The sequence below is a fragment of the Haliotis asinina genome, chromosome 1 (genome assembly GCF_037392515.1).
Source record: "Haliotis asinina isolate JCU_RB_2024 chromosome 1, JCU_Hal_asi_v2, whole genome shotgun sequence".
NCBI lineage: Eukaryota > Metazoa > Mollusca > Gastropoda > Lepetellida > Haliotidae > Haliotis > Haliotis asinina.
This window is the reverse complement of record NC_090280.1, coordinates 98292922-98557621: the sequence shown is the minus strand read 5'-3', so window position 1 is coordinate 98557621 and position 264700 is coordinate 98292922. Positions and strand designations below refer to the sequence as shown.

The window sequence follows — 264700 nt, the reverse complement described above, 5'->3', positions numbered from 1 at the left end:
ATGTTCTTGGGAAATAAACTGTTGCTCACTCGGTACTAGTCCAGATATGTGACCGAGATCTAGACGAGACAATCCAGTGGGTGATGTCATGAACATCGAGATCGATAACTTAAAGAATATGTTTAATTACTTAGTATTAGTTTTATGCATGTGCGTACGCTTATTTGCATTACAAGTATTTTACCAAAATTGTCCCCCGACCATTGTGTTTTAATCTAATAAGCTCTGCTGACTCTTATCTTCTTTTTGTACAGATGTTTTAGAGAAAGCTAAACCAAACATGACTTGACTTTTGAATTGAATAACACATGTACATTATTCGAATGCGCAATCTCACATGTTATATTATGATCACAGTGCACATGAAAACATAGCCAAAGTAGTAATGATAAAGAGAATTAAAGTAGCGTTTATCATATGGTTAGATAGTGTTTAGTATATAGTTAAGGTACTGTGTAGTTAAGGTTGAGTTTAGTATGGAGTTAAGGCAGTGTTTAATATGTAGTTAAGGTTGAGTTTAGTATAGAGTTAAGGCAGTGTTTAGTATGTAGTTAAGGTAGTGTTTAGTATAGAGTTAAGGCAGTGTTTAGTATAGTGTTAAGGGAGTGTTTAGTATAGAGTTAAGGCAGTGTTTAGTATAGAGTTAAGGGAGTGTTTAGTATAGAGTTAAGGTAGTGTTTAGTATGTAGTTAAGGTTGAGTTTAGTATAGAGTTAAGGCAGTGTTTAGTATGTAGTTAAGGCAGTGTTTAGTACATAGTTCGGGTAGTATGTAGCATATAGGTAATCTAGTGTTTAGCATATAGTGGCATAACGTGGTGTCTAGTATATAGTTAAGGCAGTGTTTAGTATAGAGTTAAGGCAGTGGTTAGTATGTAGTTAAGGTTGAGTTTAGTATAGAGTTAAGGCAGTGTTTAGTACATAGTTCGGGTAGTATGTAGCATATAGGTAATCTAGTGTTTAGCATATAGTGGCATAACGTGGTGTTTAGTATAGAGTTAAGGCAGTGTTTAGTATAGTGTTAAGGGAGTGTTTAGTATAGAGTTAAGGCAGTGTTTATTATGTAGTTAAGGCAGTGTTTAGTATAGAGTTAAGGTAGTGTTTAGTATGTAGTTAAGGTTGAGTTTAGTATGTAGTTAAGGTTGAGTTTAGTATAGAGTTAAGGCAGTGTTTAGTACATAGTTCGGGTAGTATGTAGCATATAGGTAATCTAGTGTTTAGCATATAGTGGCATAACGTGGTGTCTAGTATATAGTTAAGGTAGTGTTTAGTATAGAGTTAAGGCAGTGTTTAGTATGTAGTTAAGGCAGTGTTTATTATGTAGTTAAGGCAGTGTTTAGCATGGAGTTAAGGGAGTGTTTAGTATAGAGTTAAGGTAGTGTTTAGTATGTAGTTAAGGTTGAGTTTAGTATGGAGTTAAGGCAGTGTTTAGTACATAGTTCGGGTAGTATGTAGCATATAGGTAATCTAGTGTTTAGCATATAGTGGCATAACGTGGTGTCTAGTATATAGTTAAGGTAGTGTTTAGTATAGAGTTAAGGCAGTGGTTAGTATGTAGTTAAGGCAGTGTTTATTATGTAGTTAAGGCAGTGTTTAGCATGGAGTTAAGGGAGTGTTTAGTATAGAGTTAAGGTAGTGTTTAGTATGTAGTTAAGGTTGAGTTTAGTATAGAGTTAAGGCAGTGTTTAGTACATAGTTCGGGTAGTATGTAGCATATAGGTAATCTAGTGTTTAGCATATAGTGGCATAACGTGGTGTCTAGTATATAGTTAAGGTAGTGTTTAGTATATAGTTAAGGCAGTGTTTAGCATGGAGTTAAGGGAGTGTTTAGTATAGAGTTAAGGTAGTGTTTAGTATGTAGTTAAGGTTGAGTTTAGTATGGAGTTAAGGCAGTGTTTAGTACATAGTTCGGGTAGTATGTAGCATATAGGTAATCTAGTGTTTAGCATATAGTGGCATAACGTGGTGTCTAGTATATAGTTAAGGTAGTGTTTAGTATAGAGTTAAGGCAGTGTTTAGTATGTAGTTAAGGCAGTGTTTATTATGTAGTTAAGGCAGTGTTTAGCATGGAGTTAAGGGAGTGTTTAGTATAGAGTTAAGGTAGTGTTTAGTATGTAGTTAAGGTTGAGTTTAGTATAGAGTTAAGGCAGTGTTTAGTACATAGTTCGGGTAGTATGTAGCATATAGGTAATCTAGTGTTTAGCATATAGTGGCATAACGTGGTGTCTAGTATATAGTTAAGGTAGTGTTTAGTATAGAGTTAAGGCAGTGGTTAGTATGTAGTTAAGGCAGTGTTTATTATGTAGTTAAGGCAGTGTTTAGCATGGAGTTAAGGGAGTGTTTAGTATAGAGTTAAGGTAGTGTTTAGTATGTAGTTAAGGTTGAGTTTAGTATGGAGTTAAGGCAGTGTTTAGTACATAGTTCGGGTAGTATGTAGCATATAGGTAATCTAGTGTTTAGCATATAGTGGCATAACGTGGTGTCTAGTATATAGTTAAGGTAGTGTTTAGTATCTGGCTAATGTAGTGTTTAGTATATAGTTCAGGTAGTGTTTAGTGAGTAGCTAATGTAGCGTTTAGGATATAACTAAGGTAGTGTTAGGTATATGGTTAATGTAGTGTTCAGCAAATATTTAAGGTAGTGTTTAGCATATATGTAAGGTAGTGTTTAGCATATAGCTAAGGTAGTGTTAAATATATCGTTAATGTAGTGTTTAGCATATAACTAAGGTAGTGTTTAGCATATAGTTCAGGTAGTGTTTAGCATATAGCTAAGGTAGTGTTTAGAATATAGCTAAGGTAGTGTTTAGCATATATGTAAGGTAGTGTTTAGCATATAGTTAATGTAGTGTTTACCATATAGCTAAGGTAGTGTTTAGCATATCTTTAAGGGAGTGTTTAGCATATAACTAAGGTAGTGTTTAGCAAATAGGTAAGGTAGTGTTTAGCATATAGTTAATGTAGTGTTTACCATATAGCTAAGGTAGTGTTTAGCATATCTTTAAGGGAGTGTTTAACATATAGTTAAGGTAGCCTTTATCATATAGTTAAGGTAGTGTTAAGTATATAGTTAAAGTAGTGTTTAGCATATAGTTCAGGTAGTGTTTAGCATATAGCTAAGGTAGTGTTTAGAATATAGCTAAGGTAGTGTTTAGCATATATGTAAGGTAGTGTTAAGTATATGGTTAATGTGGTGTTTAGCATATATTTAAGGTAGTGTTTAGCATATAACTAAGGTAGTGTTTAGCATATATTCAAGGCAGTGTTAAGTATATAGTTAATGTAGTGTTTAGCATATAGTTAATGTAGTGTTTACCATATAGCTAAGGTAGTGTTTAGCATATAGTTAATGTAGTGTTTAGCATGTAGTTCAGGTAGTGTTTAGCATATATTTAAGGCAGTGTTAAGTATATAGTTAAAGTAGTGTTTAGCATATGGTTCAGGTAGCGTTTAGAATATAGCTAAGGTAGTGTTAAGTATATAGTTCAGGTAGTGTTTAGTGAGTAGTTAAGGTAGTGTTTAGTGAGTAGTTCAGGTAGCGTTTAGTGAGTAGTTCAGGTAGCGTTTTGGATATACTAAGGTAGTGTTAAGTAAATGGTTAATGTAGTGTTCAGCATATATTTAAGGTAGTGTTTAGTGCATAGTTAAGCTGGCGTTTATCATATAGCTAAGGTAGTGTTTAGCATATAGTTAAGGTAGCGTTTAGCATATATTTAAGGTAGTGTTTAGTGCATAGTTACGTTGGCGTTTAGCATATATTTAAGGTAGTGTTTAGCATATAGGTAAGGTAGTGATTAGCATATATTTAAGGTAGTGTTTAGTGCATAGTTAAGCTGGCGTTTATCATATAGCTAAGGTAGTGTTTAGCATATAGTTATGGTAGCGTTTAGCATATATTTAAGGTAGTGTTTAGTGCATAGTTAAGTTGGCGTTTAGCATATAGTTAAGGTAGTGTTTAGCATATACAATGTGGTTAAGGTAGTGTTTATCATATAGCTAAGGTAGTGTTAAGTATATAGTTAATGTAGTGTTTAGCATATAGCTAAGGTAGTGTTTAGCATACAGTTAAGGTAGTGTTTATCATATAGCTAAGGTAGTGTTAAGTATATAGTTAATGTAGTGTTTAGAATATAACTAAGGTAGTGTTTAGCATATATTTAAGGTAGTGTTTAGTGCATAGTTAATGTAGTGTTTAGCATATAGCTAAGGCAGTGTTTAGCATAGTGTTACGGTAAGCATATTGTTATGGTAAGACAGTGTCATGTAGTTAAGAATTACTAAAGTACAAGAGAGTGGAGTTTCTAACCTGAGTTAATCTAGTCAATGACACAGCCTCAAAGTGATTTACGAATGATTGTCGTCCGTATGTAGACGAAACCCACCGCCTGAGCACCCTTTGATCTGAGTAGAGTCACCATTAAATTCTTCTTGAGAAATATATATACTGTACTTCGTAATAAAGTCTGATGCCGGCCTTGAGGACAACAGTGTTTGTAGATGAATTAGGTTTACGGGTCAGCTTGTACACCTATGTTTGTGGATGTGCTTCATATGGGTTGATAAGAGTGGACAACAAACACAGCGGTCAATGAGATATGCCGGTCCTGGGTTGTGTCAGATGCTCCTTATCAACATGATACGGTTTATGACAGTTGAACGTCCTCGGTTCCTCACCAGAAAATATACACATATCGTGTAACAATTATTTTATTTTAAAAAAATAGTCGGTCATGCAGTCATTTTAACTTTTAAATTAAATCATTATTCACAAAGTTGTAATAAACTGTTGGTAATTCTCCGAGGGGAGGGGTCTTTTGGGGGTTGGTTTGGCGGTTGAGCTTGGCCACATCGTGTTACATGACAGGGCATGTGGAAATCAGGTTCTGCTAGGAGCTACACCAGACATTGCTCCTTAATTCAGGCTAAGCCAGCGACAAGTTAGCTGCAGATTAAAACACTACCACCATCGAACAAACGTTCTGTTTCATGTACACAGTTTCTGTTACTTTCAGGTAAATTAAATTACCTAGTGACATTAACTGATTTGCCTTTGTCATTTCAAAAGATCCAGTGGAGTTTGCCGTTGTGAAGTGGCTGAAACAGGGATATTCATGAACATGTGTCCCTTTTCTCGTCACGGTAAACCTTACTAAAATGACGGCATGAGGAATATTACACGTTACTTAATAACTAAAAAGATATTTTTGCAATGTTTGTGTATTTATCGAAGGATAGCAGTTACAAATTAAATAAAATCGGAATAAATTCACACAAAAACCTAAAGCAACTTTAAGTGACATTTAGAAGTATTATGACGATGAACACATTTCACGGATATAGAACGTCTTTGTTGCAATAGATGCGACGTTTTGGAGTAGATGCTTACACCGTTCTCCAGCTGCACCTGGTCCATAACGCTGTTAGCGTCTACGCCGAAATGTTGCATCTGTTGCAGTGAAGACGTTTCTATCCGTGAAATGAGTTCATCGTCATCCTTAAATAATATGCTTAGAACAATATATCATCCAGTATCGAATTATCGACTTTGTAAACCATGTTTTCACCACTGGCGATAATGTGCATCGATTATATGATAATGTCCACCGATTAATCGATCATGGATGGAGTTTCTTCTATGTAGATGAGTGAGTGAGTGAGTGAGTGAGTGAGTGAGTGAAAGGATCAAGTGTGAAAGATTTTAGACTGTGGCCCCTTTACTGACCCATATGTTCCAGTTATATCAGCGTTCCAGTTGTTTAACCTTTCGTGTATAACAGAGCTGTTACACATTCTTACCTGACAGATTCGGGGACCATTGCGGGGATAGTTGTAGATGTCTGTCCTCTTGGATGCCATTTTGCCGTAACTTTCAGTCTGTTTGCTGTCATATATGAAGCAAAACGTCACGACGCAGATACGTCGGCGCAGCAGATGTCAGCGTAGATTTCCTAAGGGTACAATGTGCGACACCTAAAGGCGGCGTAAAACTGCACGTAGGCTATTCATTCAATCCCAGGAAGTACCAAAGTGAGTTTCCGTACAGATATTCCGAAGCAACAGATGGAATCCCCAAGCTCTCCGGTTCTGAGGGCGGTGGCGTAGCCTTGTGGTTAAAGCGTTCGCTCGTAACGTTGAAGATCAAGGTCTTCAATGTGTGAAGCCCATTCGTGATATTGATGGAATATTGCTAAAACCGGCGTAAACCCCAACTCACTCACTCATTCTCAAGTCTTGAACTTACCGCGTTTCCTTTGTGCCCTTGAGCAACTGCGCATAAATGTATGTTTGTTCTACACGCACACAGATTGTTATATTCACACTGTAGCATGTCACAACTGAGATTACCAGACTTTAACCCTACACTGGCACCGTACTGACACCTCATGTCTCATAGGGCCCAGGTAGGTCCGGGTAGAACAGGCCTTCAGCAACCCATGTTTGCCATAAAAGGCGACTATGCTTGTCGCAATAGGAGACTAACGGGATCGGGTGGTCAGGCTCGCTGACTTGGTTGACACATGTCATCGGTTCCCAATTGTGCAGATCGATGTTCATGTTGTTGATCACTGGATTATCTGGTCCAGACTCGATCATTTACATACCGCCGCCATATAGCTGGAATATTGCTTAGTGCGGCGTAAAACTCAACTCACTCACTCATGTCTCATTGACCTTACTGGGCGGATGGTGTATATTTTTTATTATTACCCTTAAGATAAATTTGACGAATTCTGATTGATTAATAGCCAAAGCATACGAAACCATGTCTTCGAATTTGCAAGGGTGTACGAACCGTACATCCCGTCAAATCTGTCACGTGACACACTACATGGGTTATACGAATAACCTTGACCCGCAATGGAATGTGGCTGCCAAAAGGCTGATGGCTTAAAAGTTCTTAAGTCTATATGTCTATGTGTCTGTATACTACGTGACACTCACTCACTCACTCACTCACTCACCTATTGATTTGGTTTTTGTTTATTTTATTAGGAAACGGAAACGATTGGCAAACAAGCATAAATGGTTTCACCAATGCTGCTCCATAATACGTGTGTAAGTTCACTTATATACACAGTGTTGTAAACGAATAATTATTACAAGTTATGAAAATACGCAAAAGTATCTCCAAGTGATAACAATCTTAAAAATCAACAAGAAACCTTAGTTTTGCTTCGTCAGCTGATGCAAATTAGAAAATAATAGAAACTATACTACAAGTTGTATGAATCAGATCAATGAATTGATGCACTGACTGTTGAATATCTACATTCGTCAGATAGCACATCCCTCAGGGAGAAGCCCTTCACATCAGTGATAGTGATGCCTATTGTACGTGGTTATTACAGTTGTTTTGGGGCCATACATTTGTAAAGCCATTGTTTATTTTCGCTTTTGTTCAAGAATTTCCCTTGATTATTTCTTTTGTAATTGCCGGCATCGATACTTTACCAGTTAATTATGCCTTTTTCGATAAGGGTTCTTTGATCAACGTGTCCTTTTGAGAACCATGGTCTGCCCTTAGGAGTAACAGTGAAAAAGACAAAAAAACAAACCCAACATTTTAATATGTGTCACATGAAATATACGGCAACATACGTCAACAAACAAGACACTTGATGATACATAACACGGCCCAAATGGGCTAGGAGACAGATGCATATGTAACAGATAGTGGTATAATTGTATAATATCACAAATAACGCTGTAAAGTTATACGTAATCACTTAATATTTAAACCGAATGTTCACGCCTCATATACATTTGGGGAGCTAGTTCGCAGACAGCTTTACAAGTTTGTTATTACCAAGAAAGAATGTGGCTTGGTCTAAGTGGGACGGGAGACTGAATAAAGGGTTAACAGCCGAAACATCTATCCACAAATTATACTGAAGAGCAAAAGAAACGCAGGCTTTTTGTCAATTTTCTCAATAAAAAACATAAACATGAACGTTTTTTTTATGAGATTTCGATTTCGAAAATTTGCTGCTGTGTTTAGTTTAGATCGGAATGAAAGAGAGAACGACTGATCAGAAAATGTAGTTTATTCTCGTTGGAGTCATTGTCACAGATATGATGTCGATCACTGGGTTGTCTGGTCCAGACACGATTATACACTGCTTAGCGCGACCTTAACAACAGCAACAACAACAACATCAACCAACAGAACCAACTTTCGTTCTCTACCCGAAGAGTGTTTTATGACGTGTCCACATCCAGGAAAGCCTAAATGCCCCATTCTGTTACTATTAATACAACTTACTGAGATCCGGCTTAGAATTGCCTGTAAGAGGCGACTAAGGGCATCGAGTGGTTAGGCTCCATGGTTTGGTTAACACACGTTTTCGCATCCCAATTGTTTAGATCGATGCTCATGATGTTGATCATTGGATTGTCTGGACCAGACTCGATTGTTGCCGCTGTTACGTGTCATTGCTCCCTCCCTCTGCAAGCAGTCTACGTTCTGCTGTTTATTTTGTTGACAATTACATAGACAGATTTTTTCATACAAATACATACAATCGGTGATTTACAATGTGATTAGATTGTCTGACAAAACATCCACTTGCAAAGTTTGAAATCGATTGGATCATTGGATGAAGAGCTATTTACAAAAAAAACCCAAAACAAACCCGGTCCACATGCATTTCATGCCAAACTATACATTAAGAAGGGTGGAAGCACACCATAGGCAGTTATTTGAAAATATCCCCCGTAGTTCTTGTTTGATTGTAATAGACTATCAATGCCTGGATGGTACAATGACTGATCACAACTAATCCCATTTCTCTGTTTTCTTACCTCGATATTTAATCGTGTCATGTGAAAATATGACGTCTGACGTCTTTGCCATTACTAGAAGAATCTGAAAATTTACTTAGGTAAATAGGTACATACAGTTATAGCATATAAATACTTATACACATATTGCATGTATTTCTTATGCAACGATAAAGTTCGATTCGCATCCTCAAAACAGTGTCGACCCATAAGTTTTCACATGCAATACAGCAATTAGTACTTCCTTGCTGTTACCCGTGTTAGGTGGTATAAACCTACACGTTATTTGTCAGCATTCACTTGATGCTCAGTTAATGAATTTATAACAGGTATGATTAGTGGTAACGCCATTTACCCGACAAAGGCCCCCATTTGGCATTTCTTTTGTCTGGATCGATCAAAGGATTAACAGATAACACGCTGATTGATTAACTGCTTTTATGCGGATTTTTCAAAAGGTCGTATTTATATATGTACATTTACTAATCTATACTGATGGCACTCTGTCTTGTCTGTGTCTGTAAGCAACACCCTTCTTTCAAAGGATTAACCGCCAATAGAATGATTGATTGCTCGTTATTGGCTAACTAGATTACTATTTTAAAAGAATGACGGACATTATGCAATTAGTTACCAGGTGTGCTATCTGGGGTGACCAATGAGACTATACACCAGTGTGAAATACCTTAAACGATACATCACTTTCTTGCACATTAGACTATTAAAAGACACATCAATTGGATGGTATATCACTCGTTTTTGTGGATATTGATGGATACATTCCTCGAACAAAGTAATAGCCTGACATGGCTCCTATAACTGTAATTTTTATTACATTTTATATTTGCATTTTTTTGTTTTTAATAATTTGTCGTAGCATTCAACAGAGTCACTGTATTCGTCGTGAAGTGTAATGATACAGACAACATACACTAGGGTGTGCCTGCGAATTATGATTCACATTGGCAAACTAAAAGTAAATGTCTAGATTTTACATTCCTGTTATATATTCGCTGTAAGTACCAGCAGATCGCTTCTTTTTTATTAAGTTTCAAAATGCATACAAGTATGATTAGAAACTAATTAGGATTATGAGACCAAATATAAAGACGTACACTGACTAGTATCTACATACTGGTGAGTGGACGTTTATAGACCAAGTGAGTATTATCTCTTCGACCCCACCTCGCTTCCATGGAAGAGGTCGATATGTTACAAGCTGTGTCATGAAAAATCATTTTGGCCATGATTCAAATACACATTTAACTACTAGTAGAAAGTACTTTTGATTTTTTTCAAACACACAATAATCTCAATATTTCTAACAGACGTAAGCCCGTGACTTCACGATTTTCACAAATGGCGGCGCCCTGTCTGAGTGAGTGAGTTTCGTTTTACGCCGCACTCCGCAATATTCCAGCTATATGGCGGCGGTCTGTAAATAATCGAGTCTGGACCAGACAATCCAGTGATCAACAACATGAGCATAGTAAAATATATATTTGATTGAAGGGCACAGTATAATATTACCTACGGTATTACTGTCACTTCGACCACAACCTCGCTTCCGAGGTAGAAATCGTTATGTTCATACAAAATCCTTTTGGTCAGCAATAATTTACTACAAGTAATAAGGAATTTTGGTTTTCTGACTTGATGAAAACAACTCTCAATAGCATTTTCTATCCTGGAAGCGAGGTAGGGGGCGAGCCATTCGATTTAGTATATACCACAGGCTTCCACAACGCTTGTTCGCACTCACAAACAAACCCATTTAGCATCAACGTATGGGGTCCGGTGGAAATCTGTGCAAGGTGACACCATCACCCATCCCCTGGAAGCAAATGACGGCAACGCAACAATTCGGCAAAATGACGAGCTTCCTGCACAATTTCTATACAACTAACTCAAAATCTTTCCTCATATGACGTCACTGCAGTGATCTGGTGACAGTGTTACGTAACCTGTCTGAGGTTTCGTTGGCGGGCGAGAGTGAAGCAGACGGCTTTTTGGCAACTTTTAATCGCTCGGCGTGAATTAACCACGAGCTTTTTTATGAATGATTTTGGTGTTCCGCTTAAGACTAACCACAATTCTTTCATCTGAAATGGTTAAAAGAGTTTATTCGTTCTCTACGGATCCGGAACCTGACTCTTCACGTCCTCGTGAAATCGGCTTAGTTACACTTCAAAATAGTCAGGTTATGCCCTTAGTATCCGTGCCCCCATTCTGGTCACAATCGAGGCAGAAGGTCAAATGAGGTCAAATGCTGCCTCAAGTGTGCGCTGTCGAAATGTTGATACATTCGGGGTGCTTGGTTCGCGGTAGGTGACACGGTGTAGAACAGCTTTCAGTGGTAAGTTAATTTGAAACCACATTCTTTCCGAATTCCACATTTCCAAATCTGTTCTCTTCTTGAAACTAAGAGGATTAGAAATATATACAAACACACACATCACAAAATATACCCGTCCCTCCTTAGTGAATCACGGTGGAGTTTATAAAACATATGACTGAACGCTTGCGTCCATGGGATGGGTTGTTTGTGTCGGATAAATTCATTCAGTCAGTTCATGTCGGACGTATCTCGTATTTAAGATCAATTTGCTAACATCGATTTTTGTATTAGATTTTTAAAACGGTGGACAGAGATTTGGATGAATATCACCTGTGGTTGTGATGCAAAGACCCCTTACAGCCATTCTGTAACAGCTTACACCTGATAGGTAAAGTCCTAAATTAGGCTTGGTTAGTTTTGCTTGACGCTAATGAGTACTGGTTACTAGTATCTCTCGTCTACAGTACATCGATGGCAGGCGGCTTTATCCGGGAGACAAGCCCTTCGGGGATACGCGCCAACCACAGAGCACAGAGACAATCTCTGACTTCTATATCTTATGTTTGTGGACTGAAAACAAGATTGATTGTCTCAGAATTTTCTAAATTTATAGGTGAGTACAATATTCTGATCGATGAAACCTAGCTTTGACTCCATTAAATATCACATATACTCTAGGGGGTCAAAATGCATAAATCACTCATTGACATCGTTATAAATGAAAACCCGTCATTAAAACTGCTCATTTCGATCTTTAATTACCTTGAATCGACCTTTTTGACAACAGTGCACAATTCTCACGAATCAGAGAGGGTGTATCCGTGACGTAATTATTGTAGGTATAGATATGAGGGTCTATGCAGAATTCATCTACATTTCGGGGGTTAAACTATTTCGTTTACAGGTTTGTACAAACCTGAAATCGCGAAAGCTGTTGTGAAAAATGAAATCTATATGTTCTCACACTCTACTATCATTAAGTTTTGTCTCCTGCTTTGCCTAGTTTCCGAGTTACAACCCTTGTTTTCATAGACGATTCTGTCAAAATCACTTGGTGTCGCTAGGTTGTAACCCGTGTTAGGTGGTATAAACCTACACGTTATTTGTTATCATTCACTTGATGCTCAGGTAATCAATTTATAACAGGTATAATTAGTGGTAACGCCACTTAGATTACCATTAGATATATTCTACAACAGAATCTCTGTTGAACAAACGATCGCGTGGTACACTCGTCCTAGTTAGAACCGATATTAGCAAATACTTTAAACTGGTTGAACTTAAATCAGATTTTGGGCTTAAATTTGAAACTCAAGTGACTGTCCTCACTTTAAACGTCCAAATATCTCAAACGACTGTGTTTATATTGAAGTTACCTATATATCCCCGAGGGGAAACATTTCCGGGGTTGACATCTGATATGTGAACGTTATTCTTAATCGGGGATATGAATGCCCGTTCGGAAAGATCTGGACGATTATGTATCATGTGACTATATTGTAAATGAGGAAAACTCATTTACAAAACTCCTTTGATTTTTTTGGGTAAAAATTACAATTGTATATTCTTAATGGTCGGATAGAGGAAGAAGTGGAGTTACATGTGAAGGTATAAACGTGGTTCATTACGTCATAGCAAGCGCATGTTTTTGTCAGACTGTCGCTGGTTTTAAAGTCCACGAGTTTGAACCATTGTTTTCTGACATTCACTCACCAGTTTCTGTATCGTTTTATATAAAGCCTTTTGTTGTAAATAAAAATACCACTTCCATTGTACATAGTGAAACCCCTGAGGTCAGGAGATGGAACAAAGCTTTGGAACAACCCATTGTGAATGTTCTTAATGAGGGTTCTGATGCCCCAATCCATGTAATCACTCATGTTAATGATGTCATAGGCAATGTGTTTGTCTCTACAGCGGGTAACATTTTTGGCTTTATGTGTAAAAAACAATCACGCTGACATTCCCTAAAAAGCGTAAAATCAACCCTGGTTTAGCAAACAATGTAAAATTTCACGGGGGAAATACTTTGAAGCAAAATGGATAAACCAATATTGTATAGCATCCCAGAATAAATCTCGACTGCAAAATGCCAGTTAACATTACAAAAACAAGTCTTGTAAAGTTTTCTAATAAACATACTAAATGATTTCAGGATAAACTATCACAACTCGGAAAATGATTAACGTTCATTTGGGAAAATACTGAAAACAATTAAAGACGAAACGGGCTCAGAAAAATTCTCCACAAATTCATTCTTTTGGGGCTTTTTTTTCACTTTTTAAAATCGCAAAATGAAGGGCCACTATTAGATTATAATTATGATGATAACCCTCCCCATGTCAACACTGGGAATAGCACTATACGTTACTCTGAAACTCTGAAAAATCTAAAAGATAATACAGAAAAAGAAACGCGAAATACTTCGAGTGTGACGTAAATCCACAGTGTCGAATAGGTTTCTGAAATGTAATTGATTTACCACAAACGCAGCACACGTGACGTCACACATCACGAAAATGGGACCTTACTGGTTTTCATTTTGCTCGTGCAGGGACAGGTCGTGAAGTTGTAATTGCATTCTTGGCATGATGTTCTTGCTCTTACGATGCTACTTAAGGAATAGATACTGCTTAACGTCTGAGTTCGCATTTTCATGCAACAGTGAGCGTGCCTCATTTAAGTGCCAGCGAACGTGAGCAGTAGGGAATATTGAGGCAGGTTGGAGCATCCAACGCGTCGCCAGGCGTTATGGAGCATATCAGTCCACCATCTACAGACTGCTAGACCGTTATCAGCAGACAAACACCGTCACTGATAAACCTCGTACAGGACGTCCACGTGTAACTTCATATCGGCAAGCCGCTACACTGTGACCTGTCATTTGCGAAACCGTTCTTACCAGTAACCGCGTTAGCCCCTAACATCATAGGAAAACACAACAGACCCATCAGCGACATTACTGTACGTCGCAGTCTTGCTCAGGCTGATGTATGTTGAAGTTGGTTCACGTTTGACGTCACGACATAGACTGGCGCCATGGACAGTAGCAGAATATCGTCTTATCTGATGAAGGTCGCCTTTTTTATCGATGGAAGAGTGAAAATATGGCGTCGTCAAGGTGAAAGATCCTCAGAACCATGACTTTTTGTGTTTTGGTGAGAGATCGTTATGGAGGGCCTTCCCTTGTCTTTTGGGGTGCCATAAGCTGGGTACGTCATGTTGAACATGTGATCTTTCAGAACAATGGGCAAGATCGTGGGGGGGGGGGGGGGGGTTACTGAGCAGTGCAACATCCTCGAAGTGCTGACACCAGAAATTCGTCTATGATTTGCTCACAGACATCATCGTGTTTTTCCGCAAGATAACGCGAGAGCGCACACAGCAAGACTGACAAAGACATTCCCCCAGAACAGCAACATCCAGACCATGGACTGGCCAGCTTTAAGCCCGGATTTGAATCCCATGGAACACGTCTGGGATGAGATGGGAAGACAAATTCACCAACAGCGAGTACGTCCAGTTAACTTGCAACATTCCCGAAAGTTTCATTTCACGCTTTCCAACAGCATGGGGAGATGTGCAGCTGTTGCTGATGCCAATGGAGGTCACACCCTTTATTGACGTTAACGTTTGTTTTCCTTTTGAGGACAATGCCTGTGGCTTACATATTGATTTATTGGATTTTCATGTCATGTAGAGAATAAACACACTACATGCATTGTTTCGAGTTATCGTTTGCTCTTGTTAGTAGGAAAAAAGTGCCATGTTTTCACTCACTGTCAATATCATCATTTCACACTATTCACGTTTCTTTTGGAGGTGAGTATTAGTTGTGAATAAATATGTCTCTTGATATTCACGTTAAGCCTTTTAACATTCTACTCATCAAACCAGTTAATAAAAATGAAGACGATCCTCAAAAAGCACTTCAGACTATAGACAAATAACACTACACTATTTTGAAAAAAAAAGAAATCACATCTGTTTCAATCAGCCGATTAATTAAATTCATTGAATCAAACGAAATTTGATATATGTTAATATGTTAATTATAACATATTAAAAAATATATATACAATCGCAAAAGTCTGGAATGTTATTTTTAGAAATTATTGTCCAAACAGAGATTCGAAACCCTGTGTATTTGGGTCAGAGAGATGTGTTACACCTGGCTGAGACAGACGTGCTGCACTAGGGTCAAGGTGATGTGCTGCACTGGGGTTAGAAACATGTGCTACAAATGGCTTAAACAGACATGCTGCACTGGAGTCAAGGAGATGTGCTGCACCGAGGTTAGAGGAAGTAAAGACTCGTGTATTGTCACATTTACCACATTTATTCCATAGCAACAATAGACCATTCTTAATAAGGCCTCATGAATATTCACATCTGTACCCAAACGAGGGTAAATTGGGCCAGGACACATTCGCATAATGGCGACAAATCTCTATCTATACTTCCTGTTTTTAAGGTGCCTTTGAACGGCACATTACGAAATTGTCCAATAGTCCAGGAAAATCGCGGAGGAATGGGAAAGGGCTTCAAATATTTTCTGAAGCATATCTAAGGATTGAAGGGAGAGTAACTGCTGTTCTTCACAACACATCACGATGAGTCATACGACCTCGATATCTACGTTAATGTTTACGATGTTGCGTGGCTGTGATGAAGGGAAACTACTCTAAAGTGACGATAGTGGAAATATCACCAAGGGAACTCATTCTCGTTTACTTTAACAACATATTAACAAAGCAACAGACTCAACGTATTACGTTGTCTGGACTCAAACAATCCACTTCCGCATGGGAGTGGCGTTGTTATTTCTTGAGCTGGGTAATCGAGATTATAATTGGTGTTATCAGGGATAATCTACAACAGGGATAGGTCACTCGCTTGCTTTCTTTACCATTAACGTGTATCTCGTCACGCTCCAACGCACACAGTGACTTGGCTCGTTCCCAGTGCAACTTCAGCTGTGTTTAACAGAACTTCAGCCATTATATTGTATCGGTCGGAATTTTACAGTGAATGAATGAATTATAGTAAGAATTAAGGGCAAGAATTATGTGAATGAATGAAAGAAACAAAAAAGAAAGAAGTACATATGTGAATGAATGAAAGAATAAATCCCTCCCAAAACATGTTAAAGTATCGCGAGAACACATGTGTTAACTCGAGCCGTCCTTTTTCAAAAAACCTACTTTGAGACATTTGTGTTTACATTAATAATTAATTCAGATATCTTATTGCATGTGTGGAATGGAATGGACATCAACAAAATGTTAACTGACACTGTCACTCTGCCCTCAAAAACAGAAAGTTTAAAACTGTCACAAAGCGTCCTAAACACCTTCCCAGTTTTCTAGAAAGATAAGATCAAGAAGAAAAAAAGAAGTTATGGAACTATAACTCTCAAGCATCACAAGCTTCAATGGCCAATCAGATCAGATCTGCGATATGACATACTTTTCACACACCTCATTTACACCTTAACAATTTTGTAAGTCATAAAACTATTACTATTACTTGCAAATACCTTTCAACTAAAGGCATGTATCCCTTCTAAAAATTAAACGAATGTGTGAAAGAAGCTCTTGTCGACTTAATTTAGTTTATCTTCGCGGCGAATCGAGAATAGAAGCCAGTGATCTGTAACATACTGACTTGAAACTTTACCGCAAATCTAATGTCCTACCACGGACATTAATACCATTTATTTGACTTAAACTGAAGTGACAAAATAGTTAACTTATCTTCTACATGTAGGATTTCAGTTGTTACAACACTCAGCGAATTTAATCAGCTATTGAATATAAACCGGGCTCAATCTTAAATACTACGCTGCCGCCATGTTGGCTACACTGATTACGTAACGACCCGAAGCAATAGTTCCGAGGCCTTTCGGGGAGTTTCTTCTCGCTCTAGTCTCCCTGCCACTGATGATGTCAATGTGCGCATATCATAACTCAAATGACTGCATGCATGTTACAATAACATGGGGAAACGAATCGCCACATCATCATTAAGAAATATTTATCTCAGTCAACATGAGTGGGACACAAAGGGCAAGACAAAACTGGATGATAAGTTCTTTCTTGACTGAATTGGAGGTGAAAAATTATTGAACCTGAATGAACTTATGGTACCTGCATGAGGAATATTTGAAACAACTGTCAGACTTGATTTATTGTAGATCTGGTGTATTTATACTGTACCACTGTAACTGAAAGCCGTTCTAAGGAGGACATATTATCATATTAACATATCAGTATTCACACTACAGCAAACAAGTAACCCAAATGCATAAGGAACACCTGGAGTGGCGTTAATTAAAAATTATTTTGGAATGGTGTCTTAAAGGTCTAATAACAACAGACACATTCACAAGTCTTCAAACTGTAATTCTGATGAATTAACAATACAGTCTTCACAAGATGCAAATTGGAAGTAGTAAAAATATTGCGTAGTAGTTATATTGATAGATTTTAGATACATTAGTCTGGTGAATGGCAACAATGGCTGGATCAATTCATGGTTTATCATAGGTTTTCTCCCCTCACCCATTATCATAATCTCTGATTTTTTCAAATTCACAACCAACACTCTTCAAACAGGATGAAATAAATTCTTTTTCATCAATTATTGATTAAACAACAGCAAATTGTCAAAGACGTTTCTGTTATGCAGCTAAATCCGTCAGTATGTAATCTTTTTTGATCAGTCATTTACACAACAGAAACAAATTCATTTACATACATTACATTCAGTTGTTGTGCTGACTGGGCAAGGTATTTCACAAAACTCGGGAGAACCTGGCAGAAATTCAACAAATGAAACAGTACCAGCTAACAGTGCCAGTGTTTGAAATGATGGAATACAGTAAAATGTTCAATCATTTTTATCATCATACATTAATTTACATGCTCCAAACTTTCCAAGTTCAAGTTTTATGTTCAGTTCTTCTGTTTGGTCATCCATTTCCTTGAGCTGCCTCCCCTGTTTATGTAACTTTTGATGGAGTTACTCCATGTAGGACTGGGGGTCAGTGGCTGCTGTATCACTCTCTGCTTCACTGTTACGTAAGCAATGTAATGCATCACTTTTATTTCTCTGACCACACAAACAACAATAAATATATCTCTGGAATTACAAAGACATATCAAGGAATATTGGCTATCATCAGTTCATAGCTTACACAGTATGGGCAATCAGTATTCTTATATGTAAACATAGCATATAGGTCCCTCATGTATTGGTCAGTATGCTGAAAGTACATATTTAAGGATTTTTTAACAGCATGTGTGTGCGTATGTCCTGGATATACTTGAAATGTTACTTTGATTATCACTGATACAGAATGGTTGCAAACACAACTCTTTGCCTTCATGACAAGAGTATCTGCATATGCCCACATGTTTTAAAAAATAATATAATGGACCGTTCATAATTTATTTCAGGTGGGATGGTGTGTATCTTGCGACCTCGTTGTATCGCGGTACTTGATATATCCGTAATTGGAAATGAAATTCTGAAGTTATGAGGTCCATTTTATTGTTAAAATCCTATTAACATGACATTTAATCAACGCATCTGTGAAAAAAAATATTTTAACTTTGATAGTGTTTCAGTTTCTCATTAATACCGATAGACTTTAAAATAGTCTCTGAAATGAAGATATTTTATAGAAAAAAGATTCATAGTAAAAAATATTATATGTTTTACATACATATCAGGCAAGAAAGCGGACATTTCCCTCTTGAGTGGCCCTTACTCAATTTCTCTCATAACACAGTCTACACAAAGTAGAGACGCGTGATCAACATACGGGCGGTAGGTCACCCAGGTCACCCAGGACAGGCGGACCCTCCGCCTAGGTTGACCCTTTGTTAGGCGTTCTTCTGTCGTTCCCCTCCGCCCCCTGTGCGGAGTAGAGGAGGATAGGCGAACCCCTCCGTCTGATCGGACCCTTCGCCTGTGACGTGTCTCTCCTCCTCGGAGCTTAAACGGACGTCACCCCTTAGTAGCGAACCCTTTTGTCCGTTCCACCATGGTATTCGCCTCCTTCTGTACTCAGTGCGGCACTCGGAAGTCGGCTAAGTGGGACCCTCACACCTTGTGTAGGCTTTGCAAGAGCCCCTGCACCCCGGATAACACTTGCGCAGAGTGTGAGGTTCTATCTGAGCGGGACTTCCGTCAGTGCCTGGTGATACTTAAGAAGAGTGAAAGGGAGTGTCACCGGAAAAAGGTGGCGCCTTCCACAGGTTCGCTCGTATCTTCCTCCCACCTCCGTCCTCCTCCCCTCTCCGCCTCAGAGGAGTTAGCTATTCATGAGGAGGCAGAGGAGTTCGACTCTCAGTCAAAACTGGAGTCGGACCCCATTAGGAATATGCCAGAGGAGAGCGTTACTTGCTCCCGTTCCCTCTCTCCCCCTCGGCCTGTCCTGAGGGAGGACGTGGTCGTATCACCTGAGGTGAGGAAGAAGAGGAGGAAGGAAAAAAAAGCAAAGAAGTCTCATGACAGGGAGCAGGTTCGTTCGGAGAGAGACTTCTCCTTTCAGTTAAAGGGCTAGAGGAGTCCATACTTAACCAACGGCTTGGTCCGCCCAAGCCATCAGGCTCCTCTGAACCCTCCTCTCCGCTCCGTCCCTTTGTCTCGGTGGTAGCTTCCGGCCGGAGGCGGACGCCTGTTCACTCTCCTTCTCCCATGTCCTCCCCTCCTCGGGAGTTCATTGACAAATCCTTCCGGAGGAGGTGGGGGATGATAGCGTCCCTATCCTTCCGGAACCTAATCCTCTGGTCTCTGACTCTGCTTCTTGGCTGGAGGCTATTGCCGAATACACTGGCGTGGTGTTGGCGGAAGCAGATGACCAACCTTCCGCGCGTCTAGGGCGAGAGGAGAGTCTTCATGCTCTGAAGACTCGGTTCTCTCACGTCGGAAGGTCCTCCCTCCGCACCGCTTCCTCGAAGCAGCTGCTAAGGGATTGATGGAGGCTGTTGCCTCCGCCGGACCATGTCGCCTTACCCCTCAGCTCCTCCTCTCGGACAAAGAGGATTAGGCTTCCAGTGGCAAACACGCCCATTCTGCTAGATCCTCCCTCCTTGGACGCAGACATCTCTCGAGTGGCATCTGCAGGCGTACCCCACAAGGTGTCAGACAATCACCTTATCCATTTGGACAAGGACAAGATCCATCGTGGGGCTAAGCAACTATGTTGCTCACGCCTGCTAGCTATGGCCACTTTCGCCAAGGAGGCAGGGGTGGACCAGGGCGAAGAGCTACATTTGGAGCTGTAGCCGGCGGAGGCACAAGGGACTCCCTCCATCATGCCTCAGTGTACGCAGACACTTTATTCACGGTGGAGATCCCAGAAGCCCTCCGCACTCGCCATGAGATCCAGCAGCAGGATCTAACCAATCGGATCATGACATGTGGCAGACCCTCCGCAGGCTTCACCCCCCCCACAAGCATCAGGGAGGTCCTCCAGCGGATCAGTCCACTCCTAGGAAGCGTACGGGGAAGATGGACTTTCAGTTACGAGGTCGTGGACGAGGACCCACGAGCCAGTCTAACCAGCCCAGCCAGGCTAACCAAGGGTTCCAAACCCCCAGAAGGGCACTCCCTGGAAGCGGACCAAGGGTAAGTGGGCACCCAAGAACAACTGGATTCAGACTGGATTCAGAAGCCTTCAAGGCCTTCGTACCCAAGGAGCGGATGACAAGGCTAGCACCCCTAATGACTCATGCACTATCAGAGCCCCTGTTCCTCAGGCAGTGGCAGCCGATACTGGGCCCAGGACCTGACCGTCAGGGGGAGGCCGATGCTCCGACCCCTTCAGGTGTTCCTCAACAAGCACATCAGGGAGGCCCACTGTCTTCACCCTATAAGTCTCCCACCTCACCTCAGACACTTCCTCGCCTGGTGGCAGGTGGACGACAACGTACTTAGAGGAGTTCCCTCCTCTGACCAGGACACCTCCCCCGACCAGTCACCTTTTCATCGACGCCTCCACCCTTGTGTGCTGGAGTAGGATGCCATCCGGTTTGCCATCCCCCACTGGTCCGTTCCCCTCAGGCACCAGATCTTACCGGTCCACACGGAGAGCTCAGTTGCAGCCTGGACGATCAACCATCAAGGCTCGACCAGAGCCACTCCTCTCCTAGACTTGACACTCCGCCTGTTCAAACTGGTAGACAGGCTCCACCTGCGCATCCCAGGAGCCAAGAACGTCCTGGCAGATGCTCTCTCCCAGCCGGACGCACCTTCTTCAACGGAACGGCAACTGAACCCGTGGATGTTTCAGTCACTCCATCTCCAGTTCGGCAGGCCCATGCATCCCAGATCCACTGTTCGCCACCAGGCTGAACTGCCACCTACCAATTTATGTATCCCCAGTGCCGGACCCAGCGGCCTGGGTCCTAGATGCACTATCATTAGAGTGGGAAGGGATGGACACTTATGCCTTCCCTCCCCCAGCAATTCTAGCACAGACAGTGGTCAAGCTTCAGACCACCAAGTCCATCAGACTGCTTCTGGTGGCCCCCATGTGGCCCGCTCGACCCTGGTTCATGCCCCTTCACAGACTTTGTCTGCAGGATCCCATCCAGATCCCTCTCCGGAGGGACCTACTCCTAAACAAGCCAAGCGGCCACGTTCACGAAAACCCTTAGGTATTCGATCTGCACGTTTGAATTGTATTCAAAGAGGGCTCAGGAAGAGCGGATGCTCCAAGTGAGTAGCCTCCGGCCTGGCTTCCTCACAGAGGAAAAAAACACTCAGAAGCTCTACGACTTCCAGTGGGGCTCCTTTTCAACCTTCTGTGAGGACCATGGCGTGGTGGCGGATTATGCCACTCTGTCCCAGATAGCTGACTATCTGGTTCACCTGCGCAATGTCAGAGGGCTCAAGGCCTCGTCCAATCTTGCGGCAATCATGTCTGTTTTTAGGAAGAGGTCGCTGGGACTGGACGTTTCGGTGCTGAGGGAACTAATCAAGTCTTTCCAACAGGTGGAGGGTCGGCGCAAGCTGAGTGGGATCTGGCGGTAATCCTTTACCACCTCAAGTCAGATTTTTATGAGCCTCTGGAAGAGGCTCCCCTCCTCTGCGTCACTGTGAAAACCACCTTTCTAGTGGCATGGCCTTGGCAGCCTGAATATCGGAGCTTCGAGGCCGCAGACGGAGGGTCTGCATCCCTGGGACTAAAAACAAAACCAACAAAAACCAACAGGCCCTCAAGAGTCAGGACAGGCCAGTTCCGCCTCGAACTAACCCACACGAGATTAGGGCCATCTCTGCCACCATGGCTTATCATCACAACATTGCGGTGGTGGACATCATGGCGGGCTGCTTCTGAGAAGTCCGTCTTGGTGTTCGCAACCACTATTCAAGAGCCCTCTCCAACGAAGATCTGGCAGGCATTTCCAGACTAAGGCCCCAGGTCTTTGCCCAATAAAGAACAGGGGCTCCTCACCCTTTGAGTCGGCGTGGTGTTCCTCTTCCATAGGGGGCATTTCCCCGCCTCTCGATAGGTCCCAAGCTGGGGACCTCAGCTCCCCAACTTTGTTTGAGTTAATAAACAATTCTGTTGTTTCCCTCCTCTCCTTTGGTATTGAGCTGTCTTTCATCGTGTTGGGTTTCCATTCCGGGGTTGCCATCCGCTGCCCGCTCCTTAGCGGAGGTGTCCGGGCAGTGATTCTAGTGCGGGGATGGATGCTTCTGCAAGGTCGCTCACCTCAGGGTTTCTTGGTTTTTCTTTACGCAGAGACGCACAGGCGAGCTCTTGCGTCCAAGCTCTCAGCCCTCCACCTCTGTGCCATTCTGGGCAATGTTGGCTTTCTTACCTGGTAAGTATGTAAAAAATATAACATTTTTGATTAAATGTCATTTTTATACTTACGTGGTAGGAAGCCAACAGTTAGAAGTTCCCCACCCCAGCCTCCCCTCCTGAGGGTTATATTGCCTGCCCCGCTGGGTAAGGGAATGGCGGGTATAGGTCATCTCGTGACCTGGGTGACCTACCCTCCGTATGTTGACTTCGCGTCTCTACATTGTGTAGACTGTGTTATGAGATAAACTGAGTAAGCGTCACTCAAGTGGGCAATGTTAGCTTTCTACCAGGTAAGTATAAAAAAAGACATTTAATCAAAAATGTTATATAATGAAAAGGAGCCCGTAGCCTTTCTTCGTTTCTGTGGGAATCTAGACTTGCCAAATTTTCTGGGCTTTCTTTGATAAATTTGCTTCAGGGTCTGTATGACTATTATATATCTTAAATCGGCCTTTATTCTCAAGAAAATCTCGGATTAGGCGAGACATGCTCCTAATCAAACGTCCAGTGTCAAAAGTCTATCCCGTTGTTCCTCCAAAGCAGAGTAAAGCTCGTTCGTTGTTGACGGTGACGTAGGCGCCGTACCAAGATATGCCTGACGGAAACGGCCTCACTCCGGCTCACTCCGTCTACGCCACTGTCTGTTACAGTATCCTCTGTTACGCCTCCCTCTGTTACGTCACCGTCTGTTACGCTACCCTCTGTTACGCCTCCCTCTGTTACGTCACCGTTTGTTACGATACCCTCTGTTACGCGACCCTCTGTTACGCCTCCCTCTTTTACGCCACCGTCTGTTATGCCACCGTCTGTTACGCTACCCTCTGTTACGCCTGTCAAGGAAGTACACATGTAATCCTTGATTATTCCAAAATCATAACGTTTGCCAAACGACCAGCACTCCCGCTCGTGCGACCAGTATCCTTCTCTAAAGCCAATTAGGAATCATCATGTCACCCATTTTGACACATGTAGGCCGGTGAAGGTCATCTCCAACTTGAGAGACACTTTGTAGGGTGGATGAAGAATGAGGACTATTTTTATTAGCATACAACATCTTTACCCTGCATAGGCGACACTTCGGCATATACTGGACAGAAGTATGTCAGTTCTGAAAAAAACAATTTACTCATTGACACACTGATAAAATAGCAATCTTAAAAATACCAATATCCCTAACTTGGTTAGTCCAGTATAGATTCTAATGTCGTTGTCAAGCAAGTGGTGTCACTTATTAACACTAAAATGCGTGACTATGTTGTGTTTGTTATTTGAACACAGCGAGGGTAAAATGGAATTTCCTGCCAATTGTTTCCGCGGTATATTTAAGATCAGGGTTTTGCTGCACATCAAAGATCATTGTTTCCACTGTATATTTAAGATCATGGTTTCATTGTATATTTCAGATCGGGGTTTCTCTCTGTATGCAACACCTATGATTCACTATATGTTCAAGACCGGGTTTCTGTGTTTACATGTATTGAGATGGGCGTTTCCCTGTATATTTAGATCGGGGTCTCTATGCACATTTAGATCAGGATTTCTCTGTATATTTAGATCGGGGTTTGATAGTATATTCAATATCAGCATTTCTCTGTGTATTCAAGATTGGGGTTTCTCAGTATATTAAAGATCGGGGGACCACTGTATTTTCTGGGTTTCATCACAGATTTATGTAAGATCTGGCTTTCACCATTTTCAAGTACGGACTTGTGCTTTATACTTCAGAAAAATAATTCGCTGTATGTTTCAGATGAATTTATTGCATATTTAATAACGGTGTTTTACTGTTTATTTAGTCTTGTCTAGTTGAAACAGGGTTTCATAGGGTTTTGCTATGTTTAAAAAAACAGATGTCTGCACTGATATTAGACCAACAGATACAAGGCTATTGTTAGAGGAATGACGAAAGCGAACCAAAGTCTGCTTTTAATAGTCTGCTGCTATAAACAAAGTTTTATGAATGCTGCAATGTATTAGATTAAAAGCGTGCAAACACGGAAATACCTGCTCGTTTTCTCTAGACATGTGTCGCAGTCTGTGACCTGCGTGTCTTCTAGCTGTCACCGAGGGATATTACATATTGAGGAAGGACCTACATTTTGACCTACCTCCGCCGTCCGTGAAAGTGAAGGCCTTTTCTCGTTCAGAAAAGAAAATATATATGCATTATTTGCTCTTGCGGACAACATCAGAGTGAGTGAGTGAGTTTTACGCCGCTTTTAGCAATATTTCAGAAAAGTGACGGCGGGTGACCAGAACAAACAATGAAATATAAAATCCATGGTTGTCCAGAGAACCCGTGCAGTCTGTACAAAAAGGTCCGACCACATACACCGGAATAATCTGAACCTCTCCCTTTATACCCTTTACAGATAACATTTATCATACAAAACGGTGTTCCACAAGAGATATTGCTTGTGTGATATCAGACCATATCTCCGAGGAGGTATCGCTTTGACAGTAGATTTTGCACAATGACCTGAAAATGCTATGACGTCACAATGCTATGACATTGTTGCGTCAAATGGCAGTGCTGTGTTCGGAGATGTACATCAACACTCGTTGATAAAGGTAAAAATATCCTCGGCAAAAAGCCTCGGATATTTGCTACTTTATCAACCCGTGATGATATATTTGATATCAGTAGACACTTGGCTGAGATTATCTAGATATAATGGAGACGCCATTCCTTCAAAGGTGTGTGGGTTTTATGGCAGCACTATATATATTCTGAAAAAAGGTGATATTGATATATGAAACAATTTTTCAAAATTAGTGTTTGAGTGTTATAATTTCTCTATTATGCTGCTTGGTTTGTGCAACTGAACGAATGTACACCGCAAAAACGCATCTTCGGAAATTAATTGTCCGTAGCGTTCGAAAGTGTCGACTTACATGAAAATGTCGTGCGAAAGGTGCACGTGCAGTTCTGAAGTATCGTGAGTAGGGACATAGCTCATATAAGGCCTTTTTGCTTCTAGAGGGTCATCGACATATTTTGGCTAAATGAAAGAATATCTTTATCCCGCGACTCACTTTCGTAAATCGAAACATTGACGTTGGACGTCTGGTGGTTGGGGATTTGGAGGTCACTGTTTGCCGTTGTACAATACCATAATGTTCACAAGAGTACCATCAGCCGTTTATATAAAAAAATTCTAAGGAAGATCGGTCACTGAATGGTAGTGCTCGAATTAGCACTGCACCGCAAAATAAGTACATCCGGGTACTTCATTTGTGGAATCGAACTGTCTCAGCAGCAAAACTGCCAGTGCCGTACCTGGTTTGATTCGTGTGTCGGCGCAAACCATTCGTAATCGTATGTGAGACGCTAGTCTTTGAGCCAGAGGATCCTATTTTGGCTTTCTGCTTCAGTATCGTGACGGAGGTGTACGTGTCTTACGATCTCGACATGAACGGTTTGCCATGGACTATGTCGCCCAGGCAGACCGATATGCTGATAAAAGTGTCATGATGTGGGGAGCCATATCTCACACGCACAAATCTAACTTTGTTCGCACTATCAACGTTAAATGAGTGTTATATTGATATCTGATACATTAAAAGTAACCCGTAGAAACTTATACTGTGAAGTTAGCTGCAACCGATCCAGAATTTCATGTGATATCTCATTTAAAAGTTAGCTAAATTAAATTCGTGAAAATGTATCATTCTTCTTTTTAGAGAGCATATATAATTATGACTATGCATTTAGTTTAGTTTTGCGAGGCAATATACATAAAAAAGCTCTCCTCAGAGGCTGTTTCCGGATGGGAATCAGCTGAATTTGACCAGAATGCATCTGAAAATTTATCTTGTGTCGTTGTGTGGCATATCTGTGTGCATTACGCATTCCCATACGAAACGGTATAGCAGGCATAAAATGTGCAAGGTCGTCGTTGGTAGGCTGGTGAAACTGCCACACTTCTTCCTCAAAGTGACAACGCTGAGCAACGGGAGCGTCGCTAAATCCCTCTTGACGCCTGTATATATTTGCACGGCCATTAGTGAATGAGTCAGTTTAGTTTTAAGCCGCTTGTAGCAGTAGACCAGCAATGTCGCAGCCGGTGACACCAGAAATGGGTTTCAGTCATTGTTCCCGCGTGGGGAATCGAACCCGGATCTTGGGCGTGACGAGCGAACGCTTCAGCTACTTGGCGACCCAATTGCCCCATATAGTCATGTGAGCGTGCATGTTGTCCACCGGGACGTTAAAGACAGATATTGTAAAGAAGTGCTTAATAACGTGGTACGCCTGACATTCTCTTACAGTGTGCCAAATATCCACCGATCAGCTAACCCGTGGCTAGTAAAATCCAGTCGGGCTAGTAAATTTCCACACTCACTGACTAGCTAGAATATTTTCATGGAGCCATTTTGGATCTCTCTGCCTTGTTATGTTACAAATCTTGCAAGATTATGGCTTAATAAAAATATTTTGTACCAGCTTCATGATAAAACCCGTTTCATGCCGGTAATATCTTACAGACATCTAGTGTCGTGCCGGTAATATCTTATTATCATCTAGTGTCATGCCGGTAATATCTTATTATCATCTAGTGTCATGCCGGTAATATCATATTATCATCTAGAGTCATGACGGTAATATCTTATTATCATCTGGGATCATGCCGGAAATATCTTACTGTCATCTAGTGTCATGCCGGTAATATCTTATTATCATCTAGTGTCATGCCGGTAATATCCTATTATCATCTAGTTTTGCAATCTCTTGCTTAGTTTCTACATTCAAATTTCGGGCTAGTGAATTATTTTGTTGGCCAGTAACTTTCAAACTTTCAGGCTGACTGGCAAGCCAATTTGGAAACTGTTTCGCACACTGTTCTCCTGATACAAACGTAGTGAGTGAGTTTAGTTTTACGCCGCTCTCAGCAATATTCCACCTATATTGCGGGGGTTTGTAAATAATCGAGTCTGGACCAGACAATCCAGTGATCAACAGCATGAGCATCGATTACGCAAATGAGAACCGATGGCATGTGCCAACCAAGTCAGCGAGCCTGACCACCCGATCCCGTTAGTTGCCTCTTACGATAAGCATAGTCGCCTTTTAGGACAAGCATGGGTTTTTCTACCCCGTGACCTTCACGGGTCGATACAAACGTAAGATGTGAAATCGCTAACTCGTATGAGAACATGGTTGCTTTCCTTCGTCTAGTAAGATCCCTTATAATTCAGGTATTTTCAGGCATTGCAGAAAGTTTGTCCCAGGCGTCAGCAAATTCTGCAGTAACTAATTTATTATGCATCCACGCGTACGGATGCAGGCACGTACGGATGCAGGCACGTACGGATGCAGGCACGTACGCGCGCATCCACACAAATACAACTAAAAATGGGGGTCGTCTTAAGGATATGAAACGTACTTGCACCCGGTCAAACCTAACGAAATAACGTTGTTGCACCAGCCTAAATCATTTCACTGAATCCATTTTCCAAGTATAAACTGAACACCTGTCCGACACTTGTAGGGTCACGCTACAGTTACCTCACGTTCTATGTTCTGGCAGGAGGAGCTGACTGTGTAATATTTTATCTGTATCATATACACCATATTCCCGACAATTCGTCAGATGTGTTTCCGACGCAACAATGGCCGACTGGTACATAAAGCGGAACACCATCATTCTTTTGTCAGCATGGTGAATGCGACACAGTTACATAACACATATTTCCTGGTTGATGTGTTTACAGTTTTAGTCACAGTTATGACTTGATGGCTTGAATAAAAGCCATTAAGCCTTTGTACGTCCGGTATTATAAAGATAACTCATAGTATATATTTAGTAACAGCTTCACCTAAAGTATTTCCTATACTTCTGATGACTACAGGAGAAAATCTACGAACTAACTTCACAGTATGTTTAAACGTTTTATCTTACGACTTTTAGTGTTACTGTTTCCCCTTTATTAAGCAAGCACTATTTTTCAAGGGCTTCCTCTGCCCCTTCATCAGATGAACGCTGTTGTGTAATGGCGACTTCTTGCCGCTTCATCAAGTGAACACTACCGTGTAAGGGCGACTCCTTGCCTCTTCATCAAGTGAACACTGCTGTATAAGGGAGACCTCTCGCCCCTTCATCAGATGAACGCTGTTGTGTAAGGGCGACTTCTTGCCCCTTCACCAGGGCCCCATTTCAAAGACGTCGTTGCGCTACGACTGTTGTACCTCCTATACTGGGCCCCATATCACAAAACAATCGTTAGAGTGATCGTAGCTCCCATACTCCGACACACTCCCCCCAAGCATCGTTTAGGCTCCTCTCCCAGAATATACAAATGTCATTCATAAAATAGGTATCTGACAATTTCGTGTGTCATTAGTGCCAACGAAGTCAGATCAAGCTACACTAGTCTTGCATATACAAGCTTACATGTATTGGATCTTTAAGTCGGATGGGACTTATCACAGTGTCTCCCCGACATATTAACATTTACAGTAAATACCTTATTGCTGATGTATTCATTTAGATATTATGCCAGCGTGTTTATATGGACATCTGGTTATCTAATCGTGAGTGGTTTCTTTTGACAGTCATCTTGGCAAAATCAGCACAAATGACGTCACCAACAGTATTAATAGCACGTCATGAGCTCGGTAAACCAGACAATCCGCAAGTCATGCAAAGGATGCTTGCCAGGAGGTGTCAGCATCTACCTGTATAGTTAAGGCGCTTCAGGGTGTTTCCGGACTGTTGGTTTATCTCTACCCCATACACATATACTGATAGAAGGAGGTAGGTGCATATATATCCGTTGGGCGAGGTTTCCTGGGAAGGATCTGTCGCTATTTCGCCTACACGCTCAAAGTGGTTTTTGTTTCATTGCTACTGCAATTATATTTTCGAAATTTGAAAATGTTCTTCATTACTTGGAATATTTTCTCATTATTTAAACATATTAGATATTACGCCAGTTAATGAATCTGAGTGAATGCGCCTTAACGCCGCAGCGCGTATTATTATAGCTAATAAGGTATAGTAAAGGCAAGGCAGGTGTAATGGTCAATCGTTATATGAGTCAGTGTGTGAATAGTGTTTTACGCCGCAACATTCCAGCAATAACACGGCGGGGAACACCAGAAATGGACTTCACATATTGTACCCATGTGAGGAATCGAACCCAGGTTTTCAGCATGACAAGCGAACGCCTTAACCACTAGGCTACTACACTTTTCGAATCGGTATATGACAATAGCAAAGGTAAACACTGCCCAAACCCTTTGAGCAGTCTCTAAGGACAGACAGTGACAACGTAGGAATGTGCTTAGCGAAATGTGAGACGAACCTGGCCATCCGCGTTAGAACTGGTCTTCAGCAAACAATGGTTGTCTCAAGACGAGTAAAGGGATCGGGCGGTCAGTTGACTTGGTTGACACACGTCATCGTATCCCAATTGCTTAGATCGATGCTCATGATATTGATCACTGGAGTGTCTGGTCCAGACTCGGTAACATTAGGTCATGCAGCTAGAATTATCCTGTTTATATCTTGTTTAACAACAAACTGACAGAATGTGGGAGATCTCATTCCACGAAGAAATCTTATAAAAATAATCTAAACTTCCCTATCTATAGCTAGGACTAAGTTTATGTATTTGACATAATATTATGGACGTCTACTTCACCCACGTTTCTGAGCTTTTCCTTGCCCCTTTGCCAGGGGAAAGAAAGGTCAAGAAACGGTGTGTAGGGTTTAAGGAAGAAGTTGACATCCATAATATTTTGTACTATACCTGAATACCAGCTCCTACATGCCTCTCAAGAATCTCATACGACTACGTGGTTAAACGTCGCCCAGGGTCGTGGATGTTCTGTCACGTATGGTGCATTGAACCTATCAAACTACACCATGTTCATTCTCCTTGTCCCAGGATCATGGACAACCTATACAACTGCGTTGTTAAACCTCGCCCAGACTAATTGACGTCCTGTCAGGTAATTGAACCAAGTACACCATGCTGACATACATAGATTCTCCTTGTTTCAGGTCATGGACATCACAGACCACTTCGTTGTTAAACGTCGCCCAGACGCAATGACGTTCTGTCACGTTAATTGAACCAAGTACACCACGATGACTTACACAGGTTCTTCTTGTTTCAGGTCATGGACAGCTCAGATAAGTACGGGTTAGTGTCCACAGAGACGCAGGTTTTCTTGGTGACGTTCCTGGTATCGGCGGGTCTCTTCAAAGTCGTGAAGTCTCTCATGCCGTCTCACGCACCTCCTGGACCTTGGGGGGTTCCTGTCCTCGGAACACTTCCATTCTTTGGCAAGGAACCAAACGTGACCTTCACCGAGATGTGGGAGAAATACGGCAATGTTTTCAGCATTAAGCTAGGTACCTGGCCCGCCATTGTGGTCAATGGAGGCGATGCAATCCGTGAAGCTCTGATCGTGAAGGGCGACATCTTTTCCAGTAGACCGAAGTTCTTCACCACCAGTTTTAGCAACGGCACTAGCATCAGCTTCTCTGAGTTTACAGACAATTATAAGTTTCACAGACGCAATGCACTTGGGGCGCTGAGCATGTTCGCGAATGCGAAAAAGAACCCAATCGAGAGCATCGTCCACGATGAAGTTGATTTTGTTGTCAAATCCTTTGCAAAACATGGCGAAAAGCCTTTCAACCCACACGAATACATATTCATAGCGGCAGGTAGCGTCATCTACCAGATTTGCTATGGCGTGCAAGAAGATGTACGTGACAACAAAGACTTCGTTGAATTTATTCTCAATGTGAAGAACTTTACAAACTTCGTCTCAGCGGGTAATCCGTTCGACGCTCTGCCATGGCTAAGATTCTTCATGCGGGAAAAATACCGTCTGTTTCTAAACCTTCTCTCTTTGTCAAAGCACCAGAGGATGAAGATGATTAAGGAACACGAAGACACCTTCCAAGAAACGGATATCCGAGATGTTACAGATCGTCTCTTGCAACTCAGCAATCGTGGCCATATTGACAAGGAGACTCTGCAGACCACACTCGCAGACTTCTTCGGCGCTGGTTTTGTGACAATAGCAACAACAACGGAATGGACGTTACTGTTGATGGCAGCGCATCCGGAAGTCCAGGACAAGGTCCAGGCTGAGATTGACGAAGTGGTTGGTTGGGAACGGAAACCAGGTCTAGCAGACCGCGGGAAGATGACGTACACAGAAGCTGTGATCCACGAATCGATGAGGCTGACATCTATCTCCCCTCTGGCCATCCCTCACATGGCGATGGAGGACACGTGGCTTCAGGGATATCACGTTAAGAAAGGAACAGTTGCCTTCATTAACTTGTACTCTATGAGCCAGGACAAGAAAGTGTGGGGCGACCCAGAAGTGTTCAGACCAGAGAGGTTCCTGGACGAGTCTGGCCAGATCAGACAGTCGTTGCTGGGAGAGTTCCTGCCTTTCTCAGCAGGGCGTCGGAGGTGTTTAGGGGAGTTCCTGGCAAGGATGGAGGTGTTTCTGCTTATAACCGGAACGCTTCAAAAATATCGTTTGCAAAAGCCAGCAGATTTACCCAAATACTCTCTGGAGGCAACTTTTGGCCTAGTTAGAATGCCCAAACCTTTTCAAATTGTTGCAAGTCCTAGATGCTGAAATTTGTCCTGGTACAGGGGAAGGTTGAACCCAGAATGAACATAATTGTGATGTAAAACCACATTCAAGGACTGATAAGTATGTCGATAACAAAATAACGCTTTCCTCGGTCACATAGAAACATCGACAATTTGAGTTCTGCAATCGAAAACGAAGTACATATACTCATGTTCGACAAAGTTACAATATTACCCAAACAATGTTTGCGGGGACAACTAATATTGCAATAACACCAAAGACTATACTGTCCCTTATCTCGTTAACCATTTTCATGTATGTAAATTGTGTAAATAAAAGGTATCTGCATTGTCATACGATTCCACCTTAGTGAGACTTGCTTCGCTGGAGCGGGAGAGATTACTTCACTTGGGGTACAAGAATCGGAATGAGTGCTACACTGTGGTCCTAGAAATGTGTTACACTGGGGTCGGAGAGACGTGCTATGATGGGATCCTAGACAGATGTGCTACACTGGGGTCAGAGAAATGTGCTACACCAGGGTCCGAGAGATATGGGGTCAGAAAGATCCACTACACTGGGGTCAGAGAGATGAGCTACATTTGAGGGGTGAGAGACGTGCCACACTAGGGTCTAAGAGATATGGGGTCAGAGAGATCCACTACACTGGGGTCAGAGAGATGAGCTACATTTGAGGGGTGAGAGACGTGCCACACTAGGGTCTAAGAGATATGGGGTCAGAGAGATCCACTACACTGGGGTCAGAGAGATGAGCTACATTTGAGGGGTGAGAGACGTGCCACACTAGGGTCTAAGAGATATGGGGTCAGAGAGATCCACTACACTGGGGTCAGAGAGATGAGCTACATTTGAGGGGTGAGAGACGTGCCACACTAGGGTCTAAGAGATATGCGGTCAGAAAGATCCACTACACTGGGGTCAGAGAGATGAGCTACATTTGAGGGGTGAGAGACGCGCCACACTAGGGTCTAAGAGATATGGGGTCAGAGAGATCCACTACACTGGGGTCAGAGAGATGAGCTACATTTGAGGGGTGAGAGACGTGCCACACTAGGGTCTAAGAGATATGGGGTCAGAGAGATCCACTACACTGGGGTCAGAGAGATGAGCTACATTTGAGGGGTGAGAGACGTGCCACACTAGGGTCTAAGAGATATGGGGTCAGAGAGATCCACTACACTGGGGTCAGAGAGATGAGCTACGCTGGGGTCCTAGAGAGACTGCTACACTAGGGTCTAAGAGATATGGGGTCAGAGAGATCCACTACACTGGGGTCAGAGAGATGAGCTACATTTGAGGGGTGAGAGACGTGCCACACTAGGGTCTAAGAGATATGGGGTCAGAGAGATCCACTACACTGGGGTCAGAGAGATGAGCTACATTTGAGGGGTGAGAGACGTGCCACACTAGGGTCTAAGAGATATGGGGTAAGAGAGATCCACTACACTGGGGTCAGAGAGATGAGCTACATTTGAGGGTGAGAGACGTGCCACACTAGGGTCTAAGAGATATGGGGTCAGAAAGATCCACTATAATGGGGTCAGAGAGATGAGCTACATTTGAGGGGTGAGAGACGCGCCACACTAGGGTCTAAGAGATATGGGGTCAGAGAGATCCACTACACTGGGGTCAGAGAGATGATCTACGCTGGGGTCCTAGAGAGACTGCTACACTGGGGTCTAAGAGATATGGGGTCAGAGAGATCCACTATAATGGGGTCAGAGAGATGAGCTACATTTGAGGGGTGAGAGACGTGCCACACTAGGGTCTAAGAGATATGGGGTCAGAGAGATCCACTACACTGGGGTCAGAGAGATAAGCTACATTTGAGGGACGAGAGACGTGCCACACTAGGGTCTAAGAGATATGGGGTCAGAGAGATCCACTACACTGGGTCTAAGAGATATGGTGTCAGAAAGATCCACTACACTGGGGTCAGAGAGATGAGCTACGCTGGGGTCCTAGAGAGACTGCTACACTGGGGTCTAAGAGATATGGGGTCAGAAAGATCCACTATAATGGGGTCAGAGAGATGAGCTACATTTGAGGGGTGAGAGACGTGCCACACTAGGGTCTAAGAGATATGGGGTCAGAGAGGTCCACTACACTGGGGTCAGAGAGATGAGCTACGCTGTGGTCCTAGAGAGACTGCTACACTGGGATCTAAGAGATATGGGGTCGGAGAGATCCACTACACTGGGGTCAGAGAGATGAGCTACATTTGAGGGGTGAAAGACGTGCCACACTAGGGTCTAAGAGATATGGGGTCAGAGAGATCCACTACACTGGGGTCAGAGAGATGAGCTACATTTGAGGGACGAGAGACGTGCCACACTAGGGTCTAAGAGATATGGGGTCAGAGAGATCCACTACACTGGGTCTAAGAGATATGGTGTCAGAAAGATCCACTACACTGGGGTCAGAGAGATGAGCTACATTTGAGGGGTGAGAGACGTGCCACACTAGGGTCTAAGAGATATGGGGTCAGAGAGATCCACTACACTGGGGTCAGAGAGATGAGCTACATTTGAGGGGTGAGAGACGTGCCACACTAGGGTCTAAGAGATATGGGGTCAGAGAGATCCACTACACTGGGGTCAGAGAGATGAGCTACATTTGAGGGGTGAGAGACGTGCCACACTAGGGTCTAAGAGATATGGGGTCAGAGAGATCCACTACACTGGGGTCAGAGAGATGAGCTACGCTGGGGTCCTAGAGAGACTGCTACACTGGGGTCTAAGAGATATGGGGTCAGAAAGATCCACTACACTGGGGTCAGAGAGATGAGCTACATTTGAGGGGTGAGAGACGTGCCACACTAGGGTCTAAGAGATATGGGGTCAGAGAGATCCACTACACTGGGGTCAGAGAGGTGAGCTACGCTGGGGTCCTAGAGAGACTGCTACACTGGGGTCCTAGACAGACTGCTACACTGAGATCGGAGGGATGAGCTACTCTGGGGTCCGAGAGACATGCTACCCTGGGAGCAGGAGAGATGTGATACACTTGGGTCAGAGAAACTTGCTACACATGGGTGAGGAAAATGAGTTGTACTGGGGTCAGAGAGATGTGCAACATTAAAGTCAGAGAGATGTGCTATGATGGGGTCCTATAGAGACCCGTTACACTAGGGTCAGAGAGATGATCTATACTGGAGTCCTAGAGCGAATGCTACACTGGGGGTAGGAGAATGTGATACACTTGGGTCAGAGAAACCTGCGAGACAATGCTGAGAAAAATGAGTTGCACTGGGGTCAGAGAGATGTGCAACACTGGGCTCTGAGAGATGTGCAGTGATGGGGTCCTAGAGAGATGTGCTACACTGGGTCCTAGAGAGACCTGCTACACTGTTGTTAGAGGGATGTGCTACACTTGAGTCAGAGAGATGGGGTCAGAAAGATCCACTACACTGGGGTCTAAGAGAGATGGGGTCTGAAAGATCCACTACACTGGGGTCTAAGAGAGATGGGGTCAGAAAGGTCCACAACACTGGGGTCAGAGAGATTGCTACACCGGGGTCAGAGAGACAGATGTGCTTCACTGGGGTCAGAGAGATGTGCTACACTGGAGTCAGGGAGATGTGCTACACTGGGGTCAGAGAGATGTGCTACACTGGAGTCAGAGAGATGTGCTACACTGGGGTCAGAGAGATGTGCTACACTGGAGTCAGAGAGATGTGCCACACTGGAGTCAGAGAGATGTGCTACACTGGGGTCAGAGAGATGTGCTACACTGGGGTCAGAGAGACAGCTAACTGGGGTCAGAGAGATCTGCTACACTGGTGTCAGAGAGACAGCTAACTGGAGTCAGAGCTAACTAGAGAGATGTGCTACACTGGTGTTAGGGAGATGTGCTACTCTTGGATCAGAGAGACAGCTAACTGGAGTCAGAGAGATGTGCTGCACTGGAGTCAGAGAGATGTGCTGCACTGGAGTCAGAGAGATGTGCTACACTGGAGTCAGAGAGACAGCTAACTGGAGTCAGAGAGATGTGCTACACTGGGGTCAGAGAGATGTGCTACACTGGAGTCAGAGAGATGTGCTGCACTGGAGTCAGAGAGATGTGCTACACTGGAGTCAGAGAGACAGCTAACTGGAGTCAGAGAGATGTGCTACACTGGGGTCAGAGAGATGTGCTGCACTGGAGTCAGAGAGATGTGCTGCACTGGAGTCAGAGAGATGTGCTACACTGGTGTCAGAGAGACAGCTAACTGGAGTCAGAGAGATGTGCTACACTGGGGTCAGAGAGATGTGCTACACTGGGGTCAGAGAGATGTGCTACACTGGGTTCAAAACGATGTGCTCTGAGGTTTGGATCTCTCTCTAGACAACATTTTTTGAACATACAAATCTAGACTTATGCAATCGTATTTTGTTTTTATATCTTATGATTGACGTATATTTCAAATATGAACAAATTCAGTGAAGAAATTAATATTTTAGAAAATTCTACCGGTACACTGGAAACCTGATAAAAAAACAGACGACCAGAATATTTTAACATGTGGTTAAATCAAATCAAGTTTTTCATAAAACGTTGTGTTGAGAGTGTAGGTCATTCGTTTACCTTTCTGTTCATCATATTAAATTTATCAACTTCACCATTGACCCTCACATTAGCACTACACTGATATTTTGAACAAACGTTAGGACACTCTCCGGTAAACATCGACAGTTTCAGCAGATTATTTAGTGATTTAGGAACAGAAAAAGGCTCAGTCTGCTTTAAAGGGTCTGCGGTGCTAACGCTTTGACACTGAAAAGGCCATTTATTATGTCATTTTTTTATAATGAAGAAATAATTGATAAAGTTCAATCCATTGTTTTCTTAACTGTGGTGTGCTTGTAAAATTATTGACTCTCATAATACAAAATACAGACTGTTACATAACACAGAAAAATATATTCCTTATCTTGAGTTTCTTTGGAATATATAATTTATCAAATACAAGATCCACAGTTGTTGTCCAATGTTGTCTCATTAAATGTCTGAATTGGTTTGCAATACAGCACGAGAATGTTCTAACAATATTATTCATAAATGTCTCTGATTACAATAAACATGGTGCACCTTATAAGTACACAAAAATACACAGAAATATACTGCTCAATGCAATGAATTTGACACACAATTTTTACAAACCTGAATACACACAAACACACAATATTTTCCGCATGTTAATACATTACCATAAAAAATCCATATATTACCAATGACATATTTCTGAAGGTGAACCTTAAGGACATGTGTACACAGTACATTCCACTTTTTGTGAGTTTTCCCAATGAAACGGGAGCAGGACAAAAGCCACCCGAACAAAAGTCACCCGTACAAATGCCACATAGGACAAAAGAGACACAGTTAGTTTACCATTCCAAAAAGGAAATTTACCACCCATGCTGACTTAAATGTTGATTTTGATGTAAAATTATGTAGACTGAGAAGTCTGTTATTATAGCATTACATTGACATATAGTTTTACATTGACTTACTATAGTTTGGCATGAAATACATGTGGACCCGTTTTTTTTGTAAATAACTCTTAAGCCAATGATCCAATCGATCTCAAACTTTGCAAGTGGATGTTTTGTCAGACAACCTAATCACATTGTAAATCGCCGATTTTATGCATTTGTATGAAAGAATATGAATATGTAACTGTCAACAACATAAACAGCAGAACGTAGACAGCTTGCAGAGGGAGGGAGCCAATGACCTGTAAAAGCGGCAGTGTTGGGTCAGAAAGGTCAACGTTTGTCAGTGTAGGTCAGCTCTGCACGTGACAGATGTGCAGAGGTGTCACAGGTCGTGAATAGGGTAAGGTAGGTGCTAACTGTTAACCATCTTGCGGAGTTTGTTTCTCTGAGTTGTTCAACATGAACCACAAAACCCATTAGTGAGAATTATCCTTCAGGTTAAAATCTTTGAATTTGTAATGTTAATGTCATATTTTGTTATTCAGTACCTACGTGCAAATGCATTTAAAGAATAAATAATTAAATAATAAATAATAAATAAATAATTAATCGGACCACCTTTTGATAGAACTCAACTTTTAAAGTTCCGTTCCCCCAAGACACAAGCACACACAATCATGTACACTCATTGAAGAAAAGATATAATGAAGACAAAAGTGTTATGTTGTGATGTCGTTCACATTCCTAGTGAAGGAATGCATTTCTAATAGTTTGAAGCATATAGATAGTTAATATTTGTATTTTCATAATAATTTTATGTGAAATGAGTGTTTCATGTTACACTATAAATCGTTGGAATCAGTCAGTGCTGTCACTGTCAAAAGAATTTATATTTCTTTGAGCTTATCTGGATGGATATTATTGTTATTATTATCTGTAAATATAAAAACAGAATTAAACTTCATCAAGTTCACTCTATTCTTCAACAGAGGGGTCATCAGTGTCCCCACTAATGACAACTGGATTAACTGTTTGCTCTTTCAAGCCATCTTTGAGCCAGTACTCTTTCTCCACCATCTGGACATGTTCTACACTTGCATGTCAGCGTGCAATGTCAGTGTCACATATTGCAGTGTTGACAATGCGCTTGACATCATTCAACTTGAATGATTGATTTATCTGGGCTACTGTGCTTCTAAGGTCTCCCCAGATAAATTCGACTGGGTTGAGATCACAGTGGTACGGTGGTAATCTCAAGACCTTACGGCCGTGTTGACGTAGCATGTTGTCAATGATATATGTGGGTGGAGGTGTATTAGTTTTCATCAAAGAGTACCATTGTGGTTTAGTTGCCTTAACGGAAAATTGCATATTGTTAGTTTTTAGGCGTTGCTGTATATATGACGTCTTTGTATTGGAAGTTGGGCACCTAGTGTTTGCATCTCAAACACTGTGATAGGGAGCATTGTCCATGACAACAAGACATTTGTCAATAAGAGCTGGCAGCAATTGTTCCTCAACACACTGAGTGAAAACCGTTGAGTTCATTTCTGTATGATAGTCCCTACCATCTGTGCTCTTTGACCTACATACCAGATCACACACATGTAGGAATCCAAGGTGGGAACCAGCATGAAGAATGATTAAACGTTCACCTTTGCCTGTTGGCATTTTCCTACCATCACCGGGATCAGTGGGTAGCCACTGTCTGGCTGCAGTACGGTTTGCATTGACCCAGGTCTCATCCAGATATATAGGTTTGAACCCATCCTCTCTTGCCTGCTTGATTTCTCTCAGCAGATAGATTATATGGTCTCTGCTCTCAGATATTTACACCGTATTTTCACGATATCAGATCTCTCACACATTACAAGTTGGTTTGCTACCTTTTTGTACTTGTATCCAAATTTGAGCAACAGTTTGCTTAGCATAAACCTAGAAACATTAATGTCGTGATCCTCTGCAAGGATGTGTTTTAATTTTCTTGTGGACAGGTGTTCATTTCTAGCACATAGCTGGCGAACGACATCTCTGATGACCCTGATGTCAAAAGAATCTAACTTTGGATGCCTACGTGTTTGTACAGGGTTTTGTTTATTGGTTTTGTTGGTTTATTTCTCACAATTTATAGCACGATGTTCTTTTCATGCCAAGAGCAAATGTTTCATGTAATCTGACACCTTATAAATCGGTTTGCTACGTTTGCTCTTTCTTCAAAAAAAGAATTAAACACCTTTCTGATTAAACATTTAGCATCATCTGAATATCTTTCAGGATGACAGCTAGAAGTAGTCAATGTGAATGATCCAAACGGTCTGCCACTGTCCGGTGAACAGGTAACTATCATGAACTGCAGGTGCATTTACCTTTCTGACCCAACACTGCTGCTGTTACAGGTCATTGGCTCCCTCCCTCTGCAAGCTGTCTACGTTCTGCTGTTTATTCTGCTGACAGTTACATAAACAGATTCTTTCATACAAATGCATAAAATCGGTGATTTACAGTGTGATTAGGTTGTCTGATAAAACATCCACTTGCAAAGTTTGAGATCGACTGGATCATTGGATGAAGAGTTATTTACAAAAACGGGTCCACATGCATTTCATGCCAAACTATAGTTAATCTGAATGTTGTATAAAATAACATTAATAAAATCTGTCCTGAGTACCGTAGTTTTTACAGCCAGTATCATTGCATATATTTGCCATTTATTGATCAGTTCGAGTATGATTGCCCTGGTGATATTAGAATGATGAAGAGATCAGCAACTATTCAGCCAGATAGCAGTTAACAAGCTTGACTGAATGCTGCACTGGAGTCTTTTGCTTTACTTTATCACACTTTACACTTGTGCATAAAAACAAAGTTCAACATATGATCAGTGATTTTGCTTTCAGTTTTGTGCTCTGAATTTGTTGATCAGTTCACTACTGTGATTTTTATAAATTTAAATTTTATGGTTTGAACTTGTCTCTTTTTACAGACATTTGGGTAGCGTGTTCAACACCCAAACTTATTTGGACTAAAGCACAAACTCCTCTTAGTGCACAAGGTGAAAAGTATATTATGACATTGTACAGATATTAAACGAATATTGGAAATATACCATGACAAGATTTATTTAAGATATTCGATGCCATGATTGTGTATTGTGGTTAAGAAGTATATTTGACCTCATATTGTAAAATTATTAAAGATATACAGCATAAAATGTGTAATTGGTGTCTCATATAATGTGTACAACAAACAATGCTATGGTTTGGGGAGAATGTGACAGACCTCTCCAACTTGTATACACCTAGGGCTAATATGTATGTATGTCAAGATCGCAACATATTTCTTAAGTAGTATCCTGGGCTCCCCACACCACTTGTCGCTATGTTTAGACGCAGAAAAAGTACTTCTGTAATGTAATAATTTAAACAAATATCCACGAGTATTATACTTATACCTCTCATTTGTGATATATTTTATTTACATTTCAGCTCTTTAGTGCTCTTAAAGAGTTTTTATTGTAATTTAATGTCACATGGGCCATTTCTGGACGGACAACGTACTATGAATGTGTGCAATTAATAATTAATTGAGGATGTACTTTGTGTGACACTCAGACCAAAAACATTTTTCTTCTTCTTGTGTATTGGTGCAGCTTTCTGTATTTAAATGACCACAGACTGCCTGGCCAACGCCACCTCATGGACTACTCACATTACGAGTATTCTGTACAGTCTTGGATTTAAATGTGTGGTTACTCATAATGATGTAGGAATTGTGAAGATATTTATTTATCTTTTTAAACCATGATTATTTGACAACCTACAGCTATCATGGTGTACTTTTGTTAATAGTTCTGTCAACATAAAAAAAACAACTGACGCTGTATCTGGAGTGGGAGGGGAATGGGGTACATTCAGTTTTCTGCATATTATTATCATATCATTATATATATTATATAATTTTTCATAGCCAGTAGAAAACAACCAGATGTTGTAATACCAGGACCATTAAGCCTATTGCAACGCCATGATCAACCCCACGCAAAAGGGAACAATAGATATGGAGTGTCATATAGAGATGATACAAGCCAAATGAATAAAAATAATACATATATTCTCTTTAAATTTATTCAGTTTTCTAAAGCACATACACTGATGAATTAATAAGTTATGTGATTCAAATGTGTTAGATCTATTTATTATTAATTACATGATGTGGTATCAACCATTTCAGTTTATTCCCATACAATAGGAGAAAATGGGGAAAATCATGAAATAATGCACCACTAAGTTAATGATGCCAACTATATTCCATCAATGTGGTCGTTCAGATGACGTTTTTTGTATCAGCCATGTGTTTGTTCAAAGGAGAGGGTAGTGCTAATGTGTGGATCAATGGTCAAAATGAAAAGCAGGTAGAGCAGAAAGAAAAAAGAATTACCTACATGCTCAACACAACGTTTTGTGAAAAAAGTACTGTTTGATTGAATCGCATGTTAAAATAGTCTGTCTATTTTTTGATCAGGTTGCTACATTTGCAACAGTTCCCACTTGTGTATTATTTTATGTAATGAGTTTAGTGGTAGAACTTTCTAAAATAGTCATTTCTTCATGCTGAACTGAGGTCAGGGAGATGTGCTACACTGGGGTTAGAGAGACATGCTGAACTGAGGTCAGGGAGATGTGCTACACTGGGGTTAGGGAGACATGCTGAACTGAGGTCAGGCAGATGTGCTGCACTGGGGTTAGAGAGACATGCTGAACTGAGGTCAGGGAGATGTGCTACACTGGGGTTAGAGAGACATACTGAACTGAGGTCAGGCAGATGTGCTGCACTGGGGTTAGAGAGACATGCTGAACTGAGGTCAGGGAGATGTGCTGCACTGGGGTTAGAGAGACATGCTGAACTGAGGTCAGGGAGATGTGCTACACTGGGGTTAGAGAGACATGCTGAACTGAGGTCAGGGAGATGTGCTACACTGGGGTTAGAGAGACATGCTGAACTGAGGTCAGGGAGATGTGCTACACTGGGGTTAGGGAGACATGCTGAACTGAGGTCAGGGAGATATGCTACACTGGGGTTAGAGAGACATGCTGAACTGAGGTCAGAGAGATTTGTTGCACTAGGCTTAGAGGTTTTAAAGACTCATGTATTGTCACATTTATCAGTAAAGAACAATCCATTGGTCATCACACAACCCAAGCTTTTACAAAAAAACATTTTATTCCATATCAACAATACACTTCTGTACATAATACTTATATACAAAAATAAGATGGACGGACAGGTACATTTGGGCAAAACCAGGACCTGGTCTACCCTGATTAGTGTGGTAGATACACTTCTTGTGTCACATTAATGTATTGATGTCATGATCAATAATCCACACAATCGAGGTATGAAGTCAACCAAGTCTTGATGCCTGACCACTTCATGCATTTGGTTGCCTTGACAACCAACACATGACCAATACTAATCCCTACAGAATCTGATCCATGTAGTTGATATACACTTGTGTGCACCAAGCTGCAAGCTGCATTTATCACCTGAGGGAACTGACTTCATCTATGGAGAAACTGAATTGCAATGAAAACATAAGAATAAAATCTTCCATACCCTGAAAACTCACATTGAATTTTTGTTATGTTTTGCATTACAGCAACAAAAATATAATGAAGCTGTCTGAGTATTAAGGCATGAGAAAATCAGTGTTATCTTACAGGTTTGAATCTAATCATTTCTTTTGAGCTACACTGACCAGAATTGTTTTCTAAAGTTCATTATAAACTCAGTATGCCAAATATTATGAACACCATGACATGTCTTGAAAGTATGTTTCATTTTCTGAAATTCCTACTTGAATTTATACATTTATCATTGTATTAGACACATCTGTTAGGAAGTCATCCTTTTCCCAACTGACACCTCAAATCTCTGTCTCTCTGTATAACACCAGGTTTTTAATAGACACAAAGTCAATGACTTGTGCAAAAAGAATAGATGTCCTGGTTCCAAACTGTGATAAGTGGTATCTAAAAATATCCGATTTGTCTAAATTTTCTGCCTCATCTTGTCAAGTTTAGACATGCTTTAGCTTTTCACAATCCTCAAGATAAAAACGTAACAAATAGTTCATTGTATCAAAGGAGAATCACATGATCCTTGTAAATATACATCAGACATGACATATTTTAAGAAGCTCTTCAAAGCGAAACTTCAAAAGAAACCATCATTTCCCCGATCTTCAAGACATTATTCCATAAGAATGCTTCCATTGTGTCTCGAGGTAATTTGTTGACCTCAGTTCACTAAAGTCTCCATGACTGCTTTGTGTAAAGTCTCTCTACATAAGTGTTATAACAGTAGGTTTTTGCTGAGTACAAAGACACTTGTACTGTCTGTGTGATGTGACCATGCACATGCTGCACATGTCACATAGTCTACTGTTCTGGGCTCTGTTCCTCAAAGCAATCATACCCTAAGGCAATTATAACTCCCATACTTTAACATAGACTAATGATAGTCATAACACTATGATCCCTTTTTGGAACAGGTGCCTGATTAGGTAGCAGCTTAGTCCAGATAGTGAATACCCACTATTATTCATAGTTCCTTGGTATCCCGCAGCAGCTCTCTCTCAGCATTGTGTCGGGCATTCATCATCTTCATCCTGGCTTTCTTGAAGGCATCTAATGGAGAAAAAATCATACCAGCTCTGGTCAAAACTTGTCTATCAACAGCAATACTATTCCTGCCAGGAACGGACACTACAGCCACACAATACAGAGAATTAATTCTGGCAAAACTAACTGTAAAGGGAATTTATACAGCGGGAGAACTATGGAAACTGTCCTGCTTCAATTCTGTTCCTGTGGTGCAATAGTATCAGCCTTATCCAGTGTGTGAAATACTTTCCAAACTGTGCTTGCCAGTTGGGCTAGCTGAGTCACAAAGTTACTAGCCCACAAGAAGATTCACTTGCCCGAAATTTGAATGTAGAAAATTACTTAAGGGTAAAATACCATCATTTATGAGGACATAATTTAGCATGATTTGAAAGGGTATTATGGCTTAACAAGTCCAAGAGAATGATGTATTTTTACAAAATGGCCCATGAAAATTCACTAGCCAGTGAGGACAGTGACTGTGGAGATTTAATGGTCTGACTGAAAAAAATACCTCATGAAAAGTCAGTTGGGCCATTGATTGTATAGATTTACTAGCCCGAGTATATCTTTGCTAGCCATGGTCTATTGGGCAAGTGGTTATTTCGCACACTGGCCTTATCTATTATACATGTCAGCTGGCCTTCAGCAAATCTGTGTCTGCCTCATTACCAACTTCGCCCACAAAAACCTTGTTAAGTGTCCCAGTTTACGGCAGATGTTTACCATGGATCACAGCAACACTCACCAATCACACTAGAAATGTTGGCTTGCATGGCTGTGATTCTGCAAAATAGAAAACAGCAGTGAACTAGTTATGAGACAAACATGTGCCAAATTTCATTGATGACATGTCCTTGCAAAGATACCTATTGTCAATACTAGACAAGTTTGGTGAAATAATCTCAACGATACATTCAAAATGAAATTAAGGTAGACACATACCCCAAGTTGTCAAGGAGGGATCCTACCGATCTCTTGTTGGACTTCCTCTCCATAAAGGCTCTGTAAAGTATTCAAATACATCATCTGAGGAAATAGCACCTTATCTCAAGGAGTGAGAGAGTAATTTAGTACAGAGTGAGTGAGGGGTCATGCTGCAAGGATGCACCAAACTGAAGCCACCAAACCGTTTTCTGAGTGTGGGACATTACAAATGTTGGTCATTATGAAACACAAAATTATCCCTGCCATATGTGGACTTGTAGAGCTACAAGATATCCTAAGTGTATGTTGTTAATAGTGAAAAACTATATAAAACCTTTTTCTGACACATATATGACACTTAGGTCACATGCATGTAACTTGAACACACTGAATCATTTACCTCTACCTTCCTCTGACACATATACTGAGGTCACATGCATGTAACTTGAAAACACTGAATCATCTACCTCTACCTTCCTCTGACACATATATGATACTGAGGTCACATGCATGTAACTTGAACACATGGAATCATCTGCTTCTACTTACCTTTGACACAGTCATAATACTAAGGTCATGTAAATGCCACTTAATGCCAACGAATCGCCTCCTTAACCTCCCCAGGACACCTCTACCTTCCTCTGACACATATATGACACAGAGGTCACATGCACGTAACTTGAACACACTGAATCATCTACCTCTACCTTCCTCTGACACATATATGATACTGAGGTCACATGCATGTAACTTGAAAACACTGAATCATCTACCTCTACCTTCCTCTGACATATATATGACACTGAGGTCACGTGCATGTAACTTGAACACATGGAATCATCTACCTCTACCTTCCTCTGACACATATATGACATTGAGGTCACATGCATGTAACTTGAACACATGGAATCATCTACCTCTATCTTCCTCTGACACATATATGACACTGAGGTCACGTGCATGTAACTTGAACACATGGAATCATCTACCTCTACCTTCCTCTGACATATATATGACACTGAGGTCACATGCATGTAACTTGAACACATGGAATGATCTACCTCTATCTTCCTCTGACACATATATGACACTGAGGTCACGTGCATGTAACTTGAACACATGGAATCATCTACCTCTACCCTCCTCTGACATATATATGACATTGAGGTCACATGCATGTAACTTGAACACATGGAATCATCTACCTCTACCTTCCTCTGACACATATATGACACAAAGGTCACATGCATGTAACTTGAACACATGGAATGATCTACCTCTAAATTCCTCTGACATATATATGACACTGAGGTCACATGCATGTAACTTGAACACATGGAATCATCTACCTCTAAATTCCTCTGACATATATATGACACTGAGGTCACATGCATGTAACTTGAACACACTGAATCATCTACCTCTACCTTCCTCTGACACATATACTGAGGTCACATGCATGTAACTTGAACACATGGAATCATCTACCTCTACCTTCCTCTGACATATATATGACACTGAGGTCACATGCATGTAACTTGAACACATGGAATCATCTACCTCTACCTTCCTCTGACACATATATGACACAAAGGTCACGTGCATGTAACTTGAACACATGGAATCATCTACCTCTACCTTCCTCTGACATATATATGACACTGAGGTCACATGCATGTAACTTGAACACATGGAATCATCTACCTCTACCTTCCTCTGACACATATATGACACAAAGGTCACATGCATGTAACTTGAACACACTGAATCATCTACCTCTACCTTCCTCTGACATATATATGACACTGAGGTCACATGCATGTAACTTGAACACACTGAATCATCTACCTCTACCTTCCTCTGACACATATACTGAGGTCACATGCATGTAACTTGAACACATGGAATCATCTACCTCTACCTTCCTCTGACATATATATGACACTGAGGTCACATGCATGTAACTTGAACACATGGAATCATCTACCTCTAAATTCCTCTGACATATATATGACACTGAGGTCACATGCATGTAACTTGAACACACTGAATCATCTACCTCTACCTTCCTCTGACACATATACTGAGGTCACATGCATGTAACTTGAACACATGGAATCATCTACCTCTACCTTCCTCTGACATATATATGACACTGAGGTCACATGCATGTAACTTGAACACATGGAATCATCTACCTCTACCTTCCTCTGACACATATACTGAGGTCACGTGCATGTAACTTGAACACATGGAATCATCTACCTCTACCTTCCTCTGACATATATATGACACTGAGGTCACATGCATGTAACTTGAATACATGGAATCATCTACCTCTACCTTCCTCTGACACATATATGACACAAAGGTCACGTGCATGTAACTTGAACACACTGAATCATCTACCTCTACCTTCCTCTGACACATATATGACACTGAGGTCACATGCATGTAACTTGAACACATGGAATCATCTACCTCTACCTTCCTCTGACACATATATGACACAAAGGTCATGTGCATGTAACTTGAACACATGGAATCATCTACCTCTACCTTCCTCTGACACATATATGACACAGAAGTCACATGCATGTAACTTGAACACATGGAATCATCTACCTCTACCTTCCTCTGACACATATATGATACTGAGGTCACATGCATGTAACTTGAACACATGGAATCATCTACCTCTACCTTCCTCTGACACATATATGACACTCAGGTCACATGCATGTAACTTGAACACACTGAATCATCTACCTCTACCTTCCTCTGACACATATATGACACTTAGGTCACATGCATGTAACTTGAACACACTGAATCATCTACCTCTACCTTCCTCTGACACATATATGATACTGAGGTCACATGCATGTAACTTGAACACATGGAATCATCTGCTTCTACTTTCCTTTGACACAGTCATTATACTAAGGTCATGTAAGTGCCACTTAATGCCAACGAATCGCCTCCTTAACCTCCCCAGGACACATTTATTATATGTACATGAGTGGTGTCATGATTCACCAACGCACTGGTGCATCGTTGTCAAGCTTTGCACAATACAATACACGATTCATATGATTTTATGTAGCCTTGTTGTTTTTTCACACATAATGATTACTATTTTGACTCATAACACTTTTGTCTCTTGCATGTTTTACAAAAAACAGGAAACTTGTGAGTCCTTTCTCTATTAATCTCTACCAATTACAGAAATGACATGGATTAGTTGTTTACAGGTTTTTAGTGTACTATGGTTTCACCATCAGACAACTTCCCATCAAGGTAACGGCTCCTTGTTATTCACAAAATGTTGAAAATGCCATATTGCGATACATATCATATCGTGACCTCAGTATCAACACACGTATCGTATGGTGAGGCACCTGTATCCTCACACACCTAAATGTACATCACTCAGTCATACCATAAACCCACTGACCTGTCTTCTTTCTGCTTCCAATATGTGAATACAATGCTGTCACAAGACACCAGATTGATGATGTTGTGCACACACAGATGACAAAGTGACAAGCAGCCTTCAACAGATGAGAATGTGTCTAAGTGAGCCCCCAAGGCACTTACCTGGACTGCATGACAACGTTTAAGCGGTACGTCAAGCTGCCTGACGTCTCTGTGTGAAATCCAAACTTGCTCAGATGACTTCCCTGAAATGTGAAAAAATTAGTAACCAACAGGCAGAGACTTACTGATGTAACCAACAGGCAGAGACTTACTGATGTAACCAGCAGGCAGAGCGTTACTGATGTAACCAACAGGCAGAGACTTACTGGGTAACCAACAGGCAGAGACTTACTGATGTAACCAGCAGGCAGGGCGTTACTGATGTAACCAACAGTCAAAGAGTTACTAATATACCCAACAGATAGAGAGTTACTGATATTACCAACAGTCAAAGAGTTACTAATGTAACCAACAGAGAGTTACTAATGTAACCAACAAAGAGTTACTAATGTAACCAGCAGACAGAGAGTTACTGATGTAACCAACATGCAGAGAGTTAATGATGTAACCAGTAGGCTGAGACTTACTGATGTAACCAACAGACAGAGAGTTACTGAAGTAAATACCAGGCAGAGAGTCACTGATACAACTAACAGGCAGAGAGCTACTGATGTAACCAACAGTAAGACAGTTACTGATGTAACCAACAGGCAAAGAGCTACTGAGGTTACCAACTGGCTGAAGGTTAATGATGTAACCAACTGGCTGAAAGTTATTGATGTAATTATATTCAACACTGAGCAAGGAGGGCTGAACATAAAGTCGGTTGTCTATAACTGAACAGGCATCCAGTCAGAGGAGATGGGGGAGGTGATATTACAGACACTTCAACACTTAGGTTCTTGAAAGTCATTTCCAGTTGGACAGACATGAATACAATGAGAACGAAAAAGTACAAATAACGTTTTCTATAAATCATGTCCTGACTTCAGATGGTCTGAGATGTTCACCACATTGTGGAGGGCCTCTAGCATGAAAATGTTACTGACATACACAATCAGGGTGCTATGATTGTTTAACTATATAAAGCACACATATAAATATTTGAATCTGGACCAGACAGTCTGGTTTTCACACTTCTATGGTCGAGAAATGTGTGAGGTTTTTTTTTCAGGTTTGTAACTGGCAACTCCATGCTGCAGACCAATGTCTGATATAACATACTACTTCCCAGATCTCATTTGCAACATATGTCATATTTGGGATTTCACTTTCTTAGTAAAGTACAAATTCTAGTACTTTTTTCGGTTGAGTCCCATCCGGGATTCGAACCCGCACCCTCAGAGTCAGGCACCTAATCGCCAGCACACAAAGTCAGCCGCCTAGCCCGCTCAGCCACCGCGACTTCCACAAAAAATGAAAGTCGGACAACTGGTAGTTTAGACTGCGTACTTTGTGTACCCCTCTGATGAGTGTAAATTGGCATGGCTCCCACGGCCGAAAGCTATGATTACACGATGCCATTTAGAAAGTGGTCAAATGCAACATATGTCATATTTGGGATTTCACTTTCTTAGTAAAGTACAAATTCTAGTACTTTTTTCGGTTGAGTCCCATCCGGGATTCGAACCCGCACCCTTCGAATCCCGGATGGGACTCAACCGAAAAAAGTACTAGAATTTGTACTTTACTAAGAAAGTGAAATCCCAAATATGACATATGTTGCATTTGACCACTTTCTAAATGGCATCGTGTAATCACAGATCTCATTTGTTTAACATGGTTTGGAACCATCTGTAAGAAAATTGTTTTCTGACTGAATGCAGTAATTAGTTTCTTACAAACTATAAAATCACAACCAGTTTGGGATCTAATCAATGCATATTTCACATTTTTCTCAATTTTTCACACAACATTCATGAACAATGTTCACGTCTCATAAAATGTGAATCATATGAAGATAAACATCATGTTTACAGTGTGAACAATAACATAAGTTTTTCACTGGTCACAAGTGGGGATGGGTTGTGGTACCCTCAGGCCCAAAGGAAACCAGTGAACAACGTATTTATCTTACCGAAAATCTCAATGTCAAGTTTGAACTGTTTGTTCATGGATTATCAGTTCGTACACTTGAGACAACCTGTGTGAATCAAACAATTTGATTCTTGCATCTTGCTGATTTTCCCCGCAGGTATTGTCTCGTTAAAGTCACAGCAGTGTAATTCACCTTAATATTCACAGGGACTACACTTGAATATTTTGTCAAAATTTATGTGTTGAAATGCAAGGCCACCAGTAGATTTTGCAGATGAGACAAGAAAAACAGATTTAGAGTTATCTCCCAGCCATCGATTTAATTTCGCGAAACATCGGTAATTTCCATGCATCATGAGTGATTCAATGCTATTTGAGGTAAAGAAGTACTACCACGAAGCATAAAATGAGTTGCCATTGGTAGTGGAGTACACTAAAATGTACCTTGCTTGTAAGTGAGTACACTGAAAATAATAGAAGAGTGCTTAGCCAATCAGAAAACAACATTTATGTGCCAGAGCAGATAATAATACATGACCACTTTGTACATGCTGACATCATCAACTCACATCAAATGTACTGGGGACTGCTGCATACGTGGGATCCTCCAGTTCTGGAGAGCCCCCGATGAAGAATCTGCGGAGTTGGGCCGAGATAGACTGGCCGACTGGCCGCCAACAGTGACTGGTTTCATGGTATACACCTGTAACGATGAGATATCTGATTCAGAGCACAAAGAGCAAGGTGGAAGTGTGGGCTTTAACCCTGTTGGACAGATCGCATATAAAAGATGGATATATAGGAATTGGTCTCAGAAGAAACATAACTCAAGGAAGAATCTTGGCCTAAAACCATCAAAATTAATGACAGATAAACAAAGATTATGTTGCCAGTATGCAAACTTTTCCAGTGGTCATCTTTAATTTCAAATGGCTACCATTTCAAAATATATGTGATATCAATAAACAGACATGGTATACATCATGGTACATACTGTATAAAAGCACTTTTCCTACTAAATTGAAATATGTATCATCATCATCATCATCATCATCATCACCATCATCATCATCATCATCATCATCACATCACCACCACCATCATCATCATCATCATCATCATCATCATCATCATCATCATCATCATCCAGTGAGCCAAGCCTCTGGTATGGATTTGGAGGACCTGCTCATCACAGACTCAGAATGCTATAGGGTTAGAAATGCTGTACACACCTGGTTTGCAGGGAACCTGAAGATAGGTGTAGCCTTCAGTGCGAAACCGATGCCATGAATCTAGGGACAGGACCTCCACCAACACAATGGGGAAGTTCGGTATTTGGTCTGTAACATCATCAGTAAGTCAGCGGTAGAATGCTTGTTTCAACGCGTCTCTACCCTTAAAACTTCAGTAAGTTCATATTGAGACTTCAAGATAATGAGAGTTACCACTGTCCAGCAGACATGTCTAGCAAACTATATTGCATGCTTAAGGGAAAGCTGGTGATAAAATTGAAGATTTTTACCATAAATTATATGTTTATATACTTATCCTATCTCACGTTATCTCACATTATGCAGCTCTCTTCTTGTTTGTGACCATGTGTGGAACGTGCTTCAAGCTAAGTTGAATCAAAACTTGTTGGCCTCTGACCACCCGACCTCGCTCCTTCCCTGATATCAACACTTGTCAAACATCATTTAGCTCATGCAGCATGCCATCTTGGAGCCTTCTGTAATCTGTGATGCGGGGGCAGGTTAGGTGGGCATCCATCACTTAAGATAGGATAGGTATATAAATTTACAATTTGTATGTATGACACGAGGAGGGAAGGAGAAGCATCAACTCTTGGTATGTTAACTCCATACTCGTGATGGGTTGCTTCAGATAACCCCTTGGCCTACACTGCACAAAACTCGAGGGAGTGGGCACTCCCGAGTTAATGTGGTTTTCAGCCACAATTTTTGACAAGCAAAAGGATGTAGCTTGGCAAGTAAACCCTGCTGCCCCAGTGATATGGCTGCTTTGAAACTACCCCCTACAGACACGCTGGAAAGTGATGAAAGTGATTTAACATTCAGTACCAATCTTCCTAATTTATCAAAGGTGAGAAAGGACTCAGGAGCAGAATGCTTCAAAAACCATACAGGTAATCAGAAATCAACACTTCACTGACGTAATTGCTCGGAAAGTACGGGTCGATTATCTCTGCATGTAATACAAGACTGGTCCCACAGTCTGGCTCACCTCCAGTATGACACTGAAAACACGCCCTACTTCCCCAGGTGAGAACCATCTAGCTCATACAAGAATGTACTGAGATATGGATAACATCGATATCTTATATTATGTACAGAGCAAGCCTATACGAAGGAGGATTGCTTCATCTGCAAAGGCAGATCGATGACAACTGCTGTGCCAGGACCAAAGGGCCAAACTGATGAAGGCCTTCCACATCTGCTATGGAGACATCACAGTGGTAATGAGACGCAACCATCCAACAACATCTCTCCATAATGCTCTGGAGAGAACATTTCCTGTGAAGCAGAACATTTCCTGTGCTATAGTAGAGGCAAGCTCTTGTGTCTCAAGAAGTGTTGCCGTCGACGGTGGAGGGAGACTCACAAACTGGTATGCGCACGGGATGGTAGACCTCATCCAGAATGCTACTATAGTACGAGAGACTTCTGCAGTGGAGGCTGTGGACAACAGAAGGAAGAGCCTCATGCGTAGCCTGCAGCAGTCCTGAAATCTTCAATGTCATCTGGACCCACAATTGTAGATGGCAATGGAATCGTAAACATGCGATCCAGCTGACCTGGCAACTGGTTCCTGGAGAGGAAATGCCACTTCAAGCCAAGAAACACTTTCACATGAGTGGACTTCAAAACGAACCCTAGAGACGTCTAAAGTGTGCAACTCAGAAATGCGAGGTGCAGTAGCCAAGACGAGAAAGAACAGGTCTTAAAGGTGATATGCTCCAAGTCTTTATCTTCCAATGGTTCATAATCGGCTGACATCGAATGAGTAAGAATGACAGAAAGATCCCAACTGGGGCTCAGAACTTCCATGACTGGTCAGTGAACACATAGGATCTCAGGAGAGACTGGAGCTCAGGTACCGTGGAGATCTTCACGCCTGTAACCACCACAATAATGGTATTGAGGGCAGCCAAGTAGGTCAACAAAGTAGAACCTTTAAGCTTCTTGGAGATTCTCAGATGCTGCAGGTATTCCGCTACCCTCTGGAGTGAAGCCATAGTGATGATGAGATGTAATGCCCTTGGTTCTACAATAACTTTCAAAATTCTTCCACTTATCATTGTATAAAGACTGAGTGTAGGTGCAATGCACTGTGGTAATGGCAGTAGGGATCCTCTTGGAATACCCTTTGGCTACTAATGACCAATAACGATGTGCCAGATGTGAAGATGAAGTGTGAGCAGACAGCCGTAGAGCTGATCAGAGTGAGGATGAACTAGTAGGTCTCTTGTTGAGCAGGAAGTGGCACAGGATGTGGCACGGGAAGGGGTTTGGCTAGGTTTTGCAGGTCAACAAACCAACTTCTGACTGGCCAAAAGGGCGCGAACAAAAGCAGTGTCATCCTCTTGGTCGTGCGCAGCTTGAGAAGTATGCATGGAAGAAGAGTCACTTGTGGAAAGGCGTGAGCATTGAGGCCATCCCATAGAATGGCTAGAGCATCCTGTCCCCAGGCCAACGGATCTGGAAGTGGAGACACAAATTGAGGCAACTGATGATTGAAACTGGTGGTGAACAGGTCCACTGTCAGTCATTACCGGAAGACAATACATCCTGAATACCTGTGGATGAAGTTTCCACTCTGTCGGGGAAGGATGACTCGACCAGGACAGCAAGTCTGCAATGACATTCTTCAACCCTTGAACATGATTGGTCCATACTGTTATTCCGAGTGAATCCACCAGGTTGAAAAACTGTTGTGTCCACCACAGAAGTTGAGGAGAGAGCCCATCCAACCCCATCCAGTTGATGCACCACACGACTGCTGTATTATCCGATTGGATCATGAGAGACAACGCTCTAAGAAAATCTGACCAATGGACTATGGACAGAATTACCACTCTCAGCTCTAGAATGGTGATGTGACAAGCATGATCTGTGAGAGACTGCCCTGACACTTGTTGATCGAGTGGGTGAGCTCCCCCTATCCGTGAGGGTAGTAAGGTACATACAGGTAGTAAGACGGGCTAAACGGCTCTAAACAAATGTGTCCGCAAATGTTCAACTCATATGTCCATCATCAGAGATAAGGATGTAGCTCCAGGAGAAGAGAGATCAAAGCTGCCTGCTCGCCCACTCTGATGTTGAGAGCTAGGAACAGTTGTAATGGCCAAAGCTGAAGCTTTGCGCAGAGGTCAGAAGACCCAGAGCTTCTGCCACTGACAAAGCGTTCTGGGTTGAGACAGTGCAAGTGCAATGAGATGTTGCATCTTCCATAAGGAAGCACTGAATCACCAAGTGAGTTGAAAATATGATGAAGCAGGTGGGGTATATGTAGGCACTGTGAAGAGGGGTCAAACATTGAAAGCTGTGAGGAAGCACTGAACCATACCATGATGCAAAAAAGTGTGAGTACTGTATGTAAGGGCCAAACTGGTAATGCTGTTAAGAAGTCTCGAACCAGCACACTGTAAGCGTGGAACCGGGAACCCTATGAGTAAGCATGATACCGCCATGCTGTGAGTTAGCGCTGAACCTGGGACAAGCTGTGCTCTAACAAAGCGCTGAATCCGTAGTAAGCGGTGTACTGAATAAAAGCACAGAATTGCGAGCACACAGCGCTCTGCAAACAGATACCTGTCCCGACGTAAGCTGACGCTGCAGAGGTAAGTAGCGCACTGGAATGGTCCATAACCAAATGGCAGGGCCGCATCTCATCACTAAAGCACCGGACTGAACCATGCACTCTATGATTAAGTGCTGATCCGGGCACTCTGTGTTGTTGTTCATGTTAATCTGCTCGTTGTTAAAACAATCCATGTATATATACCTCTCATCATCTGCTCATTTCAGCTAGATAACGATGTAAGAACTGTTACTCTATGTAATAAATAAGAACCTGTCTTCTTTACTTTGTATATGTTCCATTCCCAGGAACCCTGTGAGTAAGCCCTGACTTGGGCACTGCAAGAGTAAGCCCTGACTTGGGCACTGCAAGAGTAAGCCCTGACTTGGGCACTGCAAGAGTAAGCCCTGACTTGGGCACTGCAAGAGTAAGCCCTGACTTGGGCACTGCAAGAGTAAGCTCTGACTTGGGCACTGCAAGAGTAAGCTCTGACTTGGGCACTGCAAGAGTAAGCTCGGACTTGGGCACTGCAAGAGTAAGCCCTGACTTGGGCACTGCAAGAGTAAGCCCTGACTTGGGCACTGCAAGAGTAAGCCCTGACTTGGGCACTGCAAGAGTAAGCTCGGACTTGGGCACTGCAAGAGTAAGCTCGGACTTGGGGTAAACAACGTACTGGCTCACATTGCTGGGTCTGACCAAAGCAGCGTTCTGGAATGTGGGAGAGCGACGCACTGAAGTGAATCCATAACCCAAAATCACTGTTTGTAAAGTACAATCAAATTCCACTTCACATTGCATACACTTCCCATTCCACAATTGTTACTGGCCCAATTGAATACGCATGATCATCTGCAATTTGGACCAGAAAGTGGAAGCAGATAAATGTCAACACGTGTGTTATTTGGTGAAACAGCATCCCACAGCTTGCCCGAGTTATCGTAGGCTTAAAATCAAACTGTAGACCTACACTTGAATGAGTCTCTTCATCCAGGGATGGTAATGAACGGCGAGCTGGTAGCAAGATCTCGCTTCAAATGTAGAGATGAAGAAGGACCCTCGGAAACCTCCGATGATACCTGTCAGCCACTTGTCTGATATAATAAGGGAAGACGATTCCCCATGATGTAAAATAGTAACAATAGACAGAGCATACACACATCCACACGGTGTAGCAACAAAAAAGAGAATGACAGGCACATTGAGCGGCTGAGCATGCTGCACAAACTTAATGATGATTGACAGGTGTTGATATCAGGGTAGGGGCAGAGGTCGGGTGGTCAGAGGCCAACAAGTTTTGATTCAGTTTAGCTTAAAGCATGTTCTACACATGATCGGAGAACAAGAAGAAAGCTGCACAATGTGAGATAACGTGAGATTGGATAAGTTTAAAAATAATACTCAAGGAAATGTATAAGGGTGCACCTGAAAGTACAAGTGTTCCTTTATTGTTTTCCAAAACGTCCCCACAGTGCAATGCAAATCGTGTGAAGAAACTTTCAGGTGTTCCCTCATTTGTTCCTATGAGTTTGTATATATTTGGATGCAATGAAATGTTAAATACATTCAGTTTTACAGCATTTCATCTTCGGTTAATATCCTTGCTAGAGACTCATCAAAGAGCCCATCACAATTTAACTACCAGTGTACAGATTATCTTATACAAATCAAATCTTTCACTGCTGACACAATAACTGACACAATATCCCCTCTGTAAGATCTTAAGAGTTTGTAACTGATGATCAGCTACTCAAGTCTCCAATATTCGTGGCATCAGGGAGTGAAAAATTTAGACATGTTTTTCCAAGGGTATATGGTTTATGGTCTTCACAGTTTGTCAAGATAAATAAATTGCAATGAAGGTGAAAACTAAGTGATTAGTTTCAGAATCTGACCTGAGATAAAGAACCCACACATCCTTCCCTCAGACTGGGCAGTCAAAGTTGCTCTTTATTCACCTGATGGCAAAATTCATCACATTTTCAGACAGAGAGGTATCAGCAGTGAAAGATCTGATTTACTGTATGTGCAACTGATGCTCTCCCATCTTCTCACCTTTGTCCTCCTGTTTGACAGACTCATTCTTGTAGAACAGCTCAAAGTTGAAAGGGAAGCTGAAATGTGCTACATTGTCCTGAAATGAAAAAGGTCAATGTATTAGCTGTTTCAATGAACACTCACAAGAACCTGTCAAGTTAGAACCATGGTCCTATAGGTATGACTTTCAGACCCCAGGCAGACCTGATCAGTACAACCACATGGGGAGTCCTGACAGTACAGGTCCTCAGCATCTTCTACTGCTATCTTAATGGATCGGTGAGGTATTGATTCTAACACAGAATGCTCAAAAGATACAATCTACCTATGTCTGCTGGGATTCAACCAATAACCCATCTAGCAACAGAGGGCACAATGATTTCTCAAACACTGGAATTAATTAAAAATTGTTCTAGATTGATAACAGTTACTTGACACATGTACATTGCCACCAAAGTATAGAAAGCTATACATACAATGCCTTCCACCTTGGAGCTGCAGGTCTGTGTAACCCAAGACAGAGGCTGGAACCGGTCAGCTGTCCAATCTATTAACACACATCAGGTGTCAATAGGTGTCCAATGTCTTAAAAGTGCCTGATGTGTTAACATATGCTTGATGTGTTAATGTGTGCCTGATCTGTTAACAGAGGCTTGATATGTTAATGGGTGTCTGAGGTGTTAACAGATGCTTGATGTGTTAATGGGTGTCTGAGGTGGTAACAGATGCTTGATGTGTTAATGGGTGTCTGATGTGTTAACAGGTGCTTGATATGTTAATGGGTGTCTGAGGTGTTAACAGATGCTTGATGTGTTAATGGGTGTCTGATGCGTTAAGAGATTGTTACAAGTGTGTATTTTCTGTATTAATTCAGTAATAATTATTATTTGGGTCACAACGTTTAGTGTTTTGAATAATAATTATGATGGGTCACATTTTGTTTAATAGATGGTCAGCACTTTTAGCATCTGGTTTTCCGGAATTTATCTGCTCCTAGTTTTCTATGTGTTTACTTCCGGGAGACATATTCAAGGGCATTCCACAGTGTTGACAATGTTTGTATGTGCCCGAACATTCGGAAAATGATTGTATATTTATAAAAAGGCTGGTTGCCGTGTTGCGGGGAACACTCATTCATATTTACTGGAGTTACATCGCCAACAATCATCAACGCCTTATTTACATCATCCGTTGTCAGACCGATCGCTGTGTTTACATTCTGCATAGTTGATTCTCTCTCACACCAAAATATATTTTGTGACCCATTGCCTTAGATTTTGTCTCACTTATATTGTATTTGAAATCAGTATTGTTAAATTGACTTGTGACTTTGTATACCTTGCTCTTGTTGCATAATAATACAATTTGAACGTTTATGACTTGCCTTTGTTCTGTTTTGCTGCTTCACAAGGAGATTTCTTACATAGTTTGTCATGGTAAATTCTTGACCGTAACAAAATGCTTGATGAGTTAATCGGTGTCTATGTGTCAACACATGCCTAATGTATTAAAGTGTGGTCTGATGTGTTCAAAGGTGTTATTTAGTGGGTGAGTTTTATGCTGATCTCAGCAATATTCCAGCAACATCATGGTAGGGACACCTGAAATGGACCTCACACATTGTGTCCATGAGTGGGAAACAACCCCATGTCTTTAGCATGACAAATAGCTTTTTCCAGCAGGCAACCTCGCCACCCCTCAAATGTAAACAGAGTTGATAAGAGATAATTTACACTAATAATGTCATTAATGTGTAGAAATGGCAACAAATAGGTCCAGTCATAGGCAACATGTACACATATGCATAAATATATTCAGGTGAGTTTAAATGTGTTCAGGTGTGCTTGTGTGAGGCCAAATATGTTCAGGTGAGTCTAAATGTGTTCTGATGTGCTTGTTTGTGGTCAAATATGTTCAGGTGTGTCTAAATGTGTTCAGGTGTGTTTAAAAGTGCTCAGGTGTGCTTGTGTGAGGTCAGATATGTTCAAGTGTCTAAATGTGTTCAGGTGAGTTCAGGTATGGTCAAACATAATGCTATATTCACTTACGGTAAATATTGAATATGTGACTATGTTATACATCAAATTATTTACGAAAGGAGTATTCTTCTTCATCGCTGATATTGAAGTTGGATTTACTGAGATGTAAACGTCATTTATTGAGCAATTTATTGTATTTCACTAAGAATTCAAAAGTCTCTTAAATACTGTCAAATACACTGACTAATGGAGATAAAAGAGGTTAGAAACTCACGTTTTGGCAAATCCACAAAGAAATGTAAATAGATATCGTCAAATTCAAAGTCTCGGGCTGACTCTGAAAAGCAGGATCACACTTCCAGATGTCTGGGATAGATTTGGCAAACTTAATGTCTGTTTTGTGTCTTTTGTTAAACAAGGAAAACCTATGGATGTCATTTGTCTTTTGTAATATGAAGAACATAAATTTTCAGAGCATATTCTAATTCTTACTTCTGTGCCAGGTGAGACTTAGGGCTGCAATGACTCGATACCATTCGATTTTCAATACTGCACCCTCGACTGGATGTTTTCAATTTGATTCTTCATACAAGCAAACCATCAGATATCATTTAACTAAGTCAGCAGTTTTAGCATGAAATCAATCATCAACTTAACGTTGTATACCAACAACACCTCTCATTGGATAATTAGCTCTGCATCAACCATCACATTTAAGGCTTTTGCCTTATTCAGCGGTTGTACTGACGAATGTTGATTCAAACTTATGTACAAGATGTGTGGAAATAATTTGAATAGGTATTCAAGTATCAAATCAAAATAATGATCATGGTTATCAAAAAACCAAACAAAGGTGTCACTTTCGATTTTTCAATGCATCGAACTGAAACGGTGTAGCTATAGTGAGAATATAACCCAAAACATTCTGTGCCTCACATTACAGAAGTTGATATCCATAAATTTTCACCCTTGATATATATATATATGCCAGTTTCTAAATGGCTTTCAAAGACTTTTTCAGTGGTGTTTAATGTTGCACACACCATGCACAATTCCAGCATTATGACTGGCCTGTAATTATGTCAGTTTGAGCAGACAAGGAATACTCTGAACAACAAAGCACCCAATCTGGCCATATTGACAACCCACCGAAGAGGTGGGCTGGCCACCCCAAATATTTGATAAATGTCTCTAACAGCAGCAAACGTTTCTGGAGGCATGCTTCAACCAATGTGGAAACCCTGTGGTAACTAGGCATGGTAACACTATGGTATTCCTATGGCAACTAGGTATGGTAACCCATGGTTACTAGGCATGGTAACACTATGGAGTTCCTATGGCAACTAGGTATAGTAACCAAATGATAACTAGGTATGGTAACCCTATAGTTACTAGGTATGGCAATCCTATGGCAACTAGGTATGGTAACCCTATAGTTACTAGGTATGGCAATCCTATGGCAACTAGGTATGGTAACCCTATAGTTACTAGGTATGGCAATCCTATGGCAACTAGGTATGATAACCCTATGGTAACTAGGTATGGTAACCCTATAGTTCCTAGGTATGATAACCCTATGGTAACTAGGTATGGTAACCCTATAGTTACTAGGTATAAATAACCCTATGGCAACTAGGTATGGTAACCCTATAGTTACTAGGTATGGTAATCCTATGGCAACTAGGTATGATAACCCTGTGGTAACTAGGTATGGTAACCCCATAGTTACTAGGTATGATAACCCTATGGCAACTAGATATGATAACCCTATGGTCACTAGGTATGGTAACCCCATGGTAACTAGATATGGTAACCTGATAGTAACTTGGTATAGTAACTCGATGGTAATTAAGTGTGGTAACCTGATGGTAACTAGGTATGGTAACCCGATGGTACCTTGGTAAGATAATCCTATGGCAACAAGGCATGGTAACCCTATGGCAACAAGGGATGGTAACCCAGTGTTACCTAGGTATGGTAACCCAGTGGTACCTCGGTATGGCAACCCAGTGGTAACTAGGCAGGGTATCCCTATGGTAACCAGGTATGGTAACTGCATGGTAACTAGGTATGGTAACCCTATAGTTACTAGATATGAAAACCCTGTGGTAACTAGGTATAGTAACCCTATGGTAACTAGGTATGCTAACCCGGTGGTGATTAGGCATGGTAACCCTATGGTAACCAGGTATGGTAACTGTATGGTAGCTAGGTATGGTAACCCTATGATTACAAGATATGGAAATCCTGTGGTAACTAAGTATAGTAACCTTACAGTAACTAGGTATGGTAACTCAGTGGTAATTAGGCATGGTAACCCTATGGTAACCAGGTATGGTAACTAGGTTTGGTAACCCTATGGTTACAAGATATGGAAACCCTGTGGTAACTCGGTATGGTAACCCTGTGGTAATTAGGTATGGTAACCCTGTGGTAATTAGGTATGGTAACCCTCTAGTTACTATATATGGTAACCCTGTGGTAACTAGGTAAGGTAAACCTATGGTTACTAGGTACAGAAACCCGAATTTATATGTTCAAATATCCATCTATGTATAAACATCTAAAGAAAATACAGGCACAAAAAAATGCCTGAGAAAGCAGGTGCAGCTCAGCAAGTTGGATAAATACACAGACTAAAGTGACATGTCTCACCAATCTCTCCGAATACCACCAGTCTCAATGCATCCTTAGGAGGCTGCAAAACACACAAACATCAAGCCATCCACAAGGAAAATAAAAAATACAAACATTTGTAAGCAATGAAAACAAAAGACATTTGAATGTTCAATCATCAGTATTTAAATATAACCAACAAAATCCTGTCCATATTCTGTCAACACTGGCATCCAACCATATAATCGGAATATGTTTATGAATCACTATTAATTAGAGGTGATATCGGGTGTTTGAAACAAAGAGATGCACAGGCACATCAACTGTTAGGTTCAAATCAAACTTGGGAACTGTAGCAGCAGTCTGGTTACAGTTTTGTCTAACTGACATACTTGATTTCTTACACTGCAGTGAAGATGGGCTCTATCTCACCATTTTAAAGACAGTAATGATATGTGATCTCTCTACCTATTGTCCATATGCTGTGTTTTTCTTCTGTTTAAACATTTTCAGAATCTACCATTAACATTCACCATTATGTACATCAGGTGGTTAACATGTGACTCTGACACAGTTGCATTGTTTGTTCATGGTGGCAAGTTATGCTCAGTGACCTACCACTTCAAACTCCAGTCCCACACAGGCCCCCAAAAAATCCTTGTGACGACTGTAAACCTGCAATACATAAACATATTTACCATATATACATGCCAAAACACTGAAATCTGATTGGTTCACATTTCTTGATGAAATACTGCATACCAGGTAGGAAGATATTAAACTCCTTTCACTACGCCATGAAGGAAACAGGCTGCTTATTAATTCCTTAGCAGGACAATAAAATCTATTACACTCCATTAGAAAGCAGACAGACATATATTGTGTAAAAGTCAAATAAAAATCATTGACAGCTCAAGAGAATTCAACTTAATTCCTTACAATGGCATGATCAGGGAAGACAACAGGAAAATCTGTTTTCAGTTGAAAAGTTAATATTGTATGATCAAATGGCGGTTAAGACGATTCAATGATCAGTTGGCAATAAAATTGGTAGTTATCAGTAGATCTACTATCCCTGCAAGATACATTTGTTGTATAAGTTTCTGAGGAGAGCAATTGTGGATATGTTTGTCCAAAGCTAATGCAGGACCTATTAAACATACACCCTTTGTAAACTACAACTCATAACAAGGTCCAAATGACAAAAAATTGAAGCATAAAAAGACTGTCAGTAGGGGAGGGTTCTCTTGATACTACATGTGGATCATTCATTACTTGTGGTAGAATGTACATAAGACAGGCACACAGTAAGAAACTTAAACATGATTTTTCATTTAAGAATTATAACAAAAACGCAAACAATAACAAAGCTACAAATCTAATGTGCACCAGATTCCATTCACAAAGTAAATGTTCATGGCGCTTCACCAACTTACCTCCCTGTACATTTTTCTCTCCCGTTCCTGCTCTTGTCTGAAAAGACATGGGTTAAGTGAGTGAGTTCAGGTTTCTAGTCATATAAGCAGTACTTCAGTGACAAAGTAAGTTACATATTCATGACACATAAACCCAGTATATATACATCATGATGAACTACATTAGAAAGAACCAGAAAATCACAAATAAGACGTAAAACCAGCATGTAAAACTAAAACTATCCACAATGCAATATATAACAGGGTACAGATCATCAACAACTGAAGGTCCATGGGGACTTAAAGTACATTTATCTCCTGCATGGACCCAGCTGGATTTACACCATCACATCAGCGATCACTTTGTTGATTGTCCCACTTATTCATATATTTATTTACAAGGCTTTTCAACCAATTTAATTTCTTTGAAAAAAAAAATTAAATGACATTAGTGATATTTGAGATACTATATATCATTGAGAAATGTCCTTCAGTGATAAGTACTCTCAGTGACATGTTTTGGTGATATATAGTATCTCAAATATCGAGAGTGCTTTGTTGATAGAGAATGTCTAAGCAAACGATACAGAGTGTCTCAAGTGATGCTCGTGATGATACAGCATCACTATGATAGGCCTTGATGACAGATGGTGACTCAGTGGTAGAGTGAGTCAGTGAATGAGTGAGTCAGTGAGTTTGGTTTTCCACTGCCTTTAGCGATATTCCAGCAATATCACAGTGGGGCATGCCACAAATGGGCTTCACACATTGCACCCATGTGGGACTCAAAGGCAGATAATATCTTAATGTCTAAAGATCCACAGAGTAAACTACTACATGGATTTCACTTACCTATTCATGGGCTTAGATGAGTGTTCTATTGTATACTCAAACACCTCTGGAAAAACAAAGTGAATATTTCAGGTATATTTCCACACAAAACTTCCACTGATAGTGTCACAATCTTTGCAAACCAAGCTCGAAATACTGATGCAAACAGTGATCCAATGGAAGTTCTTTCATGGTCAGTCGGTTCAGCCTGGGATGAGTGAGTGAGTGAGTGAGTTTAGTTTTACGCCGCACTCAGTAATATTCCAGCTATATGGCAGCGGTCTGTAAATAATCGAGTCTGGACCAGACAATCCAGTGATCAACAACATGAGCATCGATCTGCGCAATTGGGAACTGATGACATGTTCCCGTTGGTCAGCCTGGGATGAAGGCCATAATTGATACAGACAGTAACTTGGCACACCAGTGGAATCCATGATTTAAGAAGAATTGGTGTAACTCTGCTTGTAGAAATATTCCATCAATATTACGGTGGGAAATGGACTTCATACATTGTGCCCCTGTGGGGAATTGAATTCAGGTCTTGTGCATGATGAGTGAATGCTCTAGCCACTGGACTACCCTACCCTCCTCCACCACCAATGGGTGACATACCGCTTAAAATGCATCAGCTTACCATGGGATGAAAGCACAAAGAGTTGCAGGTCTCAAATATGTATAACAATTATGGTATTATGAAAGAGAATCGTGTGAACCTGATTTACATCTGACAATCATAGGTTACTGATGTGCACAAGGGACACAACTCTACACATCAAATTAAGCACCAACGGGCCACTTGTGTCACCAAATATGGGAACAAATCTGGTGGCAGGCACAAAAACATACATATTTCATGGCTGAAGAGGATAATTATTGTGATCTAATATCACAGAATGGTAGCTTGATGTAGGAGAAAGTCTGATGTGATGCAAACCTTGGAAGTTCATCACCTTGATGAAACTCAGAGAAAAACTAGGGTGCTGACACACATAGAAACTTGATCTAAATATATATTGAACAACACAAGAAACACAACTGTGTCTTTTTGTCAATTTTTTACATAGAATATATAAACATAAAAGCTTACATTAATGAGAATTCATTTTTTCGAAACTTGCATTTTTTGTGTTGTTCAGTATACAATCACTGGTTTATTGTGTGCATGCCAAAACATGCAATGGTTTGTAGTGCCTCACGTGTCAGCAAATTCAAAAGTGAGTGAGTCAGTGGGGTTCAACATGGCTTTGAACAGTATTTCAGTCACAGTAAAGTATGTCAGCTTAAGCTTGGAGGAAAGCAGGAGGAGAGACAAGTATACGATGCTTATTACTTCAGCTAAACCCCCACAAACCATTATGGTCCTGATAAACATTGAAACATAACCAGTTGTGAATCAAATTCAAAACCACCAAACAAAAGTTTGTGGGATAGGACACAACGCTCAATATCAACACCATATACAACTGTATCAGTAATCCCAGAATCAAAGAGTGAGTGATAAAAAATGTACCTCTTCCCACGGAGGCTGTTTCTATCAGATATGGTTTTCGTCCTCTGTTGAAGTCTGGCCGGATGCTCAGGACACCATTAGCATCAATTTGTAACATACACAAGATGTACTCGTCAGTCTCATGAGCTGCCCTGAAACAAAAATACTTGTTGAATGCAGCAATATTTTAGCTTTATGAAGTAAGATTCTAAATATAATCAAGCCAGGATGAGAAAATCCATCATTTTTATATCATAGATTTACATATTTAGGATACATCAACCAATATAGTAGTCCTGACCGCCTATTCCTGTCAGTCTCCACCTATGACAAGCATGGGTTTCTCAAGTCCAGTTTTAACTCTTATCTTCACAGGTTAACAAAGCATGTGTGAAACCCATAATGCAGATCAATAGCTGCATTTTAACATATACCATGTGTATGCCCAAGTTCACAGGGTAAAACTGTCATAAAGGAACTTTCCTTGCTCCAAGTTCTAAGTCCTATGTACTTTTGAACAGGATAGTTTAGAGTGAGAGAAGTTAGTAACATTTTTTGCCCATACAATCTTAGCAATATTCCAGACACCAAGAATGGCCTGTATACTGTGCCTATGCTGGGAATCAAACCAGGCCCTTTGCGTGACAACCTGACACTTTAACCACATGGCTACCCATGGGACACTCACTGTAGGTAACGGTTTTCATATTTCCTGCTACATGTCCCTTTATGAACTGGCAACTACTGCACTTACAATGTGAACAATGCTTCTGTCATTTGCTGTCAATGGCAGTCTCCACATATACACTAGCAACCTTCACCGCATAAATAACAATTTCCTACACACCTCTCTCTGGGACTGAGGTCCCCCATGATGTACATCACCTCCATTGGGGGAGCCTCAATGTGGTTCCTCCTCCTCATATCATCTGATGGTGATGGGTCTACCACATTGATTTTGGGGACAAAGCCTACTTCTCTGCAAACAAAATCTTTCAGGTTACCAACACTGCATGAAGCCCATGAAATGAAACATTATAAAAATATGTAACTCTAAAGAAAGGAATTGAATCGACATCATCAGGGTAATCCATGTTCATACATATAATCATGATAATGATCACCTTTCTTTGAGCTGTCGACCTCCGACCCTTCGTTGTCGGACATGAGACATCTTCTCAGCAAGAATGGTAGATTTCTCTGACGGGGAGGTGGTCATGAACTGCACGGCCTTGACACAAGGGAAGTAATACACCAAATTGTAGATCCAACTATCAAATGAAGGGGCTTTCCACAGTGTTATGAAATATCAGGCAATCTGCTCTCACATAATGACTAAATAATGATGTGAGTACAATGTAACGGTATAAGTATTGTGACAGACTCAATAACCAAGGTGTACACACAAACACCAAAGTTAGTCAACATAGATTTGTTTTTGATTATCAGCTCCCATGTGAGTATACAAATTACAAAGTGATCAGATAATGTGCTTTGTTTAAACTTACACTCAGTAATATTCCAGCTTCCTGATGGAGTTAGTTCAAACCTTGAATCTCACAATTAAACCTCGGGGTTCGTTTTGACCCTTCACATGCAGATTACTGATCATATCATTCTCTGTGCATGTAACTGCAATATGCAATGTCACTTATTATTAATGGTCAAAATTATCAGATAATCAGGAAAATTCATGACCTTTTAAATATGACAGTATCTATTTGATGAACTTCATAAACATTTTCAAAATGAATCTCTACCTCCTCTTCATGGGAGAACTTGTCATTGTCAGTGTAAGTGAATATACGGTTTGTTGGCTTCCCTCTCTCTCTGCAACATAAACATGCAGTTCTCAAAATAGCTAGTTCTAATAGAATAATCCACAAACTCGAATGAGTGCAGTTCCATGACACTAAGCACCGTTATGAAAAATTATAATACTAATAATACCATACAATTTTACTATTGCTGCAGTATGAATCTTATTCTAATATAGCAACTGTATATCATGAGTTTATATTCTTTCCCCTAGTAAGACCAGATAATCTACATGTACCAACACTTAACAATGAAAGTTTCAAACTTTAATAGACTTGTGAGTTAATACATATTTCAGATCGAAGGATAACTAGGCATGATTCACTGAAATCAAGAACCTATCTCACAAACGATGATGAGTTGCTTTTAATGCTGCTTTTAGCAACTTTTCTGCATCGACAGAAATGGGCTTTAGAGTTAGACATTGGATCTGTGACGTGTCAATTAATTGCATTAACCAGTGCAACCCCAGTGCCCCTTATCTTACAATCACTTGAGAGATTTACAAAATACACTTCCTGACAATGAGTGTTTCCTATGTGTTTTTTGGATGGTTTGATATAAACAAGTGTGCTATGTCAATGATTGTTTTTCTTGATGGTCATAGGACATAAAATGACTTCATTCAAGGGTATGTTACTGGTGAAACCTCAGAATCAAAGGCTATATTCTTTATCAAGAACTTACATAATCTTAACAACTTGGTCATGGTATGTTTTTTCTCTGATGTTGAAACAGTTGGCCTCCTGGTTGTACAACTCAATTTCCCTCTGAAATATAATACTAACATTCAAAACAAATACATATACTGGGGTTGGGATGGAGAACAATGACAATGGATTTTCTGGATCAACAGTCATATTCTGAAATTAGAATGTATTGTATTGACAGTAAACTTCAAAATTCTGATGGGCCATTTTTTATTCTTAAGTGCAAAATGGCCCATGGCCCCTGCTTTTCCCAATCCCCACATACCTAGGAATGGAAAAAAAACCCCAACTCAGTTGAATTGGTTAAATAGTCTTTATCAATCCAGATCAATGTCAAAACCACATAAGTGAACTTGCCATTGAATAGTTTGACAGTGGTATAATGATAGCAAGGGACACAACCAATGATTGGGAAAGGCTGGGCCATTTTGCACATTAGCATGACAGACGGCCCATTGAAATTTTGAAGTTCACTATTGATACAAAGGCAGTGGCCATTCTAAATTTAGAAAATGGCTACTAATCCAAAATATGGAACATTGTGAAAGTTCTCTATCCCAATCCCTCCACAACTACTCAGATATCATTAGCCCAATTGAATCTGTTCACTCTTTGTAATAAGAAAAGGAGTTCAGAAAACTATGTATACACAATGCCATTTAGAAAGTTGTCCAAACTGAAATGTAACATGTTATATTTTGGATTATACTTCCTCGGTAAACAGTAGAGGACATAATGTGTACGCGAGACGGTTTCCCGTTACGTGTACAAGTGACTACCAGAGAGGGGGTCGCTCATATGCATGACTGCCTGATCACAGCAAGAGAAATGCTGCATGTCACACAAAAATGCGTCTAAATGTGTTATTTATGAAAATAATTAAACAAAAATTGCTACAGTTGTTGACTGATGGTCCAGTTATTGGATGACGTGAATGAAAGCATAAAAAGAGGAAATTAAATTGTCAAAAAATGACAAAAATGTGCAAAATTTGAGCAAAAATTGACGATGTTTAACAGAGAATTTCACCAATGTACATATTTTTCAGAAACCTACATTCCTTTTTTTCTGAACGCTAATTCATCGTAGATTCATAATATATATATGCAGCTTTCGATGCACTCCAATGCACACCTGTTTGTTATTGTGTTGAAACATGTTTACTTTCTTCAAAACTGCGCGAACCGTCTCGCGTAGAAGTGACTGGGTCAGCGTGTCATTAATTGGAGGTAACTGATGCCTGACTAAATTGCTCAGTCAAAACATCCGTCTTGCGTATTGTCTGACGCATACGTAATTTACATGGTGATATTTTACTTGCGTTAAAACAATGAGGATACAATAAATTATTATAACAAAATCACGAATAACATTCTTTCATACGGACTACTCTTTTTGTTGGAAGTATAATCATTGGAAAACACGACCACGTCTACCGACGTAAAAACAGTCTTACGTTTTATGTTTGCTGCTATAGCAGTAGATTTTAGACTTTTGACAACAATATTCACTTATGTGCACATTTCACACAAACATGATCTTTATATTTTCTGAAAGCTCATTCCATGCAGATTTACCTCATTTAAGTACTTGTTTGTGTACACGAAGTTACACAGGTGTACAATCGCGATGAAACACATCTACATTCCACCCATCGCTCGTCACAGACACACAAATGGCCCCCAATTTCGTTACGCGTACCAGAGACGCTTCTCAGAAGCACGAACAAATGTAGTCAGCTTTTGAAAACAATTTTCACCTATGTGCACATTTCACACAAACATGATTTTTATATTTTCTGAAAGCGTATAAGTACTTGTCCATGTACAAGAATGCACATATGTCTGCCATCGTGGTGAAATACATGTACTTTCCTCCTACTGGCTACAGACACACACACCGCCCTCACAACATCGACAGATGTATGAGAGGCAAAAGCAGTCAGTTTTGATGAGGATTTTCACATATGTGTCAGTTTCATAGAAACATTATCTTAACATGTTCTGAAAGGATGTTCAATGCAGATTTACACCATACAAGTACTTGTTCATCTACACGAATGCACATAGGTGTGCCATTGCGTTGAAACACATCTACTTTCCTCCCACTGCTTGTCAGACACTCAAAGATCGTTACGAGTACGAGAGACGCCTTTGCAGTTTTTGACGACTATTTCCCCTATGTGACACATATCAGTGTCATCTTGTTGAAACATATGTACTTGCTTTCTTAACTGTCAGGTTTCTTTCGCGTGCAAGAGACACAGCATCTGCAAATGGGTCACGTGGCACTTTTGCCATGAGAACAGACCCGTGCTCAATATGTTCACTCACATCAAGTGGTAAGTAACTTCGGAGGACTGCATGATCTTTAATAGTTTAAGCAAAATGTATTCTTGAACACACTGCATGAAGGAATTATGACTCATTTCCGTAGGTTTTATGTCATTGTCATCAACATGTAATTATAGAAATACAATTTCTTGACTTTTAACAGATGAATGTGATAAAAAGGAAGTTATTTCGACGGAGGTTTATGTATTCATATACATTGTTTCCAGTCTTAGTAAACTTAGCCTCAGTACTTTTCGTTACGCTCCATTACAGAGTCTAACAAAACCTTACGGGAGGTCGCATCAGGTTTTGGACTGACCAATCAGAACACAGCTTTCCAAATCGCGCAAGTGGACATTCGCACATACCTTTTGAACTTTTTATATTGAAAAGGTTCGTACCCGAACGATTCCAAATGCTATTTAGCGTACGATCGCTTCTGGGCGATTCACGCGGCGGACATTACAACCATGACAACAGAGAAAACTGTCCCTGAAAACAGTGGTTTTGGCAATATTCAAGGGATCTCATCTTGTGGAAATATTAGCTAACGGTAACCATGTCAACAGAAACCCCAAAGCGTATATACTGCAGGTCAAACATCTGTATTTTCTGCGGATTGTTGTTTGTGGAGAGATCTGTGTCCCTAAATCGTAGCCGTTGTCTGATTGGCTAAATCTATATAACCGTCTCGCTATTGATTGGACGGTCATAGGTCGCTCAAAGGTTGCCTGACGCGGCCTTCTGCTAGGGTTTGTTAAGTGGAGTGTAACGAATAACATTGAGACTGAATTTACTTAGACTGACATTGTTTCAGACTTGTATTAGTAGTCAATTACAGCAATAAATCCGAACTACAGCCTCAACGGAGCTTTGTTTTCTGTTGTCGAGCCATCCCTGTTACATACGGAAGATGCCACTTCCCTGAGCAGATTCTGCTCACCTCCATATGAATTGAATTTTTGTCACAACTGAATAAATATGATTCTGTCTTTTACCAGCTTAATAACACGAAACAAAATAGTTAGCATTTATTTGTGAGTTTTTAAGTTTACCTTATGGCTTATGGCTGAAAAAGGCTGTCCAACCCAACATGCTGGACTGTACCTGGGGCTGGTTGTCTTCCCCTGTCCATGCTGCCGTCCAGGCAGGAAAACCCTTTCTATTTCACGCAAATACATACAATATATATTTCTGTGTTGTCCTTTTAATGTATTGTTTTTATCAATGAATACTGTTTAAACCATCTACCAAAATAAAAGAGAGGAAAGCCGATGATAGTGTTGACAACGATGCACAGCACTTTCAATTACTCTTCGAAGATAATCAGTACAAGAATAACTCCTTCATACCAAAACATAACACTTTGAAAAACACTATAACATTATGCAATAAAAATCTGTTTATAAGTCGTCGATCAGTTATGCTATGGACAACATTTTGAGTTTGTAATCATCTGGAACAATTTTACTCCTTTCTTCCTCATGAATATGTCATCTCATTATCAAGTGAGAGATCGTTATCACGTGATCAGTTCAATCGGAATGAAGTAAGAAAACGCTATTTTGCCCACCTCCATGCGACTTGAATATTTGTCCCCACTAAATAAACATTTCTATGGCCTTTCACAGATTATTATCAAACACAAACAGGAAACGGAATACATGTAATTAGCATTTAATTATGTGTTTTCAAGCTATCATAAAATATACCTCAGACGACAAAGGCACCGTAAACAGGAAATTAGACAATTGCCCCCGTGTCCACCAGACAGCCGTGTAAACTGTCAGCAAGCTCATTAGATGTACACACCCTGAAGTAACGTGCTGTATTGCATCACACCTGTTGCCTGTCTCCACCTGTGATACCCAGCTACAGTCATTAACTTTTCCTGGCCGCATTCGGCCTAGTCTTCACTCCAGTGTCACGTGTGTGATACAATAAATTGCGTAATCTAACTGAAAGTTAATCGTGTTGCATTCGGCCAAAAAGATGAGACAAGACAAGCACAATTCGCCGCACTGATGTATTTGAAATATGTACCTGTGTTTCATAACCATAGCTGTCCTACATACATCTAAAACATTTAGTGAAAGGTTCATACATTTTCGTTTTTATAACAAATAATGCAACGCTCCCTGGAATATGCGTGTTCCTTCATTCTGCTGACCCCAGGCGGAAACGGGCATTTGACCGTTCCCAATCCAATGCAGCATGCAGGACTATACACGGGGCTGGTTGTCTTCCACTGTCCATGCTGTCTTCCAGGAATGAAAACCTTTTTTGTTTCAAGCATATACATAGAAGTCCCAGTTTTTACCTGAAGTAGATCTGGTAATGTGTGTTGTTAGTTGTAGAAAAGGTATGTATGCAAATACGTATGTATTCGATCTAATTGAAGTTACCTGTATGTGTACAGGGTAAGTGAAACAACACATTCTTACCTTAATATACTGTGCACACTGAAGGGGATGGAGGAATGGTGTCCTCCAGGATGAGGGATGTTAAGCAAATCGCCGTCATGATACATAATTCTTCAGAAAATGATGATTTGTAGAGTTAACATGAGCTTACCGAATGCGTCATGTATCTGCCAGGTCATCTGGAGTTTGATCGAAAGAGGGGGCGAAAGATATTACAACCTGCAGGGGGCGTTAAGGTTGCTTATTTAAATTTGTATTCTCATACTTTTTTCATTTAGAAATTTGTTACAAAGTGTGATTTCTTTTGTTTAAATACCTTTATCAAATCATGTCAATTTCCGAAGGCATAAATTAGGTTCAACTTACTTATATGCATATTCATTATCAACAAGTAGTCATTCGCAAGCTGGACCCTACAGAGAAACACCATCCCCAACTTGCATCCCCATCCCCAACATTTTACACAATGCACATCTATTTACGGTGGTCTCAAAAGAAACATCCATTTCTCTTTCAAGAAGTTCAGAAACGTCTGCATTTGGTTCGGCTCCAATGGTGAACACTAGCTATGACTACAAGTCTGTTTCCTATAATCGTCTTGACATTGAAGTATTGCAGATTTATACCCTTGGAGATATTCAGAGAGATATGCATCATAGCCTAAATTTCATACATTAAAAGCATTTCTGAGATGTGTTTACAAAATAGTGTGTATACCGATGAAACTGCACGCTCACTTCCTTCCGATAACATCTCACATACGAGGGGTTCATGCTTCATTTGATTGGCTGAAACAGTCGCGCACGCTTACAGGGACTGTATATTCTGTAAAACAGCATACGCGGCTAATGCGGGCATAAACTGACATGTACTCTGGAAGATACGATATTGACATGTCAACACCATGAGCTGTAATGAAATATCGAAGCAAGTATTCTAATTTAACACTAATTTTGATCGGTACGAGATGTCAGCTAAGGCTGACACTGAGTCCTTTTTTTTCAGGGTGCTGTGTGGAGTTACACAATGGACATACGTCACTTCCGAAAAATATGCATATGATGTAATAGTTTTCGCAGGATTACTTTTGACGAAGTTGGCTAAGTTTTGATTCATGCAAGATGCGTTAGGGGTCGTATTACCCTGGGCGTTGGTATTTCTGCTTTCTCGATGTTTTCATGTGCCGAAAATATCGAAAAATAGAGAGGCCCAGTATGCTTCAACCTAGGATGATTGTAAATATTTTGTTGGACAAACAACTTGTATTCTGTGAGTTGTAATCTGTTCAGTGCAAATGACGAAAGCGTGGCATCCGAGATCGAAAAACCTGTTCATTCACGACTGTCAAGTACCCCACCACCCTTGGGGATTTTACGGGATGCTTTAATTACCCTGCATCGTGTTCGCACCCAATCGAGGTGGTTCCATGGTGATTGAATTAATTAGGGGGAAGCGCTTCAGTTAGTACCGCGGAGTGCACCGTCTCGCGAACAAGAGACGATAGGCCGTCTCGTGTACACGTTACGTCTCGGACTGGTAAAGCAAAGATTTAACACACAAAATATTGTGTTAATATTGAGGGTTAAATAAATAGGTGGTGCATGAGTGGTCACAGTCATTCTACTAGTTGCCACAAGCTGGCAATGCCAAAAAGGGCCCATACCCTGCCCTGTTCTTTTGTTCTTTTGTCCTCCTGTTTGTGAAATATACACAATACCTAGGTATAATTAAGATTTACCTGGCTGAAAATCTTTTCCTGCCACTTGATGCAAATTTCTTCCTCATCCATAAGCTTGGGCTGTTTACCCATGTCCCCCATCTCCACACTGCCCTCCTTCTGTTCATTGGCTGCAGCTGATGGCACTATACTGGAGGATGTCACTCGCTTCAGTCGCACTCTGCAACATCAACATCTACACTACACTTTGATCTCAAATACTTGCGAACTCTACAGGTGCAGCTCTGATGACGTGACTCGAGGTAAATCATCGGAATTGTCTCTAGGATTCAGACTAGGAGAATTTTACTGTGTTAGGGAGTCTAAATATGTGACTAGGCATTAACATGATTAAGGTAAAACATCTACTCTTTTTCTGACAATGCAGAAAAACATCCCAACACGAGATGCTTTTCATCTATTTTATGTGGCTGGTGCTTTGGCAGATCCTGATGAACCACCCTCACAACTCATTGATCATGTTTTTTGCTACATTGTGGGGTCGGCTTCATCAACAGCGAGACATAGGAACATAAACACATGAAGAAACGGCAAGATAAACAACAAACAAATAGGTTGTTTGCCCGGTTTATGCAAAGGACACTAGGGCTTGGATGTATGGGTGTTTGATCTTACAGGTTACTTAAAGATAGTGTCGAACATGGATATCGACTGTGACTCGAATGTTAAGTTACATGATACAATTATACATCGATCACATGATGGTCAAGTTTCGACAAGTTCGAAAGATATTATTTTTTATTCATCGATACTAGGCCATTGGTATTTCGAAATAGACACAATGTACAGAGCCCATATGGTGACATACGGAGAGGGGAAAACAGACGCACTTGATCTGAAGGTTTTTGACGGAATCATTAGATCTGTAATATGCAGTTCCCACGTCTGGTTCGTAAAGATCCGCCATTTTCTCGGAATGTAAACATAACAGTCCCGCAGATATATGAAACGAGACGTCACAATAAAATGATATCATTATTACAGATTTCTCATATTTACACATTATGCAGAATTTGTTAAATGGGTGTGCATAAGGCTGCTTTTAAATTTATCATATTCAACTCTGCACTGCAAAATGACGTCATAAATAATGGCGGACAGGACAACTTGAAAATGTCAGGAAGGCAACCTAATGATAGGTAAGCATTATTCAGAGCTGTGTTTGACTTATAAAGTCATGTGTTTGATGCAACATTGTAAGGAGATTCCATCTGCCTAATGTCAGCTCCGTATGACATTTGCAGGCCTTATTATAAGCGTTGTTATTGCTAGAATATTATTGACCCAGTTTATTGCCATCTATATTTAGAAACAAGTGCCCTTCGTTTATTATCGAAAAACAATAGTATGGGCACTTCTGTTCTTACTAACAACCTTTTTTCGTGCCAGGGGCACATAGGTCGCTAATTAATTGTTGTGTTGTTCAAATGCGCACGTGCTTCCAATGCTAAACATTGATTTTGCAAATATGCCCCATTCATGTAAGTTGGAGAGTCCCAGGAATGTGCTTTCTGTTTACGTTTATTATGATTTTCTTCATAATCGTACAATGTTTCCAAAATTGTTTCCACAGGAGGTCTTTTGTCAGGTGTACTTATGGGATATGTATATGTCCTCGGAATGATTGATTTTTTACTTAATGAAATATCTCATTTTGTCCATTTGTGATGGTAATATTTGGTCTAATTTATGCAAACCTAGAACATAAGGTCACACGATGGGTTAGAATAAGTTGTGTATTTCGAAAATAGAATTCTGAAATTCTATCCTCGTAGTTTTCAAACATAGTCTCAAGTCTGACAAGTATGTTGATGTATGCTATTTTTATTGTTCTGTTATTAATGGATGTTCCAATATTTTCAAGACAGTGTGGCCTCAAAAGAGTTCATCACATGTCAGCATCTGACACAGTGTTGTATTTTGTATTGCTCTTCCTTTGACATGGAGGCATATGGTCGTGCTGTTTTTAAGAACAGTTTGAGTCAGTAATTTTTGGAATCCTTGAATACCTACATACTCATGATATTTGTGATGAATAACAGGAAACTTGAACAATTTAAGTTTTTTTCACTGCAGGTTTCTGATATACTGTATGTTTGATCATAGTAGTGATCATTGAATACACAATAATGTCTTTAGATAGTTGACAATAATCATACATTAAAAGATAGACTTGAATGTGTGCACACAGAGGCACACTAGTCTTACATTCATTTCCCAGTAACCTCTCTCATTTTATGTCACATATACCATCATACAGAACGTTACTAACCGTAAGAGTTTTTATGATGACATTGAAGATAATCACTCATCACTCAGGTGTGTCTCATTCATATGGGAAGAAATGGAAATTGTATGTTGATGTTCCAGATTGTTTTGCTTGTTGACTGACGGAGTAAAATATGCTAAGGAAATTCATCTTGAGTTGTTTTGGTACAAGAATGCAGGACAAATTTCCAAAACTAAAGTATTCAATCATTATGTGCTGACCAAATGGCCCTGTTTCTATTTCTATTTTATTTATGTGCCAGTATTTCCTTACTGATCCCCAAACTGGGCTGTTTCCTAGACCCAAAATAGTATATTAAAAGAGAAGTGTAACTTACTCAAAAAATCCTTAGGAAATCTATAATGCCTTAGGTCCTGAAATGAAGTACTGATTTGAGCCTCATAGGGCTTATTTTGTAGAGTAAACTACATTTATAATGAACTCAACAGGTTCCTATATGCTAGCATAGGACAAGTTGACTGTACCCCCAAGAGATATTATGTTCATCATAACTTTATTATAGTTTTTGTCTTCACATGTTTACACTACGATATCTATATTTCTGGGACTATCTATTTGTTTGTCACCAGATACATTACTCAGCAATTAATGGGCAAACAACTACCTCTTGTTTACTGTTCCCTATTGCTGATCTTAAAATTTGATGCTCCTGTCGCTTGTGGCAGCCTTTGCTCTCAAGTTGGGGCTACACTTCATCAGTACGGTGCAACACATCTAAGTGCACTAAATAGAGGGACGTAGATAATAATGATTGTTTCAGTTATCTTTTGCAAGAAAACAAAGCATCAGTCATGGACATCAAGGATAGAAAAACAAAACTTTTCATAGATACGAATACCAGACTAATTTGCATTCATGTATTTAAATGTATGACTTGCCCCTTCAAGCTCTTTACTTGTGTCCCTCCCAGCTTTCGAAGTCTTTGTAGTTGGTTGAATCCACTTTATACAAACACAGATGCTTCTGTACTTCCAAAGCCAAGGTCTGCATGTCAGTGTTCCCCTTCAGCATTACTGCATTACATTCTTAGCAAGACATAGTTATTGTCACTTCACATGTTGTTGTTTTTGTAAACTGTCATGGAAGCAATCTCACAGTTAGGGTGTTGGTTATTTTAGCCCCAGTTTTAGGAACATATTGTGTTCTTATGTAGGTTATTAAAAGCTGAGCTAGGTAAACAGAATTGCATGCAGGTAGTGGCTAAAGTCTTCAGAAGAAGCTACAGCACGCATGAACCAGGGGTGTTAGATAAGCTTGCCTGATCCAAAACATGTATCTGGTCATCAAATTCATTTTGCACATTTTGTATGAAATTCTCATTGCTCCTAGCGTTCCACTGATGAGGTTGATGCCATTGGCCAATTTGTGTTAATCTTAAGTGTTTGGTCCATTTATGGTCCGATAGTTTTGCATGTTTTGTGCGGTCAGATTTAACCTTTTGTTACATGCATTAAGCATCACTGGCCTTCAAAGTTACTTGTTACTTGCACCAAAAATTTATGAAATGAGCACGGAAATTAACAGTTAACTGATACATGGGTAGATATAGCAGTGTTGTTATGAATTTTGTGACATATTGTGACCACCCAACATTAATACTGTCTGAAATATGACCAACTTGACAATGAGCCATATTAGGTCACATGTCATTGTTAAGGCCAATTTTTATTTTTGGAAGGACAGTTACATTTGCTGACACAGACAGAAACATTATGAAACTTGTATAGAATCTGAAAAAGCTTTGAAATAGCCATGGCTCAGATAATTCTGTCATGGATTATTTAGGAGTTTTGAAAGAGAAATGCTGTCAGAGCATGTGTCATACTGGATGTGGCACTCAACCTTTGTCCTGGTTATAGCACCTCATCACATTAATCTTAAAGACAGATATCATAAAGGTGACAAATACAAGACAGTGTAAATATATGTTTGAAGATATGTCCTTGTAATACAGTATAGTAAGGGATGGTTGGGTGGCCTAGTGGTTAAAGCAGTCAATTGTCATGCTGAGCACATCTCAGACTCTAAGAATAGGTAATGGAGGGTGGATAATCTGTCATGTAAACCTCAGACGTCATATTTACGTCGTTTTGGAGGTTATTTTTTCTCAGGTAAACATCCTTTCAGGGTCATATACAATATCCCTGGGACAGTGACTGATAAAGTGAGTTTAGGTTTATGCCACACTCAGTAACATTCCAGCTTTGTAGTGACAGCCAGTAAATAATCGAGTCTGGACCAAACAATCCAGTGATCAACAGCATGAGCATCAATCTGCTCAGTTGGGCATCGGTGACATGTGTCAATCAAGTCCGCGAGCCTGACCACCTGATCCTGTTCGTCGTCTTTTGTGGCAAGCATGCGTTAGTAAAGACCCACTATATCATGGGTCTCATGTCCTGGTTATAATCCCTTATAGGCTCAATGTGTTTCATGTGGTATTGATAGTACATCCTAATTTAAAAGCCAGGAATATCGGTATTGATAGATGTCAGATACATACCTTTGTAACTTATAATTACAAGGGAAGTAACTGGAGCAGGACTGGTATGTTCATACTTGATTGTTGTGTTGATGCAGAAAATAAAGCTGACTCTTCTTGGGCAGCCACCATGGTTTGTATTGGCTACATGCATATGACATACTCTTTCAGTCTGTGAAATCAACTTAACTGATTTCATTAGATAGATACATGGATTTTAAAACTTTGAATGACAATACATGAACAAAATTATGTTGGTTAAGTGATGCAGTTTATATTACAAAACTGATTGAGTCTTGGTCATTTGGGAACTTCTGGCTTTCCATCCAGATACGCTGACATGGCATGATATAAAGGAAGTACAGTTCCCCTTCTAGTATAGGCTAGTGCGTATGAGACATGTTAAATTTTGGTTTACACTTTTTGAGTAAATTACATATTAAAGTACCTTTTTCAGCTGAGTACCATCCAGCAGTGATACCCATGCTGTCAGATTAATGCACCAAATCACCAAAGTGAAATAGTTATTGATGCATATTAATGCATGGATAATTATGTGCCATAAACAAAATTGTTGAAATTAAGCAAGGCATGTCGCACCACACCATCTTTACACATCAGTGTTGATGCTTTGGACTGCCAACATTTTTCAGTTACTGTCTGGTAAACCAGATAGCCCCAGTTAGACTCAGTTTACTGACCATTGAACAGTGTTTTTTACAACTTGCATTGTCTACACCTTGAAGTGGAACTACTATAACATATTTTGAAGGGTCACAGGCGTGGCAGCCTTGGTTTATGAAGCATCTGTAAAATCTCTTTTGTCTGCTTGGCGACCAAAAGGGACAACGTCTGAAACATTGTGACACTAGATGATGTCTAGCATTCACACTTAAGGCTATTTGGTAGTCTTAGAATCCATGACTGAAAGTATTACTTTTGTGTCAGGTGACTTGTGAGTTTTTGGGCTGTGAGTTTAAATGGATTCAACATGTTGAAGACATTGTACAAAAATATTTGAAATTATTTAATATGTTAAAGTTTTTCCTTTGTTATTTTCACCAGTTTTTAGTTTTGTGACTGTCATAATACCTGGAATTGAGAATTTTTTATTCCTCTTAAATCTTTTGAGGACTTTTCCTGGATATTTGCATATACACTGTTCATTAGTACATAAAGCTAAATTCCTGGAAAGGCTGAAAAAATATGCCCCTTTCTTTATCATATGTTCTTGAGAATGTCGAATGAGGTCATTTGTGTTCTTTTTAATCAGCCAGAAACAATATTACTTCTCCTAAACCTGATTATAATGAACCCATTCAGGGATTGGGATAGACAACTTTGACAATGGGCCATTTTCAAGATTATTAGCCATTTTTTGAATTAAGAATGGGCCACTACCCTTGCATCAATAGTAAGCCTCAAAGTTTTAAGGGGGCATTTTTTATTCTTATGTGCAAAATGACCCATGGCCCCTGCCTTTGGTCTTCAACCGTCTTCAAAACAGATCAGAATTAATATTTTTTGCCATTATTCCTTGCCTGTTTATCTTCACAGGTGGATCTGTTCATCTCTAGCTTTTAGGAAATTAGGTAAAATAAATGTCAAGGTGTCCTCTGTCGTGTTCCACAAAGTGATATCAGTGCTGTGATGATCAGATCTTTCATGTTTCCCTCTTTCTTCCAGCATCTTGGCATTCAAAAGTTTCCCATAAAGAAGTAATTGATTTGGTCTGGCCTTTTGAGTAAATGTGAATCTAGCTGGAAGGCAGGAATCATTTGAGCAAGTTCCTGGAGAACAACAGCAAATCTCCTTTGGTCATGACTATGATAACCTTTCCGGCAGTTTATTACTGACCAGTTCCTGAAGCTCAGAGCAGTTAGTGAGTAGACATTGTTTAAGAGATGAATCGTTGTCCCCCTGTGACAGACTCATCTGTCTCAGCTGCTATGTGTTGTCCAAATGGATTCTGGGAGTCCATGGTTAGTACCAGGTTAGCCATCTGTCTGTGCACGTAAATATCACATTTCCGTGTGAGGGTTTAGCTGCAGCGCTGTAGACTTGACATTTAACGCAAAGACTACGCTCACAATGACAGAATTAGCCGAGATCTCTGATTGTTCACAATAATGACCCGGAGACAATTTGCCTTGTATTTTCTGTAGGTTACGTATATGGTCATGTTTGACATGTTACATGGTACAGGAACATTTGACATTTTACAGGAACATTTAACATTAGGTCCTGGAACTTAATGGCTTAAAATGTTTGTGCTTTTATTTAAACGCTTTTCTTTTTAGATGTGTTCATGATTTACGTTTCTATACTCAGCATACTGCTTTTGAAGCAATTACTGTAGATCATTATGAACAAGTTGAAGTTATTTTGTTACATTGTCTGCATTAATGGGGGGCGGAGGGATAGCCTGTGGTTAAAGTGTTTGCTTGTCATGCCCTGAGTTTGATTCCCAACATGGATACAGTGAGTGAAGCCCCTTTGTGGTGTTCCCACTGTGATATTGCAGGAATATTGCCAAAGCAGTTTAAAACTAAACATTAAGGCATGTAATTTTGAACAACTGATTCCATGGACCAGATCTTTCAGTGAAATGTATCTCAACTTCTTCAGGCGATATTTTCAGCAGCAAGTTAGCAGCAAGTAACTATAGAAACCCCAGGTAACTTACTAATATATCTTATTCATTTGATGTAACAAAAAAAAAACAATACCAGGATCCAGTTCTGAACAATGTATTATTGTGCCCAATTTGTCTAATCGGTCCACTTAGTTTGGAATCCTTTGTAAATTCTCGACATTGGTTCACTGGTTGCCATGTTTGCCTACTGTGTACACCTTTGACCATAGAGATGTTGTCGGCACTATATCATAATGTAGTATGGCTCCTTGCAGTGTGATAACTCATAACAACATCCACTGATTGGAGGGCGAGGAAACAGCTTCCTGTCTCAATGTGTAGGAGGTAAATCTTAGATAGTGTGCTGGGAAAACTGATCTTGAGAGCAACTTTTCTTGGTGCTGGGTTGTTCCAGCTAGAAGGGGTTAGGGAGCCATTAGGAATTTTTTAGAAGCAATGAAATGGATGAATGTTCTTAAAGTGTTTCAGTTTCAAGAGCTTTCTATACTAGCAGGGGTTGAGGGGATGGCCTAGCAGTTTAAGTGTTCGCTTATCTCTCGGGGTTCAGTTCCTGACATGGGTACATTGTGTGAAATCCATTCTTTATGTCCCCCGCCATGGCATTGCTTGAATATTGCTAAAAGCAGTATAAAACTCACTCACTCACTCATTCTTGGTCTTGTTACCATGTAGTATACTGGCATTTCCTATTCTTGTGATATTTACAAATATTGGCTGAAAAAATAATACAAGCAGTTCTTATTGTATGAATGCTTGTTGTTTTTAAATGTAGAAACTCCTCCTCTAATATCTGCATCTATCAACTGCTTGATCCATCAAGTGTATTACCAATCTTGAGCTCGGTGAAAAACAAGGTCATTCACCAGTGACTTTAACATGTTTAGTGTGGCATCTCCTTTTCTCATGGCATGACGAGGAAGTAACATTATGAAGTGTAGGAAAGAGTAATCCTGCCGGAAAGGGCGGGGAAAAGTTATGATTTGTCCAAGTTGGTAAAAACTCAACTATATTCATTAAATTGCAAAATTTTGATCATTCGCAGACTTAAGCCATTTCTTAGTTACAGGTCATTGATGTAAACAGCCGCTAAGTATTGCGACTTTTTATCGCAAGAATAAGAATGATTATGATCACAAGTGGAAAGTGGTGGTAGGAACATAAATGAATTCAACAAATTGATGTTGGCAGTGCTGTTCTTTACTCTGCACTCAGTAAGATTCTAACCAGATGTCAGTCTGTAAATAATTGAGTCTCGGACAGTCCAGTGATGATATGAGTCGCCATCCTAGAATATTAGGTTGAAGTCAAAGTCACTGAGACTTTAATAAAATATGTTGTGTCTTTTGACATGCAAAGGTTTCTGGTAAGAAGGCTAAAGCTCAGAATTCCCTCAGTAAATTGCCCTGTTCAGGTAGTCCTGATATTTAGCCTCAAATGGGTGCATTTTGAGCAAATGGTTGCACAAATTCTCAGTCTGATTGAAAAAAACATTTCAATTTCATCAGAATTGATGCAGTTAAAATAATAAAAACTTTGAAATAATCAAGTTTGTAAACTGTCGTTATCTGTACCCACTTTGCTTGCCAAGGGCACTTGGCTTTGGAAATGTGAAATAAATCCGTGCCTTCAGAGACATTAAGTTATGTAATAGTTTGTTTTCCTTTCTTCATGTAGCCAAAGATCCAGGTTGTATTTCCCACATAATACATAGGATAGGCACATTAAGGATCTGAACCTTTTTAACAAGTTGAATCCGTTTTGACACATTCCACCTTGTCCAGTACCTAAAACTGCCAGGAAGAGAATGAGGTCAAAATATAACTGTTATTCTGCCCCAAAACATTACTCATTCTGTGACACATTCAGTATATTTTGATTAAGTTTAAGCATGAAGACTATTTTGATTAAGCAAATACATATTGTACTGGGGACTTGTGGCCAAAATGGCAGATTGTGTGCTGTCATGTTGAATTTAAATGCAAAACAGAAGGAAGCAAATTGTATGTGTGGAAATAGCTGAGCGATATTCTTGTCAGGATCAATGGTTATTCAACATGAGGACAATTACAGAGAACAAGAGATTGTCCCTGTTGCTTGCCTCTTGCAACATGTGCCAAGAAAAGAAAGCTCTTCTTGATTGGAGTCGGCAAAAATACCCACATATTGATTTTGTATCGGATCAGGAGACTTGCCGCAAGAGATGTAATCACAAGGTCACCGAGAGGTGAGCCCTACCAGACAAAACGCGGTTGGAGAATGTTGAAATTAACTGTATGTTTCTTGGTTGTATTCACATTTCATAAGCAGCTGTGGGCATTGACCATGTGTAAAATAAGGTGAGCCGAGTCCGAGCGGGAAGACAAATAGCATGATATTAATAACATGAAGCAAACAGGCACGATATTGTAGACCTCAAGACTTGGTATTAGATTATAGATATGTAGCATATTGCTCTTTGTCAAAGTAAAAGTGCCATACTGTGGAAAAATGTAAGGGACCAAACACCTTTTTGGAGTTTTACATGAATGAAGCAGATGTGTGTCCACTATGCAGGAATATTTAGAGTGGATGCTGAGAAAATATTCTGTATCACATGGGACTATCAATAATAATCCTTGAACTAATTCTTGACGAAAAGTGTAATGTCTTGTGATTAAAAACTTATTGAATTTTACAATACTGTGGACTTCATAATTTCATTATAGGTCACATGCAATGTAAAACACAACTTTGCAGATTCCGATACCTTTCAGCATGTACTTACCGAAACAAATCATAAAAAATGCCATTTCAGCATATAAAGTTGGGGAAAAAAAGTAATGCAGAAAAGCCCACGAAATCAGAGTTCAAACAATTCACTAATTTTTCCCCAGTGCTGGGGGGAAAAAGTGGTTTCAACAGCTACAGTGAATAGGTTCGCGGAGCTTGAAACAGTATGCCTGCCCAGAGTATGAGTTTGTGAGCAGTAGTCTAATCTTGGTACATAAACAAGTAAATAATCTATTCATTACATGAAAAAAAAACATGTTGATTTTGATAAGAAGACTGTGTCATTGAGAAAACTCAAAGCCTGGTTTATTGACACCTCTCTGACTGCCTGCGTGTCTGCTAATGCAATGCACAATTTCAATCATTGACCACAATTTGAAATTAACATCCATCCTTGTCGTAAATAAGGAACCAGAACCAGTGGCCAATGAAAAGGCTCTGTTACACTTTAATGCACACCTACTGACTCTGATTGGGTTTGGTATTGCAGCTGCTTCGTTTCGAGAGAGGTAAACCCAAGTACAAAATATTGCACTTTTGATTTGTGATTATATGCTTATAATTTTATTTTTTTTTTTTTCTTAATCAGTAATGCATTTTATATACCATGAATAAGTAATAACTGTGTTTTAATTATGTTTGACATTTTGATTGCCCGTGACCTTTAATTTACATGATCTTAATTTTATCATTTGGGTTGTTTAGAGTTGGCTCCTAGTTTGTGTAGGTCAAGGTAAAACCCTGATTATCCCCAATGGTTTTTTTTTTGTGTGTTTTATTTGTAAGAGTTTCTGCAAAACATTTTTAGCTGGCATGGCCAGGAAATGGAAAGGTTAGCTACAATCATGTTGTGTTTACATGATTAATACACACATCCATGCATGACCAGATAGATTAGAATATTTCATTTTATGAAGCTGAAATTTTACCACAATCATTAAGAAGGTCTGTTTACTATGTTAAGCATACAAAACCGATACCTATTATACACTGGTTTTTGGTCTATTACACTCTGGCTTTTGACCTATAACGCCCTGGCTATTGGCCTATTATGCACAGGCTATTTGCCTGTTATAAACTGCCTATTGGGCTATTATACACTGGCTATTGGCCTTTTAAAGTTAAGCAGCCCAAATGACTTCTTGTTCCTTGATCATATATCTGGCCATAACAGTGATAAGGGATATTGACTCTTCATACAAACCTAGCGCAGGGATAATAAGGTATACTGACACATTAGAACAACTTACCTTTATGGCAGCAAACCAGTCATCATTAGGCAATGTGGCTACTTAGCTTATTAGCTGTTGGAAGGTTCATTGAGGACATTCAACATGATTGGAAGAGAATCTTGAGAGTTAATTCCACAAATGCTGTCTTTTGAGTAATTCTATAGCAGAGTATATTTAGTTGTATGACCTTCTTAGCAATATTCCAGCGGTCTGTAAATAATAGTCAGGACTGGAAAGTCCAGTGATCGACAGCATGAGCACTGATACACACAACTGGGATATGGTGACAGGGTCAACCAAGACGGCGAGTTTGACCACCTGACACCTCTTACGACAGGCTTGGGTTACTCTAATCCAGATCATTACAGATCTGTGTAGCAGAGTTTGTGTACATGTACTTGTTTAAAGAATCACAACTTGTGTAGCTGGATTACAATTGGTCCCCAGCAGCCTGTGAGTGAGTTAGTTTTATGCTGTTTTTACCAATATCCCAGCAATAATATGGCAAGGAACACCAGTGTAACACTGTACCTATCTGGAAAATCAAACCCAGGTCTTTGGCCTGACAAGCGAATGCTTTAACCATTGGGCTATCCTACTGCCCCAAGCATTATTTGCTACTGACAAGAATCAACTGAAATACATTTAATGGTTGTACGTGGTGACTTCATTTGTAGCATGAAAGAGAGTCTGGCATTATTGATTGTTGCCGACAATATCAATCTTAATATAATCTGGTTCAGATCAAATTATTTACAGACTGACGTCACATATAATATACATTCAGTGTTTTACATGCATCAGGAGAAAAAGCAATATGCCTTGGAGAAACTTTTACAGGTCGGAAAGGAAAGATTGTATTACATATCCGTTGTCTTACTAAATGAAGAATAAGGACAAGTTTTCCTCAGAAGTGACTGGCCTGTACTTACCTCATCATGGTTATTAAGAGGATAGAATTGCTATACTTAGCAGTTAGCACAAATGAGAGTGAGTGAGTGAGTGAGTGAGTTAATATTTATCAACAATATTTTAGCCATATCATGTCAATTCAGCACAAATCAAGGATAAGTAATTATGATTGCTATGTAGATTGCTGTAAAACTGATTAATTTTTTGTCTGATCTCTAACAACATTTTGCAAGTCGTAAGGATTTCTCAGTACCACAAAGCCAATGGAAAACATTGACACAGCCATTGTTTTATATATAGTTCTGTCAAATAGGTATTGTGTAAAAAGTAATATTCAGAGTGAAGTAAGTTTTACGTGGCACTCAGCAGTATTCCAGATATAATGTTGGAGGTCTGTAAATAATCATGTCTGGACAAGACAATCCAGTGATCAACAGCATGAGCATGGATCTACGCAATTGGGACATGATGACCTTGTCAGTGAGACTGGCCACCCAATTCTGTTAGTCTGTTCTCTTCTGGGAAGCATTGATTACTAAAAGATCATATGTAACCCAGATCTTCACAGGTCAATAATATTCAATCATACATATACTGTTAAACAACAGTGTCAGTATCTTTGTATTGGTAGCATCCAGTGTGCAGTATTTTGTGTCAACAGTGTTAAAACAACAGTATTAATAAGACTGATGTCCAATTCAGTCCTCATGTTTATAAATGAAGATAATACCCATATATAGATATAAGAATCAAATTTTGTACCACATGTATACATAATGTCCTGTTTACTGTTGATGTCAGTGTCTGTATATTTGTCTGCGAGCATCAATGAATTTCTAGAATATTTATGTTGTACTTCCGCTGTCTGCCGTGTGATCAATGTGACAGTTTGTACGGGAGACATTCACATATGACAATCACGTAAACATAACTTGTGACTGTTGCTGTAGACTTCATCAGATTGGCAAATCTCAAATTATTTTTGACTGTGAAGCTGCCACATCTTCATAAGAGCTCGTAAGATGAGTTTTTATGGCAGCGACTGAGGAAGTATGTCAAGTCAGCGGTGAATGTATTGATTTAACTCAGAATCATTCATATCCATGGTAACCATTAAAAGCAGTCTTCCAGTTTTTCCTTCAAATTCTGCTTCTTGTCACACATGACGTCAAGGCACAGATCGTGGTAAATTTGGATAACGCGTGACAATAACATTTGTCATTTGTCCGGGGAAGGCATATTTGGGGCATCACATGCGTAAGAAGGGTAATAATAGATTGTTATTCAACATTGTCAAAAAAGGAGGACGGGGATGTTCCTTGAAAATGATAGATTAGAAGATAGTGTTACGAGCATGTGGCAGTCCCGGTGAGGTTAGATTCTCCTGAAAATTACCTTTGGACAAACAGGGCAAGGCAGCAATGTTCAGGAATAAAAATAGTCCACTTGTATTGCCAGACACATATCAACACAACAGATCTCTATTTGTCTTTAAGAACTTTTGTTTAATGAAGTGTGTATTTATGTGTGTTTCAATCTCCAGAACATGAACTAGTAAAGACAGTGTGTTATATGAAGTGATGAAAATGTAAATGGTAGTTTTGTTTTGTCTTGTCTCTGTGCTAATTGTGTTCAACAGTCATCTTTTTTCCAGGCTTTTCTAAATGTTAATTGTGTCTGATAGTGCTGTTCCTTTGGAAGGGAATAATTTCAGCAGGATTATTTTAACAAAAGTTTTTGTTGGGTAGTCTTGTAATCAAGGTGATAGGCTCATTAAGCCTAAGACACAGGTTCAGTTCACCACATGAGCAAAACAATGTGAAGCCCATTTCTATCTTCTAACTAGAATAAAAAATAGACATGAAACTGAAAAAGGCATAAAACTATTCCGACCAAACATCTTAAGCTAATGATTTTTCAATTATTAGTTATTTTCAGTTGCAATCCTATTTTGTTGACAGAGAAGATATATTTCTCTGTTACACATTTAAAAAAGCTGTGGTTTCTTTTTGAGCCAGACAATTATTTTTTTTATGCCTCAACTTTTTCAGGAGATTCTGTTTGGCTGTGACAGATAACTGAGCCATATGAAAAAAGGTTGTGTTTATTTGAGTTGTGCATAACCCTTCATCTGCTACAGCAAAACTGACAAGATGTACTTGTTTCAACTTCTAGAAGCGTAGAAATCAGGTATAAAGAAAATGGTAATACTGAGTTCTATTCATACACATTTTAAGTTTTGCAAAGTTAAACATGTTTAATGCACACTGTTGTAAATACATGTATCTCCATTCTAATAGTGTTGCATTTACCTGGAGAGCAGAAGGTTGTATTTTCGATCCTCTACCGCATCATACCAAAAGACATACTTGTATGTCTCTGCCTGGTATTCAGCATGAATGGGTACAAGAAGAACTGATTCATCCCTAGCTATCACAACGAGAGATTTAATGATTTTATACTGTATCACCCTGCCTGGTAACAAGTGGGGTCCAGGGTCACAACAAGGTCTGAACTCTTATCAGCTACCAGTCTCTACTATAGGGTGTCAATATTTGTGACATGGTACTCAAGAGAGATGTTTGGACCAAACAATCATTTTTTCATAATCAAACACAAATGATTGTGGAACTGTTGTTAAAGTGTTTGAAACACCTGACAATGGAACATATCAATTAGAGGTTGTCATGGCCAGAAAATATGTTTAATTCTTAGCAAACTCACTTCACTTACTGAATATTTCTTTAAGACTCCTGGAAGTGTGCGTTCATGATATATTAATCATTACATTGAGGTAGCAAGTTGCATTATTTTACACTGGATGTGAAATTTGAAATTGCTGAAAGAAAACAACAAAGAACCACATTAATTTATACCTAGGTTGAAACATTGAAAAAAACATTCTGTCAGTTCTAAGTCTTTCTGTAGACAATTTAGCCTTGTGTGTAGCCTGTGCTTGTACATAGAAGATTTCTTGGTTTTTGCTGTTTTTTTAACATTTTATTGTTTTTTCACTAAAAAAACCTTTCAGTATATGGGTATAGGCCTGCAATCACATGACAATGAGGTAATTTGACTTCAAATATAATGAGGCAGTTGCATAAGATATTGAAATACATGGTACAGCCTGAGAAATATGGGTACAAACAGAATAGCTATGAAGGGTGTAACATTACGATTTGTCAGGAATCAATGTACTCGTGATTTTTTTGCTTTAAACAATCATACACCTTTGATATCAGTGGCAGAGGTTGGATAAACAACCATGAACAGAATGTTGCTTCACTTCCAGGTTATAATCACACTACAATAAGATGTACCGGCAGAATGCTCTGATGAGCTAGTGAAGTGCACATATTTCACTGAATTATCAAGCAGTCAATATCATGTCAGTATATTAAAATATCTCGATATTGCATACCAGGTTGGGATAGTAGGCATTTCTGGGGTGGAGAAAGTGGGGCAGTGAGTTAGTCTAGCGGTTAGAGAAGTTGTTCATCTTGCTGAAAATCTGGGTTTAATTCCCCACATGAATTCAAATTACAATATTTGAAGTTCATTTTTGGTGTCACCTGCAGTAAGATTGCTGTAGTACTGCTAAATATGGTGTGAAACTAAGCTCACTCATTCACTTACCCTACCAATTAAGGATTTGATCATGCTGAAGTATTTCATCCCTAGCAATAATTTATATATGTGTACGATATATATATATACAATAAAGTTGTATGAGTTGGCATCTCTGCTATTGTCAAGTGAAAGTACCCTGTGTTCTTTTATATACACACTACTTATACAATAAAAAAAGAACATTGGTACTTCCACTTGACATTTGCAGAGATGTCAACTGATACAATTTTATCGTATTCATAACGAAAAACACCTACAATAGCGGTAAAAATATACGAATACTTCAGAAATAATTGAATTGAATTATCAAGGAGCATATTTACCATAAATTTCAGTCACATTTTATTCCGCATTAAGCTATATGTTGATGGATTAATTCTGATTAATGTGAGTACACAGTGTAATATCAAGTTCTTTAAATATCTGTATGTTTTTGTTAAATGAGAACATTCTTTGGAAAGGTTAATACTAATTTTGCATGGATTGACTTGGGCCGCGATATCACGATTTTCGCATCAGTTGCTGTAAAATCAGACCCCAATCTACCTGCAGTGATTTAAAATCGCATCCTGCACACCTGTATGATAAGAAATAATAAAGTTTTTACATCTTCAAAATATAACTTCTGGTATGGAACATCGAACATCTTTACACAGTGCTGCACAAAATGAGCTGCGCTGCAAGGAATACGTCAAACTCTGAACCTTGCAGTACTGTGTTGTTTATGCACTGTGCGACGGTGTACAGAGTTCACATTTGGAAGTTGTGTTGTGCAACATCACACAAAGGGTGGCTACTACCGAAACCATCTCATTCGATATTAAAATCTTTAAATTCTTAAAGACTACAAAAGAAAACAAAGAAACAACTTGACCCATTCAACACCGAAAAATTGGCCAAGACATCACCAGTCCCCAGGAACTGTAGGTTGAAAAATCGACCAGTCAGTAGTCGCATCAAAATGATTTATACTTTTAGGAACCTAACTAACATATGATTCATTTATCAAATCTATCACTCTTCATATTGCCTGTCAACACTTATTACATATTTCAGATGGCCATATATTATTGAAAGATTAGAATTATAATCAATTTTCTGCAACATTATTGAAAAACAATATTCTCACACACATGCTTCGGCAACGGGTCCACATCCGAGTTCTCATTGAGCAAATTAACAATGCGTAGAGGACATAATTAAACAAATCACATAAACTGAAGAATAAAATCTAAAACAGTACTCATAAAAATTGTCAAATGAACATTATAACTTACTATTTCAATCTTTATTGTTCGATCGTGTCATGTCATTCTTTTTTGTTTATGGGGGTGGCAGTATCTATTGCTGTTATCTGATTGGCTGTCTTAGGTCACTTGTCTGATTTTGACAAATCACGATCCTTACTCCAAACTGGGGCTAGAAAGCGTCATTAGAAACCAATGTTTATCCAATAAAACCACTACTTACAACTATGAAAATACTTTTGGCAAGGATACAGTCATTTTGTTGATGTTCAGAGCTTTCGAACTTTATCCGCCATCAAACGAAATGCCTCACATGTTATTCATTATCAGACAAAGATTCTAAAACGGAGGTTTTTCACGCTGTTGTATCACGTTACCAAGCGAAATGGTCCCGGGGTAGAATAGGCCTTCAGCAACCCATGCTTGCCATAAAAGGTGACTATGCTTGTCGTAAGAGGCGACTAACGGGATCGGGTGGTCAGACTAGCTGACTTGGTTGACACATGTCATCGGTTCCCAATTGCGCAGATCGATGCTCATGTTGTTGATCACTGGATTGTCTGGTCCAGTCTCGATTATTTACAGACCGTCGCCATATAGCTGGAATATTGCTAAGTGCGACGTAAAACTAAACTCACTCACTCACTCACCAAGCGAAATGCCACTGATATCGAAAAATACACAACCATACATATTACTTCAGAAATCTTTCTAGAATAATTTTCTGATTGTGTATAAATGAACATATGAAAGAAAAATTGAAGGGGATATCATGACATGTTACAAATAGAAAAAAAACCCTCCAGTTTTTTCTTCCTCCGTGGTTCATCTTGACATATAAATGTGTATGTCTGCATTTTCATGAAAATTAACTCATTTAAGTTGTAGTCATATTAACTTACATGTTTATAAACAGTAACATTAGACCTTTCAACTGGTGTATGATATGTAGTAGCAATAATGATATATGAGTTGATATTTTCTCTTAATAAACATAAACTTCATCTTTGACCTCCGAGGAGGAACTGGGTGTCATGGCAGTATGTACCTCTGGTTGACTGGTGTTGAAAGAGTTAAGTTGTTGACCTTGATGACAACCAGAATGCAGACACCGATGGTGATGCTAGTAGATCTACAGACTTTTAATTCATTGCAATTCAGGATTGCTTGACTTGAAATTGATTATGACAATGTCCTATTTGCCTCGTATTCTTTTTCTTCTAAACGATCATAAACAGTTAAATCGCATAGGATTTGAAAAAATCTCGTTTTTGCTCCCATGTGAGATTTTATCTCACATGATTTTTGAGCCAGGTTTATCCCTGTTTTGCCCAAAAAATATTTATGTTTGACATAAATTTTTGGTAGAAATAATGAAATTGGGCTAAATGAGAGTTGACATCTATGCATTAATTCATCTGTCATGATGTTTCATATGACTCAAGTTAGTTTGTCAAGACATGACAGATTAACTGTAATGGCCATATGGAAAACATCAGGTGTTCCTTAACTTCTCTAGAGTATTATGTAGCCAGATAATGTCAGACCCAATATCTGCTGGTTTTGCCGATAGATATTTTAAAACCCTCATTTGTCAGAGATAGTCTTCCACATGTGTTGGTATATTAAGTTCGGTATAAATAAACTTTTCCATCTATGGTCAATATGAGCCAGAGCTTAATGTCTTGAAATGAGACGCTCCTGCTGGGCTTGTAAACAACTGTCTGCGATGTACTGATCTATTATTTTGATAGTATAGATCCTTCGTAGAGCCTGAGTCATAGGAACTGTCTGAGAGTCAATCATGGTTCTCACGCACATCTAGGGTTCGGAGCATGTCTCTGACAGCTGATGCCCCCTGTGATGAGGAGGAGGTTCTCCAGGCTCTACTAGCATTATATAGCCACTCTGTTCACCATATAAGTGCAGGTGCAGTCCAGTGGCTATTTCAGTCTGAATGTCCAAGCTGATAGATTTTGAAACTAATGAAGCTGTCACAAATGTGAGTTCAGGATTTATTTCTGCCGCTGCTTGAATTACGGAAGAATGCTGTTAGTGGGGTGGATGGGTACAGTAGTTATGGGGGAAATATGTTTTATGGACATCAGTGATGGACAGGTATTTGATGGAGTCAGTAGAACAATTAGGGCAGAATAATGGACATATACAGCAACTATAGACATTTATTTCAGCGAGTCGGTGGAAAAGTTATGGCTATGGGGTTTTAAGGGAGTCATCATTGCAAATATGGGAAATTGATATTTGAAGAACGTCAGTACAACAGTTCTGAGAGTGTTTGTTACAACATCTTACTAACAACCCACACCACCTTCTTCCCCCCCCAACTCTATGCATGTGTGGTAGTATAATCAATATGTGATGTACATTTTGTACAGTGTTCCTAAGTCTAATTGTTCCTATGAAAATATTATCTGCAGCCGAAATGAGTGACATTTACATTTATGTCTTCTAACTGTCCCTAAAGTAATGGGCATCTGTTTGGTTTCGTGCCAGCCTGTGTTGGAAGAGTGTGCTTGTAATAATAATATACCACGAGTTACAGTAATTCATGTAAGCCTGGAAAAATAACTTGCCAGATGTTTATTTATCTGCTGCCGTGGCTGAATTTCTGCAGATTACCCATGTATCTGTAACCATGGAAACAGCAAATATAGATGTTTCTATATTTCTTTGAATATTTTCCCCTTAAGGAATGCATACACCCAAGTCAGTATTGAAGTCCGTGTTTTATTGTGATCAGTTTTGAATGTCCCCATGACCATTCTATTAATACACCATTGAAGCAAATGTGTGAAAATATGTTTGTTTTTGCCTGGTAATAACTGTCTCTCAGGCAATAAAAAATATGCAGGAAATAATTCTGATTTTACAGCTTGGCCACTTTGGGGTGACATGCTGGTGTTTATCGTGTCCAGGGGAGAGATTGTGTGAGAGCTGCAGTTACTAGGGAGTGAAGTATTCACCAGTTATTTGTGAGATATTCCAGAATTGTCACCTTGATGGTTACCATGGCAATTGCTGGAGATGCTTGGAGTTCATTGCTACTGATTTTTAATTTCCATTCAGATGATAAAAGGGCTTGTGGCAATAAGTTTTTTTATGACCCGACATCTTTTTTCATGCTGTCATTTTGTAAGAGGAGTCATGTGTGCATCTGTGTAAGTGGGCCAGGATTGAAGGCCATCGTCGTTCTTTGCATTTAATTTGAGTCTGCTTGGAAAATATCTGTAAGTGAAACACAACCAGTTGAATGTGAGGTATCGGATGATGTAGTCGCCGCCAATATGATGACTTAGTTGTGTGAGGCAGCCTGGTTTAATGAGTTCCCAGGTGACAGCGATGTTATGGATATTCCCCAGTCTAATTGAGGTGCAAATTGCGGCGTGTGACACAGGGTCTCACTGTTGGTGTTAACCAGCCATCACGTCGGCTGACAACAGTTCCACGATCAATTCCTCACCGCTCGTCGCCACGACTTTCTTGGCTGCCTTGCCTTTTGTCATTGCTGCAGCCTTAGGAATCGGGTTCGTCATCTGCGTGTTGGTAGAAACTAGATCTGTGATGCGCTCGACGGATCAAAGCGAGCTGGGTGTGACGGCAGTGGTTGTAGCACAGATGGAAGAGCAGTATTAATGGTGTTGGCAGTGAGGACGGCATCAGCGGGCAAGTCTGGCCTCCTCCACCCCCTCCCCTGTCCCTCGCCCCCCTAGGATGTACCCCACAGGGCTGTGTTTCGGGCAGCAGGGCTGGGATGCTAGGATGGTATATGCTTCACATCAGTTCTGGAAGAGGTACATGTCAAGTGTTGTCAAATTGTTTCTGTGACAATTGTTGTGTATTTTCTTGTCGTTGTCATTATATGTGGTTATAATTTTCAACATCGCTGATTTATCTCGACCTGTTCATCAGCTTATATTTGGCAGCAAGTCTACAGTAAATGTCACAAATAAATCCTAAACTGAAATGTGCAATATCTGAAATCATTAAATAGTGGTGATACTTGCGTTGACAAGACAAGTTTTATATTTATTACAACAGTAAAGAGGAATTGGCTTTTACTTAAGTCTGCATTATTAATCACACTGAAAAATACATTATTAAATCTCTGAATTTAAGAAAATAGCATAAAAGTAATGATCACCTTTTTTTAAAAAGATAGTGTTTCAAGTCCCAGATGGGACTCAACTCAAAAAAGTACTAGAATTTGTCCTTTACCAAGAAAGTGTAATCCCAAATATAACATATGTTACAAGATAACATTTGTTTCAAATTTTTTATACAGTGACACATGGGTTTGAGTCCTTGATGAAACCTGGTGTGTAGTCGTAGAAAATGATTATACTTTTCTCATTTGAGTTCTGACATTGTCAGATGTTGTTGGTACATTATGTTTAAAATAATGAACAGTTTCATGCAGGTATGGCGTCTCCTACAGTATGCAGGGTTCAAAGTCCTCGTATTTTAGCACTGATGTTTAACAAGATCCAGTTAGGCTATGTGCTGTGTTAATAAAGGGTTGCTTAGAAACATATTTTGTAACATCAGTTCATTGCAACAATCTTCAGTAGTGGACATTTATGAACTTACAATTTCAGCATTGTTTGATTCATTGTCATAGGTTTGAGTGTTGAGAATTGAAAAAGACATTGCAAGTTCTCAGTGAAAAAGGACAAGCTTAATTACAAAAATATTACAGGACTTCATCATGTCACCTATTTATTACGTTTGATGTTAATTGATTTTGTATCGACAGCCTTGGAGCAGATTAGAAAATAGTTTTTCTGGCTCAGTGATTGTTTCAGATCTGTGTTCTGTTCAGTCACTAGATTTATATTAATTTTACTTATTGGTCAAAATTTCTTACCCTAGTTGCTCTTAGAAAATGGAAGAAAATGTGAAATGGATTGTTTTTTTCTCTGACATATATAAAACATATAATTACATGTGATGATCTCTGAGTGTAATACATTAGCCTAGCATTTCATGATATAACTGTAATTGTAATTCATCATGTCATGGAATGTTTAATCAAAGGTAACTATTAATGTGCATTTGTATATAGTCAATCCTAATCACCAGGTATTGTATAGTCAATGGTCATTCGAAATAATTGTTGGCCAATCAGTGATGTGATCAGAATCTCAGAATGGCTGTACCTAAGATATTTCTTTCCTCAGACACTAGTATGTCATTAATAACACACTGAGATCAACTTGAGAGTTAAAACAATGGGGTACAATCTGTACATAATAAACAAGGCGTAACCATTAGACATGATTAGGAGACTCAAGAGGTGAAGTTTTCCAATAGTTCTCCATTGACCCAAACGGAGTCCGGATCAGCACCCATTCATCACGGTTCAGCTCGGACATTATTGGATATGTTGTAGCTTCTCGTTCAGCTTTGTTTATCAGCTAACATCCATGCTCGGACTACTTAAATTTATATTTTCCTTTTATGTATGATTTTTACGAAGGTGACAGTTCAATGCCAGTGTAGTTCTTGACTACTGACTTTGAGAATACAGTGGATAGTGCTTGCAAGCTTTCTATCAAACATGGTAACCTTTTCATTTTACTTTTCATTGAATATTTTATTAGGATTATGTAGAAGCATTAGTGGTTTTGATAACAAAATATTTTTGTACTTTAGAATGAAAATTAAGTTGATTTTATGGCCAACTTTAGAGGACAAATTTGATGGGTAGCCTTTTGGTTAAAACATCTGCGGGTTGGATTCCCGACATGGGTACAATGTTTAAAGCCCATTTCTGGTGTCCTTGCTGTGTTATTGCTGGAATATTGGTACAAGCAATGTAAATCCATACACTCTCACTTACTTGAAGACAAGCATCAGCTGTAACACTGCAGTTTTGTTCCATCCTAGAGTGTATTGGGCAGGTGCCCTGTTATACACCACATGACCATGATCGCCATGTCATACTTGTCGTATCATCATGATACTCCAGTCATATTCATGTTGCTATCTGAATGATGAAAGTAACAGCAGTAATCAGCAGTAACAGCTGTAATACACCAACAGGTGTCTTTTGCACACAGTCCTGGTTGAAGTTGGTCTTCAGCAACCTATATCTTTCTCAAAGGGCAGAAAGACATGGTTAATGTATGTCTATCTGTCCCTGTCATATAGATACATGCTCATGATGTCAACCACTGAATTGTGAGACTGATATTTACAGACCACTGTCATATGGCTTGAATACTGCATAAAAAAACCCAAATCTATAGATCCCCAGATAGTTTATGTGCCTTGCTAGTTTGGGAAGAAAAATCCTTCAAAAACACTTCATCCCCTCTGTTACAGTATTACAGTGTTCACAAATAGTGTCTGACCCTCTGACAAATCTGGCAGAATTACCAGCGTCAGATAGAAATCACCAACCTGCCAGCCCCAGTGTCTGACTGAATATTTCACAATCTCTTTGTGTGAAGTTGTTATTTGCGGCATATGACACTTGTTTGTTGTTCAGAAATCTTACGTTTGTTATCATATAATGTTAATAATTTCAATGCCAATTATAAGAAATGTCAAATCTGAAATGTTTGTTAAACTTTATTCTGTGGGTCCTGTGAATTTTCAGTGGGTCAGACAGACATCTGAAACTTACAGGACCCAATGTCCTGTTACTTTGAAACACCATCGTGAACACTGGTATTGCAATCTCACCCTTTGTTGTAATCCTGGATTGATCTCAGCATGACCTCAGCCTTCCACTAACTCTTGATTCACTCTGACTGGTTTATTAGGAGTTCTATGACTTCTAATTTCAGAAACTACTTGTGGTGCAATGTTAGTTCTATAACTTCTAATTTAGCCAACTGGGTGAAAGCATTACGTTGTGTCTGCATCCTGGACCAAGGCAATAAGCTGAGAAGCATGTGTCCCTCGTGTCCTTATAGCAGACTTTATTTTGGTCGTGTCAATGTCAAGAGGACAATTTAAGTAGGGCACAAAGTGGAGATTTACACAACTGGTTTTTAAACTTTTTGTTTCATGTTTCAAATGTCTTTCAAACTAGTCCAGTGTGTTATGTTCTGTGTTCAGTGAGATAAGAGATGGATGTTAGGTGTTGATTTGTCAAGCTGACATGCTTGCAGTAACATGATGAAGCACGCAACTTTATCGGATGACAACTTTGTGTTAATTACAGAGCAACATTTCAGTGTGTGTCGATCCTTTCACCATTATCAAGCTAAAAAGTGATAACCTACACTGAACTGTCGCTGTGTGCAATAAACAAGATTTGTCACACTTACGGTTGTATTCTTTATTAATGACTCACAAAGTTAAGACTGCCAGTTGAACAGTTACAGCAACATGGCAGTGCTGTAACATATATATCTGAAGGAAGTGCCATGCTGACCCTTGCTACACGGCTGTACTGGATCCTGTACCCATGGATGTGCAGTAATGCTGTCTTTTCAAGAGTCAAGTCAAGATAAGCAGACAGTACAAGGACCCACGTCTGTAATTTATGATTTTTTTAGAAATTGTCATTTAAACTATTAATTATTAATTATTACCTTAGAGAATGGTGCAAGTCTATGCCATGTTGTTTAGATGTAGTTTTATAACTGAGTAGCTGTAGTTTTATTATCTTCGAATATACATGTGATAAAATTGCGTAACCGACTTCACAGTGTGCTGCTTTTGGGATGCTGCTGTGATTTATTATAAGAGTGAGTGAGTTTAGTTTAATGCCGCACTCAGCACTGTGTAAATAATCGAGTCTGGACCAGACAAGCCAGTGACCAACAACATGAGCATTGATCTGCACAACTGGGACCCGATGACGTGTCAACAAAGTCAGCGAACCTGCCCACCCGATCTCATTAGTTGCCTCTTACGACAAGCATACTCACCTTTTATGGCAAGCATGGGTTGCTGAAGGCCTGTTCTACCCCGGGACGTTCACGGGTCTGTTTTATAAGTGACTGTGGCACACTGCCCTAGAGATACAGCTGTGATTTACTATATACAGACTGTGGCACCATGCCCTTGAGATACAGCTGTGATTTACTATATACAGACTGTGGTGATTTACTATATACAGACTGTGGCACCACACCCTTGGGATACAGCAGTGATTTACTATATACAGACTGTAGCACCATGCCCTAGAGATACAGCTGTGATTTACTGTATACAGACTGTGGCAACTTGCCCTTGAGATAAAGCGGTTATTTACTGTATACAGACTTTGGCACCCTGCCCTTGAGATACAGCTGTGATTTACTGTATACAGACTGTGGCACCCTGCCCTTGAGATAAAGTGGTTATTTACTGTATACAGACTTTGGCACCCTTCCCTTGAGATACAGCTGTGATTTACTATGCAGACTGTGGCACTGTACCTTTGTGATACAGCTGATTTACAATATAACTGACTACAGCATCATGGCTTTGATATACATGTCTGATATAACCTATGTAACTCATTACCATCTGCTGCTTTGGGGATATAGCTGTCATTTACTATGCAACTGAGAGAGCAAAAGGCCATTGAGATACAGCTGTGATATAATATGTAACTTGATATCATCTGCTGCTTTGGGGATATAGCTGTCATTTACTATACAGCTGACTGTAGAGATACAGCTGTGATCTAACATTACAGACATACTGCATATTCACATAAAATATGATATAGAAAAGTTGAAATAAGCAAGAAAAATAAATGCCATGGTGTCAAAAAACATAGAATATTTATATTTATGCTTTTTTCTAAATATCAATACATATTTACCCAGTGCATCAAAAGCATCTTGTGTATCGTGTCAGTTCAAGCTAATCAAACTTCAGGTTTTTCCATCTGTAAAAATTCCTAGTTTAAAAAATCTTGATTAATCCTAACCGCAATTGAAATGTGCAACAGAAATTGAATATGAATTGTGGTTTATCAGTCATTTGTTCATTGGCCCCCCAATCAAATAACTGTTTTTTATGTAAACAAATTGGTAATGGTGGACAAGTGAGATCAAACACTTCCATAGGCTCAGATTAAAGTGTCTTTTTTTACGCATTAAAAGCAGAAAACAACTTCATTAGAGGACTGGTAGATGCATTAATAGGCAAGTACAGTATTTCACAATCAGAATCAATTGCCAGTGATATATTAAATGAACTTGTTACATTAGCTGCTCATGGCGGGGAAGTGAAACAACACGATGTGAAACAAGGTTTTGAAAAAAAATGTTAGAGGAAAGATATGGCTTTTATATCATCTAATTGCCATCTTGGTATCTTGTTTTACACCAATACAGATGCAGAGTAAAGCATGTATTATTTCATACAGGACATGTGGATAAAGCTATATTAGCTATAATATGGCGTCGTTCAATGTATTTTGACTTATTCTTTCATTGAATAAGACAGTGTTGCACCCGTCTAAAACTATAGATACCCACTTGAAACTGGAAATACCCACTTCGTTTTACAAATATGGGTATCATACCCACACGGCTAAAAGTTTATCTGGAGCTCTGTATGCAACTTACTACAGTCTGCTGCCTTGGATACAGATGTAATTTTCTATACAGATGACTGTCCAGTGCCAGCCTGTTTGTTTATTATGCGTGTTATATTTACTTAGAGATACACCTGTGATTTGTTATACACACCTGTGATTTGCTGTTCATCTATTTGGAGCAGCATGCCTTTGAGATACAGCTGTTATTTTCAATATCACTGTTATTTTCTATATGACTGACTGTTCACTGTGAGGTGGGTTGCTTATACTGTGTGTCTTATTAAGCTTTAGGATATCTTTTTTATTTACTATACAACTAACTGAAACAACATTTCTTTGAGATATTCCTGCTATTTTCTATGTATCTGTTATTTTCTATATACAGCTTACTGCAGCAAAATGCCTTGAGATACAGCTGTTTTGCTGTACAGCTGACTGTGTTCACTGTGAAGTGGTTTGTTTAGTCTGTGTGTATATTTAGGTGTGTGTATTTAGGATAATGTTTTGCTGAGTCCAGCTGGTTCTATTTCTATCATATCTACTAGTTACAATCAATACCGACAGTCTGATGCTGCTCGGCAGGGAACCCAAGCTGGGTAGTCAGAATGCCACATTGATCAGTGCTAGTGTCATTTCATCATGTTGATATTGAAGAACAATGCCATGAGCATACAATTCAGTAACTTGATTTAAACAGGTTTATTATGAAATATAGCAAGTAGGAAGGGATTTGGAAAGAGAACTTTGATAATAGGCCATTTTCAGAATTATTAGCCATTTAATAAATTTAGAATGAGTCACTGCCCTTGCATCAGTAGTGAGCTTCAAAATTTTAATGGGCCACGTTTCATTCTTATGTGCAAAATGGCCCATGGCCTCTGCCTTTCCTAATTCCTGCATAGGTAAGAAATGTTACATGTCATGAGTATCTTGAGTTTGGGCTTGAAACTTAAAGAGGGTCCCTCTTGTTGGGGAAAACGTACTTGTTATACGTTATTCTTGCCTTGGGTAAATGGTTAATGTTTGAGTCACCAACATGTATTACCATGTATCAGAGGTCAGGCAAGAATGTAGTGAATGCATGGTCTTTATGGGTGATTTCCCATCTTCGTACTTTATGAATACAGGTTTATCATGATCATTCGTCTGTGTTCGATAAACGAATAATTTTCCTGAATTGTAAAGTTTTAAAATTCTTTGTTTTAAATTTTGCATGAAGGTGAGATGTCTTTTGTTGACTCATGTTCTGTTGACAATTATGGGTTCTTTAATTCAAATATGCTGAAAAAGAAAGCTCCAAGAAATCATGATCTCTTTTCTTAATTCTCTCACCTGTTTCCTGTCTGTTAATTACAAGCTTTGGACGCTACCATGTCATTTAATGAAATGGTGTATTGATCTCTACAAGTTAAGCTTATGATGAAGCTTGACATTACATAAGCAAAATACCCAGAAATATGTCATGTGATCATTAGAGCTTTGATTGCAGGTAATTTGAAGCTTACAGATTAACATGCCTGTCAGTTTAGAAATGACTTCTTTACAAAGGACTCAAATCTGTTAGGTTGTGAAGCCTTATAATAGATTACATAGATTGGTTGGTCCAGAATTGTTTGTTGCCACCCCTAGACCTGGGGACAATACAGAAACTCATGGCAGTGGAACATCTCAAGGACATCTGGCAGACAATACAGAAAAAACATGGATTGTTTAATGGCAGTGGAACAATTCATGGACATTTCGGTGACAATACAGAAACTCATGGACTGGTTGATGGCAACACATTCAAATAATTGCAATCAGATTTTCATGTTATTCACACAAAAAATATAGATGTTGATGCCTAAATTTTACAATATATGTTTTCATTTGCTATCATCATCAGCATTCACAGCTATTGGTATTTACATCAACATTCAATATGTATATCCACAGTTTTTATGAAATTTTGCAACTCCAGAGACCTGACTACCAGCTGTCTGATGTCCGTAGGCCTGTATAACGCAGAAACTGTGACTCCCATCCATGTAGCAGTCTTTAAAATTGGGCTAGCCAGGGCTGTGATGAAAGTCGGCTTAGACCACAAAGACAGATCTTTGTGGTGGCAGAGGAATCATGTTTAGATTGATGCTATTATACTGCCATTGATCTGTCCCCTCCAAGGAGATAGGAGGAGGTCCTACGGTCACAGTGACATCTGTGGACATCCTTTCAGAAGTGTATGGTCAGGTTTTATTTCATGATTTGGAGCACATGTTTGTTGTATGAAGTAAAGTAACTTACTGCTTCAGGTTGGCAGGCTTGTGGCATTTACCTGACAGGATGGCTTGTTATTATTTAAATCACTGGTATATCTAGTGATTTTATTATTCTGTGGGTTAAACAGAGCAACTTACGTCTCTCCACTAGACACCTAGAATATGCCAACCTTCGATGGCCACAAGAAGCAACGAAATGAATTGTTTGTTTGGAGCTGGGGTCAGGCATGGAGACTTAGATCTTAGCGTGCCATCAAACCTTTACAATTTGGGGTATGTTCATGATGTCAATCACTAGTTTGTCTTGGGCAGATTGGATGTGATTTGTTTGTTGCCTGTGTAATACCAAAGGATGTCTACCTGAGGCTTCTTTCATGAGGCAACCTTTACTAAGGCTCACCTGAACTCTCATTCTTTAACACTGCATTAAGGTAACTTTACTGACTTACAGTCATCTTAGTGCTCTGTGATATGAGATCATGAAACTTAGCAGGGAGGGTCCAAAACAAGGTCTTTTTGGTTCAGAGTCTGTGAATCACTACATGTCTAAGACTTAGTGAACGGGGTATCCCATGTAAATTGTGTGACAGGTTCTCAGTGAACTCTGTAACAAGAATACATCTTGACCAGAACCATTCACAACATCCACATGGAGGGATTGGGAAAGAGAACTTTGACAGTGGGTCATTTTCAGCAATATTAGCCATTTCCTGAATTTTGAATGGATCACTGCCCTTGTATCAATAGTAAACTTCCAAATTTTAATGGGCCATTTTTCATTCTTATGTGCAAAATGGCCCCTGCCCCAGCCTTTCCCACCCCCTGCACATACTTACACATCAGAACGTAACAAGTATTATAGTCATGAAGGAGACATAACAGGATATTGTATGAGTACCCTTGTCATACTATGACAACAACACAAGTGCTTAAATGTTGGTATTCTCTCTAGTGAAATCGAGACCCTTGAATGTCGCATGGTAGCATAGGCCTTCAGCAACCCATGCTTGCCATGAAAGGCGACTGTGCTTGTAAGAGGTGACCAATGGGATCGGGTGGCCAGGCTCGCTGACTTGGTTGACACTTGTCATCAGTTCACAATTGTACAGATCGATGCTCATGTTGTCACTCTAGTGAGATCTAGGGATATGCCAATATTTAGACACAAGTTTCATAGCCATTGTATGATATGGGCATGAATAAAATATTCTGTTTATAAAGAAGTCATCAACTTGAGGAAAATAAACCTAAATCTACTTTCAAACATAGGATGGCTACATGTGGTTCCCATATGTAAAGCACAATGTTATAGAAGAAATGTTCTGGCATTGTTCATAACGTCCTGTCACATGATGTTTTTCTCTAGAGCATCATATGAAAAATAAAAACCCTGATATTTTCACCCTCGTAGGTAATAATACCCAATATTGCTCCTGTCATGTTCCACCCATCGCTGTATGTCCATGTGCCCAGTGTGTGAAATTTCCCATTTAGACATCCCACTTTCCCATGTTTGGTTTGTCCTGTAAATTTCAAAAAGGTGAGATGGGGTAGCCTAATGGTTCAAGTGTTTGTTCATCACACCATCATGACCGTGGTTTAATTCCTCACATGGGTACTGTGCATGAAGCCCATTTCTGACGTCCCCTGCTGTGGTGTTGCTTGTGTATTGCTAAACATGCAATATAAAGTCATGGTCAGTAAATTGTAGTCTGACTTCTTTGAGTGACATTTCAGAAGTAGAGAAGAACAATATAGAACAAACTGTATAGATAACAACTTCTTTTTATCAAGAGAGTTTTGTTTCTATTCAGATTCTTGTCAAACTGTTGTCAGGCATAAATGGAACCATACAGTTCTAAATTTTTGATAATTCAGTGATGTGCGATGTACTGGTTTGAAACATAGATAATTTAAGAGACTGTTCACCTGTGATGTAACAGCACCAAGTTTATGTGTCTTGTGCATGTTAAATGAAATACATGGCAGGTATTGCTCTTGCTAATGTTACATGCTTGCAATGACAACAGTATGAAGGAGGCACACTGTTTTACATGGCCTATTTACGTAATTAATCATGCATTAGTTCTAATGCAACACAGATGATTTGGACAAAGCATCAGTGAAGGTTCTATAAATGGAACAATGACAAGTCATTCTGGGATTTCACTCTTGAGTTTTATTTCATTTTTAAAATTAGATTGGATGCACGTCTTTTAAAAATTTCTTGTGACATTGATTTATCTAATGTTGTTGTACATGCTAGAAACAAGACAGGATTGCCGGTGTTTATGCTGTCTACATCTAGTTGCCTCCATGACAAAGGAAGTGCTTTCAGTGATGTCTCTAATTTAAGACATTTACTAGGTGTTCTCAGAGTTCTAGATTTGGCCCATGTCTACAGAAATGTCAGATAAAACTCCACAGATGAAATTACAAATAGATTTCGAGGGTTATTTTGCTTCTCACAGAAGTAAGGGACAATCAGAGAGATATGTACAATGAGAGATGATCTCAATATCATTGTAAATGAGAAAGCCATTAATGTTAAGTTTGTGATTATAATATTGAAGGAAATGTTAAAATATGTCATGATGATAAAGAACATGAAAGATATCCAGTGTGGACAAGAATATTATTACTGTTCATTATAAAGCATTTGTAATATGGTAATAGATCTGAATCTGTTTCTGATCTATCGCCAGACTTATTCTACTTTGTATGCTTCTCTTTTGTCAAACTGATCCTTTGCCACAGAAATAGGCTGTGGTGAGACCTATATTTGGACTAAGTTACCATGACAAGGGTGTTACCATGGTTACAGATGTATTGCAAAAATGACTTCCAGTGTTGGAGTGATCTTGGTATCTCAGTGGGATTGGCTGCTTCATAACAAAGGTTGCTATCAAACATGATGAATTTCTGTGTACTAAATGTTAATACAGAGATTTATCTCGACCAGGTATTTGGCCCAAGTCTGCAACAAATGTCTGTAAATATTCACAGATTGGTTATAACAATTTTCCTTTCCCTGATATTCAACTAATGCTGTCAGTCATTTTGTCCATCTGCCATATATAACTAAAATATTGCTGAGTGTGGAAATAAACAACAAACAAGAGCTTAAATGATTTCGTTTTCACAGGAAACAGGACCAAAAATTGATGATGCTGTGTTATACTTTATATTTGTTAAAAGAATTGTTTTCAGTCATAATCAAACTAAAGAGTTCCTCCTGAAATTTACCTTTCAAAGGCAGTATGTTCAATATCCAAATATTTGTACTTAATGATTTCCTAATCGACACAGAGCATTGGGTTAGCCTCGTGGTTAAAGCATTCGCTCACACGCTGAAGACCTTGGTTTGATTCCCCCCATTGGTACAATATGTGAAGCACATTTCTTGTGTCTCCCACTGTGATATTGTGGGAATATTGCTAACAGCTGCGTAAAACAACAACTCACTCACTCCCAACTGACACATTGTTCTTTATTTCAGGGGGTTAAGTGGGCCTCCTCCCCATGATGCCTCGTCTCCGTACAAACGTGTCCGCCCTACGTCACCCCACCACATACAGCGTGGGGGGCCCAGCAACACCCAGGGAGCGTACGCCTACCCCCAGGAACAGTCAGCACCCAGATATGCAGGGATGGGGTCTGGTACACACCCTTACCCAGGGATCTACAGGACAGACCCTTATGCTCAGGTATGTGATGTTTTCTATCAAGAAAGGAGGCAAGGATATGCATGTAACTATTACCATGTAATTCTCCCTATTTGAGCCCTACAAAAAAGTTCTTCATAGTGGTGGATTGACATGCTGTAATGCTGCACGCACAAGATCTATAACATTAGAACACATGATAACTAGCCATATATAAGACAAGATATCTATCTATATACAATACAATATAATTAGCCATATACCAAGTAGGAGACTAGCCATACACAAATCAACATAACTAGCCATATACAACATATGAAAACTAGCCATACATAATGATGGATGAACCTTAGAATACTCTCAGGGTTTTACATAGCTCTTCAAATCTGGGAGTCCTGGGGACTCATGGCATATTGTTTTGGGAGTCCCATTTCCAAATTTGGGAGTCCATCAAACTCAGATATGCATGAAATCAATGATCATGGACACTTCCCATTTTGATAATGATTTTGTTATAATATAGTTACTTTAGTTAGAAACTGACATAGTGACAATACATTCAACACTGTAGGCCAGAAAAACGGCCTAGACGTCAAGAGTCCCCTGACACTGTAGGCCGGTAAACCGACCAGGCAGTAGTAGAATCAAAGTGATATATAAGTTTCCAAACCCAACTAACCTATGACTCTCTTATCAAGTCTATCACTTTTCACAATGTCTGAAAACACTTATTAAGTTTCAAATGACTATATTATCAACAGTGTAATTTGACATCTCGGTTTTCGTCACCCCAAATGCTTGATCACAAATGTAATACTAAAATGTATGCGTGAAACATTTTTGTCACAGTTCATAACCAAGCACGATATGTCCACCAAGTTCCATTATATGTTATGGTTTACCTATCACATTCAGAATAGCGAAATTTTACCCCAAACTGTCATCCGAATGTATAAGTTTTCATTTATGAGCACGATCGCCATTGCTGATACATACCAATCACGATCCTTATAGCAAACTGCGGGCAATAAGCGTCGTTAGAAACCAATAATTATCCAGTAAAATCACTTCTTACAACAGCAAAAATACTCCTGGCAATCGTACAATGATATTGCAATGTTTAGAGCTCTCGAACGACACTTGCCATTGAACAAATTACCTCACATGTTATTTATAGAAAGCCTCGAAAACTGATGTATTTCCCATGCTTTCATTCGATTAGCAAGCGGAAAGCCACTGAATTTGGGAAACAGACAACCATATGTATCATTTGAGTAATCTTTTGTATAATAATTATCAAATGTGTCCATAAAGACTGACTGGATTTTAGTTTGGGGTTCCTCCGTCAAATTTCTGTGTCCAATACGCAGGAATCCTGCATCCCGTAAAACCCTGTTCTTTAAAGGCTGAGTTTTGACAGCAAGATCAGATCAGGCTTGGTTTTATTCATGTGGAGGGTGACTAACTCAATTACAATTCCTCCGCAGACTTGCAGAAACATATCGGAAATGTTATTTGATTATGGTTTAAAATTGTATCACTAGGTTTTGAGTGGAATCCTATTTGTAGCCATGTGGTAAAATATTATCTCGTGCAATGTGAGTTAAATGACATTTACCATGCCAGGGATCTGTCTGTTGTGCCTCATTACTTTGTAGTTTTGATACCATGTCATCTGACCACACAAATCTCTCTTCACATTCCATGTCATTGCAATACAATAGCCTGGATGAATATGGAGAAGTATTGGAGCTAAATGAAAGGAGTATTGAATTGCAGGTATAGATATAAAGGTTACCAGATGTACTTGCTAGCATATAGCATCAATGTCCATGTATGGTGTTATATTGCCCAGGTCCATGTTTGGCACTATAGCATACCTGTATCCAAGTATAGTGTTTTACCACCCTTTATTACTCGCCCATGGAGTGAATGTGTGAGTTTAGTTTTATGCCGCACCCCGCAATAATCCAGCTATATGGCTGTAAAAAATCAAGTATGGACCAGACAGTCCAGTGATCAACTACATGAGCATCAATCTGCACAATTTGGAACTGATGACTTGTCAACCAATTCAGCAAGCCTGACCACCCGATCCCGTTAGTCGCCTCTCACGACATGTGTAGTCGTCAACTCGCCCATGGAAGATACTGTAGCATAATATTTTTTATGTCAATATTACACAAGTTTCATATTGTACATCATCATAATGGTTACGACATCACAATGCTAATGCTGTTGTACCAGACCTTGCTTGACTTGGGAAACTAAGAGTCATCACACTGCAGGCAGTTTCACCACAGTGTCTATCAGTTTATTTTGCGGATACCGAATCATTAATTTCTATAATAAAAATGGTATTAAAGGTTGTTTGGTATCCTCTGATTCCAAGTATAGTGTTATGTCAAACTGTTTCCAAGTATAGTCTTATATCATGCCTGTATCCAGTATTGAAGTGAAGTCTACCACAGAACAAGTTGAAGCTGTAAATGTTAAAACATTTGTGGTCTAGGTGCATTTTATGAATTATTCGTATAATTATACATCTGTAGGAACAGAAATTGGCCATCATGGAAGACACGAGTCATGTCTCCAAACTATTTTTTCCAGAAATAATTGCTCATTCATTACAAGTATGTCAAGTTTAAGTACTCAATACAAATCCCAAACTGTATTTGAGGAAATAAACTGTGTCAAAAATGTGGTTTCTTGTGATATTCATGCCACAACAGGAAACATTCCTGTTTCTCCTCAGATCAAGTGATGTTTAAAAGATATACATTTCAGAATGAGATAGAGCCATGCGGAAAGTAATTTTCCATTCTCGTTAGCTGATTCTGAGGAGTGAACGAGGCAGTGTCATTACCATATGACCAACGGCTCTTATTATTAGACAAGCTCATGGACAGATGCCGATAAATTTCTTGACAAGTAGCAGAAAGGTCAGGGGCACAGCTTGCGTCACTGCATCGAAAGCATGCTTTCTCAATTATTGCGCGAGAATTTGTATGTCTTCTTTCGATTACTCAGGCTAATTTCTGTTCCAGAAGGAGGGGCTCTATCATGTTGAGGGAAACAGATGCACAAGATGTGATACAGTCCCTTCTGTGATTGTTAAAAAGGGTATCCTGATGTACTTATTAGGAGTATGTCTAATGTGTATGTCTACTGTGTCTACGATAGGGTAGCTTTAAATGTTTCCCACTTCCCATCTTTGCCATGGATGGGTTTTCTGCACTAGAGATAGCAATTTCCAATGAGGAACTTGCTGATGTTTTTACGAGACACATTTAGTTTACGATAAGCTGATTAGCACTGTCTGAGCAGTGGACCGGGGAGCACCAAAGTACATTATTTTCGTAAAATGTCAAACCCATCCTATGCAATGCTTTGATGAACTTAGTTTGTTCTGAAGAAATGACTTTTTTAGGAAAACGTCCTTGGGTTTTCGTTGTGTGTTGTCTACCAAGTTGGATCAGGTGGATTTAACAAATGGAGTTTTCTCCTGTCTGACAGGCCTCTCAAGTACGTCTCCCAAGATAAATCAAAATTATTGGATATTTCACAACAGTAATTGCTGTTTGTTCGCTAAGTCCTAAAAGTGCTGTGCTTTCAAACTATCATCAAGTGATTTCAACGAGAGCTTCATCTGTGGTGTCTTGACTGTCTAGGGACATAGGGCGGGTGTTGGTATCATCAACAATTGAAAATGCTTATCATAGAATTATTGACCTTGAATTATTTCTTCTTTTACTGTTAAACACGGAAAGCAGAAAATATGCTTTGTCCACAAAGTTTTATTCAATAAAACGACAAGTATCTTTGTATTCCATCCAACATTTCCTTTCCAGATGTATAGTTGCCTTTACTTATTCTGTTCTAGGTCACAGTGGGTAGCAAAGTGTTTAAAGTGTTATCTTGTCATGCCAAAGACCTGAGTTTGATTCCACACAAAGAATGCAATGTTCGAAACCAATTTCTGGTGTACTCTTCCATGATATTGATGGAATATTGCTTAAAGCAGTGAAAAAACCAAACTCACTCATTGACTTATTCCCATTCTAGGTGTAACAGGGCTCAATTCGAGCACTTTGGAATTGGCACTGGTGCAAACTGAAACTGCAAAATTGAAACTTAAATTTTATACCAATTTTCACTCAATATCTTGCTGCTGTGCACCAAAATTTCACAAGCTCTGAATGTTTATGAGAATCTTGATGTACTCTGGTCCAATTTTTTTCATACATGAAACAATCTTTGTTTCATGCTTTCTTGAAGCAGGGACTTGGCATGTGACATCTTGAAAGTTCTGAGGGGGCGGTGTAATCACAAGAATTTCCTCATTCATCTAGTTTTATAAAAAAGAATCAATTTGTACTACATCTTCCCTGACATTAGCCATTTCCTGTTGTATGCTTGTGAGATGTTACAAACCATCTCCGGGGCAGGAAATTCCATCTGTCATGTGCGGAGCTCCAGATAAGCCTCATGTCTGTACAAAATACAGAAAATAGATCACTGTTACACAATTCATTTTGAGTTGCTTAGGTACAGATTTTGCAGAGAGCGGATGGTTAAATATAACACAAGAATACTGTTGGCTCTGAGACTGCCCTGTAGTTATGGAATGTATCTGGGACCTTGAGTCTGTACTTGCCTTCAAGAGGATCTTTGCAGGCACATAGACTCCATAGTCTTTCTTTTTATTAAATAGAAAATTAGAGAATTTTCACTCATTTGTAACTTGACCTAATGTGCCATCTTTCGTCACTGTTGATGTGAGAGAAAAAAGCACTTGCTTCATCAGTGATGACCCACATTTTCCATGATGATAGATGTGCCATATCTTTTGTCAGTGTTCATGTGAGAGAAACAAGCACCTGTTTTGTCAGTCTTGACCTACACTTTGATGACCCAAGATGCCATCTTTCTTCTCTGTCCATGTGAGAGAGACAGGCACATGTTTTGTTGGTGATGAGCCTCTCTTTGATGACCTAAAGTCCTATCTTTCTTCTCAGTTCATGTGAAAGAAACAAGCACCTGATTTGTCAGTGATGGCACAGTGCCCCAGTCCATGCAGATTCTTCAGTTTTCATGCAACACAGCAACAGAAGCTGACATTTTTAGTTCATTAGTCTTTATAATAGCAAATCTCTCAAAATGTCAAGTTTCTATTCAGGACTTGAGCCAATTTCTATTACTAGTGTCTGTAACAAGCACCTGTTTCATCACTGATGGCCTACACTTTGCATGATGACCCAAGAATCCATCTTCAGTGTTCAGTTGACAGTAACAAGCATCTACTTCATCAGCAAGGACCTACACTTTCTATGATGAGCCAAGACACCCACATTCTTTACTGATCTTGTGATATATGAACAAGCACCTATTTTATCAGTGATGTTCTAACATTCTTTGATAACCCTTATATCACAAGGTCAGTGACATCCAATTAACCAACAACTGTTTAAATCTCACAGTGTATTTCTACCAGATTAATTGGCTTCCCTTGGATTTCACTATTGGTTCATGAAATCAATATAACAAGAGAAAGGCTGTATCATTTCTGTATCAAAGCTTGTCTGGCTTGGTAATACTTCATCTTCCTGATTAATTTTCATCCGCTTTGACCTACCGTAAATATGCATTGTAAAAAATACCATCTTGTGATCAGCTGGTGGGTGATTACAATAATAAGACTGGGATGAAGGCAGTCGAGAGAGCTATCCATCAGTGTGCTCTTTAAGCTCAGCCTTTGACAACAGGCAGCAGGTAAACCAAGGAGTCGGGAAGCCCTGTGCCTTCACTAGTCTGTTGCTAAAGTAATAAAGTGTTGTACTCTGATTGTATCTTGAAATAACACAGGCTTCCAGGATAAAAACTCTCTTAACACTTGATAAGACTTAAAAGAAGTTAACAAGCATTGAAAAGGCAATGCTGGAGCAGTGTTACTTTTTATTGATTACTTTCAGGCAGCTGTGATGAAATTGAATTGGTTTTGAAATGAATTAAAAATTTGAAACTACTGTGATATTTAATTGCCTTAGATGATGTGGTTTAAGAATGGGATGCTCGTGTTTGTTAATGTGTCAGGTGCTGTGAAGAGTTGTTAGGATAACTGGAACACAGACTGAATCAGTGATATTGTTTTCTTGTTAAGCTTTTTCATAAGTTAAAGATAGAATGTCCAATATTCTAAGTTTATTGAAAGTATCCATGGAACAATAGAATAATAGCAGTAGTAGTAGCAGTGAGCTTGTTAAATGCATAACATTGGTTGACTGGTTTGTTGTGCCCCATCGCATCACGCAATGGGGGACTATGTATTGGGCTCCGTCTGTATGTGCTTACATCCTGTTTCTTGTTAGTGCGATATCTCATGAACTGTTGCACCCAAAGTCTTCAAATGCGGTGACAGCCTACATTGGGGGCTTACGCAGACACCAGTCGATTCAGGTGATCTTGACCTTATTTTCAAGGTCACCATGACTCTTTGATCACTCTTCAAACTCATGTTAACGATATAACGATATACATGAACTGTAGTACCCAATGTCTTCAAATTCGGTGACAGACTACATTGGGGGAATGCACAGACACCAGTCAATTCAGGTGACCTTGTTCATGTTGATCTTATTTTCACAACACTTTGTCCACTTTTCGAACTTAAGTTAACACAGTATTCCATAAAACATTGCAACCTGTGTCCTCACTTTTGTCGAATACCTACATTGGGTGATTATCCAGACACCAGTATTGTTTAATGTCATACTCAGCAATATTCCAGTTATATGGTGGCAGTCTGTAGATAATGGAGTCTGTATCAGAGAATCCAGTGATCAGTAACATGAGCATTGATGTATGCAATTGGGATACGATGACATGTGTCAGACAAGTCATCAAATCTGACCACAGAATGCCGTTAGTTGCCTCTTACGAGAAGCATGGGTTGTTGCAGACGAGTCCTAAGCTGGATCTTTTTGGTTGGCTTCAGCAAGTAGGGTTACTTGATTAAATCCCCACACAGGAATATAACAGACTGGAAGGTCAGGCTTGGTGATTTGGTTGACTGCTTGTGATAGTACCTAAACCCTCCTCCTCTTTGTCACTCAGTATCATGTCTCCATTGTCAGAATCAGACATGATCGTTGCTGAGTTAACCAATAACAAAATTCTTTGAGGTTTCAGAGATTTCATCAAGATAGGATGCCTGCAGATAATATATGTCAAATATTCTGTATGTCTTTGAAAATAATATTTTAACATAAATTGTTGGTTTGTGTTAACAATGGTGGCCAAGGTAATCTGTCTGACAGCTGGCAGTTCATCTCCTCAAGGACCTTTGTGTATTGCAGATATTTATGAATTAATGGCATCCTCCGTTTGCTGTTCTGCCAGGAATTATTTGGTATCTGTATTCAGTGGCCAGGGGAAAATTGTCTATTTCCAGCGACCTGTCATCGTTAGTGATCCTATGTACAAGAAAGTAGCGCTAATTGACACCCAACACCATTACACATAGTTCAAGGCTGCTGTTTTGTCTCCATTAACAGTTACAGGTGACACAGGAATAGACAACATACCAAGGAAGGGCTGATCTGTGTTCCACTGGCGGCCAGATAGAATCAGACCCGGGGAGGAAATGGGCACATTGCGACCTGGATAATATTTATTATTGTGAATGGAAAAAGATCGAAAACAAACCTGTTTATTTTATTGATGTTGAACTGTTTGTTATGATCCTTGCTATTTATGGGCACACATTTCTGTGAGTGAGTGAGTATGGCTGTGATACAGACCTTGAAAATGTATCAAAGAAAGCACATGCAAGTCAAAATTTGTCAAGTCAAGATTTCCACAGTTTCTGACAATGAAGAAAGTCTCATGGCTCTTTTTCATTTGGTTTTATTGTTTTAAACATGACATTTGTTTCTGTGAAATGTGTTCATTTTGGAGTTAGTCTAGGCTTCATGCCACTTTTCAAGCATTGTCACGTGGGGGTAATGAAACCTGGGTCTTTATGAAGCAAATGTTTTAAGCACTAGGCCTGTGATCCTTTACAAGAAATTGACAATGACAGATATCATTTTTGCAATATCAGTGATACATACCACTATGTTATGTATTACAGGGGTATATGGCCCCAGTTTTGTAGTCATGTGCCATTTTCATGGATGTTGGTGTGATCATAATGTATGAAAAATACACACATATACAATAAACTTTTCATGAATAATTTCACCTTTTTAAAGTCACAAGTGTCAGTAGTTGATTAAAGAATTTATAAGATTATAAGATGAAAATATGCACGATTTTGGAAAACTCAATATTTTGGTACAATGTATTTTTATCATACATATTCTGTCCCTGCTTGTCTGTCTCACTGTTCTTGAACCTTCTTGTTTTTGTGACTGTGAAACAGAAGCGAAAATGAAGCAAATATCATTATATATCTTAACTCTTTTCCAGAGAAATGCCCCTGTAAAACTGGTCCTTCTTGAATGAGACAACAATATTTACATTTACTGTTAGATTTCTTCAGTTTCATTTTGAAGTAAATTGAAACTTTGAAAACTGGTTCAGATTTACAGACATTTAGGACTTCTAACATTTGATTGGTTTTGTTTTAATGTTCGCTGGTGTTTGACAGTGCCTTAAGTATATAAAAGTGGACACAAGGGTTGGTAAGATGTAAAGGCCCTCAAAAAGTATGTATATTTCATCAGTCTGCCAGTCTGTGGATCGAACAGACTTGGTTGATAGATGGATTGGGATTTTAAGAAGAAAATACACAGAAATATCTTTGAAAATAGTTTTGCAGTGTTTTGGTAACTGATTTAGCTTTATTGAAATGCAACAAGTAAGTGAAATAGATCACTGGGAGTATTGGTGTTAATGCTAAGATACATTGTTGATAGTAATGTTGGCAGGTGCTTGGACCTGGTGACAAAAGTTAGGGTTGTAGAACCTGTACAAGACATCTTGAGCAAGGGGAACAACTCTCTTAAGTATAGTCATTTCCAATAGTTGGTGATTTGTCATACTGACCCAGGAACAAATGTACCCAATGCAGCCCTTGCAAGTCTAGGTCACCATAGTTTCAGTTTCTGCTTGAATCAGATTGTTGGATTGATAATAATGACCATGGTTCAGACTGTCACTGAGAATGTCTCACACACCTCCCAGTCCCCCACATTACAGGTGTGACCAGTCTTGTTACTGAAACCAACAACTGTTTGAAGTGGTAGTACAATCTCTGCATGATAGCACTAACCAAGGCTCTATATCTCTAAGCTGCACTTACAACCATAAGACCAAATAATCAAAAGGTTACATGCCAACGGTGTTTACAGTGCTGTTTAGATCATACATTTGCAGGATCATTTGATGTTTGATGTTTAGCGTGGGGTACAATGGCAAGTAAATACTTAACTTCCACTAAATTTTATGAAAAATTATGTGGGTCTTTTCATCCAATCCAATCTTTTCATCATGCAAGCATTTTTTCACCTAGGTGCCGTCAGTATTTGTTACAGATGATTTATTCAAGTTAGCTGATGAAGAAAATGGAAAGAAATCTGTGGCATTTCCTTTGTGAGTCTTATACCCCATGACCGGGCTATATTGAATCTGTAGTCTTTGATATTAGCAGAGCGCCCCCCATGCAGTGCCATACAGGATCCATCTGCACATCGAGCCCACGGTGCAGCCATCATGACAGGTTGTACCAAGCCTGGCTTGTATCCGCTCCGCATGCATCAGTTTAATGTCACCATGATTGTGCACCTCCTTGTGCTGGCTGACATTTGGATAGGTGATAGAGGCAGGTTGTTCACTGTGTTTATTTTCCCTGGTATTTACCAAAGGGCATGGCACTTACGTTGCTATGTCATTGTGAACCTGCCTGAACAAGACCTCTGTGTATGTACCAGTTCCTTGGTAATTACCTACCCTTGACACTTACCCATTGTGATAGGTTTGTGTAACCCACGCTCCAGGTGTTTAACAAGTTTTTTCTTATTGAGCAAAACAGTATGTGAAAACTGTCACCAGTGTGAGGCAATGCTGTCACTTAACTATGCAAGGCCATTGTTGGGTTTTAGAAGACATTACATGGGCTCTGTAGTCCAGATGTCAGCAGTAATTTCAATAAAATCTCCTGATAACAAGATTAAAAACGATCAAAATAGGTTTAGAATTCTTCTGTGGAAGGTGTAGTTTGAAAGTAATCATGGGTTTTTGTTAGAAGGGAAGTCGTTTTCAGCAGTTTTTGTTTTGACTTCCCAGAATCAATTCAAGAAGAGAGAGCGAGTGACAGTGGCATTTATTGGTTGTTACATCATTGAGAATATTTTTAGTCATATACAGAAAAACAATTTTACTTAAGACTTTTTGCATGTAAAATGAACGAATCCAGGTACTTTGTCCACAACAATTTTTACAGGGGAGGAACTTTGCTCACAATCTAAATTTTAATATTCGCCAATCTTAATACTTGCCTCAGGATGTGTTCAAACATTAATTGCACTTCACCAAGCCTTCTTTGCTTGTTTGTATCTCTGTTTCTAATTACAATAAACACTTACTTTACTACTCACCCACCTTAATAGCCTGCTCATGAATATGTTGTTTTAAAAGAGATCAAACATCAGTTGCATTTCAGCTGACAAAGACATCAATATCTTTTGTGGGATGTTAGATGCTCTACCATTTCTGCATAGTGAAGATGTCACAGATGGGATGAGTGTTTTGTAGTCTCAGTGCCAATGAGATAGGATGAGGATAGCGACTATTATACTTCAAAAAGTATAATTGGAGTCACTATTAGACTGAACTGAAACAATGAGGTGTGTACTGAATATCAGCAATGGTTTAATGTATACTGAAGAGGACTTTTTTAGGCTGTTAATTTTCTTAATATACCAAAAGAAAATGAGGTAGCTAACGTTTGAAGTGCTTAAAGAAAGACTAGTTTTTGTCGTATTGTCTGAGTTCAAATCCACTCCATGTTGTCAGAAACAGGCATAGTTGCTAAAACACAACTTCTCCTCATTATGTTGATAATGCAATGTGATTGTGAAAAAGGAAATGCACGTGCATTGCATGAGGCGTCATTCTGTAGAATTGTGTTCTCCGACATGTCAAGGTACTGTGTTTCCTTTGTTGATGGAAGAGAACAGGTTTATCAGTGACATGGTGAATGTTACGCCAATGCATGTGTGAGACAGTGAGATCAATTTGATGGTGGCAGTATGATGGTTTGGGGAGCAGTAAACGCAGGTTTCCAGAGTGATCTTCATGTTATCCAGGGCAATCTCACAGCACAGTGCTATGTGGATGAAATTCTATGGGCTGAAGTCATTCCTTTGCTGTGCCATCACCAACGACATCAACATCAGTTGATTTTCCAGCATGACAATGCTCGTCTCCATGTCCCAAGAGTGACACAAGCCGTCATTCAACAAGTTGGGATCAATGTGATGGACTGGCCCACATATTCACCAGACTTAAATCCCATTGAGCACCTCTGGGACAAACTGGGAAGGCGAGTGTCCAGTACCACCAGCCACCATTGCAGATTTGACTTTGGTCTTGCATCAAGAATGGAGGAACTGTTCCTATGGCGTTTTATCACTCATCTCTGTGACTCTATGCCTCAGCGTATCCATGGTTGTACCAGGGCTGATAGAGGCCAGATACTAACTGTTGATATGTGGGTACCTTAGTTTGAAAGACACAGTACTTGTCCCTTTGACACCATTGCATTTCTTCTTCAGTGTACTGAAGGTTGTTTTCCATGGGCTTTTTAAAAAAAAATAATAACATTTGATTTCATCTCATGCCTTGTTTTATTCTTATTCATATCAGACTCGGTTATGTGTTTTCACCAGTTTCTCAGTATATTAGAATGAATAGCAAAGTGCTGTTCTTGTTTTGACTGTCAGTGTACATATTCCATATTTTATGCTAGTTCTCTCTTGCAGAAAATGTTGTGTGCAAAGTTCCTGTGTATGTATGGGGGAAAGTTCCTGTGGAGAAAGCTCCTGTAGGCAAAGTTCCTGTGTGCCTGTGGGGAAAGTTCCTTGTGGGCAAAGTTCCTGTGTACCTATGGGGAAAAGTTCTGTGGGCAAAGTTCCTTGTAGGCACAGTTCCTGTGTACGTATGGGGAAATGATCCTGTGGGCAAAGTTCCTGTTGAGAATTAAAGCTCCTGTGCTCCCATGGGGAAAAATCCTGTGAGCAAAGTTACTGTGTTCCTGTGGGGAAAAGATCCTGTGGGCAAAGTTCCTGTGTAGCTATGGGGAAAAGATCCTGTGGGAAAAGTTCATATGGGGAAAAGGTCCTGTGGGCAAAGTTCCTGTGGGAAAAGATCCTATGGAGAAAGTTCCTGTGTACCTATGGGGAAAAGTTCAGTGGTGAAAGCTCTTGTGGACAAAGTTCGTATGGGGAAAGTTTTCCTTGTGGGGAAAGTTTCTTGTAGCCAAAGTTCCTGTGTGGAAAGTTCTGTACACCAAAATGAACAAGGATAATAGTTCTTTGACTGTTTTCTCAAGACAAGAAATCTAATCTCTGCTTGTTTGTAACTCATGGCAACTGGAGAATATCGGTGAAATAGATCAGAATATACCTATTTCCTGTTTTAGATACATCCAGTTCACCGATACAGTTAAGCAGCAGGGATTTGAAACGTTTCTCATTTTGCTTCTGGAGGAAGTTATGTTTGCAAGTTTGTACTCATGAGCCAATTGTAGCTATTATGATTCACGTGCTTGTTTTTAAGTTGACCTCCAAAACAATCATTATTTAGGAGTGGAAAAGTAAAGATTAAACTAACATTTACTCCATGATATAATTTTGAACAGTTTACATTTCAAGTCGCCTGTAGTGAAGTTTGTGTTGGAAATGGACCTCGCCCATTTAGCATCTGGTGGTGTTTGCCTGCAGATTTAGGAGCATGTGGCCTATAATGCTGCTCTTTTATTGCCTGTATGATAACAAACATGTGCAGCATTTTACTTATTTAACCCAAGAACCAAGCATAGGTCTTTATCACTGCCAGATCAGCCAAACCGAGAGAGTCTGGTGGGGCGGTAGAGGGCATGCCTTGATCAGATAGCAGTGCTTTCAGGATGGGTTGTACACTTGTGTACTCTCAGTCTGGGACCATAGAGAAAGTTGTGATCATGCCAGTCATGTCATCATATTGTCCTTTCCTGATTTCACAGCACATATGTGGATGAATTCTCAAAGCCTATGTTCATGTTACATTTGGATTCACGGGGTAGTAAATGTGAAGGATATGATGGTATTATCACGATGATGTGAAGGATATGAAAGTATTTATCATGAAGAGGTGAAGGATATTGTTATGATGATGCATCCAACATGATAGGATGTATCTGTGAAATATGTTGGTCTTGTGATGGTAAGGTATTTGATAATTCATTGCCAGCGTTTGATATGATGGGGTAAAGGATATGATTGTTTTAATAATAAAGTGTGGGGTATGATGGCTTGTAGGATATGCTGGTATAGTTGTGGTCAAGTGTAGGATATGCTGGTATTGTCAGTATGAGTTGTAGGAGAATATACCAGGTTTTACATTATTCCTTCATCGAAAATAGCAGTACTCTGAAACCCTGCAACAGTTTACACACCTGTCAGTCCAGCTTGGACAGAGAAGAGATATTGAGAAATTATCATCCTAGTTTTTGATCTTTGAAGTCTGTAACCCCTGAAAACCTGGCTTACAAGGTGAAGGTCAGTGTGGCTTCTGATGTGCTTGAGAGAAGGTGGTTCAAGTGCAAGAGTTGGGGTTTAGCAGCTAGGAACAGAATTACGCTCCTTGTCTAATCACATGCCTCACTCCTGTTTTCTTTGTTGGGGATGTGTAAAATACATCAGTATATGGTTCCTGGTAGAGGCAGGCACGGGGTGGGGCCTTGTTTGGGTATATGCCCAGGGGGTGCTAGATTACATGATGTGTACGTTATTGGGGGATGACCCAGCAACTGGGTGGTGGATGGGGTTCTATATCACATATTGGGTGGACCACATGCAACAGGATGGATTTTGAGGTTTAAAATCATACATTGGGTGGATCACATGCAACAAGGTGGATTTTGAGGTTCTAAATCACATATTGGGTGCATAACATGCAATAGGGTGGATTTTGAGACTTTAAATCACATAATGGGTGGATCACATGCAACAGGATGGATGATGGCGTGCTAGATAACATGCTTGATAGATTCCACAGACATTTAGGATACAGGTTGTTCAAGGTGATGATGTAAGCACCATGGCCGTGAGTTTGATGGATTCCAGTGATGATGGTGTGCAGTGAATCCACTTCTATGAGGGACTAGTGTAACGAATGCAACATCACAATAGCAGATAGTAAAAATCCATCAAATCCAAGATGTGTAGGCCATTCCCTCCCACACATAGCAAACAAGGCACTTAATGGTGGGTATATATGCTCTGAAGTGACAATTAAACCATGATCTGATGCAGACAGATTTGCCTTCAGAAATAGATTACATAAATGACTGCTATGTGCCACTTAATGGTGCTTCCCCTGCAGCACATCATGCACATGGTGTGATATCATGATTTAAAACATGGCATATATGGGAATATTTTCTGGCATGGACAGTGTTGTCTTGCATCCTTGCACACATCATGTGTTGCCTGTCACTGAAACTCTTTAGCCTTTTAGGTTGACTTAATCACCAAGCATCATGTTTGTGATATTTTAGTCTTACGAAGTATTTATTGAAATTGACTGAACTGTTATTTATGGACTTCAAACCTAAGCTAGTGATCATGACTGTGTATGAATATATCATTTATGTAATGCACATATTATACATATATGACTTAAGTCAGCCATAATTTAAACATTTACCTTATACTGTTATACATTGATTAATTTATGTTGTAAGGATCTGTGGAATACATTTAAAGGGTAATTCTTTAACATGACTTGTACATATCCATCATGTTGTAAGCAAAAGTCACAGCCAATTTTCAGTGCTTTTATGCAAAAAAGTATGACTCATCTGTGCTTATACCCAGATGACGATAATGACATATACTAGAACACGCTTTTTACCAGTCACAGGCTAAGACAAGGATCATATGGAGGATAGCCTTTCAGTATCCATACAAAACTCAACAGAATATTTGATGCAGATTTGGTAAAAGGTTTATGGGATCTACTGGAGTTACGAGTGAGATTAGGGTGGTATGATTGTGGAGATATGTCAAGAGAGGGGACTGATAAGCTGGATTAGTTCCTGGAGACTCTCTCCTTCAGCTAGGCCTCCCTTGCCAGGGAGCACCTGCAAGACATGCGCTGAGTAGAGCCCCATGTGGCAGTCAAGTTTACACAGGTTGAGGAGTATGCACCAAGTTGTCCTCGGGATTATGTGGAAGGTAAACTTTGGTGCCACTTATATGGATTTTTTTTTTCAAAAGGCTTTGTACAGTGATGTGAGACATTTTTGAAGCATTTTGTCATCCTGTCATCCCTCAGCCATCCACACACTATCTCGCTCAGTATTTCCTAAGTCCTCTCACACATAACCTAACTCATCCTCCAGCCCACCCCCTCACTCATCCTCCCACCTACCCCCTCACTCATCCTCCCACCAACCCCCTCACTCATTCTCCCACCCACCCCCTCACTCATTCTCCCACCAAACCCCTCACTCTTTTTCCCACCCACCCTCTCACTCATTCTCCCACCAAACCCCTCACTCATCCTCCAGCCCACCCCCTCACTCATCCTACCACCCACCCTCTCACTCATTCTCCCACCAACCCCCCTCACTCATCTTCCAGGCCACCCCCTCACTCATCCTTCCACACATATTCACATATATTCATCCACCTTCTGTTTTATCCACCCACTTATCCAGGGGTGGCTCTGTAGTCAAGGGGATACTGTATCTGTCCAGAATAATGACAGTTTTTACCCTTACCAATGTCATTCCAATTCCACTTAAAGTGTCAGGGTACTGAATCTTTTTCGGTTATTCACATTAAGTGATGGCATGGAATGTTTTTTAGCACTGAAGAACCAGATACCTTGACTATCACCAAAGAACTGAATAGTTGGACTAGCACCAAAGAATCAGACAGTTGGACTAGCACCAAAGAACCAGACAGTAGGACTAGCACCAAAGAACCAGATTGGTGGTCTAGCACAAAAGAACTAGAAATTTGGACTAGCACCAAAGAACCAGATTGTTGAAGTATCATAAAAAAAAAAACCCTGGTAGGTGGACTTGAACCAAAGAACCTGACAGTTGGAGTATCACCAAAGAACAAACCGTTGGACTAGCACCAAAGAACAAACAGTTGGACTAGCTCCAAAGAACGTGATTGTTGTACTAGCACCAAAGAACTGGATAGTTGGACTTGCACCACAGAAGAAAACAGTTGGACTAGCACTAAAGAACCAGACAGTTTTGACAAGTTTAAACTCTTGCATGCATGCAAAAACTCCCATTCAAACATATTTACATTTGTGTCGCTGTGCGAGTGCAGTCATTTTTATTTTGTTGTACTTGAGTAGTGTTTTGAAGGTAATTACCATATGTGTCTCTATCTTTTCCTGAACAGTTGGTTGAACACCGAACCATTTATGTCTGAAAGTGCAGTGCTGAAACATAGATATTAGTGATAACAACAGCTGTTGACTGTAGTCCTGAGTTTGTGTTCTGTTTGTCAGGGGGTGTACTGTGTGTCACCGAGTCAGGAGTGCACTGTGCCATTGAGGAGTGTACTGTGCATCACCAAGTCACAGTGCACTGTGAGAAAAAAGTGTATGGAGGGTATAGACTGCATTGCTTGTCAGGAGCACACTGTATCATTGAGTAAAGGGAGAGTACTGTGTGTCACCAAGTCAGGACTGAACTGTGTCATTGATTGAGGGGAGTGTACCATGTGTCACCGAGTCAGTTAGGGAAGTTCCATTTAGTTTGGGAAGTGTACTGTGAGTCACTGGGTCAGGAGTGCTCTGTGTCATTGAGTTAGGGGAGTGTACTGTGTGACAAAAAGGTGTATAGTGTGCATTGCTTGTCTGGAGCACACTGTGTCATTGAGTAAGGGGAGAGTACCATGTGTCACCGTGTCAGGAGCACACTGTGTCACTGAGTCAGGAGTGTACTGTGTCATTCAGTATAGGGAGAGCATTGTGTGACAAAAAATGAGTATATAGAGTACATTGTGTGTCATTGAGTAAGGGCAGAGCACTTTGTGTCATTTAGTAAGTTGAGGGTGCTGCGATGAGTGCATTGAAAGCAGTGTGCCACTAAGAGAGGAGAAAGTACTGTGAGTGATTCTGTAAGGAGGTGACACTGTATGACATTGAGTAAAGGGAGCGCACTGTGACAATGAGTGCATTTTGTGCCAGGAAGTATTTAGTGTGAATAAGTGTGTTGAGTGTGCTGTGCATCACCATAATCAATCACAGGATTTTTTTGACATTCAGGTTCCAGCATTTACAGGATGACTTGATATCTCTGGAATGTTATGGAATGTTTGAAACACAAACATAATTATCACAGGATGTGGGTGTCAATTTCTTATCTTTTCGATTGCATTGAAAATATTTGCACTTCTAGTTTATTGAACTATATCTCAAAACATGCAGGGGCGGTTGGGTAGCGAAGTGGTTAAGGCGTTCGCTCGTCACGCCGAAGACCCGGGTTCGATTCCCCACATGGGTACAATGTGTGAAGCCCATTTTCTGGTGTCCCCTGCCATGATATTGCTGGAATATTGCTAAAAGCGGCGTCAAACTTAATTCACTCACTCACTCATAACATGCAGTATCTTGTCAAAATCAGTGTTAAATTGATTCAGATGAGGATCATATGGTACAATGTGTGACCTCCTTCATTGCATGTCACTATGCCCTGCAATGTGGGTCAGAGCTCATACTATCAACTAGTGATTTACCTGGCAACACAAATATTGATTTGCAACCATAGCAGAATCTTTCTATAGAAGATACTCGCCATTTTGAGAACAAGTTAAAACAAGCGATGTTTGGGGACAAGTTTAATTGAGCTCTTGACATCAGTTGACATAGAATCTCGTGAATAAATAACATGAGTGATATGCACTGAACTTGTATAGGAGCATGTTAGTGTTGCGACAACTTTTCATGCTTGGTGATGCGCAGCCTGCAACAGTAAGCTCTCCATGTCTACAGACAAAATGTCATCAAATATTAAGGGATGTGATTGTTTATCATTGTTGTTGACTTTTAGCTCCATCTGGAGTCTCTCTTGCATGAGGTGTTTATTGATGGGACTTGACTTCGTACAAAAGACATGGACACAGTGAACTTTCTTTGTTTAGAAATTCAGTTTCATTGAGGACAGGTTAGAAAACATGTTGGTTAGCAGGCTCATAAATTGTCGTTAATCTTCAGCACAGCCCATGCTTGTAAAGTGCAATCACCAGGATTTGATGCTTGCACTCACTATGGTTGATGTGTCTCAACAAGTCACAGTTACATAAAATGATCCATTTGATGTCAGTTATTGGATTGTCTTGACCAAAATGTCTCTTGTCTGAAGTGAGTTGGCATTTGATAAAATATAAATTTGTTTTATCAGAAAGCAGCAAATGGTAGCATTTAAAGGGACAGAACTGTCTTTGGTTCCCTAGAATTCTGTGGATTTCATTACCTCAATATTTACTATAGTTATACATGCCCTTACAATATGCCCAAAAGAATTATCCTCCCCCTGCATCAGAATGTTCAGATATGTTTGGTTTGTGTCATCACAATGATATCCTATATACTCTGAGAAGGACAATTAAGTTCTGTATATCAACCACACAGAAAATAGTGTGCTTGTTCTTCCTTCATATTCTGCCTCAAGTATGTGCCCATTGGGGTCAAGCTGAGCTCCAAATTGTCCTTATCTATCATATTGCATCTTGTTTTAATTCATTGCAATGACAGATTGAAGCATGACAGTGAGATAAATTCAATACAGATTCATCATTTGCGGTATGTGTAGTTTTTACTGGTACCTGTTACTTCACCTCCTGTTATGGAGTGGTGGGGTAACCCAGTGGTTAAATCGTTTGATAATCATGCCACAAACCTGGGTTTGAATCCCCACATGGGTATAATATGTGAAGCTCATTTCTGGTGTTGTATGCTGGAATATTGTTAAAAATGGTGTAAAACCATACCTAATCACTCCTGTTTATACCATGAACAGGCAAATTATGTAAAACCTGTAGGACACAGAAAGCCCCGACGTACACTTATGAAAATGCCGCAGTGCATTTTGCAGGGGGTATCTAAATGGACTCTGTCCCTGGATCTGTCCGTCCATGCAAATTTTGTCTTTTCTGGATCATAACTTTCAAAATGTTCAATATTTCTTCACAAAACTGAACACATAGATGGTTGTGTATTGGTGCCTTTCGGTAGTTTTGGAATTCTTAATGAAATAGTTTTTTGTGTTTCCATGGCAACTATTTGAACTTAGACTGAAATTGAAGGTGGTACTTTATTCCGGAGGAGAACTTTTAAGAGCGTTCACTTAATTTCTAAACCAAACTTGGCACATAGATTGGTCTAGTGGGGTACTGGGTGTGTTCTTTTCCAGACCAGAATTTCAAAACTGTACATTATTTCTTCACCAAACTTTGCACCAAGATAGATCTTGTAGAGTACAGGTGCCTTTTGGTACTTTTGGATTTCTGAATAAAATATATTTCTGTAGTGTTCGCTTCCAGAGCAGAACTGTAAAACCTTTCAATAATTCTTCACCAAACTTGGCGCATCGATTGGTCTGGTGGTGTACTGGTGCCTTTTGGTAGTTTTGGATTTCTGAATAAAATATTTTCCACTTTGTCAAAACATTTGACATCATCATCCAACTAGTGGACATATTCATGAAGAGTATTTTGCCATAGCGAGGGATAATGATGACTTAGTCGTCTTGTTCCATTTAAGGAAAGAAAAGAAAAATATTCATGCCTGTATCTGTACTGGTTTACTTTATGAGCTCTCACTTCTATTGAAGACATTTGTGTCACTGTCAGCTAATAAAAAGTTGTAAGGTGTAAACATCTTTTTGATCAGTAATGAAATTTATCCATTAGTTGATGAAAGCAGTGTTTGATATAAAATAAAGTAATTGAGTTAAGAGTAGAAGTGTATCAAAACCACATAGATCATCCAAACCATCTCAGAAAAAGAACACATTTTCATCCTGCTAATTACATTAATAAGGAATGATTGAATAGAAGAGGTCATTAATAGAAGCAGAGGGCAAGAAATTGGGTGGGTGCGTACTTGTTGACTGCAACCTGCACTTTGCTTCAGGGCACGCAGCTTCAGAGAACCTTACTCATCAATAATTAAAAGAGGTAAAATATTAGCACTCGGCTAGGGGACTGAGTACATGCCCCTCCTCCAAATTGTTATCCGCCAATTGTTAGGTGACTTACAAGGCTTGCTACTTCGATGAATGTGTTTTTACTGCCATGGGATTACTATAGTGTGGGATTTCTATTGTGTTAAATAAAAAATTAACCATCTGAAATGTGCACTGGTTCGGATATTTGGTTGCCACATATTTGGGGACGCATTAATGTCATGGGTTAATGGCATGTTCATGTCATGTCTTAGTGCAGTGCCTTTTCTCTTAATGTCTTAACTTCTAAGCTGGTCTTGCCAACCCAAGATTGTTGTAGTGTTCAACAGATGCTGTCCAGTGGTTATACTTGTGGACTTGTTTGATAGTATATGTCATTATATCCCAGTTTCATAAATCAGTGCTCATGATGTCATTTGCTGGATGGCCTGGTCCAGGCTTGATCCCATACCATTGGCTGGAACATTGCTGAGTGCAGTGTTGAACAATAGACAATCAATCATTATGTTGTGCTTTGTCTGGCCTTAATGTCATCATTTTTTATCTTCTTGTTATTGTCATTCTTTAATTCCATACCTAAATGTCAGGCAGATATGGTTTTGTGGTTCAATTTCTTATCTTCATTATGCTGGTGTTTCGAATTTGATACTACTCTAAAATCACTGCCTCATACTTGGATATTTTCACTATTCATTTATTATATATTATCAAAGTGGATGATAATTGCCAGTTCCATTAGCTGAACTTTCAAGGTTGAAAAAGAAATGTATGTATAAACAGGGTGTCTCTGTGTGGTGGAAGAAAGTAAAGTCTCTCTGACTGTCTAAGTTTAATGGACCTGTTCAGAGAGTTCTGCCAATCAGGACACACTGAAGCAGATAAATGTGCTGGGGGCAGTATAGTGCACTTGCATGCACTTGCATTTGCAGGTCTCTGCCATATATCCGCGCCAGTTAACATCTGTTCTTGGCTTAACCAAGCACCTGCCACCTGTCAGCAGGGAGTGTTGTCAATGCAATAACTGCACTCATATTAATTGGAAGGTGTGGTATCAAAGGGAGAGAAAGATAAATAACTGGAAAATGAAAAATGAATTTTATTAAAATTTCTGAAATGATGTCCTGAAATGGTATTTGAAATGAATACTAAATGCATATTACATGAATACTGGTAATATGGAGTGGAGTGTGCTTTAGTCCTGGATTGTAGTTCATGTTATGGATTGTTCTTTGACATGCTTTAACTCTTCACAAACATTGACTGACAAAATATATATTTGTAAACAAATTAAGCTTAGAGCGACAGGAGGTGATTGATAGGCCAGGGAGCATGACATCTTTGGTGAGGGATGAAACAGGTCCATATGAGGCTGCACATCTGCCCTAATGAACACCATACATATGTTTAAAAAGTTGGGATGTTTGTAGATACCCAGTCCACCCTTAAACCCTGCATAAACTGGTCCAAGTATACTCACAGCACAGACTGTTAACGGTTAGTTGTGTAATGCTAGTCAGAGCACATTTTGATTTGGACTTGCCCACATGTAGATATAGCTCTGGGCTCACTTGCATAGAGCAGCCTTAGTTACAATCAATCTTAGGCCCCTACAATCAACTTTATAATCACCATACAATTTCCCTAATCCACTTTCTCAAAGATGATCTTAAGACAGCATAGATTTAAGATTGTGATCTTAACTGAGATCGAACTTTTAACTTTGTTGGTAGAAATTTCTTAAACTCGACTCCTGTCTACAGTTGTCTGCTAGTGTGCATAGCTGGCAGCGCAAATAAAACGTTTAACTGGTTACTGCACGCAACTGACATTCCTTCCTCAATCGCACCTTGCAGAATTTTCATGAAAAAAACAAAACAAGAAAACAAAACCAAAACAAAAGAAACAAAAAACACAAATCTTTGAAGGAAATGAGATAATGTCTAAAAAGGAACTGATAACGTGAAAGACGGAAATGATATAATAATCACTCATACCCCGTAGGTTATTCTCTAATGGCTGTGGGAGTGTTGTGGAAATGCATGACAGGGGAATATGAAAGCGATATTATTCCATGTGTGTTGTCTGTGTTGTTAAATGGTAATCCACTGTATGTTAGTCCAGATTCGATCATTTACAGACTGCCACCATATAGCTGGATTATTGCTGAGTACAGCATTAAACAACAAACAAAACTCTCCAAGCGGTTGGGAATTATGGGTGGTCAGACAGAGGTCCATAAATGGGACCATGTTGTGATGATTTGATTATGAGCACCATACACTGATTTGCTTTATTTCTTATAACCTGTTTAAAATTTCAGCTGACAGAAAATGTGTGATCATTTGTTTTTAAGAATTTGATAGATTCACCTGATTTGAAACAGATTTGTCATCACCATACCTGTGCCCCCAAAATGATGAACATTTATTACCTTCATTGCTTGTTTAAATACTATTCCTACATCAACCTGAAATGCTGGGATATCACAGAAATACTGTCCAGGGTCTCAATCATTCAATCAAATGTAGTTTGTATAAATTGGGCTCCTTTAATGTCAGTTGTTATTGTGTATACACTTACGCTGTTATGATTCACTCGCAAATTCGGTAAAACAAACCGTTGCCCTTCATGAGTTCAGTTTGTTATACTTGGTCTCCAGAACCAAATATCAACGAATATTTCAATTTTTTCTTTTTCTGTTTTTTTTTTTTTTTTATTTACTGTATTTTATTTGAACCCTTATGTCCTGAGATGCCTAAGGATGGCCTTGCAGTAGCGCAAATCATGTTAGTTTGCCAAGGCCGCACATGGTTACTACTGACTGTTGACTATAACTAGTACAAACCAAATTTGAGTGGCATGACATTAGTGGTTATTGTTTAATATTGTTAACATGGACGTTCCATACTGTGTGTCATTCACTTCTCTATAATATTGTATTGGTGAATAATTATTCAAATTCATTAACCAAAATTGATGATACATATCATATTCACCGCACAATGTATTCGTTGCAGTATACATGTGTTGATCATGTATGTTAACACTACATTGTGTTGTGAGCTGTTGTATGCTGTCAGCAGTGTATACGCAGGTTATTGACCGGGCTTGCCAACCAACACTACACACTGCCACTCTTATGCTGTTCATTATACTAGTGATAATCTGGGGAATGTGATAAGGGGATATGAACTTCATGACCAAGGAAGGCTATTGAAATGCTGCACACCCATCACATGATATAGGGGAGCCTCAACTATGTCTCAATGGAAACCAGATGGAAAATATTGCCCCTATTATTGAAACCTTTCCTTGATATAAAGTCCATAGAATATGCAAGGTGGATATACACATTGGATAGAGTTGCTGGCTGAATTGTTGACTTTGCAATGCTGATTGATAGAAGAAGGTGTGTGTTTTATATGCTGGGCTTGTGATCTGTGCCTGATACTACAGGATGTTCATGCATCTACTCCAAGTTGGGGTCGAGTTGGTGCACTGAAGCCTCTCATGCATTAAGTCTGTAACGGAGTCACAACAGGCATTTGTAGTAATAAGACATGACAGCAAGCATCTAGACAGGGAGAAGTCAGCGTGATGTCCCTGCACCCACCAGCATCCATCCACATATGCTACTGACACGACAACACTGGCCTGCTGTCTGCCTGCCTGACTGCTGCCTCCCTCCTACCCTGTAGCTGCTGTGTAGTCTCCTACTGCTGGTGGCACTTGAACCAATCCTACAGTCTGTGTTGGCCTTGCCCTGGAGTGACGTGGGAAGAGTGGGTGATGGCAGCGTGATACCATATTCCCCACACAGAGAATATATCAATACAACATTCCCTATGTGGAATACATGCATGGGACATTGGATTCTTACCTGGAGTTAATGCAGTGTGACATTGAATACCTCCCTGGAGTATAACACTGTTACCTTATTTATGACATAGTACTCCATGATTGTAGTACAGTTTTGGACCGCAGCAGTCTAAGACAGGAGTATACATAAGGTTTTTCTTGACTGGTGGTGTGTCCCCAGTGCTAAGAGGATACTTATCAATATTGTTATACTGGAGTGTATGCAGACTGACAGTGCATTCGCTGGTGGAGTATAACACAGGAATACATGCTGTATGGCTTTGTCTGATACTCTCTAACACTGTATTCCGTACTGGAGTATAACTGAAATTTTCACTACAGTGTTACACATGTATATAATGCTGGAGTATATACTGTTTGACACTTCATATCCTGCTGGAGTATAACACTTGAGTATAAGAGTAGTATACACTGACTGACAATGTCACTCACTCGTATTATGCTGGAGTGTATATACTGATACTACATTTCCTCCTGGAGTATAACACATGAATATTAATATATTTTGACTGACGTGTCACCCACTCACATTATACTGGAGTATATACTATATTCACTGCTGGAGTACATGTGGAATATTTACTGACAGTGTCAGCCCATAGCTGTATAACCATGGATTACCTATGCTATGAACCTGCCTGTACTGTACTCAAGATGTGATGACAACATTCACAGCACTGTATTCTACATTTGAAGGGACGCCTGGTAGATGGGAAATTTCATGCGCAAGATTTATGAAGCTAATGATGCCCTCGTATGCAAATTATATGTTACATGTTTCAATTATATGGGTTTTTTTTCGTCTAATGTTAAATTTAGTTGTGATCTTTCTACAGATCTGTGTCAAATGGATATTGGAAAAGAAGAGGACATGGTAGATAAGCCGAAGTTTGGTCTGCTGAAAATGTCATGTTTACAATTGCAGGGAAAAAATAAAATAGGACACTACTATATTTTGCTTACTTCAGATTTGTTCAAATTCATAATGTGGGTGAAATTTTCAAAATGTCAGGAGGAGGTTTTAGTATGAAAAAGTCTCTGTCAAAAATGAATTTTTTGGCCACTTATTTCTATTGCTATGACCTACAACTCTCAGTAACATTCCACCTGGGTGAAAGACCTGTTAATGTTAATATGTTTAAAGAAATGCTTCCTGCAAACCCCCAAGATCAGCCTTTTTGGCACATTTCAGTCTGAAGTATGCCCAGAGTGTTGCGAGTCCTGTAGATGCAGTTGTGAAAATGGACAGATTATAAGTCTATTTCATATAAATAGTTCGTAAAGTTTTAGTTCTCTAATTTGAAAGTGCCATGGACCATAAAGACCTGCTTCTACTTTTGCCGAATATGCGGTTCAAAAGAAGTGAAGGAACTTGTGTGTTATTTCTCATGAATAGAGATAACCTGACTTGACAAAGATACTCGGGTAACATGAAAGATTCTGAGGTCTGAGACAAACCTCTATAAAGTGTAGACATTTTTGCTATAGGAAGTTGCTCTGTGTCATTACCCCATATGGATTTGTGGATTTCCTCTCAGCATTTGCTGCACCTTGAACTGTAGCCCACCATAGGGGTATAATTAATGGAAGTGTTCATGCAATCTTCATGCTTTCTGTACACCTCCGATGTCTTTTATTTAAGTGTTTTTCAGTTTCCTTCACTTTTCACCCATGTTGAGTACACCACCATGTTGAGTGCACCACCATGATGAGTACACCACTATCATGTGCAATATTACATCACTGCAATTTATTTTGTATTTTGGTTATCTCATGGTAAATTATTCAGATTTTCAATGAAACCTCTTCGGTTAGTGGTGTAAGGAAACATATAAATGCATATGAAATTGTTATGAATAATTTGATCAGAACAGTGAGATAATACCTCTGTGTTTTGTTTCTTTTTCACTATGACATGAATTGATTATGTCCATTATGTATATTACGTTATGGATTCATCTGGTGCATTGGAGTGGTGTAGTAGTGAAAGCCTGTATTGATCATGTTGAAGACCATGGTTCAGCCATTGAAGATCATTCTTGGTGTCCCTTATGCTGATATTGCTCTAACATGGCTAACAGCCGTGTAAAACTGCACTGTCACTCAGTCACTCACTCACTCTGTTAATTAGTCTCACGTTTGGTTGTTCCTTCATTCTTGTAATGAAAAAGTGCCAAAGTTTGGTGATGGAAGCAATATGTTCAGGAATATTTTTGTGTTTTCAGGCTGAACAACATCGTGAGTTTCGAGACCGGATGCGAGAAGCAGAGTACCTGGGTAAGCGCCGCCCCACCTTACTTCCGGAGTACCATGCGCAGCCTGCTGTTTCGGCCGCTGAGAGGGACAGGTAGGACCCCATGCTTGAGACTTAGGGTGGGGTGGTGTTTCATTCAGACCCTGAAACCAAACCAATGTGAATACCACTGGCTATTCTACCTAAAATAGTGGTGGGTGAATGAACGTATGGGTTGGCTGGGTAAAGTTTCCTATACATTCTGAAACCTAAACTATTTAAACACTACTAGTTTTATTGTCCCTTGTCACAACGTGGAACAAGAGACTATGTATTCAGCAGTGCCTGTACGTCCCGTTTCTTGTTAGCGTGATATCTCATGACCTGTTTTACCCAATATCTTCGAATTTGGTGACAGCCTGCATTCGTGGATTATGCAGACACCAATTGATTTGGGTGACCTTGACCTTATTTTCAAGGTCACCACAACTCTTTGACCACTTTTCAAACTCAAGTTAACGTGATATCTCATGTAGTGTTGTACCCAATGTCTTCAGATTTGGTGACAGCCTACATTGAGGGATTACGTAGACACCAATCGATTTGGGTGACTTTGAATTTTCAATGTGACCACGACACATTGTCTGCATTTTGAACTTAATGTCAATGCACTATCTCATAAAACATTGCAACCAATGTCCTCAATTTTGCTGACAGCCTACATTGGGTGGTTATACAGACACCAGTCATTTTACGCATCTTGTGTATGACAAAAAGTAAAAAGTAGTGAATGTGTTAAAATATTTCATTCTTCTTTAGCAGCTGGGGACATTGCCATATTAGTGGCAAACTCTTGTTTTCTATAACAGTTGAGGGTATACAGACAAGATGCCTGGTTCTGGAGTGGTAGTTCCTTCACACCTTGAAGTGGAGTGGTGTGATCTTCACAGGCTGGAGTGGAGTGGTATCTCCTAAACACAATTAGTTATATTTTCTGAAACCGTTGAGGATAAACAGACATGAGGGTTGATGGTTGGATAGTGTTTCCTGCAAACTCTGAAACCCACAAGTACCTCAATATTACAAGTTATATATCGTGTAACAGTTAAGAACAACATGAAAGACGGTAAGTGGTGCCCCGAGTGGTATCCCCTCAACTAGATGAAACCAAAAAATATCTGAATTCAACCAACATACTTTCTGTAAGACTTGAGGATACACATACAAGATTGGTGATGGTGGTGGTGGTGGGCCATTGTCTCACACCTTGGAACAAAGAATATACAGATAATCCAGTTAACAAAATACTCCATGTTCTGTTTTTGGATTCTGAACTGTTCTAAAGATCTCATTCAAATTATATAAATAGATTAAACTTTTAGAAAAGTGTGCAAATGCCCTTATCCCGTATTGTCTGATACCATAATTATATTGGTTTATAGTCTCTGGATTTGTCAGAGACCTTGGAGTTTCGCAAATGCTAGATCAACATTACCTTGACGCATGACATTAAAAATTTTTCATCTGTAGAGATTGCTTTAAAAAATGGATAAAAAAAAATTGAACAAAAAAATCAATGCATTGTGATAGATATTATTTTGTATCCAAAACTTCACTGCAAAATTTTAAATCATTTTAAATTTTGTTATACTTTTTAACGTGAGCAAGATCTCTTGACCGAGTCTATTGTTATATGTATGATTTTGCTGTATTGTTCCCTCTCTAATGTCATTCAAGTGACTCTTGTTACATTGTATCGTGACTTTGTCGTATAATGGCAGACAAATTTGATCTGTAGGAGTTATGCTTTGATATAATGCACACAGGCTTAATGTTCAATTTCTAAATACATTCTCCAACTTCCAGTATTACTGGAAATCAGGATTCTTAGTGCGCAGCTTGGTATGAGCCCACTTGTGTGACTCACCTTGTCTAATAATGAAGGTATCCAGTGGGCTTCAGATTTTCAGGCTTTGTAGAGGGTGCCATGTATGTTATTGTTACTTGGACTGTAAATATCTGGTTAACTTGCCTCAATGAATACAGGTAGCACTTGCTGAAATAATAACAATTAAAAGTATTTATAACTCACCTTTCGAAGCTTCATATCCTGTTCAAAGTACAGAGTAAGGATGCTTAAACCAATGAATCTGATTATTATTACCCTGAATATCCCAAGCTGTGTGTCAAGTACTAGAAGGTTAATCGTCACATGACAGCCCACCAGGTACCCATTTCCTGATGGGTGGCCAGAGGCAAATTTGAACAAACTCACTTGCCTTAGAAGTGGGAACCATCAGTCTGTTCTTTTTATTTGCAGATATTTTTGAACTCATATTTATAATTGTTTTAGAAATTATCATTTAAGCTATGAATTTCCACCTTGATGAAGTCTATGTCAAGGACTCTTGTTCATTGTATACACAGTTGGGAAAGTTACCTTGCCATACAAACGGCTTCAGTTAAATTCCTCACATTGCTACATTGTTAGAAGCTGGGATATAGCTAGAATACTTCAAACCAGTGAAAGTCCAAATCCACAAGACTTCAGACTTTACAGCCACCCACATCGAGGTGATAGGACGTGATAAAACTGTTGATGCAGATCCACTCTGACTCTCTTTGTTCTTTTGAAACACAGAAATAGAATTGCTTGACTTCATCCACTATGTCATCACTGACTGTCACTGACTGTTTGTTTTGTTTCTTAGGCAACTTGGTTTGTTCTGGACTAGAAGTTTATGTGGTCTGACTCGATTAGAGCAGATAAAGGTTGTCTAAAAAGATATTGACTATGCTCAGGAATAACATGGCAACTAGTAGTTCGATCAACCCTTGTAATTATACAGATTTTCAAAAAAATAATTGTAACCATTATGATAAATGATAGAATAACCATCAACAACTCATGATCTCGATCACTGGATTGTCTGTGCCTGATAAGAAAATGAAACATGAGTCCAAATAATTGTCCAGTCCACGGTAATGGAAAGTGCATTGATAAATTTAGACATTGTTCGTTCTTAAGCACTTACTGTGAGGAAAGGCAGCTTTACAAGATGTTTTCTAATTTGGTTACCAGTCCACTTGTGTTTTTATCTACCTTCATAAATGATGGAGTTCAGTTTTATGTTGCTTTTTGTAATAATCCAGTGATATCACGGCGGGTTACACCAGAAATGATCTTCACTCTTTGTATTAATGTGTGTGGTTGATCTGTTGATATGGTATAGTCAAGTGGTTAAAGCGTTAGCTTGTCACTCCTGAGACCCAGTGATCGAAATAATGGCCTGCCCGACTGCCCGTGGCCGGTAAATTTTGAGTCAGCTGCCTGGAAATTATCTCCACCAGCCCGATTGTCTGGCTGAAGATTGACCTACTTTCAGTTCACTCTCAGGACAATCGTTCCATTTTAATTTTCATGCCATATTTTGATTTAAAGATGAATGAAAGCTACGAGCATATTTTATAATTATACATGGACACCTCTTCAGCCAGTGAAGATAGCAATAGGACACTAAAACTGGCAGGCTTAGTAAGCTACACTATGACTGGATATCTGTAGAAACATGGTTCAATAAAAACCAGTCAAAAAGAGGGTTACTTAAAGGTAGGCAGGCAACTTTCAAGATGGGCAGGTAACATTTATGGGCCACCAGCCTGGCTTTAAGGTTGAGTTGAAAAATTGTTTCAATCACTGCTAAGACTTGGGCTCAAATCCCCTCTTGGGTACAATGTGTGAAGTCTATTTCTGGTGTTCACTGCCATGATGGTGCTGAAATATTGCTAAAGGCGGCGTAAAACCAAACTCAGTCAGTCAGTGTAATATAGTTGTGCCAGTATGTGACCAAACCCATAGGTCTGGTGTGAAGATATTGGTGCAGCTGTACAGCACCTTTGATCTTAGATTGCACCAGAACACTTCACTGTGGGTAATGTTTGAGATTTCCTGTCTCTCAGACCAATTGTATGGTTTACACACATGCACTGGGGGCTCCTTGTCATGGCGAACGAACGTTCCCCTGGTCCCATGTCAAGTGTTAGATCAATGGCACGCTTTGTCGCCAAGGGGGATGTGTGGTAGACTCCATGTTTCTTCTCTTAACTCACGATATCTGTCACACTGACAAGAAACACAATCTGAAAAATGGGATGAACATTCCTAAAATACCATCCTTTTTAACATGTTTGATCATAATTGTGTTCGAAAATACTGATTTCTGTTTATACATGTAGTATATATGTTTCCTAAATACTTCCAATATTGCAATTATTGTTAAAGACACATTGCAGCAAGTTTCCATTTCTGTCGTTTATATCTATTGAAATGCATCAAGTGCAATGTCATGACTTTGTTTCATTTTAATAAGCTCTGATGTTATATAATATTCTGCCATCATCCCTTCACTATGTAATATTACTTGCCAAATAACTCCTTCACTATGAAACATCTTTTTGACCCTTTTTATATCACCCGTTAAGAATGGAATATGCTGTGCCATATCATTCCTTCACTATGTAGTATTACTTGCCAAATACAATTCTGGCTCCATTCTCATCTCACACTATAACCATGCCATATCACCATTTCACTATGTAATATTGCTTGCTCCAAAACTCCTTCACTATGAAATATATTTCTTGCCCCCTTTTCATATCACCCCTTGAATATGGAATATTCCATGTCATATCACCACTTAACTATGTAATATTTTTTGCCAAATAACCCCTTCACAATGCAATGCTTTAAAAAATTCTGTTTCATGTATATGAAAATGTCAAGAGTGATGTTAAATGTGAAGGAAGCATAAAAGGAGAATGTATTTTCCTCCAGCAAAAATACAAAAAGTTCTGTGTCTGATGTAAAGGTTACACTATTATTGATGGTTCTTTGTACTTGGCATTTAAAAAACTTTCCATTTTTTAGCTGATATTCTGACAATAACAATTCATAATGACTTCTGTCAAGTTTCATTCAGTGTAGGGTGCATTTTAAGCTTGTCATATGCAGTTGACAATAAAAGCAACAATGGATGTCCCCCATTGATAGAAATTGTCCTGAGATTGACAGTTGTTTTTGTTTCATTGTCTGTCCTGGGCGGTGGGGTAGCATAGTGGTTAGAGCATTTGATCATCACTCTGAAGACCAGGGTTTGATTACCCCATCTTGGTAATTGTCATATCTATGTGAAAAGTCTTGATAGGGACAAAAGAAAAGCAAATTACATTATTCTTGGTGTCTTGTTTTGAAGAATATATTTGGTGGACACAGCAGGCTCAGTCTTAGCGCCCCTTGGAGTTGTGTCCCTTTGGTATTCCAGAAGCCTATGACTGTTGAGCCATCATTTGCTTACTTTGAATAAGACAACTGTTCCAAACAGCTTTTGAACCACCTTGCTGGAATATTGCAGAAATTAGTGTAAAACTAATCTCCCTAAAAATAATCATCACCCCGCTAGCAATAAATTATGAATGGTCCCTTAACATCTACACTGTATGACATCTACACTGTATGACATCTACACTGTATGACATCTACACTGTATGACATCTAGGTCATGCTATTGGAAATAGAGAAGTATACACTACACAAGTGCTGTAGGTTTTTGTTTTGTTACTTCTATGTCTTGGGGAGTGAAGGGAGGGTGGGGTCATTTAGAAAAAATATGCATGGCTGTTAATTCAAGTCATTTAACAAAAACATGTTTTTTCTGTTCTGTGTGGAAAATGTGCAAGTCAGCAGAACTGCGTAATGGATTTACCGAAGTCAGGGTGAAGAGGTCATGTTTGATAATATTACATGTTGTGGTCTCATCATGACTCACACACACAATGCCAGTGAGGAACAGATTTAAATTTGCTTCAATTTCTTAGAAGTTTGTTTAAATGGCTATAAGCAAATGTGGTGCATTTGCTTAACATGTGTTAGTCAATCACTCACAGAGGAGGCAAATAGTGACGAGCCCAGCTAACCTCTCAGCTTAGATTTTGGCTATTTAGGCGTCTTGTTGCTTCACTCAATTTGCTTTAAATAGCACTGGCCAAATGCATGGACGTACTTGTGTACAAAGAGAAGAACATTTCATATCTGTATACAAAGTTCAGTTTGGACTGATGTTTATTGATTTGGAGTGAGGGACATTATCTTTGATAGTGTGCCAAGTAGACTTCCTGTCTACCTAAAGAAATTGATGTGAACAATGGTTTTTTGTGACTATGGTTTTTCAACAACTTAATTGTGCTTGAGGGTTGCACTATGTTGCTTTCACTAGACTACTGTTCAAGTTTACTTCTTCTCTCTCTCTCTCTCTCTCTCTCTCTCTCTCTCTCTCTCTCTCTCTCTCACACACACACACACACAAAACCCACTGTTACTCACAACTCACTCACTCACTCACTCAGATCCATGGCATAACTCTGCCTACGTTGTGTTTCACTCCTCTGTCAGTGATGACATCCCTGAATGCTTGTACACTCCATCTGGAACAAATGTACATATCCAGTTCATCATCTCTTTCTTTTGGTTATTCCCATGTTATTTCTTGCAGTTCTTGTCACCCTTTCTGTGATTTACATGACAAATGATCAACTTCAGCTGACTTAAGAGAAGGGGAAGTATGTTTCCTCGGTTCATGACAAGGATGTCATGTGAGTGCGGAGCCAGGCAAGAGATACTGTGTCAGTCTGCACGAGTCTGTACCTGGGGGCTCTATCAAGGATAACAATCAGTGCTGCGCTGCCTCACCCAGCCACTTGCTGAGAAGTCAGTGTCTTCACGTGCATGTGCTAGCATAGCGGATGTGTTGTTTAACCCATCAGCTGATCTACACGGAAGATGTACTCTTACTTGTAAAGTGTATGTTGTACACTTCTGGTTTTTGTTATGAATCTGAGACAAGTAGGTTCCATGAAGGAGCCGCCAGACAAATATTCTATACATCTGACAAGATATAAATTGGTAGCCTTGCTTCAAGGCTGCACCACGTGCTAAGCCCATAGATGTATGGTAATTCTGTCATTTAAGGAGACAAGTCTAGATAAGTGGACAGTAAAAGGACGCCAGTCTATTATGTATGTTTCATTTAAAATACTAATTTTAGCTCATAACTTGTGCAAGTCTAAGTGCTTGTATGAGGCATGATTTGTTGAAGTGAGTATAAGGTGTTATCAGGGTATGAGACCACACTTGCATTGTTCTTACTTGGTTCTTACTGTATAGTACTCATTTGGTCTGGAAGTTAAACAATATTAATGCAGTGAACTTGTCATGCATTAATCATTAGAGCATTTTAATTGTTTACTGCTGAAAAAGTTTGAAATGCCTAGCCTTGTTTTGGTCATACTAGCTAGACTATACAAGACTGGTACTTCCTAGTAAAAGTGATCTTTAGTGGTTTGACAAATATATTGTCCTTTTGATTTTATTTTTCATGAGAACTTTTATTACAAGCTTAACAAGTTAATAAACTATGCAGACGAAATGCAAGGCCCTAAGTACAGACTTATCTGACACAGATGGATAGACGCAGCATTATTACATGGCAGGTTTCATTGACTTTATCATCTCCTTGTTAAAATCACTAGCACTTGTATCAATCATTGCATTGAAAAAAATAATAAAATCCATAAATTAAATTTATTTGTCAATGTTACCAGAGCTCCTAAAATACTGCTTTATGATAAATTTAGTGTCTTGGCACTTGTCGATAGGAGGCGGGTGTAGACACTGCGTCCCAGTGCGGGCTTATTCTTGAATGATAATGGAATTCAGGTAAGCAGGGTGCCAAACCGCACTTTACAGACCTGCAAATCACTTCATACACTCTGTGACCTCAACACTTTCTCAGGCAGGGAGTCGAACATGGAGACAGGACAGCTGAAGCTGGGCTATAATTGGATGAACTGAAAAATGACAAATCTATTTGGGGATTACAGGGATTGTTTCTGATAAAGTTCGAGTGCTGTTAGCTTTGATGGATTCATGCAAGCAAGATCCAGAAATGAACCTTTCTTTGATAAGGTACTGGAAATATTCTGAAGGGAAGTCTGGTTGATTAGAGGCGAGCAGTGGAACGTACAATTAAGCTGATCAAGATTCTGTTGCTGGCCGTGAAAGAAGGAATGAAGATGATTTGCAGACTTCAGGAGCTTTCATAATGAACTCATGTTGTCGTAGTAATTGCTACCCACAAATCAGATCACAAAAGCTGCACTTCAAACCTCATGGAGGAGCACTGCACTAAGTCCAGCAGTGTTGCACAAGATATAACTTGCCATAATCTATGCTAATGTCTTTTGAGCTCTTGACAGTTTGTTTAGTTTCAGCAGTTTTTAAAGGGCCTGTACCTCAGTTTCTTTGTTAAGTGATAGCTCTCATTCAGTTTTTCCATCACAGAGTACATTTATCTATGGATCTTATTTCTGTATGGTTATATTTGTTTTAAGGGCTCCTGTAAAGAATGATTGCTTTACATTATTAGATAAATTTTAAGGAGGAAATTGAGAGCCCTACTTTCAAAAGGGAAAGGGAATGGATGCAAGACTATGGATAAAGACATTTCAGATCAGTGAGTTTAGAAACATGGAGGGCCTCCTCAGACCCATCGACTAAGTTTCACCTCTTGGATGTTGGTACGTCAGCCATGATGGATAAATGTACTTAGGTACTTTTGTCAAGTTGCTTTCAGTTGTCATGCAAGTGATGTTGGAGGAAAGCACAAAGTGTTGAATGTTTTCCATTTTGGTAAAATGCTTGCATACGGCTATGAGAAACCAAAAAAGCCCAAGCATATTTGGAATTTGAACCATAGTTGGTTCAATTCCGCGCATTGGTAAAATATCTGAAGCCAGTTTCTGGTGTCTGCAGGAATATTGCTTAAAGCAGCATAAAACCTTGCTCGCTCGCTCGCTCACTCACTAACATCCACTCACACTATATCGGGTGTTTGGCTAAGTGACAGAATGTGACTACACAAAGCTGTTTAGAAAGTGGTCACAAGGTAAATATGTTTATGTTTGGAGTGTATTCTCAATAAAGCACATTTGAACACTTCCTGCCTGTCATTGTGTATTCATCGCTTTTGGCTGTGGGAATCTTTCCAGTTGTCAGATATGTGAACGTTAGGAGGCTACTAATTTTTGCATGTAATTAAATGCCTGACTGAGAGTGAGTGTCCATATCTCAAATGGGACTCAATCTAACAAAAGTACAAGATTCTTTAATACCATGTATAACCTATGTTACATTTGTCTGAATATGAATGTGTTTTCTTGCAGCAACAGTTTTCTCATGCCCAATGTTTTATTTCAGGAGCTCGGACCACTACTCTCACTACAACCAGGAAGGTGTAACCGTGATTCCATCAGCTGCAGCCGCGGCGGCAGCTCTCAGTGGCCATCAGGCTGTCGATGTCAATGCACCACCAGGTCCTAAGCGCCCCCGACTGACTGACCGCCATGATCTCACACACCCGCTGCACATCGACATCCGTGGGGAGACAGAAGTCAAGAGGGTACGTAGTCACTGTGTTGTTTTTAGTGGTGTAATGGTATGGTCACTCAGTATGTTATACAAACCTCACTCTACAATCCATCACTTTACAATTCCTGTTTGGCAATAGATATTTGTAAGATTTTATTACAATCATATTGACATAAAAACATGTCAATAATGAACAAAACTCCTAACAAGACAGTTTTTGCAGATTTCTAGTATACTGAACAGCAAAAGAAATGCATTTTTTTTTAAGATTTGAAATCTCATATAAGTAAGCATTCATGTTTGTGTCTTCTATTTAGGAACTTGACAAAAAGCCTAGAGTTGTTCTTTTGGTGTTCAGGCTATTTCCTGGTGGGGTATAAACAGTAGAATCTTCACAGTTCCCCCTAGGTTATTGGTATGTTCTTCAACATCAATTTCCAATCTTCTCTGTCTTGATTCAAACACAAATGATTTAGGGTTGTGGATAACCTAAGAAAGGAAAGGGGTGCGTGCATACTCGTGTTGCCCTCTAGCAGTTAAAGGGTTCACTCGTCACTTAAAAGACCTGGGTTTGAACCCCTACATGGGCACAATGTGTGGAATCAATGTCTTGTGGCCATCACTGTGATATTACTGGAATTTTGCTTAAAGCAATGTAACACTAAACTCACTCACTCACTCACTCACTCACTCACTCTCTACACCTCCAGCCGTTTCTGCAGTGTTCTGCAAGAGGGCTGCTGACAATCAAACCTGGACCATGTTCACCAGTTTCAGGACAAATGTCTCTGGAGCATCACCACATGCTAGTGATAGTCCAGTAATTGTCCAGCAGATATCATGGCATTGTGTAAAGAAGTGGGACTTAGCCAGACAGTCCAGTAATTGTCCAGCAGATACCATGGCATTGTGTAAAGAAGTGGGACTTAGCCAGACAGTCCAGTAATTGTCCAGCAGATACCATGGCATTGTGTAAAGAAGTGGGACTTAGCCAGACAGTCCAGTAATTGTCCAGCAGATATCATGGCATTGTGTAAAGAAGTGGGACTTAGCCAGACAGTCCAGTAATTGTCCAGCAGATATCATGGCATTATGTAAAGAAGTGGGACTTAGCCAGACAGTCCAGTAATTGTCCAGCAGATATCATGGCATTATGTAAAGAAGTGGGTCTTAGCCAGACAGTCCAGTAATTGTCCAGCAGATATCATGGCATTGTGTAAAGAAGTGGGACTTAGCCAGACAGTCCAGTAATTGTCCAGCAGATATCATGGCATTGTGTAAAGAAGTGGGTCTTAGCCAGACAGTCCAGTAATTGTCCAGCAGATATCATGGCATAGTGTAAAGAAGTGGGTCTTAGCAAGACAGTCCAGTAATTGATATGATGAGCATCACTTTGGAACAAGCATTGCCTGCATTTTTCTACATTCTTAGTGTGCCACTTTCCCCTTTTCTGCTCTATGTTGTTCAGAAAGTGGGAAATTGGTCAGGGCTTAGCTTTGCCAGATGCCAGCTTTGATTCCCATCTTAGTGAAGTGTTCGAAGCTGTTGTCATTTCTGATTTCAGACAGATTGCTGAAATACAACCCTCACTGACTTCATCACTGGATTTCCTGTCCAAGTTTTTTTCCTGTGTATTTGTGATATACCCATGTAATGTCTTGTCATGTCAAGCCCAGTTAAGACATTACTGTTACTCCACAGGAGCCGACATACAACCCTCAGGTGGAGGCCATCTCTCCAACACTTCCTCCTGAGGATTCGGCCAGCAAGACCTTCAAGGAAGAACTCCTGCAAGGCATATCCAGAGTGGACCGTGAGATCACCAAGGTGGAGCAGAATATCATGAAACTCAAGAAGAAAAAGGTAACTTTCATTCTTATTAACTTTCAGTGATTGATTTTCAAATATTGACATAACAATTTCATTGAACTATGTGGTCGGTCAAATTGTAGACTGATGCTATGTCTCAGAAAACAGCAGTATACCATTGAGAAGCAGCTGTAGCATAGGCAATAGAAGACACAGTGGTGGTTGTGTTAAAGTGACCACAGTGTTAAATAAGTGCTGTAATCTTGAACACCCTTTCAAAGAGGGATCAGTGACAGTCGTCCTTATCTAACAGCATCCCCACTTACTTAACTCCCTCATTTGATACTTTGTATCACATCTCAACAACCAAAGGGTATAACTGCTCATATCACCCACTATCTCCCAGACAAACTTTACTGTCCGGTTCGTAATGTGTAAGAACAACCAACCAAATGCTCTTGTCGTCCTACATTGTGCTGATCACCCTCTTTTGTCCACAGCAAGCCCTAGAGGAAGAAACATCAAAGCCCAAGAAGGAAAAGCCTGTCACACCAGAGTTGGCCATGCCAGAGACAAAACACCAAAGCATAGCACAGATCATCTATGCTGAAAACAGGGTAATATACCTCATATTTCTCACATCATCTCTGAAGACAATGATACATTGTTCATATAGTACAAGTCATAAGTTCTGGAAACAGGGTAACTACGTTATGAAGCTAAAGTCAGAAGTGCTGAAAACAGAAACAGATCATATATTTTAGACCTATGTTTCAGATCCAGTGTGATCATTATTTGTTTTGCTGCAGACTGTCAGTAAGTCTACATAAATCCCAGCTTTATACAGTGTTGATTTCTTTTAGAAAAAGGCTGAGGAGGCACACAAGACTTTAGATAAACTTGGGCCCAAAGTTGAGTTGGTAAGTCAGAAAAATAATCTGAGCTATCAAGGACACTTCGTTTAGATTATTTCATTATCTAACTGTGTATTATCCAATCATTTCTTATGCGGTAATCTAAGGTTGTAATGGATGTAAAAGGACCACTAATATAAGATCATAGCCAATTTGACTAAAATGTATACCAAGTGCATATGACCATGGATTCATGTTAAGAGTGTATGTTATGAATGTCTTTTACTTTATGCTCAGTGTTACCTCAGACTGCACCCTTCAACATAGTGCTAACACAGTTATAGAGTGACAGAATGTATAACTACCCAAATTTATGTATATCATATTTCCTGACATTGCCTGTCTTGTGTTCCACAGCCTCTGTACCACCAGCCCTCGGATACTGCCATCTACCACGAGAACAAGAAGAAGTAAGTCCAGGCATGCCATAGCCAGTCATTGAGCCTGTGTTTAAGCATAGAATATCATCATACTAGTGCTTATATTGGTTTGTTCAAGAGGGTACTGCTGTTAGCACTGCAATTTTCAAAAGTCTGTGGTAAGGCAGAGAATTATGATCTATATGCAGATTTAGCATTGTTCGAGTAGGACATGATTGTTGTAAGTCTATGTTAAGCTTAAGTATTACAGTGAGCTTTTCTTGTGTTTTACAGTTTTGCATAATATTCACTCACTCACTCACTCACTCACTCACTCACTCACTCTGTTATAGCTCAAATATTTCTGCAAGCAGCATGAGAACTTGCTCACTCAGTCTGATAAAGCTGAAATATTGCTGCGAGCAGCATGAGACAACTTAGTCACTCAGTCTGATATAGCTGGAATATTGTTGCAAACAGCATGAGAAACTTGCTCGCTCAGTCTGATAGCTGAAATATTGCTGCAAACAGCATGAAAACTTGCTCGCTCAGTCTGATATAGCTGGAATATTGGTGACTACAGCATTATGCAACACTCACTCACTCACTCACTCACTCACTCACTCAGAGGAGGAGTCAGTTAGAAATGCATTCAGTGGGATTCCCAGATCAAGATCAGAGCTGTATGCAGAAGTACCAATATGCAATGCCTTGTTTCTTCTGTTTGACTAATTCACATCAATTCAAAAGGGGGAAAAGTGTTGATTGGAATGAATGATGGCAGACTTACTGTTCCTGTTATAGACCACAACAGACTTAAAATATGTATCTTTCTCCTCACTTTTATGACTCGACAGAATTATGAGGGAAGATTTAATCATGTCAGTCACTCATGAAAGTCTTCATGGAACACTCGCTGTAAGCCCATGCTGTTATCAGGAAACACAGCATTAGGCCATCTGTCTATCTTACAAGCTTATCGTACCATCACACGTAATTAATCCCCAGCCCAATTAGCTACGTCAAGGAAATTGCTTTGTTAAGACGTGCACCTTCTGTACCAAGTATCATCGTGATCTTTATCACCCCAACAATACTCTCATACATTCTTGGGGTGGTGGGGTAGCTAAGTAGTTAATGTGTTTGCTTGTCATGGCAAAGGTCTGGGTTCAATTCCTCAAATGGTTACAAAGTGTGAAGCCCATTTCTAGTGTCCCCTGCCGTAATATGGCTGGAATATTGTTGAAAGTGGTGTAAAACTCAGCTCAGCTCAGCTCAGCTCAGCTCAGCTCAGCTCAGCTCACTCACTCACTCACTCACTCACTCACTCTTAGAAGGTAAAGGAACATTGCAAAGTGCCATGAAAGGAACACACATTGTTTGGTGTATATGTATGTGTTTATTTTTTTGTTTTTATGTAAGCATATCAGCAACTTTAAAAAAAAATTAATTAAGAAACAAGGAACAAATTATTACTAGTTCTTCGAATTTGATTGAAAATTTTCTGAAAGTGGCATGTAACGTGGTATTTGTGAATGGCCATGATTATGTCACACTTAGTCTTTATGTTTTCACAAAGTGATAGGTTTGGTTCTTGTTAAAAATCATATATATTTTAGCCCATTTGACTATGCTGGTTTGTTGATCTTGATTCACCTGCTCCTTATGCTCAGTGGAAATTTCAGGTTTGAGTGACGACCCATCAGGAAGGAATGATAACAATGTATGAATGAACAAGTTCTTTAGTACAGTAGGCAAGATGTTTCTTTGTAGCGTCTAACACCATTATCACACAAGTGGTAAAACCTAACCTACATTGCTGCTAATAAAGACATTGTCCAACCATGTATTGACATCCTTCCTAAGTACTCCAACTTGGAAATGTCTCTCAAAGAGGCAATGTCCAACCAGCCCCTATTGGTCACAAAAGGTGTCAAACTTGATTGGTTGATAGCATGTTCTTGTAACCCAACAAAGTGGATCATTGAACAGAATATCAGTCACTGGATGGTATGATCCAGACCTGGTTTCTGAAAGACTGTCATGTTCCTGGAATATTGCTGGGTACGACATTAAACAAAGCCATAATAATTGTTCTCTGTCTGTTTTACCAGGTTCCAGGTGTTCAAGAAGCGGCTGATTCTTCACCTGAAGAAGAGGAACCAGGCCAGGAAGATACGGGTAAGATTTCCCTTTGATCTCTTTGTGGGAAGACCACAAGAGGTAATGTGGTTGACTGATTCTTAGTCTCGGAAACTAAATACTTTTGAGAAAAAGAAATAACAAATAAATCCATATGTATTGGAAAGGAGACCCAATGGCTGGAATATTGCTGAGTGCAACAGACAAATGAAACGGACTTGCTACAGTCCAGAGAGTACCCTGTTATGACCCTGCTGTTTGTGTGTCCAGGAGCGATACCTGACGGAGAGATATGACCAGCTGATGCAGAGATGGCTAAAGAAAATGGAAAGACTGGAGAATAATGCCAAGAGAAAGTAAGAACACTTCCAAGGGAGGCTACTCTTGGTAATATTGGAGAACTCAATGTTCTGAGGTTGACCTCCCTGAATAGATACCTGAATTCCTGTAACCGGGCCATGCTAATAAACCAAATTTTTATTCACAAGATAATTTTAAGGTGAAGTTTCAAGTCCTGAAATACACTGGACATTTGTGTCTCCAGCTCAGTTGATAGTTTGTACATTTCCCATGGTCTTTATTGTTATACAACAGGACACAACTCAAGAAATGAGACAGGGTCTGTTGAACCACACGTTCAAATGAATTGAACTGAGAGAAACAATGTACAAGGCAAATTTCCTGTTGATTTTATAAGCAATTTAACCTACGTTATGGCTTTGTAAAGTTATTTTATTTCACTAATCAGTTAGACCCAATAATGTATTTTTTTTACCCCTCTGACATGTGATATGAGATGGTACACATAGAATTTGTCAAAATAATATTCACATCAAAACGATTTTCATTCTACTGATGGAGTTTTTGATTATTGTTTGCTTCTAATCTTTAGGATCTTGTAGCAATCAGTATCTGTATTTGAAGCTAACAGTGGAATTTTCTCTTTTGTTAAAATAGACAGTCCACATTTCTTTCAGAGCCAAAGATGCCAAAATGAGAGAATTTTATGAGAAGATATTCCCAGAAATAAAGAAGTCTCGAGAAGACAAGGAGAGGTTTGCCAGGTAATAAGTCTGCCTCTGCAGGTGATTAGTGATCTCTATGATCAGTTAGCAACTTCATTTGTTGACTTATGCCCTAAAGCAGTCCTCAGTTAGAAAGAGTTACTCTGTAACAGTTGATGATCGTAAGAGATGATGAAGTGGATTGGATGCTCACACTCAGTGACTTTATTTATGGCATGTTATCCAACCTCACCTGCATGGATCATCCTCAAAATATCAATCTCTAGAATACTTCTCATTTATTTACAGCTTGCCATTTTAGCTTGAATATTGTTGACAGTGAAAAAACTAACAGTTCATGTCATTCACTTGAATTCTTTGGTTAACTAATCATTGTGTGACATTCATGGCTTTATTAGATTCCAAGCATCCAACGATATCTAGTGTATTACATTGTCCACGCAGGGATGTTTTCCTGACACTGTTATTCCTCTGAAATGTTGCGGTAGCAGTAGTATAACAATTCAGCAGTATGGTAATGTAACATGAGGCTGGAGATTCTTTATTGTGCAACTCATGTATTGTAATACAGTAGAATACTTTTATAACGAACACGGATATAACGAACTGACGGTTATAGCGAACTGTTTAAAAAGTCCTGAATAAACCACTATATGTTATAAACTGAGTAGAAATGTGTTGTACAGTATAGTGTGTTTTACTGTTCTTTCAATGGATTTTTGCGAATAGCGAACTACAGATATAACAAACTAATTTCAGTGATCCCTTGTAGTTCGTTATAAAAGTATTTTACTGTACATACAATCTACAACATCACAAGCTTATAATGGATGAAAAAATGTGAATAGTAACAAACTGTTGATGCATATTTCTAGTGTTTCCTGGTTGGTTATGCCAAATCTGCACACTGGTCCCAAACCAGTGTTTTTCTCTTTGAAAGATCTCATGTTTTCTCACGAAAATTGGAAAACAAATTATTGAAGTTTGTGACTTACCTGTGAAATGGGAGAGTTTCAATGAAATAAGAGTACTGTATTGAAATGCACATTGTGTTGCTCCTATACCATCAAGATACATATCATATCGCTACACATTATGATAACGCCTGTATGCTGTAGTGCTGAAAGTTGACTACTTTAACTACTGACATGTGGTTTAAGTAAAGGGAAACAATTCACTGTTTCTTTTTCCACTCTGAGTCTTAGTTTTTGAAGGCTGCAAACCATTTCCCCTCCATTATCTCACGTCATGTTTCATGAAACATCTCAGACCAGAAACAGGCTCTTGTGCCAAAACTGGTTGCCACTAAGCCATAGTGTGAAAAAAACGTTTCAACTTTAAAAGTCAGACAGGCTAGATGTAGAATTACATGTACTAAATAATTAAGTAATTATATAAAGCAAATCTTACATTCGAAGAAAGCGATTATATGTACTCGGCCAAATACAGTAACAGGCTGCAGAACTAGTGGTAAGGGATCATCAACATGGCCAGTGCTTTTCACCTTTCCAAAGAAAATCAATCGTCCGATATCATCAGATATTTGCCTTTTCAACATTCATAAATGTCAGTTGAATATTGCAGTATGGGTGAAATATTTATAATCACTTGAAAATCAAATAAGCCAAAATTGTTGTAAGTGGTGTTAAGGTTTTATTTTCCCTTGCTGAATATGTAGAGTAGACACAGGCTCTTGGGTACATGTTCATTTTGCACACTCCACTTGGATCATGTTTCTCTTTCATATATTCATTCATTGATTTCATGCTTGTGTGAGACATTTGAGTTAACTGCATTCCTCACTATGCTTACATCGATTATCATTGAAATGAATCCCTGATTGACTCAACAAGGATACCTGGGCTGTCAGCACCATCCCCCATGCTTTTCTTCCTGCACTGCTCCAGTCTGACCTGAACACAATGCTGATGCGCTGTGATAACACTGAAATACATGTGGAAATGGCGTTTATCTCCCCTGCTCTTTCACTCACTCACTCACTCATTGCTTGTCCATCCCTGGCTTCTAACCATGAGTTTTATCCATTGCTCAGGTTGCTGCCAGCCAACTTGCAACATTTATTGTTTCATTTTGCTTCCTCAGTAGGGTGGGTGCCCGAAGCAGTATCGCATATGCGCGGAGCGAGGCCGAGCTCGAACAGATCATGGATGGATTACATGAACAGGAGGTTTGTTGTGTAGCTAGCGTTCCTGTTGCATGATGGGAAGGCCCTGAGGCAGTGATAACCGTGAGCTGTTTGTCCGTGTCGACTACCTAGGATGTCAGTTGCATGTTTTTGTCTCACCTCAGACATGTAATGCTTTTTCTGTGTTGTGTTTTTTATTTATTTCAGATTATCATGGAAAAATACATCTGAATAGGGACACATTTTTAGATACAGTTTCTGTTAAGCATATTTTTAATATATGTATGCTGGTTATTTTTATTATTATTATCTGTTTTTTTTATCATTAAATAATTAGTTTGATATGTCATAGAATAATTAGGTCATCCCTATTAGTAGATATATACTGAACAGCACAAGAAATGCAATTCTTGCTTTTTGTCCAGAGTTTTTCAATAGAAGACATAAACAGGAATGCTTACTTTTATGCGATTGCATTTTTTCTAAACTGGTGTTTCTTTTACTGTTCAGTTTATATATGTTTTTATTAGTAAAAGTAGTATGTAAGTAACTAGTTTGAGACATGCTCAGTTACCTATGATATCCCTATTAGAGGTAAAGTAGCACATGTACAAATTAAGTAGTACTGACTTGTTCCTTGATTTGAGAAAGTTTAGTTTAGGTGAAAGCAAAGATTGCTTGCAGTGTTTTGTGTTTTGTCCCTGTGGTGTTTGTTACATGTTGTAGTGGACATTAACCCTGTAGATGGCTAGACACTGGTGTATATATGTGTGCTGCCAATGCTCACAGACCTACATTGTCTTGTGTGCATGGTTACAGGAGGAGGATAAGAAGATGCGGAGCTATGCTGTTGTGCCGCCGATGATGCTGGACGCTCGACAGCGGAAGTTCCGATTCATCAACAACAATGGGCTGATCGAGGACCCCATGGGAGACTATAAGGAGAAACAAATAGTCAACAAGTGGACAGAACATGAAAAACAAGTTTTTAAAGAAAAATACCTCCAGCATCCAAAGAACTTTGGCCTTATTGCCCAATATCTTCCAAGGAAGGTGAGCACAGTAAGACTTAACTCCCCTCAATTTTCTCGCCATGTGATAGATTGTTCTTTGATATACCGGGAAAAGCATCAGATTTTGAATATACTGTTTTATATGCTTGAAAATAACCCACCTTGCCAAAAATTCACTTTAAGTCAATGATGATGATGATGATGATGATGATGATGATGATGATGATGATGATTATTATTATTTTTCAGACGGTGGCAGAATGCGTTCATTTTTACTATCTCACCAAGAAAAGTGATAACTACAAGCAGTTATTACGAAAACAAAACATGAAGAGAAAACGTTCACTGCAGAAGTCACAGGTAGGTGCTAATGGAGGCAAAAAATCCCCTCTCTGTGTTGTTATTTGATGCAATGTTACCTGTCTGAATCTCAGACAGAATGCAGTTGACTCATCCTTGCTGCATTGGCATCAACTGTTGACAATCAGAACACCCTGACCATAATTATCTCCCTTTAACTTTGACCCAAACTGTCAATAGTGCATGCTTCAACATGTTACTACCCATGAAGAGGCAACCAATGAGATTGCATGGTTTAGACCTGCTGTCTTTGCTGACACATTTCATTGGTTCCCAAACTGCGTGGATCAATGCTTCATGCTTTAACTCACTAGATTACATGTATGTTCATGTATACATGGAGTGATGAGGTAGCGAAGTGGTTAAGCATTTACTTGTCACGCCGAGAACCCTGAATCGATTCCCCATGTGGATACAATATGTGAAACCCATTTCTTGTGTTCCACACTGTGATATTGCTAGAATTTTGCTAAAAGCAGCATAAAACTAAACTCACTCATGTAAAGAAATCACACCACATTCTGCTGACCCATTGACATTGACACAGGTGGACATTTTACTGTCACTTCAATCATTTGATCAGTTGCCACTGACAGCCAGTCTTTACTACAGCCACAGATAACATGACTGCTGTGTTGTTTCAGCAACCATCCATGCAACCTAAGGAAGAGTCCCAGCAACGCCAAGACGATGCTGATGACAACGCTAAGTACGTCACACTCGTTGGGTAAGTAACTCGGTATCGATGGATTGCAATTGTTGAGTATTTGATAACAGTTAATCAGTGGTAGGAACGAAAAAACTATTGATGCATTGTTAGTATTTGTGACTATAATTTGGTAATTGACTTTATGTTTATTAAATGGTTACGTTGTTTTGTATTGTTATATTGTTGAGTGCAGACTTTCAGCTTTATTGAGTTTATGTTTACTTGGTGAGGGTTTTAAATTTCTTAGAAGTTACAGTATTTTGTATTAGACTCCCACTATCACAGTAGTTGTTTCCCCATCAGTAGTCACCTCTAGTGTTCATGTGATGTCTTTCTGGCCACACTTCAGCAGTACACCCAAACCACTGTATCATGGATGTATTTGTATGGAATTATTAGAGAGTCACAATTCAGTTTAACCCGTATTACCCCATGCTTGTAGATACGATTAACCTACCTCAAGTTGTTTGAAGTTTAGTTTTGCATAGACAAAATGTTTCTTTTAACCCTCCTTATCACATGGAACTTTCTCAAATGGGTTGGCACTACTGAACAAAAACATGCCTGACAATGCAATGGGTTTGAATGATTCACACACATTTCCATGCTTGCTTTGTCAGCACCCAATTCCTCATTCATGATTTAGTTGTTACTAAAGTTGTTAGTTGGTCAATTTTCTCCAACAGTGCCAAGAAGGAAGATGAGAAGGAGGCAGAAGAAGAATCATCTGAAGATGAGGTGACCGTGGCAACCACAGAGGGTGAAGGTATGTTTTTAGACAGCTGACTTTCCTTTGCCTTCATGAACAACAATGCAAAGATCAGTATTTAACTTCACACCACGTCCCAGGTTTGATTCCTGACAAAGCTGTAGAGTGTCAGTACTAAGATGGCAGGAATTGTTCCTTGCAGTATGAGTCACTGACTGGATGGTCTGATCATGTGGCTGGCATATTGCAGAATGCTGCTTTTATAGCAATGAAAGAACACTTCTCTTGCCCTTAGTGTTCTGTAATTAGTCTTACTTAAGGAACAGTTTATGACATATGGATAGGGGTGGTGATGACCATTTATGTGCACATATAATGTGATTGTACCCCCTTTTTCTCTCAGCTCCCCCATATCCATCCCTAAAATTAATAACCAAAATCAGCTTCAACAGTCCAGGCTATCCTCCCTTGTCAAGCTGAGATACTGTTATGGTACTGTAGTAAGCTGTTCGTAACCAAAGTGACCCATTTGCTCAGCTAGTACTTACAAAGAGTAAACTATTTACAGGAGGGGTACACCAGTGTGCAGTATGCAAGGTCCAGCTGGAACACTTCGGTATGAGTCGACCTCTCACCCGCAGCAACTGTGAGAATTATGGGATGTTAGAAAGTGATGTGAAGCCCGAGATGCGGGTGTGCAGCAGCTGCCGATGTCGTTCTGTTCGCCGCAGATACACACAGTGAGTCCAGAACTACAGATGTGTGGAACATTTTTGAGACTCGTGTGAATAAAATTATGATTTCTACCCCATGGAGTAAAATTCATCTAAAATGATGGTGAAATTTTGAGTTTTTGAACACTGACCAGGCTTGTTGGTGAAGCATTGGCAAATACATCTCTATATTTGGATGTTTTTTCCAGATGTCCAGTGCCTACATGTAAGACGCCCAAGCGTAAAGTGAAGCGCCTGCGCCCTCTGCCAGCTAAGTGGAGTGAACTGACTGCTGAAGTGAAGGAGCCAATCATTAAGGAGATGCGTAAGTATCCATTGGTCTTAGACATGCGTAGATTGTCACAAGGTGTGGATGTGTGTACTGTCAAAGGTATGTGTGCTGTCACAGGTGTATGTTTATTGTCAATGTGTGGGTACAGACTATCACAGGTGTGAGTATGCACTGTCTTAGGTACATGTATATACTAACACAGGTGTGTGCATGTGTGTGTGTGCATGTGTGTGTGTGCATGTGTGTGTGTGTGTGTGTGCTGTCACAGGTGTGGATGTATGTACTGTCACAGGTGTGGATGAATGTACTGTCACATGTGTATGTGTGTGTGTGTATGTGTGTCCTGTCACAGGTCTGGTGTATACATGTTTACGTATGTGCATGGTTGTATGTGGACACTGTCACGGGTAAGGTATAATCAGAGTAATTGGTTGAAGTGTGTCTCTGTGTGTGTTGTGACGAAATGAATGTGTGGGCATCAGTACAAATTGTGTGTCAAGTGTTGTCAATAATAAAAAAAGTAATACAGATATTTCTGTGTCTTTATTGTTGTAGTTATATACAATACATAAAACAGAAGCATGAATAGACATTTTTTAGAATTTTGAGTTTTTTTTATTATTATTATTGTATTAATTTTTATTTCAACTGTAATAATTTTTTTTTTTATTTCCGATCTACAAAGTACCTACCAACAAGCTAGTTTTGCAGGGTAATCAATAGAAAATGCTTTCTCTGGCTTTAGGAAAGAAAACATTTCAGATATTATCATGATCAAATAGAAATTACATGACTTGATGAAACAAGATTACTTGGAGTGACTGACTGGATGTTACAGAACTGACAGATGAGATAAGCAAGTGCTGTTCTGCCTGCTTCAATCGGATAGCACGTAAGCTCGGCACCAACCCACACACAAATGAGCCGATAGTAGCACTGGTCCCAGAAAACATGGACGGTGAGGAATACTAACACTCCACAGCCCTAACTTTTAACTGTCCATAACACTAGAACAACACTAGAATAACACTGTAAAAATTATCCTGTTGGTATTCTTTTGAAATTCTGATAACTGCCATTAATATGATTTCTGTGAACCCGTGAAGATCCGGGTAGAATTGGTCTTCAGTGCTCATGGTCGTCCTAGAGGTGACTAACAGTTTTGGGTGGATGACACAGGTCATCGTATCCCAGTTTCAATTGATGGTTTGATGCTCATCACATTGATCACTTGATTATTTACAGACTGCTGTCACATAGCTGGAACATGGCTAAGTACGGCATTAAACAGCAAACAAACAAACAATATTTCCAAGTATGTGAGGAGCATTTACAAGGACTGTTCTCGGTTTTCATTTATAATTTTGACTGGTAACTTGGGAAGCAAATATCTGTCATAGGTAACAGCAGTGTAATGATTAACCAGATGAAGCTTTTGTTCTTCTTAAAGTGAATATCTTGGTTGTAGAAGTTGTAGAGACCTCACGGTGGACGGAGGAGGAGATGGAGGTAGCCAAGAACGGTGAGTTGGTATCCATTTGTGCAGGTTCCAGAAAACAAAACATGCTTCATGTGACATGCTTCAACACTAACCTGTCTGCAGTCCGTTTGACTCGAAAACTATTGAACATAAAACACTCAATGAAATGCTGATCATAATCAAAACATCAGACCTACTCAATGAGTTTCTTGCAGAATTTTTGTCCTAAAAATATAGAAAATTGCTCAACAAACTGTCATTGAAAGATCACTCACTCACTCCTTGTTATGAGAGAGAAGTGCAAAGAGGGGAACAGACAGGTGTACAGGGAGCACATAAAAGTTTTTCTGTGCCATCTCCATCATTTGTCGCAAACCTGCCTCACTTCCAAGTGTGTGTCTTTTGCCTGGTCTGGTAAAAACAATGTTCACAAATAGAGTTGATCCTCTGACAAATTCAGCAGATTTGCTCATGGTCAGATAAAAGTCACCAACCTGCCAGTCACCAGTGTCTGACAGAATATTTCACAGTGACTTTGTCTGAAGTTGTTATTTGTGGCATGTGACACTTGTTTGCTGTTTATAAGTACTATGTTTGTTATTGTCAGTGCCAATTATAAAAAGAAATGTTAAATCTGAAATGTGTGTTTTATGATATGGACAGACATCTGAAACTTACAGGACCCATTGTCACTGTTACTTTGAAACACCATTTGTGAACACTGAAAAAAAGTTGGCTCATCACGCCCTAGAATTCTTGACATAGGAACAATATGTGAAGCCTTCTTCTACTGTCCTCCTCCTTGGTATTGCCAGAATATTGCTAAATCCCTACCTACTCATTCTTGCCTGGTCATCATGATCTGTGTCTGTGTCCAGGTCTGAGGGAGCATGGTCGAGACTGGTCTGCCATAGCCGGGATGGTAGGCACCAAGACTGAAGCACAGTGCAAGAATTTTTACTTCAACTATAAGAAGAAATTCAACTTGGAGGCCATTCTCCAGGAACACAAAGACAAGGTGAGACCTTCAGTTGTACCCATGAACAGGCAAGACACTCTGTCGTTTTCTCAACCACACAGTTCTTACAGATGTTCGAAACATTTTACTTGTACTCTTCGCATTTAACCCTGAGAAATGTTTCTGACATAGGTTTTATGTGCAAGAATTGAACTGGGCCACAAGTATACTTGTATGTACTGTAAGGTTTTCCTGACTCGTGCTTATTATACTTATCTCCTTCCTCTATGCGGAGGTAGTGGGACACTTGAAATCCCTGAAGTTCCCAGAAGAAGTCTTCTTCAGAATCAATATCGTCTCAGCCAAAGAAGTTGAAGTCTTCTATGTCCTCCAAGACGAAATCTTCAACTACTAGGTCATCACTGAAACAATGGACCAGCTCCTCTACGAAGTCTGTCAGTGATGACATCGTCCGACTCGACGAACAAGATGCTTATGACGAGACTCTGTTCCTACTCCCTGTGGTACAGAGCATTAGCAAGTCAGCTCAACATTCAGCATCTGCTAGACCTTCATCAGCTGCATCTGCAACAATACTGCAATCATCAGAGACTCTGCTATCAACACAGACATCCACAGCATCTACATGCTACATGTCAGATGCATCTTCTACGATTCTACAGTCACTTCATACACCGCAGCCCCTTGACACCAGCCTCTTCATACAACAATTCTCCACTCAAGATGAACCTTATGGAAAGTTGATTTGAAGAGGAAGGAAATCGTCAGTCATCATCTACTACAGTCGTCCTGCGTGATGGTTGGACAGCTGCTATGGTTCTGTCAAATGAAGAGGATGCAGCATACGAATGCTCTCATTCACAAAGATCGTCACCATCAGCTGTCTCATCTCAATGCAGTTTGGACACGGCACGTGCGTACATGCACATATCCCGCTAACAGCTGCAATGTTAAAGCGACTGCATCCCCGATCAGCACAGACGTCATCGTTCTTCATTTTCGTCGGATGTGGACTTCACACGCAGAGCTGCATGGAAGCACTCATGAAATGAAGACCATTCCAGGGATGCACACAGACATGAAGATCACTCTGACGTTCGACACGGGGACAACATTCAACCCTTCGGACCACTCGAATGCATTCATGGAAGAATAGAGATGACAGGGATGCACGTCGCTGGCCTGCATCAGAGTAAAAAAGAAGTCGTCTTCTCGGACTTAGAGATTACATCTCGGATTACAACTGGGCTCGATTTTGCTTCACCATTGAAGGAGTCCAAAGAATACCGTCACCTACAGGATGATCAACAACGACTTCAACATCATGAACTTCCCTCCGATTATGCCGATATCTATGGTAGCGGACAACTTATCTACGGTCTTCCACACTGTGACAAAGTATCAGCATCAACACATCCAGTCCTTCAATGCTTGAAGATTTACTATACAATCAACTCGGTGACTGCTGCTCTCAAGCACCTTCAGCACTTCAGCAGGTAGGGTTTCCCACATGCTTCATCAAGACATTATGGCTTAAGATACGGGTTGTCATCACCGTTTAACATCCTGCACAAGACCATGCATGTGCGATCGTATTCGGGGAATATGAATTATTCTATTAGACTGTCGTATACGGAAGGAGCATTCTAACGTTCGCCGTTTAACGCCAGAAGACGTCTACAGCGTCATTCGATTGTCTTTACGATGTGTAAAGGTCTTCTAACAGCAGATTCATCATTGTTTGTCTGAAGGCCAGCAGCAACAGATAACAGTTTCTGCCATGACAGCCAGCCAGCTATAAATAGACTTCACAAGGATGGCAGCTTGCTCACAACTTTCAGTGTTGGCGATCTGAAGACGAAGAATGACGCATCTTCACGGCATATCATTGAGATTCTGGTAGCAGCATCTTTATTACTGATGAAGGGTGTACCTGTACGTACTACCTCACCGACTGTCTTCATGAATATTCATGAATGACTGAAGCGTGGAACAGTATCATAGTACCGGAAGATTACTGATAAGTCAGAGTTGGATCTGATGTAAGTTCTACATTGCGGGGAAGAAGAATCTCCGTAACATGGATATGTTGAGACAAGATTCAAGCCATGATACCGGAAGTTCTACTCTCTCCATTACTACTATCACAGTGGCAGTGTCTACTCGCCTGAGCACAGCATTTGACTTGAAGGGGAAGATTACAACTACACTCATTACTACATTCATTGAAGCTGGAAGACCAACCAAGCAGATTTCAGGCTCCGATTCGGGATTTGAAGGTTTTACTGCAACACCTCAAGAGTGATGTCTACGAGCCACTAGTGTATGAGTGTATTGTACATCCGGCTTAATTAGATAGGAACTTCCACTGTCTTTGCATAGAGGGAGAAGATAAGTATAAAAAGCACAAGTCAGTTTTAATCAGAAAATTACATTTTGGAGTAATTTTGAATGAAAACTGAACAAACAGTGTGCAGGATCTCAAAGGTTGGATCTATATTGTATTACATATTTGTTGAGAATATAAGGTGAGCTATCCCATCCCATTTTCCCTTACTGATCATATGAGGTCAAAATCACACAATGATGAAACATGATTCAAATTTCTGGCTAATTCGTGATAAATCATGTGTACACAGATTCCCAAGTCACTTTAAAAGTCTTTCATTTATTTGATGTTTGTAGTTGAGAGGCTCAGAATCATGATTATTTATTCACCTTGACCAGGCTGACAAGAGAACAACATCTATTTCTGAAAGTGTGGCATCGACTGTAACAGCAGCCTCAGACCCAGAGATGCTGTCCAGTGATGACGATAATGGTGCAGATGATGATTCCGACACTGCCAGTGCCCCCAGTCCTACAACACTGCCCATTGATGAAGGTGAGTCACGAGGTGAATCTTGTCATCAGCAACAATAAGAACAGCATTTTCGAAAGGGCATTTGATGATCACAGGTTACATACAGATAGAAGCTGTCATATAAATGAATATGAAGTGAGATGTTCGAATTTCCCTATGATGGTAAGTAATTTTAACAAGTTTACAACTGTCTGAGTGTGGCTGTTGCTTTGTGTAAATCGACCTTGGGTTTGGTTTTTGGTGGTAAATTGTATGTTACTTTTCATAGGTGAGGATTCTGTTCCAAAGATTGATCCCATCCAGCCTCCAAGGGAGACTGAGATGGACCCCCCAGGGCCAACCCTTGGCCTCACGCAGGAGAATCTCTCACGCAACAAGACACTGAGCGCCAGCCAGGGCAGCCTCCGAAGCATACCTGACAACGACAGCAGTGCCACAATGAGTGCTGATGAGGGGCCAGGGCCAGGACCGGGGACAGGGGCTGTTTCACACCATCCCCACCCAGAACCGCCCCCACATGTAGCCCCACCACCACCACCAAGGCCAGTCAGCCAGCCAACGGGTAAGTCAAAATAACTGTTTTTGTCTATCTCAGTATAGGTAAAAGATGTTGTTAATTTACCTGAATATCAGTTTGTTATTGATAAGTATCAGATAAGTGAAATTTGAGCAGCATTTTGAACATAGTTTAGAGATGAGGTGATGTGAAATGGTGTTATGAGTATTCCGCTCATATGACTGCGTGCATGTGCGTGTGTGGATGGGGCGTGCATGTATGGCCAGAGTTGAGCTGGAATCATCATGCTAACTCATTGAAATACCCCATTCAGAAATGTTATAATGACTGCGAGCCAACCAGTCCTTTTTGTACCCATACCGAGCACAAGCATTATCTTTATGTAACTTTGTGACAAATTATCAGACACAACATCTTCATATCAATAATCATGAATTGTTCTTCCAATGGACAATGTTCATGAATATCAATAATTGTAGCCAGCCCTAATATGACTATTACAGCTTGAGAAACACCATGACACATATAGCAGTAACACATGCTTGTTGGCCAAGCATTATCAATTTCCTGTTGAACTTGTTTCAACAAGAACTTCAGTGTTTATTTTTTATTTTGTGCAAATCCTAGTTGACTTTTGGAACATGTTGGGAATGCAAGATATGTATATGTACATAGTATAAATTGTCTGAAGTATCCTAATAAAAAAAAATGAAAAAATTGAATATAATCAGTACGACTTGATAGATCTATGTGTCTAATCAGTGTTTGTTTCTTTTGCAGCAGAATCGAATGACCTGAAATCTCAGAGCCCAAGACCACGCTCAAACACAGGCACCCCCATCAGTCAGCCTCCTCCCATCTCCTTGAGTGCCAGCCCTATCCCTGCCCCACGTGAACAACCACAACATTCAACACCAAACACAGGGGCAAACCTCCGACCAGAAGGGCATCCCAGTCAGAGGGATCAGAACGTCATTGATTTCTCCAATGCCAGCAAGTCAGCTTCTCCCTTCCCAAGCCACCTGATGGCTCCAGACATCCGCCTGTCACCACGCCCTCCTAGCACACACTCTGAAGGGAGTCGCAGTGCCATCTCACCCCACCCCCAGCAGTTTGCCATGGATAAGAAACCAATGAAGCCGGCATGTGTTCGAGACTTGATCCACTCAGCCATCGAGAGGAACCTGGGACAGCCGAGTGAAAGATACTCTGACCAAATGCAGGACAGGAGCAGTAAGTTGATTATCTTGCAGTGGCTGCCTGTCACTTACCATATGCAGTGACGAGAGAAAGTGATTAAATTAATGTCAGAGGGTGTGATGATATTTTTAAACGTTCAGAATCTTTGGTGATGCTTTCTTTTTGTAGCAGTATAAATCTTAAGTGTAGATAATTTTGGATGGTGGCTGACGTCTTATGTGTGAGGCCCATTTTCTGGTGTCCCCCGCTGTGATATCGCTGGAATATTGCTAAAAAAGCGGCATAAAACCAGACTCACTCACTCACTTATAACCCCCAGACCACCATCCACTGACTTAATACAGAGACAGTCACATGTTTTTAAACTGTAATGCAATAACATGTTAAAAATTACACAATGCCATTTAGAAAGTGGTCAAGTGTAACATATGTTATATCTGGGATTACACACATTGGCTGAGCGGGTTAGGTGGCTGAGTTTGTGTGCTGGCCTGTCTTTGGGCATGTGGGTTTGAATCCTGGATTGGACTCAATCCAACAAAGGTACTAGAATGTCAGCTTGAGAAAGTGTAGTCCCCAATATTATGTATGTTACATAACATGTTACCAGTGGAAACCAAGTGTGGTTTATAAATCTTCATCTTCTTATTGCAGGACCACCTTCTTCAGACCCAAACCAGAGACCACCAGCTGCACAAATGTCAAACTCAGGGATGCCCCAGGATCTGCGCAAGGAGAAGCGAGAGCCAGTCATGACTTCCATGCAGGGTGACTCACGTTCCATGCCCCCTTACGGCATGGCCAGACACATGGAGAGAGAAGGACCACATGATCACAGGGAGTCCAAGGATGCTACAGACTTGTCACGGAGGCCTCTTGATTTCACAGACAAAGGACCTCATGGCTACAAAGGAGACCCCCGTGACTTTGATCCTCATAGACAACGCTCATTTGACTCGTACACAAGAGCAACTGAAAGGGTTCCTAGTCAGATGGTTGTGCCACCACCTGCCCATTCACACCATGGGACTCCATCTGTGCACCAGTCTGATGCAAGTCGAGGAAGACAGCCAGAAATGAGAGACAAATCCCCATCTTTGTATCCTCCTGAACATGGCCGATCATTGTCTCCAGCAGTGCGAGGAGGCATTCCCCCACAGTGCAGTTCTCCTTATGGACCTGAATCCGTTAGATCACCAGCTTCCAGAATTCCACCTCCTCCACCACTCATTAACAACTCAGCCAAAACCTCCCCAAAATTGACCCGCTCACCCCCAGGGGGCCCTCATCTCATGATACCCCCAGGTTCCATTACCCATGGCACACCGGTCAGTCACCACTCCACCCCGTCTCCTGTGGGTCACCCCATGACCACAAGCCCTATCGGAAGAAGAATGGAAGGAGTCTCTCGGCAGCCAACACCACCATCTGCTGCACAACGAATGGAAGGATCAATCACTAAAGGAACCCCCATGAACCGTGAAGGGGGTGTTGGGAGAGGGATGCCACCTGAGGGAATGCCGAGGATGCCAGGAATGATTGACCCTGGATCTATAGGCAGAGGACATCCCATGTATGAGGGTCCCTACAGACCCCCTGTGCCTGGAGGCTATGAAAGAGGGGAGGTATCCAAGCCACAATACTACCAGTATCAATATCCAGAGCAGCCCTACAGCAGTTCCAAGCAGACAATAATGAGTGACTATATGACTGCCAAGCAGATGCCTCGAAGGTCCCCAGCTGCTCAAGAGAAAGATGGACGTTTGTCTCCAAGAGGAAGAGAAAATGCACCTCGAAACTTCCCAGGCAATGTTGATCCTCGAAACATGGACCCAAGGATGCAAGCTATCTTTCCTGTACACACGCAACACGTTGTTTATGTTAATCCAGCTCAGATTCCAGCTTCCTCTGCTGACCGAGCTCAAGGAAAGACATCACCTTTACCTCCACGAGCAACACCATCCCCAAGGGATGAAAAAGGAATGTGGGGCCGCCCCCATGGACATCACATCCCCACATCCACAGCAACCACCCTTCCTCTGGACCAGCACCACCCTCAGAGACCCAGCATTGTCATGGGCACTGGCAAGCCACCCCACTTGTCAGAGATGATGTCCTCCCGAATTGAACAGCAAAGCAGTGGACCTGACAGCACAAGTGTTCAGCGACAGGCCATGTCTCCCAGACAAGCAGAACAGAGGCATGCCGAAGCACAGATGTCACACACCATGTTGATGGTGAGAGACCCCAACAGCCGACCTCGACTGTCCCCAAGTCAGCAGATGCAGTATCGGTACCCTGACCAGCAGAAGGAGGAGAGGATGGGCATGTCTGGTCCTTGGAACCAGCTCCAGCAGCGAGAGGAGCATTCTCAGAAACCCCGGGCGTACGATGCCCGACAGATGCCAGAACATGGCCGGAGGGAGCATGAGAGGATGCCAGAGGCACAGATGTATCAGAGAGATGGACGTATGGTTCATGAATCAGGTATGATGTACGCTAAACCAGAAGTCCGGGATGTAAGGGACAGAGATGAACCTATGTATGTTGAAAGAGAACCAAGACAGGCTGAAGTACAATCATCCTCAGACTCCACTCCCCAGAGACAAATGACGGATCCAAACTACATCCGTCAAATGACCGGAGACCTGCCCGGATCAGCAATGATCCTTTCAGCCTTCCAGAAGGACTCCGCTGTGGCCCATACAGTCACCCAGCCAACATCCACTAGCACTGCTGCAAGAAGCCTGACAGCAGCGACTCTGATTGATGCAATCATCACCCATGAGATCCATCATGCAAACCCTGAAGAAAAAAAGAATGAGCGTAGACCTGCTGCTGGGACAACACCACCGATGAGTAGACAGCCTGAGATGAACAAACCACCTCAGAGTATGGACACATCAGATCCTGGTCTTCAGGGGCAGTACAAGCAACCTCGCAAGTACCACAGTGATCCTCAAGTGCAGTCACGATCTGAAATGGAAGCAGAAAGACAAAGTTTAGCTCATTCGGGACAACAGATTATTTCAGCCATGGCTTCAAGACAGTTGGACCGGGAAGGGAATGGCCCTCAAATTGGACATATCCCTGGTCCTAATGCATTACGTCAGTTCCATGCAGCACAGCAGGCAAATCAGCAGTATGCACAAGCACAAGCACAAGCACAAGCTCAGGCCCAAGCTCAGATTCAGATTCAGGCTCAGGCTCAGGCTCAGGCTCAGGCTCAGGCTCAGGCCCAGGCCCAGGCTCTTCAGTTTAGTCAAAGTCAGAATCAGATGCAGCATCAAGGTCAAGGTCATGGTCATCCTGGACCTCCCCACTCTCAGGGTCATGGGCAAGCTTCTTCACAGTCTCAAGGTCATGGTCAGACCAGTCATGCAGGGAGTCAGAGCTCAGGATCTTCATCTAAGGCCATAACTCTTGGGGAACACATCGATGCAATCATTATCAACGACTACCACAGCAAAAGGTCGGGCCAGAACAAAGGTGCGAGTCTCCTCAGCCAAATCAACAGTAGTGGAAGTAAGTCATCTGTGTAGATACCATGCATGTTGTGCAGCAACCTCTGCTGGGTGTTGAAGGTGACTGGATGGATCATTTGCTCAGGACCTGTAATCGTACAATGTCATAACCTCAAAGGGTAATGTGTTTGCTCATGACATCAACCACCATCATCACAGCTGAAACATTGCTGAGTAAGGTGTTAAACATCAACCAAGCAAATGATTAACTGTTATCTAATATGGCTGAAGTTTTTATGGTGACAAAGTATATGGCTTGATATTGCTGAAAACTAACTAGTAATCATCAGGTCTCATGGATAAAACTGAAATATTGCTGACAACTATTTGCACATAAACTGTACAGATATGGATTTGATATTGCTGACTAAGTTCCTTACCTTCCAGCCCCAGGACAACCTGTGACCTCTACTCCATCTTTGATAGCTGAGCCACACCCATCTTTAATGACAAGCCTGACGCCCCCAGTGTCCCGAACATCCCCCTCTGAGGTGGGTTCCTCATCAGACCCTCAGCGGCCTCGAAGTTACTCTGCAAGCAACCCTCACTATGAACAGGTCTACCACGCCAAGTGGAAGAAGAGGGTACAGCAGCAGGTGGGCACATGTAATGTAATGCTTATGCATTTTCAGAGTTAAAGGCATACATGTTGCCATGCTTACAGTATCCATACTTAGTTGACAAATCCCATGTGTATAGAGTGTGTATGTGTTACTGCCAAAAGTCCAAGAATTTTTTGATGATAACACTTCAGGTGTTTTTGGTGTAGGATGCTAATATTTGGTTGTACAGCTGATAATACGTTTAATAGATTTATTTGAGGCCATTTCTATGGTTGAGACAGTGTAAATAATGTCATGTATGAAACTTACCTGTAAAATTAGGATTATTTAGACTGCAAAATTCATTATCATACCAAACTGGGAGTGGTTGGGTAGCGTAATAGTTAAAGCGTTTGCTTGTTGCACTGAAGACCTGGATTTGATTCCCCATGTGGATGAAATGTGTGAAGTCCTTTTCTAGCGTCGATGCCATGGTATTGATAGAATATTGTCAAAGCGGCTTGAAACCTACGTACCTCACTCACTCATACACTCACTCACTCTGTATTCTGCTGAAGGTGAAATTGCACTATAATGGTTTGCATACCACTGTGACATTGTTGTTTTCCCTGACCTGACTAGCCGTGAAGCTCTGGGTTAGAATATTTATCTTCCATAACCTTTGCCATAAAAGGTGATTAATGGGATTGGGTGTCTCACTGACTTGATTGAGACTTGTCATCTGTTCCCAGTCCAGTTTCCCAGATCAATGAATGGATTGTCTGGTCCAGACTCAATTATTTACAGACTGGCACCAGAATATTGCTGAATGGGACAGAAAGCTAAATTCATGCAATCACTCATTCACTAGGGTTATTCCCCCTCAATTTATTTCATTCACCTGACATGACAATCACAAGACTTCACCTCACTTCCTGCTGCTGAATCTGGATGACAGTACTGTTACTCTCAAGACACTGGCCACTAGTGATGTCAAATACATTAACAGTTGTGAAAGATAGTTAACAAATTAAAGTCTTAGGAGCTTTAAGTTTCACATTTGCTAGGACTGCCTATTGACTCATCAAACTGCTCAAGTGTAACGTATGAAGCGTGATTGATATTGTGTTATATTTGCAGCAGGAAATCGAAGCTTCTAGCCACCAGGAATCTCTGTCCTCGTCTTCTATGCCATGCCCCTCCCCTCACTCAGGGGTTGAAAATGAGGGCCTGCGGGTACCAAGCAAACACAACAGTCCTCAAGGCATGGAGCGGGGTGGGCTTCACGCCGACCAGTCCCGCTCCCCCCAGCCACCTCCGTCATCGCTGCCCAGCCAGCAACACCTGGACAGCGTCGTCATAGAGCCTGTCTCTCCCACCCCAGGTAGCCCTATGCCACATATTCGCAGGTGTTCTAACTTTCTACCCTATTCTAGTTTATGTTTCACTGCTGCCACTGCTTGTGTTCCTGTCATCAGCTGCTCGTGCTCCTCACAGGTACCCCTTCCGGCCCTTCAGCCGCTGCACTCCATCTTTTATTGCCATATGTCCATCTGCTACTTAGGCTACATAGAATAGCTCTATTATAACTGTTCCTTAAGACACGTGAGATTGTGACCAAGGACTCCCTGTAATTCATAGGCACCATATACATGCTTTGAGCAGTTCATTGAAACAAATGATTATATAGTGTACCTGAGTACAAGTGTGTCTTGTTTCACCGGTATGGACCATTGTTCATTCAAGATACAAACTGTTTGCAGTATTTCATTGACTGCAGACACCAGTGATATAGCTCTCACTCACTCACTCCTTAAGCAGTTCATTGTAACGAATGGTCATATAGTGTACCTGGGTACAAGTGTGTCTTGTCTGACCGGCATTGATCATTGTTCATTCAAGATACAAACTGTTTGCAAAACTTCATTGATTGCAGACACCCCTGATATAGCTCTCACTCACTCACTCACTCACTCACTCCTTAAACTGAAACAAATTTACACATGCCTTAAACAGGAGCTGAGTAACTCAGTCACTCCTTAAACAGTAACACTCACTCACACACATCTTTGGCGGCGGTGTAGCCTTGTGGTTTAGGCTTCTACTCATCACGCTGAAGACCAAGGTTCGATTCCCCACATGGGTACAATGTTTGAAGCCCATTTCTGGTGTCCCCTGCCATGATTTTGTTAGAATGTTGCTAAAAGTGGTATAAAACCTACCCCACTCGCTTAATCACTCACTGTCACACCTTAGACAAGCAGTAACACAATGAAAGATCCAGACTACAACACAGGCAAGTCCTCCATGTTTAGGGAATGTGTGCATGGCTTCTACTCCAGTGCTTCTTCTCTCCACCATCTCACAGCATCCTCCACAATGTTGACGTAAGTACTGCAGTAATGCAGACACAATGCAAATACTGTTGATAAGGCAGGTACAATGGTAAGAAATACAAACTGGGCCTAGATTTTCAAAGCTCTCTTGGTGTTAAGATTGTCGTAAGTGTCATACATTAACATTAACTTATGACTATCTTAGCTCTGAGAGAGCTTCAAAAATCTAGGCCCTGAACTGTAATAAATATTTGTCATAAATTTTAATCCTCATTAACTTGTTAAGACAAACTGTCTATGTTTGAAGATCAGAAGTTAGTGGTCAGTTTCGGAGAATTCTGATGTCAACATAATGTCATAGATTATTTTCAAATGATATCATATATTGGAATTGAAAATTTCGAACAGGAAATTAGGCCAGCAAGATTTATGGTTATTGTAGCCTGTATCGTGTAATAACTGTCATATTACCAATAACATTTCTCAAGTCCAGCACTTACCTCAAACGGTTGAAGTGTTCTCCCATAACATCAAAGGACCAGGTTTGATACCCCACGAGTAAAGCCCATAGCTGGTGCTCCAAGCACTGATATAGCTAGAATATATCTGAAGGAAGCACGGAACAACCTTAAACCACACTCATTCTCTCCTATCACTCATGCCTCCAGCAGAATACCTTGCCACTGAAGGTGGAAAGTATGTTTAAACATTGCATACAAAAAATTTTTAATCTGTTATGGGTTTGTTCATTTTGCAGTCTGTAGAAATTCTGTGTGACACAGTCCGTTTTGTTGCTAATATTTAATTTCTAATATTGCATTTGTCTGTACACGTTGCCACACGCAAGAAGTCTGCTGACCAGAATGAGCTTGCCAGCTTTGCAGTAGGCCTTTGCCATGACCTATATACATGCTGTTTGAAACAGGTGCTCTAATTGCTGGCTTTGGATGTTTTATGTTTCCTTGTTTAGTGAGACCATAGTATATAGAGGATATTATATGAGTGTCCATGTCATGCTGTGTTTAGAACATGAGTGCCTAAATGTTGGTATTTTCCAAGTGAGAGTGATGGGATATACCGATATTTAGGCATGAGTGTCATGAACATAGTATATTGTGGCCATGAATATAATATTCTGTTCATGACCAAAGTTGTCAAATTGAGGAAAATAAACCCAAATCTACTTTCAAACATGGGCTGACTACCCGCCATCACCGCATGTAAAATGCAATGTCAGAGGAACCATGACGTCATGGCATTGTTCATGATGTGACATCACCACGACAAAGTGATATTTTGCCGGAGGGCATCGTATGAAAAATATTAACCCTGTTATGTTTGTCCTTCTAGGTAATAAAAACATGTATTGAGCCATTTAGTTACAGGCTGTCAGGGGAACTCGGTAGGTAGGTCATGCCAGATAAGGATAAGCCCCTTGCAGTTCTATACCAGAGTATTCTGTGTGACATGATGACCATGCCCTGTCAAGATATGTATATGATAGTATGCAGGCTTAGTTAGGACATTGATGCAAGGGTATGAAGGTATTTAATGGAACCATATGCCCACTGAATGTCGTCATACTTACTGTTATGGTATGCCTCTTCCATTGATCAGGATACATATAGTGTTATGTATGCTCCTTCAGTTTATCAGGATATATATAGTGTTATAGTATGTCTCTTCATTATATCAGGATATATATATATATATAGTGTCATGTATGCTCCTTCAGTTTATCAGGATATATATAGTGTTATAGTATGCTCCTTCAATATATCAGGATATATATAGTGTTATGGTATGGCCCTTCAATATATTAGGATATGTAGTCTTATGAAATGCCTCTTCGATATGAGGATATGCTCTTCAATGTTAGGATGTGTAATGTGAAAGCATGCCCCTAGAAGATCAGAGCTTTTCGATGTGAAGATATTTAAGTCTTTGAGTATGCCCTAAAAAGGTCCTCTTTGCTGAACTGTTGAAATTTCTTATGTCCAAACAGGTCTCTTCCTAATCTTTGGAATATCTTAACTAAACAGGTCCCATTTACTAACCTGTGGAATATTTTGTTTAAACAGGTCCCTCTTGCTAACCTTAGAAATGTCTTGTGTTAAACAGGTCCTTGCTTTTCAAATGGAATATGTATTGGCTGAACAAGTCCACTTAGCTAACCTTTTGGGATATCTTTTTCTAAACCAATCCTCCTTGCTGAGTGTTGGAATATCTTTTGTATCAACAGGTCCCTCCTGCTATCCTTTTTGACCTCGCAGACTGACAACAGTTAAACTGTTGACACCAGCAGATAACAGCCACATTCACTATCCCTCACTGCTTGATGTTCCTTATATGCTTTGTGTTTGTGTTTCTAGTTGACTGATCTAGCGTTCTGGTTACCTTGGCAGGCCACCACCCCCACCACCAGCCAGCCGACAGCAGTGGCCAGGGTCCCACTACGTCCGAGACTACACCCGCTACTAAAGCCAAGACAGAGTTCAACATCAGCACCTTGGACTTTATGAGGAGGAGAATAGAGAAAGCTTTAATGGAGGAATCCAGTCCCAGTCAGTCAGAGCAGCAGATAGAGTCCTCTGTGCCATCACTTTCTCAGTCTCGCCTCAATCAGCAGCAGCATGCTGTTGAGTCCTCGGTGTCTCCCTCGCTAACAGCTTCTCGGCTTGTGACACAGCAGCAGCAGCAGATGCCACCCAGCCAGCCTCTGCCGTCAAACCGCCAACTGCTTCAGCTTCCAGACACTCGACAAGATGCTCGTCAGCAACCAGGAGATGGACGACTAGGTCATCAGGACAGTAGGTCTTCTGACTCCCAACCCGGTCCACCTGATGGAAGAACATCTCAGCAGCAGCAAGAAGCTTTCCCCAGCAGTTCATCTCAAGTTGATCCATCAGCGGCCCAATCTCAGGAATCAGATGATCGTCAAATATCTGGGATGAGACCAATGGTGTCTGTTTCAGCAGCAGAATCCTCAGAGGCTAGCCATGCAACTGCTGCTACCCCACACTATCAGCAGCCCAAGAAGCGGGGCATTACAAGACCACCTGGCAAATTTGCAGCTCCATCCAGAGATCTGCCTCGCCCTTCATCTGCTGCAGATATGCAAAAAGCCTCATCTTCAGAAAAGAAAACGAAGTCATCAGAATACGACTTCCCTGATAGTCCGGAGGAAGAGGGAATCAGGAAAACTCCAAGTAGTTACATGGCTTTATCTAGTTCTCTATCACGGAGTCCAAGACGGGGACATGTTGACAGTTCTGAGAACCGCTCCGATGGCAGCAGCAAAGGTGAGGGAAACATTGGTAGTTCTGTTGATGAGGGGATTAGTGGAGATGGAGACAAGGTGAGCTCACAAAGCAAAGATCAGAATGAGGCTCAAGGTTACGCAAGTTTTCTTGTGGGTCAGCAGGTGTCAGATAGCTCCCACTTGGGGATGGACCACAGCAGGGAACCTGAGTCACGGAACTTTCCACGCAGCAGATTTGGAGGGCGAGCAGAGAGTGGAGAAGCTGATGACAGTTCCAATATCTCTCACCCCAGCATCGACAGCACTCACTCTGACCACATGGTCATCGATGAGTCTGATATTGGCAGCTCCACAGGAGCAGACGTCTCCTCAGGTGGTCAGATGGTGGACAGACCTCGGTCTGCCAAAAGCTCCCCTCGTGTTCATGACAACAGTCCTCAGTGTAGCACAGATGTTTCTTATGAGGCAGCAGACAATACCAGCCAGAGCAGAGGGGGTTCAGACAGTCTCTCTTCCATGTCTTACGTTCAACGATCTCGCAGTCCACGAGCAGTGGAGTCCAGCTTCTTGGGAGTTGATGTCAACAACCGACCGCACTCTAGCTCTGACCTGCCAACAAGCATGGCGTCAGTCATCCCAGGGTCAGGGGACGTCAGTAGCTACTCCTACTCCACCCCTGCTCAGCCCGTAGTTTCCAGCATGATCGTGGAAGCTGAACACTCTGTCATCTCCCGTGATCAGGAACCTGTGCCCTTATACTCTGCTCAGTATGAAATGCTCTCAGATGATGACTAGTCGAAACATACTAGTTTCAAAACAAAAATCATTTCATTTGTGTACGTACACATTACAAACTTCTTCAACTGGATTCATAGAAAGGGATTTTTCTCAATTTTTTTTTTTTTTTTTTCTTAAGAATGATGAAATTTTGCATAAGGACAATATGTGTTGAACATATCACCCACAAACTGCCATGAGCCCAGACACATGGTCGCAGTTAGATGTACATATGTTAGTAGAAACTTGTTTTGTATGAAGTATCTTCAAGACCCACTGTCAAGGGACAGACAGGAATTGAACACTTCCTCATGTCAATCAACATGCCTGTATCTTGTCTCATTCATCTGATTGTTTTGTTGTTTTTTTTTCAGACACTGTGTGGTACAGATATTTTGTTGAATGTACATTTATGAGTTCCATTATAGCTGAATGTGTAGTCATGGTGCATCAACAGTCCGGGTCAGACGAATTCAGTAGTGACACCAGTTTATATTAGATCATTGTTCTTATTTAATCTACCTGTAGTTTCACCTTTCAGTTCAGAGATAGGGTATTTCTGATAAATCATGTTTGTGTATTCAGTTTTGTTTTTAACATTTTACTGCTGACAGACATCAATGGCAGAAGTACTTAATATATGACTTCCTTATTCTCAAGACATTGGTTTGCTGAATCAGATTTAATTAATGCTGTTTTGTCATTGATGTTTTAAACTCCTAGAGAATGCAGATTGCATTTTTGTACATTTTTAGGTTTCTTTCATTTTCTATGTCAAGTCTAAATGAAAATGACATACACATGTAGGATATACATGATAAAAGCAAACTGAATTTTTGGTAAAATTCTGATGTAATATAGTCATGTAGGTATTCAGAGCATTTCATCATATTTTTTATTAAACAATGGTGAGAGTTTGATGAGTCTGTTGAATGTGACAGTGAACCTTTCATTTTCAGTATCACACCATACAGCAGGAATATTGCCAAGGGTAGTATTCACAACAGACAAATTTGACGGTACAGACAGTCTGACTTCTCTTGATGATTTGTGATGATGATATGTCTCAAGTGCTTCACATAGTTTGTAGGGAGAGATTATTTCTTGACTGGATGTGTGGGTGAGAGGGTGGTACCATTTTGGTGCAATGCGTAATGAGAGTGTATGCTTACATGAGTGGAAATCATGAGTGCTATTTGTCAGTGTCAGTGTTGTTTTTTAAGTCAAAGTGGAGTGTCAGTGTGTGACGTCTGAATGAGTAGATTGGGGAGAAAGGGTGATGTATTTTGCATGTATGTCTTAGTATTGTATTAGGGGAAGGGGGTGTCTGGTTAATATATTACTCAATATTTGATAAGGGTATACAGAGTGACAAGGTGTTGACAAATTGGACTTAATTGAAAATGTACAAAATTGATGCGATATGGGTAAATACTGGGTGTTAAACTTCATTTCATGCAATAAACATAATTATAAGGATATATTTTTTCTCCACAGGCGTTCATAAACTGTCAGCTAGTACAGTATCCTCATCAGGAGTTGAGTATGTTTGTACCACACCTTAGTTTTTGGTGTGTGGATGTTTGGATGGTGTCCATGTGTTTGTACCATACCTTAGTTTAGGGTGGGTGGATGTTTGGATGGTGTCCATGTGTTTCTACCATTTCGGAGTATCATGTCTGATCCCAGTAGCTCAGCATCTGGTGAATGGTTCGTATGTCCCAGCATGACATGTTCTGAGAAACTGGAGACTGGTTCATGTGGATGTACATCACTGTTAACATTATCTTGTTATTCATATAAAAAACAAATCAATGTACATTGTGTTTGTTGTCTTTGTACGACAAAAGGAATTTGGGACTTACGGAAACATGGTGAAGGTGAACACTCAGAAACACATGATAAATATTGCTGTTTGAAATGACCTGATATTCCAAGCAATCAAAAGAAATAGAATCGTCAGTAGGGTGGCCTACTGGTTAAACTTTTTACCTTGTCACAGCTAAGTCCCAGTTTGATTCCCCATATGGATACAATGTGTAAAGCCCAAATCTGGTGTCCTCTGCCATGATATAGCTGGAATATTGCTAATTGCTAAATATTTCTTAACTCACACTCTATATAATACATACTGACAAGGACCACAACAGGCAGAGTTTTCTGAAGTGTTGCTTACTGCTTTGGGCATGCCAGAATTATATGAGACTGGGTTTCAAGTTTGCAACAATTATGTTTCATGGTGTCACCACCATAACTATTCTTGTTTCACAATGCTGTGTATGTCAAAGACATATATCCTTTCACAGAAAGCTTAAATAAAATAACATTCAAATGGGGCACTGTTCAAAGTTAATTTCAACACCCTCCTTCCATGGTCTACCAATCACTTTGTTAAAACTGATTCAAAACTGAAGAAAAATTTACTGATATTTGTGACTGTATTTGAACCTTGGTTTCATGACCATCAAGGTGTTGATGCCAACGACCTCTGATCCTGTGTTCTCATCCTGTGTCCTTGCATGGTCACCAGTGTCATCCCCATGTTCATGGTTTTCGTCAGAGTGGTAAACACCAAGGACTGCATCACTTAAGAATGGCCTCCCACATGAAACTGACAAAAAGATATATACCTGAAATCCAGTTCAAACCTACTTTCAGACCATGAAACAGACCACCTGCCCAATCAGGTGCACATTCTTACTAAGAGTTTTGGCGTCTGAATGAATGCTTACCTGGTCATATATAGTCTGTTGTTAGTTTTACAACAGCTATGAAATTAGTGATATTTTCTTGCAACGTCACAGGCTGATAAATTGCTACTCCACACCAAAGGAAGGAGCTGGAATGTCTCATCAAATGTTCTCTAAACTGCTTAAGGTAGGCTGTTGCACAAATGGCAGGCATGGGTGGTACATTACGCCTGGTAGATAGCAGGTGATGCACACAAGGCTGGCTCTAGTGGTACATAAAAGCAGATACGCACTGGGCTGATTAAGATGATAGATAACAGCTGATACACCCCCAGTGTGGTACAGGTAGTAGATAACAGCTTAAACACGACACACGGGCACAGGTGGTAGATAAGTGCTGATGCACAAAAGGCTGACTATTACGTAACATTTGTTGCACACCATCTTCTACTATATGTGAAAGGAATTAAAAATGTGTGTGTGAATAGAATTTTAATTCTTTGAAAGCTGGCTTGAGTGAGTTTTTTATGCCACTTACCGATATTCCAGAAACATCTAGGTGAAGGATGCCAGAAATTCACACATTGTACCAAAGTGGGAAATTAAACCCATGGGTGTTATGTGCAATGCATGAACCCTTTTAACCACTCTCCTACCTTACCCATCCCTTCTTGAAGGAAGCAATGTCACTGTACTAATCGATTAATGCTGATCAATTAACATTAAATTCTATGTTAATTTTCTGCCACAGGAATGTTTATTTTTCAAGTTCATTTGAGTCAAAATCTCCCCAATGAATTGCACTCCAACTCAAAAACAAATAATTGTAAATGACTCAAACTAACACCAAGACTTGTGACATGAGTGTAGCAACAGCTCAGGTAACAGCCAGGTAAGTGAGAGGCACGTGCGGTGTTGATTTCATTGGTTGGGGATGGTATTAAAAGTCATCACACTGTGCTTCTGAATTGGGCAAAGAGTCGCTGCTGTCAGAGTCGTCAGAGAGCACTCGTATGATAACTGGACTGATGGTTGCCTGTTGTAAACCGCTTTGAAGACAGTACTGATGCTCCACAGCATTTTTCCACGTCTCTTGTGAAATATGAGCCATGGATTCGTGGACTAGATTTGGAATGTCTGTCATTTTAAACATTGTGTTACTCCATTGATGATTCTCCAGATCAGTTCAGTCAGGTTCAAATCGCAAAAAGAGTCATCAGAAGATGACATATCCCCCAAGCCCCGACATGTTTGAAAGGACAAATCATCTGACAGTTACTCATTGTCTTTTTAGACTAAGTTTGAATTGTTTCCATGGAATTCATGAAAATTATAAATGCCTTATATCTGTAATCAGCAAGGTCACAATTTCAAGATCTGACTCAAATATCTGCCAAGATCTGTTGAAAGATATGAAATGGTTTTCGAGTTGTGGGAACAAAGCCGGTCCCTCCATTTTGAGACTAAGTCCGAAATGTTTCCATGGAAAGCAAGAAAATAATAGATCACAAGATCCTGTAAATAGCAAAAGGCGCCACTATAGGTTCTGATTGATACATCTACCAAGTTTTGCAGAAAAACATTAAATGGCTTTTGAGGTCTGCTCCGGAAATGAAGCCAATCCCTCCATTTTGAGACTAAGTCCGAAACGTTTCCATGGAAACCAAGAAAATGACAAATCGCAAAAAACTGTAAATAGCAAAAGGCACCACTCTGGGGCCTGCCACACATATCTACCAAGTTTTACTGACGGATATTAAGAAGTTTTAGAGTTCTGCTCCGGAAACAAAACACACACCTCACTTTTGAGACTATGTCCGAAACATTTCCATGGAAACCGAGAAAATAATAAATCACAGAAACCTGTACATAGCGAAAGGCACCACTTTATGTTCTGACTGATGTATCTACCAGGTTTTGCAGAAAAATATGGAACGGTTCTTAAATTCTGCTCTGGAAACAAAGCCCACCCCATGATAAGACTAACACCAAAATGTTCCATTGAAAAACAAAACTTCCAAAAATCTGTAAATAGCAAAAGGCACAACCATAAGCTGAGATTACTATATCTGTCAAGTTTAGTCTCAAAATATTTAACAATTTCCAAGTTATGCTCCAGAAACAAAATGATTACGGACGTACGGACAGACGAGGCGTCGACTATATCCCACCGCATTACATGCAGGGGGGGTGATAATGATAAGGAGGCAAACGGAAGATTTCATGACCTGGTGATTTCAGATACTGGTCAGTTTTATACACAGGTGCTCTTTTGTTGATTTTAATGATTTCTTACTTCCTTGAAGTTGAAGTTAAGGCTTTCGTATCACGATCCTGGAAACTATGATATGGAGCATTGTCCATGACAGATAAGCTCTTAGATGGCAATGCCGGTACACACTGTTTTTGTACCCATTCCATAGAAAGCTGTCCATTCATTTCGGTGTGGTAATCTCGATCGGCCTCGGCTAAACACAAGAAAACACCCATTTGCATACTGGCAGTGTTCTGGAACATGTCACTTCAGTGGTAGCAACCCACTACGTTTCTGCAGTGTGGCTTGCATTCTGGCAGTGTTCTGGAACATGTCACTTCAGTGGTAGCAACCCACTACGTTTCTGCAGTGTGGCTTGCATTCTGGCAGTGTTCTGGAACATGTCACTTCAGTGGTAGCAACCCACTACGTTTCTGCAGTGTGGCTTGCATTCTGGCAGTGTTCTGGAACATGTCACTTCAGTGGTAGCAACCCACTACGTTTCTGCAGTGTGGCTTGCATTCTGGCAGTGTTCTGGAACATGTCACTTCAGTGGTAGCATCCCACTACGTTTCTGCAGTGTGGCTTGCATTCTGGCAGTGTTCTGGAACATGTCACTTCAGTGGTAGCAACCCACTACGTTTCTGCAGTGTGGCTTGCATTCTGGCAGTGTTCTGGAACATGTCACTTCAGTGGTAGCAGCCCACTACGTTTCTGCAGTGTGGCTTGCATTCACCCAAGTCTCATCAGACCTCTCTACTCTCTTTTGACATATGGTGCATAAATAATTATTTCTCATTTGCACAATTTCTCATCTTTCACAAAGAACACGTCTCACTTCCTCGCTAGCTTTGGTGTACTGAAATCCGACCTTATGAAGCAATTTCCAAAGTTGGTACTTACATACTGAGAGGGAATGTTGAGTTTCCATTTCTTTTTGTAATATGCGTAATGATAACTGTCCGTTCTTGCTATACAAACTTCGGATTGTGTCTTGGACAAGATGTATTTGAAACGAATCAAGATTTTCAGTTTTCATGGATTTTGATACACCCCCCACCTGGGCACTCATGTTTGAAGTTTGAATTTATCGTTGTTTTAATAAGGTTTTCAATTGCTACTCTGGAACCCCAACAGCACAAGATGTACATTTACGAAATACATCAAGTGCATAAAGTGGTCTGCCCTGTTGAGTTTCAGACTTGAAGAAGTTGTAGACCTTGTAAATTAAAGCTTAACAAAAGCAGTAAACTTCATTGTGTGAGATGAATGAATCACTCAGCAGGATAAATCGTCACGTAACAAATTTGCCCATGCCTCTCACTTACCTGGCTGTTACCTTGACTGTTGCTACACCTTTGTCACAAATCTTGCAGTACTGAATGAAAATGATGATTTGTTAAACAACATTTATATTTTGTTGCCAAAAATTATACCAAAATTCTGCAGAGTTGGAGTGTTTCTCCTATTTACTTTGGCATTAGTTTGAGTCACCTACGATTATTTGTTTTTGAGCTGGAATGCAGATTCATTGGGGAGACTTTGACTCCAATGGACTGTAACAAGATTAAAATGACAAAGATGAAGAGTAAGAAGATAAAACACACGTTCTTCATGTATAGGACTAATATTTATACATATCAATGTATATAATGACTTTGAGTTGATACTATAAATTCCCGTCAATGACATCAAACTTGGGAGTACAAAATATTCTGATGGGTGAACTGGACTGATGTGTCACAGACAGTCTCAAGACAGCTAGAAAACTATGTGCTTCCAATCGCACAACTCCACTGTGTGCTTCCAATTAGCACATGTCCATGTTCCTCTTTAACACAGCTTTTGCAAAGTCCTCAGGCTGATTCTCAACAGAGCTGCACTATCTCCGGGCTTCCACTCTCCTGGAACCAGATCCTTGCCGTGGCCGACTTCCAGAACTCGTTGCTGATCTTGAACCTCTCTGACCCATGACTTCTTCGTCCATGATTGTGTGCTTCTTTTTACGCTGACTACACATGGATTTCAGCATATGCAGAATGGCTGTTGGTGCCACATTCATTTTCAGAAGGTCCATGATAATCCTGAAATTTTAATGTGAAAAATTTACAACTACAAACTAAACTTTATTTATACCTGGTTTTTGCACTACTCTAAACAGATTTTATCATTTCTGCAAAGTTTACATCAGGTAAAATATTAGGGGTGACATATTATACCACAGTGCTAGTAGAACCACAGTATTTTGTCTTTGATTTGGTATACTGCAATGCAATACAAACGTTCAGTATTTTCTCTTTAAGTACTTCCATCTTATTCACCTTTTTATACTTTTTCAAACATATCTAGAAATCAAATCATTTTGTCAAAATATATGCTTTTCTTGGCTAGACACCACTATTTTCCTGGAAGTAAATTTTCATATACCGAACCAAAGGCCTGTACTGAAACATGCACTGTACTGTTTTACCTCTATAAAATATGTAAACACCCTTAACATTCCTCCCGCTTCACTAACAGATGACAACCCAAAACAACGAAATATATTATTGGCAACTGTCAAGTAATCCATCTGCTTTTTATCTACTTAAGTATATGACCACACATATGTCGATCTCAAACACAAGCTGAGGTAATACCGTTTGACCCTCAAAATCAGCATCAAAATGGTATGTTCTGTACATGCACCAAAACAACCTTCATTCATCTTCTCATTGTAATCAGTCTTTGGATACAATGTCAACAAATCTATACTGAACTGCGCAGCAAAATCAGACAAATTTCTCTCAGACTAATGTTTATCTTCTTCAAGTTCTAAATCCCATACTTATGCAGAAGCATGTATAGCAAGTTCCAGCCTTGTCTCACTGATATAGTTGCAGTCCATTTGGGTTCAAATGAGAATGATGAATGATAATATAACTCAAAATAGGGATAAGTGCACATAACTTAAAAATAAGACACTTGATTCTGAAACCTCTGTACCCATCTGATGTTTTTATGATCGATCACAGAAAACGTTGTTTGAACTAAGAAACCATCATGCCCTGTTCTGCTATTTTCATGCTTATGTTTTGTGCAGTATTTGGAGTTATTTCGTCATTCATCATAGTCATTGAACCTAGAAAGGTGTACTAACATGTTCACAGCCTCAGACTGACAGATGGACTAAGACATAACCTACAGACATGGCTACTTACTTGAACACACCAGGGTCAAGAGTGATGCCTCCAAGCTGACCAAGCTCATACAGCTCAGCTTCCTCGGGGGTCAGAATGTTTTTACTGAGGAGGGAGAACTGGAGTACCTGGCTGGAGGAGGTCATCTTGTCAGCAGCAAACTCTGGTCAGGGGTCAGATACCACAGACTCTAAACATGACATAGAAGCCAGTTTCATGATTACATCTTGTCAAGATGACTAAGGTTAGTCTCTGAATATACATAATTTGTAATGGTGACAAATAAATTCACTTAAATTGAAAAGGAATGCCCTTGAGATGGAGAATCTAGACTTGCTTCATTTTGGGCTTTAGCATTGCAAGGATGGCAAGTATAGGGGGAAATAATGTGGTTCAGGGACTGTGAGACTGACTACTTGTCAGGCAGCAGACACAGGTACTCATTCAGCAGTCTCATACATGTTTGGTTGTTTTGTTGTTGGTGTGTGGTCCTAAAAGTCAGTTTGAAGCAACACTGAGCGCAGAGAGTCCTTGGATGGGTGACCGTGTTTGGCATTTTGATTCCTGAGTGTTTCTAGGACTCCAGACCTGCCCCACAACAAACATGTGTTGCATGTGGTGCCACCTTAGGCAAGTTTCTAGTGCTTCACAGGCAGATTAGGTTATTTAGGCTAATAAGGATGTGACTCAGAACTTTGAGCACTTAAGCATAGACATATGAGTTGTACAAATATGTTACTATCATTACCATAATTAATGCCACATTCAACAATATTCCACCTATATGGCGGCAATCTGAAAATAAACAAGTCTTGACCAGACAATCCAGTGATCAACAGCATGGGCATCAATCTATAAAAGTGGGATACAATGATGTGTGCCAAGAAGTATCAAGCCTGACAACCTGATCTTGTGACTGTTGTAGTTACAACAATAAACTCAAGTCATCACATCTCTTGACATAACAAATACCACGGACAATGGAGCTCTTCCTGCAGTCAAATACACAATAACTCAAGCCATGAAAACTTTGACACTATATCAAAAGACATTTTTCAACTCGTATATTGCTCACCGGATGACCAGACTTGACAATGAATGCTGAACATGTGTGACTTCCAGTAAAAAGTTAGTGTGGCCTGTACAGGCTAGTGAACAGTTATCGCCATTTTTTAGCATTTGTTTATGACTTCCTCAACCAAATGATATAAAAGTTTCTTTATAGATAAATTAGCTATTTAAGAATGAAGATTTTATGGATATCAACTTCTTTATGAGAGAACACAACGTTTCGGAGTTAATGCTTACTCCTTCATCAGGTGATTGAGAAAGGGATACAGAGGTGTATTTATATGTACAGGTAAAACAATAACAAAGTAACAAGTGGAATGAGTTAACGAAAGCTAGTATAAACAAGCACTGATAGGAAGCCGATAGTTAAGATAACAATGATGGAAGCCAACGGTAATGCATTACAGTTGATTGGATATGTTTACATAACATGATTGGGGATAAGGATGGAAGCCAATGGTGATACATTACGCATGATAGGATGATGTACATAACACACGATAGGGGGTGAGCATGTATACATGAGGGTTGGTGATGTACAAACACAAGTATGTACTCGGGTAGATAGGCTATACATGAATTACATAGATAGAATGTACACAGGTAGATGAGATTAATTTATCAATAAGTCCCAGGCACTTGGTAGGTACACTCCTTGGTCGCGGTTGATGGCTGGTTTCTGTCTCCGGATCTCGATGGCCTCTTGCAGTTTCCTTTGGCGCCAGTTGTTGTTGTTGGTAGATAGTATCCTAGTGTCCTCCCATCGAATTGAGTGTTCAGGGTTCTTGAGAATATGTTCAGAGATGGCCGATTTCTGGTCGAGTTTCCTGACTGAGGTCTGATGTTCCTTCATTCTGGTGTTGATTGGTCTCAGCGTTTCTCCAATGTATAGGTCGCCACAGTTGCAAGGGATCTGGTAGATGCATCCTCTCGGGTTAGGGTGTTCACAGCTGGGTCCTTTACCGTTGGCTTTTAGGTAGGTCTTGATGGTCTTGCCACTGGAGAAGGCCAGCATCGATGTCACCTTCTCCAGTGGCAAGACCATCAAGACCTACCTAAAAGCCAACGGTAAAGGACCCAGCTGTGAACACCCTAACCCGAGAGGATGCATCTACCAGATCCCTTGCAACTGTGGCGACCTATACATTGGAGAAACGCTGAGACCAATCAACACCAGAATGAAGGAACATCAGACCTCAGTCAGGAAACTCGACCAGAAATCGGCCATCTCTGAACATATTCTCAAGAACCCTGAACACTCAATTCGATGGGAGGACACTAGGATACTATCTACCAACAACAACAACTGGCGCCAAAGGAAACTGCAAGAGGCCATCGAGATCCGGAGACAGAAACCAGCCATCAACCGCGACCAAGGAGTGTACCTACCAAGTGCCTGGGACTTATTGATAAATTAATCTCATCTACCTGTGTACATTCTATCTATGTAATTCATGTATAGCCTATCTACCCGAGTACATACTTGTGTTTGTACATCACCAACCCTCATGTATACATGCTCACCCCCTATCGTGTGTTATGTACATCATCCTATCATGCGTAATGTATCACCATTGGCTTCCATCCTTATCCCCAATCATGTTATGTAAACATATCCAATCAACTGTAATGCATTACCGTTGGCTTCCATCACTGTTATCTTAACTATCGGCTTCCTATCAGTGCTTGTTTATACTAGCTTTCGTTAACTCATTCCACTTGTTACTTTGTTATTGTTTTACCTGTACATATAAATACACCTCTGTATCCCTTTCTCAATCACCTGATGAAGGAGTAAGCATTAACTCCGAAACGTTGTGTTCTCTCATAAAGAAGTTGATATCCATAAAATCTTCATTCTTATGTATTTACACTTCTAAATGACATTCAAAGACTTAATTAGCTATTTGCCAGTGTATCCTGCTCGTTTACAGTTGCCAATCATGTTATTCTACAATGGAGACAACAGGAAGTGTGGTAATACATATCGTTCTTTCCATACAACTAACATAACAGACGCAGTTATCGCCACTTCCAAATGGTTTATGTTGTTCACCAAATATGGCGTAATTAAATCACTGCATTTCCAAACCTAACATACTCAGTACCTTTCATAAATGGTATTTATTTAAAAACTGAAATTTAAAAGAGCAAAGTATAATCTCATAGTGAATGTTGACAAATGCTGACATAGCTGATTTGGTGGACATTGTTTCTAATACTATGAAATGTTATTTATGGATACGAGGGTTGGCTGAAAAGTTCTAAGCCTCACTGTGAAAAAAAGTTACAAAGTCCACGTTTGTAATTTATTTTTCTTCATAGTCCCCTTCCAAGTTCACACACTTTTGCCAGCGATGCTGCAAGGCCCGAATCCCAGGAAGAAATCTTCTCCAGCTACCCTAACAAAATCAGTCACAGCGGAAATGACGTCATCATTACTTGCAAAATGGCGACCGGCGAGTTCCTTTTTCATTTTGGGGAACAGGTGGAAGTCAGAAGGAGCCAAATCAGATGAATAAGGAGGATGGTCAATGAGTTCAAAGCCACAATCACGGATTGTTGACATGGCCACCACCGATTTGTGAACAGGCGCATTGTCTTGGTGGAAGAGGACACCTTTAGCGATCATCCCTCGTCGTTTGGCTTTGATTGCTTCTCGCAACTGGTTCAGTAGATCAGCATAGTATCTGCCGTTGATAGTTTGACCTTTTTCAAGATAATCAATGAGCAGAATACCCCTGGAATCCCAAAAGACTGATGCCATCACCTTTCCAGCTGAAGGAACAGACTTGGCTTTCTTCGGAGCTGGTGAATCAGGATGCTTCCACTGTTTTGACTGTAGTTTTGTTTCTGGTTGAAAGTGATGTATCCAGGTCTCATCCATGGTTACAAATCGTGCCACAAAATCATCGGGATCTGCTTCAAAATGATGCAAATCATCAAGGGACGTCTGGAACCTAACACGTTTCTGTTCTGCTGTCAAGAGCTTTGGCACCCATCTTGCAGAAACTTTAGTCATTCCTAATTCGTTGGTGATAATATGCTCAACCCTCTCATGAGAGATGCCCACTACACTAGCAATATGTCGAGTAGTCAATCGTCGATCATCCATCAACATATCAAGCACTCGCGTGATGTTTTCTGGAGTGGTTGCTGTTGAAGACCTTCCTGAGCGTGGGTCATCATCAAGGCTTTGTCTGCCACGCTTAAATTCTGCAGCCCACCTCTTTACTGTGGAAAATGAAGGAGCATCATCCCCTAGAGTGGAGACCATGTCAGCATGTATCTGTGTTGGGGACATCCCTTTCTTTTGCAAGTACTTGATGACTGCCCTGGACTCAATTTTGTCCATTTCTGATGATTTCAGAGGGTAGGTTTACCAAAAGAGCTGTAGTTGAGATAAAACTATTAGTACGTTTGTAGTTCTTGTGTCTATGATTCACTAAATGATTGTCCTCATTGGTGGCAAACACCTGTCTCTACCTGGTGGGGAAAAAACACTCAGACTGAGACCTTTTCAGCCAACCCTCGTATGTCTCAGTGTAAGGAAACCATAATGCAAATCATGTCAGACTATTTACCATGATTAAAAACAATTGAAAATTGATCAAAAGAAGGATTAAATATCATGAGCTATTGTAAAAAAACATATTTGAACAGAATTTTGTTGTTTTAGTATAACAAACTTGAATACAGTAAACTAACCGTTAAATCGGAAGGATATTTGCAAATAAACATGTACTCAAATTTGTAAAGCTATGTGCATTGTAAAATTTTAACCCTAATTCCACTTTCTTTCTGCATGCATGTATGTCATTGTGTAACAGTATTAGTAATATATATATATATATATATATATATATAAACAATAATTAGCAAAAATCTGAGGAAAAGAAATTAAAATTGGTGATAACATTAAAAATGTGAAATGTGTATCTTTTGATTATTATTGATAATCATTCGTCACCAGGCCCCTGATAATCCATAGTGGATTTCGTTTGGTCCCAACACTAGTTTTAATCATGCAACTGAACTCATAATCATCATTGCAGCCAACAGTTCAAAGACAACAACACAGAAATGTTCAAATGGTGGTGTAATTTTCTTTGGTGAAATTTGCAAAACCATAAAGAATTATTGCCTTAATATTAAAAACACTTGTTAATATATCGGTCTAACTTCTTTGAGAAAGCTACACTCCCACTATGCTGCACATGACATCCCCCTGACCCTGCTATAATTATTTTAGAGCAAAACGAACTTTTTTCTTCCAGTTTGAATTTTTGCTTACTTCCAAGGGAAATATTTTGGGATATCCAAAATTAATATATTAACCAAACCTATTACAACAATTGCAATATATAGGGTCGAACCACAGTGTATGATATACATATACATATCATAATTATTCGCGGAGGTTTTATTTTCGTGGACAATTTTTTTGTGCAAAAGGCGCGAAAATAAATGATTTTACTGTATACGTGGACCTCATTGTATTGCAGCATACATGGTATCGTGGCAAATCAGTTTTTCCAGTTTTACATGCTAGACATTCCTCTTAGAGGTAATTTTGTATGTAAATCGACAGACCAACGTCAGTGGCTTGTTTGCTTTTTTGAAACCGACAGGATGGATCGAATCTCCGTAAGTATTATCCAGCAGAATTATTAACATTAAAATCTGGAATCTGTCTGACCCGCATCTATGAAATACCTACTAATAACATTTACATTTCATATACAACCCTTCCCACTCCATCTGAACTACATTGTCCTCATGTCCTTGCTGCCAAAAATATAGCGGAATTGATCTCATGAGCTATATTTATTTTCTGCGGAATGAATTTTATTGTTAACCACTATACGATGGAGTTCTCTCCTTTGGTAAATATTAATCATCGGATTCTACAATAAAATTGGTCTCATAATTTCCGATTGATGATATGTCAAGTACCGCGATACGATAAGGTACGGTCATGTTACAAATAAAATATAGGGAACAGAAGAAACTCTTTCCGCAATCCATGTATGGGATGTATATGATGTATTGTGTAATTCAGGTGCAAGGCATATGGTTATACGCATGTGTGTGAGTGAGTGAGTTAAAATTTAACATCACATCGGCAATATCTCGGCCACATCGTGATGAGAACATTTAACATTTAGATAAAATGTATGCATATGTTAAAAATCTGTTGAAAAAGGACAGTAAAATAACTAGAATATCACAGATATACATGTAAAACTAGTAATTAAATATAAAACATTTTAACTAGAAGGGACAACACAATGTAAAAATAGGCTATATCACCATGATCACCACACTAGGGAGAATGAAGATTATATGGATATCAACTTCTTTATATGAGAACACAACGTTTCGGAGTTAATGCTTACTCCTTCATCAGGTGATGAAGAAGTAAGCATTAACTCCGAAACGTTGTGTTCTCATATAAAGAAGTTGATGAAGGAGTAAGCATTAACTCCGAAACGTTGTGTTCTCATATAAAGAAGTTGATATCCATAAAATCTTCATTCTTATGCATTTCACTTCTAAATGCCCTTCACAGACTTGATACGACATCAACATGGAGATGATGCAGTTACATCCATCAACAGGTACAACCGTTCTATTAGCAAAATTGTGAAAACCAGTAATCATCTAACTTTCCTGTTACGATGCCGAGACAACAACCTCGTTCCCAGAGGATTTCAACTCTCATCTCCTGTCCCTCGATCACCCGCCATCAACAAGATACTCCACAATGCCAGCACCAGAATAGTCAAGCACCAGATACAGCACCTACGCCGCCACAAGTCCCACCTCCAAAAAGACATTGAAACTAGCAGAAGCCATCTACAAGACACCCTCGAGCCTGACCTCTACCACAAGACCCAGTCCTTGGCAGAGAAGACCAAGCAGCACCTCCATGAGAAAGTGAAAACTACACCTGATGAAGGAGTAAGCATTAACTCCGAAACGTTGTGTTCTCATATAAAGAAGTTGATATCCATAAAATCTTCATTCTTATGCATTTCACTTCTAAATGCCCTTCAAAGACTTCACACTTGGGAGGTTATGAGTGAGCCATAGTGTTAGTACTGTTACACCGCTCTCAGCAATATTCCAGCTATACGGCGGCGGTCTGTAAACAATCAAGGCTGGGCTAGACAATTCAGTGATGAACGACATGAGCACCGATCTGCGCAACTGGGAACCGATGACATGTGTCAACCAAGTCAGCGAGCCTGACCACCTGATCCTGTTGGTCGCCTCTTACGACAAGCATAGTCGCCTTTTATGGCAAGCATAGGTTGCTGAAGAGGGAGGTTATATGCATGTACAGAGTATATATATGATATATAGTGTTATGCATGCACAGGGTACATATGTTGCATTGTATTTATACATTTTTTATATTTTGTACATAATGAAAGTTATTTGTTTCGGAAAAACACATAATGATAAAAAAACCTCACTTTCCTGGATTTTACACTACCTATCAGAGACCTAACAGGTGTAATAGATTAAAACAACAACGATTACGAACAGAGACAAATAACTCGTAAAATGGCGCTGTTCACTGTTAGATTTAGCCGATTTCGTATTGTAGGAATGTCAACTAGTTCAGAGATATTGGAGTCTCCTATAAAAGCCTTTCGCCCCAAAATCTAACCCAGAGCTCCAATAGAAATTGTCAGCTCCGAACTTAATCCTAACCAAACGTTGGTGGCGTATCTTGAGACAATTCCAACTCCACGAAAACTGAGGAAAGGATTTCAAAGGTTGGTTAGTTTGCCATTCAGGCTGACATTTCCTTAACAAGTTCACTCTGTCAGAGTTGGAAGTTAGACCACCTCACAGATAATTACTTACATCGAAGTTATCGTCAGTTTAACACACTGTTACAAACATCTTATCACAGATATAACTCCATCCATGTCTGAACTTCTATTTAAGTTTTCCGCATTTATCATAACCGGAAGTTGTAATGTATTTACCGGAAATAGCTCAACGATTCGTATTATGTACTATTCACTCAACAACTTATGTTATAACAAGTTCATTTGCGTCAGTGAATATACCTCTGCTGCACCTATACTGTCTGTCTACTTGACTTGTTTCTTCTAATTTTTTATAAGTGAAAGAACATGGCAGTTCTGCTTTTAATTATGATGGTTTTTAATTCACCGATGCTACAGGAAACACTTTGGTTACCCTCAGAGCGAAGGGTCGGTTTAAAGCTGAATTGGAGTAAATGATCATAAGACAGACTGGACACCTTTACTAAGGGCTCTTCACCATACAACCCATGCTTGCCACAAAAGGCGACTAAGCTTGTCCTAAGGTGCGAATAAAACGATCGGGTGGTCAGGCTCGCTGACTTGGTTGACACATGTCATCGATTTCCAATCGTGCATATGGATGCTCATGTTGTTGATTACTGGATTGTCTGGTCCAGACTCAATTATTTAAGGACCGATATATCACATAGCTGTAATATTGCTGAGTGCGGCGTAAAACTAAGCTCATCCACTCTCTTCACCATGATCCCATTGCACAGAACATGGTAAACTTCAAGACGCACAAGTGAAGATGAAGATAAGATGCAGAGGACTTATAAAATGACCACTTATCCTTTCATTGGCTCGTTTATTACCACTCAGCCTGTGATTACATACATTGTGTAACCTTTTAAGATGTGAATCCAGACGTGTAATTAAGCCGTAATTGATCAATTAATTGTTAATCTCTGTGTTTATTACAGTTGTTCTTATATTTTTTCAGGCGAAGGAAACAGCCATGGCAAAACTACAATCGCCGCTTGTGTGTCCAACTGACTGGACCAGTGGAATGAACCGATATACATGGATGTCATATTCTGAGTAAATATTCTGAGTCAAAAAAGATACTTCACATTCTTTCTTCAGGGCGCTACGAAAGAACAAGATATGGTAAGATGGTTAAATTTATTATCATTTCATTGCTGTGTGGTGTACTCGATACAATGACAGTGTCACAAACAGTTCCATTAGGCTACATCGGCGTTCCAAAACGTTTGGTATACAGAATGTCAAGTCACAAGAATAAGAATTCGAAATTTCTCAGTTCAATATTGTGAATGACCGCCCCGCGCATTCACCACTGCCAAACACCGTCACTCATCTGCGCCAATGCTGTTGCAAGGCAGTACAAAATTCCTAAGACCACGAAACCTTTTCCCAAGTGCACCCCAAACGTGCCCTATTGGATTAAGGTCAGGGGACCTCGATGGTCAGTCCATGACGTTGATTACAGCGTTTTGAAGAAAACTTCGTGCCAACATCGCGGTATGCGATCATTATCATGCTGGAACTGTAGACCTGGGACATGAGCCACCACGAAAGGAATGAGTTCAGGGGTGAGCACCGGTACGCAGGAGCTGTGAGGTTTCCACGAATGACCAGAAGTCGGGAACGGTTGTTCCGACAGAAAGCTGCCCCCCTCTCCATGCAACTTTCGCCCCCGACTTCCGGTACACAACATTAGGCATACCGTTCACGACGCCGTCTCCAGATTCTATGCCTGCTGTCCGCGAATCTGAGGGTAAACCTGGATTCATCGCTAAAGACGACTCGATTCCAGTCTTTCTGGGTCCATCGGAGGTGACGTTGGACCCACAGCAGACGTTGACGTTGATGAAACAGCATCAGTATTGGCCCACGATATGGACGTCGTGATTGGAGATTGGCAGCCCGCAACCGACTTCGAATGGTCTGTGAGCACAATCGACCTCTAAGCATCTCAGCCCTGGTTTGTGTAGCCGGCAGAAGTCTGTCATGTAGGTGACGTAGGACGATGTGACTGTCTTCAGCTCATGACGTCACACGTGGACGACCCGACCTTGGGCGATCAGAAGTGGTGCCAGTTTGTTGTAGACGACCTCGCAAGTCATACACAGTACGACGGCTGCATCCCATTGTTCTTGCGATGTCAAAAACTGATCTTCCCGCTTGCAGCATGCCTACGGCACGGTCACGTTTCACGTTTGACAATCGTGGCATTTGAAGTACCGTTAGAACTGTGGTTTAAAACTGTTGGTTTTTTTTGCAATTCTTGAGGCCAATGCAAACACGTGCAAATGAAGAACACTTGGATGCGAAGATCACGTGATCGCCTGCACGTGCAAAACCTAATTTGGTACGAACGTCATTTCCACGACTAATGGATGGGTTTGAGTGGGTTTTGCTAACGTTTTTCTAGAGTCCAAAGATACGGATCCCATTTGAAATACAGAGATGTATCGTCAGAGAAAAATTATTCATTATTTAAAAAAATACATTTTGTGAAGTTTCTTTTTTGACTCAGTATAGCACAAAAGTGAATGCACATGAAGAAAGATCCTACATATGTATGCCTTGTTATCTGTTGAAAATATGATTTGTTGATGTGTAATAAACATCAAATTTTGTCCCATAAACTTTTTTTGTCATTTTGTTTTTCATTTTTACACCATCGTATTAAATAATGCCACATGGAATAATGTTATGAGTATAAAAAATGAATATAAAAATGGCAATTTTGACTTTTTCTATGGCCATTTTGACTTTTTGTGGCTTCTTTGACTGGGATGTTTATGGTCCAACAATACACATATGCGACATTCAGATTTCATATAGTGAAAAAAAAAAGACATTGAAGCAGAGGTCACCGATTGAAGGGAACTGAAATTCGCATTCGATGGATGCATTCACACACAATCGGAAAATAAACGAAATTTGAGGTAATTATGCTTTGAACATACTCTTAATTGTAAACAAAAATAAAGTAAAATGTTGGCACGAGACTTATACAGAATGTTTTAATGGCAGTGTGCTGAAGAGCACTATTATACTTAAAGGTTTCATACGAAAATAGTTTGCTCTCATCTCCAGTAAAAACATGATCTAGGAAACTGTGTTGTGTCAGAAAAGTGGTAAGACTGTCTGTCCAACAACCAAGTTGCTATATTGCTATGCTACATATTTATAGCATACTTTACAAGGGAAACGTCAACAGAACGCCATCTCATTCTCTACACCAATATAATAAGTTGTGCATCCAATACTCTCAATTCCAAATCCGGCCATTTTGGGCCACGGTATCTTGCGTGACATGGACTGATATTATTTGTCATTGACTTCAATTGTCAAAATTGTCAACAGCTCACCAAATACAAAGAAGAGTTCTGACAGGATGTCGGACTCGAAGCCACATCAGTCTCAGTATCGAGGCTGGCTCTACAAATGGACAAATTACCTGAAAGGTTACCAGAAGAGATGGTTCGTTTTGCAGAATGGACTTTTGTCATATTACAGGTGTGGTAATTAATTTATTTCATTGCGTTATTTCTATTTTGATAGCTTAGCAAAGTAATACATATGTGGTATTAAATGTTTGCATTCGAAACGTACAGTTTTCAAGACATAACAATCGAAATAGTCATGAAATCCTTAATTTTGAAAAAAAAATCTGGTTCCAGACGTTTCATATCACCAGTTGTTGATACCGAAGTGTTGGTTAAGGTGAACCAGATACACTGCATGGGTAGTATGTACACTATGCCGGTACATATCTTCAAGTCCTGTAAGATACTATGCATTATTTTACACCTGATCAGTTATGTGAGTCGGGATAGTAGTTTGGCGATGTGCTCAGAGGTCCGTATCCGTGTTGACACCTTTTCATAATGATGTTGACTTGTAGATGTAGTAAATAACATAGTTATGCAGATCGTGTTTCCTATCATACATGACATTTGTGGGAATCATAAAGTGAAAACTTGTAAAAAATAACATATGACAGTGTGATATATGGTTATGAAGCATGTCATAGGGTATGGGTAGAACGAAAACTGGAAGTGAATCAGTAGCATGTTGATGAACGGATGTTGATGACTCTATAATGTTGACAGAGCACATTTTTACTCATGAAAGGCGAATATGTGACATATATCACACATGATGCAGAAGAGGAAGTAATATAAACATGATGAGTGAGGTTATACACAGTGTTTAAGGGGTATTCATGTACATTTTATACACTTAAGATTTGTTGCTTGTCACATACTTGTTCTATCATCTTGTGATTTTGCAGTCATGGTTTCATGCCAATGGTTTGAAAAACTTTCTTTGGTCATAATAATCTTCATACTGATAATGTGCAATGTCCACTTAATAAAGAATTCTCAAACCTCTACATTATGTCCCTGGTGAGTGGATCTGTTATATTCACTCAAAGTTTTTTTTTGAATATACATTGCAAGCTTTCCAATGACTGCTTTACCTTTTTAAAACATAAATATGTATTCTGGTTTTGAATAACTGAAGTCTAGTAGCATTTCTCTGGGACAAGCAGGATTAAGCATGTGTGCAGTGCGAAGTACTGCTGTTTGATCAGTGTTAATTGACCATTGGACTGGATGTGTAGTTAATAACTTGGACTATTGAATCTACTGATCATTTGCTGATTGTCCTGATTGATGGTCAGACTGCTGGTGTATAATGTAATCAAGTCAGAGAGAGGTGATTAATGGGCAATCACAGTCTCTTCACATTTCAAGAGGCTAATGCATAGTGTCTAAAAAAATATTTCCAAGCAAACAATTCCATGTTGAAATGGGGGTAGGTGAAAGAAAAGGCTATGGTAAATCTAGACTTCCTTCATTTAGGTCGTTTGCATCATTAAAAGAGCAAGGTGGAGGGGGAAGTAACTTTTAAGGACTGAGAGACAGATAAATGCTAAACGAGGGATTAGAGATAGAGAACTTTGACAGTGGGCCATTTATAGTATTATTTGGCATTTTTGGATTTGACCACTGCTGCTGTATTAATAGTAACCTTCGAACTGTCAATGGGCAATTATTTGTTCTAATGTGCAAAATGGCCCATTTCCTAATACCTGCTAAACTTTATCATGTTTGTGGAGGGTTCAGTGATGAGTGGATCTTTGTATCAATAAATAGTCGAAGAGTTGATAAATATTCAACTTATAATATTGAGGTTATGGTATGCACCCCATCCTCGATATCTCCAGGGTATAGGTTCCGATAAGTCTCCACTATACCCTGGACACATCTACGGCTCTGCCAGATAAATTTATTACCTCCCTTGACTGTCTTTTGATCCAATCAGGTGTCTACGCTGGGAAGTTGAGCGAACCAATGACAACTCACTTTCGTTTTTTGAATTATCTAACCGATTATACTTGGCAACGGAAACAATGCAGAGGTTATTTGGAAGAGGTAGAAGGGGTTCGTGCATGTGTTGTTTTAAAGTTTCGGACCTGTCAATTTGCTTGTATTATTACCCTAAAATCTGAGTCGCACTGCGAGCAAACCTTCGCAGTTGCGACCGCTACCTTTGCTGACACTGGCAAGCTCGGTTATAACGGCGGCCTAGCTGACTGGCTACTGTGAGAAGGCGGAGCCAACAAAGGGAGGTAATAGATTTATCGGGCAGAGCCATAGATGCGTCCAGGGTATAGTGGAGACTTATCGGAACGTATACCCTGGAGATATCGAAGATGTATGCACCCCAACCCATGAAGATCCAAGTTAGGATTGATCTTTAGCAACCCATGCTTGTTGCAAGAGGTGGGACTTAGTGTACAGATTGGTTAACACATGTCCTGATGTCCCAGTTGTGTAGATAGACTGTCATACTGTTGATAGCTGGATTGTCTAGTCCAGACTCCATTATTTAAATATTGCCAAACAAACAGACAAACAAAATCAAAGCAAGACCCCATGACTTTAATAGTAGATCTGTTAACTTATGACTCTAGTTGGGTTGGCTCAGAGTTATAAGTTAAAACATTTTGTTAAAACCTGAGTTGATTCTAGCTGGAAATACGAAAATTGTGACGCAAGTATTGATTTTTACATAACCATAATGTGAAGCAAAGATGTTCCCCATTTAATTATCTACGGTTTGGTACCTTGAACGATGAAATCCATTGTGTTTTCGCAGAGTTATGACATCTTTATGAACCCTCTGAAACCATTTTAAGATATCAAGATGCCTTGAACAAATTAAACTTTCCAGGGTATGGGCTTTCTAACGGTGTATCAAACTCGATTTTGCTATATACCGTTCAGGAAAAGAAGATTTTCAAAGACAGGCACCGTCAAAACGAGAAAGTTGGCAAAAATTGCAGTTTTTTCCAAATAGCGGAAAATTTCACCAGCTTGATTACTTTCTTTGCATGTTTAATTGATGGGGAATAGGGTTGTCTACATTGAGTGAAAATTTGGTCCATTTATCTCTGATAGTGTTCGAGACATTCAGGGTGAAAGATTTTCACATTTTGGGTTGTCTGCCCTTACTGGAAGCCGGAAGTCGGGATTTTTTGTTCAATGTATTCCTTTCAGCATACAGGCTATCATCCCCGAAAGTTTTATCAAAATCCATCCAGCGGTTAGGTCACCAAAATCAGTACAAATATTAATAATAATAATAATATTCGGAAAATAACAATAATGAAGCTGAACTGTTCTGGCAGTCTTGATACCGATTAGAAAATCCAGCTCTCACATTTGCGGGTTTACATTATGTGTACTTGTATTGTTTTAAGCTTAACTGAATCATCATGAGGTATGGGCACACCTGTTCTCACAGAGGCATAGCTAAATTAGCTGTCTGGTGCGCCATGGCACCACTTGAAAAAGTTGCATTTCTATTCCTTATTCCTGTGTTCCTTGACCTTTATGAATAATGTCAAACACTGTGTTATCATGGTGCTTTCTCATTGTATTATCAGAACTACAGTATCTGGTTTATTTAGCATGTTTAATATATATGTGATGCTTAGAACTTCGTAATTTATAGGCTGAAGAACTTCGGGGTTTCAGGATTAGATCCCTGATTCTCAGAATGAGGAACCTGTGAGATCCAGCTTAGAATTGATCTTCAGTAACCGATGCTTGTCATAAGAGATGACTAATGGGATCGGGTGGTTAGGCTCTCTGACTTGGTTGATACGTGTATTTGTCATGATATGATAGACCGATGCTCATGCTGTTGATCACTGGATTGTCTGGTTCAAACTCAAGTAATTACAGGCCGCCATAATATGGCTGGAATAGAGTTGAGAGTGGCATAAAACTAAACCTACTCTGAATGAGGCACCAGATTGCCATCCCAATAATTGATTTATGTAAAAACCTTAGACATTCAATGCTCAGCAGATGGGACTGAACCTCCTAAATAAGAGAATTTTTGTTTTTTGAGAATATTGTCTCATTTGATCACATTCTGGGGTATTATGTATCATTACAATATCCAGCTTTACACTATTTGGAGGTTTAGGGATGCTGCTGCTGTTGTTATTATTAACTCTGTTGTTCATCATGTTCATCGTCATCTGCCTCATCTACTCCATCAGCACCAGACAACCTGTCAGTCACAATCACATGACCTTCAGCATGAGTAATGGCCTATGACAGTACAGTTGGTACGTTTAACATTGCTGACACACTAAAGGAATTCATAATATGTTGCGTAAGCTAAAGATTACATTTGGAAATAATGGTGTTACAGTTAATTTGCAAATTATGCTGCAGTGGCCTTGAACGTGTAGGTCCATCTCTAGATGGATGATAATTGATGTGACTCACTCATGTTTGAATCTAGTTAGTAGACGACCTTTCCTTGTGAACTTCCTTGACTGTGTCAGAGGGATGAGGTGAAATGGGATTTCGTGTCATACTTGAGAATACATGTATTTCCCTCATATGATGATGTCTATGTGTTTGTATGTATGGCCGCTTGTACCAGCCCAGACCTAATCTGGCTTTATAGTGCTAGCTCACTGAGATACCATGCCACAGTTAAGCATGAATTCCCTACTCAGACACATTATACTGACTCTGATCCGACCAGTCTTTCTTGTACCCATTAATGTGCCAAGCAGGTACCAACAAGTACGATATTTTAACATCTTTTGTACAATGCAACAAGGTATCAAGCCTGCGTCCTTTATCACTCAGAGTGGACGCTCTACCATGGTGGCATGTAAGTCAAAGGGGAATCACACACATAACAAGCACAATGTGACCACTTTTCTTTTACTGTTGCATGTTGAATATGATAATAGATAATTCTCAATTTATGGATGTATTGTAATCACTTCTCCTATGATTAGGCTATACCGACATGAACTTAAACACACTGACACTATTTTTACACCAGTCAATGACATGAATAACAGTTGCTAGTATATATAGTCATATTTAGTTTGGGGTGAATTAGAAAGAAATATATTGGAAAGGATTATGACTTCATATTAGACTTAGAGTTTCACTGGCTTGAACAGTGGCATTGAAGAAAATGTTCAAAACTAGCCTTGTTGGCAATACTTTCTTACTTGCTGTAACATAAAGAACTATAAATATCAAGCCTGAAATTTAGAATTAACTGATTGGAGTGTCCATAAAAATTCCTTAGGCGGTAATCAACCCACCCACCATCTCATCTGCAGTTGGAGGACTTGTTCATGACCCCATCAAGACAAAAAAATGCTATGTCATCTGTGTCGTGACTCCATACTCCCCCCATCAACAGAGCATGTTCCAGGCCGCATAGAAGGGTACTGAGGCATATATGTTTGCTCTTCTTTAAATGGACCGTCTCAGCCTCAGGTTGGGCACCAAAGTAGCGGCCATAAAGTTCTGAATCGGGTGCTGGCATTTGAACCACACTCTTTCTGATCTGAGTTGGACACCTTGTCCAGATGACCAAGAGGATAACGAGTCCTGCTACAATATCATGGCTGTTCTGACTCTGTTCAATAAAGGAGGATACTAGTGCAATTCAATACAACACAGTAGTGCATATATCCTCAATAGTCACCAAAGTCCTGATCTTTCATATGGTTTACTAAATTACTTGCGTAAGAATGGTAGGGAGGCATGTTATTCACAATTAAGAAGTTGAAGTTTGCAAATCTTGCTTTTCTCATACATTCCACTTTTACTTTCCCTTCCAAGATTTACGATTAAGAAAAAATTTAATTTGGTTTACTTGTGAATACGATTAAGTAAAAAAAGTTAAAACAGTGCAACATTTGAAGCAGGAAATCGGGATGACTCGATATGTACCAAGACTTATCCCCCTTTTAATGAGACAAACATGGTGCCATGTGTGTGTGAAAGCAGTGTGACATGAATGGGAAATCTGCACAAGGAAGCATGTCTGAGAGAGTGGCAGGTTGTGTTTTAGGTTTCACTTTCAGTGATCTGTAGCACTGCCAGCTAATGTTTCTGAAACAGTGTCAGCAGTTGGAACTCAGAAGAACAGAAAAACTGATGTTCTAATTTTCGTTCGTTCTTAACTGTTCTGTCAGCTGCTGCTGATACTATATATTGATCTGTGATGTCATATCACCACTAGGAAAGAATTCTTGAACCTTGTCTCTGGGTTTCCTGTCTAACATAACAGGCGTGAATAAATTCCAGCAATATCATGGTGGGTGACACCAGAAATCTTCTCCACACAGCCAGCCCATGGGGGAATTGAACCGGGCCTTCGGAGTAACGTGAGGCTACTCCACTCTCTCCATATTGCAATGTTTGTGCCAGATTGATGTACTGTGAAAACCTGCAGATTCTCGTTCTATGTCAGAAATGTCAGTGGCAAGAAGCCCACACCTGTCGCTTGACATGAGTTTCAGGAGGTCTTCATGTGGATATGTAGACTCGGTTGTTAGGCATAAAGACACTGACTTGACTTATGCAAGTGAATGGTTGTTTAAGATTGCCCTCAGAATATCACTTAGTCTCTGAGAAAATAATTCTGAATTGTCTTAAATTGTCAATGAGCCAATGGGATGGGAATTTTTAGAACCTTAGGAAATCGAGACTTGCTTAATTTATTCAGATCTGCTGAAGAGGCTGGGCAGACGGGAAAATAGTGCAGTTGAGGGAGTGTGAGACAGATTCTCTTATGGAGGTGCCTTATCTTGTGATAATTTACTTACGATCTTGGGTCATGTCAAATTTATTTTTTCTTCTTTCCTCAATTCCAAATTTTGTAGTGTTCATTCAATTCCACAAGAGTACATGAAATGAATTAGTGATCGTTCACAAGGCTCATACAGTTACAGTCATTTTGAATGAGTTGTGCTTCTCTCATAAGTGTTGGCTGTCTATGCCTTTGTGAAAACACTTTATTTAACCAACCTCACTTTTGTTAATACCCTTTCTCATGCTATTCCTGTTGTCTGTGTCAACCAAGCTAGATCTAGATTTGATCCAGTTTTAATCCATTGCTCACATAGTATTTATAAATCATGGTAAACATGATTGAGTATTTTCATTGTGCATGTTCCTGTGTCTCTAGTCATTGTTATTATGAGTAATATAATGTATCTTTGACCTCTTCCAGCATGTACCAGTGAAGATTCGGGTTAGAATCAGTCTACAGTAACCCATGCTTGTTGTAAGAGGTGTCTAACATGACCGCTTGGTCATACTCACGACATGGTTATTACTTGTCATTGTATCCAAATTGTGTGGATTGATGTCCATGCTTTTGATCACTGGATTATATAGTCCAGACTTGTTTATTAAAAGACGGCTGCCATATAGTTAGAATACTGCTGAGTGCTCTGTAAAACTAAATTCACTCGCTCGCACTTTCAGCTTGTCAAGTCAGTGGGTGAAGCCAGTGGAAACTGTGGCATTTGACGTATGTGTTTCGCTTGTTGTGTTGATATGGCTTCCAAGTAAAACTAGGTTCCAACAAAAAAAATAAATATCACCATCATCATCACTGATACATTGAACCATGATGTGAGAAGCCCTTCTAAATCACCCACTCACCTTTCACTGGCTATTCCGAGTTTGACCAATCCCCTTCTGTTTGTCTAATATGCGATTCACACATACGTTATGGGAGGGTAATTTTCTCCAACTTAAATGTGCTTGTTGACAATATATTAGCATAACTTGACTTAATAGATCAATAATAGTGATACATGCATTTATAAAGCATAGCAATTCACAAATGTCATGTGTTCTGTGCACTATGTTATTGCTCATAACATCAGTCATTGGATTATCTGGTTCACACTTGATACTGTCTGTTAAGATGTTGGGATATTCCAAAGTGCATTATCAATTGGCAGACCACAGGCTGTTAAACTAAGCTCACTTATTATCATATGACATCAGACCACACCCTCCTATAAAAAAACCCAACTTAATACCCATCCTTCTTGTGTTTATGGATGATCAACTCCTTTTATTCTTCAAACATTGACATTTATTGACATATGCTTTAACCATTTTCAAACTGAAAAATTGTTCCTCTAGAATGCCATTCAATCAGTTCATCCTTCTAGTAACTCAACCGTCAATTACAACAGTTCATCCAAACAGTCACATGCTTAAATGGACACCCATCCTGTTCTACTCCACTTGCATGATGCTCCAACCCACCCTCTCAACTCTGCTCATGTCCACTCTACTCACCCTCCACTTTGCTCACCCTTCGCTCACTCACCCTGCTCCTCTTTCTCCCGCTCCCACACCCACTTACCCAACCACTCTATTGCCAACTCACCCACACCTTGACCCACCCCTTCACCAACCACATCACATTGTTGCTTAGCATGAGCTTCACTACATGACAGCCTGGCTAGACTAAACACATACTGGCTGCCCATGCTGCAATATTGAGATACAGTTTATTTGTATGCTATGATAATAGGGAAAGGCACAGCTGTTGTTTTTCAATTAAAAAACCCTGCTGGAATTAATAATCAGCTGAGGGAGTTATTCATTATGCCAGTGGCGTTATACCAATGCCTCATGATTAATTTGTGACCACTGTGTCACGAACAGCACACAACATGACCACTGGATACAGACACGTTTCGTTGATGCATGGCCCTGGACCATTTACCGGGACAACCAGCTGCTGCTTGTACTGGGTCGCAGTGAATGTCACAGTCTGGATTGGCTGTCAATATACTGCTATTCATAATGTGAGCTACCAGTCTGTCATGGCTTACTGATGATTCACCACACCGGCTTCACAGTACATGCACATTGTGGTTTTCATTTTGCCATGAAATGCTGTTTGTGTTTATTAGGTTGTAAATTGATATGCATGGTAAATGAGCTTTTAGTGGTATTCTTGTTATTTATTTGAGATGTACGGAACAATGGGTCTGTTATACTGCAGGATATTGCATTAGTTGATTGTTAGGTTTGATTTGCTGTTCATTTACAAGACTTGATTTGATTCATTGATGTTTTATTCTGTTTCTCCATTAAGGAGGAAAAGACTGCAGTTATTATGGTTGGGATAAATGTTTAAACCTGACTTTAGCAAGATGCTGCTCTATGTTAGTGGTCTGTAAAGAATTGAGTTTCAATGTTTCAGTGATTGACATGTGCTTGAACTATAACAACTCACTGCAAAAGTTTACTTTACTACACATTGGTGTAGAGTGAACTGTATGTCTTAATTACTGATTATTTGCTTGTCTGTTGGACACAGTTATCCACTTTTAATGACTGGAATATTGTGTGGCTTTAAACAGTAAAAAAAATATCCCTAAAACTGCATATCATGCCAACCTCTTATTACCACTTAAATTACCACTCCAGTTAGAGGATGAACTAAGTGACACCCACACAGTAGTTAGCAAACTGGTATAATGGATGTTGTGTCGTAGTTGAATTGTGGAACGCATGCTTCTTCAGACAAGTTATTCATCAAGGATCCGTATAAATAGAAACATGAGCTACACAGCCCTATATCTTGCGTATCATGATAAGTGGCTGTTGAATAACCATGATAACAGCTGGGGGAAGGGAAGGCGTAATGAGTGATACACCGATCTTTTACTGTTGTCATGAGTTAAGTACCATGTATTCTATTTTCATGAGAGAGAAGCTGATCTGTTACAAGTGAAAGACTGATGTTGTACTATTATGCAGGGCTCGATTAAGTGCTTTGTTACTTCGACAGGTGCAACTTAATATTACAAAGTACAGTCTAGTTATCAGTCTAACTTTCACAAAGTGGAAGTCAGTTTATTAGACAAACATCACCGAAACTTAGCTATTTATAGACATGTTTGGGCTATGACAGCTCTTGTAAACAGGGATCTTAGTTATTTATAGACATGTTTGGGCTATGACAGCTCTTGTAAACAGGGATCTTAGTTATTTATAGACATGTTTGGTCTATGACAGCTCTTGTAAACAGGGATCTTAGCTATTTATAGACATGTTTGGTCTATGACAGCTCTTGTAAACAGGGATCTTAGCTATTTATAGACATGTTTGGGCTATGACAGCTCTTGTAAACAGGGATCTTAGTTATTTATAGACATATTTGGGCTATGACAGCTCTTGTAAACAGGGATCTTAGTTATTTATAGACATGTTTGGTCTATGACAGCTCTTGTAAACAGGGATCTTAGCTATTTATAGACTTGTTTGGGCTATGACAGCTCTTGTAAACAGGGATGTTAGCTATTTATAGACATGTTTGGGCTATGACAGCTCTTGTAAACAGGGATCTTAGTTATTTATAGACATGTTTGGGCTATGACAGCTCTTGTAAACAGGGATCTTAGTTATTTATAGACATGTTTGGTCTATGACAGCTCTTGTAAACAGGGATCTTAGCTATTTATAGACATGTTTGGTCTATGACAGCTCTTGTAAACAGGGATCTTAGCTATTTATAGTTATGTTTGGGCTATGACAGCTCTTGTAAACAGGGATCTTAGTTATTTATAGACATATTTGGGCTATGACAGCTCTTGTAAACAGGGATCTTAGTTATTTATAGACATGTTTGGTCAATGACAGCTCTTGTAAACAGGGATGTTAGCTATTTATAGACTTGTTTGGGCTATGACAGCTCTTGTAAACAGGGATCTTAACTATTTATAGACATGTTTGGTCTATGACAGCTCTTGTAAACAGGGATCATAGCTATTTATAGACATGTTTGGTCTATGACAGCTTTTGTAAACAGGGATCTTAGCTATTTATAGACATGTTTGGTCTATGACAGCTCTTGTAAACAGGGATTGGCTGTGTCTGTATTGTTATTGTGTCATGGGTACTACATCATGGAAATATGTTTTATGTGCACCTAAAACCTCTGACGTTGTAACAGACTATGCTACAACTGGAATATGACTGGTGCAACTAGGTTTTTATCTAAATTACATCTGGTGCAATTGCATCTCTTAAATCAAGCACTTTCATGATATTACACTGATCTTATGAAGTGTGATTATTTCAGTCTGTTGAAGGATGTCTTGAGCCATGTAGTCCGAAAATATAGGAAATTAAATCATTTTTTTTTAACTTTTTGGTTTAAATTTGTTTTTTCTTATTTCCCAAATGATGTTTACTTGATGTTTATGAGTAGATGTTCATAAGTGTGCACAGATAGATGATAGTTTTTGTTATTACTTTATGTGAAGTGCAACAAATTGAAAAAATTATTTTAGAAATTAAAAGAACATATGGTCTGTGGTGTTTTTCAACATGTCTCCTACATAAAGTCACAGATTGCATACAGTGCAGTTTGTATGGCATGGTATTGTGTGATATTTGATGTAAGCCCATTGCCATGGCGACCACTCACTGCTGAATGCACCTGTTAGTGTTCCTGTTGCCAATTGATGATATATGATGCCGTAACTTGGCAAGTTGTCCAATGGCCAATCGTTTCAATAGTTAGGATGGTTAAATGTCATTAGAATTTAAAGGGGATTGTGTCAGTGTTCTGAAGATCTGTTGTGATTAGTATTGATTGGTGACGCTTGAACGTTATGCATGTTGACAATGCAGTGCTGATGACAGTTATGATGGCTTGTGGTCATATCGTTCATGGCACATCTTTCACTCTGCAAATTGAGTGGCATAAGTGTACTGGAAACCAGCATTGTAATTCTAGATTTGTGCTGATCAACATTTCAGGTTTATGAACACTAGTGCATTACGTTTCAGTTGACTTGAAACTCAGTTCAGACTTTGCTGACACATCAAACTGATCCATTGTAAATTTCTGGATTAGAATTGGTGTTCTGAAACCTGCGTGTATTGCAAGAGGTGACTAACTGTGATGGATGATCATGTACGTAGATTTAGTTGGTGTGTCACACTTGATCATAGTGGTGTAAATTGATGATAATAATGTGAATGACTGGATTGTCTGACTTTTACTTTATTGTTTACAGACTGCTGTGTTTGTTATAAAATATTGTTGTGTGTGGCATTTAACAACAAACATGCTGAAGGTAGTGTTATTTTATCATGCACAAGTTCATGATTAAGCTATAACGCTAAAATGGGAAGTTTGTATTCAGCAGCGTCTGTACGTACGAACATACATACATCCCGATACTTGTTAACACGATATCTCATGACCTGTTGTACCCAATGTCTTCAGATTTGGTGACAGCCTACAATGGGCATTCTCTTCCCACAGAGGTTACTTGTCATATCTTCCTACGAACCTCTGTTCTAATTCACGGTTCTCATAAAATCCCCTAGCGGCAAAAAATGGCAGCAGATTTATTTCTCTTTTTTTCTGTCCAATCAGAACACGTGTTACATCGACCTAGATTCAACTTGACAAATGCAAGCAATGTGGAGAAACAAATATGACATGACTGGGTTTTGTCTAGAAGAAACATTTGAGTAACGCGCTCAGGAAGAGGTTCTAGTTTTCACGATGCTTCTGGAAATTACCAAGATCTTGCGAACGATCACTTTTGAAACAAGGTCGCTGATTGCACTACTAATCTGATCCAATCACGAGTCTTGAACACTCACACCATGAAAGGGTCGTATTAGAACGGGTTATGTGGGAAGATATGACAAGTAACCACTGTGGGAAGAGAATGACAATGGGGGGGATGACTCATTGACCTTATTCTCAAGGCCACCATGATTCTGACCACTTTTCAAACTCTTGTTAACAAGATATCCTATCAACTGTTGTAAACAAAGTCTTCCAATTCAGTGACAGCCTACATTGGGTGATTACACAAACAAGAATCACTTTAGGTGACCTTGATTTTTCACGATTAATCTTTGACCACTTTTCAAACTCTTGCTAACATTGATATCTCATAAATTGTTGTACCCATTGTCTTCAAATTTGGTGACAGCTTACATTGGAAGGATTACACAGACATCAGTTGACCCAATCTTCAAGGTCACCATTTCTCTTTGACCACTTTGACCACTTGTTAATGCAATACCTTATGAACTGTTGTACCCAGTGTCTTAAAATTTGGTGACAGCCTACATTGGGGCATTACAGTTAATTTGAGTGACCTTGATCTTATTATCAATGTAACCATCACACTTTGTTCACTTTTCAAACTTCTGTTATCACTCTCTCTCATAAAACATTGAAACCAATGTCTTTGATTTTGCCGACAGCTAACATTAGGTGATTATCGAGACATCAGTGGTTTCACCCATCTTGTTTGTGACCGAAAAGTAAAACGTGGTGAATGTGCTATTAATATATCATTCTTCTTTAGCGTCAGGGGACATTGCATTTTACTGGCAAACACTTATTCTGCTTATGAAGATCTACAACCCATGCATGTCGTAAGAGGCAAATAGCAGTATCTGGTGGTCAGACTTGTTGACTTAACCAACAAACCAGTGGTTATGGATTCCATAGTGTGGTCTTTCAATCACTTATGCCGGCCTGGTTCAGAGTGAACACTCACTCACTCACTCACTCACTCACTCACTCACTCACTCACTCACTCACTCACTCACTCACTCACTCACTCACTCACTCACTCACTCACTCACTCACTCACTCACTCACTCACTCACTCTTTTATGACCCAGTGTATGCATTGTCACAACTGAGGCACTGGAAATGATATGAGGCCTGGAAATAGACAGAGGTCTGTACCACCAGACAATCCAACAATTGATATTATGAACAATGACTCATGCTGCCATGAGGACACTCTGAACCAGGACGCCAAGCCTTGCTATCCACCAAGTTGGTCACCTCCTACAGTCAGTGTACTTGGCTGAGGACTTGTTCTAACCCGTAATCTCCATGTGTGTTGTGACCTAGCATGCCTCGGTGATTGTGCATCTACAATCTGCACACTAAGGTCATTGTGACCTAGCTGTTACAATATTTCTGATTCAGTATAAACCACCTTTCCCACTGGAACACTTACCTTACATAGACAGCACTATTCTAAATTGACAGGAGTTCTGGTGTGGCCTTGACATTTGGCACTAGAGTATTTAAGCATAATTGTAAGTTTGAACATTAGGGTTTTACATAGGGTTTTACATAGGATTTAACCTCAGGGAAACTATTCATGTCTCTATGATAGAGATTCAGTTGGCATACAGGTATGTCACAAAGCTCAAGATGAGCTGCATGTATGGGTAGACTATGCAAGGGATGTGTGTTTTGTGGTCAGTGCATCACATATATGCATAAACTCATTGGAGTGAGGGATGTAGAGCATGTCTCATCAGGCCCACTTTAATATGTACTTGCCTTAAACGGAACTTAAAGCCTAAATGTTTAAAAAAGGAAACAGAATTGAATTAAAGGACATAATAGACCACATTCAGCAGGCCTGAATGTAAATATGTAATGTTCACAGAATAAGTTAAAAAGAAATACAGATATGATAAGGGTGCATAGGAGCCCACATTATTGATTCTCTCTTTTCATGATACTTTTTACAGTATTTGTAGATGCTTGGTCTTTCATATATTTCAGATAGCCATTTTTATTGTGTGCAGTGTTACACATTTGCCTGACACTTTTTGTAATATTTCCGTAATTCCAAAATATAAATCTGAGAGTATAAGAAGTGAACTTTCTGTCACCTCCTTCATGTGCATGGTTATTCCTACACTTTAGTCAACAACATCCAGATGTGAAAGATGGTTGCATCATTTCAAATATTAAAGGCAAAGCTGATGTGTGTGCACCATGGTTACAGCACAGTAAAACCCATGCATGTAAGGTGGACTGTATACAAGCAGCAACACATATGTAGACTGACATTTAGTCCTAGCAATACAGTAAGCACATTTAAAAATATTTTCAAACAATATATTCTCTATGAGAAAGTCCAAGTGGAGCTTAGAATTATTCTTAATGTCTGTCAAAAGCCGAGGCAATCTAAACATGCCAAATAATTCTACACTTGAGTAGGATTACCATTCAGTTTATTCTATAATGTTTGGGTGACTGATTAGCACATGTGGTTCAATCAAACTGATTGCTGTGTGATACATTATTTCACCTCACTCCACCTCAGCTCTCCTTCATAGTCACTGTAACAAGTGTGATCATATTCCAATAAAGTGATGATGGAACTGCACGGTGCAAGTGGTTGAAACCGCTGCAGAGGGTAATGAAATAATGGGATGTTTGTGAGCAGTTTGTGAGGACCTGGTCTGGTGATGTCAGTCAGAAGTCAAACTGTGTTTTGTGTCTGTCTAACATGGCCATGATGTTTGATGGTGGTGAGCACCTGGTCTAGTGATGTCAGTCAGAAGTCAAACTGTGTTCTGTGTCTGTCTAACATGGCCATGATGTTTGATGGTGGTGAGGACCTGGTCTAGTGATGTCATTCAGAAGTCAAACTGTGTTCTGTGACTGTCTAACATGGCCAAGTTCATTGTTTATGCGCAGCTGATCCCAGTCAGAAGTCTGTCAACATTAAACTGTTTTTTGTCCGTCCAACTTGGCCTTGATGTTTCTTGATGTTGTTTCAAAGAAAGCTGTCACTCATGAATATGATTAAATCTGCTAATGTTTTGAAGTTGATTTCGTGGTCATTAATTACACACAGTGTTTCTTCATGTGCATGACCTTTCTTCAGACTTGGTCCAACCAAAATACAGAAAAGCATCCCAGTTGAATAAAGGACCGTAATCGCTGTCTGGTCTTGCATTTTAGGCATTCCATAAACCCGTGACAGCTGGTGCAATTCCTGATTTGCCTAGCTTAAATTTCTAGGCATCTCAGTGTAAGGCTTAGTTGCTGAATATCTTTAATTTTGATATTAACAATAAGCATATTTACCTGGTAAATTGCAAAGGAGCCCCAGTGACTTGGGAGATTCTGAACCTTGGGACCTGCTTTATTTAGGGCTTTAGCATTGCAGTCAAGGATAGGCAGTTGGGGAAATAATGTGGCTCAGGGACTGTGAGACAGACTACGCACTTCCGAAATGCATGTCTTCAGCATCAAGTTCAGTAAACAACGATACTCTTAAAAGTGACTTTGAACTTGGCTTATTTACAGTAAAAAAAAATCCTGTGGTCTTATGAAATGTAAAACGTTAATTTTAACGTTTTCCTGGAAAATTTCATTTTGCTTATTACTCTCAGATGTGAGGGTTAAGAGAAAACAGTGGACATAATCAGTAGAGGACGTAATGTGTACGCGAGACGGTCTCCCGTTACGCGTACAAGTGACTACCTGAGAGGGGGTCACTCATACGCGTGACTCCCTGATCACGGAGAGAGAAATTCTGCATGTCACACAAAAACATGTCTAAAATTGTTATTTGTGAAAATAATTAAACAAAATTTGCTACAGTCATTGACAGATGGTCAAGTTATTGGATGACGTGAATGAAAACATAAAAAGAGGAAATTAAATTGTCCAAAAATGACAAAAATGTGCAAAATTTGAGCAAAAATTGGCGATATTCAACAGCGAATTTCACCTATGTGCATAATTTTCAGAAACTTACATTTAGTATTTTCTGAAAGCTCATTTATCGTAGATTCATAATATATATGCAGCTTTCGATGCACACCAACGCACACATGTTTGTTATTGTGTTGAAACATGTTTACTTTCTTCGAAACCGCGCGAATCGTCTCGCGTAGAAGTGACCGGGTTAGCGTGTCATTAATGGGAGGTAACTGATGCTTGACTAAATTGCCCAGTCAAAATATCCGTCTTGAGTCTGAGACTGTGTGAAGCGTGCGTAATGTACATGGCGATATTTCTTGCGTTACATCAAAGGGGTAAAATAAATTTAAACAAAATCACGAATAACATTTTTTCACACGGACTACTCTTTTGTTGGAAGTATAATCGTTGGAAAACACGATTAAGAGTGGGGGTCACTTCTACCGATGTAAAAACAGTTTTACGTTTTATGTTAGCTGCCATACCAGTAGATATTAGACTTCAGACGACAATTTTCACCTATGTGTACACTTCACATAAACATGATTTTCATATTTTCTGAAAGCTTATTCAACGCAGATTTACCTCGTACATGTACTTGTTCGTGTACATTAACGCACATAGGTGTATCATCGTGTTGAAACAAACCTACTTTCCTCCCACCGCTCGTCACAGACACACACAGCGTCCTCACAATTTAGTTACGCGTACGAGAGACGCTACCCAGAAGCACGAACAAAAGTAGTCAGTTTTTGACGGCAATTTTCACCTATGTGCACATTTCACACAAACATGATCTTTATATTTTCTGAAAGCTTGTTCCATGCAGATTTACCTCGTATTAGTACTTGTTCGTGTACACGAATGCACATAGGTGTACAATCGCGATGAAACACATCTACTTTCCAGCCACCGCTCGTCACAGACACACAAACGGCCTCACAATTTCGTTACGCGTACGAGAGACGCTACCCAGAAGCACGAACAAAAGTAGTCCGTTTTTGACGGCAATTTTCACCTATGTGCACATTTCACACAAACATGATGTTTATATTTTCTGAAAGCTTGTTCCATGCAGATTTACCTCATATTAGTACTTGTTCGTGTACACGAATGCACATAGGTGTACAATCGCGATGAAACACATCTACTTTCCAGCCACCGCGCGTCACAGACACACAAACGGCCTCACAATTTCGTTACGCGTACGAGAGATGCTACCCAGAAGCACGAACAAAAGTAGTCCGTTTTTGACGGCAATTTTCACCTATGTGCACATTTCACACAAACATGATGTTTATATTTTCTGAAAGCTTGTTCCATGCAGATTTACCTCGTATAAGTACTTGTTCGTGTACACGAATGCACATAGGTGTACAATCGCGATGAAACACATCTACTTTCCAGCCACCGCTCGTCACAGACACACAAACGGCCTCACAATTTCGTTATGCGTACAAGAGACGCTACCCAGAAGCACGAACAAAAGTAGTCCGTTTTTGACGGCAGTTTTCACCTATGTGCACATTTCACACAAACATGATCTTTATATTTTCTGAAAGCTTGTTCCATGCAGATTTACCTCGTATAAGTACTTGTTCGTGTACACGAATGCACATAGGTGTACAATCGCGATGAAACTCATCTACTTTCCTGCTACTGGCCACAGACACACACACCGCCCTCACAACATCAACAGACGTTCGAGAGGCAAAAGTAGTCGGTTTTGACGACGATTTTCACATATGTGCCAGTTTCATTGAAACATTAACTTAACATGTTCTGAAAGCATATTCAATGCAGATTTACACCATACAAGTACTTGTTCAAGTACACGAACGCACATAGGTGTGGCATCGCGTTGAAACACATCTACTTTCCTCCCACTGCTCGTCAGACACTCAAACCTTACTCACAAGATCGTTACGACTACGAGAGACGCCTTTTGCCACGGGAGCAGACCCGGTGCTCAATATGTTCACTCGCATCAAGTGGTAAGTAACTTCGGAGGACTGCATGATCCTTAATAGTTTAAGCAAAATGTATTCTAGAACACACTGCATGCAGGAATTACCACTCATTTCCTTAAGTTTTATGTCATTGTCATCAACACGTAATATTATAGAAATGCGATTTCTCCACTTTTAAACAGATGACGTGAATGTGATAAAAAAAGAGTTATTTAGACGGAGATTTATGTATGTATTCATATATATTGTTTCCAGTCTAAGTAAACTTAGCCTCAGTACTTTTCCTTACGCTCCATTACTGAGTCTAACAAAACCTTATGGGAGGTCGCGTCAGGTAACCTTTGGGACTGACCAATCAGAACACAGCTTTCCAAATCGCGAAAGTGGACATTCGCACACACCTTTTGAACTTTTTATCTCGAAAAGGTTCGTACCCGAACGATTCCGAATGTTATTTAGCGTATGATCGCTTCTGGGTGATTCACACGGCGCACATTACAACCATGACAACAGAGTTAACTGTCTCCGAAAACAGTGTTTTGGCAATATTCAAGGGATCTCATCTTGCAAAAATATTAGTCAATAGTCACCATGTCAACAGAAACCCCAAAGCGTATATATCGCAGGTCAAATATCTGTATTTTCTGCGGATTGTTGTTTGTGGAGAGATCTGTGCCCCTAAGTAGTAGCCGTTGTCTGATTGGTTAAATCTATATAACCGTCTCGCTATTGATTGGACGGTCATAGGTCGCTCAAAGGTTGCCTGATGCGACCTTCTGCTAGGTTTTGTTAAACTCAGTGGTGGAGTTTAAGGAATAACATTGAGACTGAGTTTACTTAGACTGACATTGTTTCAAAGCTGTATTATTAGTCAACTACAGCAATAAAATCAGTCGAGCCATCCCTGTTACACACGGAAGATGCCACTTCCCTGAGCAGATTTTGCTCACCTACATATCAACTGAATTTTTGTCACAACTGAATAAACATGATTCTGTCTTTTACCAGCTTAACAACACCAAACAAAATAGTTAGCATTTAATTGTGCGTTTTTAAGTTTACCACGGACGATAAAAGCATCGTAAGCAGGAAACTGCACAGTGGCTGGCAGGGTCCACAAGACAGCCGTGTCAACTGTCTGCTGTCTCCAAACCCAATAAATGGGTATCCAGTCTCCTACCTGTATATTCAGGGCTAATCAACTGCAGTCATAAACTATGCCTGACTGTATCCTCTTCATTCCGGCTTAATCATTGCTGGAAAACAGTGTCGTGTGTGATATTGCATAATCTGTGTGAAATTTATTTGTGTTTCATTCTGTCAGGGGACAAATACAATTCGCCGTACTGAAGAATTTTGAACATGCACCTGTGTCCGAGAATATATAACTATTTCCATAGTTATACTAAATACATATAAAACATTCAGTGAAAGGTTACGTAATTATGACAAATAATGCAAAACTCCCTGGTAAGCACATATTTCTTCATTCTGCAGATGATGGCTGAAAAGGCTGTCCAAACCAACATGCTGGACTGTAGCTGGGTCTGGTTGTCTTCCCCTGTCCATGCTGTCGTCCAGGAAGGAAAACCCTTCCTATTTCACGCATATACATAAAATATATATTTCTGTGTTGGCTTTGAATGTATTGTTTTTATCTATGAATACTGTTTAAACCATCTACCAAAGTAAAAGATAGGAAGGCCGATGATAGTGCTGACAACGACGCACAGCACTTTCAAGTACTCTTCATACCAAAACAGAACACTTTGAAAAACATTATAACATTAAGCAATAAAAATCTGTTTATAAGTCGTCGATCAGTAATGCTATGGACAATATTTTGAGTTTGTAATCATCTGGAACAATTTTATTCCTTTCTTCCTCATAAATATGTCATCTCATTATCACGTGAGAGATCGTTATCACGTGATCAGTTCAATCGGAATGAAGTAAGAAAACGCTATTTTGCCCACCTCCATGCGACTTGAATATTTGTCACCACAAAATAAACATTTCTATGGCCTTCAACAGATTATCAAACACAAACAGGAAACGGAATACATATAATTAGCATTTAATTATGTGTTTTCAAGCTATCATAAAATATACCTCGAACGACAAAGGCACCGTAAACAGGAAATTACACAATCGCCCCCCGTGTCCACCAGATAGCCGTGTAAACTGTCTGCAAACTCATTAGATGTACACACCCTGAAGTAACGTGCTGTACTGCATCACACCTGTTGCCTGCCTCCACCTGTATATTCAGTGATACCCAACTACAGTCATTAACTATGCCTGGCCGCGTTTGGCCCAGTCTTCACTCCAGTGTCACGTGTGTGATACAATAAATTGCGTAATCCAAATGAAAGTTAATTGTGTTGCATTCGGCCAAAAAGATGAACCAAGACAAGCACAATTTGCCGCACTGATGTAGTTTAAATATGTACCTGTGTTTCATAACCATAGCTGTACTACATACATCTAAAACATTCAGTGAAAGCTTCATACATTTTCGTTTTTATAACAAATAATGCAATGTTCTCAGGAATGTGCGTGTTCCCTCATTCTGCTGACTCCTGGCGGAAACGGGCATTTGGCCGTTCCCAGTCCAACGCAGCATGCAGGATTATACACGGGGCTGGTTGTCTTCCACTGGCCATGCTGTCTTCCAGGAACGAAAACCTTTTCTGTTTCAAGCATATACATAGAATATGTGTAAACAAGAAAGTCCCAGTTTTTACCTGAAGTAGATCTGGTAATGTGTGTTGTTAGTTTTGTTGTAGAAAAGGTATGTATGCAAATACGTATGTATTCGATCTAATTGAAGTTGCCTGTATGTGTACAGGGTAAGTGAAACAACACATTCTTACCTGAATATACTGTGCACACTGAAGGGGATGGAGGAATGATGTCTTCCAGGATGAGGGATGTTAAGCAAATCGCCGACATGATGCACAATTCTTCAGAAAATGATGATTTGTAGAGTTATCATGAGCTTACCGAATGCGTAATGTATCCGCCAGGACATATGGAGTTTGATCGAAAGAGGGGGCGAAAGATATTACAACCTGCAGGGGGCGTTAAGTTTCCTTATTTAAATTTGTATTTTCGTACTTTTTTCATTTCGAAATTATGTCACAAAGTGTGATTTCTTTTTTTAAATGCCTTTATCAAATCATGTCAATTTCCGAAGGCATAAATTAGGTTCAAGTTACTTATATGCATTTTCATGATCAACAAGTCATCATTCGCAAGCTGGACCGTACAGAGGAACACCATCCTCAACTTGCAATAAGCAAACACGAGATCAGTGAGCCGCTCACCAGAAACCTTATAACAGTTACCGTCTAATTAGTTTGTTTTCTTCCCAACTTCTGTCATTTTACACAATGCACGTCTATTTACGGTGGTCTTAAAAGAAACATCATTTCTCTTTCAAGAGGTTCAGAAACGTTTGCATTTGGTTCGGTTCCAATGGTGAACACTAGCTAAGACTACAAATCTGTTTGCTGTAATCGTCTTGGCAATGAAGTATTGCAGATTCATACCCGTGGAGATATTCAGAGAGATATGCATCATAGCCTAATTTTCATACATCAATAACATTTTTTCAGATGTGTTTACAAAATAGTGTGTATACTGCATGCTCACTTCGTTCGGATAACATCTCACATACGAGGGGTTCACGCTTCATTTGATTGGCTGAAACAGTCGCGCACGTTTACAGGGACTGTATGTTCTGTAAAACAGCATGCACGGCTAATGCGGGCATAAACTGATATGTACACTGGAAGATACGATATCCACATGTCAACACCATGAGCTGTAATGAAATATCGAAGCAGGTATTTTAGTATAACACTAATTTTGATCAGTACGAGATGTCAGCTTTGGCTGGCACCGCGAGTCCCTTTTTTCAGTGTGCTGTGTGGAGTTACACAATAGACGTACGTCACTTCCGAAAAATATGCAAATGATTTAATAGTTTTCGCAGGATTACTTTTGACGAAATTGGCAAAGTTTTGATTCATGCAAGATGCGGTAGGGGTCGTATTAGTTTCAAAATATTCTGTAACTTTCTGCAAGATGAATACGTTGACATTTCCACCAGTAATACATTCAAATGAAATAAATCACCTTTTCATGAGCGATGAGTTGATTTTTGTGTAATTGGCATGTGTAAACAGCCGACCTTGGGCGTGGTATTCTGCTTTCCCGATGTTTTCACGTGCCGAAAAAATCGAAAATACAGAGGCCAAGTATGCATCAACCTAGGATGATTGTAAATATTTCGTCGGACAAACAACTTGTATTCTGCAGGTTGTAATCTGTTTAGTGCAAATGACGAAAGCGTGGCATCCGAGATCGAAAAACCTGTTCATTCACGACTGTCAAGTACCCCACCACCCTTGGGGATTTTATGGGACGCTTTAATTACCCTGCATCGTGTTCGCACCCAATCGAGGTTGTTCCACGGTGATTGAATTAATTAGGAGGAAGCGCTTCAGTTAGTACCACGGAGCGCACCGTCTCGCGGACAAGAGACGATAGGCCGTCTCGCGTACAAGTTACGTCTCGGACTGATAATTGTCATCTGTAATGATTACCTGACCAGACAATGGTGCTACAGTGGGAAAGACTTACTCTACATATGTGTCACTGTGTCATGATGCTGCTGTTATTAAGTCACCATTATGTTACCATGGTTACATATGTGAATATTGGTTTCTAGGTAATTAGGCTCACCAGAAATTGGCTTCACACATGGTATCACACATGGTTGTGCAGGGAATTGAAAAGAGGCCTTCGTCGTCACGAGCAAACACTTTAACCACTAGGATGTGTTGAAAGTGTGTTTATTTGTATCTGCCATTGAGAACATTTGCAACAATATATAGCTGAATTCTTGAATTGCAATGAACTTGATTCCTTGATACTAGGAATCTGATCATGTTGATACTGTGTCAAACCAGGGTATGATTAGACTTGCAACAGCAAAATGCAACCTCATGCTTATACAGAACAGCACCAATTGCGTGTTGATATTTTGCTGTTCAGACAACACAGACACGATGTAGGGACAACGAACTAGAATGGAGCTGTGACTGTCATGACTAATAATAATAATAGTCTTGCTTGCATCCCAAGTACACTGTCGTCAGACTCACCATTGTTCTCGGTGCCCAAGGTTTGGTACCTCCTGATCTCTTGGCGCAGATCAGGAGAGTGCCGGGTTCTCAGCCGGGAGCACAGCCCCTCTGACAATCTGGGTAATGCAGAAGGCTGCAGTGTTGGGGAGCCTTCACATCCTCCGGAAAGTTCTTGTTGGGTTCGACTAGGTAGTGTTTCCTTGGAGAAGTCCCGTTTGCTGTCTGGGCTGCATGTAGAAGGGGTGAGGGCCCTTAGCTGATGATGAGCTTAACCAGTCTGACTGTGCTGGGATCACCCGAACCCTCTCTGCTGCATTCTGTCCTAATCTGTAAAACATAATAGTGGATATTTGTAAAGTGCCAGTGTCCACCCACTCATGCATGCTCATGGTGCATTAAAACTATTTACAGAAAAAGGGAAAAAGTCAATTGTAGGCTTTAGTGAAAAGGAAGAGAGTCAAGCTCTAGGTACTTTCAGGAGTTGTTGATCCTGGGAACGTAGAGTCCTGGAAGGCACATATTGGGTTAGGAGAGATGAGAGATATGACTGGGCAAGGCTGTTGAGACACTTGAAAACTAGGCACAGAACTTTGAAGTCAACTCTGTACTGAACAGGAAGCCAGTGCAATGATTTTATCACGTGGGTTACATAAATTATGATCATATTTTGAACTCAAACATATAATTCTAGTGGCTGTATTCTGCACTTTCTGGACTTTTTTCTTTGGATAGTCCTGTGAGAAGGCTGTTTTAGTAGTTTAGGCAGGAAGACACAAGGCAACTGACCAAGATATGTGCAGTCTCTTTAGTGATGTATTTTGGATGGTACCAATGGAACGAATGTCTTACACAGATGATCCACTTGTGCAGACATGGAAATGTCAGACTGAAGATGTACTCCAAGATCTTTAACTTGTTGTGATGGTATGATACTGGCAGAAGCAACCTTCATATGTTCAGCATCTACCTTGTTGACGTGCTGTTGTCTTCCAACCAACTCAGTCTTATCATCATTTAACTTTATTTTCTTTCAGTCATCTATGACTTTATTTCCGTAGTACAGGTTTCAACTTGTTGTAGAGTGCCTGCTAGTGATTCAGCGTTAAATCTATTCATCAGTTGGACATCATGTGCATATGAGAAATGAGGCATTTCAAACTTGTCGCTTATGGTTTTGAGACAGTTTATGTATAAGAGAAACAGTACAGGTCATAACACTGATCCTTGTGGTAGTGGTACTCCCCACAAGAACACTGTCTTCTCAGAAAACTGTCCCGAGACATACTAGTATACAGACAGTTGACTGCTGTGGAGGTAGGATGCAAACCATGAGATAGCTGTTCCACTGATACCAACTGAATGCTGTAAAATATCCAGAAGTGTAATGAGATAGCTGTTTCACTGATACCAACTGAATGCTGTAAAATATCCAGAAGTGTGGAGTGATCAACCGTATCAAATGCTGCACTGAGATCTAAAAGAGTTAGTGTTGCCGTGTCACCAGAATCCACTGGACACCTGAGATCATTAACAACTCTCAGGAGCAAGGTCTCTGTTGAATGCTGTGGATGATATGCAGACTGATCATCATCCAGGATGTTATGGAGGTTGATATGATTCATCAGTGGACTGGTAACAGCTTTCTCCTCAAGTCTGTAAACAAAGGTGAAGTGACTACATGGGCAGTGATGGCTGTTATTGTCACAGTAGTCAGAAAAGCAGTGACAACTACTGATTACTTCTTTGCAAGTGACAAGAGGTGTGGTTTAGCTTCTAGAAACAATGTTGCTGCTCTGTCATGTTGTTGATGTTACCCTGTGATGTTGTTGATTTTACCCTGTGATGTTGTTGATGTTACTTTGTGATGTTGATGTTACTTTGTGATGTTGTTGATGTTACTTTGTGATGTTGTTGATTTTACCCTGTGATGTTGTTGATGTTACTTTGTGATGTTGATGTTACTTTGTGATGTTGATGTTACCCTGTGATGTTGTTGATGTTACCCTGTGATGTTGTTGATGTTACTTTGTGATGTTGTTGATGTTACTTTGTGATGTTGATGTTACTTTGTGATGTTGTTGATGTTACTCTGTGATGTTGATGTTGCAGGAACCAGGCGGAGATGGCACACACTTGCCGTGGCACCATCAACTTGGCAAACGCTTTCATACACACAGAGGACTCATGTACCTTTGTCATCTCCAACGGGGGAGCTCAAAGCTTCTACTTGAAGGCCACGTCGGAGGTGGAGAGACAGAAGTGGGTGACGGCGCTGGAACTGGCAAAGGCTGAAGCCATCAGGATGCTGGAAGCAGGTAACTTGTTCAAAGCTGAAAGATCACATGTCAGAAATCTAAACGGCTTCATCGAAAATCAGCCAATAAATGTTGATTGGGTGTAAAACTAGAAAATGTGATTGAATGATATTTTGTGGGAAATAGTCTTTTGATTTCCGTCGTTCCTTCCATTGATATGAACTAATTTTTAGCAGTCTATGACAGCTTGTGTTTATGATAAACTGTAGAATTATGACTAGTCGTATCATTATGGATGGTATCGGTACTTTGTATTGCGAGATAGATAAGTCTCTTTATTTGTTGCTTTGAATCTTCTTTCCCAGAGAGTGATGAAGAGGAAGCTCATCAGCCGGATAAGTTTGAGCTGCAGAACACGCTGCGGACTCTGAACGCCAAACTAGAAGACCTCAACACATGCAATGACCTCATTGCCAAACATGGTGCAGCCCTACAGAAGACCCTTTCAGAGCTTGAGCAGATGGACAGCATGACAGACGTGGCTAGCAAGCTGAAGGCGGTGAATGAAAGAGCAACTCTCTTCCGGATAACATCGAATGCCATGATTAATGTAAGCTGGACTGAAGGGCAGAACGATTGCAAATAGATTTAGTGATTATACTACTCACAAGAAGTTTAGGACAAGAAGTTATTGACAGATTCATTATAGTTATATGAAAAGATCCAGTGGTTTTTAACCCACTGAAAGGGATATGTGGAGTGTTGGATGAGTATGGAAATGCTGAAGTAGTGTGGACAGCAAAACAGGCCATGGTGATAGTGGAGTGGTTTATTTGTTACTGTATTTGCTTGTCAGGACTTTGGTTCTGAATTTGCTCCACGATGGTATTCCTCCAGCATTAAATCAACTTACACACACGATCACCATTTGACCTTTCAGTTTTCAGACAAAGATCATTTGTTTCCTTTCATGCAGAGGTTATTGTTCAGAGTAATGAAGACACATATATAATTCAGTATGGGAGACTTCATGAGATTAATTACACTTATGCCAATGCCTTTGTAAGAAATATGTGATCATCCCATGAGAAAGATGTTTAGGATAGTCTCTGTAAGTGTCTTTTCATTCCATACATCCCACTTTCAGGCTTGTTCGGAGTACTATGAGTTTGCCCAGGTGCACGGAAAGCGGTGGCAGCGCGTGCTGCAGTTTGAGCACGATCAGCGCCTGAAGCTGGAGGAGATGGTGGAGCAGCTGGCCAAAGATCAGGTGTCCTTGGAGAACAAGGCACGCAAATCACTGCAGAATGTCAAGAAAGAAAACCCAGGTAATACTGAGGAAAATCATTGGTTAGAATTCCTCCTAGGTATGGAAATGGCAAACAAATGGGTTGCATCATTGGGGTCAGTTGGTTGATAGTGTACCATCGTCACCTTGCATGTCATTAGTGTGTCATTAGTCTGGTTTATGACTGTGACACTAATGTGTGTGAAAGTCAGCATGCATGAATGTCCAGCTGGTATGACAAGCACTAAATAGGTGAATCCAGAGGTGGGTGAGGGTGCACAATTCCCTTTTGTCCTGAAAACTTTTAAAGGACCATCGAAAGTCTCGTGAAAATATAGAGTTCGCACCGCGTTCTCCAGTGTACACATGCAAACACACATACACACAGACACAGACACACACACATTCAAAATGGGCATTTGTCCCAATTGATAGATATAGTCACTCTTGCATACATGAGCTGGCATACATGCACGTTGCTCTGAGAACAAGGATATAAGTAATAAGTAAACAACTTCACCTAACTTCTTTTTGATATCTTTATGATCTTGAAAAATATATTTCTATCCACACCTCTTCTTTAGATGGAGAAGTGGGGCAGCCTAGTGCTCAAAAACCTTGGTTTCATTTCCCTTTTTGGCGCAATGTCGGCCATTTCTGATGTTCCCCACTGTGACATGCCTTGACTATTGCCAAAAGCAGTGTAAAAAACACTCACTCACTCACTCACTCACTCATTCTTCTATCACCTGTGAAACAGACAAAATTATTCAGTGATATTTTTTCATGACATAATTTACATGTACACCAGATTTGGCCCTACCCCTGACAACGTTATTATACAACGTCTAGGACTGACCTGACTTAGCTTTATTATCAACTGTGACATGTTGCCTGACCCTGACTTTCTGATAAGAACAATCAGCTGATTGACTTTTTCTATAGACTGTTTCACACCAACCTGTTTCTATAATGAATATCTATATGTCTTTAAAAACTTTATTATGTATTGAAGGTGAATGAAATTAGTTGTACTGCTAGCATGACTTGCTGTTACTATCAGCGTTCCATTTCAAGTTAAGACCAGAACATGTGTGTCTTCAAACTTGTATTTCCCAGAATGCCCCACACAGCAATATTGTATGTGGGTAAAAGAAATTCATTAAACTGAGAGAGCTGATTATTGTGAGCAAGCATGGGAATGTAATACAACAAAACTAATCCTATCCCAATAGCATATATACTGATGGACATATATCAGTGGATTATCTGGTTCAGATTCATTTATGTACAGAGAGCCATCATCCAGCTGGCTGTTATTTTGAGTAACAAACTAATTATCTCATCCTAAGACCTGTGAAGGTCCCAGGGTAGAATAGGCCTTCAGCAACCCATGCTTGAAATTAAAAAATAGAGGACTAATCTTGTCGTATGAGGCGACTAAAGGGATCAGGTGGTCAGACTCGTTGACTTGGTTGACGCATGTCATCGGTTCCCAATTGCGCAGATCGATGCTCATGTTGTTTGCCACTGGATTGTCTGGTCCAGACTTGATTATTTACAGACCACCGCCATGTGGCTGGAATATTGCTGAGTGCGGCGTAAAAGTAAACTCACTCACTCATCTCATATTAAGTTTGCATGAATAAGAAAATGTCATTAATACTCTGATTATAGAATATGTGCGAGAGAAATCAACACAAATGGTTTTACTATGTAAAAAGGAGAACAGCATATTGTCAGCCTCATATTTGGCAGAGTTTGGGATGTTCAGAAGTCTCTGCAGTGATCCCTGAACACTGAATAAGTGGACATTTTGAAACAGGCCTTCTCAGGTGCAGTAGTGACTTTACACAAACTAGTTTAAATAAGACTTGACTGTCCCTTCTCTTGTTGGCAAACATGCACATATTGATCATGGGGATCTTCATTCTGGTTTGATTCTCGTACATCATACAACTCCTTAAAAGATGGTATTTGTAGTTGCCCTACCTGATGCTTGGCAACACCTGGATAGCACAACCTCCCTCCCACCACACATACACATTCATGCCACAAGACAGGGTACATTAATATTGAATGGCATGTTATATGTCATTTCAGCATACCTTACTGCATCTTTTCCATGCTAGTGTTTAGTATGAGGAGTGTGACCCTGTTAAACAGAAAAACACTTGTCCAAGTGACAGTATTGCCAGCTATACAGAGCCGTAAAATCAATAAATAAATTATGAATTGTGAAAATGTTTTAGGATATATCTCAATACTTATTCTTAATTTCATGACTTATTTTTCGGAATGTTGCGGAAATTTAACCAAATATTAGTTACTGAATGGACTTGAAAGGGCAATGATTTTCACACTTTGCTGACCTTTATCTGAGGTTGTTGGTTACTGCAAAGAGAGTATGAAACAGACTATAGCTGATAAACAGTTGTTCAGTCATACGAGACTTGTCTATCACTATACAATGGTCCAAAGTACTAGATCCATCTTGGGGTCAGCACTGAGGTAGGGGAGGTAACTAGGGTTGACTACATAGATTCCCAAATGGATTGAGCTTGTTGTGGATAACACGTCAAGTGCGTTGATGTTAGGTCAGTATGTCTTGCTGCAGACTTATCCCCCAGCCAACTTAACCACAGGTGGTCCCACTGCCACCTAGCTCCAGGAAGGATATAATCTGTATGGCTGTCATGTGGTATAAATAAACATATGTTGTAGATAGTATGAGCACAGTAAGTGGTGTTTGGTGCATGTTTCAGAGGCTTAGTGTGTGACAAATGACATCTAAATGTTCTTTTATTTGAATCTTTATGTAGATTTATTGGTAACATTTATATATTCTATTCTGCCCCCTCATAATCTAACACTTTCGCATTATGTCACAATGTAACCGACATCACAGTGCATGTCAGTTGTCATCGCCTCCTTCAGTAAACTACTCTGTTGCATCCGGTTTCTTTCTTCATCCGTGCGCAGTTGCTTCACTCCGCTTACATCACTGATGGAAACATTATGTTTTTGTTTCTGACAGAAAAAAAGTCTCAGCTTGACTCGCAATTTAACAGTGACACAGTAACATTTGCAATGTTTACATTCCCACAATGCAATCGTGGAATGTCGCTTGAAGAAATGTAGAAATGGTAGTAGAAATGCAATGTTTATATTGCCACATAAGGTATACATTAATCACAGATACAGTTAAAATCATTTAGAGAAGATATTTAACCCAAATGTAAACCGTCATCAAATTGTTTATGATTTGTTTTTCTGGTAATGGTTGTCTTGACATAAGGGACAGACACATCAATAGAACAGCACATCAGTTAAGCCTGTGTGAGGATTCTTAATTTAGGTCACCTAATCTTTGTTTTCTGTCTTAGATTAATTGTAATTATTATTAGAAAGTATTGAATTTGGGATCTTGGAAAAGAAACAGAGTTCGCTCTACCCCAATGTATAATAAAATAATAAAATATAGTTTTACCCTGAACTATTATATTATCAAAGCACAAGGACTACCGAGAATCTGCGATCTGTCTTGTCTGCTCCAGCTGAACAGTTACAGCATTGCAGTGCTGGATCATTCATCAAGCAAACACTGTTTTATTGGAAATGCGACTGTCGGCCCACTGTCTTAAAGCAATTTCATAGTTCAGGTTACTGTAACGTCCATACTTTAATATATATAGATTATCAGGAACTCTTGCACTATAGCCTTAAAAATATTTTGGTTCCCATTACCTGACTGACCCTTGAATTCTGGTGATGACCTGATATATTTTTTAAGAGGTATGAATACAATAAGCGTTTAGATAGCTTTGTTTTTTCCCAGCAACGACAGTGTTCATTCTGATAGAAAAAGTCTGTGGTTTCACATTGACAAATCTGTTATTAGTTTGTACTTGACTTCCCCCAAAAGATGTTTAAAAAATCATATGTACCTACCCTAAATTTTAAAGAGGTGAAACTGGAAGCAGACCGTTAGTTTACAGCCCACCATCAGTCAGCTGTAATATTGTTGAATGTAACAAAACAAATAAACAAGTGGATTGTAACCCCCTTACATAAATATGTACAGCCTGGATTGTAACTCCCTTACATAGATACCTACTGCCTGGATTGTAACGCCCTTACATACATACCTACCACCAGGAGTTGTACTGACATTATTTTTTTGAGAACTACCATGTAACTTATCATTACATTGAAGCTCATACCAAGGAATTATGCTTACATCCCCTCTTCCATGCAGGCTCTAATCCATCTGACGATGAAGATTTCTTCGACGCCCTGGACCATCAGGTGGAAGAATTTGAAGTGGCGCTGCCGCATAAAGCTGAAAAAAGACACAGGTACGTGTTTTCTCTTCTGTGTGTAGTGGCATTGTCAGGAATGTTTGAAATCTCTGCATCTTGCTTTAAAGCATGTTGCTCTATGAACTTCTGCAGGGCCGTTCTTCAAAGTGATCCTATTGCTGCAGCTCTCGTAACTCCTGAACTTACAGATTTATTAAAGTTGTAGCAGTTTGGTCACTGCTTTGAATGGTACTCTGGAGCATTGTCTAGCTGTAATGAAGCTATTTTAACAGACCTTTTAGTGGTAAAAGTTTTACTTATTTGGCATTCAGATCATCTTTGCCTAGCAATGTTTATTTTCATAGTTAGCTTGAGTTAATTATTTTTAGGCTAATAATTATAATTAGTTTTAGAGCAGTAACTATTTTTAGGGTAATAACAATTATCAGGGATTTATCTAGGAGTGCTCTTGAGAAGCTGTCTTCAAGAAACATGTTTATTTAGCTCATTGTTTGCATCATTTAGAATTTTTATGTTTTTAAGTTCACATTGGTTTCAGTGAAATCTAAAACTAATTTAAAAGCTCTTGGTCACTTGTATTGGACATGTCAGTATAACGCTGTGCCTAGATTTTCAATGCTGTCTTAGCGCTAAGGTGGTCATAAGTGCTATACAGTAACATTAACTTACAACTATCTTAGTGCTATGAGAAATTTGGAAATCTCGGCTCAGGTCTCTTCAAGGCCAGTACTTTAGTTAAAGCTATTGTAACATTAAGTTAAATTTAAAACAGTTTTTCTTAAAATTAAAGTGCCCTTTTCTGGTATCTATGATTTTTTTCAGATATTTACTGTGGGTGTGGGCATGAATGCTGCTTTTCTCCTACCCCGAGCAGACCTAGATAAATCCCTCTAATTGTGTTAGCATCTGTAAAGATAATCATCCGTTGTTCTCATTACTGAATTAGTGTATGCCACTAGGACTGCTGTCTCCTCCATGATGAGAGTGTATCCCTCACAAAGCTACCATTTATCACATGACCATGGTGTTATCCCACGTAGGTGTTACTTGTGTTACTCAGCATTAACATACAATGTCATCTCAATGTTCTTCCTCTTCCTTGAACATGCAGAGCAAAGTTTCTGTAAGTGGAGTTTGTAGCTTTATGTCCTTCTGTTTTCTAACTCATTGTTCTCTCGTCTTTCTTCTCTCCATGTACCTTGATTTATTAGCTGTAGTTTAAAGCTGGAGCAGTGCTGTGTATCATCTTTGTTGGTTTACAGTGTGGTCTAGTTATCTCACTCAAGGTTAAAGCATAGTTGTTCTATGGAATCATCTTGGTCGTTCACCAGCTATATTTGTTTGTAAAAATATTGGCTCTTCACTTGCAGTGTTTTGTGGTTTCAAAATATGACCATTCACTTGTAATGTTTTGTTGTCTGAAATATTGGCTGTTCACTTGCAATGTTTTGTGGTTTCATCAGCTGTTCTCCAACAGTGTTTTGTTGTGTGCTTTCTGTTTGGCTGACTGGGGTTTTAGTCTTTGCCAGCTCATTGTCATCAGGATATGAATCGTTCTGTCCAAATTGTTTTAAGATAGATTGAATGGCGACCGCCACTGTGGTCTAGTCTTGCTTTGAGAGTGGACGGTTGGTCATAGGATTAAACTGATGGTATGCCATGAAAGGTAGTTATCTTGCCCAGCTCTCCACATCAGTTTGCAAGCACCTTGAAAGTGGCATTGATCCAGACTAATACATGTGGCCATACACTCAAGCTTGCGCGTCACTGCAGATTTGCCATAAATTGGAATGCATTTATAAACAACCATTTCACCACCAACACCACCAACAGAAGGGAATATTACAAACTGAATTGGAATACCTTCTGTTGCATATTCTGCATCACTCATCCTAGGAATACTGTACATGTCACATATTGAAGGAATACTGTACATGTCATACATCCCCAAAACACTGTACATGCCATATATCCCCGGAATACTGTACATGTCGCACATCCCAGGAATACTGTATATGTGTCATACATCTCAGAAATACAGTACATGTATCAAATACAGTACATGTATCAATGTCCCAGGAATATCATACATGTGTCATATAGCTCAGGAATACTGTACTGTTTTGCCACGTATTTTATAACTGTGTGTGCCAATTAGCCCGGATGCGCTTGATACACATGTGTCATTTAGCAAGGATCTGGGTGATTTCCAGTAATTCTGTGTACATGATACTTCAAAAATCCTATTCATGAAATACAGCATTTACTATTCATAGAGCATGTTAAATCTCATTGATTGAGTTCATTAAGAACATGACACTTGTACAAACCCATATATCCATGGAACATAGCTACCAAGATTCCCAACCTTAATATGTGAAACAGTCTGGGACCTCCTGCACCACGGACTGTATGATGTGCAACAATAAACATGTACTAATACTGGCACTGCTCAGTGAGTGAGTAAGGTATATAACAGTATACCACTTTGTGCCATGTTCTTGGACTTCCTGTACCTCAGGCTCTCACGCAGGAAACTCCTGTTGCCTGTCTGTGGATGTCTCTCTTGGCTAGAGTCTGTCAATGGCTGTCTGTACTCCTCTGTATTGTTGTCATGGTGGAGTTTGCTCCTACTCAACCACAGGGTCATTGAAGTGCGTGATGTCACAGAATTATTTCCTCCCAGGTCATGTGTTTGTATGTTTAACTTGACATCATCTGTACCCTCCCTGAAGGCAGTCATTGATAACAGTTTTATTGAATGGTGAGTTGTGTACCTGACAACTCTGAGAACCCTTGCCTGTTAGTCTTTTCATTCATTCATTGTTGTTTCAGCCTATCATTGTTTGTGGCTGTTTGTGACGGTAGTGTCTAGTGTAGAACTCTTCATTTTCAGAGGCCAGTTAGAGTTAACATTTTCAAAAGCTGGTTACAGTTAATCTTTTTTCTCATGAAATGGGTATAAGGGAGTAGTTTTAGTCTTTCCATCACTTTTAAAATGTGTCATTTTTTAAAAAGATTGTATGCTGTCAGAACTGTATGGTATTTTGTAAGTTTAAAGAATGTGAGGCAGAATTATCACAACTATGCATGTCAAGCATGTATGTTTTTTTGTACAGAATTATTAAATAGCTAACTGTTGTAGAAACATCTTAATCATAACTGTCAGTTGTCTTGAAATAAGTATCTTTCAACCGAAAGCACCAATTTCTCACAGAATGTTTGAGAGAAAAGATGTATTTATACTGAACAGCAACAGAAACTCAACTCTGGAGAGGGGGGAGGTTGTCAAGGATTTAAATAGAAGATGTAAACATGAAGGCTTACTTTTATGAAATTTAATTTTTTTCAAAACTTACGTTTCTTTTGCTGTTCAGTATAATTTAATGTAGCCTGATTGTTGTCCTGAGAATGATGTATTGTTTGACTTAGTAGGTGATGAATAACACTAGTTTCTTGTGGCTTGGCTTTACTGTCATTGGTTAGTCACAGATAGTTGGAATTGTTTTTACTTTCAGGAAGTGATTGTTAATGACATCAAATCTTGCAATGAAAGGTCATTTCCTGTTTCTGATTCTTGGATTATTGAAGAACATGATGCTTATTACTTTATATAGCCGGTTCCTGATTTGGAAATTGTGGCCAACATGTATGTGTACACATGTCATTGTGTCCCAATTAGGCAGGTCAATGCTCATGCTGTTAATCACTTGATTGTCTGGTCCAGACTCATCAATTTACAGACTGCCGCTATGTAGTTGAAATATTGCTTCTAGCAGCGTGAAGCTAAACACACTCACTCACTCGTTCACCTTCATTAAGTCTTGTGTAATAAAGGAGAGGTGGGTAGCCTAGTGGTTAAAGGGTTTGCTCGCCACACCTAAGATCCGAGTTCAATTCCCCACATGGATTAAATGTGTGAAGCCCTTTTCCGGTGTCCTCTGATGCCATACTGGAATACTGCTAAAGGTCTCATAAAATTAAACTCACTCTTGTGAACTCAACTTGTATTGTTGCTCACAGTAGATATCACTATACTGTCTGATCCAGATGGTTTCCATCATATAGTGGAGATGTTGCTGAATGCAACACTGCATAATAAACAAATATTAAGACTATGAAGTTGAACAGGACACCAAAGTCCACTTTGTATTGACAGGAGTTACATATGTAAGACTGCTTGTTACAGACGCACGGACAGCGACTTCAGCATGGAGAGCTACAACAACGATATGTCCAGTGAGTCCGAGTCGGAGACTGTGACCCAGGAGGCAAGGGTCTACACCACTAAGACAGACTCGCCCAAAAAGGTTGGTTGGAAACTAGGTGCATGGAACCAGAGTATTGATCTGGGTGGCTTGTGGTATGAAATCCTGTTGCGATTCTGGGTCAAATTGTGTCACAGTCACCTATTTTACAAGAAATGTGTAGCCCATTTCTGGTGTTCCCTATTGCTGTAGTATCACTAAGAGTAGTGTAAAACTAAGCTCACTCACTCACTAACCTATTTGACAAAACATGATACACGTGAGGAGCCATGTTTGATTCCCCACATGGGTACAATGTGTGAAGCCCATTTCTGGTGTACCCTGCTGTGATATTGCTGGAACATTGCTTAAAACCCAAACCATGCTCACTCACTCTTGCTGAACAGCAACAAGAGGATTTTGCTGAAACGTTGTGTCAAAATACAATAGACGGTGTCTTCCATGAAGCTTCATGCCTGAACTTGACCATATTTTTGCTTTTTGTGGACTTACTAGCTGACCTCTTAGACCTGAACATGTAGAACTAATTGCTCACATCCAGACTAGTACTGGAAAGTGCGGAAAGTGTTGAAAGAACTTGCATCCTGCTTGCTGGCATCGCCTCTCTCATGTCCTGACTCTCGTCTGTAACCGAGTCGTGTTTGTCCGACATTGTAGAAGGACCCAGTGTCCGTTGTGAAGGGAGGACACAAGCGAACTGCAAGTCACGACAAATCCAGACCACCAACATCATCCGTATCTTATGATTCCCAGAATTCTTCATCTGCTTCCGAGTCCTCCGCTGATGTGATGCCAAAACGTGTTCGGCGACGCAGGATCCCAGACAAGCCCAACTTTAGTCTGAACCTCTGGAGCATAATGAAGAACTGTATTGGTCGAGAACTGTCCAAGATCCCTATGCCTGTAAGTACTGATTATCCCTTGATTGTGGAGAAAGTATTTTCTCTGAGTAAGAATGGACGATGGAATAGCCTAGTTGTTAAGGCTTTCATTGATCACATCTAAGACCCTGATTGGACTCCCCATATGGGTACGTTGTGTGAAGCCTATTTCTGGTGTCACCTACTGTGATTTGCTGGAATTGCTAAAAGTGGCATAAAACCATGCTCACTAAGATAGTACCTTGCAATAAATTGATTGTTGCTCGGTGACAATGTGGCTGACAAATGGCTGATTGCTTCAAAATTTTAGAGTTGATAATACAATTACGGATATGCACAGAGTAATAAAAATGTTCCCATAATTTCTTATTTGTTTGTGTCAGTTGTATCTAAAAAATAAATGTTTCTGATTTCATTTGTCGTTGAACACAACCTCAAATTCAGTCATTTTTGTTACAAATTAAGCTATCTCCAGTTATCTCCCTTTATGAACATTCAGGAAAAATCATGGTGAACCATTAGACGTCACATTCTGCCGAAGGTTGAATGTTGTTGTTTAAAGATCTAAGCTAAATTAAAAGATCTTAAGGGTAACAAATTCGTCATACAGTGTTTTGAAAGGGTGTACAGGACTGTAAGACCCTTGGTAATTCTGTATTTCCTTTGGTTGCACCTCACATAATTCACTCCATGACCAGCACATAATTCACTCCATGTTTCAGGTTAACTTCAACGAACCCCTGTCCATGTTGCAAAGATTAACCGAGGAGTTTGAGTACACACATTGCCTGGATATGGCAGCGGGGTGCGAAGACTCCTCTGAACAGTTGGCCTGGGTGGCCGCGTTCACAATATCGGCGTATGCCACTACCCTCAGTCGGACAGGAAAGCCCTTCAATCCCCTCTTGGGGGAGACCTATGAGTGTGATAGGATGGACGACTTGGGATGGAGGTCTATTGCAGAGCAGGTAACCCATGGATACCATATATCAAGTGATACATTATTGGTTGCTGTCGTCCTCATCCATTTTCTGAATTGTTAGAATGCTTTAGGTGTGTGTATCACAAGTGAGTAGTCAGTTAAATTTGGGCCTCTAGTCAGTAGTCTGAATATTTTCAGTTTAGTAAAATGTCAAGAAGAGGTTCTTTGCTTTATATTTGGTCAGTTAAAACCTTGCTAACTGAAGTGTAAATGCAAAACCATCAGGCAGTAGGGACACACAGGCGCAGCTGGCTGTGTTTCTGTTTTTTAGCTGGGTATATTTCATTAGCTCTTTGGTTAAACATATGCAAGGCTTTTATAAGATTTTAGCATGATTGATGTTTATCTTTCACAATACACAGTTGGCTCATTTTTCTTTTACGAAAGAGTTTATCTGTTTGATGCTAAGATGATGCTGTGCTGACATGCGTTCCTTTGGGATGCCTGAAACCAAAGAACATGCTTCCATAGTAGTAAACATCAGAGACCTGTGTCACGTCAAACATTTATATTACTTTAAGGTGACTTGCTGTGATATATACCTGGAATACTGTTCGAACCTGCCTCAGAGTTGTGGGTTCCATAGTGTAATCTTTCGGATGTATCACTTACGCTGATCTGGTTCAGAATGAACTCTTATATCTTTGAAGGCAGTGTTTTGATCGCTCACTTAACTTCCAAGCCAGCATGATGGATGAGCATTTTGTGTACTACAGGTTTCCCACCATCCGCCCACATTGGCTGTGTATGGAGAGGGAAAGGAATGGAATTTGTGGCAAGAGTTCACCATGACCAGCAAGTTCCGTGGCAAATACCTGCAGATTATACCCATGGGTGAGTCCAGAACCTCTCACACTTATCAGCAGAACCAGTGAAATATTGGATTTGCTACATCACAGAATTTTAAATGAATGCCATTTGTGATTAGCCACAAATGGTTAAACCTCTGGTCTATTATGTGAAGATTTTCATAGTGAATATGGGCTAGATCCCACATGGTTTGTTCCCTTGTCTGTCTGGTACTGACTGCAGTATGTACAGACCAGCATGCCAGCTGATGGTACTGATCATACCTATATTTATGTCCAGGCATTGCCCACCTAGTGTTTCCCAAGAGTGGCAACCACTACACGTGGCGTAAAGTGACGACAACGGTGCACAACATCATCGTTGGGAAGTTGTGGGTGGACAGTCATGGGGAGATGGACATCACGAACCATCGAAATGGGGACAAGTGCCATCTCAAGTATTCTGCATACAGCTACTTTTCCAGAGATATTCCCCGCAAGGTGAGTAGTGGATCATTGGGTCAGGTGTAAAGCAGAATGGGTCACCATGTATGGTGTGAAGCATGATGAGTGGGTCCAAGTGTTATTCCATGCGTGGTGAGAAGGCTGGGTAGGTCCCAGTGTTATTCCATGCATGGTGAGAAGAAGAATGGGTAGGTCCCAGTGTTATTCCATGCATGGTGAGAAAAAGAATGGGTGGGTCCCAGTGATATTCCATGCATGGTGAGAAAAAGGATGGGTTGTTCCGGTCCCAGTGTTATTCCATGCATGGTGAGAAGAATGGGTGGGCCCCAGTGTTATTCCATGCATGGTGAGAAGAAGAATGGGTGGGCCCCAGTGTTATTCTTTGTGTGGTGAGAAGAATGATGTGTGGGTCCCAGTGATATTCCATGCATGGTGAGAAGAAGAATGGGTAGGTCCGAGTGTTACTCCTTGCATCGTGAGAAAAAGGATAGGTTTGTCCCAGAATTATTACATGCATGGTGAGAAGAAGGATGTGTGGGTCCGAGTGTTACTTATTGCATCGTGAGAAAAAGGACGGGTTTGTCCCAGTATTATTACATGCATGGTGAGTAGAAGAATGGGTGGGTCTCTAGGTTATAAGATGATGGATTGATAGTGCATTTGCAGGTTACAAACTAGGAAAAGTCTCCTCACAGGGCAGTGATGTAACCTTGCATTATGTCATACCAAAGATTCACATCACATCACAGTGTGCCTGCTATTTGAACTTCATCTCTTATTGCCTGTCACACTCTCTCACTTCTGAGCCTCACTCACTGCCTGTTGTGTGGGCAGGTGTCTGGCGTGGTGACTGATGCGTCCGGCAAACCCAAGTGGGTGATGACAGGGACGTGGGATTCCCAGATGGAGGGAGCCAAGGTGTTGCATGTCGAGGAGTCCAACAAGGGCAAGCCAGTGTTTGAAACAGGCCCACATAAAGTCATGTGGAAGGTTAACAAGCCAATGTATGTATACTGTAAAATAGTGTGCAGTTTGATAATGGTACAAATCCATGATTAGCATGCTTTAGGATTTAGAATACTTCCCAGATCAATAAGAAACAATAACGTAGCTGTAATACTGCGGAGTGAAGTAAGGAAGGATAAAACTAGATGGATGAACAACTTCTTGGCAGTGAAAGCAACATTTTCATGTAGGTTCTAACACTGTTGGCACAGTAGGTTAGCCTAGTGGTTAGGACCCTGGTTTGAGGACCCGGGTTTGACTCCTCACATGGGTACAGTGTGTGAAACCCATTTCAGGTGTCACCCACTTACAACTCATTCACTCTAACACCATCCTGAATCCAATGATGAACATTATATGGATTATATACATTCAAGTCTTGGGAAGGATTTGTACCGTACATTAGGAATTAGGACTGCAATAGTATGGGTAACCCTCTGACAATAGTTGCTCAGAGCCGCAGTAAACAACAAGCGATACTGAAGAAGTTCAAAGCCAGGTCTGCATCTGTCAGATATCAACAATTGATTCAGCATGAAGGTGAAATGGTGCATGGCACAAACATGTTTTATTACCTACGAAGATGAACATATAGTGATCATATTTTTCATACGATGCCCTAGGGCAAAATATCACTTTATCATGGAGACATGACGTCATGAAGAAAGACATGACGTCATGAAGAAAGCCATGACAGTCACAGCTGTTTTGTGACATTACGTTCTTCATGCGGTGAGGGCGCCCATGTTTGAAAGTAGATTTGGATTTAGTTTCCTCAATTTAACAACTTTGGTAATAAATAGAATATTATATTCATGCCCATAACATACTGTGTTTACAACATTCATGCCTAAATATCGGTATGTCCCTCGCTCTCACTTGGGAAATACCAACATTTATACACTCGTGTCGTAAACAGAGTATGACATGGATACTCATATAATATCCTGTATATCCTGTAGTGATTAAAGGTATCTCTAGCCCGAAGAAGGCGGCAACCAGTCTCCAAGGTGAAAGCCATCAGATTTTCTGGATTTTTTTTGTTGTCAAGATAGTGTTGTTTCCCAGTTCCACCTCATGACATTCCTCTGTTTGTGTTGCCCAGGGCAGGATGTGAAAAGATCTACCACTTCACGCAGCTTGCTGTGGAGCTAAATGAACCAGAGGAAGGAGTTGCTCCAACAGACTCGCGGAACCGGCCGGACCAACGGCACATGGAAAATGGCAAGTGGGATGAGGCTAACCGAGTGAAAATCCAGTTGGAAGAGAAACAGAGAGCAGCCAGGAAAAAGAGGGAAGGTGAAGCAGAAAAGGCCAAGGCTGATGGTATGTATATGTGTGTTTGGGTGAAGTAGGTCTTGACTGAGAGTGGATGTTCAGGTTAAGTAGGTCATGACAGAGGGTTGGTAAATGGGCTAAGTACATCATGATTGAGGGTGGTGTTAGGGTTCAGCAGGGCATGACTGAGGATGCATGTTTGGGTTACAGTAGGTCATGATTGAGGGTGGATGTTTGGGTTAAGTAGGTCATAGGCAAGGATGTGTGTTGGGGTTAAGTAGGTCATTACTGAGGGTAGGTGTAAGGGTTAAGTAGGTCATGGCAGGGGGTGGGTGTTATGGTCAAATAGGTTATGAGTGAGCATGCATGTTTGGGTTAATTAGGTCATGAGTGAGGGTGGGTCTTAGGGTTAAATAGGTCATGATTGAGGGTTTCATGTTTGGGTGAAGTAGGTCATAGGTAAGGATGGGTGTTTGCTTAAAGTTACTCTTGACTGAGGGTGGATGTTCAGGTTAAGTAGGCCATGACTGAGGGTGAGTGTTTGGGTTAAGTAGGCCATGACTGAGGGTGAGTGTTTGGGTTACATAGGTCATGAGTGAGGGTTGGGTGTCAAGGTTAACTAGGTGATGAGTGATAATGGGTGTTTGGGTGAAGTAGGTCATATGTGAGGATGGGTGTTTGGATTAAGTAGTTCCTGACTGAGGGGGGTGTTAGGGTTAAGTAGGTCATGGCTGGGGGTCAGGGGGTTGGGTTACGTAGGTCTGACAAGATGAGTCTTTTTTTCTTGAGAAGGTCATGACACACAGTAGGGTGAGGATGGGTGTTCGGGCTTGAGTAGGCCTTGACTTAGTTGGAATATCAGAGTTTTGGATGACTGGAGGCGTAGGTGCTTAAGCAGGTCATTATAGATACAAGTTTTTTGTAAACTGTTGAATGTTTTGTTTCTGGTGTGACCTCTAAGACCTGTGAAGATCAGGGTTAGAATTGGTCGTCCGCAACCCATACTTGTTGTGAGTGGAATCTATTGAGATTGAGTTTGTCAGACACAATGACTTGGTTGACATGCATTTTATCCCAGTTGACTGGAGCGATGCTCGTGATGTTGATTGTCTGGTCTTGATTCTTTACAAACTGGAATATAGCCCAAAGTGGCATTAACAAACACACAAACACACATGCTCTTTCACTAATTCTGCTTAAGTGGTATATTTCAACATGTGTTGCAGGTAATGAATACAAGATGTATGAGCCCAAGTGGTTCCGGAAAGAGGTGGACAGCACCACAGGGAGTCTGATCCACACATACACAGGGGAGTACTGGCAGTGCAAGAAAGAACAGAACTGGGACAGGTGCCCCGATATATTCTTGTGATAGTCACCCACTCAGGGGACATAACTCTGACTTGGGAGATAGTGATTGTTCTTCCATTAAAGAGGATACCAGCCATGAAATCATATAGCTGAGTGCCACTTAACGGGTGATGTAGATGTCAACACAGTCTGCAGCCACTCCACACACGATGATGCCATAATCACAGTCTGCTCCAACAGGATGCTCTGTGATTGGCTATCCCCTGTGATATCACTGCCTTTATATGAAGCCGTTGTGGTGTCATGTGGAGGTTGATACCTTGTGAAATGTCTAGCTCCAGTGCTCTTCATACAAGTTCCATTGCTTTTTGGGAGACTACAGAATGATACAATTATATTCTGACAATGTGTTTGCAGGTTCATTGATTATCCTGTATTGCTGGGTTACGGCATATTTGGTGTGACATTTACTACATGTTAAAATGGTAACTTGATAAAAGTTTGATACTGTAGAAACAAGTGAAGAAACTTGACAGCAACCAGAAAGAAGGCCGGAGAAAATTGCATCCCCGTCTGTAATAGCTATCCCCCGATTACAACTTTGTGTAAACATGAACCTACCCTGACAGAGAGTTAAAGAACTTAGTGTAGCCAAGTGGTTCAAGCATTCATTTATCATGCCAAAGACCTTGGTTTTCCACAAGATAACGCTGTCAAGCCCATGCTGAATATGATATAGCTGGAATACTTCTAAGACCTTTATAAGACTATATATTATTCACAAGCGGTATATATGAAGTTATACAGTATAATCATCAGGTCCATGCCAAGTATGACAGTCTATGTGCAAGTAAAGGCTACCAAGTTTGCCCTGGGAGGATATGTCAGGTTGCAGCGCTTGTGATGCATCCTGTCTGTGGAAAGCCCAACTGGGCATTGGGACAGTTTCAGATAGAAGCTACAGTGGACAAATGGATTTCAGTTTTATATTTTGTAATGTAGTGTTTTCGAGATATGCTGTCATCCCCATAATGCTTGAGAAGGTATCAGTACACTGAATTAAGTAATTCTAATGCTTCTTAAGATACCATTTTTAAGAGTTCTCTTATTTGACATTTACAAATCAATAAAACCTGGGGTTGTCATGGATATTAAATTGCGATGGGTACTCTACAGAAATATTTTATGAGACAGGTGATTATGAGAATTACCTGCATTACTGTTTGTATACTTAATGGTTGTGTCAGCACAGCAGCAACATCATACAATGTACAAAAGCTGTACAGTACAAGTTCTGCATGGGTATATTCCGGGTAGACTATTTAACTTTAAGCAGGTCAATATGTCATCCACTTGATGTGAGAAGGATTTGTGTGCATGAGGGTAAGATGAAAATACCCCTATAATTTGGAGGAGCAATATATATAGAGGTGTAGGAAGCATGAAAGTATTACAATAATGGAACAGTATGAGTACATATGAGTATGTATATGGGCATTTTGTGGGTGAAGAGTTTATTATCTAGTGCTTCAGTAAAGAAGACAATAGACATGAAACATTTAATACTGATGTAAAATCATTGGACAACCCTTCAGATATCACATGTAAAACGCTTGAAATTATGACTGTAGAAACAGTAATATATTGAATAGAAATCCTTATTCTTAGCCCTGGAATCCTGTTTTAATGTATGAGTGAAGTCTACACAATGATGTGACTTGTTTTTACGATTTGCGGAGTTATGAAAACGTAGTGTAGAACTTGCCATCTTATGGTCACTGGATTACCTGTTCCCCTCCGGATGCAGTGGTACTTGTTGATTCGACACTGTGTGTTGATGTACAGAGCTTGTAGATACAAGGGTAACCTGGCCTAAAGGGCTGGATGCGTGGATGTATGAAACTTTGCTAGCACTGTGGATGGTCTCAGTGTATTTGTTATGTAAATAGAATTCAGAGTGTGACACTTTGTTGTAGCTGTCGTAGTGTACAGATGTCCGCCCAGCTCTGCCTCTTCCCAACTGGACTGGACCCTGCCTGTTCCCTGCCTGTTCCCTGCCTGTTCTCTTTAACTGGACCCACCTCTTGTATGCTGCCCAACCTTTTCCAATTGGTTTCTGTACTTTCCATAAGTCTGATTATGCATCAGTAGCACAGCTTCACTGTCAATGTCCCCCACCTTCTGCACAAGCCTCTTTTCACTACAAACGTTTTCTTCAGGCCCGAGGGAAAGCCTTTGCCCTCATCCCACCCCTCAGCAGATATTCTGACATGGTCCACCCCCTCAACAATTCTTTGCTAATTTCTGGTGTCCCTTGCCGTGATATTGCTGGAACTTTGCTAAAAGCAGCCCAAAACGAAACTCGTTCAACAATTCTTCAGCCACAACTCCACATTGACACACTTTCTGCTCTGCCCATACATTGACAAAACCTTCTGCTCTTTTCACGCGGCATGTACATGTACCTTCTATGCTGTTGCCTACCTTCTCACCCTCCGCCCCTGCGTGCCCTCACTGTCCCCCAATAGTATTAGTTTTATCATGTATAGGATGTCCTTGCTGACAGCTGCTGTGATATGTTCACTACTGTCCATGTCCTGTTGTAGTCTGACTGTAGTCTCTCAAGTTGAACATTCAGATCATTCATAGAGCCTGTGTAATTATCAGATCATCCTAGCAGAAATGTTATCAATAGCTTTAAAAACCAAATATCCTGCAGCAGATATCTCGCTTCAACTGGGCAAGAAAGAGGTGTTTGATATGATGGCGTAACAAAGACAGGCAGTTTTCCTGGAACAGGCGAACAGGAAGAAAATATTCCAGAACTATTTGTAAATATATCAATGTTAATCTACTATACAGCAGTGTTTGGGAGACTTCCAGTGTCGGGAAACATTATTTGTTCTGTTTCCTGTCTGCATGCATTGCTTCCCTTCCAGAATCACTGCTTTAGGAAGAGGCCAAGTGATGTAATCTACACACGAACAACACTAAGTGTTAAGTGGTGTAACCTTAGTAGACATAATATATAATGTATTTATCAGGGTAGTGTTATGAAAATGTGTAACGTGCTGATCTCCAAGAAAGGGAGGTTACTTCAATCCCATGTCAGCACATAATACTGCTCTCAGCCCTATGGGCAGTAATCTGCTTTATACCTATGTCCATGCTTTCACACTGTATGTGGCAACATATTCACACAAATTCTTTGATTGGTCATTTTCGTAAAAACCTTGTGAGTCAGTTCATTCACACAGGTTTGTGTTGTAAGTTTAAAGCATATCCTCAGAATCTGTCAGTCTGGTCGTGTCTTGGAATCTGTTACTGTAGAATACAGATTGTATGTCTGTGTGTTGATTGGGTGAGGAAGTTGATATCAGTGAAAAATGTACTTCCAGGATACATTTGATAATATGGTGATTATATATGATGTGATTATAACTTGATCATTAGGGACTGAGCATTTATTATAGGAAGACCAGGGGTGGGGGTTGACATAAAGATGACACAAAAGATGGGGAAGTGGAATAGCATTTACAATTTTCATTATTTTAAACATTAACTTGATTATTGTTTAGTGTCATTTTTTGTAAAGATATTATACGTATATTCAGAAAGACTGACAAAGTATGATACTTGCATCAGGCTGGGCCTCTGCTTTGCCCTTTCAACAAAATGCCCAGTCCCTCAAGTGCTTCCTGCCAATGTGAAGGTGTAAAGGAATTAAATTTTAGACCTTGCTATTGTATCATAACACAGTTGTATCATAACACTGTTGACATGAACTGTTTTTGGGTGGATGATGTCTTGTCAGATTGACAGCGACAATTCAGCACTGATGATGTGGGATCCAGTGACAAGCCGTGATATTATACTATGTGAATGTAATGGATGTTGGTTATGTTGCGTTCTATATTAACCATATTTGCCAAATATGATAACATTCACATTTGCTGAAGGAATACCTTTTTGCATTTCTGTAAAAGGAAATAACTCAAGTCATCAAAGATATCATTGTGTGACGTTATGCAAGGTCATGTGTGATATCACTCATATCATACTGGTTTGCTGCCTTTTTTTAGCATCAGAAAATATTACAGTCTGTATGAATTGTAATATGAGGAGATTTGCAATGTGATTTTTCTTTTTCATAGGCTCCTGACTGAGGGGCATGGCTTTACCCTTGATCATATGAGTACAATGTATTTTGTATTATTTGGCATTATGGAATGAACTTCCTAGATAATGAGAAACTTGTGGGTCATTTGTATACTGCTGAACATTTGTAAGGATCAAGGTTGACCATGAACTGATCCCTAACATATGTTGAGTGGTATAGTCACTATTTGGTTGCCTTATATTTCCTGGACACTGTGCACATGGGACAGAGCTCCTTGACTGTGGAGCTATCACTCTGCACATCTGTACATAGCTGCATGTTGTGTCATTTCCATTGCCAGTTCATTATCCAACTGTATCAATCACAAACTGAGTGCTGGAAGCCTGCATCATCTGCAGGGAAAGCTGAAGGCATCTGATAGCTGTTACATGAAATCCGAGAGCTGTCTATGCAAGGACTTGTACATACATGTACATACTCCAGGGTTCCTGATAGCCATCTTATGGGAATTTTGACCTTGAGCTTCAATTTTTATACTGAGAAACATCGTTTGGCCTTTCAGTATGTTGGCAGTGATGTGAACAGAACCCAAAATGTGAAGCTGGTTTCCCACACTCAGCTCTGATGTTCCAGATATGCTTGGAATGTTGAGCCCAGCTTGTGTATTGAAAACATGTTAATGGTATGCACCACACACAGCCATTGATGTGTTTGTTGATATTGTGAAATGTTCCAGGTACTGCTACAGTTAAAGGGAGGTCCCTTGTGCGCTCCAAGCACTGCTACATGTATATCAGGATGTTCTTGGAATGTTCCATGCCCAGCTGAATTCAGATCAGGAGCTGCCTTTGTATACAAAGAACTCCAGAGCCCTTATTCTAAACGTTTGTAGTCCTAAGAATTCTCAACTTTAATCGTAGCCAGTGTGTTAAGAATGGGCTTAAGAAGTTTGTACAGCTGCGAATGTTTCAAGAATACCAGGCACTGCTATGGATATACAAAGAAGTCCTGGTATGCTCTAAGCACTGCTAAGTTAATACCTATATTGAGAGAATGAGCTTGCACTTCCGGTCTTAATGCATACTTTGTACATGGGTCGGTGGTTTCTAGTAGGCCAGCAACTCTGCTCCTTGAGTATTTCCGATTTGCTTTCAGCATTTCTGTGGATGGATACAAGGAAATTCCTGACATACTGCAATCACTGATATTTGTGTATGAGGGGAAGATTCCTTGTATCCTGTAAGTGAGATTCCTGTTTTGACCCTGTACCAAGCATTAATTCAATCAAGATAAACCCCTACACAGCTACTGGTGAATATGAGATGCTCACGATATCCCACACAAAGCTGCTGGTGTATATGAGAAGATCCATGGTATATCTCTCTTATCCACCAAGTCCAAGTTACAAGTATATGTGATGTATGAATGTTTGTAAGCTTCTGGTTTGACCTGTACTTCGTGGTAGCCCATGCAAGTCCAGCCTGTTTATGTAGCATGTGTTGCCTGATCGTCATGGTGTCAAGCAATATATGGTCCCTGAGGGAGAACTTGTTAATGAGTAAATTCATCACATGTACTCACTGTTTGTTTTTATTTAGTTTATTTATTAAAATATGGAACAGGTTCTCCATACCACAGGATGGAGCCAAGAGCAGTTCAGAGCGGGGAAGGGAATGAAAGAAAAGGACCTACTGATGTAGATGGAATAGTGTCATTTTCAAAGATCACAAAATATGTATGAATATATTTTCCAAATCACTGCGGGTTTTTTTTCATTCATGTAAAAAATTATCTACGATGAGGATTTATGTGGTTCAATGGACCATGTTCAGAATCTAAAATTTCCAGTTAAACAGGTTTGTTTTGCCTTTTGTTTTTTGCCCTCCTCTATAACATCCACAAGAAGGATGGGTTACCTTTGCAGTAATGGTCCAGAGCAAAGATAGTCATTTATGACTCTGAGAGCTTTGAAAATCTAGGCCCTGGTAATTGTGAATGGAGTCCCATGTACACTTACAGGGATCACAATTTCTGGGATAAGTTTGTTGTGACCTGATGAATTTTCAACCCATGTCCCACACCAAACCACCACTTTGGAATGATTGGTGTGGTAATCACACTGCGAAGGGATGACGGTTCTGAGAACTAACATACCTGTGACAATCATTTTTCACCTTGTTGCTTAGATCAATCACTAGTCTGATCCAGACAACTATTTACCAGGTTAGACAAGAGTCATCAAAAGATGACATATCCCCCTGGCCCCCAACATATTTGAAAGGACAAATCATCTGACAGTTACTTAATGTTTTCTTAGATTAAGTTTGAATCGTTTCCATGGAAGTCATGAACAATATAAATGCCATATATCTGTAAACAGCAAAAGGCACCACTTCAAGATCTGTCTCATATATCTGCCAAGATCTGCTGAAAGCTAGGAAATAGTTTCCTCTGGAAACGAAGCATATCCCTCCATTTTGAGACTAAGTCAAAATTGTTTCCATGGAAACCAGGAAAAATAAAAATAACAAAACATTGTAAGTAGCAAATGGTACCACTTTGCGGTCTGCCTCGAATATCTGCCAAGATTTGCTGTAAGATAGTGAATAGTTTCTGAGATGAGGCCCATCCCTCCATTTTGAGACTAAGAATCGTTTCCATGGAAACTGGGAAAAAGATAAATCACAAAAATCTGTAAATAGCAAAAGGCACCACTTTAGGGTCTCCCCTACATATCTGCCAAGTTTTGCAGAAAGATATTTAGAAGTTTTGGAGTTGTGTTCCGGAAACGAAGCCCGTCCCTCTATTTTGAGACCAAGTCCGAAACATTTCCATGGAAACGGAGAAAATAATAAATCACAAAAACCTGTAAAGATCAAAAGGCACCACTTTGGGATCAGCCACACATATCTACCAACTTTTGCGCACAGATATTACACAGTTTTTGAGATGTGCTCCGGAAACGAAACACACCTCTCACTTTTAAGACTACGTCCAAAACGTTTCCATTGAAACCGAGAAAATAATGTATCACAAAACCTGCAAGTACCAAAAGGCACCACTTTAGGTTCTGACTGATGTATGTAACAAGTTTTGCAGAAAAATATTGAACGGTTTTTGAGTTCTGCTCCGGAAACGAAACCCACCTCACCATTAGGCTAACACCAAAATGTTCTATGGAAAAAAACAAAAAAAAATAAAAATGCCAAAACTCTGTAAATAGGAAACAGCACAACTATAGGTTGAGATTGTCATATCTATCAAGTTTGGTCTAAAAATATTGAACAGTTTCTGAGTTATGCTCTGGGAAACAAAATGATTATGGATGGACGGACGGACGGACAGACAAGGCGTCGACTATATCCCCCTGCATTACATTACATGCCGGGGGGATAAAAATATGCAGCTGGAATTTTGCACTGTACCAAACAACCAGGGCACACCTGCATGCACATACACATTGTATATGATCAAGAGCCCATCATTCATTATGGATGCAAACAAGATCGATCAATTAACCAATTACTTGATCAGATGTTCCAGTACAAAGAACTGTCATACAATTTGTTCAGAGTCATTCATTAAAGTCTTGCTAATAATGCTATTGTTACAAACACTGTACTTAAAGCACAGTGTTGTGGAACAAATGCACTGGAGGTCAGGTAAAGTTGCCCCTTTGGGGATCAACAGCATGAGTACAGGATTGGGAAAATGAGTGAGTTTAGTTTTACACTGCACTCCGCAATATTCAAGCTATATGGAGGCAGTGATTGAAATAATTTTTCAACTCAACCTGACAGCCAGGCTGGTGGCCCATAAATGTTGTCTGCCCATCTTGAAAGTTGCCTGCCCACCTTTGTAACTTACTTTTTTGCAATAACTTACAAAAGGCACCATTTTGTAACAAGTACAAACGAGTAAGTAACCCTCTCTTTGATTGGTTCTTACTGAACCACGTGACTACAATCCAATCATAGCGTAGCTTACTAAGCCAGCCAGTTTTAGTGTCCTGTTGCTATCGTCACTGGCTGAAGAGTTGTCATGTATAATTATGGAATATACTCGTAGCTTTCATTCATCTTTCTTAAATCAAAATATAACATGACAATTAAAATGGAATGATCGTCCTGAAAGCGAACTGAAAGTAGGTCAACCTTAAAAGATTCAGCCAGACAATCAGGCAGGTGGAGAGAATTTCCAGGCAGCCCCACTCAAAATTTACCGGCCACAGGCAGTCGGGCAGGCCGTTATTTCGATCACTGTATGGAGGCAGTCTGTAAATAATCTGGACCAGACAATCAAGTGATGAACAGCATGAGCATTGATCTGCGCAGTTGGGAACCAATAACATGTCAGCCAAGTCAGCAAGCCTGACCTCTGATTCTGTTAGTCACCTTTTATGGCAAGCATGGGTCAGCATTGGGAGAAAATGGATCATATATGGAACAAGTGAGCCCTTCAACTTTCAAGTATTCTGGTGGTTAAGGACACAGTTCTAAACACTGTTCTTGCACCTATAGAACATCATCTTCATGAAAGACGCAGGTAGGCATGTATATGTTAACAAGGAGCTGCATTATTTCTCAAGTGGAGGCTTTCCTCGTAACTCCGGTTGTCCATGAGCAAAGTCACACTTGTCAGCTGAGCGAGGGCAGCCATCGGGATGGTTTGCATGGAACCAGCACAGTGAAGTCTTGTGATGGTCTGCAGCTGACAGCTTCTTGTTTTTGGCTTTGCGGGACTGACTCCAAGGGTTGGCTTGTGAGAAATCGCGGAGACGCACCCGCCCTCCAGACACTGCAGATGCATAGAGGAGGATTGAGAATTTCAAAACAGTAATGCACACACAGAAGTCCACTTCATTGTTCATCAAAAGTATTCTTAAAGGCTTGAATAGCCTTATGAAAATGGATGTGTTGAAGGATTATGATATGAAAATACCTTGGAAACATGAGTAGGCTTTATACTGCTATCAGCAATATACCAGTCATATGAAGGTGGAGGACACCAGACATTGGCTTTACACACTGAAGCCATGTGGGTGGTCAAACCTGTGATTTAGGCAGGACAAGCAAATGCTTTAACCAATAGGCTACCCTACCTCAGTGGAAAGAAATATGAATAGCTTTAAAAAACCTTAAACTTTGTATCTATGACAAAACCGAAAGTCACTTAATTGTCAAAGTTACTGGCTCTGCTGAAGCTTCTGAAGAAGACGTGATACGCTGGGTTCCACAGATAACATCCAAATCAGGGTACCTCAAGTATGCTGAATGGCTAAAGGACATTTCACTTTACAAAGCATTATAAGACTAAACACAAGGTTACCTTGAAATACACTGTTGTGGTTTCGTAGCAGTGTCTGCAGGCCTCCACTCTCTGCCTTCAGCTGCTGCAGGATGTCCTCGTCGAGCAGCTGCGCCACTTCACACAACGGCAGGCTACCTGGCAGGGAGTGTGAGTGAATGATGTTTAGCATCAGTTGGTCATATTTGATCTGACTCACAGAATTCCTTAACATAGAAAACCGGTTTAGTGAACTCAAGCAGACCTCTAAGTTTAGTTTTTATACAAACTATACATTTATTGATTAAAATATACAGAAAGAGAGAAAAACAGTTCATGTTATGTGAACAGTCATTCAATTGGACACATTTGCCTAGTTGCACCAACTCATTCATTGAGCTAAAGTCGAGCATTTGTTACAAGAGTGTATTTTCTGTAATTTTGTATATCATGGATTAACACTGTGATAGTTATCACTGGGTCACAATTTTTAGAGTTTTGATTGATAGTTATTATGGGTCACATATCATGGTAATGGTATTTTAGTGGCAAGGTAGCTTCAAGGCAGCACTTCAGAGTTGCCTCCCTTTAGACACTCTTCTGTATCTGAGCGTGTGTTATGAATGTTGGTAAATACGAGGCCAAACAAGAAAGTTCTAAGTTAACAGTGATGCAGTGGCACAGTGCTGGAATGTTCAAGAATCTGTGACAATATATATATAGGCTGGTTGTTGTGTTGGTGGGACACACACAGACTTACACTTGGATCTATACTGCAGTTCAACTGTTCAACCCAAGTACATCTGTTTCTTCATCAACATTTGACCTACATTCAAGATTGACTTTGGTGGGTTGATATTATATCTGTGACGACCCGTGAAGGTCCCGGGGTAGAATAGGCCTTCAGCAACCCATGCTTGCCATAAAAGGTGACTATGCTTGTCGTAAGAGGCGACTAACGGGATCGGGTGGTCAGACTAGCTGACTTGGTTGACACATGTCATCGGTTCCCAATTGCGCAGATCGATGCTCATGTTGTTGATCACTGGATTGTCTGGTCCAGACTTGATTATTTACAGACCGTCGCCATATAGCTGGAATATTGCTGAGTGCGACGTAAAACTAAACTCACTCACTCACTCACTATATCTGTGACCTATTACTTTACATCTGACTCAGTTACACTTTACTAGAAATCTCTATTGTGAATCGTTGTAACTTGCTAAACGTTTGCGTAAGATATTACTAAATAGTTAGACTTGTCTGTGTCATATTTTGCTGATTCTGAGGGGATTTCTTATACCTTTTGTCACAGCAAATTATTAACCATAACACACTGGTTAAAAATTTTACATGGCTAAGTTCTTCCCTGAAGTAAATTTAATAGTGTGAAGGACCACCAGTACACTCAACCTCATAACAAGCATATGATCTATCAACCTTGAACGTGTCCCATTCCCACTTCACATCATATTTTCTGTCACGTAAAGACAATGCAAGACTATTATGGTTGTAATGTTTACAGCAATCCTACCTCCTTTTCTCCAGTGTTTTCCATCACCAACGGAGACAACCTCACTATCTGGTGCCACGAGAATCTTCTCAAAAACAGTCTTCACAATGGCCTGTTTGGTTGCTGTGGCAACTTTCTGACAATTTCTAACTGGCTCCTCACTCTGCCGAGCCTCAAACTTGGCTGACCATCCCTTCCCAGGCTCTGAGACATTTAATCGTGGCTTCTTACAACATGGAGAGTTAGATTCAGGTTTCGCTTGTACACATCGACTTTGAACGTAGAGTGTCCGTGTCGTGTCTTGGAGAGACTCTTCTTTCTTGGAGTATGTTCTCACTCGACCAATAAAACACACCTGAAAAATCAATCATAAACTTAGCTTGAAAGCTGAATTGATTAATCAGATTGAATATGAAAAAAGCCTGCTAATTTGGCTGTAACAAATACTAGCTCTCAAACGAGAAAAAGGAAGCACCTTAAGCCCCTGGGTGCCGAGTTTTTTCAGGCACACATTTTCATAAGGTTTAAAAAGTGAACTTTGTGTGAGAATTGCACTCACATGGTCCTGGATCTGCGTTTGACTATAAAATTGCACAGAAATATTGAATATTTCATTTCCTGTCTGTTGGTATAAACATAACTGCGACTACCTCTGGGTTTTGAGAAATAGACACTGCTAAATAGTGTCCAAAACTTTTGTTTGCGTGAAAAAACAGTAAATTTCTCCATTTTTTATCATGCACCAATAAAAGCACGCTGTTTCAAGCTTTTTAATTAGTCATCTTTACGATGTGAGAGAGAAGAAAATACAGCCTGATGCCTGACCGACGTAAGTGTATATGAAATGGATTTATGTGCTAATGCATAACGTTACATGCTCAACATTAAAAATGGCTTGGAATAAATGTCAAAAATAGATTTTCCTCTATGACCTCAGATGTCTGCATAACTCTGCTATGCTTTACATTAGGTCACTCTAACTTGTATCACATGGAGAGAATTTGCTGTGGATACGGACACTATATTTTTGTTATATTTGTTGAGACATCAACATATCAAGAATGGCCTGCCAATGTCTCAACTTGAGGACCTGGGTCAAACCCTTGTGGACACAGTCCAATATCTTCACCCATCAGTCAGGAGGGATTCTGAGCCTGTCCTGGTCTGTGAGGAACAAACCTCCTGTGAAGGTGAGTCTCTGAAAAGGCTCCAGGTGCGGCTTCTCCCAACTGATCAACCAATCTAGTTGAAGGAACAACCTGAGAGTGAACTCCTGCTTGACAAACCTTTGACAATCTCAGTGATTCAAAAGGCAGTCATCTATGTAAGGACTGCATTCTATCCCCCGCTGATGAAGGAAGCGAATAATCGGCACCAGTAAGCATGTTAACAGCCATAGGGCCGAAGATATTCCAAACGGAAGTACCCACCATTGGAAATGCTGGCCGTTGAAATAAAAACAGAAGTACATCCTGTGAGGCTTGAAAAGTGTGACATGCAGGTAGGCATCCTGGATAGATAGGCTAATAAGCCATTTTCTCGGTGAGATCTTGAACCGAAGCTGGTTCAATGAAACCACGAGCAGAAGACGAAGATCTGGTGAGTCCCAAATAGTAAGCTTCATATCCACCCCTGTGGCTGGGGTAGGGCATGAAGTCTGAAGTCTATCCGCCATCCATTCAAAACAGCCTCCATACCAAGGTGGGTCTCAGTTTGTGATTGGTCCATAGTCTCCACATCATCCGTACTTTCCTCATAATCTGGCTGGAAATCTTTCTCAGAGCAAGGTGAGCCTAAAGGAGAAGTTCTTCAGTCAGCAACCCTTTTTGTCCCTTTTTGAGGACCGTGAGAACCTATCGGAGATAGTGAAAGGAGGTGGAGGAAGAGAACTAGACTGAATGACTACCTCAGGCATTAAGAGACGAGACTGTTGAGGGGATGATGAAGACAAGACAGGAGGAGCAGGAGGGGCAGGAGGCCTCATCTGGGTGTGTTGATGTGACTGGTTAAACACTGGGTTCTTAAAGTTGTATATGACACTCAGGTCAAAACTTAGAATTGGAACACAGGTGGGTAATTCCCTACCTGCTGAGGCACACCTGACTGATAAAAGTTTTAATAAGTCACTTCCTGGTCCAGGAGACAACTGCTGTGGTACGCCAGTCCCATGTTGTAGACTGCCCTGCTGCTGTAGAGGTACACCACTACAGCTAGATACACCAAACGGGTTAGGTGAGCTCAATCATGCCAGTGCACTCTGTCTAATGAGTGTGCCCTGTCCAACAGGTGCACCAGTGAAAGATGAGTCTAACACCCTCTGGTGTCCATTTTCCATAGGTAACACAGTTGTCACACCAAGTGCCATGTCCAACAGCAATACACCTGAAGGCGCACTAGTAGGATTGCCCGACGATCCCGGGGTAGATGGGATAGGTTGGCCCACAAAGTCTTCCTGATGGGTTTTCCAGCAAAGACTCTGTTGCTTAAGTCTCTTCTTTTCGCCTGCAGATAAGACCTGAATAAGTCAAGGGATAACTTGCCGGACTCAGAACACCTGGAGTCCCAAGTGCACTGAGAAATGCAATTTAAACACCGAGAATGTGGTTCCTTGTGCGACTTGAGACCGTGACACTTTATGCAATGAGGCTGGGGCATAAAGCATGCTAAAATACGAGCAGAAAAAACATTTATTAATCTGCAGTAAAGGGAAATTTTATTTTATTTTAACAAACCAGTAAATCACATGGGACCACCATTTTGACGGCACGTACAAAAAATTTGCTGGCAAAATAAAGCATAATACAAAAAATACATGCTCCCTCCGCCACCGCAAGAGGGAGGAACAAACAGAAAAGATAGACAAAGACGCACGCCAAGATATCTCACACGAACCAAAATGCATGGACTTCACTCAATAAGCATGGGAACAGAAAAAACTAATGAGTGAAACAACCAACAAGAATGAAATACTCAGCATCAGTGAGTACGTCCTTATTCAAAACTAGCAAACTAAAAAACATCACAGGTAGTAAACAAATAGTGACCACAATGCAAAATATACAGCTGCAGTCCAAAAATATACTATAATATAGAGATCTCAATTCAAACATCTGCTTCGTTACGTGAATAAGAAAGGAATGACTTTTCCATGTGGCTACGTGAGAGACTGTGTGACCTTCCCAGTCACCCAGATGTCTTTAATCGTACCGCCTTGGCGAGTGTTAGGTTAGCAAGGTTTCGATTTCGACTTCTGTAGTCTGTTTTCGAAGAGTAAGCGAAGTATGCATTTAATGATGATAAGAGGTAAGTAAAAGATTTAAGCACTTTAGTTTTGTCTGAAATAATAGTGGATGGTATCAAGAAACACAGAATTTTCCACAAAATTCAAAACTGTGAAGTATATATATGTGCTTGATATATTTAGAATTTATTGTACTTCACTGCGAGGGTTGAAGAGGAAGGACACATATGTCCCTATGGCATCCAGGGGGTAAATACTGATATCTCTGAGTATAAAAGCTTGCCAGGAAGACTGCCCAAGTCCAGCACTGAAAGAAAGCTGACACAGGACAAAAGTTCTTCTTACATTACTTGGCTTTTGTCTTTTTGTCAAGTCAAACACTTACTCGCTTTGTTGAGGGTATTCTGAGTGTGTCCTCCTCCACACTGAAGCCACACATCTCCCCAACCTCTTTCACAAAGTTTAGGTAAGTCCGGTACGGGGAGGTACCCTTTTCTCTCTCACTGAACTTTTTGTCAAAGTCATGAAGACAGCAGGGGAGGACAAAATAATTGCAGCTGTAGGACGATCTGTTGAAGACAGGGAGGACAAGGTAACACCAACTTTAGCCTTAGAAGGATCTGTACAAAAACAGGGAGGAGAAAGTAACAGCAGCTCTAGGAGAATGTGTTTATAACAGGGAGTATAGAGTCACAGCAGTTTAGATCTGTATAAAGCACTGGGAACAAGGTAACTGCAGTTTCAAGAGGATCTGTTAAACAGTGTGAGAAGAAAGTAATGGCAGCTTTAGGAGAATCTGTTTGACCAGTGGAAGGACAAGTTAAAAACAGCTTAGCAGGATCTGTTCAAATCATGGAGCTGTTAACAGCAGCTGTAGGATAAATTTTTATCAAAATCTAAATATTTTAGATATTTAAATACTTACCTTACCATAGGTCTTATGCATATTACCTCAAGCTTCGCTAGTAGAGATCAGACAGACGTTGATTCGCCATTCCCTGAATGGCTACCTCGTATAATCTACGGATGTAGTCACGGAAGTGACGTGATCTCCCTACTCGCGGGAAAGCGAGCCATCCCAAAATTCACTTTTACTGGCAGCAGGAAAGAAAGGTCCGAAGAGTCCAAAGTGGGGAGGAGCATCCAGCGTTGGGAGGGAGTCACCGCCCTATGGTAAGGTAAGTATTTAAATATCTAAAATATTTAGATTTTAATAAATTTTTAACTTACCTTACCATAGGTCTTATGCATATGGCTTCGACAGAGAGGACGGTGGTGTGGACCTTCAAATCTTCAGCAGAACAAGCATATGCACAGGAGACCCGGGAGACCAATGTCAACGTCACAGGGTAAACCTGGAAACAGGACAAAGGATAACCCAAGGGAACTCCAAAGAGAAACCGACGCACCCAGAGGGTGAGGTTAATCTTAAGACCAAAGGTAAGAACAACATAATTACCTAATGGGCGGAAGGCCGGGTGAGTTGCTGTGCAACCACCAACGGGCCAAAAGACTGAAGCCCCTCCATGTCCTCGACAGCCAAGTCCCTCAGGTAGTGTGAGGCAAAAACAGTGGACGACTTCCAAAAACAACCCTCCATAATCTGTGGCACTGTACAGTTCCTGTGGAGGGCCATAGTAGACGCCAGAGCTCTAATTTCATGAGGGTTGTTCGCCGTCGGATGGGGAAGTTTCTTGGCATCGTACGCCGCCAGGATAGTCGCACGAAGCCACAGAGCAATAGTGTTTCTATTAACTTCCCCCTTGCACGATGAAGAAAAAGGGATAAACAGTCTTTTTCGGGAATGTCTCTTCAAGGCAGACCTCTGGATGTAACATCTAAGGGCCCTGACTGGACACAGGAACTCCTCCTCCATATCATGTCGTCCGAGGATGGTCGATAAAGGCGGGATGGAGAACCGTCTATCCGGTTGACCGGGAAGCTGATTCTTGGCAATGAAGTCCCACAGCAACCCCAAGTGGACTCGGCCATGTCTAGCTTGTTCAAAACGCACTTGTGTGACATCCAGGGCATGAATCTCACTAACTCTAGCTGCCGTAGCTAGGGCAAGTAAGAAGACCGTCTTCCTGGACAACAGCTCGAAAGAAGCATCCTCTAGGGGCTCATATGGGGGGCCTCTCAAGTGTTGCAAAACGCCATTCAGATCCCAAGCTGGAGGGCGGAACTTGACCTTCTGGTCCTCCAACTTGAACGCCTTCAGCAGGGCAACCAGTTCTGGAACTTTAGAAATCTGACGATCCGTCTTGACCGCCAAGACGGAGTTCAACGCTGACAAGTAGGTACCCAACTTACTGCCTTTGAGATGCTTGGAATTACGTAGAAACATGAAAAAATTCGCCACGAACTGTGGGGAAGCTGTCATGGGATCCTGTGATCCCTGAGCACAAAAGCTTTCAAATGAGCGCCACTTGTCATCATAGAGGGATCTGGTGGATGTCCGATGAGCTCGGGCTATGGCATTCGCCACACGCAAGGAATAGCCTTTCGCCCTTAATGCCTTCTGTAAATGGTCCAGCCGTGCAGATGGAATCTCAGCGGATCTGGATGGAGTTGTTGGCTGTGTGGATGACGAAGGAGGTGTGGCCAATCTGGAAGCTGAACCGGATCTCCGCTGACGAGGCGTCGCAGATCGGGGAACCACGGTCTGGCTGGCCACCAGGGCGCGACCAAAACTAGTCTCAGGTTCTGTGTCTGCTTGATCTTGCCAATCACTTCCAGGAGAAGAACGGGTGGTGGAAAAGCGTACGCGTCTAGACCCTCCCACGACAGAGATAGAGCGTCGACTGCCCAAGTCTGTGGATCCGGTATGGGAGACACGTAAGTTGGTAAGTACGCCTGTAAGCTCGCGACAGCGACGGCTAGCAACCAACATGGCTACCTGCGAAACATGCCACGTGAGACAAAAAACACATGAAAAAAGGCAAAAACCGGGAGGAAATACCATACAAAATAGCAGAACAGATGGAGGAAGTATCCCTGACGGAATAAAAAAACCTCCAAGCCCGCTGTGACACCTCACAAACGACGCAGGAAAACCCACATCGAAGTGACAAAAAAGGAAACATTTACAACACGAGGTAGCAAGGTAAGTGAAGTTAAATTCAATTTAACTAACCACACACCTAGGAAAACAACACACACCTACCTGTTGAACGACAACTTTATTCAACACAATAGAAAAACTCCGAGCGAAACAAACACGTCTGATCAGACGAACGCTAGAAGTAAAAGTGGATTTTGGGATGGCTCGCTTTCCCGCGAGTAGGGAGATCACGTCACTTCCGTGACTACATCCGTAGATTATACGAGGTAGCCATTCAGGGAATGGCGAATCAACGTCTGTCTGATCTCTACTAGCGAAGCTTGAGGTAATATGCATAAGACCTATGGTAAGGTAAGTTAAAAATTAGTTAAAAGGGAGATATCAGCTGCTAGATGTGTTGAACAGAGGCATAAATAAATAATATGAGGACCTAAAGAAGAATCTTTTTAAACCAGAGAGTAGGTAAGATTTTGTTTATGTTATGCTAATTGGCAATATTTGACCTTTATGTCACACTGGCCTATTCAAAATTAATGCTGACCAAACAAACGCATGACGCCAGTCACATAATGTCAGAATGACGCACAATCATCCAAGTAATGGTCTTACTGCACAGCTTTTTTCCATATAATGCCTTGTGAATCAGACTTAAAACAGAGACACACACAGTCCATGTATATACCTTGCTGCCATTAGCGGTATCCATGGCGTCAGCTCATCACTATGGTTACCAATCAACCAATCATATGTTGGAAACAAGCTGTCTGCTGATGGAATAATGGTCTGTTCCTGGAATAAAGACATGGGAAAACCATAGAAAGGTATTTTGATGATAGAAAGATATTTAACGTAGCGATGCAATTTTATGGGATGTTTTTATGAAACCAGCACTCAACAATAATCATGCAATATGAATGCAGATTGAAAACATATGAATCTGGACCTGACAATCCAGTGGTAGATGTTCTCAGCATCAGTTTACACCATACAAACACCTTCACATGCAAACATCAAAGTCACAGGGTCTGACCAGCAAAATCACATTTCAACACCCCTGAAGATCAGGCTTAGGACTGATCTTCAGGAACCCATGCCTGCCTAAGAGGCAATGGGGTCAGACACGCTCACTTAGTTGACACATGTCATCGTATCTCATTTGCGCTGATCTCATGCTATTGATCACTGGATTGTCTGGACCAGATTTGATTATTTAGGGACTGTTGCCATATAGCTACAATATTGCTGAGTGTGGTACACTCACATTCCATCAGTCACCAGTTACGACCTTCACATGTTAGCACATCAGCTTCTTCACTTACTAACTAAAGCAAGTTTTCCATCTTTCATGAAATAGCATCTCTAAGGACAGTATGTACATAAACTGTTTGATAAACCAAAGACATCAACAATACAGTTAGTACTACTTACTTCACTTCACACAATATTACTACCAACTATCTCAACAAAACATTACTGCTAATTCCCTCACTCTGTACATTATTACTCAGAGAATACCTTCAGAATTGTTTCAGATCCATACATATCCCAGATACCTCTCCTCCTGATGTCCAATCCAAGGCCTCGATGCTGCAACATTGTCTACAGAATTACCAACACATCGACAACATGTGCACATTTTCTCAAATACATGTTCTTATCACCTATTTACAGAATTATATGTACATACTTAAATCACTTAAATGGTTTTGAAAAAGTATTCAAGACCACCAGGATCGTGATCTACATGTCACTAATGAATATGTATGGTGACATCCTTAAATCAATGAGTTTTACTGTTAATAATACTGTTACCACTGTCTTCTTGTGTTTACCTATCGCTCTGAAAAACAATCTGTATAAATAACAGCAAAATGTAATTTTCTGAATAAAATTGATATTTTACACTTATCCTGACTCATGCTTATTGCTTATCTCCTCTTCCCTGGCGAAGGTAGTGGAATACCTGAAATCCCTTGAAGTTCCCTTCTAAAAGAAGTGGATGTAAAATACACTCACCCACGTGTAGCCTCCCCTTTTCCTGTGCAGACGGCCAGCTGACCGACCATGCTTGTTACTCTCTCCTTGTAAATCACCCAACACGAGAATTATAGGAATTCAGCATGCCTGTGAGGGGCGGCTGGGAGGGCTTTCGTCATGAGTCAGGATAAGTATAAAATATCATTTTATTCAGAAAATTACATATTTTTTTCTTATCCTGACTCATGGTTATTGCTTACAGAATCGGATGGAGACGGTGGTGAGTCAGGCCATGCTGGATTCGGCTGGCTATCAAAATTATGCCCAGTAATTCCACCACCCATCAGGAACTTGTAACGGCGATAATTCAGTCCTGCTCTTCTAATATTCATTGTAGATTCTGGGGGTATCTTATCCAGTCGAACTTGTCTTTAGCAGAAGGCTTCGTTGACTGGAATGTGGTGACATCAAAAGTAACTAGTGTCCTGCTAGTTTCTGATGCAACTAAATGTCAAGATATAGCAATCAAGACAAGTTGCGACCCCTCTTCATGTACAAGTATCTTCATTATGAGTACAGGTTCCTAATCACTCATGCTTTCCACCATTATACTCCGCAGAGCGTCTGGCTTCCACAAGTCACATGATAAAACGGGAGAGTGAACTCAGCGTCTTCGGGGAACTGTTAGTTGCTGAGCAACGACAAGAGGCCCAAACTGCTGAATGCCAAAGACGTCGTCCATGCCTATGTCTTGTAGATAATGGTTGGCAAACACTGACTTCCAAAAACAGCCCTCCATTATAGTATAGTTGATAGTGAGCAATTCCCATACAGCACTAGTGTAGAGGCCAAGACTCTGACTTCATGTGGGTTGGAGGCTCGCGGAGGTTCCAATCCTGCTGCTTTATAGGCTCTCAATATAACAGCTCTGATCTACACTGAGATAGTGTTGCAGGATACTTCCATAGGTGTCTCAGTGGATATAGGGATAAACAGGCATCACTTGTGAGATGTTGAAGTATGATGTTTAGATCCCATGCTGTTGATGTTCCAACTTGAAGGAGTGTAGTAAGGCAAGTAGCTTGGGTACTTTAGTCAGCTTTGTTCCTGTTTCCATGGTGACAACTAGCTGAGAACTGCCCATTATGTATATAATGTAGAGCCTTTCAGACCCCTGGATGTCGTAAGTCACATAAATATTCTGCTATCTGCGGATATGTTGCCTTCAGCTATCTCAGTAGTCATGAGCTCCAAGTATTGAAAACAAGGCCAGTATACGGAACTGTCTGTCCGGTTCACCTGGCAGCTGTCAGATTTTCTCGATGACTGTTTGTAGCAGCACTGGAGGGGGAAACATGAATGTGTTTAGTCCTTCCCATGAGATGGGAGCATCTGATGCCCAAGTTAACAGATCTGGTACCGGTGACACAAAGGTTGCTGTCTGTTAGTTGAACCTTGTTGCAAATAAGTCTATTTGCTGTGATATGAACCTCCGGTTCATTAGTTGAAACGTCTCTCGGTGCAGCATATACTCTGTTGAAGATAGACTAAGAGGGCAAGATAAGGCGTCTGACATGATGTTGCAGGCTCCTGGTATGTGAGATACTTTTATTTGCAGATTCAGACTGTCGACCACATCGAAGAGTAGAAACGTCAGGTGTAGTAGAGATGGAGGTCTAGTTGACCCTTGTTTACGTAGAAGGCTACTGTAGAGTTGTCCGTCTGGATCATCAGTAGCTTGTCTATCAGTGTTGTCGACCAATGATGGATAACATGCATCACCACTTTCATCTCCAACTGGTTGATGTGAAGAGCTCGATCTTCCTTCTTCCAGAATCCTTCTGCAACCTCATTGTTTAAATGGGCACTCCATCCTTGGAGAGACGTGTCTACCTAAAGATGGTTGCTGAATGCCAGCTCTAATACGTAAGTTCCTGCGCAAACATTGACTGGCGAGTCTACCATAGCAGATATGGTCTCAAGATGTCCAGTGTCGTAAACAGGTCAGGACATGAAACCATGCCTCAGGAACCGCTGTCATAGACGCAATAGTAGGTGTCTTCGTCTGGTCATATCCTGAGGTGACATGAGCAGATCGAGTAGACATTATCACTGACATACTGATAATGGAGAGAGTAGAACTTGTTCTAATCATCAGCTTGAACTCTGACCCACCGATTCTGGGACAGCGATGTATTTCACTGCAGTGATGAATAAAATCCCGAGGAGATTCTCAAGTCATCCAAGCTGAGTTAGTAGCCTGATAGTGAATTCCAACTGTAGACTGAGGTGACTTCTCTCATGATGGGCTTGTATGCCATGAAGATGTGTTATTCTTCATCTTCAGATCATCAATGTTGTTCATTATGAACGAGTTGACATTCCAAGGAAGTGTACTTATAGCTGGCTGGCTGGCTGTCTGATCAGAAACTGCAATTCACTGCTGCATGCCTTCTGATAGGCAGCGTGGAGCCTGTTGTTAGAAGATCTCTATGCCGTCTGAAGAATCAAATGACGCTGTAGACTGCTAATCTAGTGTGTAAACAACATCTTTCCATCGTTGAACGACTCTAAGTCAAATGTAGACGACTTCCTAACACTGGAATAATAACATCACATTTTCCGCAGGGCCTTGTCTCTTGAGGACCAATCAGATTGTAGATGTAACGTCACTGGCTTTCTTTGCAGGGCGTTGTCTCTCGGGGACCAATCAGATTGTAGAGGGTGTAGCAGATAACTGATCATCATGAAATCTTGTTCAAATGGTCATATCCTTGCTAGCATTTAGGCTTGTCCGTAACCATGCTGTTTGACAAGCACATGCCTAGATGAGTAAAGCGTGTGAAAAACTTCCGCTGCTTGAAGCTGACAAATTGTCTTCCAGGTAGATGTGTCTGAATTTTTCCACCGAAGATAATACTATCATCTCTTGTGATCGGAGGTGTAGTTTGCAGTGGTATGTTGCAGTCATCTCGAAGAATCTTCGTGACATATTCATCGTTGAGAATTCCCCAATTCTTCCAGTAGAGTTGAAGACATTCACCAACTGGAGACGGTTGTATGGGAACGGCTGAGGGTTGAAACTCCTGTTGTTCTGACTCTGATCTTCAATGTTTAACTCCTGTACGCTCCGGTATTAAACTTCTTATCTCTCGTTCTCTGGACTCTGGAGAACTTGGACTTGTTAGCGTAACGCTGACTTGTCTGCTTGAGCACCATTGTCAAGGTGCCAATGGACTTGATCATCATGACGTCTCTGAAGTCTAGGGCAATCATCCTTGTTACCTCTTCAATCTTGTCGAGGAAGTAGATTCAGTCCCACAGTAGTTGAGGCGAGGTGTTCGGACGTAAACTGCTGATCTTTCTTCAGAGCGACAAAAGTTGACAGGATCATTCACTCTTCCTCCTTTGCAGGATTGCTGAACTTGAGATGAGAGTCTCATTGACGGCTCTAAATCGAGCCCATCCGAATGTCGTCTATCTTGTAAGATCATTGCTGGGACTGCTGATGATCTTGTATGCCTCGTCTACATCTTGTGCTCTGATGGAGGGGTCCACAAGGTGAAGAGAGAAGCGATGAGTGTTGAAAGGTGGCATATGTTGTTGTTCAAACTTGGATGCTGACTTGAATGCCGTAGATCATAGATATCGGAGTTATTGCCGGAAACGTCAGCTGGAAAATATGTCTTTCTCCTTCACTTCTTCATCCTATAAGTGTTGGGTTAGTTGGGTCCTTGGATGGTGAAACTAAGTCCAGACCATTCATGATCCATGATGTGACTTCCATGTCCCAACAGAGGGCTTGCTCCGGAGATGACGATTGGTAGTATCTGTCTTCAGCCTTCCATGAGTGCGACGCATTCGATGGATCCTGAAGGGGGCGATGAGTGCTGATGGTGCCTTCGACGAGCTGGGGAGACTGATGAATATCTTCACTGATGAGTAGACCTGTGAGAGCATTCACCCAGATGAGCTTCCTCACACACGAGGTTGTAGTCACTCACGTGAGTGCACTCGCCCGTGCGTGTGCCCTCACTTGATGTAGGCAGCTCTCTCTCCGGACTGTGACGGGATGACAAGGACGACGGTGACGATCCTCATGAGCAGGTGCGTGCATACACCTAATCTTCATCCTCTGGAGTGAGTGAAGATCTAGTTGAGTGCTCACACGGAGCAGCAGTCGATGTCGTAGAAGATTGTAGTCTTCGTTCTTCTTCAACAAGACCTCCAAGCTCATGTTGGATGAAGGTGTCTGTGTCAAACGGATGCGTTGAGTGCAGTCACGGCTGACTCGTAGAGATGTCTGTTGTGATGACCGAGGCTGCTGACGAAGTCTGCATTGTCTGACGACCCAGAGCAGTGACCATGCAGTATTGGCCGATCTAGGAGCAGCAGTCGACGTAGTTGAAGATTGTAGTCTTCAATCTTCTTCAACATGACATTTCCAAGCTCATGTTGCATGAAGGCATCTGCGTCGATCAGTTGCGTTGAGTTCAGTGACGGCGACTCATAGAGATGTCTACCGCGATGATCAAGGCTGCTGACGAAGTCTACGTTGCTCAGAGTGTAGCATCAACGATGACTCATCGTAGATATGTCGTTCCTGTAGAGGGATGATCTCGTCACCACAGACTTCTTCATCGAAGACTGTTGATTCTGCGACTTTGTTGCAGACGACTTTGTCTTCCACAACAATGGTGATCTAGACTTCTTAGGCTGTGACAGTCCCGTTCCCGATGAAGTACTCTTCTGTGGTCTAGGGGACGACTCGCTGGTCCCAAGGTATAACCCTGGGGACATGCCTGCATGGTAACTGGAATGAAATACAGCAATTAATGAAAAAACGGTTTCCCAAATCTAAATCATTTGATTAGACATGACTAATGCAAATTGACATTGCCTGTCCCTCGCACACCTGTGAAAAGAACGAATTTTGAAACAGATAAATTTCTATAAAATTCACAGCAAATAGTGGAAGAACATAAGGGCTTACGTGCTGGAGAAAGTAAAAGCAGGTCAACCGCTGACAGCCATAATTTACATGGTAAACACGATTTCTTCAACGGAGACTAAGTCTCGGTTGACGAAATATGTGCTATATCAACACACAATAATCACAAATAACAAATTGTGATACATATACATAAACCACATACCGGATACGACATAAATGTAGTTAAAGGACCGAAATAGTCAAAAAACTTATTGCTGTAGTGGAGACTCCAGGTAACTCCAGCCGCCCTCATCGGGCGATAAGAGAGTCACAAACATGGTTGGTCAGATGACCGTTTGCGCAGGAAAAGGGGAGGCTACACGTGGGTGAGTGTCTTTTAGAAGGGAACTTCAAGGGATTTCACTTATTCCACTACTTTCGCCAGGGAAGAGGAGATAAGCAATAAGCACGAGTCAGGATAAGGAAAAATTGTAGTGTTCAGAGACCGACTATGTTGATTTCTCATTCATGTTAAATGTAAAATATCATTGCAGGTAAATATAACAGGCAAAACATCTCGGATTCCAGACTTAACTAAATTTGTTTTTTAAAATCAGGAATTTGTAAAGTCCCTATTACCTAAAATTCAGAAGTATTTAACACTGCATTAATGCAATAATTTAAAACTGAGCCTAAAAGCCACACTCGCTGTTTTCCATTCGCTACCTGTGAAAGACAAGCCACCTCTTACAATGCTATAACACAGTCTTAGAGACATTTACTTCAGACTCAGGACTGATTATCAGCCTTGACGGATTCCTGTATAGTCCTGCTGGTGTTAGCCTTACCCCTTCAGCTGCTAGTATGTGTACCAGAAGACCGTTGCCACACCCCAGATCAACAAAGGACTGACGCTGTGTCACGCCCTGCTTCTCTCGGTCTGCCTTCCATATCAGCTATTGTAACAAGACATATACATTAATATAAACTAAGCATTGTTGAACTATTGGGTATTTTTTATTTTTCATAAATACATATGCAGCTAAACACTGATTAGAGTGTGCAGCAGTGACTATACTGTCAGTAACAAAGTAGTCAAATGTAGCATTGTATATTCAGGGTTACACTTTCTCAGTGAAGTATAGATTCTCATACTTTTGCTAGGTTGAGTCAAACCCACATTCTCAGAGTCAGGAACTTAATCACCAGCGTGCAAAGTAACCAATCTAACTCCATCAATCATCTTGAGGTTTCTGTACAATATCAGTCATCTGAATTCCATCCCATGGGTTAGATCAACATCTTTTGCATGCAAACAATTAGATGCCTCACTCTGAGAGAGACAGTTTGAATCCTTTAAGGTACTCAACCTAACAAAGTTACTGGAATCTGTACTTTACTGAGAAAGTGTTGTGAAACAGCATATTCAGAAAATTATTTTGACAAATTCATAAAGCATGAAAAATCAAACACTGAAAGTCATGAAGGAAAAAGAAATAATTCAAAAATGTACATTACTAGAAGGTAGGTTGCTATGGCAACATCCTCATACACAAATTTCTTTGGATCTGTCTTCTCTGGCCACTTCTGTGAAAGGAATGACAAAAATATTTAATAACTGTCCTTTCTAGAATGTATACATTTAGTCACAATGGAAATACACGAAACATTAGCATCAGTAATCATTCAAACCTACCCACCTCAACAAATGGATGGCCATATTTGACCTTGAGATCATTGTACAGTCTGTTGTATTCATCAACAGGCACCAGTCTCAGAGATGAGGTTGCTGTTCGCAGCATGTCCTCCTGACCCCATCTCACAATCTTCTGCAGCAGGACATCGCTCAACCACCTCCACGTCACATGACCTGAGTCTTTGTTAGATCTGACAGACAACTGCACCCTGAGGATGGAAACACTATAACACCAATCTTGAATCTTCTTCAAGACATATGGTTGTGGGGTAGTCACATGGCTAAACAATTCATTCATCATTGCCTAAGACCTGGGTTCATTTCCTTATATTGTGATAATGTTGGAATATTAGTTAAAGTAGTGAAACCTAACCTCGCTCACTCTTCCTGAAGCAAGGGAGGTAACAGACTGTTACAGTGAAGTCTCCCATAGTCCATTTGATTCCATTTGAACAAGTTTTTCATTCAAAATTCCAAAATTATGAGAAAAATCATCAGAGTTGGTCTGTCGATTTCATGTGCCTGTTCAAAATTTTGTTTTGCTGCATTTCGTAGATCCTGTGTTAGTGAGCAATTCATCAGTCATAAATGGAATCGAAAGTTGACAAAACAGGCTGGACTTCCATGGGTCCAATGTAGTGGAACCAATGGCTATCATGAGTCATACATATCTCCCACTGACTAATCAAATTCTACAAACAAATGGTGGCACACAGTCAAGAATATCTGATCACTAATCAAGATCTCTATCGGAACAACCTGGGTCTCGCCTTGTAGAATGAATCAGACCACTTAAAGGGGGAAATATTCAACTTTCCACCATTTTCAAGAGCCTGAGTAATCACTGGAACCATGCAAATTAGCTTCAGCTAGCCAACACGTTGGGTTTCCAACCAGCATAGCAGTGCCTTAATGAAAACAAAGGAAACCCCTTGGATTTTCATCAAATTATGCTCTTGAAAACCTTTCACCTTACACACTGCAGTACACATGTGTAGTGCCTGTGCTGAAAATGACTCCTTCAGCACTTGTGTGCCATTTGTATCCCCTACTTCTAAGTATGTTTGCCGTATTACTACATAAACACCCCACCTTGCTGTATCCCCAGTTTTGTAAGTAAACTTGTATGCATCCTCGTTCATGTCCATCTGGTGTGGAGGAGACGACTTCACATAACACACAGGAAGGAACAGTATGGAATCACGTGAGCAATCTGAAGGCACACAAATACAATTGCAAACACACACTTGATAAACTGTCAGCACAACAAAATCAAAACTTTTGTGTCAAACAAATTCTTATATGTTACAGTTGGTCAGCAACCCTTCACATGAATAAGTTTTACGTTGGTAATTTTGGATATCTGGGATAACCTGGTAACCTGGGATAACCTGGGGTAACCTGGTAACCTTGTTAATAAAAAATATTCTGTCAAATTTACACCTATTTAAATCAAACAAACAAGGTCATTACCATAATGAACAAGTTCCCGCAGTGTTGGGTATTTATCAATCTGTCTGGGAATGAGATCCCTCACAATTATCACCATTCCTTCGCCATAGGAGTCCAGATCAACATCTCCGACTAACTGAGTGATGGCATGGGTTGCCTCCCCTTCATCACAAATGTCGTCTGCTTTGGTAAAGTGTTCCGACAAAGAACTGACTTCGTTTTCCTTACTAACTGGATACCACCGCAAAAATAAAATCTTTGCGCCACATAATCTCCTGTTGACTACATGCGGTTTGTTTATGTACACCGAGATTGCGTTTCTGAAACCACTTTTACTTCCGGGAAATTCTGCTTCAACAAGGGTTTCTGGTTCCGTTTTCAATTTTGACTCTGATAATTCAATGCAGTTCACGACAACCTTACTTGTATTTTCCACGTCAACGTTCCCAACGTCACACATATTCGCTGGTGACGGAAAATAGTGTATACTAATGAGGAAAACAGTCTTGAGTGACGCTGCTGTTAGCAATCTGAGCACATGGGCGCTGACATCTTGAATGTTGCATTATTGTATAGCTTGAGAACCTATATTTTATATACACAATAACCCTATAGTGATCAATTAATCGAATGAAAATGTGTTTTTAATATTTTGAGCTGTATTTAAGATGTGACATTGCAGAGAGATATCGAAAGACATTATTACTGGGATCTGTCTATGAAAATCTCAGCATTCCAAAACAGCGAAGGGCCAAAGCGGCCAAGCAACATTATACCAAAACGGATTAGCAGACGTGCTTAGGGTTCTAAAAAGAAGGAAAGAAGTATATACACTGTTCACTTAGGACAGGGAGACTATATACAGAGGGAGAGGAAACTAATCGAACAGCCGTTGAATGTATGCCTCACCTAGTCACGTGGCCAGTATAGCCGATTAGGCGGCTGCCTAGTATTCAGGATTGAGCCCGGTTTGTTTCCAACAGCTGATTAAATTCGCTGATTGTTGTGACAAGTGAAAACCTACATGTAGAAGATAAGTTAACTGTTTTGTCACTTAAGTTCAGGTCAAATAAGTGTTATTAGTGTCAGTATTGGGACAGTTGATTTGTCGACTGGCTTCCATTCTCGATTCACCGCGAAGATGGATTAAACTGTGTCAATAAAAACTTCTTTCACACATTCTTTTAATTTTTAGAAGGGAAACATACCTTTAATTGAAAGGTATTTGCAAGTAATAGTGACAGTTTTATGACTTACAAAAATTGTTAGGGTGCATTTGAGGTGTGTGTGAAAAATATGACATGTCGCCGATCTGTTCTAATCAGTCATTGAAAAACTACACGGCGTTGTTTGAGTGTGTCTAGTTTTTGCTTCAAAAACATCTGTCGCATACACCTTTAATTCTTATGTGGGGAATATACTATCAGGTGAAATGTGTTTGCAAGTAACAGTGATAGTTTCATAATCTAAAAATATGTTAGTGTGTATTTGAGGTGTGTGAAAAATGTGACACATCGCTGTTTTGACCTGACCCGCCACTGAAATACTACACTGCTTGTTTGGATGTTTCTAGTTATTATTCTAAAACGTCTGTCACATACACCGTTATTTTTTATGAGGGGAATATACCATCAGATGAACGGTGTTTGCTAGTAATAGTGATAGTGTTATTATTATAGAAACATTGTTAGACTGTATGTGATGTGTGTGAAAAATATGACATATCGCCGATCTGATCTGATTCGCCATTGATGCTTGCGAAGCTTGGGGGTTATAGTTCTATAGCTGGAAAAGGTGTTTACAACGCTTTGTGATAGCTTTAAACTTTCTGTTTCTGAGGGGTGTGTGACAATGTCAGTTAACATTTTGTTAATGTCCATGCCATTCCCCACATGCAATACGATATCTGAATTAATTCTTAATGTA

At 40.2% G+C, this 264700-nt stretch overlaps 6 protein-coding genes and 1 long non-coding RNA gene across 11 annotated transcripts; 3 read left to right on the top strand and 4 right to left on the bottom strand.

The window, feature by feature from the left end:
- Nucleotides 1-29584: 29584 nt before the first annotated feature.
- On the top strand, nucleotides 29585-32871 carry LOC137284886 (cytochrome P450 1A1-like). Its single transcript, XM_067816919.1, has 2 exons — nucleotides 29585-29701; nucleotides 31069-32871. Exon 2 carries the CDS (start codon nucleotides 31072-31074, stop codon nucleotides 32557-32559), a length of 1488 nt encoding a protein of 495 aa, XP_067673020.1. The 5' UTR covers nucleotides 29585-29701; nucleotides 31069-31071; the 3' UTR covers nucleotides 32560-32871.
- A 10285-nt stretch (nucleotides 32872-43156) lies between these two features.
- LOC137284871 (tectonic-like complex member MKS1) lies at nucleotides 43157-76200 on the bottom strand. 2 transcript variants are annotated; one of them, XM_067816907.1, is made up of 21 exons: nucleotides 76102-76185; nucleotides 75272-75431; nucleotides 68755-68837; nucleotides 68010-68079; nucleotides 67374-67480; nucleotides 67097-67228; nucleotides 66271-66401; nucleotides 64779-64824; nucleotides 63948-63984; nucleotides 63130-63186; nucleotides 62551-62593; nucleotides 60170-60232; nucleotides 58393-58463; nucleotides 57935-58013; nucleotides 52294-52401; nucleotides 51631-51764; nucleotides 49145-49227; nucleotides 45563-45622; nucleotides 45366-45403; nucleotides 44550-44641; nucleotides 43157-43528 (listed from the first exon to the last, which is right to left on the bottom strand). In XM_067816907.1, exons 1-20 carry the CDS (start codon nucleotides 76176-76178, stop codon nucleotides 44556-44558), a joined length of 1665 nt encoding a protein of 554 aa, XP_067673008.1. In that variant the 5' UTR covers nucleotides 76179-76185; the 3' UTR covers nucleotides 43157-43528; nucleotides 44550-44555. The 2 variants fall into 2 exon arrangements, with proteins under 2 accessions (XP_067673008.1, XP_067673000.1); XM_067816899.1 differs by having other exon boundaries at nucleotides 43157-44641; nucleotides 76102-76200.
- A 147-nt stretch (nucleotides 76201-76347) lies between these two features.
- LOC137256304 (nuclear receptor corepressor 1-like) lies at nucleotides 76348-175428 on the top strand. 3 transcript variants are annotated; one of them, XM_067794067.1, is made up of 28 exons: nucleotides 76348-76410; nucleotides 107758-107965; nucleotides 134450-134571; nucleotides 143768-143969; nucleotides 145640-145801; nucleotides 146248-146364; nucleotides 146611-146667; nucleotides 147019-147071; nucleotides 149135-149201; nucleotides 149433-149518; nucleotides 150140-150226; nucleotides 152291-152375; nucleotides 153153-153386; nucleotides 153596-153706; nucleotides 154351-154433; nucleotides 155102-155181; nucleotides 155693-155864; nucleotides 156047-156162; nucleotides 156968-157087; nucleotides 157598-157651; nucleotides 158488-158627; nucleotides 161316-161472; nucleotides 161720-162013; nucleotides 162749-163201; nucleotides 163823-166693; nucleotides 167080-167288; nucleotides 168375-168618; nucleotides 171976-175428. In XM_067794067.1, exons 1-28 carry the CDS (start codon nucleotides 76385-76387, stop codon nucleotides 173625-173627), a joined length of 8262 nt encoding a protein of 2753 aa, XP_067650168.1. In that variant the 5' UTR covers nucleotides 76348-76384; the 3' UTR covers nucleotides 173628-175428. The 3 variants fall into 3 exon arrangements, with proteins under 3 accessions (XP_067650168.1, XP_067650158.1, XP_067650176.1); XM_067794057.1 differs by lacking the exon at nucleotides 76348-76410 and adding an exon at nucleotides 96010-96301 and having other exon boundaries at nucleotides 152294-152375; XM_067794075.1 differs by lacking the exons at nucleotides 76348-76410; nucleotides 107758-107965 and adding an exon at nucleotides 132688-132978.
- Nucleotides 175429-180160: 4732 nt separating this feature from the next.
- Nucleotides 180161-189819, bottom strand: LOC137256419 (mitotic-spindle organizing protein 2B-like). Its single transcript, XM_067794266.1, has 3 exons — nucleotides 189683-189819; nucleotides 181754-181922; nucleotides 180161-180637 (listed from the first exon to the last, which is right to left on the bottom strand). Exons 2-3 carry the CDS (start codon nucleotides 181876-181878, stop codon nucleotides 180436-180438), a joined length of 327 nt encoding a protein of 108 aa, XP_067650367.1. The 5' UTR covers nucleotides 181879-181922; nucleotides 189683-189819; the 3' UTR covers nucleotides 180161-180435.
- A 3072-nt stretch (nucleotides 189820-192891) lies between these two features.
- Nucleotides 192892-241188, top strand: LOC137256322 (oxysterol-binding protein 1-like). Of its 2 annotated transcripts, none has more exons than XM_067794086.1 (13): nucleotides 192892-193143; nucleotides 218759-218964; nucleotides 219270-219514; nucleotides 220052-220232; nucleotides 224451-224550; nucleotides 228704-228824; nucleotides 229440-229685; nucleotides 230386-230631; nucleotides 231362-231479; nucleotides 231735-231934; nucleotides 232733-232902; nucleotides 234009-234229; nucleotides 235408-241188. In XM_067794086.1, the coding sequence occupies exons 1-13, from the start codon at nucleotides 193022-193024 to the stop codon at nucleotides 235551-235553; spliced, it is 2322 nt and encodes a 773-aa protein (XP_067650187.1). In that variant the 5' UTR covers nucleotides 192892-193021; the 3' UTR covers nucleotides 235554-241188. The 2 variants fall into 2 exon arrangements, with proteins under 2 accessions (XP_067650187.1, XP_067650197.1); XM_067794096.1 differs by having other exon boundaries at nucleotides 229536-229685; nucleotides 235408-237159.
- Nucleotides 216340-218252, bottom strand: LOC137256440 (uncharacterized). The gene is made up of 2 exons (XR_010954562.1): nucleotides 217436-218252; nucleotides 216340-216976 (listed from the first exon to the last, which is right to left on the bottom strand). It is a non-coding gene; the product is annotated as an uncharacterized lncRNA (long non-coding RNA).
- A 7-nt stretch (nucleotides 241189-241195) lies between the features above and the next one.
- LOC137256330 (probable tRNA (uracil-O(2)-)-methyltransferase) lies at nucleotides 241196-263330 on the bottom strand. Its single transcript, XM_067794109.1, has 11 exons — nucleotides 262796-263330; nucleotides 262415-262535; nucleotides 261327-261531; nucleotides 261145-261213; nucleotides 260475-260582; nucleotides 254232-254303; nucleotides 253399-253505; nucleotides 250038-250221; nucleotides 246433-246766; nucleotides 244941-245057; nucleotides 241196-244409 (listed from the first exon to the last, which is right to left on the bottom strand). The coding sequence occupies exons 1-11, from the start codon at nucleotides 263232-263234 to the stop codon at nucleotides 244189-244191; spliced, it is 1977 nt and encodes a 658-aa protein (XP_067650210.1). The 5' UTR covers nucleotides 263235-263330; the 3' UTR covers nucleotides 241196-244188.
- Nucleotides 263331-264700: the final 1370 nt, after the last annotated feature.

Coding starts and splice junctions, on each gene's coding strand:
- LOC137284886 (XM_067816919.1), top strand. CDS start 31,072: ATGGACAGCTCAGATAAGTACGGGTTAGTGTCCACAGAGACGCAGGTT.
- LOC137284871 (XM_067816899.1), bottom strand. CDS start 76,178: ATGGCGGATCTTTACGAACCAGACGTGGGAACTGCATATTACAGATCT. Junction 68,838..75,271: donor AGGAAAAGATTTTCAGCCAG/GTAAATCTTAAT, acceptor ATTATATTTCAG/AGGGAAATTGAGTTGTACAA. Junction 63,187..63,947: donor AGAGAAAAATGTACAGGGAG/GTAAGTTGGTGA, acceptor TATGTATTGCAG/GTTTACAGTCGTCACAAGGA.
- LOC137256304 (XM_067794057.1), top strand. CDS start 96,222: ATGTACCCCACAGGGCTGTGTTTCGGGCAGCAGGGCTGGGATGCTAGG. Junction 153,707..154,350: donor GTTCACTGCAGAAGTCACAG/GTAGGTGCTAAT, acceptor GTGTTGTTTCAG/CAACCATCCATGCAACCTAA. Junction 161,473..161,719: donor AACACTGCCCATTGATGAAG/GTGAGTCACGAG, acceptor TACTTTTCATAG/GTGAGGATTCTGTTCCAAAG.
- LOC137256419 (XM_067794266.1), bottom strand. CDS start 181,878: ATGACCTCCTCCAGCCAGGTACTCCAGTTCTCCCTCCTCAGTAAAAAC. Junction 180,638..181,753: donor CTTGACCCTGGTGTGTTCAA/GTAAGTAGCCAT, acceptor TTAAAATTTCAG/GATTATCATGGACCTTCTGA.
- LOC137256322 (XM_067794086.1), top strand. CDS start 193,022: ATGTCGGACTCGAAGCCACATCAGTCTCAGTATCGAGGCTGGCTCTAC. Junction 220,233..224,450: donor TGTCAAGAAAGAAAACCCAG/GTAATACTGAGG, acceptor TCTTCCATGCAG/GCTCTAATCCATCTGACGAT. Junction 228,825..229,439: donor AGACAGACTCGCCCAAAAAG/GTTGGTTGGAAA, acceptor CCGACATTGTAG/AAGGACCCAGTGTCCGTTGT.
- LOC137256330 (XM_067794109.1), bottom strand. CDS start 263,234: ATGTGTGACGTTGGGAACGTTGACGTGGAAAATACAAGTAAGGTTGTC. Junction 261,532..262,414: donor AAAACTGGGGATACAGCAAG/GTGGGGTGTTTA, acceptor TTCCATCCTCAG/GGTGCAGTTGTCTGTCAGAT. Junction 253,506..254,231: donor GATCTGAAACAATTCTGAAG/GTATTCTCTGAG, acceptor TCTTTATTCCAG/GAACAGACCATTATTCCATC.